Below are 260,249 nucleotides of genomic sequence, written 5' to 3'. Positions count from 1 at the left end.
CAGGGGAACAATCAAGCACACAGTAGAACAGAGACCAGCCATGTAGATGAGGATATGAGCAAGATAGAGGCCCGAGGTTAGACCCTGCACACACTGCAGCCTTGGCCTATAGGTCAGCCATATTCTGAGCCTGTAGGTCTTCCTCAGGGACCCCAGGACCCCAGGGAGACTCTCCCAGCACAACCCCCAGCCACAGAGGGTTAGGGAGGTCCCAAGAAGGACACCCCTCCCACCTTGACACACAGAAGTGCATGGTTGCTCACATGGTCACTTGCTTGCAGGCCCCTGTTCTGGCCACATGGTGGATGTCACTGCTCTTTGTCACCTTCGTGCCTTCTCTGGGGTGGGGTAGAATGACTAGCCTCCCAGAGACCCACTAGAACAAGTGTGTGGCCCGAGATGGGCCAGCAACTCACCTGCTCCCCCTCGAAGGCCTTCTGCATCTCTGCGAATGTGGTGGTAAAGTCGCCAATGAAGTCATGCTTTCCTCGAGAGTCATAGTCCCAGACCAGGCACTGGGGAGCCCAGGCCTCTCAGTGGAGGTGTTCCTCGGAGGACCTGAGGCCCTCCCATCCCTGGGCAGGCTGTCATTTGTCATTGCTTCTCCTTGCTCTTCCCTTAGCCACAGATCCTTACTCTCCAAATACTCCACGGGTCTGGAGGAACTGGACACCTGCCCTGGCCCTGCCACCCCCACCCCCACCCCGTGACCGTGCCCCGTGGCCACGCCCCCAACTTCCCCACCCACTCCCCTGGTCCTGCCCCCTGACCGCGCCCCGTGGCCACGCCCCCAACTCCCCCACCCACTCTAACCGTGACCCCATTTTCAGCCCTGCTCATACTCCATCCCCACCTTCAGAGGCCGTGTCTCCTCGCAGCTGCAGAGTGAATTCAGAGACACCTTGAAGGGCTCCCACACAGGGTTAAGGTTATTCTTCACTACCTGTGGGCCAGAAAAGAATGACCTGGGTGGGAACCCCAAGGGAGCTAGGCCCCAGGGAGCTCTGGAATCCTTAAGTCATAGGTCTCTTAGCTGGAATACAGGGCTCTCAGCGTCTCAGCTGTGCAGGAGCACTTGGGTGGCAGCCTGTATCCTGCCCCATGGAGACTGGGTACCAGGAGACTAGGCCTGTTTCAGGCTCCTAACAGAACTGGTGCAGCCCAGACCCCCCCAATCTTCACTCCCTCCACCCCTGACCTTAATAGCTTCAGCCTCATGCCAGCCACCTGGGCTGTTTCCTCCTTAAATAGATTCTTTTCACTCAAATTAATTTCTCTCAAAAGGGAACTCTGTCCCTGCTGTAACTAAAATCCTGTTTCCCTGCAGGAGGAAGCAGGTATCCCTAAAAATAGGACCGGGTAACAACAAAGCTGCCACGCTAAATTTGGGCGGACAGAGAGCCAATCCAGCCAGCTATTCCATCCATCGAAAGAGAGTAGAGGGCCTTGGAAGTAAAGACCCCCCCCCCCAGCCACAGGATCATGGTATCTCCCTGTCCCTCATCTGGGAGGATGCTGGGCTCTTTCCCTGTCACCTCATTTGATCCCTGAAGCCCCTCCATCGTCAGGCAGTGTGACCCTCACCTCTGTCCTGTACACCAGCTGCTCACTGCTGTCATCATTGACCCGATACAGCTCTAGGAAGGGGTCCGACTTGCTGAAGAGGTCCTGGGGCAGCAGAGGGTATGCTGGCAGGAGGGCTAGCCAGCTGTGGGTCTGAGAATGGCTCCATCCCTTATGGCTGGATGCCTGCCGGCTTCATTCTTCGCAGGTTAATAATTCACACCCCCCCCCCCACGACTCCCATTTACCCAGGCATAAAGTGAGAAGGAAACACAACCCAAGAGCCTGCACTGGTAAGGACTCACCATTTGGAGCCTGCACTGGCTTCACCCATGGGGACACTTACTTAGCTTGTCCCCAGGTGTGTTTCCACAGACCCCACTCTGCTAGTCCTCACCCCTGTCTAAACAGTTGTTCCTGCCCCACCCACCCACCCTTGCTGGTCCCAGCTTAAGTATCTCGAGGGTCAGTTTCCAACCCATGAGAGGAACCAATGAACCAGGCTCAGTCCCAGTTCAAGACCTCTCTGTCCTCCTTGGGACTCTCTCCCCATCATTAAATATGTATGTACCCTGCTGGAGGCAGTCTGATGGTCACATGCCAAGGTGTGATGCAGAACAAAGCTCTCTACCCAATATGGCAGTGTATACATGCATTGTGTGTGCATGCGTGTGTGCATGTGTGCATGTGTGTATGTGTGTGTGCATGTATGTATGCATGCATGTGTGTGTTTGCATGTGTGTATGCATGTGCGTGTGTGTGCATGTGTGTGTGCATATATGTATGTGTGCATGTGTGTGTGCATGTGTGTATGTGTGTGTGCATATATGTATGTGTGCATGTGTGTGTTTGCATGTGTGTATGTGTGCATGTGTGTGTGCATGTGTGTATGCATGTGTGTATGCATGTGCGTGTGTGTGTGTGTATGTGTGTGTGTGTGTGTGTGTGTGTGTAGCTGGGAGGGTGGTGGCCAAGTCTGTGATAACCGTGAAGTGTAATAGTTAACAATAAACATAGTGACCAGGACTCTGACAGCAGTGTGCCAATGGCTCCTCGCACAGCTATCACGTCACTTGTTTTCTGAAGCTTAGAGGCCAGTGCCGAGCAGGAGCTAAGTTTTCACAGTGAGCCAGCCTGCAGGAGGCTCGGAGCCCAGCACACAGGGGATCTTGGCCTCACCTTGTCATCCAGTTTCCGGGCCTGGAAGGAGAGCTCCACGTAGCCATTGTTCCCAGAGATGTCCTCTGCTATTACCTGGTGTGTGACAGGGAACCCATGGGCTCCAGGCCATCAGCCTTACCCCCCTCCCTCAGCTGCCACTGGTCCTGAAAGGGATCTGGTCTCTCCTAGCAGCTACACAGCTCAGTTCATCTGAAGCCTCCCTACTCATCTCCTCTCAAGACACCCTTCCCGCACGCAGCTCTGGGCCTCACCGTGATGGTGGATTTCCCAGCATTCCTGCCGAATCTCAGTAGCAACGGGCGTGTCATTTTCTTCTGGGCCACAATCTGGAAACCAAGAAAGCTAGGCAGGCTTGAGAAAGAGGACATCGCTCGGCCTCCTGGGCTCGCTCTTCTGCTCTCATTGACTCCCCACCTCCCCTAGCCTCTTGTGGCCTTTCTGCTGGTGTCTGAATATGCTACTCAACTTCTATCACTCTTGGGCCTTCCCCTCATCTGCCTGTGGGGTACCCACGTACCACAAGGGGCACCAGAAGCAGATGCATTAGGACATCAACCATCAACGCTTAGCCAGGACCTCAGTATACAGCTGGCCTGATGATACCCATTGGTCTTGGGGTGAGAAGCCTTGTAGGGTGACTGGTTAAATAGCTCTGAGCCCTGGACCCCTCCTGTCCCAAATGAGTCAGAGTGGCCCTGAGATGGCAAAAGGCTCACACCTGGCTTCTCTGCACAGGCACCTGCTTAAAGAGAACCATGAGGATATGTGTCCCAATGCTCAGTTCCTGGAGAACTCATCTCCCAGGTTGGGCCTCCCTTCCTTGCCCGTCCCACTGAGTACATAGCTCACCCATAGAGCAATGCACCCCTAACCTAAGGAGGGAGTCGACTTCACACAGACCCAGGCTGCACATGGCATATCACCTGTCCAGTAGGGAACAGAGTCTAAGGGACAAGGTTGAATGAACCTTTTTGGGCAGCGAGCTCTGGCCTGAATAAAAGGCCTTCACATCTCCCTGGAGAAGACTCTGGGTTCAAGGGCCCAGCTATACGGTAGCTGCTACCTTGACATCCAGGAGTGGCCTCTGGCTCAAATTTGTTACTAGCTGATGGACATCAAGGGAGCAGGGCAAAAAGAGCTATGGATCATGGCACCTGACCAGTTGGCCAAGCTGACTCCAGAGCCAACAGTGCATACAGATGCGGTCAAGTACAGAACCTGTATGTGGCTACGTATGACTACGCCTATATATGTTCATGGAACTCAGGGCTGCCTGGACTGTGGTACATGTGTGCATGCATGTGAAGGCATCTGTGACTGTGTCCACATGTGTATGTACCTGTGCCATCTTCTGTAGGAACCTGGAAGGGCGTGTACCCTACGTCATATCAGCCACAGTTACATAAGTTGGGGATGGCAAAAAGATCTAAGAAGCCCTGACCAGGCAGCGGTGGAGATGAGTCACACACATGATGTCGGAATGGAGAACCAGACACCCAGAACAGGCCATGTGGTTATCACACAGGAAGCTCAAAGACAGAAACAGCCAAGGGACTGGTCAGACAGGGCAGCCTGCAGGGTGACAGAAATGCCCACCTAGTCAGGTGACAGCCCCCATGAAACTGTTCATCTCAGCGCCTCCATGTTATCTACAAATTATTCCTTAATGTGAAGGGCATCCTGTGGCCAGGTGAGAAGGCTGTACCATGTGGCCCAGAGCGTGAGCAGAGTGAAGTGCTTGTCACATGGGTAACAGAGGAGGAAAGGCCAAGGACAGTGGCTCCTGGCGGCCGGCGGGGTCCTCTAGGACTCCCATGGTTAACCTCATGCATTACTCCCAACCCCAGCTGCAGGGAAAAACGTGGAGTCTGCCCCCAGCCTTGTGTGGGATAGAACCCAGAACCTTAGATGTCAGAGCTGCCACTGAGCTGTGCGCATCAGACGCAGGAAGGCTTGTGTGCTGCTGCAGAGAGTCTCGTGAGGAGACAAACACAAGGTGCGGGCAGAACAGTGTGCAGAGTGTATGGGGGTGGGAGTGGGAGACTGGGTGGTGGTGGGGGGGGAAGAGGTTTTAAAGACAGGATCTTACTGTGCAGCCCAGGCTTCTGTGGAATGAGCAGCTGCCCCCTCCCTCAGCCTGCCGCAGGCTGGGATTACAGGTGGGAGCTGCTACAGCTGGCTGTGGTGTTCTTTTTCTTTTTGTTTGCTTATCTTTTTTTTTTTTTCCTTGTGTTGAGTCAGGATCCCAAGTAGCTCAGACTGGTTTAAGTCTTAGATTTGATAGTGTCTGATGATGGCCTTGAACTACTGACCCTCCTGCCTTCAACTCCCAAATATTAGAATCACAGGCGTGTACTACCATAGGTGGTTTGTAGGAGGGAGTGGATATGTATGTGTACATACGGGCGTGCATGCTGTGTGTGTAAAGGCCAGAGTAGGACATCAGGTGTCTTTCACTGTCTTTCTTACTCAGTGTCCCTTGCAGAACTTGGAGCTAGACTGGTGGCCAAAAAGCTCCAATAAATTTCTGGTCTGCACCCCTCAAAGCTTGTGAGTATGCTGGAGATTTGAACTTGTGTCCTCGTGTTTGTGCAACAAGAGCTCTTACGAGGTGAGCCATTTCCTAGGTTCTTTCTACTTTTTATTTTCCTTTAGAGACGGTCTCATTAATCCAGGTTGGTTCCAAACTCACCATAGAGCAGAAGCTAACCTTAGTTTTGTTGAGGTAGAACCTCTCCATGTAGCCCTGGCCAAGCTGGAACTCACTCTATAGACCAGGCTGGCTTTGAACTCACATTGATCCGCCTGCCTCTGCCTCTGCTGGAATTAAAAGTGTGCACCACCACTCCAGATAACCTTGACTTTCTTTCTGATCCTCCTGCCTCTACTTCTTTTGATGTGGTGTAGGGGACAGTAAATCCAGGACCCTGTGCATGATGGGTAAGCACTCTATCAAATGAGGTACATTCCCACCTGGCTCTTTTTAAAGAAAAATTGTATGTTTATTCACGCATGTGAGAACACAACTCTAGATAGGACTAGAAGGGGCTGGGAGTAGGCGTGCTAGAACAGGCCTATGGGAACACAGGAGCGTGCAACCCAACTCAAAAATATTAAAACTGAGCCTTGCAGTGGTGATGCACGCCTGTAATCCCAGCACCCAGGAGGCAGAGGCAGTCAGATCTGGGTTACAGAGTGAGTTCCAGGACAGCTAGGGCTACACAGAGAAACCCTGTCTTGAAGAGAAAAAAAAAAAAAAAAAAAAAAAAAAAAACTGGTACAGTGTTTCATGCCTGCAGTTTTAGTAACTGAAAGATGGAAGCAAGGGGATTCAAAATTCAACACCATCCATGGCTACGTAGGGAGTTCAAGGGTAACCTGAGCTACATGACATCCTGTATTTACACATACTTCTTAAAAACAAATAAAAACTCTGAGGGCCGAAGGCACGGCTCAGCAGTTAAGAAGACTTGCTGCTCTTGCAAGAGGACCCAGGTTTGGCTTCCAGCACCCACAGAGAGGCTAATAACTATTTGTAACTCTGCTTCCAGAGTCTCTAATACCCCCTTCTGATCTCCAAGGACCCAGGAAAAATTTGGTACCCAGACATAGTTGCATGTAAAACACCTATATATAAAATAAATAAATAAATCATTAAAAAGTAAAACCAATAAGGGCCCCCGGACTGGTGGCGCACACTTTCAGTGCCAACACTTGGGAGGCAGAGGCAGATGGATCTCTATGAGACTCAGGTCAGCCAGGGCTACGTAATGAAACTGCCTGAAACAAAGAGACAACACAGCAGCTCGTAAGGAAAGGGGGACATGCTGGTATACTCCTGCAACAGCAGGACTCAGGGCTGAGGCAGGAGGATCTCAACTTCAAAGACAGCTTGGGCTGTCTCAAACAAACGAGCGCTTTTAAGAAGTGGAGGCGGGCAGAGCCAGATGCTCATCTCTGCAGAGTCCCTACGCTGAGGGCATCGCTGCCCTGGAAGCTGCTCCTACCTTCCCCCTGTCCAAGATGCTGGGGTACTCACTTGACCCAGGGTACACTCCATGCCCCCTAGGAAGTCATCATCCTGGCAACTCAGCCCACTCGGCCCGTGGGTGTCATACACCTCAAATCGTAGCTTCTGCACTTCCTCGAAGTAATAGTCGATAGTGAAGACCTTGGAGAACACGGGGTGCAGGCTGCTCTTCACCACCTCGGTTCTGTCCACCTGCAACAAGCCCCCCGTCCTGTGAGCCAACCCCACAGGTGGGACCTCCCTACAGATTTGTCTGGGTTCCTGCCATCCCCCTCCCACTCGCCTGTACCATTCCAAGCCTGTTTTCCATCCGTGGGGCCCAGTTCCCACCTGCGTATATAGGGCTGCTTGCCCAGAAGGGTCGTACCATACACCAGCAATGCGTGCATGCCTGGGATAAAAGCACAGTCTTCCCCTAGCCGGCCACAGGCTGCAGATTCTCCGCATTCTCTCATCTCGTGCCCACTACTGCCTTCCTATGTCCATATTACAGATGGTAACACTGAGGCACAGGGACCAGCAGGGTCCTGCCTAAGGACCAAGATGTCAGGGACAGAACCAGATTCTAGTCTTAGGCAGGTCAAGCCTAACGTGGAGACCTTCCCCCAGGACTCAGCTGAGTGGCAAAGGAACTTCCCTGCTAAAGGGATTTGAGCTCACCAGTCTCTCTCACTGAGTTCAGCGCCCTCCTTCAGAACATACACCAGTGACAAACCTTAGCTAGGAGAGTATCCAGTCCCCTCAGCATGGAGACTCCTGCATGCAAGACAAGGGTCTGCCTAGGCCCTTCCCAGGAATGTATGCACCAGGCATCAATCAAGCCAGGCAATGCTATGGGAGAACCCGGGTCACAAGATGGTCCTTAAACAACCTGCAGCAGAGTAACCCCCTAATACCATCTAGGGGCATGAACACACGCTTTGGGGTAGGCCCTTTATCTACTAGGGCAGTGAACCCCAGGATTTCTCAGACCCAGTCTAAGGGATACGCTGAGATGCAGAGTTGGTATTATGTGGGGTGCTACACATCCACAGGGTGTCGCCAGGATATGTCCTCCCCTTCACTCTCTGGATCCCCTGCACATCCTCGGTGCCCTGGATACCCCACGATAGTCACAGCATCTATCTGATACCGCTTTCTGGCTTTCCTCCCATCCGTCCTGCACATGACTGCCAAAGGCAAGAGTGGCTCGGAGCTGCTGTTGGGGGTGGGGGGCACTCCTGCTTGAGCAGGGACTCAGGTTCAAGTCCTTTATGCCTGTTAGGCCCCACTAAGTTGGGCCCCTGTTTCTCACCCTTGAGATGAAGCCAGTCCCATGGGAGTTGGCGACTGAGAAAGTGGGTTTATATACTCCACAACACGGGCTATATAAAACACTAGCCCTTATAGAACACGGGCAGTACCCTTCTGGGGGCTAATGAGAGCTGGTGACGATGGAGAAGCCCACTTTCTGAAGACCCTGGCTACCCTGGGTTTATGGGTAGCCAGTGGAAAAACCCCATGCTGGAAGCAGGCACTCAGATCTGGGAGGCAGGGGGCATTAAGGAGCGGGGAGGGGCTTTCTGTCCTCAGCCACAATGCATGCAATTCGCGATTTCTCCTAAATCGCGGTGAGGAGACAGGTTGTAGGCTGGAGAGTCCTCTAACCAAGGCGCCTTAAATCTGAGCGATGGAGTCCCTGTCCAGCCCTGCCCAGCTCCATTCTACCCAACCAGCAATGTCTAGCTCGCAGCCCTAACACCACTGGCCACGCTGCTTCACCGGCGAGAAGCTCATGGCTACTGCAGTCAATAGAGGGGAGACCCTATGACCTTAGACAGTCCCTATACCTGCCTCAGGCAGTGTCCCCACTCCTGAGCTGCACTCCCTCCTGCCCTCCTTAGTCTAGCCTGGGTTCTTCTCTCTTGCTCTACAACCCCAGGCTGAGACCCTCGGCCACACTTCTGAGCACTTTCCAGCAAGGTTCCTTTCTGCCGCTGCTCCCCTCTCGCCCTGCCCTTCCTCGCAGCAGGTGGACACCTCCTCTTTTGCCCTGGTGTCCCCAGTTTCGGAACACCCTTGCCAGCACCCCAAATCTCAACTCACACTTAGGTCTTCAGGTGCCCAGCTCCAGGACACTGGGCGCCCTACCTGTAGCCACTGGCCCTGTGCCTGCTGCAGCAGTACCACGCTGGGGTCGGACTTGGTCAGCGGGTCCCGGTCCAGCAGGTGCCGGCAGCTCAGCCGCAGCTCCACCTTCGAGGCGCAGGGTGCAGGCACCACCCCCGGGGCCACCGCGCGCTCCGAGTCGCCGCTCATGCTTCAGGCTCCGCACTCGAACCGGTGGGCGCCGGAGAAATGGTGGCCGGACCAGGCGTGGCCGCGCTTCCCCGCACAGCCGCCGGGCGCGGGCACACGTGTCTCGGGCGGCCGCCACAGAGCGGGGGCTGTAGGGCGGCGATGCAGCGGGGAAGGGATGCAGGGGACCGCGAAGGGGCGGGGCCGGGGTGGGGCCACCGGAGAAAAGCACAGGGACCTGGCAGGGAGCAGATAGCCTGGGAGAGCCGCCCCTCCAAGAGGGGTTCCGATCCCCTCACTGGAGCTGAGAGATAGGGTCTGGATTGCACGCAAGCTGTGGGATTGTGGTGTCTCTAGAGGGCTTATCGGTTCTGGAGGCTCCGCACTGCTCGAACCTAGGCACCGGGTTTGCTTCGTCCAGAGAGAGGCACAAGGCACCCCAGAGTCGCACCAAAGCCCTGTGTCCCTCTTGGGGTTGTCACCTAAGTCAACGAGCAACTTAGTGGGAGCTCACTGTTTGCCCGGGGCGAGCTGGCAGCAACGAGGGTGTCCCTGTTTCTCAGAATTTGTAGACTAGAATTTTCAAGATCGTCTCGCCAATCCCTGACCTATGGCTGAGGGTCAGAGAGGGACTAGGAGGGCTCTCCCCCAGCCACTCTTACCGGGCACGTCCACACCTATTCCCCCAGGTGGAAGGGAAGCTTCATTACTTCTCCCTCTTGTTCCCTCCCTCTCCCTCCCAGAGAAAGACACTCGGAAGAGGAGGTGTTGGCTACGACAGCCATCACCCCCCAGCCTATTCTCTTTGCCAATTTCTGCCTAAATATAGGGCAGAAACCGGACTAAAGGCCACGGCTGGGGCGGGGATTGAGGTGAAGGGGGTAGGAGATCCGGTATAGGGCGGGGTGTATTGCCTGTGGGGGGTGTCCTGTGGTGTGTTCAACATCAACAAACAGGACTCCAGGAGGATTCTGGGGTCAAAAGGATGTCAGCACCAAGGCAGGGTGGTGAGAGGTGAGTGTGGGAGATAGCGTAGTGGGAAAGTGATAGGGTATTGTGGGGACGCCACCTCCTTGCCAGCTTGGACCAAGGATATACCCATCCCATTAGCCATGCATTTGCTTGTGGGCTTCAGGAAAACGTTTCCTGAGGCTTACCTATCACCTTCCTGCTTCCGGAGCTGTTCTGGACCATCCTTCTCCAAAGCTGGCCCCAGTCAGGGCTAGTCCAGCCTAGGTAGCTCTGGGCTTCCCAATATTACAGGGTTGGGAGAGCCCACCGGTAGCTCAGCCATTGCCGAAGGAAGGGGTTATAGTTGTGGCTTTCTGTTCACAAGGACTCGTGGTCATCCCAGAGCCCATGGTTCCCTGGGATTCTTCCATTCTGGGTCAGACCCTCGACTATCTGGCCACTCAGCATTTAACATGAGCAGAGATTGAGAAATTCAAGGGTGAGGCTCAAAGCAGATCCCCAACCCCACAAAGGACCAGCAGTGTCCACAGGACCCCGGGGCTCCCCAGCAGGACTTTGGGGTCACCCAAAGGGCTGTTCCCAAGTCCCCCAATCAGACTTGTTGCCTTGATGTCACAGTGTCCACTCACTTATTCCTCTAACACTCTAGGCAGATGCTGGACGGCACTAACCTGTGGATGTGTTCTACAGCTCCGTTTTAAAGAAAGCCACCAAAGAATTTAGAGTGGGCTGACAAGAAGGCTCAGTGCACAAGGCGCTTGTGCCAAGACTTACAACCTCCTGGAACCCACTTGGTAGAAGACGAGAACTGATACACACACACACACACACACACACACACACACACACACACACACACAGAAAGAGAGACATCAAGACAAAGAAAGGGAAATGGATTTACCAAGAAAATCTTCATTTTAAAAAAAAAAAGAGGAGACAGGTGTAGTGGGACACATCTTCAATCCCAGAACTTGGGAGGCAGAGGCTGTGAGTTCAAGGCAAGCCTGGTCTACATAGTGAGCTCCAGGATAGCCAGGGCTACATAAAGAGACTATGTCTCAAAATAACAAAACAACAGCAATGAGTGTTTTGGTGCACACATTTTGATTCCAGCACTTGGGAGGAAGAAGCAGGTAGATTTCTTTGACTTTGAGGCCAGCCTGGTCTACATAGTGAGTCCCAGGACAGCCAGGGCTATATGATAAGATCTTGTCTCAAAACACACACACACACACACACACACACACACACACACACACACACACACAGCTCTTACAGGGGACTGAGTCTGGTTCCTGGAGCCTGTGTCAGGTGGATCATAACCACCTGTTACTGCAGCCAGGGGTATCTGACACCTCCGGCTATCTCAGACAGCAGTGTGCACATGAGACGGACACAGACACATAATTAAAAATACAATAAACTGGAAAAAATGTGTTTGGTAGCTGGTCCAAAGTCACCTGTTTGTCTGGGGGGACTCTGAGCTTCACCGATATTTCTATCACAAAGCATAGCTGTAGGGCAAGTGACAGATGGCCAGCTAGAGAGACAGAGAGAGAGAGAGAAAGAGGGAGAGAGAGAGAGAGAGAGAGAGAGAGAGAGAGAGAGAGAGAGAAGACTCGAGGAGCTTGGTAGCTGGAATCTCAGACCTAAAGTTGTAATCAACCTCCAGGAAGCTAGCTCAGTGTTTGCTGGCTCCTGGTGGCCCCGACTGCAGCCAGCACTAATAGACAAGCACACAGAAACTATGGGGGACACACTGGTGTCCCTGCTGCCTGATGTCCTTGATGCCTGCGTCCATGGCCCTGCCTCATTGCCTGTCCAATAGTCTAAGGGCCAGGGAGGGTGAGGCACACCCCACCTCCAGGCACTAGGTAGAGTTCTTCCTGTCCCCAGCCTCTGCTGCCCCAGGTTTTTCTGCTGGCCAGACACAGGAAATGAGACCTCCCTTCAAATATATTTTGTTATTATCATACAGGAAATAACACATGTCAGCGTTGAAATGTTAAAAAGCTGATAAGGAAGCAAATTCTTTTTAAAATTGAACTCCCAGACATAAACACCATTACCATTTTGTATTTATTTCTCTAGGGTTTTTTTTTTTTTAATGCAAAAATGCTTTCACTAGTTGATGAGGTTTTGTTTTATTGGCTGATTTTTATAAAAGAAGTTTTTCTTTTCTTTTGTTTTGCTTTATAAGACAGAGTCTCTGAATGTAGCCCTGGCTGTCCTGGAACTATGTAGATCAGGCTGGTCTCAGATTTACAGAGAAATCCATGTGCCTTAGTCTCCCAAGTGCTGGGATTAAATGTATGTGCCACCATGACTGGGTGGTTTTTTTGTTTGTTTGTTTGTTTTTGGTTTTTTTTTTTTTGTTGTTGTTGTTGTTGTTTTTTGAGACAGGGTTTCTCTGAGTAGCCCTGGCTGTCCTGGAACTCACTCTGTAGACCAGGCTGGCCTCAAACTCAGAAATCCGACTGCCTCTGCCTCCCAAGTGCTGGAATTAAAAGCCTGCGCCACCACTGCTCGGTGGGTGTTTTGTTTTGTTTTTTTAATAAGATTTAAAAATTATACATGTATGAGTGTTTGCATATATATATATACACACACACACACACTTGTGTGTGTGTGTGCGTGTGTGCGTGTGTGCGTGTGTGCGTGTGTGCGTGTGTGCGCGTGTACGTGTGCGTGTGTGTGTGTGCGCGTGCGTTCGTGCGTGTGTGTGTGTGTGTGTGTGTGTGTGTGCTTGTGCGTGTGTGCGTGTGTGCGTGTGTGCGTGTGTGTGCATGTGTGTACCATTTATGTCTAGTACTGACCAGAAGAGTGTACTGGATCCCCTAGAACTGGAGCTACAAATGGGTGTGAGCCACCATGTGGATGCTGGAGACTCAATCTAGGTTCTCTACAGAAGAAGCAAGAGTTGTTGGGGGCTGAAGGGATGGTTCAGGATTAAGGGACCATCTAGGAGACTCACAACATTTGCAACTCCAGTCCCAGGGATCCAATGCTCTCTTCTGGCCTCTGCGGACACTGCTCCTATGTGGGGCACAGACACCATGCATGCAAAACACCTGTACACATAAAAATTTTAAATTAGATAATTTAATTTAGATATAGTCACAAAACTGTAGGAAACAATACAACAGAACAAAACTGTTCTTTTTTAAAAGAATTGTTAATTTTAATTTCTGTGCATGAGAACTCAGCCTGCCTCTGTGTGCGCTGAGTGTGTGTCTGCTGCCCTTGGAGGCCATCATGGTATCAGCCATCATGAACCAAGTTAGAGGTGGTTTGTACAAACCACAGCCATGTGGGTGCTGGGAACCAACCCAGTCCTATGTAAGAACAAGTGCTCTTAACTACCGAGCCATCTCTCCAACCCTGTTATATGATTTTTTTCAATGTTTTAGGTGGGTATCAGGACTATTGTATGTTGATTTTCTTGAGAATTTCACACACGAATGCCGTATTTACAACGCTCCTCTCCCTCTCCAACTTCTCCTGTGCCCTTCTAATCTTCCTCTTGAATGCTGGGATTACACATGTCCACCACCACGTCCAGCTCCATGTCCAGGGCTCACTTCACTGAATATCCCCAGGAGACTTACAGTGGCATCTGCAACCAGAAGTGAGAGAAGGGAGGCAGCCCGACACCCAGCTCGGCCCCTTCACCCTCCAGGGCCATCCATACTCTACCACCTACCTTGTGAGAAGTTGTCTCTGAGCTGCCTTGATCAATGCAAATTGTGTGTCGGGGAGCATCTGTCTCAGTGAGGGTTTCCAGTGCTGTGAAGAGGCACCATGACCGCAGCGACTCTTACAAAGGAAAGGGTTTAATTGGGGCTGGCTTACAGTTCAGAGGCTTAGTCCATTGTCATCATGACAGGAAGCATGGTGGTGTGCAGGCAGACACGGTGCTGGAGAGGCATCTGAGAGTGCTACCTCTGGATCAGCAGACAGCAGGAAGAGAGAGAATAAGCCATGGACCCTAGCATGGACTTCTGAAACCTCAAGGTCCACCCCCAGTGACACACTTCCTCCAACAAGGCCACACCTCATTCCAACCGCCACAGCAACATGGGAATTTATTTTATTTTATTTTATTTTGGGGTTTTTTGAGACAGGGTTTCTCTGTATAGCCTTGGCTGTCCTGGAACTCACTCTGTAGACCAAGCTGGCCTCAAACTCAGAAATCCGCCTGCTTCTGCCTCCCAAGTGCTGGGATTAAAGGCGTGCGCCACCACCGCCCGGCAACATGGGAATTTATATATCTTACTGCATTTATTGTGAGCAAAGGGTGCAGGTGTTCATGTTATAGGACGACTTCTGGAAGTCAGTTTTCTCCAGCCACGATGTGGGTCCCGGAAATTGAACTCAGGTTGTCAGGTTTGGCAGCAAGTTTCGGTACCCACTGAGGCATCTCTCTGGTCCACTAATGGAATTTTAAAAATTTTCCATGTCTGGCTGCAGCTTTGCATAACCAGGTTGTGACTCTGCTTTCTTCTCATCTCTGAGCCTCTGACTGCAGTGTGCCGCTTCCCTACAAGAGCTGGCATTTGTCTTCCTTTAGAAGTCTGCATGTCCTGGTGCCTCATTGACTGTGACAACACACCCCGGTAGGTCCTGGGCAACTCTCTGAGATTCCTCAGTCACCTAGCTACAATGTACAATTCAGGCACATGCCAAGTGCTTGCAAGCACACACAGACTTACACATATACAGGGCACATGCATACACACATATATTCAGCTCACACATGCTGGGATTAAAGGCGTGCGCCACCACCGCCAGGCATTAGTCTGTGTTTTTTACTTCTGTGACAAAGCACCATGTCCAAAAAGCAAGTTAGAGGGAAAGGGGTCTATTCAGCTTCACCAAAGGAAGTCAGGCCTGGAACTCAAAGTGGCAGAAACCTGGAAGCTTAATCAGAGAGCTTATACGGAGGCCACAGAGGGGTGCTGCTTACTGGCTTGCTTCCCATGGCTTCTCAGCCTATTTTCCTATGGAACCCAGAACCACCAGCCCAGGGATGGCACCGCTCACAATGGGCTGCCCCTCCCCGTTGAACATTAATTGAGAAAATGCCCTACAGCTGGATCCCATGGAAACATTTCTCCAACAAAGCTCCTTCCTCTCTGATGACTCTAGCTTGTGTTGAGTTCACACAAAACCAGCCAGTACAGGCCCTTTGACCTGCAGAGTCAAAATCAACCCTGAGCTCCTGACTACACCGACCTAAATGTGTCTTCAGGTGGCAGCCACAAGCTTCTACCCATTGGCACCTTTTTTCTTCTGAGGTTTGTCTTAGGAGCCAAGGACATTCTATGCAGACACCCTTCTCCTATGTGGCTCTCCCAGTGTCCCTTAATCCACTGCTAATTTGACACCCTCCTCAGCCCTCTCAGGTACATGAACTAAAGTAGCCACGATTTTCTGGGTGCCTTGATCTCACACAGGACAGGGTGAGGACCAGAGTTGTGTTACAAATGGCAGAAAGGACATGATTTCACACAGTGGCCACAAGGGGGCCCAGGAGCAGGGTTAGGAAGAGGGCAGGGCTGTTTGCTGAGTGTATTTGTCTACAGGCTCTTGTGGTGAGCAGAGAGGCTAAGGCCACTGTAAGACAAACAAGACCTCACTGACATTTAAGTCTCCACTGAGCAGAGAAGAACCTGTGGGGCTGGAGAGACGACTCAGCTGTTAAAGGCTCACAACCAAAAATATAGGAGAGGAAACCGTGGACATATTACTTAGCTACTGACATGTAAAAATCGCACCAGAACATGGCAGCCAGCACAATGCTTACTGTCTACCGTGCTGCTGTCCCTGTGCAAAAAGAGCCTTGATTTGAGGAACAGGGGCAGGCCTCTGCCACCCTGAGATGCAGTGGGAAAGGCCTGCGTCTAGGACTCCTCCAATGGCTGGGATGGCTTGGCAAATAATCTTAGCAGGGAAAGGGGTGGAGGAGGAGACGAGGGGTAGTGACTGAGGTAGGAGAGGAGGAGGAAAGGGACAGAGAAACTGACGCCGTTTGTCAGGACTGCTAAGACCACTGGGCAAAACCATGGAGACCAGAGACTGGTGCCATGGCAGCCATGGCATCGTGGGCCTAAGTGTCAGGCAGGAACAGAGTCCAGGAGCTGTACATCAGGCGGAGCCTAGTTAATGGATATCCTGATTTTAGTCTCTCTTGACTTATCTGGAGCTTTGATGATATTCTTAGCAAGAGTCCTGGACTGATGTCTGGATGTTTCTCTCCTCTCTTATCCGTCCTTTTCATCAATAACCTAGTTTTTTTTCCCCCTCCTCTTCACAGATTTTTGTGGTGGAATGTTTTCCATAAACCCGTTTTAGGACAGACAGAAACAGTTTCTAGGATTCGAAGTTAAGTGTTGCTCTTTTTTTTTTTTTTTTAAAGTCAGATGTAGCCGGGCTTTCCTGCCTCTTCTCACTCTGTAGACCAGGCTGGCCTCGAACTCACAGCGATCCACCTGCCTCTGTCTCCTGAGTGCTGGGATTAAAGGCGTGTACCACCACTGCCTGGCTGACATACACTTTTTTCTTTTGTGTGTGAGATGATGTTCAAATCCAAGTTCTTGCCAGTGTTAGGTTGAGCTACCTGCATGGTCCTTTTCTCTAAGTTATAAAAGAAAAGTGATTTAACATGATGGTGTTGAACTGAGGCATTGCAGCGGGTCCACTCCCTGCACTGCTCCATAAATGCCCAGCAAGAACAGGCTGCTGCAGCCAACGCAGCAATGGGAGAGGCTGAAGATGCCTCTGGCCACCAGGATCCCCTCAGATGCCCGGGCCCTGCCCATAAGGAAGAGAGCCCTTTAGTCTCTGGGACTTGGGAAATGTTATTCTTGACAGCACCTCTAAGGGGCTCTTAATTCCACAACCAGGATCTATTGCTGAACCTGACTTGCAGGAGTGGGGAGCCCACAGAGAACCAGTCATTGCTTGTCTTAATCCTCCTCTCTGGCCCCACTGTCACCTTTCATCCCATCCCAAGTTCCCTTTGCCATCACTTTGGTTAAATTTTTAAAAAGTACTTTAAAAAAAAATGGAGCTACTGAGCTGGAGAGATGGCTCAGTGGTTAAGAGCACTGGCTGCTCTTCCAGAGGTCCTGAGTTCAATTCCCAGCACCCACATGGTGGCTCACGACCATCTGTAGTGGGATCCGATGCCCTCTTCTGGAGTGTCTGAAGGACAGCCACAGTATATTTGCATACATTAAATAATTCTTTTTTTAAAAAATGGAGCTATTTATATAAATTGTAGAGACACACACAAAAGAAAACCTTAGAATCAACCTTCTACATATAGGACTATCGACTTTACACACCAGGATGGATTTCAACCTAAAGTGACCACCCACCGCCTTTATACCAGTTCTAAGGAATTTGGAATGCCAAATATATATATATATTTATAATGAAGTCTTACTATGTAGCTTAGAGACCTCTGGAGTGTTGGGATTAAAAGCATCCACCACTACCTCTATTTGTATTTGTAGGACGACTTGGAGCCAGTTCTGTGCCTTCATCACGAGGGTCATGAATCAGGAGCCTTCATCATCATCCTCTGGCTGTCTCCTGTGGCTCTGGGAAATGGCCACAGGTACTCTCGCAAGTCCTTAGCTCCTCCAAGCTTGGAAAGTACTTCATAGAAGCCAAAGTGTTAGACCACTGAGAAGGTGGCAGTAATGAGAGGTCAAGGCCAACCCAGATGACACCATGAACTCAAGGCCAGTCCTGATGGGCTACATGATAAAACCCTGTGTCAAAGCAAGGAAAAGGGGGGTAGAGACATGGCTGAGGTTAAAGGCACTTGCTCTTAAGAGGATCTACCTTTGGTTCCCAGCACCCATGTCTGGGAGCTCACAAGTGCTTTTGAAAGATTTTAATTTTATATAATATTGGTCTTTTGCCTACATATATCCCGGTGCAGATGTTGCTTGCACAGGCCAGAAAGCAGCTTCATATATCTAGGGACTAGCACCACGTGGGTGCTAGAAGTTGGTTCCAAGGGGATGTGGCACACCTCCATGAGTACTTGCAGTCACTCAGCCAGGCTGTTGACCTCTCAGCAGGCCTATCCATTCTAACTGCTACCACAGAGATCACTGCTTCCTAGTAACCATGCGATAGTTTACAGTAAGCTCCTAAAGGCAGAGTCCACACAAACACATGAACACAAAAATATAAGGATGCAAGGAGTGATAGCCCACACCTATCCAGAACTTGACAGGCAGTGGCAAGCCTGAGGTCTCTGGCTATCCATATAGGGAATGCCTGTCTCAAATCATAAAACATTTTCAATGGACATACAAGAAACAGGATTAGAATTTGAGGCCAGCCTAGTCTACACAGGATAGCTAGAGACAGTGATTGTCTCAGGAAAGGGGGCAACCGCAAAGAAATACCCAAAATGGTTCACAGCTCCTTTACCAGAGCTCATCTGCACAAGTGACCACATAGCATAAATGAAGGATGTTCAATTGCACTTATAACCTGGGATTGTTTTCCACATCTGGGGCTGAAGAGATGGCTGGTGGGGTGGCTCAGCACACTTGCTCTAGCAGAGTTCTGGAGTTTAATTCCAAGTACCTTGACAGCTGTTTACAATTTTAAATCCACTTTCTCACAAACACCAGATTTGTACACAGTACACAGAGATCTCAAGGCCTTACACTCAGATGTGAAGATTTTCAAATAAATTTCATCTTCCACATCTTGTAGATGTGCAAACTTCTGCCCCCTTGTGGACACTCACAGATGACCAAGTGGAGCACTATCCAACATCTTGTTCTAGGGACCAGCATGGTCGGTGTGTTACCCAGGCCTCTCCCAATCCCTCAAACATGGGACCCATTTGCAGCGTGCTTTCCCAGTGGTTTACTGCTTCAGGGAACAAGGCAGGAACTGAACAATGCTTGGACAAAACTACACAAGCAGGGAAGAACAGGGCTCACAAGGTTCTAAGTTATGGTCAGGGACTAATACCAAGTACCTAATCAAAAACAGGACAAAGCACTACAAAATCTAGGCGCAGGCTTTCTCTGGGTTAAGATGGACGGGCCTGATACAGTAGACAGTGGCCAGTGCAAGGCAACAGCTGGCCTTAGCAGGCAGCCTCTCAGTCCCTCCCACCCCCACCAAGGCCCACAATCCTGAAGCCCAGGCACATCTCTTAGGAATACCCTCCAACACAAACCTGCAAACACAACTAAGGCTCACGAATAAAGACGCACAGAAACCCAGCCTTTGCTTTATGGAAAATTTATTGCAGCTCTCCAACCGCACGTTACTTTTTCTTCTCAACGTCCTGCTCTGCAGCCTCCTTCGCCCTTTTTGCTCGAATGCCGAAGAGCCGGGCGTTGGCACGGGCCATGCGGAGACTGGCAAAAGCCTTAAAGTTCTTCTCTTCTTCCGTGATGACTCTGGCCTTTTCCTTTTTGAATACCTGGAAAGAGAACACAAGTCAACATCCCCTACATGACAACCTGTGCTATGTGTGAGGTTGGGACAGGAGGATCTGGAGTTTAAGCCACCCTGGACTACAAAGTAAGTTCTAAACCAGCTTCAGCTTATATATGGAGATACATTAGAAAACAGTCATGGCTTCAGTAATGACACCTGCTGGTGAGTTTATATCAACCTGACACAAAGTCATCACAGAGCAGGGAGCTACAATGAGAAAATGCCTGCTTTTAACCCTCAAAGCAGATGCAGGTGTGGGTTAGAGGCCAGCGTGGACTACTGATGAATTCCAGGACAGCAAAGGCTACAGAGAAACCCCCGCTGTGTGTGTAGTTCTCTTAAGCAGTCATTTATATGCACAGGGCCGCCCCCAGCTGGTGGTTCTGGGTTCTTACAGCACTTCTCCCGCGGCCTCAGCATCAGCTCCTGCCTCCAGGTTCCTGGCTGCCTGTCTCCAGGGTGCAAGTGTAAGCCCAAACTTGGTTTTGTCATGGCATTTCATCATTGCAACAGAAAGCATAAGACACGTACGTGCCCTGTCCCCTTCAGAGAATAAAGACACACTCCCAAGCACTCTAATCAAGTAAGCAGTGCTGCTAGGGTCGTGCACACTTCTGAAGGAACCGCAAGCCCATGGTGGGGGTGAATGCCTTTAGTCCTAGCACATGGGAGGCAGAGACAAGCAGACCCCTGAACTCAAGGCCAGCCCAGAGCTACAGAGAAACACTTTCTCTCAAAACAACCAAACACCCCCACAAACTCCAATGACTGGGAGGTTTTCCCAAGAGTAACTTCCATTCACCAGCCTCAACACACTTTATACCTGCCAACCTCGTTTATGTATTAACTGAGCCGAGCCTACATGAACAGTGTCCACTTACATTCCGGATGGGCATCACGGGTCCTGTCAGCTGGGTGGCCAGTTTAAGTTCTTCAGCCTGTTTTTGTGAGCGAGAAAAAGTTGAGTCCAGCTTCTTCCTCCTGCCTACCTATTACTTAGGGACCCCACTGCCATGGGTGTGCTTTTGTTCCTAAGGATCAGGCTGCCTGGGCCCGCAGCACCCAGCATTTCCCGCCCAGGTGTGCTGGCTCACTAGGCCTCCGCCGAGGGAACACAACCAACCCATCGTAACCCCACCCAGGAAGCCCACACTGACAAGACAAGATCCTTGCTACAAGATTCTTTACACCTCTGAATACGGAGATAATCTATGCACAGACATGTCCCCGGGTGACCTGACGAGGGTGAACTCTCTAGGACAGCAAATCAGGCCCCAAGCCAATAGCCTCCAACATTACCAAACACGGGAAAGCCCAGGGACACCACAATGGCTCCCACCTCATCTGTACCCCCCATCTCCCCAGTGCATTCATCTCCCACTGCTGCAGTGCTTCGAGAGGCTGCACTCAGGTCAACTGGGCAGAGCCAGACCTAGAAACACAGTCTACACTGAGGGCCCCGTCAGCACTTACAGAACTGTCTCCCTTCTTGGGCGCAGAAGGCTTCCTGGGGAAGAGGATGAGCTTGGAGCGGTACTCCTTCAGGCGCTGCACGTTGGCCTGCAGTGACTCCGTGGATTTGTTTCGCCTCCTCGGGTCCACAGAGATGCCGATGGTGCGAGCCATTTTCTTGTGGATACCAGCCACCTGTCCAGAAACGGGGACAAGGACGGGTCAAGCACCCTGGCTGCCCCGCGCCCATGCTGGCCACGGCGAGAGGGCTCGGTGGTGTCAGATGGAAAAGGGTTCAAAGGTACTTTCATCAGAGGCAGTACAGCGATTCCGGAGAATGTCATCATCCCACCGAGCCCCGGCCTGCCGGACAGACAGACAGACAGACGCCCCACGCCGCCGCACTCACCCTGAGCTCCTCCAGGCTGAAGCCCCTGCCGGCGCGGACCTTGGTGTGGTATCTGACCGTAGGGCACCTCACGATCGGCCTGATGGGACCGGACGCGGGGCGCGGGGCGATGCGGCGCGCTTTCGCCTGCCGGGCCTTGCGTCTGCGGGGGACACGCGGCGGTCACCTCTGCCCCCCGCGCGTCCCCCCGCGCGTCCCCCCGCGCCGCCCCGCGCGCCCCGTACCTGCGGATCTTGCGAGCCGGCTGGTTGAACCACGTGTCCACGCGCTGCTGCCAGTCCTTGTGGAAGTGGGGCTTCAGGATCATGCCATTCCGGCTGGGCGCCATGGCTGCCTACGGCCGCGAGGGAGAGGAGGGCGGCAGGTGAAGGCCGGAGTCCCGGGCCCCCGCCCCGGGTCCTCCCGCCCCTGGCCCGGCCCTGGCTCCGTGCTGTCGGCGCCTCGGCTCCTCCATGGCCGCCCGGGCAGCCTCTCTCCGCCGATGACGGCGGATGGAGGGCGATGGAGCCCGATGCGACAGGATGGAACGGCCGGCTGTAGAAACTCACCTCCTATACAGGAGAACGGCCGAGCGGAAAGGAACGGGCACCGCAAAGCACCCTGGGGTTGTAGGAGTCAGGCCAATCCGAAACACCAATCAAAAAGCAGGGGACGGGGAAATGACGTCACGCGAGCCCGCCCACCGGCGGACCATTGCCTCTCTAGCCGTCCGGTTGGATGGCCTCGTTGGTTCCTAACCTTGCAGGAGTCGTACCTCCGGCGTGCTCAGGGGCGCCCAGCTACATCTATGAATTAACCCCCTAAAAATCTTTTCCCCGTTCACCCAGGTACATTTATGCTCCTTTCTTTATTCTTTTAAGAGGTGCGGTCTGTGTTGCCTAGACTTGCCTGGAATTTATGCGTCCCCAGAGCTGAGGCATGCACCACGACTTCTTTTTTTTTTCTTTCAGATTTTATTTTTACTTTATTTGTATGAGTGTTTCCCGGACTCATGTCTGTGCGTCGGATCCCCTGGTACCGGAGTTACTGGGTACTAAGAATTTAACTTCTGAAACAGCAAGCGGCCAGCGCTCTTAACTACTAGTCATTTCTCCAGCCCCCAACCTCCATTTACTTAGATAAATCCTTTATCCCAGACTTAACTCCTCAGGGGATCAGGTGTGACCAAATGCAAATACTCATTCCTTTTTTTTTTTTTTTTTTTTTTATTCCTTCGAGACAGGGTTTCTCTGTGTAGACCTGGCTGTCCTGGAGCTCACTCTGTAGACCAGACTGGCCTCGAACTCAGAAATCCACCTGCCTCTGCCTCCCAAGTGCTGAGATTAAAGGTGCGTGCGCCACCACCGCCCAACAAATACTGCATTCCTATCGTCAATGACAGTGACAACAAAACAAGCAGCCAAGACATACACTGGTCCTGCCCTGTATGCCTATAACCCTGTCTTTTTCATCCCTCAATTACCAGGTTTCTTCCTGATAAAGATTCCACTATAGAAGCTGTAGAAATGGCTTAATAGTTGTGCACCCATGATATTCTCTTTCTCTCTCTCTCTTTCTCTCTCTCTTGTGCACCCATGATATTCTCTTTCTCTCTCTCTTTCTCTCTCTCTCTCTCTCTTTCACACACACACACACACACACACACACACACGCGCAAAACAAATGGGATAATGAAGAAGCCTAGAAGCCTAAGGATATAATTCTTGCCTATCGGATGAGAGACTACATTCAATCCTCAGTAAGGGGAAGCCATTTTTTTGTGTTTGGGTGAGGCGGCCGGAAATGGATGTTGAACCATCTTCCCAGCCCAGAGAAAATGTCTGATTCAAGGTGCATTTCTTTCAAACAGTCACCTCATACGTGTTTTCTCAGACCTCTTTCAACGTTCCCAAGTATCTGTCTCTCTCCACTCTCGGAGATTACTTCTATGTCCACCACCAACTCTTCTTTCTGGACGGACATGCCGGCTGCAGACCACTAACCTGCACCTGCACCTGAGGTTCCAGTTCAGGCTGCAGTGCTGCCTGGCCATTGGTGGTGTTAGAGATCTGAAACTCAAACACTGCTTAGAATCAAGTTAGGGAAGATAAGGGAGGTTGCGATCAAGTTTCCTCTGTTGCCTAAAACCCAGACACAGTCGTGCAAAGGCTTGGCTGATGCCATTGTCCAAGCTCTAACTCCAGTTCCTGGTCTCCCGGACAGAGAATGCTGCAGTCACAATTCTGCACAAAAGCTTCCTGGATAGCACCCTTGCCTGAGAGGCCTGCTGTGCACAGGCTCCCCTGAGTATCCCCAACTGCTAGTAAAGTGCTCTGTAATCACTCTGAGGCAAGCTGCTCCTGCAGTAGCCCCTCCCTTCCCTGTGGCTGCTTACTGAAATTTAGGTGTTTGGGCGTGTCAGAAAACTCTAGCCTAATCCCCATCCCCACCCCCACATCTTTTTTAAGACCGGGTTTCTCTGTGTAGCCCTGGCTGTCCTGGCTCACTCTGTAGACCAGACTGGCCTTGAGCTCAGAGATCCCCCTGCCTCTGCCAGCTATAAGCTTTCTTTCATTCATAATCTGTAACTCCTTTAGTCACATAACCTTTTTTTTTTTTTTAATTTTTAAAGGTTAATAACTTAATATATGGGGCTGGAGAGATGGCTCAGCGGTTAAGAGCACTGACTGCTCTTCCAGAGGTCCTGAGCTTAATTCCAGGCAATCACATGGTAGCTTACAACCATCTGTAATGTGATCCGATGCCCTCTTCTGGTGTGTCTGAAGACAGCTACAGTGTACTCATATAAATAAAGATTAAATAAATATTTTTTAAAAAGAACTTAATGTGTATTTGTGTGAGCCTGCAGTTATGTGTGCCATATATGTTCATGAGCTCAGAGGCCAGAAGAGAACACTGGATCCCTCAGAACTAGAGTTACACAGGTGATGCCCTATAGGTGCTGGGAACCAAACCCTGGGGTCCTTATGCAAAAGCAGTGTCCTTAACCTCTGAGCCCTAACTTTCAATCAGGTGGCAGTGTTTCTGGATTTAGTGGTGCAGACCGATGATCCCAGCAACCAGAAGGCAGAAAGAGGAGGCTCACTGCAAGTTCTATGCCAGCCAGGGCTATATAATCAGAACCTGGTCTCCAAAAAACAAAAATTAGGGCTGGAAAGATGGTTCAGTGTTTAAAAGCATTTATTTGTTCTTGCAAAGGACCTGTGTTTAATGACCGACACAGCCGGGCGGTGGTGGCGCATGCCTTTAATCCCAGCACTTGGGAGGCAGAGGCAGGCGGATTTCTGAGTTCGAGGCCAGCCCGGTCTAAAGAGTGAGTTCCAGGACAGCCAGGACTACACAGAGAAACCCTGTCTCAAAAAAAAAAAAAAAAAAAAAAAAATGACCGACCTCTACAAGGTGGTCACAACCATAGCTGCAGTTCTAGGGGACCCAGTATTCTGACATCCAAATATTTGCAGAGTAGTACCAAGCATATACATGTGGTATATGTACATACCAAACATATATATGTATGTGTGTATATACACACACACCCCAAGCATATACATGTGGTATATATACATACATACAGGCCAAACATTTATACACAAAATTTAAAAATAATCTATAAAAAGAAAAAATATATGCATACAAAAGGTAGGCAGATGGAACTGTTTCAATGGTTAACAGTCTTTACATTTGTTTATTATTAGTCTTTTATTTATTTTAGAGGTAGGGTCTCATTATGTAACTCTGGCTGGTGTGGAACACTGTAGGTCAACTAAGTGGGGCCCAAAACTCATCAAGATCTGCCTGTTTCTGCCTCCCAAGTGCTGGGCTTAAAAGTTTGTGCCACCAGCCTTACGTATTTACTTTGTATGTGCCTTGGCATGGACTGGTCAGAGGACAACTCTAGTAGTCAGTGACTGAACTCAGGTTACTAGGTTTGCAGTTATCTTGTCTGCCCAAGACCTTAGAGAAGGCTTTAGAGAAATATAAATCCTAGCTATGTGCTAATCTTTGGTTAAAAACTAGAACTGAGTGAAACTCACAAAGTTCTTACAAAGCCCTTCACTCCGGCAGCTGCTACTGGCCCGGCAGCTGCTTCCCACTGCCCGCAGCTCCCTTGGGTGCACCATGCTGAGTTGTAAGAACAATGCACTCTGACAGGAAGTTTCTCTGACCCAAGCTCCCCACACTACTGCACAGCAAGGGTGGAGGCACCACAGGCAGGAACTAGGAACTAGGAACAGCAAACTCCTGTGGCTACCCTGCATGGTTTGAACTCTGATGCCCTACACAAAGGGCTCGTCTCTTGCCAGTGAGGGACTCAAAGTATAAAGTGAAATCAAGACCCATGACTGCCCAGCTCAAATGTGTGAGAGGTATCAGTTTTGGTGGAGAGTCAAGGCAGGATACACAAGGAGAGGCAGGGGAGGGTCTTCACTTGCAGATGCACACAGCAGTAGGTGGCAGTATCAGAATCTTCTAGGATCCAGTGCTTGTTCTGACTTTGGCCCCCTCAATAAGAGCGCACTCTGATGAGGACAGTTGGCTCAGAGGGTCTTTCATCTTGGATCCTATCAGCATTCTGAGGGAATCCAGGACACAAACAAAATCATTCAGTCCAACTGCTGGCTACTTTTTGTGCTACAAGCCACACAGAGAGATGGCATCTGAAGCCCCGAGGGCTCAACTCAAGCATATGCACTTCCCACACGAAAAGCAATACACGTGGAAAGTTCGGTTCCTCTGCAAACAATTTACTCATCATAAATCAATAAATAGACATCAGAATCTTCATAAGAAACCAGAGAGCTGGCAGAGGCTGCGGTTCAAGTTCAGGTGAAAAGAATCTCAGAGGCTGATGGCAGCTACGGACGAGTTCTGTGATAACTGCAGGTGCATGAGGAAAGCCGTTAACTGGGCCTTGGAGGAGGGGGCTAGGGAGACGGAGCCTCCTCCTCCCCTGAGGCTTGTCTCTCCTTTTCAGCATCAATCCATTTCTGTGGTGCAATCATTTTCTTTGGGCCATGGGGCGGCGGGCCAATGAGTGCTTCAATGTCCTCATAGTTGATCACTTCCTTCTCCAGAAGGGCGTTCGCCAGCTAGAGAGAACAAACAAGGCAGTGTGAGAGCCCCACAAAGATGAGTCTTGGAGAGCAGAGCATCGGAGATGAAGACCCTCCCACAGGATGCCTCTGTGTCCCGGTGAAGCAGGAAGGCTGGTCTGTGAGCGGGAGGCCTCCAAAAGGCCAACTTCCCAGAGACACAGGCGCAAAGGCAGGTCAAGCAGAGAATTGCTCCCTGTTTTACCCTAAGCGTGGTCTGTCAGCTGCCAGCCTCACTACGTTTTCTGTTTCCTTTCAAAACCTCTGCTTATTTCTGGCAACTGCAATTTCCTTCAGCAAACAAGGTGTGTGTGTCTGGGAGAGGCAGGCGGGCTGCTAGAGAGGCCCCGGCTTGAACTGTGGAGACAGCCGCTGACTGACAACAGGGAGGGAGTTCTGCTGCTAGGATACAGGCCTGAACATCATCGGTTTATTCCCAGACAGGGCATCATTCAGGCTGACTTCAAACTTGCTACGCTCCTGCCTCAACTTCTTGAGTGCTGGGATTACAAGCATACGCTACCATGCCCATCCTTGGCCCAGAAAATATTTTTATCCTGAAGGTCCCGTGTCTGTGGCCATATCCTACTGCTCCTTGCTGTTTATGAAAACTCTTCCAAAGCTGGGCACTGTGGTACACACCTTTAACCCCAGCACTTGGGAGGCAAAGGAGACAGAGCTGTGAGTTCCAGGACAGCCAGGAGTACACTGAGAAACCCTGTCGGGGGAGCATGGGGGAGGGATATGGAGAAACTCTTTGAAGAGCTGTGTGTGGAGGAACACATCTTTAATTCCAGCACACCAGAGGAAGAGATGAAGGCACACAGATCTGAGGTCAGGCTAGTTCCAGGCCAGCTAGGGCTACATGGTGAAGCCCTACTTCAAAACAACGAACCCCAACAAGTGTGAAGGGGCCAGTCTGCATAGAATGTGCATGACTAAGGGGGGAAGAGATTCTCTGCCGAGCTGGCTTGACGCACTTACCCGGCTCTAGCTGATTGAGGGCTGCCAATATTGGCCATGCTGTCCCCTACACTTCTAGGGGCTCCTGAGATGCTTGCCCCCGCTCCCCCACCCCTCCCCGTGCCCTCACCGCCTGCAGCTTGTCCAGGTTGTCCAGCAGCACCTTCTCAGTGTGTCTGTAGGCTTTGGCCACCAGCAGCTTTGCTTCCTGTAAAGAGGAGGTGAGTCCGCCATGAGAAAGGTATGGACTACTGTTCACAGACTCACTGGCTGCCAGCTCCACTATCCGGGTGCAGAAGGCACAGGCTCATGAACAGGCCCATCTTTCACAATACACAGCAGCTGTGTCTCCGCTCTCTTTCTGAGAAGCCCAGGACAAGATGCACTCCCCACCCCCCAGCCACCTTTATCCTAGAAAGAGCAACTGGACAACCTTCAGCTGGCTGGACTGCACGAGCGACTGCAACTGGCCCTGTACAGAGCCAGGTACCATGCTGGCCCAGCTTGCAGGCTGCAGGGGTCGTGTGCACAGGCTCTACCATTTGGTATTCAGTTGACGTTTTCTCCCAGTTCTACATCTAGTTTTACTTGGACCCATTCAGGCCCACATTCAGGAGAACACACTACACAGGTTCGAGGCCAGAGCAACCCCCCAGCCCCAGCCCCACATTAGGCCTTCAGGGCATACTCATCCAGGGTGCAGGCTCCTACAGTGAACCCAGATGCTTCTCCCCACAGGCAAAGGTGTACAGCAGTAAGGCCTGTGCCCACTCACATGGTCCATCATCTGCTGGAGGCCCTGACTGAAGGGACGACGTCCAATGCCCACGAGGCCCTCTTGTGCCTCCGGGAAGGATACAGGCCCAATGCTAGGAGCCATCCCGAACTGCTTCACCATGGAGTAGGCAATGCGGGTAACCTTCCTCAGATCATCCTGGGCCCCTGGAATCAAGAAAGGGAGGAGTCCTGGAGAGCGCATGTGCACAGACCCTGTCAGTCCCAGGAGCATCAGACGCTAGGCACGGTCCCTTGTCACTCTCGTTTTCACTGTGTGTCTGCACACACACATGCAGGACTTGGTTCCCTTATTTCACAATAGGGGTCCTAGGGACTGAAACCCAATCAGCAGTGCTTGTGGCTGCGGAGCCATTTCACTGTAACTGTTCAGGATGCTGGCCTGCCTTACAGTGACACCCTCAAGCCTACGGCCATGTCTGTTCTAGGGAAGCCTGTCACTCTTTGGTTTGGTGTTTTTTGAGAGGGTTTTTCTGTGTAGACCTCACTGAACTGGAACTCACTCTGTAGAGCAGCTGGCTTCAAACTCGGAGATCCAGCTGCCCCCGCCTCCCGAGCGCTGGGATGAGCGGTGAGCACAGCCACCTGCTGGCTTTGGTTTCAAGCCTGTCACTCTTCAGGAACAATGTCCTGAGACCCACCATAACCTTTCTGGATATCTAGTGAATGCTCTAATATCCCATTTGATGTTGCCACAGCCATGAGCAGTAATAACCCACCACACGTACAGTCCACACACGACGCTTTAAGGATCTGCTCATAGCGCTGCCCTGCACACACCTTGCAGTAGTCTCACCCTGCCCAGTGCACTGAGCACCAGGACACAGGTGCGACATTGCCCTCTGACAGAGTCCCACCCAAGGGCTATCTCCTCACCAGAGGTGACCCTGCTAAATGAGATGGCTTCAGCTGCACGACCGCCTAGGGCCATGCACATCCGCTCAAACAGCTGCTCCTTGGTGAAGAGGTACTGGTCCCGAGGGAGCATCTGAGAGAAGCCCAAAGCAGCGTTTGTCCGAGGTGCTATGGAGACCTGCAGAAGAACAAACAACTTACCAGGGAGCATGTGGCCTCAAAGAAAGGCAGGGGCCTCACAAAACTGTCATCACAGGATGCCAAGTAGCTAGTCAGGCGAGTGTGTACATGCCATTCTTTAAAAAAGTCCTCATACTGCAGAGGCCAGCTCATGGAAACAGGAGTTTCTGTATGGTATGTTCCTGGTAGCACTGTATGCATAAGAAGTCAATGTGACAGGCCTCTTAGAAGCAATCCTAAGGTATAATGGCAAATTTCACCTCACATGCCAGATGGTACTGGTCCATAGCAAACTCCAGAATGTACCCAAGGAAGGAAGGAAGGCCATCCTACCCTTGCTTTCTCTCCCTAATCTAATGCCAGACATCTGAGGAAGAGGCAGGACTACTGCTCCAACAGGCCAAGCAAACCCTGCCTCTTACAAAGGAGTGTGGGTGGAAGAGGTCACCTGGTCGGCTAGGAGCCAGCAGTAACATAAAGTCAGGGCCGTAACTACAGCTCAGTGGTAAAGAGCTCGCCCAGCATGTGCAAGGCACTGGTGGATCCCCAGCATCGCCTGAAAGAAAAAAAGTTGGAGGCTGGAGAGATGGCTCAGTGGCTGAGAGCACTGGCTTCTCTCACATGGGGCTCTGAGCTTAAGTCCCAGCATGCACGTGGTGCTTCACAACCATCTGTAACTCTGGTTCCAGGGGATCCACCCAATTCCCACTGCTCACTTCCGTGAGTGCTGGGCACATGTGTGGCACAGAGACTGAATGCAGCCGACCTTCACCACAATCAAAACAGTGTCTTTGAGTTGTTTAAGACACTGTCTTTCTTTGTAGCCTTGACCTGCCTCTGCCTCCCAAGTGCTGGGACTAAAGAAAAAGGCTTAAAAGACAGTTTAATAAGGACATCTGTGGTCATGACCAGTCTTAATCACAGGTCACAGTGACTGTCAGACCAGTTTCTTCTGAAGACAGTGAGTGCCTTCAGTTTCTTTCTCAGAACATAACCATGTCACTGGCTGGCATCCATAAAAACCAAGTGACAATTCTGAGAACAAAATGATATCTTGAGTTTGGTCTTTGTTCGGATTTTTTTTGAGACATTACTTTTCTTTGCTACTGAGCTCATGAATGCCTCGTGCTGGGTCTGGTCCCCAGGTCATCGACTGCTTCATATGCCATGGAAGAGCAAATCAGAGTTAAATGTCCTGCCAATTCCAGGGACACACAAGGGAACACTCCACCCACTCTACTTTAAACAAAGCAACCAACATGGCCTTTGCTCTTAGCTCTGTGGACAGCAGGGAAACTGGTCAACGGTGTACACACAGACAGTTGGCTGTCTGCTGCACTGTCTCACACTGCACTGCTGGGGTAGGAGCAGCAGGGCCACAAAGCCCCTGCTACTCGCCAGAGATACTCAGGCCTCCCTCGCAGGTAAGCCAGATGCCACTCTTATCCAGGGTCTCCGTGCAGTCTACATCATTCCAGGAAACTATCTAAAAAAACCATTTGCCATTTTGAGCAGAAACAAGTTCGGCTCTGCACCATGAGGCCCAGATGGGCAAGGGCAGAGGCTCTGGACATGGGGACTCTCCTCTCATAGGCCTCATCAGGCCGATAACTGAGGCTGTGGCTGAGGACCTGCTCCTAGCTCTGTATCTAGTCCCTGCTAGGGACTACAGCTGGAGTCATGCCAGGTTGGCGGTAACATTTTCTCTCACATAGTACAAACACATGTGGTGTTTCCCAAACCAGATGGGTAAGGTCTATGGAGCTCAGGCCTGCGTTCACCACAACCTACCTTCATCACAGCTTCTGTGTGCTCCAGCAGCCAACCGACCAAGGCATGGCCAGACTCATGGAAAGCGACCACTCTCTGCTCCTCCTTGGAAAGGATCTTACTCTTTTTAGCAGTTCCTGAAAGAAGTCAAGAAAACAGGAGGCTTCGGGCACCTCACAGCCGTTCTCGTCTTGCTTGGTACTTTGGTAGCTACATTCTCACACAGATAACACTCAACACTCAAATTCACGGGAACTCCAAGAAGAGTGGAGTGGAGGCTGACCTGCTCTTTCTCTAGAATGGAGTGGAGGCTGGCCTGCTGTTTCTCTGGAATGGAGTAGAGGCTGACCTGTTTCCAGCCTTTTTTTCCTGGGTTGTGTGTGTGTGTGTGGTTTCTCTGGGTAGCCCAGGCTGGCCTCGAACTCACAGAAATCCATCTGCCTCTGCTTACTGAATGTTGGAATTAAAGGTGTGCCCACCACCACTTGGCTCAACCTCAGTTCCCTTTGTGAGCATCTTCTTGCTGCTGCTGCTGCTGCTGCTGCTGCTGCTGCTGGTGGGTTATAAGACAGGGTCTAGCTATGCAGCCCAGGCTGTCGAGTGCAATCACACCTGACTGTTTAATATTTAGGACACATGTCACAAGGTTCCCAAGGCTGGAACCCTGGAAGCAGCAGGTTTCTGAGGGAGGGGCAAACAGCTATTGTTCCCACCTGGTCTCTTCATGCCATTCAGCAGAGGAAGAACTGAGGCTGCCTGGATCTTACTTACTAAAAGACAGTTTTCTTCAGGCTAGGTGATCTACTACTTTATCCCAGCACTCAGAAGACAGAGGTGAGTTTAAGGCCATCATGGTCTACACAGCAGGTTCCAGGCCAACCAGGGCTACACAGAGACCTGATCTCAGAAAACCAAAGCTTTGGGTAAGCACCATCACAAAGCAACCTCACTCACTGGACATTATGAAACTCACAGAAATCCTCTTGCCTCTGCTGCCCATGTGCTGGGAGTAAAGGAGTGTGCACCATGCCTGCCTTTCTTTACTCCAGGCTGGCCTGGTACTCTGTGTGTGTGTAGACACAGATGACTTGAACTCCTGATCTTACACCTCCCAAATGATGGTATTACGAATGTGTGTGCTAGCATATGCTGGACTTGAACATGGTTTTTGTTTGCCTGAGGAGCACAGATGTTCTTAGATAAATTTACACTATCTCAAATGGACGGAAGGTAACAATCCCCTTGCTACTTATATAGTGAGGATATTACATTAACACAGAACGTTAGCGCCTGGGTCTAGTTTCACCTGCCCACCCCTAACCTGTCTGGCACAGATGACCTCTGGGTCTTAGCAAAGGGTGTGGTCCTCATACCAGCAATGACACGCTCCACAGCATACTCAAAGTTGAACGTGTGGACAGATGTGTGCCCCTCCCGAGCAGCGTGCAGTGCAGCCTCGTTGCAGATGTTGGCGATGTCGGCGCCTGTGAACACAAACCACAGGCAGGGATGGGAGCTGCTGGCTCTCTCCTGTCAGCATTTAGGAAAAGGAAAAGAAGGAAGGAGGGAGACTCAGCTTTTAATGAAGAACAACAAAAAGGACAAGAGACAGAAGACAGGGCAGAGGCCTAGGACGCCATTACTGAAGAGGCTGAGGCAAGAGGACTAGGCATTTTAGGCAAGCAGAGTCTACACAGGGACGCTGTCTCAAAATAGCAAACCAAAGAACAAAAAGGAGAGGAGGAGTGGGAGAAGGAAAGAAGGAAGGAGAAATGGAGAAAAGCTGTCAGGGTGACCTGCAGCGAGCGGTCAGTACTGCTCCCTGAAGCTCTCACAGAAGCAACAATGTCCTGCTCCTCTGGATCTCACAGTCCTTTCCTGTCTGCTCCTGAGCTGTCCTGTGTCACCCGGCAGCGCATGTGTAGACAATAGGGCAGCCATGGAGGGCTCTCCTGTCCACAGAGCCGACTAATGACTGAAGGGTAATCACAAAGGACCGACTGTGTGAGAGGGCTTGTGTTTTACTTTTAGAGACAGGGTCTCATGCTATAGCCTAGGCTGCCCTCAAACTCACAGCAGTCCTGATGCCTCAGCCTCTCAAGAGCTTCTGCACCAGCCCAGCTTTAAGGGGAACTTTAAATGCACATTAACCTTTAAAATAAAGCTGTGAAGAAAGAGAGCCTGATTGTTATTTCTGTTTTTGTTTTTGTATTTAGGGGAGTTTTCGAGACAGGGTTTCTCTCTATAACCCTGGCTGTCCTGGAACTCACTCTGTAGATCAGGCTGGCCTCAAACTCAGAAATCCGCCTGCCTCTTGCCCAGCGTTTTTTTTTTTTTTGTTTTTTTTTTAATTTTTTTTTATATGTGTGTCTGTTTGTGTGTGTGAATTTGTGTGTGTATGTATGAGTACACTGTAGCTGTCTTCAGACACACCAGAAGAGGACATCCGGATCCCATTACAGATGGTTGTGAGCCACCATGTGGTTGCTGGGAATTGAACTCAGGACCTCTGGAAGAGCAGCCAGTGCTCTTAACTGCTGAGCCACCTCTCCAAGCCCCCCTAATTGTGACTTCTAACTGGAAATCACCTAGGGACTGGGGGGAGGCCTGGTGGGACAGTCTGAACTGGCAGATGTTCTCTGTGTAAATATAACACAGAGACCACAGTACCCAGAGAACACAGGCAGACTGTCTCATAACACTCTGATGGCAGAAGCTCTAGGCTTGTCATGACGGCTTCTGCTACTTTGGTGGAGACATCACAACTGCTGCCTGCGGAGTCAGTGTGAGCCACAGATGAGCTGCTGCTTCCACCTTCCAGAGGAGGGCCTGCACTGACTTGTGCCTCAGAACAGGGACAGCACTCCCACAGGAGACCAGAGCTCTCCCCCAGATACGTGTGTCCTAAGGTGGATGTCATACCACTGAATCCAGGGGTCAGCTCTGCCAGTCGCTGGGAGTAGAAACTGCTGGGCTGGGTCAACTTCAGGCCTTTCAGGTGCTGCTCGAAAATCTCCCGTCTCTCCTGTCATAACCGAGGAAGACAGAGCTGAGCTCAGACGCACCTGACAAGACAGCTCCCATCTCCTACAAGCTCTGGGAATGAGCCTTCCTGTCTGTCGATCACAGCAACACTGGCTTTCCCATGGTTGATATTCTCAGTCATTACCCATGATTTGGAAACCAATTTAGAGAGTTCCAAGCAGCAATTTAAAGACAAAAAGAAGATAAATTAATCGAATGCATGCAAGACATGTTATGTTCTGTATAGCAAAGATTTAAACCTCTGCAAGCCACACACGCTGGATCCTGACCATGAAATGTCTGACACTGTCAGGAGACAGGCAGCTTCTCTCATGTATGTCCAGTGGCATTTGGTCTCCTTCTACCCAGCCCCTAGATTTGGTCTCCTTCCTTCCACACAGACCCTCTACCACCCTCAATCCCTGCTCTAAAGACTGTAATGAAGGCTCTTAAACCATGGAGCAAACAAGCTTGTAAAGAAGAGGCTATCAGGCAGGAGGAAAGATCCATGACAGCTATAAAAGCAGAGCTTGCTGTCCCAGGAAGGGAGGAAAGGTGCCATGGAAACGACTGCCTCACCCCTCCCAGCAGTTCTGACCTGGAGAGTGGGAAGATCAATGAAGACATGTCTGTCGAGCCGACCAGGCCTCATCAGAGCGTTGTCCAGAACATCAGCTCGATTGGTAGATGCCAAGACGATGACATGGTCTGTGGTGCCCATTCCTGAGAGAACAGAGCAGATACAGTGGCCTTTGGAGTCGGGATTTCAACAATGGCGTTTCCCAGTGACTACTGCCTTCAGGACATAGCAGAGAAAAAAGTAAAGATCCGGGGAAAAAGATATCACATTCCTTCTGGACAGAGTGATGAGGTGGAGACACCTTTCAGTGGCTTCCTATCAAAGTCATGCCAAAACGGTGAAGTTGCTTTCCAACAACAGCAGTTTTCCTTGGCCATATGTGGAGGCAGAACTGCCCAAAGTCCCCTAGAGATGCAAGGAACATCCCTGGAGGGGATAATACATTTTCTTCCCGAGGAGCTATTGTTCTTGCTGAGTGGCAGCCATCTTTACTGTCTGGATTTAGGCGTGATGTTTTGTCTAAAATGTTGAAAATGAGGCTGGAGAGAGGACTGGGTTAACAACAGTGCTCCTCTTGCAGAAGAGCCAGGTTTAGATCCCAGCACGCACATCAGGAGGCTCACAACCATCTTAACTCCAGTTCCAGGGGATGTGATGCCTCTGTCGACATCCATGGGCACTAGGCACATATGCAGTACACACATATACACACACATATACACACACATACACACACACAGGCAAGAGACCCACACATAAAAAGTGGCTCAGGAACCACCCCAGATGATGGACTAGATTTGACTGAGGAAGAAAACAAAACAAACCAAAACAAACAAACAAAACCAAAACAACAAACCCAACCACACAAAGAAGTTTTAGCCAGGTGTGGTAGCACACACCATCTTTACTCCAAGCACCTGGGAAGCAGAGGCAGCAGGATCTCTGTGAGGTCTACGTCAGCCTGGTCTATAGAGCAAGTTCCAGAACAGCCAAGACATAGACCCCATCCCCTTCCAAAAAAACAAAAAACAAACAAACAACAACAACAAAACCAAAAAATACAAACCCAGAAATGTTTATAAAGAAGCTGAGGAGGGTTAAGAATGCAGTCAGCTGGAGGACTGTCCGCCATGCAGGAAGCCCTCCCTTTAATCACCGCACTGCAGACACCAGGTGTGGCGGTGGTGCACACTTGTGACACTAGCACTCTGGAGGCTGCACGATCTGAAGTCCAAGGTAATCCTCGGGCGCACATTGAGTTCAAGACTAACTTAGGATGCATGAGAGTCTCTCAAAAGAAAAGAAAAGAAAAGAAAAGAAAAAAGAAAAGAAGAGAAAAGAAGGGGGGGTGAGGGAAGGAGGGGATCATAGCCACCCTTTTACACTTCAAACTTGACAAGCCATGACAACAACAATAATCCACTGAGCCTCAAGGACAGAGTAAGGCAGAGGGGTCACCTTCCCAAAGCCAAGCAGATGCCTAAAAACAATGTTGATTTTTTTAAAATGAGCTTAGACTTAAAGAGACACCAGACATGGCCTGCCAGAGCCCGAGGTTCCTCCAGACACCTGAGCCTTAGGGAGGGCAGTGACACAGACTTCTTTTGCTTGTTTTAATGAGACACCATCTCTCTCGGTAGACCTGGATGGCCTCAAACTTGCTGTATAGATGAGACTGGCCTTCAACTCAAGAGAGATCTGCCTGCCTCTGCTTTCTGAGTACTGGGATTAAGGACGTGCTCCACCACACCCAGCAAACTCAAGCTTCTTGACTGACTTCTGTTAAGATGCCTTAGAATTCGGAAATACAGAATAACATACACAATATAACATACAAAAATGCGCCAGACCTGTAGGTATTTGGAAGGCTGAGGCAGGAGGATAGCAAGTTCAAGGCCATCCTGGGCAACTAGTCAGTCTGTCTCAAAATAAAACATAAGTGAAGGAGCCATATGACAACACAGCTCTGCACCCCCATCACTTTAGAGGGTGATGTAAGAGGATCGAAGTTCAAAAATCATCCTGAATTACATAGGGGGTTCAAAGCCAGCCTAGACTACATGAGACCCTGTCTCAAACACACAACAAGCTGGGCATGAAGACACACACCTTTAACCTGCATTTGGGAGCCAGAGGCAGGTGGATCTCTGAGTTCTAGGCCAGGCAAGGCTACACACTGAGACCTTACTGCACAACCAACCAACCAACCAAATAAAACTAAACAAAAAAGATACAACAGGGCTGGAGAAGAGAGCTCACGTGGGGAACAAACACCCACACTCGCTGTGCAAGCGTGAGGCTTGAGCTTACATTCTCAGAGCTCCTGTAAAAGCCACATGCACAGCACAAGATGTATAACCCCAGCACTACTATGGGAAGGTAGGGAGTTGGGGCAGAAGAATCCCCTAAAGCTCTCAAACCATCGAGGCTGGTTAGAAGGTCTGTGTGGTGGATGGATGCAGAATACAACCAAGAGTTAGTTAGGAAATGTCACAACAGAGACATGAGGAATGGGTCCCAGTAGCCCCCTGCTCTACATAAACAGAAGCTGGCCATACCCTGACAATGTCAGCATGGAGTAACAGGCCATTTATTAACACACAGCACCAATAAACAGCCATCCCCACACAGAGTGGAGGCTCACTCGGGTGTTCATGTTTAACCCTTGAACACCCGAGTCTGGAGTCGGGGATGTCCATTAGCTGTGGCTACATGTGGAAATGGCTCTTAGCAAGGCCAACGCTGCTATCTGGGACACAAACAGAGTTACTAGTAATGTCAATAACCTGTCAAGCCTGGCGTCACCCAGGCCTTGGCCCATAGTGACCCCACTTACGGGTGCTAGCAGTCTGAGTGGTTAGAGAACTCTTTGCTGGTAAGGTATGACAGCCGCTGAGTCCCAGGCTGTGTCTGACAGAGTTAGGAGGAAATGCATCCTGCCAGGGCACAGCTGTGCAAGATATGCTCGCTGCTACTATGAAGATGCTGCCTAGATGCAATAAAAGCCATGATGAGGCTGCCCGTGAATTCACAGAGATCCACTTGCCTTGCTTCCTGAGCGCTAGGATTAAAGACATGCACCACCGTGACTGGCTCCAAGTGCTCTTAACTGCTGAGCCATCTCTCCAGCCTGCTTTCTTCCTTTCAATTTTCAATACAACCCAGGATCTCATGCATACAAGGCAAGAACTCCACACTGAGCAGGTCACCAAGTCCTGCTAGGATCCTCCCGCCCTCAGACCCAGGCCCCCATCTTGAAACAGGGGCTCACAATGTAGCTCTGGCTAGCTTGAAACCTGCTATATTGACCAGGCTGGCCTCAAACTCAAGAGATCCACCTACCTTTGCCTCCCAAGTACTGGGATTAAAGGTGTGAGCCACCATGTCTGGCCCTGCTAGGATTTTGTAATGACTCTCCTATGGAATCAGCTTTTTACACTCTGTTTCTAAAAACATAAACTTGTGCATATGCCATTAACAGACCATGGCATGGTAAAAACCCTTTCTCTAAGGCTCTTGTGTCAGGTGACCTCGGGGTAAGCAGGTGGGGAACAGGTGCTGGCCTTAGGCTCACATAGTAGGCTTACGGTCCCACACCACCCACAGCACCTGTGCTGGGACCGCCATGACCAGGATTTCTCAGTCCCTTGGTGAGTTTCCCACGAGCAGCACAACATCTGCTCAACTCCATCCTCTGCACTTCAATGAGCAGAAACTGCTCTTCCTGAGGAGACGACAAAGCCTAGTCTCAGGGCATCTGAAGGAGCCAGCGGACACAGCTGTGAGCGCACAAAGAGACTTATTAGTGCCGGCCAACCTGACAAGCAAAGGGTTCCTCAGCCAACTCTGGGGGACAAACAGCTATTTTTATAGTAGTTCAGAGGAATTCAGCTCAGAAAAATGTCATGCTCTCTCGTAGACTCAAGACTCCTGAAAACGGCGGCCTCTGTCTTTAACCTGTGTGCGTAACAAACCAGTTGGCAGATTTTCAGTATAACTAGTTGAGTGTTAATGTTATGAAATCCATTTAAGCCCTTATTTAAATAAAATATCTCTTTGAGGTACAGGGTGGGGAAAGAGCCACACGAGAAGGTTCACTGGAGCTTCCTTCATGCCAAGGACGCCTGGCCAATGTCCAGAGGGACGAAGGACACATGTTCAACGTCACTTCACTAATGACAGAACCATAGCTGAGACAAGAAAGACCTCCATGCCAGGTCCCTGGGCTCGGTCCCCAGGACCCAGAGTTTCCAGCAACCCTTCACAGAGCCCTTCTGCTCTTCACAGGGACTCCGCCCAGGCCTCCCAAGGCACTTGGCCCTGGGGACACTTGACACTGCACACTTGCTGTTGCTATGCAAAGCAGTTGTCAGGGTCTCTGTTGCTCGCAGTGGGATCTGAACTAATACGCTGATAGACAACTGGACAACAAAAGGGAGAGAAAATAGGAAGGCTGGGGTCGGCTCTAGATGCAGCCTTCCTTGTGGCATCTCAGTCATGCAATTCTTTTTCCTCCTCGTTATCAGATCCATCCTCTGCTTTCTGTAAACCTGTAGCAACTTTACAGTTCATGAAATAATGTGCACCAGCCCATCTGATAACACAATAGCTAGGAGGTGAACCTTTATTGTGAGAGAGTAACATACACTTACACATGTGTACATGTGTGCAAGTGTGTGCCCGTGTATGAAGGCCAAAGAAAGACATCATGTTCCCTCTATCATTCCGTGTTCTCTCTCACTCTCCACCTCTTAGTCCACCATGAGGAATGCGATATTTTATACGAACTGCCTTGCCAGTCATGACATCACTGAACTGTTCCTACCAAAGCATGCTTCACCTGGCCTTAAGAACACATCCCAGGCCTGGGTGGTGCTGGTGCACATCTTTAATCCCAGCGTTCAGGAGGCAGAGGGAGACAAATCCCTGTGAGTTGTAAGCAATACGGTCTGCATATAAGTTCGAGGTCAGTTGGGTTACATAGTGAGGCCTTGTCTCAGAGCTAAAACAAAAACTATAAACTGGGCGTGGTGGCTCATGCTTTTAATCCTAGCACTCAGGAGGCAAAGGCAGGTGGAGCTCTGAGTTCAAGGCCAGCCTGGTCTACAGAGTAAATCCTAGGACAGCCATGTCTACACAGAGAAAAAAGCCAAAGCAAACAAAAAACCAACCAACCAAGCAAACAAACAAACAAAAACAAAACCATGAGGTTATAATTGGCAAATTTATGTTTTTAACTACAAAAATGTTCACAACAAATAAAATCAAAACACAGAGCGGGAGGGGGAGGAGGGAGAGAGATGGGCTGGTAAATGCTCTTATGGCCAAGCCTGATGACTTGAGTTAGATTCCCAAGACCCATAAATAAAAGGAGAGACCCAACTCATTAACAGTTGTCTTCTGACTATATGCCCACCACGGCATGTACTCCTTTTTCACACACACAAATCAACTATATCAATGTAATTTTCAAAAACTCTTTTAAAGAATGAGTCTTCTAGAAACAGCTCAAAATAAAGTCCACATCTCATCTCCCTCATTGAGCTTCTCCATTACAAAGAAAAGCCACAGCACTGAGGTCAGTCCCGAAGTCTCCTTCACAGCACCATACACTGGCACCTCCTGTAATACAAGAATCTCAACCCTGTGCTCAATGCTCTCCTCCCAGGGCAGAGAGACACACACAGAGAAACTGAGGGATTCGAGCCTGGAGGCCTCCCTGCCAGCTGTCCCCACTCACAGCCCCAGCGTCCCTCTGAGCAACCCTGACTGCTGAATTCACTGCGGATGAAGACACTGGGAACATGTGTGAAGCCTTGGATTCAATCCCCAGTAGAAGAGAGAAAGAGAAGCTGCCTTTCCTTTGCATTGACTCACTTTATGTGTATGATGCTTTGCCTGCAGTGATGTTATGTGTACCATCTGTGTGGCTGATATCCACTGGTCAGAAGGGCGCTGGACGCCACAAACTGGAGTTATGGATGCTTGTGAGCCGTTATGTGGATGCTGGAGACCAAACCCAGGTCCTCTGCGAGAGCAACAAGTACTCTTAACCACTGAGCCCTCTCTCCAGCTCCCAAGGCTGATGTGTTTTGTTTTATTTTATTTTGTTTCTCTGTGTTTGTTTGTAGCCCTGGCTGTCCTGGAACTCATTCTGGAGTAGACCAGGCTGGCCTCGAACTCAGATTTGTCTGCCTCTGCCTCCCAAGTGCTGGGCTTAGAGGCGTATAGCACCACTGCCATCAGGCTAAGCAGACTTTCTTAAAAGCAGCTCATTGATGGATAATCTCTGAGCTGACTTGCTATTAGATGTTAACACCTACAATGTCCTTTGTGTCATGCCCTCAGCAGGGCAGGAGTGGACAGCAATACACAATAGAGACTGAAGAAAACTAATTCCTCTACCAGTGATACCCAGGAGCCAGAACAGAAGCTGTGGCCCTAAAGCTGCTCTAAAGCTATTTATCACTGACACATTCAGAGTCTCCTCCTGGTGTGCAGTTTATGGTGGAGCACACTGAGCACTGACCGTCCATCTCAACTAGGAGCTGGTTGAGGGTCTGCTCCTCTTCTGTGTTGGAGAACCCAGACATGGAGGTGGACCGCTTCTTTCCCACAGCATCGATCTCATCAATGTAGACGATGCACGGGGCCCTGGCTCGGGCTTCCTTGAAGAGGCTGCGCACTCGGGCAGCTCCCAGGCCTGAGGGAACACAGTGTCAACACAGACAGATAGAGGAAATCAAATCCTATTTTTGGGTCACAGTCAGGCAAAATCTTCCACTAAAGTTGCCTATGTCTAAGTGGCTACTCTCTGCAGATGCAGAAGTAACCAGCATCTTGCCATCCTGGCCTCCCAAGCCACAAGTGAAAATGGAATCAAGACACATAACAACCAAGCTGATGTGGATCAAAGCTGAAGTTGTGGTTTAAGATAGTTTTCTCTTAAAAGTGTAGCCCTGGCTGTCCTGGAACTCATTCTATGGACCACACTGGCCCTGAATTCAGAGATATGCTTGCTTCTGTTTACCAAGTGCTGGGTTAAAGGCGTGTATCACCACCACCCTGCTTGGACCAAAGTTCATTTTAACGTGGGCAGTGTTTGTCCTTTTCTGCTCCACTCAGCTCCTCATGTGGGGAGGGTTATATGGACAGCATCCCAGGCACTAGGTCAATGAACCTGCCCACACTTTCAGCCCATACCTACCTCCAATGACCTCCACAAACTCTGGGCCAGCCATTGCTAAAAAGGGCACCTGAGCCTCCGTGGCTACTGCCTTGGCCAACAGCGTCTTCCCACATCCAGGGGGCCCCAGCAACAGGGCCCCCTTTGGAACCTTGGCACCGAGTTGAAGGAAACGCTCTGGGCTCTAGGCAGGAAGAGAACGCAACGCTGGGTTCTCAGCATTTAACAGAGAGTGTGCCAGTGACTCACACGAAGAGCAGCCTATGACAGTCATGAACCAGCTATAGTTTCAGTGCGTCCAGAAACAGCAGAGCTTCATATGGCACAGCCCCAGAAAAGATAGCGCAGCTGAAGTGCACCATCGCACTCTGCTCTTCTGATGGACAACTGTGTAGGGCACTGTTGGCTTACCAGGTACAGACACACTCACAGTACCCATGAAATGAGAAAGCCACCCTTAACCCATTTCGTCCCACCCATGGAACTCCAGTCTCAAAGTCAAAGTGTCTGCTCACCACAGCCTTCCTTCCTGGAGAGAAGACATGTCACCACCACTCACACCTCTCACTGGCTGGACACACAAGTCTCACTCACCTTCAGATAATCCACAAACTCTCGGACTTCCAGCTTGGCTTCATGCATTCCTGCCACATCTTGGAAGCTGACTCCTTTCCCTGTTTTCCCGTCCACGATAGTGAAACGTGCCATCCTAAGCTGACTCTGTGCAGAGAGAGTCAGGGAACAGAGCTCTGCATTCCTAGCAAAGCAGAAGCAGCAGCGTCTGCCTGACCTGACACAGACCTCTACATCCGTCCTGGGTGGAACTGCTTCCTCCCACAGCCCAGGAGGGCTGGCCTAAAAGCCTACTCCCGCAGTTATGGTGCAGAACACAGACCACTTCAAACACACACGGGGAAATCTTTCCTTTGGTTTGTTTATATTAGGAGGAAAGTTGTGTAATAATTTATCTTTTATAAAATTAGAGCTGGAGAGATGTTTCAGTGGTTAAGGGCACTTGGTATTCTTACAGAAGACTAGGGCAAATATTAGCACCCATATACAGACAGTTTTCTTATAGAAGTTTGTCTTCCGGATGAATGCCAGGAGATTTGATATTCTCTTCTGGCCTCCGTGGGGTGGGTACTGCATGCAAGGGGTGCCCATACATGCAAGCAAAACACTCACACACATAAACTAACCTTTAAAAAGATAAATGAATAAAAATAAACAACTCTCTTTGGGCATGGTGGCTCATGCCTTTAATCCTAGCACTCAGGGTAGAGACAAGCAGACTTCTATTAGTTCCATGTCAGCCTGGTCTACACAGAGTTCCAGGCCAGCCAGGGCTGCATAATGAAATTCTGTCTTTTTCTTTTCTTGTTTTTTGTTTGTTTGGATTTTGTTGTTGTTGTTGTTTTTTGTTGTTGTTTTTTCAAGACAGGGTTTCTCTGTGTAGTCCTGGCTGTCCTGGAACTCACTCTGTAGACCAGGCTGACCTCGAACTCAGAAATCCACCTGCCTCTGCCTCCCAAGTGCTAGGATTAAAGGCATACTCTACCACTGCCTGGCTTTTTTTTTTTTTTTTTTTTTTTTTAAAGAAAAAAAAAGACAGACAGACAGACAGAAAGAAAGGAGGGAAAGGAAAGAAGGAAAGAAAACAACCACAAACCTCTCCCTGGAGTAAGGAGCACAGCCCAATGGTGGAGCATCCACCTAGCATGTATAAGGCTCCGGGGTTAATTACCAACACTACCCAAGAAGAAAAAGTATTCTTTATCTAAGGAGAAAGAATTATGCTTGCACTCTCTGTGAAAGCCGAGCACCACTCCCAGGGCAGAAAAGGAGCTTCCTATCCCTCAGCCTAAGCCTGAGGGATGAAGAAGCCATGGGATTAAAATACACTTTCTGAGGTATAGCCCAAGGGAGAAGGGGGGTTTCCCATGTTGTGGCTATTCTTTAAGCTACTTTTAATGTTTCTCTTATTGGCTAATAAGAGAAACTAGGGAGAGAGGGAGAAAAAAAAAAAAGCACTACTCCCAGCTGATCAGCAACACAGAGAACACAGTTCCCCATGCAGAGTGGGCTCAGTGGCCCCCAGTCAGAAAATGTTTGTCAGTAACACTGGTTATTCCACTCTGCAGTCAGCCAAGCAGGAGAGACGGACGGGCTATTGATCACGGCTTCTATCTAGCCACTGTAAAAAGCTCATTTTCACCAGTTGGAAGTGGCACACACCTTCAATCTCAGCACTCTGGAGGCAGACATAGGAGGAGCTGAGTCTGAGGCCAGTCTGGGGACTTTCCCACAGACTCAAGCTCCTACACACCAATATCCAGCAGCACAACTTACAAAAGCACTGAATCCGCCTTCCCTTCCGGTCATCCCAGCCAGTCTGAAAATATACCACAGGATGGCCAAGCCCACTGCTGTCATCCCCAGGGCGTAGAGGGCACTGGGTAAGAAGGAAAGGCAGTTATGGGGTTGAAGTCATTGTCAGGTAACTGATGGATAAGAGTCCTAGCTGCCAGGACCTCCGAGTCTGAGGCCAAAGCAGAAAGCAAAAGTTATGCAGACATGTCTCCCTGTCCCACTGTGATGACATTCCTCTTCCACACAGGTTCGTAAGTGTTTGGACTGAATGTACAAAGGCTTGTCTACTCTGCTACGTGGCAATGCCCAACAAAAGCAGGCTCTTCTATGGCTTAACAGATCACATTCTGCCATTTCAATTAGTAAAGCAAAACCAAAAGAAGACTTGACAGAACCTAAGTTCTATGATTAGGCTTTCAACATGAGAAGGAAGAAGAGTAGCACCGTGCCCTGACACTGTGCCCTGCCCTGTACCTCCCTGTCATCTGCCTGTCACTTAACAACAAACCAGTCAGTCTCTAGGTGGGGGGCTTTCAGCATCTGGGCTGTGCAGGTTAGAGGAAGTCATTCTAAAAGGAATACTTGCTAGGTCCTGGCTTGCCACATCTCAGGTCACAAGCCCACAGTGAACTTCTCTTTAGACACTGGCTTTCATCCTTGTTGCCGAGCAATGCCTATAGTTTCATGGACTCTCACTATATCCCAAAGTGTGCTTAGATGCCTCGGAAAGAATTCCTATTTACTGTCGGCCTTTCTATCCCTTCTGTTCTGTTGCCTCCATAGAAAACAGCAACCTCAGTGTGTTTGATTAAGAACTCCCACAGACAGCTAAGGACAGCGACATCCCAGTGCCTGCACATCCACCCCTCACATTCCTGGAACCTTCCCTGGGGACCCAGTCAACCATCAGCAAGGACAGCTCAAGACCTGATCTGTTCAGTGTGTCTCACACTGCAGTCAAGCTGGGTTAGGTTAGGGCCACCAAACAACTAACGTACTTTCCAAAGAATCCTGTCCGCTTGTAGGACACGGGAATCCTGTCCTTGCTCTCAATGTTTAGCTCATCTTCAGCTGCTCGAAGCTTCTCTTCAAATTTGTCGATGTTTGCAACCTGCATCCGGTACATCAAGGCCAGCCGCTGAGGACCAAAAGGAGAGTGGGCAGAGAGAGGGTGCACAGTCAGCACTCAGTGCTGGCACTCTACATGACAAGAGTGGTCCAAAGAGGAGACATGGTAGAGGACTTCCATGCCTAACAAGTTCTAGTGTCAGCAAGTGAAGCCTCGAGTGACAATCTCAGGAGATATCTTTTCTGACGGAAACGCTTTGTATCTAGTAAACCTTTGCCCTGCCACATGGGATTCCCGGCAGGGACAGGCACCTGCGGAAGTCACAATCATTCCCATGGCTAATCTGGGTCACCAGTCTCAGGTTTCACTATTTCTGTTTTTGTTTTGTGAGACAGTACTCTTGTGGAGTGACCCAGGCTGGCCTTGAATTCAAAATCCTCCTGAATGAACCACTCTGCCATTTCCATGCTGAGAGCTCAAGTTCTAATGCACTTCCGGACTTAACTTGAACCAACCCCTGATGATGGGTACCAGCCCAACAGCTGCAGAGAAGTCTTCACAGTGTCATGGCTCAGGGGACATCGGTGCAGGTGCCAGCAAGGAGGCAGGTAAGTCTCTCAGTCACCATCTGCACTTCCTCCCTCGGCCCACTGAGTAAGCACTGAGCAGTCAGACTTTCAGGGTAACTTTACTGATCCTTGATGTTTGACCTGGGCTTTTCCACTGCATCAAGCCATTCTAACACCCACAGAGACGGACAAGGGAAAGGGTTGAAATGATCCTCCTAACTATGCCAGACTCAAGAACAAAGCGTCTTTATTCAACCACTACATTACCCGCAGTGCTCTGGTTGGTCTCCTGGACCTGCCTCATCCAGGCACCTCAGCAAAGCAGAGCACTCTGCACCTTTGCTAAACCTTGGAAGAGGTGCTTCTTGTGCTGTTCCTTCATCTTTGTGGTTAGATGGATTTAGCTTTTGTTTGACTGTGTGTGTTGATCCCATGTCCCCAGTTCTTATAAATTATCAGCACAGAGCTGATCTAACAGAACTTGCTAGGCCAGATGACATTCCCACCACCCACCTGCAGGTAAGAAGAATTGCAAGTTGTCTTTTTGGGTACAGAACAGGTCTGCTGAAAGAAAATACACTATGCTGGAAGAATAGGCTCATTTCAGTCAGTAGAGAAAGCAACTAGAGCCTGTGCCTGCGGTGTGGTGTGGCTGCGTGGGGCACACAGAGTGCCTGCGGTGTGGTGTGGCTGCGTGGGGTACACAGAGTGCCTGCGGTGTGGTGTGGCTGCATGGAACACACAGAGTGCCTGCGGTGTGGTGTGGCTGCGTGGGGTACACAGAGTGCCTGCGGTGTGGTGTGGCTGCGTGGAACACACAGAGTGCCTGCGGTGTGGTGTGGCTGCGTGGGGTACACAGAGTGCCTGCAGTGTGGTGTGGCTGCGTGGAACACACAGAGGGCCTGTGGTGTGGTGTGGCTGCGTGGGGTACACAGAGTGCCTGCAGTGTGGTGTGGCTGCGTGGGGCACACAGAGCAGGGGGCCTCTCAGTACACTCTACTGTCACCCAACCTCAAATAAAACAGGAGGAGATAAAAACAAAAACTCAGGGTCCACTGGTGAAGTGCAACAGCACACACCTTTAATGCCAGGACCTGGAAGGCAGAGACAGCCTAGTCTATATAGAAAGGTCCAGGCCAGCCAGAGATACATAAATTTAAGGCTCTAGCTTTAAAAAACAAAAACAAGAGTCCTAATGAATCCTATACTCTAAATAGTTTCAAGGCTCACACAGAAATAACCAGGAAAGATGGACAAAAATTCCATCTTTTATTGTACTCAAGACAGTATCTTTGCCAGCGAGTTTTCAGGACTTAGTAATGGTTACAGCACTCGGGGGAGACGTAAGAGGAACACCCTAAGAACAGAAATAGAGTACAGTGAGTCTCACCTTCACCTTGGCTGTCCTCTGAGCCCAATCTCCAGAGCTTTGACTGACCACTCTCACCCTGGGGGTGGGGCATTTCCCTGCTCTCTAACACCAAGCTTCCTGACTATCTGAATCCTTCCCCTATTCCATATTCCTCCAGGTTTCACACCTGCTATGACCACAATCCCTCATTGTTCTCTCTGCGTTCTAGCCCCTCACCAACATGCGTGCGTGCGTGCGTGCCCCTCATAGCCCTCAAAGGGCAGACAGGTCTCTGACTGTCTCAGACTGACGGCTCATCATCTACTTTGCATCCATCCCTGCCAACCATTCCCTTAGAGCTACGTCTCAAGCTGCTTACAGTAACTCCTTGCCACTTCAGCTCTCCCAGTCTTTGTGAGCTGACAAAGCTTGCCCTTCTGACTTTCCAGCCAGCCCTGCACATACCCACATTAGTCCAGCACCACTTCAGGGAGGTAGGTGGTCTCATTCCACTCACATCAGGCACATACTGTTTGGAATCAATTCTCCCTTATTTTCACCTCTTCCACTCTGAGCTGCCATCTGAGCTGTCTTTCCTGTCAAACATTCCTCTGGCTACCTTCCTTAAGGTCCAACTTAACAGACACTGCCCAAACCCTGCAGCAAGCCCTACTCTGTATACATCTTGTTCAAGACAACCAGACAAGCCCAAGGACTGATTGAAAAGGAGACATTCCCAATTCTCCCAGTTTCTCCAATTCCAATGTATTCAAACCGACTCACAGGCCGCCCAAACACCACAGCTCCGGGATGCAGATAGACTTCCACCACATCACTCTCGGGCACCACCTGCACACGCTGCACCTCGCCTTTAGCCAGCATCTCGTTGACAAAGTCAGCCCAGGAAATACTGCCCCCACTTGAACTGAGGGAGTTCAGCAGGCTCATGGCAACCGCGATGATGAACAAGGTGCGCAGCCTCTCCCGATACATCTGGTCTTCCCGCTCTTTTCGTCTCTTCTCTTCTGAGGGGAACACAGGGAAGATAAGGCACATCAAGGGTCAGCCCAGGCACATTCTCACGGGGTAGGCTCTCACTTTTGTCTCTCTCCTTAGGAATGCTCGCTCACAACTGGAGGGAAGGGTCTGTGTCCTAATGAATACTGAGGTTTTTTTTCAAGTTACCCTAGCCCTTGCATGGTGGTGCACACCTTTAATCCCAGCACTTGGAGACAGAGGCAGGAGGGTCTCTATTCTGGTCTACATAGAGAGCTCCAGGACAGCCAGCACTACACAGAAAGACCCTATTTCACTCCACTCCCAAAGGAGACACACACTTGACAAATGCTGCCCACATGCTGCCTGCAGGCACTGGGACTTTATTCCCTGAAGTCACTTCCGAGGAAGTAGTGGCATGCAGTAACTTTTAAAGTCAAAGTCTTCCTAGGAACACCATGCTGTTGCCTTGTAAAGAAGGCTGTCCACTCCAAGTCCAGAGAAGTTGTAGGCACAGGCACTGAGGTGCACACTGGGATCTACATGCCAACAACATCGGCAGCATACGGAGGCTATCGGCACAGCCAGTACTTGCTCCTACTGCCCCAAAGCTAACATCTTCCCTCATCCACTGAGGAGCCCAATTCTCCCTCTACCCAAACTTATTTATTGAAATGAGCAATATTTAAAACTAAGTTGATATCAAGGGCAGTGGTTTAGGCCTGTAATCCCAGCACTTGGGAGGCAGAGGCAAAGTGATCCAAACCCCTGTGCTCTATCAGCAGCTGCAAACACAGGGTGTGAATATCAACACGTGGGAGGAAGAGACAGATGGATCTGTGTGTGTTCTAGCCAACAAGAGCTACACAGTGAGAGTTTGTCTCTAAAAACAAACCAAAAACCAAAACTCACAATCACACATGCTCCACATGCGCGCTCACACGCATGCACACGCACACGCACACGCACACGCACACACACACGCCACTCCCAGGTTGGCAAGACAGTTCAGCAAGTATGGGCATTTGCTGCAAAGCCTCATGCTCTGGACTCACAGGTGGATGGACAGAACCAGCTCCCGTAAGCTGGTTTCCAACTTCCACAAGCACACTGTGCATTGCATGCCCCTCCCCCGTTATAGACAAAGAAATAAATACACTAAAACTTAGCACACAGGGCTAGAGACACGGTTCAATGGTTCCCAGCACTGGGTGCCCTCCCAAGGGCTCAGCACCACGTGGCAGCTCACAACCATGTTACTCCAGTTCCAGGTCCACGTCCGCTGCTGGCACTGCATGCATATGGTGCACCAACATACATGCAGACACAACACCTACACACAATAATTAAAGATGAAACATACAACAGTAACACATTCCTGTAATGTCAGTAATTGGGAAGTGGTGGGAAGAAAATCACCAGTTAAAGATCTCTTGGTTACACAGTGAGTTTAAGACCAGGCTAGAGAGTGATGGATCCCTGGACCTGGAATTTCAGGCAGTTTGTGTTGGAACTGAACTCATGTCCTCCGCAAGAGCACCAGACACTACCGAGTCACACCTCCAGCCCCCAAATACTTCCTACGTATTTCTTGCACATCTTTTGGCTTAATAATGTGCCAGCTTGGAAAGTCAGGGGTCACAGCGGAGTCTTTTTCTGCCTGAGAATCTGATGTCAGATTTTCTCTAAAGAGCTTACGCCATGAACCTCCACAAAGCTATCACATGACACAGACTAAAAGCAAGCTTTGTCACCAAAATTCTTGTTCAGGAATTGGGGAAATGGCAACTGCTGAACAGGCCACTGGACCAGGCACATAGAGACCAAATGCCATTGTTGCACTCAAGTGAACGGTCACCAGAAATCCTTCTGGCTCAGGAATCCTTCCTGTTGTGAGCACTGTGAATAGTTTTACACTCACACCGTTCATCATAACTACTGATGACCGGAGAGTGACCTGGACAGTAGGGACAAGCCTCACTTCACAGAAGCAATGGAGGCATTCTCAAGAGACTGAGAAAATTTAAATGTATTTATATATTGTATTTATGGATGTGTGTGTGTGTGTGTGTGTGTACACACACGCCTATGTGAATTCATGTGCACCGCATGCATGCAGAAGCCCAAGAAGGCCAAGAGGATATCAGAACTCCAGAAATCCTAGACCTGGAGTTACAGATGGTTAGGAGATACCATGTGGGTCCTAGGAAATGACCAGGATCCTCTGCAAAAGCATTAAGTATTCTTATCTCTCCAACTCCTGCCTGAAAATTTCATTAAAAGTTTACTTTCTAGTTAAATTAAAGACTCCATAAATTTAGATAACTATAAAGAACTATAAAGAATAACACATTTTGCTGGGCAGTCGTGGCGCACGTCTTTAATCCCAGCACTTGGGAGGCAGAGGCAGGCAGATTTCTGAGTTCAAGGCCATCCTGGTCTACAGAGTGAGTTCCAGGACACCAGGGCTATACAGAGAAACCCTGTCTCTCGCGAAAACAACAACAACAAAAAGAATAACATATTTTATGATGTTTATTATGGACCCCTTGACCACTTTGCCTGGTTGCTTCCAGTAGCAACACCTTAGAAAATTAAAACAATCACAGCCAGGTGGACACTGACCTTTCTTAGTTACTGTCGTGAACACAGTTGTGTGGATTCTACTATGGACCACGTTCACATGCTCAACATGAGGAGAATGAGGAGCTACTACCATTGCCTCCTCATGAAGGTCCCTCATGCCACCCTTTACGCCAACTCCTAACCCCTAATAACCTCTAATCGAGTCATCACTTCAGTTATCTTCATCTTTGGAGACAGTACTTCCAAACAGAGAACCATACGGAATAGAATGCTTTGTAATCTCAGCACTCAGGAGGCTGAGATTAAAACACTGCGACAAGTGTGAAGCCACTGGGACTGCACAGCGAACACCAGGCCAGGCAGGGATTCACAGTAACATCTTGTCTAAAACAACAACGAGCAAAACAAAAACAGTCTGAGTGAAAGAGAAGTGAGCACAAATTTCCACTTCTAGTCAGGAACCTATCTGCAATCCACAGCTGCTACACAGGGGGACGCAGTCTTCTACAAGGAATGTGATACTGGGTATATGAGCTATACTCCAGGGCTGGACCAATACCTGGGAAGAGTTAGCCAACCCACAACAGACTATATTTTTGCTTTGTTTTAAGAGAGAGAGAGAAAGAACATGAAGTTGGATAGGTAGGAGGGTGGATCTGGGAAGAATTGGGGAAAAGGAAAGACTGACCAAAAATACTTTGGGCTGGAAAGATGGCTCAGCTGTTAAGAGCACTGACTGTTCTTCCAGAGGTCCTGAGTTCAATTCCCAGCAACTACATGGTGGCTCACAAACATCTGGAATGGGATCTGATGTGTGCAGGTGTACATGCAAGCAGAACACTCATATACATAAAATAAGTAAATCTTTTAAAAATAAAACTAAAACAAATCTTTAAAAAAAAAGAAAGAAAGCCAGGCAGTGGTGGCGCAGGCCTTTAATCCCAGCACTTGGGAGGCAGAGGCAGGTGGATTTCTGAGTTCAAGGCCAGCCTGGTCTACAGAGTGAGTTCCAGGACAGCCAAGGCTACACAGAGAAACCCTGTCTCAAAAAACCAAAAAAAAAAAAAAAAAAAAAAAAAAAAAAAAAAGACGACAGGAAGACTGCCTTGAGGCAGGAAGCCCAGCCTGAGTCCCTCGGATGCTAAAGGCTATGTGAAGCTGGCTGTGTATAGACAGTGGTTACAGTGCTTGTCAAACTCCATCCCCAATACTGCGTAAAACCTCATTCTGCCAAAGGTGGAGGTGCATGCCTTAATTCTACCATTCAGGATGCAGAGGCAGGATTGATCTAAGTTTGAGGCTAGCCTGATCTTCAGAGAGTTCCAGGACAGCCAGGGCTACAAAAAGAAAAAAAAACAATACAAAACCAAAACCAAAACCAAACAAACAAACAAACAAACAACAAAGCAAAGCAAAGCAAAAACCAAACCCAAAATCAGTTTCTTAAGAAATCCCAGCAATTTAGTTCAAACTTTGTTCTCTACATGCATTACACTCTAGGATTGAGTCGTAATTCCAGAAAGGTGAGACCTAAGGTGAGAGGACTTAGATTCTGCACTCAAGGCTGTGACCTAGGACCAGGCAGTGTTAGCTGTGAATGGTGGTGGTCCTCCCCTGCAGACCTGCTCTGCTCACTGTCCTCTCATCACAGATCTCCCAGCTCACATCACACACCTGGGAACATGGAATAACACTGACCGGTGTGTGTGAGGCTGGGCTCACCAAGGCCCCCACTCCCAGGATGCAGGGTAGAGCTAAGATTTATCCTTTCAGTTCAGAGTCACAGAAACTCTGTCTGCCTTCAGACATGCCTGACTGTGACAGATGACCCAGGAGTCTGCACAGGCATCTCTGAAACACAACAAAGGCCTCAGCAATCACAAAAGCAGGGCAGTTCACCCCGGGATAAGCGATCGACTGTGCCTTTCTCAATAAGCATCACCCTGCTAAGAGGAGACACAAGAGGGACAGGCATGTTGGAGCACGAGGCACACATACCTTCATCATCTTCGGGGGCCTTGCTTTTGGGTTTATCATGGTCTTTATTCTTCTGCTTCATCCTTGAGGTGTTAAAATAGAAAGTACTACCTGTAATAAATAAGAAAAAAAATCAAGTTTGAAGCTATGGTCCCACACAAGAAAGCAGCATGTCCACAATTAACTTCACAACAGAAACTCAATACTCTGCTCTGAGTCGCTGCATCTGAGATATTACAGCATCTCCCTCTGTGCACTGACACTCTTACACTGTCTGCTAATGGCAGAATAATGGGTACTTATTGATGCACAGAGACAAGTGTCTTTGCTATTCAAACTGAATAGCTCATGACTGGAACACACTTCTCTTGCAAGAGGACACTAAGTTTGGCAGATCACAGCCACCTGTAACTCTAGCTTCAAAAAAAAATCTAACACCTTCTTCGGGCCTCTGTGGGAACCTGGATACAAATACACACACACACACACACACACACACACACACAGAGAGAGAGAGAGAGAGAGAGAGAGAGAGAGAGAGAGAGAGAGAGAGAGAAATGTTTTAAATCTTTTTTAAAAAAGTAAAATGGGGCTGGAGAGATGGCTCAGGAATTAGGAGCACTTGTTGCTTTTGCAGAAGACCTGGGGTTCAGTTCCCAACACCCACATAAGTGGTTACACTTTTGCATCCATAACTTCAGTTCCAGGGGATTCAACACTCTCTTCAGGGAGCAGGCACACACGTGGTACACACACAAACATGGAGGCAAAACACTTATACATGTAAACTAAGTAAACCTAGAAAATGTTTTAAAGTAAAACAATCAACTGGCTGGCCAGGTATAGTGGCCCACGCCTGTGACAGGAGCACTTTAAGGGCTGAAGCAGAGGGTTAGGCTTGAATTCAAGGCCACCTGGCCTACAAAATATGTTGTACTCAAGCTTGAGCTACATGAGACTATCTCCAAAAAGGAAACAAAAACAAACAAAAAATTAACTGTTTAACTAGCTTATGTGAAAGAATAAAAAAAAAAAAAATTACAAGATATAGTTCAGTGGTAGAACACATGCTGGGCTTAACCCCTAAAAACACACCCCCAAAAAGCTACAGACGTAAGTTTAAAAATATTTTGAGTCTCTTAATAAGAGAATGATTTAAATCTGCTTTAAGTGAATTTAAACAGATAAATGACACAATACTGTTGGCACCTGTGGTAACAGCAACACCCCACTTGCCATTGCCAAGAACAGGCTGGCAGAACACACACCAGGAAAGGGGCTTGTCTAAAGTCTCAACAGATCAAAGAGAAAAATCACCATGACATCAAGCCTGTTTTTTAAAGAAAAAAATTAGTTTTAGCCAGGTGTGGTAGTGTATGCCTTTACCACTTGGGAGGTAGAGGTAGGCGGATCTCTGTGAATTTAAGGCCAGCCTGGTCTACAGAGTGCCTCTGCGTGCGCCATCACGGCCCGGCTGGGTCTGTAGAATTTTAATCCCAGCATTTGGGAGGTAGAGGCAAGACCTGAGTTTGAGGCCAGCCTGGTCTACAGAGTGAGTTCCAGAACAGCCAGTGTTAAACAGAGAAACCCTGTCTCATAACAAACAACTTGTTTGTCTGTTTGTTTTTAAAGGCAATCCAGAAAGAACAACAGCAACGAGAACAAGGAAACACAACCTAATGTTTGATTTTACTTTTTAAGATGAAGTCATTTTTATGGGTGTTTTGCACATACGTCTGTAAACGATATGTGCAGTGCTTGTGAAGGCCAGAAAAGGGGGTTGGATCTGGAATAGGCATTACAGAGGGTTGTGAGCTGCCATGTAGGTTCTGGGAACCAAACCTGGCTCCTCTGGAAAAGTAGCTCTTAACTGCGGAGCCATCTCACTAATCCACACTACTTAAATTTTGTAAATGAGGGTTAATAAGATGGTTCAAGAGGCAAAGCCTGAATTTAATTCCTAGAACCACAGGGAGTATCCCTGCACTCTGCATGTGCACGCGCACACACACACACACACACACACACACACACACAAAGGGGGGGGGGGAAAGGGGTGAGAGGGAGAGAAACAAAACACTTAAAGTGAGTAAAAAGAAGTGGAGGCCTGGTAGCACAGACCTGTAAACCCAACCCTTGGAAGGTGAAGACAGGAGGGTTCTAAGTTCAAGGCCAGTCTGAACTGCAAATTAATACCTTGTCTCAAGAAGACAAAATAAAACCAAACAAACCACAGCAATACCAAACTGCAAAGCCCAGGTGAAGAGTGGAGTCCTATGTCCTCCCGCTGGGAAGGGACAGGCAGGATCATCAAAGTGCTCAGAGCCCCACCTGTATACTTCACTTCAGATTTATCCCAGGTCTAGCAGGGCCCACAACACAAAAAACCAAACAGAGCTTAGTGGTTAGAGTACTTGCGTGCCACAAAGTCCTGAGTTCAGTCCCTAGCTTCATGTAACACTGGACATAGTGGCACGTACCTGTAACCTCAGGACCGAAGAGAGTCAAAAGTTCAGGTGTTTTGTTTTATTTTTTCAAAGAATCAAGGGTACTTTTAGTGGCTGTTCCTAGTCTTCTGGTCAGTGTCAAACTAATGACATTCTCCTAATGGTGACTTGTCACCTGTCAAGGAGCCTCCACTCTTAGACTTCAGTGCGTGCACACAGACTGAGATGGCAGCTGGCAGATTCTGCTGCACACCTAGGCCACACAGCGCTGCCTTCTACTCCCAGGCTGCTCTACTGAACATCACAGCAAGAGCTGCTCACGGCAGCAAGTGCTGTGCTCTCAGGCAACCCAAAATCTTTTGGGTATTTTTTTGGGGGGTGTGTGTGAAGGGGGAAGCAGCGTTTCACTAGCTAGTTCTGGCTGGCCTCCAACTGGCAGCCCCCTGTTTTCCTGCTGGGATTACAGGCATATAAGATCATGGTCCTCTTCCACTATGCTCTTGTAGGACTTCAGTAAAACCTGAGTCCCTCAGTAATGGAACATGCAATGCATACATACAAACCTGAAAGCTGCCACAGTCTGATTGCATTTGGAACTATATGCTGTTTCAGTAACAATCCGCTACTACCTTCAAAGCTAGGGGTCAGTATTCGCAATAGCAAGCTCTGTAAAAAAAAAGAAAAAAAAAAAAAAAGAAAAAGACTGAGGTAACACTAAGACCACACACCAAAACAACCCAGGTCTGGAGACATGGATCTGCTGGAAAGTCCTTGCCTAACATGCAGAAAGCTATGGGTCTGACCCCCAGCAGCCCCTTAAAACTGGGGACAGTGGCACACGCCTGTGATCCCAGCCCTTGGGAGGTGGATGCAGGAGCATGATGTCATCTTCAACTATACACATTAACTCATGTTAAGTGCTTATTTACTTTTCCCTTTGTCTCTTTATGAGACAGGGTCTAGCCTCAAACTCAGTGATCCTCCTGCATCAGCCTCCAAGTGCTGAGATTACAAACATGTGCCACCAACAGAGAGCTTGTTTCTTTTTTGGTTTTGTCATTTGTGACTGCTTCAGAGGGTCCAGGCTGGCCCGACTTTACCATGTGACAGAGAATGGCATTGGAATCCTGACCTCCCACCTCTACCTCCCCAGTATTATTAGCATTACAGGTGTGCTCCAATTGGCTTAGCCTTTTATATCCCCCCAACCCCCATAAGACAGGCTCTTATTACATAGCCCTGGCTAGCCTTCCATGGAACTTTATATGTAAATCAAGCTGGCCTTGAACTCAGAGGCCTACCTGCCTCTGCTCCTGAGTGCTGGGATTGATGATGTTCACGATCATGACCCACCAACCTCTAAATGGTTTTGTTTGTTTGTTTGTTTGTTTTCCGAGACAGGGTTTCTCTGTGTAGCCCTGGCTGTCCTGGAACTCACTCTGTAGACCAGGCTGGCCTCGAACTCAGAAATCCGCCTGCCTCTGCCTCCCAAGTGCTGGGATTAAAGGCGTGCACCACCGGCAGGCCAACCTCTAAACGTTAAGATCAACAATCCAAGTTGGCATGTTCTGCTTCCTGATATGGTGAAGGCTAAGAACTGTTATCACTGGAAGGCTATCTGTACCTTCTCAGAACAACATTCCCAGCCACATCAAATGGGGTCACTCTGGTGCTGAATATACTGTGAAGGCCACCATAGCTTCACTACCATGGAGAAAGCTGGGGCCCCCTGACAGGTGGAGGCGAAAGGTCAACACCTTCACCCCTCTCCTGAAGCTGCCATATCTGTACTAGAAGTACAGCTCCCTCAGAGGATTACCAACGCCTCCTGTGGCTTAGCCCTGATGGCCACGGCATTTATGTCAACTTTCATATCCATGCCATCACTACTACAGGGCCTCTCAGGGAAACCCGCATGACGGCGATGGAGCTGCCCAGAACATCATCTTTGCATCTACTGGCATTGCCCAGGCTGTGGGTGAGGTCACTCCAGAGGTAAAGAAGAAGGGAGTTTACTGGCATGGGCAGCCACACCCACAGCCTGCCCTACCACCTGGAGAAAGCTGCCAATCGTAGATCAAGAAGGTGGTGAAGCACTCCTACAGCATCCTGGGCTACACTGCAGATCCATTCGTCTCCTGAGACTTTGCCTGTCAGATTCATTTACTGGAGCAACGAATCTGACTACAGCAACAGGGTGGTGCATCTCACGGTCTACACGGCCTTCAGGGAATGACAATCCTGGACCACCCATTCCAGCAAGAGCACAAGAAGAGGGAGGCTCTCCACAGCTGAGGCATCAGTGTCCCATGAACATACAGAGAATCTCCCCCTCTTCAGTTTCCATCCTACACCTGCCTCTCAAGAAGGGGCGGGGCAAAGGGAATGTGTCAATCAACTCCATCAATGAATTTCACTGTACTCAGCCAAAATCAAAACAAAACAAAGAAACAAGAAAAGCCAGTAACTTTCAACCACAGACTGAGGATCACACCAAGACCAGTTTCAGTCTCCAATTCACAAACTTCCCGGTCTCATCCTACCAGTAAATACTGAAATTGCAAGTGAGCACCACTTTGCCCTGCTTTAAAAAAAAAAAAAAAAGTCCAAGTGCATATTTACCTGTAATATTTACATTGCCCTGAAATATGACCATTTAAAAGTTTTAGGATAACATCAAAACAACCTCATCGGGCTGAGATGGGGGGGCCTTCATGTAGCACACACAGCCTTCCCATGTGGAGCTCAAAGAATTTCACAAACTGCACTGCCTATGTAGCTACATGGTTCCCGCTCATGCAAAAAGCTTCCTACTGTTCTAAAGCAACAATGACTTTCCTAACGGAACTGGTCCAGTTGCGCTAACTGTAACGCTCCGCTGGCGTGAAACCAGTGGATTCATCCAGGTATGGTGGCCCACACCTGCAACCCCAGCTATTCCGAAGATGCGGGGAAAAGAATCAGGAGTCCAAGAGCTGCTTTGACTACACATGAAATCCTGCCTTAAAGACAGGAGAAAAAAAAAAAAAGGAAAGAAACTGGTGAACAGGACTCAGTTTTAAACCGCCAGGGACTACGGTACAAGGCGTCTCTCTTGCACGCGCTAGGGACAGAAGAACCACCCGAGGCAGACGCTGCTTCTCGCCCCGCGGAGCCCACACCAGCCCTCCTTCCTGCACCTCGCCGAAGAGGGAGGCGCAGGCGCACATCCGGTCCGCGCGGACCCGCCACACCCGCCGCGGCCGCCGGGCTCCGAGCCGGTTACCTGAGGCGCGTGGCCTCCAGCCGCAGTCAGGTCAACCGGAGTCCCGCGGACCACGTACGGCCGCCTGCTCCCAGCCCCGGACGAGAGGCCTGGACCCCTGCCTGAGAGCCAGCCCCACTGCCGTCGGGGCACGGGCTCCGGGCTGTGGCGGAGCGCGCGGAGCAGCAGCAAGGCGGCCGCCATGGTGCCGAGAGCGGCGCCTGCGCACTGGGACTCCGGCCGCCCTAACGGTCAGGTTTTGAGGGCGTCCTCCCTTTGCGCTTGCGCGGGGTTGAAGGTTGGGCGCACCTCGCGACGCCTGCGCGGTTCAAGCCTTCTGGTCCCCGCAAGGTTAGCTGCTAAACCTGGAGTGTCAGCAGGGTGCGCAGCGCGGACGGTAGCAGCCCGCAGCCTGCGGGATCCCGAAACGACAGACCGGTGTCCCGGTACTTTTCTCGCTTCTGTTTTATTTACAGTTCAAGTTGCGGTTTCCAGTGCTTGGCAAGTGGATACGTGATTCGGTTTTCACGTTGCCTCTTTCTTTGGGATGCGATTTGGTGGTTCCTGTTGGCCACTTCCTTCCCTCCTTTATGTATTTATTTTGTTGTTGTTTTTCCGAGACAGGGTTTCTCTGTGTGGTCCTGGCTGTCCTCTCTCGGTAGACCAGACTGACCTCGAACTCGGAGATCCGTCTGCCTCTGCCTCCTGGTTTTTGGTCTTTGTTTGTTTTTAAAATACAGTATCTCTGTGCAACACAGTCTGGCTTCAAACTCGAGATCCTCGAGATCCTCGAGGTCCGCCTCCAGAGCGCTGGCCTGACACGCAGGAACCAGTTTTTTCTTTCCACCAGAGATCCTAAGGATGCTCCTGGCTGGCTACAAAATGGACTTAGAGGTCAACGATGTGTGTGGCCACAGTGCCCCAGCTACATACAGGGTAGGAAAACGGCGCTCTCAATCTTAGAGAGGAGGGGCTGGAGAGATGGCTCAGCGGTTAAGAGCACTGGCTGCTCTTCCAGAGGATCCAGATTCAATTCCCAGCACCCACATGGCAGCTCACAAACATTTGTAACTCCATTCCAGGGGATTCGACAACCTCACACAGGCATAGATACGCAGGCAAAACACCATTTAAAGTGGTGATTGAGCCCATGTCTTCTGGAAGAGCAGACAGTGCTCTTAACCACTGAACCATCTCTCCAGCCTCCATCCAAAAATTTTAAATATAATCTCTACACACACACACACACACACACACACACACACACACAGAGAGAGAGAGAGAGAGAGAGAGAGAGAGAGAGGAAAGAAACATATCTCTTGAATATTTTTCACAATCCCTCACAAGGTTCTTCCCACCTCTCTTAGAGTCACTAGCCATCTATCACCCATCTCTCCAAATCCCTTCGCACCAGACAACCACTAATATACTTTGTTTCTGTGAACTGTGTTTATGATCAGATTTAGGGCCTTCTTAATTATAGTCACCACCATTGAGGATTACCCCTCATCCCAAGACTCATACCATTTGACTGACAGTTCATTTGTGCAGAGACAGAGAGGAAAACTTGCTGTCCCACCCATGGACAGCTGCAATTGTAGGCCTGGGTAGGGTCACTGCTCTTCGCTTAATTCAGGCAAGGGCCAGTGAAGCTGTGAGTCCACGCCAGTCCACGCCAGTCCATGCCAGGCTAGTGCCTGGTAATCTAATTGCTGACAGGCTCAGAAGTGAAGTCACGGTACCCTTCCTTCCACTCCATGTTTTTCTGTTCTCTCCAGGTCTCTTAACACTAAAACAATTAAAACAATAACATGTCTTGGTGCCAGTACCTGGCTTCATGTCAAGCAAACTCTCTGAGGGAAAAAAAAAAAAGGTGTGTACCCACTGTACCCTGCAGAAGTCAAAGTTTAAGTCACTTAATTTTATGTGTATAAGTGTTTTACTTGCATATATGTAAGTCTAATGTGTGCCTGCCTGGTGCCCTCAGAGGTCTGAACGTGACATTGTGTCCCCTGGGACTGGAGTTTTAGATGATTGTGAACCGCCATGTGGTGCTGGGAATCAATCTGGGGGTCTCTGCAAAAGCAACACGTATCATGGTAAAGCCATCTCTCCAGCCCCATAAATATTTTAATTAATTTATTGATTTTATACGTATGGATGTTTTCCCTGCTCGCAAGTGTGTGCACCTAATGCGAGCCTGGTGCTTAGGGAGGCTGGGAGACAGCATCAGATCCGGTGGGACTGGAGTTACAGATGGTTGTGAGCTGCCTTGTCGGTGCCGGGAATCAAACCTAAGTCCTCTGGAAGACTGGCTGGTGCTCTTAGCCACTGAGCCATCGCTCTAGCATTTGAAGTAAAGAATGTCTGTATTTTACAGATTTAGAAAAATTAGAGCCAGGACTGACAGTTGTAATCTCAGCACTCTGGAGTGCTGGATATAGGAATATTATCTAAGTTTAAGGTGAGCCAGGCAATCTTGGGAAGAGCTTGTCTTGAGATTAAATAAATAAATAAAAATAAAAAATATTTTAAAACATTTAAGATTTATTTATTTCCTTTTTTTTGTTTTGTTTTTGTTTTTGTTGTTGTTGTTGTTTTTCAGGACAGGGTTTCTCTGTATAGCCCTGGCTGTCCTGGCACTCACTCTGTAGACCAGGCTGGCCTCAAACTCAGAAATCCGCCTGCCTCTGCCTCCCAAGTGCTGGGATTAAAGGCGTACGCCACCACTGCCCTTCATTTATTTACTTATTTAATGTATATGCGTGCACTGTAGCTGTCTTCAGACACACCAAAAGAGGGCATGAGACTCCATTACAGATGGTTGTGAGCCACCATGTGGTTGCTGGGAATTGAACTCAGGACCTCTAGAAGAGCAGTCAGTGCCTTTTATCACCAAGACATCTCTCCAGCCCTTAAAACAATTTAAAAAAAAAAAAAAATAACACAGACTAGGGAAATGGTCCAGTGAATAAAGGGAAGCCTTTCATCTGAATTCAGCCTCCAGAAATGATGCAAAGTCCACATGCATTGCAAACATCTGTCATTCCAGTCTCCTACCCCAAAGAGATGAAAGGTTCAGCTTATAACCCGGGCTTTTCCACATGTGCTCCAGTTCCCAAATAACAACTCAAAGGCTTAATATTATTAATGAATGCCTAGGCCATAAGCTAGCTCGCTCCTGGCTAACTCTTAAATTACTATCCTGTTTATACTAACCTGAGTTCCACTCCATGGCTGGCTTCCTCTCCTCAGCTTCTTGTGTCCACGTCCTCTGTGTTCCAGTGGTGAAGAAGCCCCCTGCCTGGCTCTCTCTCTTTCGGAAACCCGCCTTCTAATCCTGCCTCAGCTTACTGTCCATCAGCCTCATACAGACAGGTGAGGCCTCCACACAGTACAGGTGACTATCCCTACCTCACCTGCAGGTGAGGCCTCCACACAGTACACAGGTGACTGTCCCTACCTCACCTGGAAACAAGGCTTGCTAGAAGTCCAGCAGCCCATATAAGTTTGTGGGTCAGCTAGCCTGGGATGGACACCTCAGTGGTAGAAACGAGAGATCTTGTCTCAAAGACTAGGTGGAAGATACGGGTCTGGAGGGATGGTTCAGGGTCAAGAGCACTGGCTGTTCTTTCAGATGACCAGGGTTCAGTTGACCGCACCCACGCGGCAGCTCTCAACTGTCCATAAGTCCAGTTCTAGGCCATATAATGCCCTCCTTCTGGTCTCAGCACCAGACATTCATGTGGTGCATATACATACATACAAGGAAAACACATGTACACATAAGATAATTTAAGAACAACACAAGGTGGGAGGAGAGAACTGACACACAGAAACAAACCCGCAGGGACACACAACCCACAGGGACATACAACCCACAGATTTTTTTCTTCATACACACACACACACGTACATATATACACATATATGTATATGATTTTTCTTATGTATATATGATTTTTCTATGTACTATATGTGATTATATAATTATATGATAAAATATATGATACATACTTTTTTCCTTTATCCTAGAATTGCTAAGTAGACCAGGATTTCCTCAAAGACAAAGATCTGCCTATGCCTCCTGAGTGCTGGGATTAAAGTTGTGTACCGTCACACCCTGTGTGTGTGTGTGTGTGTGTGTGTGTGTGTGTGTGGTATGTGTGTATGTGGTGTGTGTGTGTATGCCACCGTGTCAGTGGAGGTCACAGCAGAATGTGTGAGAGTCTGTTCCCCTGTTCCGTCTTGTGGGCCCCAGGGATCAAGTTCAAGTGACCTGCTTTCTCTTTCAGGGCCACCTTGCTATCCGTCTTCCACTAAGTTTTGTTCAGTATTGGATGGTGTGGGCCTGGCGAGATAGCTCTGCGGATTGCTCATTGCCCTTACAGAGGACCCAGGCTGCTGTCTGGGCTCTGCCTGGCTGTTGAGTCATAACCACCACCAGAAGATGGTAAGAACACAGCCACTGGAGCCCATCAGCCAAAAGCCCTGAGCAAGTTATTAACTTCTAAGCCTCAATTTTCTCATCAGTAAAATGGGCATAATAATTATCTGCCAAGCCAGGCTAATGCCAACCTTGGGTTTCCCACACGGCAGTTAGAGAGATGAAATGCAATAAATGCATGTGAAAGCAGCTTGTGAACCAGAGAGCCGCTCACACCAGCAGCTGTTACTAAGATGTCCTGAGAAATAAGCGCCTGGGAAAGAGTCTGTTGACTTTCCTTCTCTTTCTTCCTTCCTTTCTTTCTTTCTTTCTTTTTTTTTCTATTTTTTCTATTTTTTTTTTCTCGAGACAGGGTTTCTCTGTGTAGCCCTGGCTGTCCTGGAACTCACTCTATAGACCAGACTGGCCTCGAATCCAAGAAATCCCCCTGCCTCTACCTCCCAAGTGCTGGGATTAAAGGCGTGCGCCACCACTGCCCAGCAACTTTCCTTTTCAAGATTATGTTTCAGTTATTATTTGTGTGTGTGCACGCATATGCAAGCATGTGTGTGTGTGCACGCATATGCAAGCATGTGTGTGTGGATTGTGCAGCTCAGAGGACAACTTTTGGGAGCTGACTCTCTCCTTTCATAGTGTCCCCTCCACCCTCAGGCCAACCTGCCACCTGCAAGACTTGTGTTGGCTTTAGCAACTCCTGGACCAGCCACTTCCTAGATCACCTCTGCTGTTTCTGTGCGTCATAACGTCTGTTTACTCATTTGTACTTTCGTATTATTTTCCTGAGCCTGACAACCCTGTACAAGGGGACACTCTGGCTTGCTTCCTGGGCTGCCTTTCTCTCAGTGTCTGAGACAGGCAGTGTCACACTGAGCTCCTGTGGGAGTCACGTGTTTTAGGGGTCCGTACCCTGATACCAGATACCTTCAGCATTGGGTCCAAGGAGTTTTCACCTGAGGAGAGAGCAAATCTGTCTCCATGTTCTCCATGTAGATCTTGAACTAACTCTCTCTCATTCACACCTCTCTCTATCTCTCTTTTCTCCCCTCTCTCTCTTTTCTCCCTCTCTCTTTCTCTATCTCTCTCTCACACACACACACATACATACACACACACACACACACACACACACGGGGGGGGGGGGTTCCTCTCTGTAACCCTGGCTGTCCTAGAACTAACATTGTAAACCAGGCTGGCCTCGAACTCCAAGATCCACCTGCCTCCCCTCTGCCTCCTGAGCACTGTGATTAAAGGCCTGTACCACCACTGCTTGGCAAACTGTCTTTTTTTTTTTTTTTTTTTTTAAAGATTTATTTGTACTTTTATGTGCATTGGTGTTTTGACTGCATGTATGTCTGTGAGAGGGGGTCAGATTCCCTGGAACTGTTACAGACAGTTGTGAGCTGCCATGTGGTGCTGGGTATTAAACCCAGGTCCTCTGTGAGAAGCAGCCAGTGCTCTTAACCACTAAGTCATCTCTCCAGCCCCAAACTGTCTACTCTCATCCCAACTTAACATCGAGGTCTCCGGGCCTCCTCTCACTCACGGCCCAGCAAGGGCATCAGACAAGCTGCTTCTGCATCCTCTGCATCCTTTGTAGTTTTACATGCAAAACTGGAATAACTTCAACACTCTGGAAACAAAAGACGAACTTTGAATCTCTTCTGGTTTCCAATCTAGACTTCCTGGGGCTTGGTGATGTATATCTATAATCCCAGTACTTGGGAGGCAGAAGCAGTAAGATAAAGAGTTCAGAATCATCTTTGGGCACACAGAGAGCTTAAGGCCAGCCTGGGGTGTGTGAGATGAGGCCTAAAGACAAACAACAATAGCAACAAACCCCACAAGATCCAGGCTTTCTTATCGATACTCAAGCAAGTAGCCATCAAATTCAGCCTGCCTTCTAGACTTTTATTTTTTGGAACTCTCTCTCCCTCTCTTCTTCTCTCTCTAAGTAGCCTTGGCTGTCCTAGAACTCGCTATGCCTACTGTGCTGGCCTGGAACTCCCTGCCTCTGCCTCCAGAGCTATAAGTAAAGGGTGTGCACCACCATGCCTGACTCTAGTCTTTAAGCATGATTGGCTTCTCGTTCACCTTCAACCCTGAAGCCCTTGAACTACAGCAGGGTCCAGTCATTGTATCCACAGCTGCACAGTCTAGTGAAGCAAAGTCAGACAGATTGAAACCGCATATTTGCTTAATATTAGTAGGTCACCTGAATTTTGCAGATTGTTTGAATGCACAGATTCTTATCTGTGGTTTTGGGGAGACTTTTGTGTTTTTTTAGCTAAAGATTGTCTTAGAGATTAACCTCTCTGGAGGGAGGATATGGAAACTGCAGGCAGGAAGTGATATGAGAGAATAAAAAATGTATACACACAAAGGGGATGTATACACACAAAGGGAAATGTATACACACAAAGGGAAATGTATACACACAAAGGGAAATGTATACACACAAAGGGGAATGTATACACACAAAGGGGAATGTATACACACAAAGGGGAATGTATACACACAAAGGGGAATGTATACACACAAAGGGGAATGTATACACACAAAGGGGAATGTATACACACAAAGGGGAATGTATACACACAAAGGGGAATGTATACACACAAAGGGGAATGTATACACACAAAGGGGAATGTATACACACAAAGGGGAATGTATACACACAAAGGGGAATGTATACACACAAAGGGGAATGTATACACACAAAGGGAAATGTATACACACAAAGGTACATGTGAGACATAGATGTCAGACATTGATCTTCGAAATTCTATGCAATAAAGATGCGCATATTTAAAAAAAGGACCTCTCTGTTCGCTCCCTTTCTCTGAGGAGACAGGATTTCCTATATAGTTGAGGCAATGCTAAGTGCTAGGATTGCAGGCATGCCTGATCCTTTACCGTCTTGTTTTGAAACTAGGTCTCAACGTGTAGCCAAGGTCAGTCTCAAACTCTTGGTCCTCCTGTTGCGACCCCCGGATTGCTAAGATTACAGGTACGCCCGAGGATCACAGGTGCGTGCCAAGTTAGTTCAGGTTTACTCTTTTTCTACACCGTGATTTCCTTGTCTGAATTCACTGTCCATCGAGGGGTCACCATTGGCCATCTGCCTTGTGTGTCCTTCCTCAGCGTTGCTGGAGATAGGTCAGTTACTGACAAAGAAGGGTCAGCTGTGAATGTCCACTGCGCAGCCTGTGTGTCTGAGGCGCTGCTTTGATAGCTCTCTCTTCCAGGAGCATGGGGATGGATGAGCTGGGGAATAGATACTTGAAGCAGGAAAGGGTATGCTTGTCAGTGAACGGGCTTTCTTTCACATGGTTTCAGTGAGGCAGGACACTGTGTCTAATATATCGCCATTACCACATATTGCCATCACTACATAACCCCTAAACAGTCCTAAGTAGAACCGATGTATGTCTGGGGGACAGCAACGTTGACTTCCTGAAGGGTGCCGGTCCTAGGCCTTTGTGCCTTGTGATCAGCCATAGCTTGTCATTGGTCAGCTCATCCTACACTCTCCTTGCTTTGGTCACCTCAGGTTTTCAACAAATCAAGGGCAAACCTGCTGCTGTAGGGTTCCTACAAAGCCACACGTGAACTTTGGAGTCATGACTATCGAGTACACATGCCACACCCCAGCCTTTTCTGCCAGGAGGCTTACCTTTGTCCCCTCTGTCTGCTGGGGATTTCCAGAGCTCTGTCTTCAGGAGACCACTGGCCCCTTCTGGTGCTTAGAAATGCAGAACAAAAATAGACCAGGTCAAAACCAAGGGCTTAAGACGGGGAGGGACAGGAGATAACCAGGACTTCTGTGGGTACATGGTGAGACTCTGTCTCAAAATAATTTAAAAACTTTTTGTTGAGGTACAAAGAGTAACTATCCTAAGCTGGTATGGTTACACATCTTTAATCTCAGCATCTGGGAGGTGGGAGGTGGGAAGATCGGGTTCTAGGCCAACCTTAGCTGCGTGAAGAGTTTCAGAAGGCTGGACAGATGCTTTAACAGTTTAAAGAGCTTTGCTCAACAATCTTGAGGACCAGAGTTTGGATCTCAGTGCTCCCATTACAAACAGGATGCCTAGAGCCCCAAATCAAAAAGAGAGTGGGTTCAGGATTGCTGGGGCCTTCCGGCTTTGAGTCTAGCTGAGAAAACACAAGCCCAGGGTTCAGGAAAAGACCCTCCCTCACAGGAATAGCTAGAGAACAATATAGAATATAGGAGTACAGGGAGGGAGACCTGATGCCCTTTCTGACTTTTTTTTTCTTTTTTTTGGGAGACAGGGTTTCTTTGTGTAGCCTTGGGTCTCCGAGGACTAGCTCTGTAGAACATGTTGGCCTCCAACTCATAAAAATCCACCTGCCTCCTCCTCTCTAGTGCCGGGACTAAAGGTGTGAGTCACCACTGCCCGGGCTTTTTCTGACCTTTTATATTCATAGGAACAGGGGCCAACACCGACCTACACGTGCACATACAATTCCTCTCACACAAATACATAAGTGAATTTATTTGTTTTTATTCTATGTGTATAGGTGTTTTGCCTGCACACATGTCTGTGCACCACAGCGTATGCCTGATGCCCACAGGAGCCAGAAGAGGGCATCAGATCCCCTGGAACTGGAGTTGCAGATTTCTGTTGTGCCAATAAATCCTTTATTTTAAAGAAGAGTTCCAGGAAATGGCAAAATGGTTCAGCAGGTAAAGCACTCGCTGCATAAGCCACATGATCTGATCCTTGCAACCTGTATAAAGAGGAGAAAATCAACTGTACAAAGTTGTTGCCCTGACACCTGAATACAGGTTCCAAGGCAGTATTTTGCTTTGTGGTCCTGGGGATGAACCCAGGATTTGCCCATGGCAGGTACAAAGCCATATTCCTAACCCCAATCCTGTTCTATAGTCCATTTAACTTGTTATTTATTATTTGGGTTCTAAGGCAACCCCATGTGATGAAATTACCTATTTATAACCAGAACAGACAAGTTATATCAAGTCCTGTAGATGATGTTTAGAGCACCTCTACTGGTGTTGGGGTGCGGGAACTAAAGCGCGCATCCAGGCAGACACCACGTTATTTTCCTAAAGCAGCAACCCGTCTCATCAAAAGATGACTTAGTCTAGTCAGTCAAAACTTAAACTTTAGCTTGGTGATGGTAGCCCATGCTTTTAATCTTAGCACTAGGCAGGCAGAAGCAGGCAGATCTCTGAGTTCTGGTCTACAGAGTGAGTTCCAGGACACCCAGAGCTACACAGAGAAACCCTGTCTCGAAAACCAAAACAAAAAGGTTAAAATAGTAAATTTTATTTTGCTTTCCCCTCCTACCGATGGCACTGGGTAGGCTAGGTGATTCTCCTATCTCAGCTTCTGAGTAACTGGGCTATTCCCTGCCTGGCCTGGAACTCTCTATGTAGACTGGGCCTGCTTCAAAATTTCAGAGATCTGTCTGCCTCTGTCTCCTGAGTGTTGGAATTAAAGGAGTATCCCATTATGTCAGGCCAAACCTCAGCCATCACAGGAAAAACTGGGGGACAAACTGTTATCAAAGTTGGGCACATTTGCACATGCCTGCTGGTCCATCTACTTGGTGATGGAGGCGTGCTTGCTCGAGCCTAGTAGTTCAAGTACAGCCTGCTTATGCTTAAGGGTGTTTTGCCTGCATGTATGTCTGTGCACCGTGTGTGTACCTTATGCTCTCAGAGCCAGAAGAGGGCTTTAGATCCTCAGGAACTGGGGTTCAGACAGTTACAAGCCACAGTGTGAATGCTGGGAGCCAAGTGAGTCCTCTGGAAGAGCAGATACTGCTCTTAAGCACTGAGCATCTGCCCAGGCCCCTGCCCCCGCTTTGAGTCAGTGTTTGTGTAGTCCCAGCTAACTTAGAGGTCCCTATGTAGACCAGGCTGGATGTAGACCAGGCTGGCCTGGTACTCACCAAGATCTGCCTGCCTCTACCTCCCTAATGGTAGGATTAAAGGTTGTGTACCACGTACCACCATGCCTGACCACCACATAGTCTTTTTCTGCTTGCTTTTTCTTTTTTTTTTTTTTTTTTTTTTTTTTTTTTTTTTTCAGGATGAAGTTTGTCTGTATGGCCTTGGATGTTCTGGAAGTTGCTCTATAGACCAGGCTGGCCTCCAACTCAAAGAGATTTGCCTGCCTTTGCCTCCTAAGTGCTGAGATGAAAAGCATGGGTCTCCACCAGTGGCCTCACATAGTCTTATGAATAACAAGAAGTATCTTTGGTGGCCCCTTGAGCTGATAGGGATACAGAAAAACCCCATGGGGTATGGTTTTAAGTGCTGGGGTTTGGTACTAGCAGGCTTGGCCTGAGATGAGTCTTGCCGCATTCCCCAGCTCCTGTGGCATGGGAGGGCAATGTGCCACAGTACTGTGGGAACTGCGGAGCAAACCGGGTAGTCATGTCTTGTGTAAGGAGCTGGTTGTCTGATTAATGCTAGGAGCGCTGGAGCTCAGGGCTCCACAAGGGCCTTGGCCGCCAGCACACACATGGCCACCGGGGAGGCGGCAGCCAGGGAAGCTTCCAGAACATGGCCTGCTCTTTGCACTCTGGGTGGAAGAGGAAGCACAGTGTCCAGAACTCTCCCAGTCTAAATGGTTGTGGGTGTGGAGCCTGGAGGACATGCCTCTGTTTAGGGGTATACATCTGCTTTCTCCCCTGGGAAGGGGTGGTCTTCCCCTCCCTGAGACTGGGGTCTGACTCAGTTTTCACTTCTACCTTACAAAATCCGCTGTCTGCAGCCACAACTGACAGTTTAATAATGAACAATTAACCTTTGTTTTTGGTCCCTGGGGACAGAGGGACATTGGAATGCAGGTGCTTTTAGCAGGAGCTTTGTTGAGTTCCTGGCCAACACTACAACTCTGGCTGGGGACAAAGTCTGGTAAAGAAAAGCCCTGTAGAATGAATCCAAGGCACTAGGTTGGGCCGTGTTTTGATTACCACAAAACAAACAAACAAACAAACAATTTCACGTGTCTGATTCGAGTGTGGTCACAACGTGTGTCATGGCACACATGAGGGTAAGAGGGATCAGCTCTTGCCCTCCACCTTGTGGGTCTCTGTTGTTTCTGCTTGACTGCGCTCCTGACCAGGCCTCACATCCACCTTCAGGATGCAGAGATTCCAAGTGTGTGTAACCACATCTGGCTTTAAAAGTTTGTTTCGGTTGGGGATCTTGCTTAAATAAACAGCTATGAGGAGCAGGCCTTCCTGAGGAAGGGGAAGAGCACTGCTGGAAATGAAGATGGCCCTCAGACTTCGCCAGGCAAAGGGTTGTAGGGTTCTCGAGAGCAGTGACTTGAGGGCCTAGAGCCAGGCCTGGGAACTGCATTCACGAAGATAGAGTTGGTGCTGTTCCCTGAAGGAACTCGAGGATGTCCTTGCTCTGCAGGATCTGTTTGCCACCTGTCCTTCTCCAAGGTCACTCTTCAGTCTTCACCATCCCCCAACCCCCCTTTTCCAGGGCAACAGCAGTACTTTCCTGCTTGGCCTCTTCCAAGCTTTCCATTAAAAAATGGAAAGTTGGGGGTTAGGATTAGGGCCTGGGGTTGAGGGCTGCAGGTTATGTCAGACTACAAGAGGCCCCTGAAGCAGCCCAGGTAGCAGGCTAAGGAGACAGGTGGTGGGTCCCTGGTTCAGTCCTCAGCTGAGGCTGGGGAGGAAGCAGAAGAAATTCGAGAAACTAAAAGCAAAGGCTCCAGAAGAGACCCTGAGCACAGGGTAAGAAATCTGGCCAAACAAACACAGATCATGAAAAAAAGCAATCCCCCCGCCAAAACCCCCCCAAACGTCTCCTCCTTCCATGAGATTAATGACTACAGCATTTCCCCCTAGCTTTCTTTCCCTTCCTCCCAAACCTTCCATATTCCCATCCTTGCTCTTTCAAATTCATGGTCTTTTTCATTAACTGCTGTTACACACATACATACATACATAATGTATATTTGTACATACGTGTATGTCTAAGCGGATAGTCCTAATATTTAAGTTCAGCTTGCTAAGTCTGTATAGCATCACTTGTATGTATGACAGAATACCACTACCTTTTTTTTTTTTTTGGTTTTTCGAGACAGGGTTTCTCTAGCCCTGGCTGTCCTGGCACTCACTCTGTAGACCAGGCTGGCCTGGAACTCAGAAATCCACCTGCTTCTGCCTCCCAAGTGCTGGGATTAAAGGCGTACACCACCACTGCCCGGCACCACTAACGTTTTTAACCAAACCCACCTTCTCCTTTGTGCCTTTCCAGGCAGCGGGAAGTTTATCCAAGACCCTTCTCCCTTTCTTAGAGCAAACAAAGTCTTGTCAACAGTCTGTGAACCTGCCATCTCATTGACCTCTGACACCTGAGTTAGGTTGTCATCTGTCCGCATCACTCCGAAGGTTAACCTTCCTACTCAGTATCAAAGTCCTGCTTTGTGCTGGCCACAGGGGATGGAAGCGTTCCTCGGCCGACACTCTCACGCTCCCTCGTCTCAATGACACCCTTTTGCCAGTTCAGGGCCTCATCCTTGCTATGTGCTCCCTGTGGACAGTTCTTCCAAGAACCCACCCTCATGCCTTCTTTCCTCACTCCAGTCCTGTGTGTGTTCAAAGGTCATCCATGTTTTCAGAGTCCTTCTTTGAATAACTTATATAAACAGTTCCCCAAGTATTTAATAGAGGTGGTATGACGGCCTCACAGTGCGGACTTCATTTTCTGATGAAAGAATGCTACCTATGGCCGTGCTGTGGTAGCACACACCTTTAATTCCAGCACTTGGGAGGCAGAGTCGGTGGGATATCTGTAAGTTTGAGGCCAGCCTGGTCTACAGAGTGAGTTCCAGGCCAGCCTGGGCTACACAGAGGAAGACAAATGCTGCCTATCAAGCCTCTCCCTACTTCAGGACCGTGGGGAGGGCGCCTCTCTGTAGGAGCTAGCACAACAGCCTAACAGGAGCCAGAGGTGCCCGCGATTTCTCCCAAACTAGCTAAACAGGAAAAAGAAGTATGTAAAATTAATTTCAATAGCACGTTTTACTCAAAGTAACATCTAAAATACTGTGTCAACATGTTAGGCATTTACATTTTTTTCTCATGAGACATTTTTAGTCTTTTCTCAGTTCTAAGACTTTGAAATCCCAGGCCTGTTTTTACCATTATGGCAAATGCCAATCTGGACTTTGTTCCGTGGAAAGATGTGGCTATGAGCTGTCTCGGTGACAGCAGAGATCCCAACCTTTGCTCCGCTCCAACCAACTGTAACTTGTGGTCAGAAGCACTGATAGCAAATTAGTCCTGTAGGGAAAAATTTATAAAAGCAGACATCTAGATTAGATTGGTGTTTCCTTCTGTGTCTTTTTTATCACGCCCATTAAAAAAAAAAAAAAAAAAAAAAAAGACAGGTTCTCACTGTGTAACCAGCTGTCATGGAACTTCTTGTGTAGACCAGGCTGACCTCACCGAGGTCCACCTGCCTGTTTCTAAAGTAATGGGATTAAAGCTGTATGCCATCATGCTTGGCTCCTTTTCTAAGTAACTTTCAATTTCTTCACTGTATGTATGTCCGAGTGCCAGGGCATGTGTGTGGTTAGAGAACAACTTGTATGGGTTGATTCTTTTCTTTCCCCACATGACAGGGATTAATACTGGGTTGTCAGACTGATTGGGTAAAGCATCTCGGGGATGACTCTTCTGCTTTTGAGTCAGGGTCCGTCCGTGTGCTGATGGATTGCTGGTTCCCACGCGGCTCAAGAGCTGGGTAAGCTTCCACAGGGTTTTTAAATACTGTTTTTAGTAGGGTGTCAGGGATGGAGTTATAGATAGGCCTTTGTGAGCCACTTGATGTGATCTCTGGGATTCCAAGCTTTAACACATGGGCTTTATGCATCTTAGGGAGGCACACTGTCACCTGAGGTCTATTTCTAGCCCACCCCACTTCCCCTTTGTTTTCTCTGAGACAGTGTCTCAGGTAGCTGAGGCTGGTCTTGAGCTCCTGATCCTTGTGCTTCTAAGTGGCAGGACCACAGGTGTGTGTCACAAGGCCTGACAACAGAGTCACTTACTTTTTTTTAAATTTGAAACAAGTTTTCTGTGTAAGGGTGTTTTGTATGTATGTCTGTGAACCATGTTACTTATATACCTGGTGCCCAAGGAGGCCAAAGTAGGTATTGGAACTGGAGTTACAGACTGTGGTGAGCCACCATGGTGCTGGGAACTGAACGTGGGTCGCCTAGAAGAGCAGAAAGAGCTCCTGAGTCATCTCTCCAGCCCACTCTGGGCTGGGATGATGGTACAGCAGGTAGAGCAGGAGTCTACCTGCCATCCTTGAACCTTACGTTAAGTTTGAAGGAGAGAAGTAACTCCACAAAGAGATCCTCTGCCTCCCCACAAAATACACACACAGCACACTCCAGTAGGCACCTTTATTTTATGTAGGCGCTTATGTACTTTACAGGTTTCACATCCTCTTCACCCCATGTTTATGAAATTGGCACCATTTGTTGCTCCGTTTACCCAGGAAAATAACCGAAGACTGGAGAAACCAAGGGTCCATGGTTACAATTACAACTACTCATCGCAAAGCTGGACTTTTGAACAGGGGCAGTTTTATCATAGCATGTCCTCTAAACACTGTATTTGCTTCAAAAAGGGAAAGGTCACCTCTAAGGTCCCATCCACTTCAGAATTTGCAGTTCCATGATTTCATAACCAGTGCTCTGTAAAGACTTTGTTTACACAATAAGAGCTTAATAAAAGATGGAAACAAAACAAAATAAAACATCCAAACCATCTATAGAACTATTTCCAGGACAGTCAGGGCTACACAGAGAAAACTTGTCTCAACAAACAAACAAACAAACCATCAAAACCAACCAACCAACCAACCAAAAACACCCAAAAGTCAAAAACAAAACAAAACAAGCAAGTATAAATACTGATTTTAGTCACTTAGCTTTTCTGGTTCACAAATACACAGATGCACAAATAGGACAAGACTTGAGGTTTGATTACTTAAACATTTTTTTAAAGAAGATTTTATTTTTCTGTGCATAAGTGTTTTGTTTGTGTGTGTGTATGTATACCAGTGCATGTCTGGGAGACTCTAGAAGGTGTTGGATCTAGAACAGGAGTTATGGATGCTGGGAACGGAACCCAGATCCTCTGGAAGAGCAGCCAGTGAGTGCTCCCTATTCACAAGTCTAGGCTCCAGTTACTTTAAAAGAAGGATTTACGTATATTCTATATGTGTGAGTGTTCCACACATGTGTGTGGTGTGTGTGTGAGAGAGAGTTCCTGAAAAGTTAGAAGAGGACGCCAGATCCTCTGGGAATGGAGTTACAGGTGGTTGTGAAGCTGTCAAAGGCGGGTGCTGAGAAACAAACTCTCCTTCTCTGGAAGGGCATCACGTGTTCTTAATCGCTGAGTCATCTCTCCAATCCTGGTTACTTGTTATTTTACATTGTATTATATTATGAAATTGGCTCTGTGTAGCCCTCGCTGCCCTGGAACTCAAGAGATACAGCCTGCCTCTGCCTGAGGAATGGGGTTAAGCCTATACCAAAATACCAGACGCGTCACGATTACTTTATGCATTTTCTGAGACAGAGTTTCATGGAATTCAGAGTGATCTTGAACTCGAAATGTACACAACAATGTACCTTGAGCTCCGGATACTCCTGCCTCAGTCACTGCAGCGCAGGGATTCTAGCCCTGTGCTTTGAATTTTTAGCTAGTCCGCAAACCAAATCACTACCTCGCAAGCCACCATTAAACTTTTCCGCGTTCATTAAACAGTACGCGACTTTGCTGCCTAACTCTGAGGTTCGTCTTTTTTTTTTTTTTTTGTTTTGGTTTCATGAACCATCGCGGTGAAATTTCTTGAGCTGAGGAAGGGAGGCGGCTGAAGCGCGGGGTCTAAGGAAACCTCCAGACAGAGTCTGGAGCTCACCATATCCCGGTTGCTAACGTGGCTCTCGGGATTCAGAGCGAAGCGCTGTCCAAGAACACCTCCAGGAAAGAGCCGAAACGCGGGCGGGGGTTTGAGCCGCGTTTCTCCTTCGCAGCAACCCAGCTGTCTTTGCTATTTCAAGGGCTTCCTGCTGGCTACAGCCACATTTTCTCGAAGCTCACACAGGCTTACAGGCGACGTACGACCTCGCGACCGCAGCACAAGGCCAGCTAATACAGCACATTCTCTAACCTTCCGGCTCCTTCGACAACAACCTTGTTTCCAGATCGCGTTCTCATCACTTCCGGCACTGAGTATGGCCAATCGTCGCATCCCGTAGCGTAAGACCCACCCTCTCGGCAGGAAGGGCAGCCAATCTAGCTGCTATTTCCGCCTGCGTTTCGTATGCACGGATGCCAATCTTTCTGGAACATCGCCCTAGTCCCGCCTCATGCCCGTTACGGAAGCCGTCAGGCCGTCTGAGGCCTTTCACCCCGGCATCGCATTTCCTCTCCGACGTGACGTAAGCGGCCCCTGCCGCTCTGCGGGGCGGGCCAATGGCGGTGGCGGATACGGCGAGCCAATGGGCGGGAGCCTCTCATGCGGCCGGCGCCCGCCGCAGCCACCGCTGGGTCCTGGAGCCAGAGGCCGCCCGCGACAGAGCGCGATGGACCGAGGGCCCCAGCCGGGGAGGCGCCGCGGCGGAGTCCGCGGCCAGACGCCCCCGCAGTAGCGTCCGCGCGAGCGCCGCGGCCCCGCGTGAGCTTCTGCACGCCGAGGGCGGGCTTGTATCCCGCCGGCCCCGCACTCACCGCAGCCTACAGTCCGCGCGCCGACGCCGCCTTCCCGCCCGGGCCGCGCGGCCCGGGAAACGCGGCCGCGGGCTGCATGGGCAGCTCCCGCGCCCGGCCGCCGTTCCGCCGCGGAGCCGCGTCGCCCTCGCAGCCGGGTGAGAGGCGCCGAGGATCCGGGGGTGGTGGTCGGTGCGGGCGTCGGGCGTTCCTGCGGCCTTGCGGCCTGCAGGCCTCCTCCGCTGCCCGACGCCGCGGGTGCCCCGGGGCGGGCCGTGCGCCGCGAGAGGCCGGTCGCTGGGCCGCGGGGGTCCTGCGAGCGGCCATGAGGGGCTGAGGGCGGGCTCCCAGGCGAGCCTCGGGGCGTCCCGTGGGTCGGGCGGCCGTGAGAGGCTGAGGAAGGGCTCCGCGGCGGGCTGGGGCGGCCGTGGGGCTCTAGGGCGGGCCTTGACCGAGGGGCGATGCTGCGTTAGTGGGTCCCGGGACGCTGTGAGGACGACGGCGGGCTCCCGGGGGTCCCTGGGGTCCTCAGTGGCGCGGGGCGCCGACCTCTGACCCTCGGGAGGGGCGCCGTCGCCGGGCTGGTGGTAGTTGTTATTCCCAGCGTCCCTATTATTATCGTGTTTTGAAATGGGAGCAGGCGGCCCTCGGGCTGCGAGCCGAGCCGGAGGGGGCGGGCGAGCCGGGGACCTGGAGCTGCGGGGTGCGGAGGCGCGCAGGCCCGAGTGGGGGCAGGAATGCGGGGCGGCGGGGGGCGTCTGGGGGAGGGGAAGGCGGGACTGGGGGGGAGAGTGGGAGGAAAGCGGTGTAGGCGACGGCTGCAGGAGCAGCCTTTGGCCTCAAGGAACAATGTGAGACGTTGCCTGAAATGTTAATTTCCGTTCCTCATTTCATCATCCCCTGGCAAGGCGGTAGCAGAGAGAGAGAGAGAGAGAGAGAGAGAGAGAGAGACAGAGACAGAGAGAGGAGTGTGTGTGCATGCATGTGCGTGTGTGCGCGCGCGCCCGTGTGTGCGTGCGTGTGTGTGTGTGTGTGTGTGTGTACGTGTGTGCAGGGTTGGCCCTGCCACATGGATCCAGCCCCCTCACAGACGGATGTGCGGTTCAGTTCTTGTGTATGTTCTATGTATGTGGCTTAGTCTGGAGTCTAATTTTTTTTCTCAAGACCTTATCTAGTATAAGCTTGGAAGACTGGTGAAGGTTAAGCTGGTTCACAGGCTGTATGCTCTGAAATCTGGTTACATGTGCCGTGTTCATGTTTCATAGTAGTTTCTGCAGTCATAAGAAGTTTTACACCCGCTTGAGAGAAATGGGTAGTTTTACAGATTTTCCGGTAGAAAAAAAATCAGGCTTTGTAGCTTTTTAGTGAGTTTTCTGTGATCCTTTGGACACTATCCTTAACGTTCCACTCAACTGAATAAAAGCGCACAATTGTTGTACATAAAATCTTACTTGGGCTATTGGGTCGACTTTGGGGGAGGAGGAGACTTAACTCAGCAAAGACTGTAGGTGATAATGGGTTGTGGAAAAAGCTATCGAAACAGTTACTGTGTTTGGTGTGTGCGATCCTAGTCAGTGGTATTATTTGGGTAGTTCCATGGTAGAGTCTCCGAGAATGGTACTTGTTGCCCTGAGTTCGTTCTTTCTTTCTTTCTTTCTTTCTTTCTTTCTTTCTTTCTTTCTTTCTTTCTTTCTTTCTTTCTTTCTTTCTTTCGAACACTGGCTGCTCTAAAGACCTAGAGTTCTGTTTGTGTCTTTTGAAATGATTGTACAAATAATCCGATGTCACTTTGCAGCTATACTTAAAACAGAAAAATGCCTCGCTGTGCTTAACTTTGATTGTGACCCTTGAATTGGATCTCCATATAGCTGGTGTTTCCTCCCCCACTCTCCATTCAGCTGTTGTTCTCCTTTCTGTAGTTTCACGCTTAAGAGCAGGATCTCATGTGATAGGCTGGCCATCCTGAATGGAATGGGATGGGAGGGAACAAAGGCCAAGTTGCTATGACATTTTTCTCTTCTTTGTGCTTGCCTCGTGCATTCCTTGAAAAGCAACCCAAAAGATACTGCTAAATTTGACCTTAATTTGATTCTTTCAGGAGTTTCTTTTTCTTGTCTTTTTGTCTTATGGTAATCAATATACAACAAAATTTACCAGAAGTTCCCCAAAAGTGTCACCTAGTTTAGAATTCCTCACTTACCTCTAACTTTCTTCTAGCCTTTGAGCTTGCATTTTTCTGTGACGCCTTTCTCTAGCTAGCCATGTTAATCATGCTGCTCTGTCAGAGCCTTTCATCTCACTAAACCAGATGGGCTCCTGATGACTAGTGGCTGTTACACGTTAGCTATAATTACAGTGTTGGGTCTGTGACAAGAAGAACTTTCTACAAATAGAGTTAAAGAAACTATGCTGTATGGATTTAAGAGTATTTTTTCCAGAAGCTTTGTGTGTGTGCCTTGGACCCCTAAGTTCATCACATATGAGTGTTGTTTTGCATATTGGCAGTGAACCCATCATCAATTAAATAACATAATTAGGAAGCATCAGTAAATGCTGGTTCAGAGAATAATCTGCATTTGTTGCCAAAATAAGTGTTTTGATCTGTCTGTTACCCCATGTAAATCCCTTCATCCCTCAAATAGCAAGTGTAATGGATGAGCTTCTCCTAATAGCAAGATACTTGCTAGTTAATAGGTGAAAATGATGATGCATGGCGTGTCTGCCTGCACACTGGGCGGTTTATTACTGCTGCTCAGGCAGTGCTCTGAGTCTGAGCATGGCTCTCGTGATAACTTTAAACAAAAATCGAATGAACTCACATCACTAGGAGTTATTGTCTTGAAATGTTTTCAGTATGTGTTCTCATTTGAATTTCAAATGGAATTTCTGTCCAATTCAGCTTTCTCAGTTTTGTCTTAAAGCTATATGAAAGAGGGTGTCAGTCCTCAGCTCCGGAACTCAGGCAGTTGGGTAATTGGCATGGAAAACCTTTTAGGCTTAGCAAATGATGTGCTTCAATGACTGCTTCATTAATTCCTATAGATATTTTTATTCTTAAGTGGCTTGTTTGTTTGGTGGATATTTGTGGTACTTCTTAAGCTAGACTAAAATTCAGCTTTGTATTTAAATGTCTGTTTTTACTATTCTGTATTTTTACAATTATTATTTAATTATCCTGTTCAATTTTTCTTGTTCATTTTTGAACACACTAAAAACACCTTTTTGGGACAGTCTCAAGTAGCCCACATGGCCTTGAACTTCTGTGCAGCAGAAGATGAATTCTGGTACTCCCATCCCCTCCAGTGCTAGGATGTCACAGGCATGCGCTATCACCCAGGCTTCCATGAACACCAGCTCCCTCAAATAGTATTAAAAAATATGGTAGAACTACAAGTACTGTTTTTATGATAAGCATCAAAATGGCAATTGTGAGCTGGCTCATTCTTACAATACCAGTGCTGGGGGGTCAGGAGAGTGAGGAGTTCAAGGTCATGGTTGTCTACATAGCAAGTCAAAGGCTGTTGTGAACTCAAGATTTTGTCTCAGGACCAAAACTAGGGCTTTTGAGATGGCTCATTCTGGAAAGGGCTTGCTGCTAAGCTTGATGACCTGACTTTGATCCCCAGATCCTACATAGTAACAAGAACTGATTCCCTCAAGTTGTCCTTTGACTTTTGCATGCTTTCAATGGCACAGGGCCACAAGATAGATAAGTAAATGTTCCAAAAAACCAAACCAAACCAAAACAAAAAACAAAAAAACCTAAACCAACCAAGAAACTCAAGCCTTTAACACCTCCCACCCCCAAACAAACAAACAAACAAACCCAGCACAGCAAAAAAGATACAATCTAACTTTGATTCTCTGACAAGCTTCTGTTGGGATTCTTGTTCAGGATAGAAACCATGCCTTTTCATTTCTAAATTGGCTATCAGGCTTTATTCTTGGGCTTTGCTGTCTACTTGCTTGTCTGCTGATAAGGAAGCATGCACTAGGGTCTCATACCACCATCTCCTTTATGTTTTAGTTCAGTTCCTCTTAATGTGATGTCTCTCTTCCTCCTTTTCCTCCTTTTTCTTTTTTTTTTCTAAATAAAAATGAGTTATTTTATGTGCATTGGTGTTTTGCCTGCCTGCATGTATGGGGGTGTCAGATCCCTGGAACTGGAGTTGTAGATAGTTCTGAGCTGCCTTTGGGTGCTGGGAATTGAACCCTGATCATCTAGAAGCCAGCATTCTTTACTGCTGAGCCATCTTTCCAACCCTCTTCTCTTTCCCCTCCCCTCCCCTTCCCTTTCCTCCCCTCTCCTCCCCTCCCCATCTGACAAGGTCTTAAGTATATCCACACTGATCTTAACTGTGTAGCAGAGAATGACCTTGAATTTCTGCTCTCCCTACTTCGAGGGTACTGCTAGGGTAGCTGTTACACACTGCCACACCCTGTTTATTCCAGGGCGGTTTGCAAGCTATGGAAGCAGCTTCCTGATTGAGATCCCTAGCCCCTCCCACTCTAGCACTCCCATTTTTTTTTTTTTTTTTTTTTTAAAACACAGTTCCCCTCTCCTCCCCCACAGGGTTTCTCTGTGTGGCCTGGCTTGTCCTGGAACTTGTCTAGGCTGGACTCAAACTGGCCCCTGTCCTCCCCACAGGGTCTCTCTGTGTGGCCTGGCTTGTCCTGGACTCAAACTGGGGTTAAACATTTGTGCTGCCACTGCTCAGCTGCACAGGCTCTTCTGTTATACAGCCCAAGCTGTCTTGCATTGACTATATAACTGAGGACTACCTTTATTTTGAAAATTAAATTTATTTGTGTTAACAGCTAAAGATCCTTGAATCCCCTCCATCCTTCTGTCTCATCTACACAAGTGGGGAGATACTAGGTCTGGTTGTTACTGAAATGTTTTAATCAGCCCTCCTAAGGAAAGTATTCCCACCCACCCCCTTTGTAGCCACATAGAACTTAACACAAATAAACTTTATCAATTATGTAATACTTAGTTTGATGTGTTGCCCCGTCTTTTCCCCAATGAATGACCTTACTGGTAACGTTGGTCCAGTATTACAGGACAGTAACAGAATTGGTTAAAGAAGTAGTTGTGGAATTGTTTAAAGCAGTAGTTTCCCCATGACCTCTTTGGGGGTTGATTTCATTGGAGTTGTCTAAAACCTTGAGAAAACACAGATTTTTACATTGTAATTCATAACAGTAGCAAAATTGCAGTTATGAAGTATCAACAAAAATAATTTTATGGTTGGGGGTCACCACAACCTGAGGAGCTGTATACAGGTCAGGATTAAGAAGGTTGAGAACCACTGGGTTAAATCATACATGGAAGTATATGAATAATTTTGATCTGGGAAATTGGCTAGACATTCTACTGTGTGCTCCTAGACTGCTTCCCCTTTTGTTTTCACACACATTTGAGTATGTTTAGCTGAGGATTAGGGCTTTCACAACTGGTATAGACTAGGAGAAAGATACCGAAGGGGGAAGGATATATATTTTTTTTTTTTTTTTTTTTTTTTTGAGGGAAATAGACCAAAGTGGAGTTGCATGTTTTTGCTTTCCCTTGTAGCCTTAGGTTTTTTTTTTTTTTTTTTTTCTTTTTGAAACGAGGTCTCAATGTAGCTCAGGGTGGCCTCTGGCTCCTGATCCTCTGGTTCTGGAATGTTGGGATTATAGGTGTATTCTGCCATGTACAGCCTTAAATCAGTCTCTGCATGTGTGTTGTGTATTTATTGCTCTTTCACTCCATATTTGTATATATAAAATTATACACTCTATTGTTATTATCTGTATGTGCTTGTTTTGTTTGCATGTATGTAAGTGTGGTTCCTGGAGCCTATGAAGGTCAGAAGAAGGTGTCATGTCATATTTTTGGTAACTAAAGTTACCACATGGATGTTGGGAACTGAATTTGGGTTCTCTGTAAGAGCAGCAAATGTTCTTAACTGCAGAGCCATCATTCCAGCCCCGGGCATGTAGTCTTACCTTTTCTAAATTTTAATTTTATTTTTTGTCTGGCATGTAGCTCTGAGGTCTGTCACCTGTCTGCCATGCTCTAGGCATTGATTCCTGATTCCGCCACACATTATGGTGGGAGAATGTTTAATATTTTAATGTTTTATGTTTGTTGTATTCATCGATCCATCCATCATCTATCTGAGACAGGGTTTCTTTATGTAGCCCTCCCTGGCTATCCTGGAATTTGATCTGGGGGCAAGGCTGGCCTGGAATTTAAGAATCACCTACCTCCGCCACCCAAGTGCTGGGATTAAAAGGTGTGTGCCACCATCACCCAGGGGCAGAAGTTTTCATTTTTAATTTTTATTATTTAAGATCTTGTTTCTGTATAATTAGGCTGATCTCAAATTTATGATTGTCTTGCCACAGCTTTCTGAATTTTTACATTACAGATGTATACTAAGACAGGGTAGAAGTTTGTTTTTTAGAAGAAAATTATGTTTGGGAGTTGTTGGTTTTGGTAAGTGGGCTTGGTTTGTTTGGTTTAATCATTTGGGTGATACAAGAGAAGGGAACAGTTGGCTGTGGTTTGAACCATTTAGACAAAATTCTACATTTGAGAAACTTACAGTTCTATAGCTGATTCTGAGAGTAAAGAATCAAGTGGATTTTTAGTATAAATGCCTGTCTATGAGATTGTTCAGAAGCTGACTATCTTGTGGACAATTAAGGCCATGTGGTGACTACTCTTGTAAGCCTCAGACTGTGGTGCTCCAGAATAGGGATCTCCTGGGCTACAGGTGCTGTTTCAAAGGCATTGCCTTCATTGGCTGCCTAAGGCCAAATCTTAAAGCTTCTAGTCTTGTCCTGGCACGATTGTGGTAAGCTATTATTTTGAAACTCTGTAGGCACTCTTTTTCCATTTGTACAGTAATCACATACATCTGTTTATTAGTAGAGAAAGTTGATTTTTTTTATTTAAGAAAACAAAAACATTAACATTTTGGCTATTTAGATAGTTTTTAAACTTCAAGGATAAGCAAGATTGTACAGAGTATTTTCCCTCACTGCTAATTTACATTTGGAAAATGCTCTTGGATTGAGTATAGCTTAGTGGTAGCTTGTCTGGTCTATGCATGGTCATGAGTTCTATCCTCTGTACCCTGCAGTTCTTCCCGAAAAGGTGATGTTAGGAAAGGATGAAATTTAATTTGTAAATGTTTAATAACTGTAGTAGCAGATTTACATCTAAAATACACAAACACCTGTTTTCCCCCTCCCAAAACAGGAAGAGAAATACTGAAGAAGTTTATTGCTTATTCTTAGCACGTTATTAATATTGCGGCTGGAAGGATGTCCCAATAGTTAAGAGCATTGGCTGCTCTCACAGAGGACTCACTTTCCTTTCTCAGCACCCACATGGAGGCTTACAGGCATCCTTAACTCCAGTGTCATCAGGAGATTGCCTCCGAGGTCACCAGACACACAAGTACTACACACACATACACAGAAGTTAAAAATAAATTGATTTTTAAAAAGTTATGTTGGGTGCACACCTTTAATTACAGCGCTTGGGAGGCAGAGCCTGGTGGATCTCTGGAGTTAGAAGCCAGCCTAGTCTACAGAGTGAGTTCCAGGACAGCCACAGCTACCCAGAGAAACCCTGGCTCAAAAAATCCAAAAAATTAAAAAAAAAAAAAAAAGTTGTACTTTTCCATTGCCTTTGTGAGCAGCCTAGGCCCTTGTTCATGCTACACAAGTGCTCTACCACGGAGCTGCACCCCCAGTCCTCTTCACCATGCTTCTAAATGTGGTTTGTACATCCTGTAGAACAGGAAATAAGACCTAAAAAACACCAAAGCAACATTTTTGAAAGAATTAACTTAAAAAATTATCACTGGAGGTGAAAACACTAGCTGTTCTTGCAGCACGGACACAGTGGCTTGGCTTATAGCTTAACTCCAGTTCAGGGGGCCTGATGCCCTCTCTGGTCTGTCCACAGTGGTTGTGAGCTGTCCTCTGGAAGAAAAGTGTGTGTTTCTAAATGTGCTCAATCATCTCTCTAGCCTCCCCTGTTCAAAATTTTGGGACATTAAAATTTTTTTTTTAAAAGACAAAGATTGAGGTTTTTTTGTGCCAGGGCTTGGGTTTGCAGTTCGTCTCTGTCTCTGTCTCCGTCTCCTGAGTGTGGAGTTTCAGGCCTGCACCACTAGACTTCACTTAGCAGTTTCTTTTCTCTCTCTTTTTCTCTCTCTCGCTCGCTCGCTCGCTCTGTCTCTGTGTCTGTCTCTCGTGTGTGTATGTGGTGTGTATATGTGTATGTGGTGTATGTGTATAACAGCACATGTGTGAACTTGAGGAACCTGGGGTCCTGGGGATGATACTTGATGGCTTGCACCTCATCCATCTGAGTCATCTCATTAGCCCTCCGCCTGGAACTTAGGTCATTGGTCTGTGTCTCCCTTACAGCTTAATTAGTTTAGACAGAAGTAACATTAATGAGATTCAGTGTAGAGAGCCTTTATATACACAGCAGTTATTCCTGCTTCTGGTAAACTTGCATTATCCTTCCCTCTTCTCAGTAATGGGGATTGAATCAAGAGTTCTGCTTACTTCTGAGCTACGTCTCCAGCTGTGGCGACTACTTCCTCCCTTTGTTTTTTTGAGCCCTAACTGTCCTGAAACTGTGTATACTAGGTTGGCTTCAAGCACATACTGCCTGTCTGCTTTCCAGACTGCTGGGACTAAAGGCATGTGCTTTTAGCTTTAAAAAGATATTTGGGGGGGTGGGGTGGGGATGATATTGAGTGTTGAACCCAGGGCATGCTGGGTAAGCATTGTACTCCTGCTCTGCCCCACCCCAGTCCTCTATTTTTGCCCCTTTCCTGTTTATTTGTGTTGTGAGGTGTTGTCTCTATGCTAGACTGGCTTCAAAATTGCAGTTGTAGATGATCCCGAACTCTTTGATCCTCCTGTCTATCCCCACTTCTGTAGTGCTGGTTTTATAGGTATTCACCACCATGCCTAGTTTATGCAGAACTGGGAATTGAACCCAGGGCCCATGCATCCTAGGAAAGCACTTGACCAGCTGATGAATCAAGCTACATCCCCACTTACACTTTTTTCTTTTCTTTCTTTTTCCTTTTTTTCTTTCCCCTCCCTCCCTCTTTCTTTTCTTTTCTCTCTCTCTCTTTCTTTCTTTCTTTCTTTCTTTCTTTCTTTCTTTCTTTCTTTCTTTCTTTCTTTCTTTCGAGACAGTTTCTTCTACATAGCCCTGACTGTCCTGGAACTCACTGTGTAGGCCAGGCTACCCCCAAACTCACAGAAATTCACCTTCCTTAAGGAAGAAAAGGTTTACTTTATCCTATGGTTCCAGAAAGTTAGTCCATAATGGCAGCTAAGGCATGGCATAATGGCAGGAGCAGGGAGCAGAGAGATTATCCACACACAATAAGCAGAAAGGAAAAAATTAGAAAGTGGGATGAGTGAGATTATAGATTCTGAAAGTCAGTCTTCAGTGACATACTTCCTCCAGCAAGGTTAGACCTAAGGTTTCATAACCTCCCCAAACAGCATGGCCGACTGAGAACTGAGTGTTTCAATTTCTCATTTAAATACCACAAGGCCCATTGGTTTGCTAGTTTGATAGTAAAGCATTTCTTTAGAATATATTCATTTCTGCCAGATGGTGTACAGTCCTCCATCCTAAGAGCCAGCTGCAGTATGTCTGCAGCACTCATCTCTGTCCCCTGTCACTTTATCACTATGTGTATATGTGCATTTGTGTGAGGTGTGTGGATGGTGAGGTCCGAGTTAGGAGTCAGTTCTCTCCTCCTGCTGTAGGTTCTGGGGAATCAACTAAGGTCAAAGTTCATCAGACTTCTGTGGCAAGCCCTTTTTGTGTGAGCCATTCCCTGATGCTTGATTTTGGGTCTAGCTGGGTACTCCATCTTATTCCTCTACAGCTGATTTAACCTTAATTTCTTATTCAACCTACGCTAAAGGATCTAGATGCTATTTGTTTTGTGCCTCTGAATGCTACACATAAGGGCTTGGGTAGCTCTGGTCTTCTGTGGTTTACATTTTGGAGGGAGAAGTGAGCAGTTTACTTCAGAAGAGGACACAGTGTTCAGGAAAGTGACAGGTGGAGGTCAGAGAAGCTTCAAAGTGGTCAGACAGGGCCTCACATGTATTTTAGCAGAAATGTAAATATTAGGAGCTCTTATTTATGTCCAAGACAGTTGGTAGGGAGCTAGAGACTTTTGGTATTTGCTCTCACAGTTTTAATAAGTCAGTACAAAATGTAAGCCAAGACAGAAGAGAGGGAGTTGCAGACTTTCAGTAGTTGCAGGAGCTTGAGGCCCTGTAAAGGAAGAGTAAAGACCCTGTGTGTTCAGACAGAGGTGAATTCACCTCAGGTTTAGTTTTATTTTCTACCTCCTGTGTGTTCTCTCTCTCTCTCTCTCTCTCTCTCTCTCTCTCTCTCTCTCTCTTTGTTGTTTGTTTTTGTTTTTTTTTTTTTTTTTTCGAGAGGGTTTCTCTGTGTAGCCCTGGCTGTCCTTGAACTCACTCTGTAGACCAGGCTGGCCTCGAACTCAGAAATCCACCTGTCTCTGCCTCCCAAGTGCTGGGATTAAAGGCGTGCGCCACCACCGCCTGGCCTGTGTTTTCTTTCTATTTGTGTCAGTACACAGGTAATTAATATTTACTTGAAAGAGATTGGTCTTTGAAGGTCTGCCTTTGCAAAAGCTTCTATAAGTCTGAGAAAATGGTAATACTGGGTAGGACACAATATTTTATGTAAGAAACATTTAGTACATTTAATCTAGACTGAATTTAATAGTGAGCATTCTTGAGTTACCTCAAGTTAGTAGGATGCAGTTCTTACCCTGTGAACTTTTTCCTGTTGTCGTCTTTGTGCAGGGCAAAAGCGAGAACCTAGCTTTGGAGTCTCTGGTTCTGTGGTGGCCCTCGTAGCAGCTGTGTTTGTCAGTATCCTGATGAGTCCTTAGCATAACTGCAGTGAGAAATACAGGTGAACAGAGGAATGGGGAGAGATGGGATGGCAGTATTGAAGCATGGATAATACTCAGTCTGTGTGTGCTGTGTGCTCTCGCCTCTCCTTCCACCTAAAGGCTGTATGTAGTCTATGCTCTCTGGTGTGTCTGCATTGCTTAGGGGATTGGGCCTTGCTAAGTAAGAGAGGTTTTTGGAGACACTTCTCACTATGTAGCCTTAGTTGGCCTGGAACTCAGTATGTAGACCAGGCTGTCCTCAAACTCATTGTATCCACCTTTCTCTGCCTCTCAAGCGCTGGAATCAAAGGCATGTGCTGCTGCCACTTGCAACCAAGTAAGGGCTTTGAAACAAGCTGTGGTACACTGGGACTGTTGATACCTCAGTGACTGCTGGGCCCAGCATGACTCAGCTCCTCGGCAGCTAGGCAGGAGAAACAGCAGCATACCTTGTAAGTTTTTAATCTTAATCGTGTGTATGTGTGTGTGTATTTCAGACAGAGTCTCCACTGTATAGCTCTGGCTGTCTTAGAACTCACTTTGTAGACCAGTCTTGCCTAGAACTCACAGAGATCTGCCTGCTTCTTTCTCTGGAGTGCTGGGATTAAAGGCGTGGGCTATTATGCCCGGCCAACAGTATGTATTTTATTTTAAAAATAAAACATTTGTTTTAGCTTATGAATATGAAGGCTTTTCCTGCATGTATGAATGTGTGTACCTGGTGTCCAAGGAGGTCAGGAAGGGGTTGTTGGAGTCCATGATACTGGATTTGGAGTGGTGGCGAGATTGGATCCCATGATATTGGAGTTGGGGTGGTGGTGAGCCTCTGGAGGGTGCTGAAGGCTGAACTCAGGGTCCTCTGCAAGAGCAGCAAATTGCTCTTTAAACTGCTGAGCCAGCTTAAACATTTTAAAATGTAAGGCTTTTTTTTTTTTTTTTTTTTTTTCCCTTTTTTCTTTTTTTCCTGAAATAGTCCAAGCAATACTTTGAGAGGGCACTCACTACTCTGAACTGCAGCAGCTGGTCATTGCTGCCTTGCCAAATGCTCTTGAAGGAGCTGTGGGATGCACTCAGTTCTTCATCCATTTTTATAGAAAGCCTTTTCAGAATGGTTTCTCCTTTTGAACAATGTAACATCTTACTTTTCTTCCCAGAGAGTTTATTTCTTGCTGTTTGTTTTCCTGTCACAGTTCCTAATCTAGCATTGTTGTCTTATTTACTAGACTGAACTGGATTTAGAAACTCCTGAATCCTTTTAGGGGACCAGGGGACTGTTGCCCTTGGTTCACAGAGCTCTGATATAGTGGGAATGTAGAGAGAGGAAGGGCCCTGGAGGCAGGCTGTCCTGGTTGGCTTTGCTTTTGTGTGTGTGTGTGGTGTGTGTGTGTGTGTGTGTGTGTGTGTCTGCCTGCCTTACCCAAACTAGGCTGGCTCATTTTCTTGTTTAAGAATGCTTTTGAGGCATATGTTTTCAGTGAGTGAAATTAACAACAAAAACAAAAAAACTTAAAAAAAAAAGTGGGCCTATCAAAGCTGTTGGGTTTTGAAATATTTGCAGCTGGGGCTAAAATCAGTTCTCCCTGTGCTGTTAAGGTTAAAGGCAACAACCTGCCTCCATCCTCAGACTCTGAGACCAGTGTTGTCTAAGACCTAAACATTATGGAACATTAAATAATAGATTTAGGGAATTGTATATTTAATATTTGATACCAACCTTTACTTTTGAAAATGGAACCTCTTACTTATTGGGGGAAACTAGAAGGTGGGTTGTGGGTGTGAAATGGGAATGGTGAGATTTGTAGCCCATGTAATAATTTATAGGTGATATGTTTCCTTTGTGTAGATCCGGGTGTGTGGGTATTACTTCCAGTTCACATTTATGCTAAAAGTGACTTATCCAAACTGGATGTAATGGTTTATGCCTGGCAGGAGGATGGGCCAGCCTTATAGTAAGACAACAACACCTCTATCCCCAAAGCCCAATAAGTAAAACACACATGCAGAGGTGCTCTAGTGAGAACACACATGCAGAGATGCTCTAGTGAGTAGTCGGAGAGCGAGAACTGGAACTCACACTCTTTATCAACAGGATATTCTTTAGACTTCCTGTGTAGGTATTTGTCATTGCTGGATAGTTCCATGACCTGTGGCGTGTACTTCTGTGAATGCAGCTGTCACTTAATAGGATGTGGAGGTGGTAAAAAATCAAACAGAGCATGAACTAGATGGCTCAGTGTGTAGGGAGATTTACTGCCAACCCTGATGACCTGAGTTCAATCCTAGACCCCACAGAGTGGAAAGGAGAGAACTGGCTGCCTCAGATTTGTCCTCTGACAGCAAGATGTGCACCTTGTCACTGGATCTCCCTCCCCCAATGGTTAACAAAAAAGAAGTACAGAAAATCATTGGTGAGAATCAGATTACACATTCACAATTTGACTCAAGCCTAGCATGTGACTCAGAGTAGTAGTCTCTCACTATGAACAGTCGATACTGGTGTGTGTTCCTTCTTCCACTTCCTTTCTGTTACTTCTAGGGGTTTATGCTTTAATACTGAGCTACGTATCCTCAGCCTTTTATGTTGAATTAGGGTCTTAACCTACTAAAATGTCCAGAGAGACCTTGAACTTAGGCATGCACTAACATGGCTATCCTGATACTAATTCCTGTTTCTGAGTACCTTTTATTCTTGTTTGTTTGTTTATTGTTTTTGTTTTTGTTTTTTTCCCCAAGACAGGGCTTCTCTGTGTAGCCTTGCTGTCCTGGAACTCACTCTGTAGACTAGGCTGTCCTGGAACTCACTCTGTAAACTAGGCTAGCCTGGAACTCAGAAATTGGCCTGCCTCTGCATCCCGAGTGCTGAGATTAACTTGATCAATAAAATTTGTACAAAAAGCATCCAGGGCTGGTTAATCTAGGGAACTAACTTTTTAGTCCTTTAAAAATAACCTTCAGTTTTAATATAAGTTGTTCTTAAGCTTTGAGATGTTTTTCTATCTGACCTCATTGATTCTGTGCAGTAGGTAAAGCTCCTGTAGTTAATGTTCTAGTGATATTACCTTTTTCTGAGCAAATTACATGTCACTTCAGGACTGGTTTTCAGGGGACTTGCTGAAAGACTGTTGCTCTGGAAACAAGGGGACCCACAGGAACCTACTGTACATAAAGTTATCAAAGATTGCGTGGTCATTTAGTGTCCAAACTCCTGATAGGTCTAGAGAGCTTTTGTATGGCTTCATTCTTTAAAACTTTGGAATATTCAAGATTTCATTCTGTTGAGTGCCAGGCTTGGTAGCACACACCTGTAATTCCAGTGCTTGGGGTGATTCTAGACCACCGTGGGCTACAGAGTGAGACTTTCTTAGACTTATTTATTTTATGGGAGTGTCTTGCCTGCATTTATGTATGTGCACCACATGTGTACCTGGTGCCTAAAGAAGTCAGAAGAGGATGTCAGATCTCCTGACACTTGGTTGTGAACCACCATGTGTATACAGGCATTCGAACCTAGGTCCTCTGCAAAAGCAACAAATACTGTTAATCTGTTAGTCATCGTTCTGGCTCCTTTAACTTATTTTTAAGTTAGTTTAGTTTAGTTTTGTGTTGTGTTGTTGTGTGAGACAGGGTTTCTCTGTGTAGCTTTGACAATCCTGGAACTGGATCTGTAGACCAGGCTGGCCCCAGCCTGCTTAGTGCTGGGATTAAAGGTGTGTGCTACATTGTACTTGACAAGTAGTTTATTTTTGAGACAGGATCTTACTGTATTTCGGACTGGCTTCAGTCTCCCTGTGTAGCCTTAAATTTCTGATTTTCCCAAGTGCTTGAATTGCAGGAGTATATCAGCATGCCTGATTTTATGCCATGCTGGAGACCGAATCTTTGTGCTTGCTAGGGTAAGAACTATCACCTGAGCTACACCCCAGTCCTTGATTTGTTTTGCTTTTCCCAACAGTTTCACGTTGAAATTTAGGCTGGTCTTGAACTCCCCACACATCCCAGGCTGTCTTTAGACTTGCCCCAGTTCTTCTTACCGTTTCTCCCAAATGGTGAATTATAGTCGCCATTCACCATACTCTGCTGAGACCTTTTCTGTTAAAAAACAAAAACGAAAACCAAACAGTGTCTCCTATTGAGTTATATTATATGCTTCTTTGATGTTAGAGTTATGGTAATAAGCACAAAGAATTGTTTATGAGAGGGTCTAATGTGGTTGCCACAAGGAGAAATTGCAGTTGTTGTGAGTGATGTCACCAGGGTGGGGAAGTCAGAAGTCAGAAGAATGTAGAGTGAAGAGCCGCTTCATGCCGGTTGTGGCCATCAGCGGACGCCTTTGTACCCTGTTTTTGTGAGTAAGACATTGAGGTTGTTTTTTGGGGACATTCCTTTGGTGTGAGCTTCCTTCTGGGATTTTGGGGTGACCCAGGTGGGCTGGGGGAGAGGATACAAGTGTGGTACAGAAATGTGTGATTAGGAAAGTAGGATTTCCTTTCTTTGGAATAAGATGTCTTTTTTTTTTTTTTTTTTTGAGAAATTGTAAAACTCATCTCCTACAGTATGGTTTTAGTTACCTTCTGGTTTTCATCTATGAGTCCTCTTTATTGTTGCATTTAGGTGTGTGCTGGAGTTATAGCTTAGACGTGCTTATACGTGCATTCCTGTTTCTCAGACCTTGGTTGAATCTGGGTCTCAAAGACCACAGGGTGGTGATGGCCCTGTAATCCCAAGTTTTAGGGAGACAGGCAGAATGATGGAGAGTTGGAGGCCATCCCAGTATGCATAGCACATTCCAGGCCATTCTCTGTACAAGTCTCACTCAGACGCCAAGCCTAACCCACAATGTCCCTCTGGTCTGCCCCTCTGTCCCTGAAGGATTTGCCTGTGCTGCTTGCTTCTCATCTTCTCTAGCTGCTGTGTCTTGGCCTTTATGGGCTCCGCCTCCCTTTTTGAAACAGGTCTTCATGTACCTTATTCTAGTTTGGAATTTGATAACTTGATACATAGTAGAAGTTGGCTTCTGAAGTGTGGGATTTCAAGGATGCTTGTATGCCTGCCTGTTCTGCCTCCCTCCTTCCCTCTCCTGATTTCCTCTTTTTCCACTTCTGCCCTCTCTCTTGACTCTCTTCTCTATCCCTCACCCTTTCATTCTTGATGCTTCTCCAGGTGGACTGAACTTGAGATTATGGGGTTCTTCTGCCTCCCCGGTGCTAGGGTTATAGGTATAGTATAGTATAGGTATGAGCCACCAAACCTGGTTTGGCTCTGTGGCTTATTGTTACTATTTGCTTTTTAAAATATTTTTTAAAGCAAACAAATTTTGCTTAAAAAAGGGGAGATTGTTTAGGAACTCACCTTGTAAACAGGAAGTACAAAATCAGCTTATTAATTTTTACACTAATAATGAGTGTTTAGTTTTTTGTTGATATAAAAAACTTATTCAAAGCCTTATTAAACAAAAGATGTCAAATAACAGTATTAGGTTTAATTTTAATGTTTCTGAGTACTATTTAATGTTTCAAGAGCTCTTACTGTCACTTACTTTCTATCGTGTCCAGACATGTTCATCACTAGCACTCTGAAAAATGGAAGAAGCAAAGCAAGTGTGCTTTGAGGTCAGAGATTGATGACTTGGTTTTATTGCTACATAATTTCTTCATCACTGACATTGCAGCGAGGTCAGATTTCAAGTGCAGAGTGCATGATGGTGGCCCAAAAGTTCCTCATTCCCAAAGGACAGACCTGTCTGTTAGTGAAAATGGATCTTTAGAGATAGCAGAAATAGCGGGGTTGTTTCTCAGACAACCTAGAAGATCCCCTCCAGCTACTCTTTGTACCCTTTTTAAAAAATGTTCAGTTGGGTTGGAGAGATGGCTCAGCAACTAAGAGAACTGACTGCTCTTCCAGAGGTCCTGAGTTCAATTCCCAGCAACCACACGGTGGCTCACAACCATCTGTAATGAGATCTGATGCCCTCTTCTGGTGTGTCTGAAGACAGGGACAGTGTGTCACACATATAAGTCTTTTTTTAAAAAAGTGTTCAGTTTAATGGCATTAAGTACATTCACTTGTACATATATACACACATATATCCATATATATGAACTAGTGATTAGTAGACTACTAATTTGCTAGTTATTATAAATTGCTAGTTACGATAATTTATTGTCTTTTTGAAAATGTTTTCTTTTTTAATTTAAAAAAAAAGGTACATTTAATGTTGTACCTTTGTATAGAGTTCAGAGGACAACTTTCGGAGTTAGTTTTCATCTTGTGTGTCCTGACAGTTAGCTGACTTTAGGTTGTTAGGCATAACTGCAGTTGCTGAGCTGCCTCTGTAGCTCTGAAAAGTGAGTTTCTGATGGCAGCCATATGCCTTTAGAGATAGACAAGAGCACAGTGTACACACGAGCCAAGTTGCAGTGCTGACACGTTTACCAAACACACTTAACGTTTTTTAGCATTTTAGTAATAAGAATATTGGAGAAATACTTTTTGGTGATTTTATACTTCATCTTGGTTTCTTAGTTAAAAGTTTATAAGACCATGGTGAGGCCAAAGAAGATCATGTTGCTTTGCTTCTTTTTCTTTTTTTTTCCTTTTTGTAGTACTGGGAATTGAACCTAGGGTCTTGCATATAGTAGGTGAGTGCTCCACCATTGAATTCTGACCCTAGCCATCTTTCATTTGTTTCTATCCCCTTCTTACAGCTCCTCCTCCCTTCTCTGTCTTTTTACTTTTTTTGGGGGGGGGGGTGGGGAGACAGGGTCTCACATTGTAGCCCTTGCTCTCCTGGAATTCTGATATGTAGACCAGGCTAGCTAGCTGTGAACTCTCAGTGATCCACCTACTTCTGCCTTCCATGTTCTGGGTAGTGCTATGCATTGGCTCATTACTGTTTTCTAAACACTTTGTAGTGTTCACGGGTTAGGCTTCTGCCTGCTACCCCCACTCTTCAAGCCTCGTGTGTTTTAGTGAGTTACTACATCCTGTATTCTAGTCTGGACGTGCCAGTAAACGCTTGTCACACGCTTAGTAAGATTGTAATATTGTAATAAGATTGTAAGATTGTAATATTGTAATAATAGTGCCAGAATAGTGTGAAGCCAAGAGGACTGACTTCCTCAACTCCTGCAGTGACTCAGACTTAAGGAGCAAGGAGAGGCTGGGATACTGCAGGTGTGTGTGTGTGTGTGTGTGTGTGTGTGTGTGTGTGTGTATACAATACACACATACAGACACACACATGTTGTTGACACAAGTTGTAGATGTGCAGTAATTACTTTTTAAAAAACCTGTCTTGGATTTATTCTGTGTAATGTGAGTGTATGTATTGGGTGACCTTGTCTGTTGCTGGTGGGTTTCCTTTCAGTGTTTTACTGTACCAGTAATGCTCTATTGTTTTAAGCATTATCACTATTAGTTACATTTCTAGAATTGCTGGGTCAAGGACTATAAATATTTAAAGTTGTGATTTTACCAGATGACTTTGGGTCAAGAATGTACTGACTCATGGTCAGTGGCCAACAGTGTACGAAGGCTTCTTTTTTTATTTTTAAATTTCACCTACTTTTCAGATCAACCTACGTGTTTTCCCCCTTCCTGAGTGTATAGGCACATAAGTGTACATCTGTACGCTCCTCTGTGTGCGTGCGTGCGTGCGTGCGTGCGCAGGCCAGAAGGCACTGTACCCTTTGGAGCTTGAGTTGTCAGTGCTGGCAGGGGTTTGGCCTGTTGTTGGGTTTTGGGCACTGATATAGTAGTAGTGCAGATATCCTCAAAAGCTAGAGGATGTCAGAATCTCTGGAACTACAGTTATACGTGTTTTTGAGTTCTCTGAGGTGGATGCTGGGAAACAAACCTAGGACATCTGAGACATCTTGCCAGACCCAGGATTTTTTTTTTTTTTTTTTTAAAGTGTTTAAGCTGGGTATAGTGGTTCATGCCTTTAATCTCAACACTTCAGAGGCAGAGGCCAGCAGATCTCTGAATTTGAGGACAGCCAGGGCTACATAGCCCTTTATCTTTTAAAGAAAGAAAGAATATTCTTTGACAATTTCATGCATTTATATGATGATCTCTAATTATATCCAGATTAAAAGACTCTTTCTATGCATCTCCTCTGTGTTCTGCTTTTCTTGAATGTATTGTGGGGTCTGAGGTTGAAATCCTTAACTAGCTAGCTGGTAACTGAAAGTGAAAGGTTTTGCAAGGTTGGGCATTGGGTATTATTTGGATTTCATGGAAATTCTTTTGTCTCTGCCTAAAAAATACTGATGAGTTTCTAGTTAAACAGTTGATATTATTCATATTTATCATGAAATTAGTTTGCCACTGTGCAGAATAGTACTTGAAAAAGAAGAAGGGAACATAAAAGCATTGCGTAAGTGTGGATAGGGACCCCTCTTGAGTTCAGTCACCTTTACAACCAGTGAATGCACTTTGACTCAAGGTCATATGTGGGTCTGGATGGAAGGGAAAGGTGGTTTTTGGATAGTCTTCTGAGTTTCAAGAAGTCCAAATGGATTGGAGAGACAATAGCAGCTTTGTGTTTTGGTGGTACTGGCTATGGCCTGGGCTCTGGCTGGTGGCTGGCTGTATGGGCAGTGGTAGGTAGAGTCTCTTAGGAACCAAACAACAGTTGGTCGGGTGGACAGACCTTTTAGTTTCCATAAAGGCTTTGTGTCTGTGCTTTTGTAACTACTGGGCTGGGGAGCCACGCCTAGCTGAGTCAGGACAGTGTTGCAACTTGCCTGCCCCAACTGGTTGGAGGCAGGTGTGCTGGTTGGATTTGTCTGTCCTGATGTGCCAGGTTTTGGTTTGTATTTCTTTTTTCCTGTTGGCATGTGGCTTACATTGTTACATAGCAATCATTTCTCTGTTCTATAAATAGTCTAGAACCAGAGGATAATAAGAAATATTAATATTTTTGTAGTAAGAGTTGTGATTCTGTGTGTAAGGGGAGAGTGACCATCCTGCTTGTAGATTATTAAGGCTATGGCATAGAATATTGTCCATTGTATTGGCAGAAAAAGAGAATATGAGTATATGAATATGGGTGTGTGCATGCTACAGCTTGTGTATGGAGGTCAGAGGACAATGTGGGAGAGTGAGTTCTCTTCTTTGATACTGTGTGCTCTGGGCATTGACATCAGGTTACAGTGTCCTTGCTGAGCCATCTTGCCAGCCTCTTTGAACATGTGTTTATGTGATTAGGTGAAGTACCTACTTGGATTTCTTTTTCTTTTTTCTTTTTTTTTCCTTTGCTCTTGAGACAGGATTTTATATAACTGGCTGTCCTGGGACTCATTGTGTAGACCAGGCTGGCCTCAAGCTCACTGATTCACCCATCTACTTGCCTTTGATTGGATTAATCAAAGCCCATGGTGGGGACACTGTGCCCAGCTTTAAAAAAACAAAAAACAAAATAACACATAGTCTTGTGTAGCCCTGGCTGTTCTTAGTCTTTCTTTCATGGAAACTGGCTTTTGAGCACTTGATCTTTTTACCGCCACTTCCCAAGTATTGGGATGATGGTGTGTGCTATCACACCTGGCTTTGATTTTTTTTCTAGATAGAAGTGTTTATTGCTCATAAGTAATTTTCATATTCCTGATGTGAATAATGATTTACTTTAGAATTGGAGGTAAAATCAGTTTCATGTGGGTGGTGAATGAAAAATTAGCATTAATGTCATAGATACTGTCTATTTGGTTCTTTGTCAAAATCCCTTGCCCGACTTCAATATTTCATTGTATTAGAGAACAATTTATGTAAAGCTGGGTGCTTTGTATTTTTTTTTCTGGTTGCTATAGAAACAGTTGAGGTGTTAGTGACTGCTAATGCAGTGCTAGGTTATGAACCTTTAAACTGGAGGTTTCCCATTTTCCTGGAGCATCGGGGTTTGAGGGGGATATAAGGGCACCTCATCATCCTCTTGCCTCACCTGATGGTCACAAGAGCATCAGAACTGTTTAATTAGAAAGACATGACGTTCTTGTCTTATGTAGGTGTTGTCAGCTTTGTCCTCTAGTTGAATGCTCATATATATTTTTTTTTAACCTGGGAGTTAGTTTGTATCTCTAGTTCCAGTGGCCATTCAAGAATTTTGTAGTTTTTTTTTTTCCTCTTCTGTAAGATAATCTTTCGAGAGTCTGTTGAAAAATGACTTCATAAATAACATGTTAAAATTAGTCCTCAGTTGTGAAATTTCCCACTAAGCCATTTGTCCCTCTGTACTACCCAGGGTTGGAAAAGAAGGCAGGGACAGTTTTGTACAAACAGTGTCCAGTGTCTATTCAACATAGAAGAGAGAAAATGAGCAAGGATTGAGTTCACCTGCGTAAGCTCTTGTTTCAAGGCTAACTTTAACACTGATGTTTAGAGATCCCTATTATGCTCATTCAAAGGTTTATTTATTTATTTTTCAAATTTACTTTTATTTTATGTTCATTGGTGTTTTGCCTGCATTTATGTCCATTTCAGAAAGCCCTGCAACTGGAGTTATGGACAGTTCTGAGCTGCCCTGTGGGTACTGGGAATTGAACCAAGGTCCTATGGAAGAGCAGTTAGTGCTCTTAACCACTGAGCTGTCTCTGCAATGCTCTGATTGACTTGTTTTTGAGACAGTTTTTCTGTGTAGCTCTGGAAGTCCTGGAATTTACACCTGTAGACTAGGCTAGCTTCAAACTCAGAGATCCACCTGCCTCTGCCTCCCAAGTGCTGGGCCTAAAGGCATGTGCCACCACCGTTGTGCTTTAATTCACTTTCTTATTTTTACTGTGTATAAGTGTGTTATGTGTATGTGCACATGTGGAGGTCGGAAGACAAATGTGGGGAGTCAGTTCTCCCATCTTGAGTTTGAACTCTGATGGTCAAATACCTTTAACCTGCTCAGCCATCTTGCTGTACTTTAAATTTTAAGATTTTTTTTTTTTTGAATTTCATTTCATGAATTTTGGGTCATTATGTATTTTTTTCGGAGTTAAAGCTGGTAGCATATTTTAACTTGTAAATCAGAACAAAAAAACCTTATATTAAAAAAAATAACCCTTCGACTATGTAACTGTTTGAAGCCATGAGGTAGTTTATAACGAAGTTGTACTCACCTTCCTTGGTAGGATGTGCACCAGCAGTAGGTTGTGAAAGTACGCACTGTGTTCTCATGTTCTGCCCTGGGACCAGTGCCTGGACGGTTGCTGCCCCTTTGGTCATCTATGATAATGTAGCTTGTGTATGGAAGGTGGCAGCAGGAAAGAATGCCAAGACTTCTTTGGCTGTGTTGCGTGGGGGTATGTTTGTTTTTAGCTGTTGTGTGATGAGTTACAAGTGCAGTTGTTTGAAAGAGCATGCAGTTGTGTGGGTTGAGCGTCTGAGTGCACCTCATTCTTTCAGTCCCTTGGCCCAGGTCACACCACAGAGGCTTACATGAGCAGTGGCTACACCGAAGCTCCCTCAGGTTGCTGGCAAAATTGATCTCCTGGTTGTAGGACTGAAGTTCCTGTTTTCTTACTGGCTGTCCCTGTGGGCAACTCTGACTCTTTCAGGCTTTCTGTACTTTTTGCCACCAGTGTGCTTTTGCAACACAGCAATTTATTTACAAGCTGCAGCAAAGTCTTTTATTTTGTTTGCTAAGAATGAGTTTTAAATCACACAGTGCAGTCCTGGGAGTGACATTGCAGCTGTTCTGTATAACCCAGGCATGGGAGAAACATTACCATTGCCTGTGTCTTGTTCTGATGGTCCACCTTCTGTCCTGCACTTGAGTGAGAGAAGCATTGTATGGTGGATTGCTGGGGTTGTCCAGCAGCTGTTTGACTCCGGGGGTTCTGTTGGCATAAAACATTTTTCTCTGAATTCTCCTGTGTTTACTTGAGTGTGCTTTCTTTTTCCTTCTGTTGTTTGTACTCTGGAGCTCACAAGTATGGATGAGCGGGGAGAGGGGGAGGGAGGGAAGAAGGGAGGGAGGGGGAAGAATAGAAGTGGGGAGGACACAGACCTAACAGATGGCCACATGGTGGGTGGAAGATCACTGGCTGCACCCTGTTACTGCTCTTGTGATGTTCACCTTTGTGTTTCACATTCTGAATTGTGCTGTTTGCCTCCTGTGTTTGTGCTGGAGAAGTGGGGGAAGTCACCTGTGAAACCATGGTCTAGGGATTCAGAAGTCTAGCCCTGAGTGTTCGTCCCCATCTCCTAGGAAGCAGACTGGCTTTCTCTGCAAGCATACACAGATAGGATCGCCAGTTTGCTCCGGTTTCTTGGGCCTTCCTGCCCTCTGTACTTGGATTCCATCATTGGTCCAGTTATCTATCTCTCCCCTCCCCCCTCTCCCCCTTCCCCCTCTCCCCCGTTCCCTCTCTCCCCCGTTCCCTCGCTCCCTCTCTCCTTTCTCTACAGTATCTCCTTATGTATTTCAAGGTAGTGTAGAACTCACTGTGCAGACAGGGACCAGGCTCAGCACGTAACCTTTGCACATTGCCTGACTCCCCAGCTCCATTCTTCTTAACTGTCCTTTGCCTTGGTCCAATATCACCAAGCTGCCTTTTCTTAAATGTAAGAACTCATTTGATCATTCCCTTTCTACTGAAGGCCGTGGCTCTTCTAGGTTTTTTTTCTTCTCTCACCTTTTCTTTGGCCAGAGCCTACTGTCCTGCAGGTCTCAACTGTCCAGAGAACCTTCCTGATTCACATTTAGCTTTGTCTGCTTGTGACTTCTGGCTCCACTGGATAGATAATCATTCTTGCCTCACAGTACCCTCTGTCCTCTGGTAATAAATACTGTTTTGTGTCTTTTATTTAATGCCTTTTTTTTTTTTTTTTTTTTTTTTTTTTTTTTTTTTTTTTTTTTTTTTGGATATTCTGCTCCCCCCCTCCCTTTTGATATATTGTCTACAAGTGTATCCAGGTTGGCATTAAACTCTTGGTGATCCTACTTCTGCCTTTCATGTGCTGGAAATAGAAGCATGTACTACTACATTTGGTTTTGCATGTTACTGTGTATCCTCAAACAGCAGACAATAAGGCTTATTACATGCTTTTTGTGAATATTGATAAATGTGTCACCCTCTTGGTAAATATTTAAAGATGTATATAATACAGCCATTAATTGGACTTGGAATGTTTGCTTACTGCATTGATTGCTTCAAGTTTCAGGAGCCTTCTGTCATCCCTGGCTTTATTGCTCTTTTGCCAGTCTTTGACTGTGTTTAATGTAAGTCATGCTGTGTCCAGGGAATAGGAAACACTGCTGATTATACCGACCTTTCTGCCCAGGTACCTTTCCCCAGAAAGTGACTACAGCTTACAAAAATGATGATAAAATGAGTATGTGGTGTGTGTCTTGTCACTGCATTCCCAGGCTGTGGTGAGCTGCGTCATTGGCTGCTCTGCACATAGGGCAGGCTCTGGTAACTAAGATAGAAGTATTTGAACTAACATGGCTACATGTGTTCCTTCTCTTTCTTTTTCCTCTGTGTAGCCCTGGTTGTCCTGGAACTTGCTCTATGGACCAGGCTGGGCTCAAACTCCTTTTCCTTCCAAGTGCTGGGATTAAAGGAGCTTGTTACCCTCTTAAAAAAACCTTTCTGTGTATATGTGAGTGCCAACATACATGTAGTATGTATGTATGTATGTATGTGCAACATTTGCATGCCTGGTGTTCACATAAGTTAGAAGAGGTTGTCAGATCCCCTGAAGCTGGAGTTTCTGGTATAGGTGGTTGTGAGCTGCCTGATAGGGGTGTGGGAACTGAACTTTGGTTCTCTGCCAGGGCAGTAGTGTGGGGTGGAGAGGCAGCTCAGCAGTTAGGAGCACTGGCTCTTTCTCAAAAGACTGAGATTTGATTTTTAGTATCCACATGCAGCTCATAGTCGCCTGTAACTCCAATTCTAGAGGATCTGAAGCCCTCTTCTGTCTTTTGAGGGTACCAGACACATGTGCACAAACATGCAGGCAGGCAAAATAACCATGCACATGAAATAGAAAAAAAGAGAGCAGCAGGTGCTTCTAAACATTGCGTTATCCCTTCTCCTTTGTGTTACATGTGACTGAGATACTCATTCTGAATTGGATAGTAAATCAGATCTTACCTTCAACCTTTGCTTTTTGTGATCTGAAGCTTTTTCTCAGGGTAAGCACTTGGCAAAGTCACCTCCTGTTAGGCTACTTCAGGAAGTGGGTAATTCTTGCTGTCTTGTGAAACTCAGTTCATCTTTTTCAGATTCGAATTTCTTAGGAGTGTGAGATCATTTCATGATGTAGGGCCTTATGTTAGCCTGCTTTTAAATTTTGCATGCAGCTGTTCAAAGGAAGTTGTTAAAATTTCTAGATAGTGATTCTCTAGTTGGAGATTGAATAGTGCTTTTTTTGTTGAGACTATGGAAAGGAAGGGAGGGCATTAGTTTCTGTGCTTTCATGAGATTTCTTGGAGGTGAATATTTTGCTTTTCTCTTTTGTGAGTCTTCTTAGGTTAGTTATGTTTTTACAGTTCCATTTTGTCTGGGCATGTGGCATCTGAGATGGGGTACGTCATTCTATCCTTAGAATAACATACATTTACTTTATTGTACACAAATTTGCTTTCCTGATTGTGTTTTGTGGGGGGCCAATTGCCCTTCAGCCCCCTTTCTACAAGACAGGACCTATAGATAGGATTTTAATTTTACTTAAAAGCCGTGACCATTAATTCCCAAGCATGGAAGTTACCTTTGCTACATATTTGCTACATTTTGTTTTTCTTTTCTTTTTTTTGGTTTTTGGTTTTTCCAGACAGGGTTTCTCTGTGTAGCCCTGGCTGTCCTAGAACTTACTCTGTAGACTAGGCCGGCCTCGAACTCAGAAATCCGCCTGCCTCTGCCTCCCAAGTGCTGGGATTAAAGGTGTGCGCCACCACTGCCTGGCTTGTTTTTCTTTTGAGATGGGTTTTTAATGTTTCAAATGTTGGCCTCTTGCTGTGAGCTGAGGACGACTTTGTCTCTACTTTCTACTGGCATATGCTACCATACCCAGTTGATGATGTGCTTTGGATTGGACCCAGTTTTTGTGCATGCTAAGTAAATACTCATGCTTACTCATGCTAGATAAACAGCTCAGCTGCCCTTTATATCTACATTTAAAACGTACTCAAGCGTGCGCGTGCGTGCGTGCGTGTGCTGATGAGCTAATCACTATCAAAGTGGTAATGTTGATGTATTTCTATTGTTAACAATTTTGATGTCTGGTTACTGCTATTTTTTTCTCTCATCAGATTTTTCTTTTGGTCCCAGTATTATTGAAGCTATACTTATTAACAGTGTACAGTTTGGAAAGTTTTGTCTGTTTGTAATTCACAGTAAAGAGTGAATACTAGCAGGGTATGGCGGCTTTAATCCTGGCACTTGGGAGGCAAGGTTAGGCAGAGCTGATTTCCATGAGTTTAAGACCAGCCTTGTCTCCAGTGAGTTCTGGAACACCCAGGGCTACACAGAGAGACCTGCATCTCAAAAACCAAACAAGAATGAATACTGTCCCTACGCCTGATTTTCCTTTGATCCCTTCGTAATCATCCCTTTCTGTCTTGTGTTTTTTGTTGTCACAGACCACCTGACTGAAGCACCTTGAGACAGTAAAGATTTTGGCTCTCAGTTTCAGTCTGTCATAGTAGGGGAGGTATGGCAGAGCAGAGTAGCTCATTTTATGGTGGCCTCGGGTAGAGCATGAGAGAGGGAAGGGGACAGGGGAGAACAGTGTCTGTGTGATGATTGTCCACTCTAGTGGGCTGACCTTCCACCTTTTCCCTTCTACTCAGTGCCCCAGCCTTTGAGTTGGTGCTGCCCATATTCAGGGTGGGGTTTCTCCTCTAATGATCTTTTTCTGAAAACACCCTCATAGACACACCCAGAAGTGTACACTAACCTAGTGCTGTTTAGTTCAGTCAGGTTTACAAGGACAGTGAACTAACTAAGATATACACTGTATCCTCCCCAGATAGTCTAGTTCCTGTCCTTAAGAGCTACAGATAAGCACAAAATGTGTCTCTCATAGCAGTCATAATTAAGTGATGCCTTGTTGGGAGAAATCATTTTAATATCATTGAATAGCTTCCAGCTGATCAGTAATAAAGAAAATGAACATGGACTGGAGAGACAGCTCAGTGGTTAAGAGTACTAGCTGCTCTTTCAGATGTTCTGGGTTAAGTTCACAGCATCTGTAAATCGGGATCTGACCAACTCTTTTGGCCTCCACATATAGGTGAAGATACCAATACACATAGAAATAAGCTGGGGCCTGGGAGATGGCTCGGCAGTTAAGAGCACTTGCTGTTCTAGACAACCCAAGTTTGGATCTCAGCACCCACCTCAGTTGGCTCACAGCCACCAAACTCCAGCTCAGGGATCTCTCTGGCCTCCTCGACACTTGCACTCATGTGTACGTACTCCTGTGCAGATACACACACCCATACATAATTTAAATAATAAAAATAAATCTTTGAAAATGATTTATTGACCTTATGACTGTTTTGACTGCCTGTATGTATGTTTAATTCTGTGCTTGGTGCCCAGGAAGGAATAAGAGGATTCACGGGGACCAGAGTTACAGATAGATGGTTGTGAGCCACCTTTAGGTGCTTTGAATGAAACCAGAATCCTCTGAAAGAGCAGCTAGTGAGTGCCCTTAACTGCTGAGACAGCTGTCCAGTTCATAAAAGTATATCTTTAAAATAAAAAAAAAGAAATAATATTTCATTTTCAAAACATTTTTTAAATTATAAAATTAAAAGAGAGTAACATGAAACAAATGGGCAGTTTACATTTGTGCTTGATAAATCAGTGTCAAGCCAGGCAGTGGTGGCCCACATATTTAATCCCAGCACTTGGGATTCAAAGGTAGGTGGATCTCTGAGTTGAGGACAGCCAGGACTACACAGAGAAACCCTGTCTTGCAAAACAAACAAACAAACAAACAAACAAACCCAAAACCAACCAACTAACCAGCTGTGTCAGGTTTGATGGACATAGCAATTCTGTGAGTTCTTAATAATCTTATCAGATGTTTTGGTTCTAATTTTATTCTCTATTTCTTCCTTGAAATGTACATGTTGCCAGAAATCTCATTACATGAATAAGGCATGGTTACAAAGCAGGAAGGTATTTGTTCCTGGGAAATATAGGACCTTAAAAGTCGAATAGATATGACCAAAGTGTTTCCTTTAAGTGGAATATCAAATTGCAGTTCTTTGCATTGCATTTACAAATTGGTAGGTAACATGCTGACTGAGATGGAGTAGCAAATATACAAAAATATTATCTTCTGCAACTCTTGAAATCTGCTTTGGAACTCTTGTATCATATTGGAAATGAAGGCTTCAGGGTCAGTGATAATGGCTCTGCAGGTTGCACACTTCCTACCAAACCGGGTGGCCAAAGGAGATCCCTGGAGCCTCAACGAGAGCCCTCCTTTTACAGGTTTCCCTGACTGTCTCACTGTCTCTGTCTGTCTCTCACATACAATTACACAATAAAAAAGAAATGTAAAAAAGAAAAATAAAGCTATAGATTTTTCACTGTTAATAGGTTTCATAATTTATAAAATTGTTTACCAATTTCAGTTATATTTAGAATACTGTTAGGAATAGAAATGTTATTCATAAGTTAGTTTTCAACTTGAAGGGGCATTTTGCCGGCCAGTGGTGGTGCACGCCTTTAATCCCAGCACTTGGGAGGCAGAGGCAGGCGGATTTCTGAGTTCGAGGCCAGCCTGGTCTACAGAGTGAGTTCCAGGACAGCCAGGGCTACACAGAGAAACCCTGTCTCGAAAAAAACCAAAAAAAAAAAAAAAAAAAGAAGGGGCATTTTTAACTCCCTTAAGTGAGAGTTAAGTTCACTAAATACACCAAATTTGTTTAAGCTGCTAGTTTGTCACGTTCTGGCACAATTTTTTTGATGGCATAAAGGATTTTATAATGTCTTACAGAATTTGAACATTGGCCTAGCAAATGATACCATCGTAATTTTAAGGAATTTGCGGAATTGGAGATGATTAATCTTTTGGCTTTGATGAAATTTAGTTTTTCATGATGATTTGCAAGATGCTGTCCATTTTATGTAAGTGTATATGAGAGTTTACATATGTATGGGCTCCACTTACTGAGGCAGGGTCTCTTATTAAACTTGAGCTAAGTCTGCTAGATCGCCTGCTTGCCCAACCAGGTTCTCCTTGTGTCTGCCTTTTGAATGGCCACCACAGCTGCCTGGTTTCTCTATGGGCTCTTGGTATCTCAACTGTATCCCTCATGTGTGTATAGCAAGAGCCCCCTTTTTAGTGAGCCATCTCCCTAGTTCCATTGAAAAACAGATTTTTGCGTATGAGTTTTGCTTGCTCGTGCTTGTGTGTGTGTAATATGTATGTTAATGTATGTATGCGTGGTAGTGTGTGTGTATGTGTAGTAATCTGTAGTGTATGTGTAGCATGTGTGCGTGCAAAATGGTCTTGCCTTTGGGATATTCTTGCTTGTTTCCAGATTGTGTGGTTTTGGAAATTGCATTGTTTTTCATAAATTGATTTTTAAGGTTTTTTTTTTTTTTTTTTTGTCTATTTTTGAAATAAGAGTGTTTTTGGCTGCATGCAAATCTGCACACCTCATGAGTACCTGGTGCCAGGGGAAGCCAGAAGAGGCTTTAAATCTTCTGGAACTGGAATTATGAATGTAGTGATGTCTACTGTGTGGATGCTGGCTATATCTTGAACCTGGGTCCAGAAGTATTAACTAAGCGGTACTTAGAGGTAGAATCTTAAGCTGCCTCTACTTCTCAAGTGTTGGGATTACAGAGATGTGACACCATGCAAAATTTGAAAACCTATGTAGACATGCTGTGGTGACTCATGCCTTTAATCCCAGCACTTTGGAGGCAGAGGCCTGTGAATCTCTGTAGCAAGCATCTGCTACTTTGTGGGTCCTTCTTTCTTCTACTCTTTTTTGACCCTTTTAGGCAGTTAAAATGAAAACATTCCTATAATATTTATATTTTTTAAAAAGAAACCAAAATTCTCATTATAGATCTCAGTAAGTTGTGAGCCAGCTTGTCTGCTTAGGGAATCCCAGGCTACGCGGGGGCAGTGTTGTGATACTCTGCCTCCTAAAAACAAGGAAGAGCCACTAAATAATGATGTTTCCAGGCTTGCTGGTAATGCAGCATGTTTCCTAGTTGGAAATTGAATAATATACTATTCCTCTGAACCCCAAGAACAGCGGGGCATTTGGAAATCAGGAGCTTCAGGGCTTCCTTCTGATGTCCTTTTACTGGTTCAAGTCAGCTCAGCTCTTATTAAGGGTGTGAAATGCACTCTTGTACCTCACATGGAGGAGTAGCATTCCTGTTGCAAAATAGGAGGACAGGAGCTTGTACCATGGGCATAATCTTGTTCATACAGCCACACATAACTCAGTGCTCCATCCCTAACTCCTGTGTAAATTCTTCTTTCAGTGGTATAGTACTAGCAAAGCAGGTTTTGTGTACAGGTTAGTCCAGAAGTCCCCTGTGGCTGGAAGCAGGCCCAGAATTTGTGTGAACAGGAGGTATGTCTGACTAGTCACAGATCCACTGTCTTGTCATTAACAAATGTTTGTTGATTTATGTTCTATATCATGTGGCATTTTGTCTTGAGAAGAGAGAATTTATACCAGTTTGGTTTATCATCATTTATTGATAAACTTTTTAAGGGTTTTCTGTCTGAAGTCTCACCACTTTTTGTTAGCTTACCCTTCCTTTAACATGGCTTCCTACCCACTCTCAAGCGTTCTACAAAGAGCCGGAGTGAGTCGTTCTGGCCTCGCTGGCTGCCCTTCAGCTCTGCTCTTGCTGTAGGAACTGAGCACAGGGCTGCTACACGAGCCTGACGCCTGTCAGTCAAGTGTTGTTAACCCTGAAACTACAGCTTTGGAGCTGGGAATATGGCTTAGTAGTTAACACTATAGTTGCCTACAATGTATGAAACGCTGAGTTTGATTTCTAACATCACATAAACTGGGTGTGGTGGTTTGCATACACCTAGTCCTTAGAATGTAGAAGCAGGAGGATCAGCATTCCAAGGGTTGGTTACATACTGAGTTAGAGGCAGGCATGGACTATAGGAAACACTCAATGTAATTTTTACCTGTCAGAAAGTATGTTTCTGTTAGTTAAAATTTTTAAATATGGTATTGTGCTCACATGGATGTATGTGTACCACATGCATGCCCTTAGAAGCCAGAGAGGGTGTGGAGTTGGAGTTACAGACAGTTGAGCTGCCACGAAGCTGCAGGGAATTGAATCTAGGACCTCTGGAAGAGCATCTTGCTAGCCTCACAAAAAATTTTTGCTGTAGTTAACATACAGATATAAACTCTTTCTAGTTAATAGATTGTTATTTATTTTTTTTTTTTTTTAAATATTTGGCCTTAGGGACCCAAATAAGATTTCAGACTCTTGTCATACTGGTGAAATGGAATGACCTGAATTTGCTGAAGGTTTGTCCCTAAAACTTTTTGATAGCTCTGTGACAATTGTGACTTCTCTTCTTTCCTATTTTTGGAACAAGGTCTCACTATCCTAGAATGCCTATGTAACCAAGGCTAGCCTTAAAATGTGTGATTTTCCTGCCTGTCTTGTCAGCCTCTTCTACCACACTGTGCCACAGCTGGTGCTCTTTCTCAGGTTTAATTTGGGATATATATATATATATATATATATATTTTTTTTTTTTTTAACATTGTGTTATCTGTCCATTTGATATTCACATCTTGTGGTTTAGGGGCCTGACTCTGGTCAGGTACTGGCTCCTACTTTCTTTTCAAGTAGAGGAACAGACAGATTTTTTTTTTTTTTTAAATTGTTACTCTTGAGACATGCTTGGTAGGAGAGATAGTGTTCCTCCCTCTTCCTTTGGCTTGTAAACAACATTGCCCCTGACTAGGGAGCATTGCACTGTGGAGTTTTGGTCTGTAGAGAAGAAAGTTGTTTTTTCTTACACGGAAAGCTGTGAGAGCATGAAATGTAGTAACAGTCCTGATGTGTATTACAGTCAGTCCCAAGTCACTTCCAAATAAAAATCGTTGGCTTTAGAATTAGTAAGTATGTTGAGATGAAGTATTTATGATAATTGAGCCAGGGATGGCTAGTTAAGGAACTTGTAAAATATTGCTTGTGAAACACAAGTGTAATTACCTATGTGCTGAGGCAGGCCTGCTGCTGTGCACACATGAGCGAGGAAGAAAGTTAATGAGGGCAATAAGGCTCAGACCAGAGCCCTAGACTCTAAACTTTGTCTTAGTGGAAGTGGCTATAGGATAAAGCTAATGGGGACATTTGGAACTGGGATTGCAGCTATGTTTTATCATACTATTTTATTATTTTACTTGAAACTTGCATATGAAGGTTGTCCAGGCTGGCCTTGAACTTGGTCCATCTCACTGAGCCTCTTGAGTAGATGGGATCACAGGTAGGTTCTGTTACTTAGACTCGAAAGAGAAGTGTAAGGACACACACCCACACCCACACCCACCTCCCCCCACCCCACCCCACCCCACCCATTTCTCTCTGTAGCTTTGGCTGTCCTGGAATTCCTTCTGTTGACCAGGCTGCCCCCTCTTGCCCGCGTGTTGTGATTAGAAGTGTAGGTCACCACCACCTGGCAAAGGGACTGGACTCTGCAGGGGCCAGGAATCAAACCTTGGCTTCCTTATGCTAGGTGAGAATTCAAGTCCTGAATGACCCATTGCCTGTCAGACATTGGGACATAACACCGTGAGCCACGACAACTTCTGTAATCACTTACTTGGTTTAGTAGTTTCCTCAAAGTGTAGTTTTATGCTTCTTGAATTTGTATTAGCAGTTTTAGTCGAAGATGGTGTGTACATTTCACAAGTTAATTTATTCTAAACCCTGACTTGAAGAAGTTAGGTAACCTATAACCATATGGTACAGATAGTAGTTAATGCAGCTTGGGATAAGATGCCACTGAACCGGAAACTGTCTCCATTTTTAGTGTTCTGCGTTCCCTTTTGCATCTCCAGATCTCAGCTTTCATTTTCCTTCTGGCTGAAGGCTTCGTTAAAGTTTCTTTAAAATACTGTTTTTATTACACTTATTTATTTTCATGCATGTCTCTTAGTGTGAATGCTTATGGATAAATTTTTGTGATGGTCTTTGTGTAGAGGTCAGAGGACAACTTGATCCTCTTAAGGGTCCTGTCTGGGTCATTAGACTTAGCAGCAACCTTTACCTGGTAAGCTGTCTTGCAGGCCCTCTCCCCCCCTTTTAAAAGTATGTCTCCAGTACATTCCAGTGATAAATGCCTTCAGCTTTTTGTTTTTGCTTTAAAAAAAAAAGTGTGCGTTTTTGTGTGTGTGGGTGTGTGTGTTGTGGGTGTGTGTGGGGTGTGTGTTGTGGGTGGGTGTGTGTTGTGGGTGTGTGTGTGTTGTGTGTGTGGGTGTGGGTGTGTGTGTGGGTGTGTGTGTGGGTGTGTGGGTGTGGGTGTGTTGTGGGTGTGTGTGTGGGTGTGTGGGTGTGTGGGTGTGGGTGTGTTGTGGGTGTGTGTGTGGGTGTGTGTGTGTGTGGGTGTGTGTGTGTGTGTGGGTGTGTGGGTGTGTGGGTGTGTGTGTGTGGGGGGGGGTGTGTGGGTGTGTGGGTGTGTGGGTGTGTTGTGGGTGTGTGATGTGGTTACAGGTCTTCCTCTGTTGCTTTCTACCTAATGTTTTGAGACAAGGCCTGTCGTTGAACCTGGGGCTCACCACTGAGCCACACTAGGATCTGGCCAGCAAGTTTCTGGGATTCTTTGGGTTTTGCTCCTTCAGCCACACTTGGCTTTTTAATAAGTGAGTTGAATTCAGAAATTCACGCCTGTATGGAAAATACTTGTTACTGACTGAACCATTTCTTTAGTTTTGCTTTTTTATTTTAAATTAAGATTTGCTTCTTCTTATTAGTGTTTGTATATGCACTTGAATTTGTGAAGGTCAGAACAGTTGTTTTTCTACCCCTAACATTTGTGGTCTCTGGACTCCAGGCCCACCCACCCCAGCCACTTTCACCAGAACTATCCTTCTGTTCTCGTTCCTTTGAAGATTTTGTTATACTTTATTTTTATATATGTGTGAGTGCAGATTTGCATGCTGCCATGGGACACGTGCTTGAGATCAGAGGACAGCTGTCAGCTCTTAGGGTTCTTTACGTCTACCATATTAAGACAAGTTAATTTGTTATTTCTTTGGATGGGCTGAGTGAGCAGCCAAATTCCTGCTGATCCCCACGTGCCACCACCCATCTCAGAGTAGGTCTGATGGGGTCACAGAAGGGAGTCAGCACACCAGAGTTAGTGTCACCTACCAAGCCAGCTTGTTGGCCTCTTTCCTTTTTGAATGAAAGCGTTAATTGAAAGAGACACATCATGACAAATAAATTCAGCTTTCCTGATGTAGTCAGTTCTATGGTCTTTCTCCTGTGGTTTCCTCCCCACCCCCACACTTCGCTTTTCCTTCTGATGAATAATCCTAGGGCCCTGATTTTTTTTTTTTTTTTAAATAAAGACTGTATCTAGCCTTTATATGGAGGTCTGACTCAGTAGTAAAGAGCGCGTGTTGTTCTCATGAAGACCTGAGCTGAGTATCCAGTACCTACGTGGTGGCTGACAGACAAGCCTCTGGAATTCCAGTGCCAGAGGATCTGACACCCTTTTACCCTCTGTGGGTACTTACTTTTTTTGTTTCTGTTTTTATTATTGAGATTGGGTCTCGAATATTCCAAACTGATCTCAAGTTTATGTTTCTAAGGAAGACTTTGAACTTCTGGTCCTTCTGCCTCCACCTCTCAAGCACTGGGAATAGAGCTCTATTTCACAGTTGGTTTATGGGACTCTGGGGGTTGAACCTAGGGCTCCCAGTGTGCTAGGCAAACATTCTCCCAATTGAGATTTGCTGTAGGCCTCTTTTCCTAATTTTTTGAGACCATGTAGCTTTGGCTGTCCTAGAACTCCTGGTGTAGTTCAGTCAGGCATATAATCTTCCTCCCTCTGTCTCTCAAGTGCTGGAATCCCAGATGGTGTACCTGTAATACCCAGTAGTCACTTTTCTTCATTTGATTTTCACCAGTAGACTGAGAACAGATGTTAACTTTTCTTTCTGGGTCCAAAATTTATGTCTTTTTCTTCTGCAAAATCCGATGTACCAGGTGTTCTTAACTTCATGTTTATAATGCTTTGTACATTTAATTGTAAGAAGGTGTAGCTGGGCATGGTGGTTCATGCCTTTAATCCCAGTACATGGGAGGCAGAAACAGGTGGATCTCTCTTATTGCGGCCAGCCTGGTCTACAGAACAAATTCCAGGACAGCCAGGGCTACATAGTAGAAAAAAAAACCTGTTTTGAAAAAACAATAATTAAATAAAGAAATAAAAAAGGCAAAGTTTTATTTGTGTGCCCCCCATCCCATCTTAAAACTCCTTTTGGCATGCTCAGTCTGTAGCCTGAAAATGCAGAGCTTTGTCTGTTGTATCTTAGGTCTAGTTGTTTCTATTTTTTATGAGTTTTTTTTTTTTTTTTTTTTTTTTTTATACTTACTCAGTTTACATCCTGCTTGCTGCTTCCTCCCAGGCCCACCTCCCACCCCACAGCCCATCCCCCTCTCTCTTTAGTTGTGATTTTTTTTTTTTAAGAAGATTGACTTATTTTTTTGTGTATGAATGTTTTGCCTGCATGGGCGAATGTAAGTTGCACCATGTGTACATAAAAGTCAGAAGAGGGAGGAGGAGTCACAGATGGTTGTTAGCAGACACGTGAGTTCTGGAAACCAAACTGGATCCTCTTCAGTCAGGGGCAACAAGTCTTCTTAACTGTTGAGCTGTTTTTCCAATCCTAAGTGCTTTCTTCTTAAACCATTGGGTTTTGTACAGTCTGTTTTGTTTCAGAGTAGTAAAAGATAACAGGCTCCTGTGTCAAAATTATAATCAAGTTAGCCTTATTTTATCTTATCTTATTTTAAGACAGTATTACTTGCCAAGCTGGAAAACTTGATGTGTAGATCAAAGCTGGTCTCAAACTCTGTTCTGTTGCTCTTAGATACTGGGATTAAAGATATGTGCCACTGCACCAGGGAAAGTTAGCCATCCTATGTGTTTATGGTAAGTTTATTAGTGTGTCATTCACACACACACACCACACACACGTACGTTGAGGGTAGAGGACAGTTTTGTGGCATTGATTCTTTCCTTCCACCTTTGTGTGGGTTCTGGTTATTGAACTCCAGGCTTGCATTGCCAGCATTTTAGCTGGCTGAGCCACCTTGTTGGTCCCACAGTGGTAATTTTAATTGAAATTATGTGGTGATAAAGAATTTGGTACCACATGTTACAGTTTAGAGCCACTGCTCTAATTTCTGTTGAGGTGCTGGCACTTTCATCTTGGAGGTGTGAGTTCAGCGGAGACAAAGTCTTAGTAGCTGCATTCGTGGTGCATGCCTTTAATCCCATTACTTGGCAAGCAGAGAAGATGATGGATCTCTGAAGTTCAAGACCAGCCTTTTCTACATAATGAGTTCCAGACCGCCTGGGTCTACAAAGTGAGAAAAACAACAAGTCTTAGTGTATTGTGATGATGGTTTTGATCTCATCGCACAGGGAGTACCATTCTAAAGTTTTTCTGTTAGAGTTTTATTTTTAAAGTTACTGTAGTGGATGAACTCTGAGGGCTGGTATATTTACTGTGTAGAGGATACGCTATAATCTTGTTCCAAGATTTTGATGAGTTTGGATTTTGTCTGAGGAATGCTATTGAGATGGATATAGTGGCTCACAGTTGGAGTCTCAGCATTTGAGAGGAAGAAGCAGGACTTCAGTATCATCATTGCCAGCCCAGGCTCCATTAGGCCCTGAACACAAAGAACTGGTTTTAAGAGTTTTGTGATACTGGAATATCCTTGAACATAGCACTTAGCTTTCCAACTTATGCAGAAATAAAAGCACCAAAAAAAAAAAAAAAAAAAAAAAAAAAAAAATCTTTCAATGAGAGAAGACATGCTTGTTAAAAAACCACCTACATTCCTGCATTATCTAAATCAAATGCTGAAGTTAAACAAGAACTGAGAGTGTTTTGAGAAAGAAACTGTGGTGCCAGTACTAGAGCTAGGTAGGGGCCAGTGATTGTATTTAAAAAAAAAAAAAAATCAGGTCACTTCAGAAAAAATCTTCCTCTCATAAGTATCACTGTTTTCCTTCCCTTGCCGTTCATTGGCAAGGGTGCACGCCCCTCTAAGGGCAGAGTAGTAGGTGACTGTTTAAGAACCATCTTCCAGTCTCCCGGTGCCTCCTTGACCCAGCTCATCTGAAGTGGAGCCTTGTTGCGTATTGGTTCACACAGCCCATCTGGCTCCTGTTTTTGTGTGCTTATGTTAACCACAATTTCCTGATGTGTCTGTGGTTATTTTTAGTGACTTTTACATAGATACACTTCAGATAATAAGAACAAATGGTGTGATCAGTCTTAGACAGTTGCTTTAGCAATGCGATGAATACTAGTGACTGAGACCATTGCATCATATCACAGTTTAAAAAAACCCTTTACATCCCCTGTGCTCCAGGCATCCACCAATCTATGTTCTTTTGCAGGTTAACTTGACTGTGTCATACTTTCCCATAACTAGAGTCATACAAGCTATAGTCTCTTGTGTCTGACATTGTTTTTGTGGTGTAATTGAAAACAATTCATGGTGGCTAGGGAGATGGCTAAGAACACTTAATTCTTCTAGAAGACTCAAGTTTGGTTCCCAGTACACACCTGTAGGTCACAACCATCTGTATATAACTCCAGTCCCAGAGGATCTGAACCCTGGCCTTTGAGGACACTTTGATTCATGAGCCATGCCCACATGCAGACACCATACCTGCACCCAGTTTAAAATGAAAAGAAATATCAAAAACAAACTGAAATGTGGTCAGTTTAAATTTTTAAACAAAATTCATTCCTTCGCTCTGTGTATATTAATGCTTTGCCCGTATGACGCTAGAGGAGAGTGTGACTTTCTGTAGAGCGAGGGCTACAGGCCGTTGTGAGCTGTCCTGAGCTGCTGGGCACTGAGCTTGGGGACTCTGGAAGAGCAGTTTGTGCTCTTTAATGACGAAGGTAGCTCTCCAGCCTCCTGATGGGACCATTTTAAAGCAGACAATTCTTTGACATTTGTACATTTTTAGCATTGTACATTAGCCTAAAAGGAAATAGCTGTTTATCAGCCTTGTTTCTCTTTAAACTTTTATAACAGTAAACCCCTATTTGTTTGTAAATTTATTATATTTTGTGTAAACAGAATTATATATGTGGACTTTTGTATTTGTCTTTTCTTGGCTTAAGTTAAGTGTTTTCAGGGTTTAACTTGTAGTAAGCATCATGTTTTTTATGACAAAGTAATATACTGTATGGAGTTTAATTTTATTTAAAGATTTATTTATATGCATGCACTGTAGCTGTCTAAAGACAAATCAGAAGAGGGCATCGGATCCCATTACAGATGGCTGTGAGCCACCATGTGGGTGCTGGGAATTGAACTCAGCTATTGGCTGTTAGGAATAACGCTGCTGCTGTGGGAGTGACTGCACAAGTTTTCATTTAAACACCTTTGGGTGTGTGCCTAGGAGTGAAATTGCTGGGTAGTATGGTAGTTCTTACATTTTGAATTATTGTCAAATAGTTTTTCTACAGTTATCATACACCATATGGCCTTCCTACTAAGACAGGTCCAAAGATACAATGACAATTATTTGAGAATGGTTCTTTATGCTCTCTTGTCTGCTGGCAAGTTTTTGTTTTGTTTTGTTTTGTTTTTTTTTTGTTTTGTTTTGTTTTTCAAGACAGGGTTTCTCTGTGTCCTGGAACTCACTCTGTAGACCAGGCTGGCCTCGAACTCAGAAATCCACCTGCCTCTGCCTCCCAAGTGCTGGGATTAAAGGCATGTGCCACCACCGCCTGGCTGCTGGCAAGTTTTGATAAGACTAGGGGATGTTGTTTTTCATGGTGTGTACCTTGAGCATGTAAGGTGCTCTGCTACCTAAAATTGGCATCTTCTTCATTAGTTGATTCCTGTTCATTGTGTTTATTAGATCCCCAAATTCTGAAGGTGCTGATTCCAAATAGATTCTACTAATTTTTTCATTGCCCCTTTGGAAGCATAGAATTTCCGTGACTTGATCTTTATCTGACACAGGATTTTGAGATTCAGCCCATGATGTGGAATATACAAGGTATCTTGTGACTTTTTCTTTCTGAGAAGATGTATGCTGTAGACTTGGAGTTATTGCTTAAGTGTAGAAGACTGAAGGAGTGACTACCCAAGGCCTTCAGGAGAGCTGTTTTCTACAGAGGCTGGATTGAGTTATCCAGATGGATAATTAGTGAAGGAGGCTGGTAGAGGGTGTGGGACCTCCTGGAATTGGAGGTACAGATGGAGTCTGAGTGGACTAGAGGGGCAGCCAATGCTTTTAACCCCTGAGGCATTGTTACTGCTGAAGCAGAATTCAACAGTTTGGAATGTTGGCACAGTTTGAACAAGGTAGGAACTGGGGGTGGGGGTGTGTGCACATTTGTATTGCTTTAAATTATATAATCTTTTTGAGAATGAAAATTGTAGGAAGGGACTCCAGTTCTCAGGATAATACATTTATCAGTAATCAGTGTTCAGATGAGTAGCTGAGCCTGGGATGGCCTTGAATTTGTGGTCTTATGTCTACCTCTGGGATGACAGGAGTATGGTAGCTACCATTCCCTTGGCTTTCAGTACTGGGATTTCTTTGTATATGCTCCATGAGCACTGTAGCAAATTATCTGTACCCCCAGCCTATTATTATCATCATTATTATTGATATTAACTTATTTTATGTATATGTGCGTACATGTGTGTGCTCATGTGGCCCAGGCTGGCCTGGTATTTATATTGATCCTCCTGCCTCTTCCTCTGAGTGCTGGGATTACACACACTTGCTCTTGTATTCACTGAGTGAGACAAGGTCACCTCTATATTTTTCCCTTGCTCTGTATTAGTAGGGGATTCTCATTGTTGTGATGCCCGTGTGAAAGTATATGTGCATGTATGTTAAAATGTAACTCTTATTTGAGAAGGAATAGAAGCACCATACCTACTGTTTATCTGCTTTTCCCAGTCAGCTTGTTAGTACATTTGCATGCAGAGGCTTATCTTTTTTTCTAACACTCCTTTCTCACTTGTATTTCTACCGTATTTTGAGTAGCTACATATTCAGTTGGGATCTGAGAAAGTTACACAAGTTTCCTGGATAGCATTAAGAACAAATTTAATTTTTTTAAACATTTTATTTGTGTGTGTGACTGTGTCTTTGTGGACTTGACCATGGGTTATGGGGTCTCTAAATCAAGCTGTGAGGGTTAGGAGCAATAGCTTTTACCCGCTAAGCCATCTCACTGGATCTTCTTTCTTTTCTTGGTGTAGGTTGCTACTTGAGTTTTTCATTTCCCTCCTGAGTACTGGGATTTCAGGCATAGGGCATGGTGTCTGGCTTTACAGAGATTGCAATATGCACTTGTACAAACCTATGCTTATCCGTGTTGCCTCAGTTGTAACAGCCTCCCTCGCAGATTTACTTCCACTTAGCTCGATTCCTAGAACTGGAGCCTTCTTGCTGAGGCCAGCACACCTTAAGAGGTGAATATCAGTTACAGCACAGAGACAGTGTTTATGACAAAGGCTGTAGTACTTTCAGGAGACCACAGTAGCCTAGTCCTGGGATTCTTCCCTCTCTCACTTGAAGGATCCTGAAACATGAATGGCAGTGTTTTAGACATGGCCAGATTAAGAGAGCTGTTTTGCAGTTCTGTTCAGTGTTTTAGACATGGCCAGATTAAGAGAGCTGTTTTGCAGTTCTGTTCAGCAGGGCTTACAGCAGAGATGCGCCTATAAAGAAGGTTTAGGTGAGAGACATGAGATCAATCTCAGGATCAGCCCACGTTTTTGGAGCTTCGTTCCCTGCCCCATTCCTGTTGTTATAATTTTGGCCTGTGACTTTTATGCCTTTGGTACTTGAGACTACAAGCAGACTTATTATGTTAGCAATACTGGGGAATGTGAATGAGTAAACAACTGGTACTTTGGTTCCCAAACCCAGTGCTTTCTCTCTGACTTTAACTTCTTTGACCTTTGTATGGATTTAGGGCAATTGTAGAATTGAGGCATGCTTTGGAATTTTCTGGCACTACTTTGGGGACAGAATTTAATGATATTTTGGTGTAGTTTAAAGATTGTAATTTCCCCTTCACATTGACTTGTCTCTAAGATGCAAAGGAACTCCAAGATTGATGTGATCACTTTGCATCAAGTCCTGAATGTCTCTGAAAGCATGTGAGTAGATATTTACAATCTCACTCTGGGTACCTTTGTTCATTCTACCTGCTCTAGGAATAATAGAGCTCTTGGGAGAAGACAGAGTGCTACTTGGGATGGTTTGTGATCCTGTCAACAAAGTAAGGTGATGACAACTAGCCAGATATGATGGTGCAAGGTTATAATTTCAGCACTCGGGAAACTCAGGAGTTTGAGTCCATTCTTAGTTCTTGTGTTGAATTCTAGACCAGCTCTTGCTATCAACTAAGTTAAGACCCTAAAGAGTGTGACTGTGAGTGAGTGAGTGAGTGAGATAGTGTGTGTGTGTGTGTGTGTGTGTGTGTAGGGAGGGTCAGTGCTCTTAATAGCTATGCTATCTTCAGCCCTTAGGTGGCAGTATTTTAAGCACTTATAATACTTTTACACACCAACTCCAAACTTCTCTTTCAATGCCTACAGCTATAATTCAGTGGTAAAACACTGGACTAGTACCCCTAGGACCCTAGGTTCACTTTCTAACATTATCAGAAAACAAAAGTCTCTCAGCTGGGTGGTGGCGCACACACCTTTAATCTCAGCACTCTGAAGGTGGAGGTGGGGATCTAGGAGTTCCAGGACAGCCAGGGCTATACAGAGAAACTCTTGTCTCAAGAAACCAACCAAACAACAAACACACACCCCAACTAACCAGAAATGTCTCTTAAGCCTGAGTAATAGAACCTACCTGTGATCCCATCTTCTCAAATAGTGAGAAGACGTAGTGAGTTCAAGACCAGGCTAGTTTCCAGGCCCAAGTTCTAGGATGGCCAGGGTTATGCAGAGAAACCCTGAAGGACAAATGGGACATAGTTAATAAATGTAAGATTATGGCATACATTTAAGAAAGTGGTACCTGAGTGATTTTGGAAACACTGGTTGTGTATTTCTGTGTAGGCAGAGGAACAGCAGCAGAATGGGCGGGCCAGCTCTGTCTCTGAATGTTGGAATGTTCTTTTCCCATTATGGTGAACTTTTAAAAAAATCTTTCAAAGGTAATGTCTTTTTGTTGCTGCTGTTTTGAGAAAGGATCTTATTATGTAGCCTTGTGTCTTCTTAGTCTGTGTTCTATTGGTGTATTGTTTGGGTAGCCTCACATACTGGTCAGACCTAAATAGTTCAGGATAATTGTATATTCCTTGCTGTTGAAGAAGGGGCAGTGGAAAACCATTAAGGCAGTCAATGGACTTTGGTACTCTTGCTCTGCTGGGGTTTGGTGTAGGCCTAGGTCCAAGCTTCAGAGGTTACCAAGCTGCTTATAATACAGACAGCCACTGTCACCACTTATCCCTCCCCCAGCTAATCCCAATGGCACTTTATAGAGCCCAGGGAAAGAATGTTAGATGTTCTTCTCTCTTCTCAGAAACAAAACGTGGGTGAGCGACCACGTGCAATGTTTTCAGTCTAAAGGATTCTTTCAGGGAGAAATTATCACCAACCCATAGTCGAGACACAGACCCTTACTTTAGGGAGAAAATTTTTTGTTCATTGCTTTTCAGTGTGGAAGCTTTCAGTATAGAATATTGCTTATTTTGCTTGTAATTAAAAATTATAGATCAGCACTTAACTGTTTGGGTACTGTTGCTACTTTTATTCAGAAGCACAAAAATTATATACCATATTCCTTGGCAAAGGAACTGAGTTCTTTCCAAGTTTTGTTTAGCCATGATGAGTTCGAGTGCCCTAGAAGCCCCATGCGTTTTAATCTTCAGCTTGGGACTGTCTCTGCCTAGGTGTGATGCTAGATGCTTGGTTAACATATTTATTTTCTCATCTGTGACAGAAAGCAATTTAAGGAAGAGTTTATTTTGGCTCCTTGTTTAAGGAGGGAGGTAGCTGATGATGGTAGGTCCACAGTGAGGGAGCAGAGAGAGGAAAGCTGATGCTGATCTTGCTTTCTTTGTATTCAATTCAGGGGCTTCAGTGCATTCTGGGACACTTCCCATGTTGAGGGGCTCTTCCCTCAGTTCAGTCTTTCTCAAAATGTACCAAGAGCGTTTATGCTGTATTCTAAATCTAGTCATGAAAATAAATTACTGCAAGACCCCATGCAGTGCACCCCTCCCCAGTGCTGGAATGCGCAAGTGCTTGAGTGTGACAGGCAAGCATTTGACTCCTGAGCTGTTCTTCCAGTTTGCACGGTTATCGTCACAATAAATGTAGTCTGGGACCAACCTCTGATTTCAGGAACACTGCTCTGCAGTTATTTGGTTTTTGCACCACCCTACACATGCAAACCTTGTTTTTTATGTGCCTTGTTATTTCAGACTTTTGCCTATTTTATCTATTTGTGTATTTTATCAGAAAAATGAATCCTTTTGATGCCCATTGCCTGAGCAAGTCTAGTTAAAGAATTAAAGCATTGCTTAAAGAATTTTCCATATATGGCAGACAGGCAGGTGTGGAGTGGTATTTATGCCGTGTGGTGAAGATAATTTTTCCCCCCCCAGGAGAATAGAGACTGACTGATGAGGACACTAGGTGCCCTGGATTACATGTATATCTTTGTATTGATTCCGAGCAAGTTTAATTTGAGATGTTTTCCATTAAAGTTTTTCTTCATTAGCAGAAACCTTTGTACTTAGCTGTGTAATGGAGGAGGCAGAGGCAGTATTGTAGTGAAACACTGATCCTTAGCTGCATGGTCAGGGGAGGGGGCCTTGCTGTAGAGATTTGGAATTGCAGGAATGAAGGGCAGGGTTGGAGGAGGGAGCCTAGTGAAGACTTACTTCCCTTATACCAAGGAAGCCCCAGAGCTTTTCTGTGGTATTTCTCGCTCTCTGGAGTTCCTGGTGGATGGATGGTAGGCAGGAGAGGGTTGCTTCCTCACTGACGCTCTTTGTAACTTCTTTATTTTAAAAAAATTTTTTTGTGCCTAAGTATTTTTCTTGCATGTATGTGCATTGCACGTGTGCCTGGAGGGCTAGAAAGGGATATTTTAGAGACCCTGGAACTGGAGTTGGAGATGTTTGTAACCTGCTTGCTATATGGGTGCTGAAAATTGAACCCAGGTCCTCTGGAGGAGCAGCCAGTGCTCTTAACCACTGAGCCCTCCAGCCCCTCTTGTAACTTCTTTTTTGGGAGTGAATCTTGGATGTGCAAGATTTCTGCACCACAGGGTCTAGTTTGTAAAAAAGGATAATTTGTTTTGGCTTAAAACTTAAAAGTATTGAGACAGTGACAGACAAAAACTATGTCTGGAGAAAACTGGTTACAGAAACATTTCTAGGAAAAACATTTTTTCCCCTCAGCATCAGGTTTGGAAAGAAATAGTGGAAGGGTTCTTCTGTCAGCCATGACTTTTTTTTTTTTTTTTTAAACAAAGTAAAAAATTGTATACTGTGTATAAATAGTTACAACCTTGTGAACTAGAAACCCATGAAAATTCCGAGGTAGGTGTTAAGAGCTGAGAGAAGATTGTATATTACGGCACACACTGTAGGAAGCTCTTGGATACTCACGGGTTCATGAAAGTGATTAAAGAAGCCTCTGAAAGCTAGACTGTGAAAATGTAGCTGAAGGGATTTATGCTTGAAGACCCTCCGGTCAGCAGAGGGTCAGCCAGAGCATTTATGTAGGCAGGATGTTTCAAGTATGCACTGTCGGGGAACTTTCTAAGGATTGAGCCTGCTGGCTCTGGAGCTGCTGAGCCACTGTCCTCTTCATCTGGCCCTGGCTTTTTGGAGGTGGTATGTAAAGAACATTGTAGACTTTTCTGCCCCTCCATCATATCCAAACAGTTTTTAGCTATGATTGTAGACCTCTCAGAATATGGCTAGACTATTGGAACGGAATCCTTGGTGAGAAAACATAGACATTAATTGGGATATTTTTCAAGGCACCAACATCTTTGGGTTGCCACCTTATCCGAATCTAAAGACACCAGCACCTCGTCATGCTGCTGCTGCTCCTCGTTCTTCAGCAGCCTCTGTTCTTTCTCAGCTCCTATGCTCTTTGACCTGTCAGCTATCATCCCTGAGATGTTAGACCTAACTCTTATATTGGTGATCCATATTAATTCTATTTGTGTGCATGACATGGCCCTCGTGTGGAAGTCAGAGGATACTCTTAGTGTCCTGCCTCACCTTTCTAACTTGTTTGAAAGCCATAGCCTAAGCCAGTTCAGCTGGCCTATGAGCTAAAGATTCCAGTGTCCACCCCTTCCATTTCTTGTAGGGCTCACTGATGCTTATGCTACTGCATCTGACTTTTGTGTAGGTTCTGGCAATCAAGCTTTTGGACAATTGCTTCAGCTGATGAGCCATCTCCCACCCTTAATGTCTATTACTTTTAAAGAATGTGTATTTCTGGGATATTTTAACTTTAACACTTGCACATGTGAGCATACTCATCCATACCCAGCTTTCAACATGGTTACTGGGAATTTGAAGTCTTAGGGTTTTATTGCAGTGAAGAGACACCATGACCAAGGTAGCTCTTATAAAGGAGAACATTTAATTCGGGCTGGCTTACAGTTTGGGAGGTTTAGTCCACTATTATGGCAGGAAGCATGGCAGCATGCAGGCAGATGTGGTACTGGAGAAGGGGCTGAGAGTTCTACCTCTTGATCAGAAGTCAACCAGAAGGAGACTGTATGTACTGGGTGGAGCCTGAGCATAGGAGGAGACCTTAAAGTCCACCCCACAATCACACATTTCCTCTAACAAGGCCATACCTCCACATTCAAACACATGAATGAGGAGGGTAAGGGTAAGCCTATTCAAACCATGCTTGTTAAAACAAGTGTTCTTAACTGATTCAGCCATATCTCCATCCCCTATTTTATAGTAAATTATATTGAAAAACACTGGTAAATACACGGTCAGTCTTAATTTGTGCATGATTCTGCTCCTAGTACAAAGATTGTTACTTTCTAGAATGAACTTAAAGTTTACATTATAGTAAATTATTTTGAAAAATTCTGGTAAACATACTGTCAGTCTAAGATTCCAGAAAAGTCTTTCACAAAGTCACTGTAGGAAAACCTCCTTTTCAGTTAGTAAGCATCATTGGCTGGCCTCTTGATTTGCTTACCTGTGACCACTGTTTTATTATATTTAAATTTAATAGAATTAAGCTTGTATATCTGAAATACTTTTTCAGTGCTGTTGCTTTAATTACTGGGTAATATTCTGCTATTGTACTTTCAAGATCTTAAAACAAAAGTATATATGAATTAGGTGTGGCTTTAATTTTCCAATTAATTATATGACAGTTTTAAAAAAAGAGTTGCATTGTTGTTTGTCCCTGGCATAGTGGGAGCATTTCCACTTCATATTAATATATGTAACATGTGTATTGTTTAATAACAGCACAGTGCCTTTGGAGGAAGCCTGTTGCTCCTAACAGCTGAGCCAATTCTACATCGTTGGGGGTGGGGAGAGAGAGAGTGAGTGTGAGAGAGTGAGAGTGTGTGTGAGTGTGTGAGTTATTGCTCTGGAAAGACCAGAGAAAGGTGAGTTCTTATCTCTAGGTCTGCTGTGAGGCCAGGCAACTTCTACAGGCTAATCAGGACCCTGCCTGTAGATTGTGAGAACTTCTATGGCTTTAAGTTTTCCAAATAATTATATGACAAATTTAAAAAATTGTTTGTCCCTGGCATAATGGGAGCATTTCCACTTCATACTAATATATGTAAGATGTGTGTTGTTTAATAACAGCACAGTGGATGCCTTTGGAGGAAGCCTGTTGCTTATGACTCATCCCATTGTCTTAACTTCCGGACAGGATGTGGGCGTGGCTCTACATTCTGTGTTTTAGGAGTAATCCTAAAATGTCATACTTTACTCCTGTCTGTGTTTGTCTTGATGGGAGTAAGCGGCAGGCTGTGGGGTTAAACAGGCTGTGGCCTGGTCCCCACAATGTGGATGTTGTTGAAGTTGATGCAGAGGTGATGGTGCTGTTCATCTAGTGGTGTGTCTTGGTCTGTGTTGAGTTCAGTTCTTAGCAGAATTATCATGGCAGTTTGGAATGGAAGCATTCTTAAAGATTTGAGACTTTGAAGGGATCAATCTAGAACAGCTTTAGTGTTGTGTGAGTGCTGTTGCTTGTGTGTTACTGAAGCTGAGGTGAGTGTTTAAGTATGATGGTCTCTGGCAGTGTGCTTCAGGTGGCCTTTCACCCTCATCACCTGCGAACCGCTCTATGTGGATGGGAGACTAAGACATGAGTTTAAAGCCAGGGTGGCTACATAAGGAGACTGTCTGAAAAAACAAAACAAAGCAAAAAAAGACATCAAACCAAACCTGTATCTCCCACCAAAACTTTCCTGTTTATTAACAGTGATGTAATCTGCTAGAGCCTTTATGGTGTTGGTAGGAAAAAGAACTCTATTATGATTGGATATGTAATTGCTTTTTAAAACGTTCACTACCTCAACGTTTAGTCCTCCTCCCTCTTCATCTTCATCCTAAGTGCTCTCAGGTGTATGGCTGTGCCTGGCTTACACTGGAGTTTTGATCACCATGTATCATGCACTGTGGTAATCATAACTTTCCACTGTGCTGATTAAGATAAGTAGAAAGAATGCAGTTGGTTCTGCTTCGGCAACCTCTGACCGTATTGCTTTTACCTTGTACTGAGCAGATATACTATGTCTTCCTGCTGTGGTGGACTATAACCCTCTTAAAGCTGTGGGCAGAAGTAAATCTTTAATCCTTAAAGGGGAAATAACATGCAGGAAGCCATCAACATTGATAGCTGGCGCTGGCAATTGGATCCTTTTTGGGGGAGGGGAGTTTAGAGACAGGGTTTCTCTGTGTAGCCCTGGCTGTCCTGGAACTCATTCTGTAGACCAGGCTGGCCTCGAACTCAGAAATCCGCCTGCCTCTGCCTCCCAAGTGCTGGAATTAAAGGCATGTGCCACCACTGCCCTGTGGATCCTTTTATTTAGAAAATTTTCTGGGTTCTTTGCACATACAGTCTTTCAGATTGTGGATCATGACCATTATGTATTAAATTTTTCCTATGCCTTTGTGATGTTGCTTCCCTTTAATCGCAGCAGGCAGAGGCAGGTAGATCTCGGTGTGTTTGAGGCTAGCCTGGCCTAGAGAGTGAGAGACTGCACTCCCCATATCTCTCTCTCTCTCTCTCTCTCTCTCTCTCTCTCTCTCTCTCTCTCTCTCTCACACACACACACACACACACACACACACACACACACACACACACAAAAGAAAGAAAACAGAAAAAGTAAATTTTTTTCTCAATTCAAGACCACAATAAGTTGGCTTCTTAGGCCTTTGTAAAGTTTGTTGTTGTTTTTAACCATTTACACACACACACACCCCTGAAGATTTCTAGAAGTCGAAAGGCCTCAAAGGCAGAATATCATTCTTTTTTGTTTGTTCTGGAACTCAGAGATTTGCTTGTCTTTACTTCCTGACTGCTAGGATTAAAGTCCTATGCTACCACACCTGGCAGTTAGAAATTCATTCTTAAAGACTTTGCCATATTGAGGTTGGTGTTTGAATTTGACCTCAGATGCTATACTCACAGTCCTTAGCCTAGAAAACACCCTTTAATTCTCCAATATGGCCAATCTTCTAGTTTCTTTATAGTCCTTGGGCCGAGTCCATTAAGGTCTCCTCTTTGGAACTTGGTTCAGCCAGAAACAAGACTGCTGTTTAGGGCTGGTGTTAGGGCAAGTCTGTTTGTCCTCCTGAATCCACCCATTATCCACCTTTCAAAGCCTGGTCTCCGCCGTCAGCAAACCTAAAGAGGTTAGGTCAAAGATGAGGGATCTTCTGGTTTTCCTAGAGGCCCAGAAGTTGTTGCAGTATTCATATGTACTGTTTGATTGGCCAGACATTTGTAAAGGAGGATTTCTGTGGTGAGGTGACATCTTGTGAGCAAAAAAGCTGTTTCTCAAATTTTTTTAATTCCCAAAATAATTAAAATTTTTTTTTTGTGTGTGTGTAATTGCTCATTGTTGAGCTTGCTGGCCCAGTCACTAGAAGCTGGGACTCATAACATTTAAGTCATACTAAAGTGGAGGAGCAGAGAGGAGACAGCAGAGGAGCAGCACACTGCAGCCTCGTTGTAGGAAGCTTGGTCAGAAGAGGCTGCTTTAGGGCCAGTGAGGGGTCCTGCTTCACTGCCTGTGCACACAGGTCAGTAATGGGGCCATCAGTGGGAAGCTCAGGAACGAGGTTACTGACAGGAGAGAAAATGCTCAGGGAAGTGAAAAGAGGGAGTGGCAGGTTTTTCTGCTGGCTTAGAGCACGGGCAAAGAAGAGGAGCAGGGAATATCCCCCCCCTCCTTTTTTTTTTAATATAGATTGAAAGGTGCAGAAATTCAATTGGGAGTGGATTCTCTCATCTTTGTCATCACAGGATTTCTGTCATCTTTGTTCTGCCACTGCTAGATGGGCTTTGTTTTTATTTCAGCTCAGTAATAAAATGATCTGCTGTTCTTTTTCCGTCTTCCTCTTCCCTACACTTGATTTGTTACCATGGTCAAGGCTCAGGTCTTCCCTCAGCCTCTGGACGGACCAGGACACAGTGCACACTACTGTGCCTGCTCTTCTGGTTTCCATTGCGGGCTGCCCTCAGAATCTTAGTGTAGTTTTCTGTTTTGAAAATTCTAGCATACAAGTTGATATTCAGGGTGTGTGTGTTGTTTATTTTATTATTGGATGTGTTTTGTTTTTGAGACAGTATCCAACTATATCACCTGAGCTGGTAATTTAAGGTATAGCCTAGGTTGGCCTTGAATTTGTGGTAGTTGTCCTCCCTCAACACTCTTGAGTATTAGATTTGCAATTGTGAAACAAAGTCTGCTTTGGCCAGTCCCTCCTTCCCTCTCCCCTTCTTCTCCCCCTCTCCCCCTCCCACATTTTTATCACCTGCTGATGTTTGCAGAGGCCAGTTTCAGGTCCTGTCCTTAAGTGCCATGTATCCCTCTCCGCTAAGACACTATCTCTTACTGACCTGGAGCTTGTTGTTTAGGCTGGATGAGCCCTGATCCCTAGGAGTTTGCTTCTGTCTCCACAGCATGGTATGACAAGTAAGCAGTACCATGCCTGCCTTCTGTCATTTACTTGTTACTGTTCTATGTCTGTGTACTCCTTATGTGCTTGGTGCCCAAGGAGGCCAAAAGGAGGCTTCAGGTTCCCTAGACTTGGAGTTACAGCCTTACCATAGGCCAGACTGACTGGCCAGTGAGCTCCAAAGATTAGAACTTAGGTCCTTGTGCTTGTACAGTAAACACTTTACCCACTTTTTAGTTCTTTTTCTAGATCCAGAAAATCCTTTCTTGTTCTATATATGAATAAATATATAGAAGGAAGGAATAAATGTCCCCAAGGCAGGGTTAAGCTCTTAGTGTACACACATTTTGAATCTGAGTCCTTCCTTTTCTTCAACCTTTTGTACTGCTTTTTTGGGTACTTTTTTGTACTGCTGCAGCTCTTAGAGCCTCTCTTGGTAGGAAATTGGTGCCGTTCTTGTTTTTATTCCTTAGTTTCATCCACATGTTGGAACAAGAAAATTTTGTTTCATATTCATGATGAAGAAGCTGTCTTCTTGCTAGTGATGTCGAGATTGCTGGGAGGATCTGCATGGCTATGCACAAAGCTTTCTGCTCATAGTGTCAGCTTCCAGACTAATGGATGGTTTAACATAGTCACTAACCCAGTACAAGTTGTCCTTCTAGAGATTGTGGCAGCTTAGAGATGGAGACCATTGATTGCCAGCATATTGAATGAAATAAATCGAAGTTTTAAAGAAGAGACATTCTGGCGCACAGGGACTGGCTGTACTTCTAGCACCCACATTGTACACCTCAGAACTGCCTATAATCTCAGCTCCAAGGGAGGATCCTCTCCCCTGGCTTCTTCGTGTATCTGCACACAGCTGGCATGCACTTGCACACTTTATTCTGTACACTGACCAGCTAGTGACAGTGATGTGTGTGGATGGTACATTCCTGGCTTCCTAGCAGACTGTATGTCCTGAAGATTAATTACCACACCCACTGAGTAATCACAGTTTCATGGGTCCCTGCTTCATGGTTTCTTGCCTAACATTTTAGGGCAATGTTGGTTTTACCCAGTTAATCAGTCAGCATCAATTCTTTAGAACACCAGTCTGCTCAGCTCCCAGAGTCTGAGCAGTTTTTCCACTTGTTCTCTGCTCCTCTTGTCATTTGATGCTCACGAGCTGTCAGGTGATTGATTGGCATCAGAAGGGTTGTTTGTTTGTTTGAGATCTCACTTTGTAGCCCAGTTTGGCCTCAGCCTTCAAGTTATTCTCTCTTAGTCTCCTGAGTGCAGGGATTATAGACAGGAGCCACTGTTGATGACTAAAAGACTTTGATGTGTTTGGAATTGAGTGTAGTATTCCTGTAAGAGACTGGCGTTGCCACACGTCATATTGATCTCATCCCAGAAAGCAAGTGTGGGTTCTAGGAGACATCTGTTTTGAAATATGTATGAAACGGCTGTTGGATCTTTGCATTTAAACCCCCCCCCCTAGTTCTCTCCAACCGTTTTGTTGGGCAGGGGGAGATTTTCTCAATTTAGAGAAAAATTGTCTTAGTTGATTATTACACAAGTTTATATTGAAAGATGCCAAAGGAAGAACTAAGTCAGTGTTTACTTATTAGATTTATTTGTTAAGGGTGGAGATCAGGAGAGGTGAGAACTCGATTTGCAGTCCTCAGTCCCATACAGAGAAGAATGCAGTGTCTTCAGGAGGTGGGTGAACTTGCTAAGAGACATGTTGAGGGAAGCTGTGGCAGACAGGCTCTGAAGTAGGTAGGTACGTACATATTCTTTGTGGAGCTCTTTGTCTCTTTGTTATAGCTAGTGAGTGGAAAGGCTAACCAGTGGTTTAAGTAGAGGGTCTTGAATTATATGTATATGACGCACCATATTCATCCTACCAGATGTTACTAGTCTATAACCAATGCAGCTACTTGTCAGGCACAGGAGTCTGTTTCTTCTCTCCAAACTATGGCTCTTTGTCAAGGCATATGGCAGCTGTGGGGACGAGCTGTGCTTCTACTCTCAATTTCATACTGCTCCCTTAGGAACGTGTTTGTTTGTTTGTTTGTTTGTTTGTTTGTTTGTTTGTTTGAGATGAGCTCTCACATGGCAGTTCTAGCTTGCCTAGAACTCACTGTATAGGCCAGGATGGCCCCAACTCAGAGATGCACCTTCCTCTGCTTCTCAAGTGCTGACACTGGCATGGGCACTTGGTAGGAAGGCTCCGACTTGAGAGTTTGGTCTTGCTTGAGTTGGGACTAGTGATCAGTGTGAATTTCTGTTTTGAAGTAATTTGTTTTAAATGCTTTTTAAGTATCAGTAAGGAGGAAAAAGTATTTTCTAAGCTGTCATGGTTAGAGAGATTGCTGTGCTGTGGAGATGGTGAATGTTGGTGCTAGATCACATAATGAAGGAGGAAGGGAGGCTGCAGAAGTCGCAGCTGCTCTTAGGAGCTATTGAGATGTGGTTTGGAGGAGCTCCTACTTTCCTCGTTCTTCATTTCTTAGTTAATTTTGAGTGTAAGTTATATTCATCCCAGTTGAACGTTTCATACTTCAAAGAATATAAATTGAATGGACCAAAAGGGCAAAGTGTTGGGATAGAGATGGTAATTTCCATGGTGATGTTTATGTGATTGCTTGTTAATGTGTCAGCTGACTATGCTTTTTGTAGTCCTTTGATACTTGCATTTCCTTGTTCTGACTTGTATGTGTGTTCACTTGACCGGTTATATTGCCTAGTTCATATCTCTGGTGGTGATGTAAGGTAAAAATATAAAATTTACACATGTCCTTTTAGAGATTTAAAAAAAATATTGAAAGCCTGGCGGTGGTGGCGCACGCCTTTAATCCCAGCACTTGGGAGGCAGAGGCAGGCGGATTTCTGAGTTTGAGGCCAGCCTGGTCTACAGAGTGAGTTCCAGGCTAGCTAGGACACAGAGAAAACAAAACAACAACAACAACAAAAAAAAAAAAAAAAAAAAAAAGAAAGGAAGATCTTTCGGAAGTAAGTCAAAACTTTTGAAAGATTAATAGTTGGCCAGGTGAGCAGAGTAGAGGACAGCCCTGTTTTTCATTCTGTTCTTTAGATAAGGTCTTTCTGTGTAGTCTGGCTGCCCTGGAGCTGGCTGTGCAGGCCAGGCTGGCTTCAAACTCAAGAGATCCACTGTGATTAAAGGCTACTCACTATGCCCAACCTTGTGATACCTTTAAAAGTTATTTGTACAAAATAATGGGTTTCATTGTAACGTTTTCACAAGTGTGTACAAGCGTGCTTAGATAATGTTTACTTTGTTCCTTCACCCTCTGTCTCTTCTTTTCCTTCCTTAGGTTGAGTCTCAGGGTCTTGTTTATAATGCAGGTTGGTGTCACACTCTAGATCTTCCTGCCCAGTCTCCCAAGTAGTGTGCCGCCATGGCATTGCTCGTGTGTGTGTGTGTGTGTGTGTGTGTGTGTGTGTGTGTGTATTCCACCAGAATGTACTTTTCACATTGTGGTCGTACAATTTGGAAACGAAAATATCTTCCTTGTTATTTTAGTGACTTGTTTTATAGGCTAGATGGATGTATAGTGTAGATGAGAGGGGCATGTCAGATGTGGTAGATTCATTTCTAAGCAGTATGGAGAATAAATTGGATTGGGTGTGTGATTGAAGGCAGAGAACTGCATTATGATAATGCAGATGAGTAAATATTGATTTTACTGAGAGTTAGAAATTAGGATAGTTACAGAAGTTGGAAGTTTTTTTTTTTTCCCCTTTCCCCTTGGAATAGAAATTGACAGGATTTACAATCTCACTTTTGGCAGTAAGAAGAAATAGCTGCTGGGGTCTGGCTTGTAGGATTGCATAGACAGGGGCTTCTACAGCAGGTCAGGAAGTTCAGGAAAAATAACAGGTTGGATAGAGTAGTCTGCCCTCTGTGTGAGCTGAGTGAGACCGTGGATTGACAGTGTCTCCAGTTGTTGGATAGGTACTGGACAGGACATGGCTTTTCTGGAGGGAGTTGAGAGTTGGAGTGACACGGCATGGTTAAAGCCAGCCACATTAGGCTGATGAGATAGCAGGCAAGTTGAGGAAGATCATGTAGGAAACGAGATGAAGCACACATACCAAAGGAAGCTAGCTGGGAGAAATTTAAGAGGAGCCTGGAATATGGGATGCTCTCAGATGTCATGGAGGCTGTGTGTCTGACTAGTTTAGATATGTGTTTCAAAGCTAAGCTTTGAGTTTTAGGCAGGTTACTCAGACACTCAGAACTTTTACAAGGAGGAGGAAGAAGATACTGTTACTCTGAAGGAAGGGTCCCGGTTAAGATGTAGTGTGGTGGACATGGCACAAGCTGCATGAGGACCTGCCACTCAGCAGCTCTCTGTCAAGCTTTCCTGCTATCTGAGTGTTCCACACTCTGGGTGTGTCAGTGAACAAGTCCATTTGTACCAAGCATAATGAATGTAGACATGCAGTATGTGCATAGCACATGCACAAGAGCACCTTGCCTTCATCCATTGCTTTTATCTAACGTTTGCTACAAGCTATAAACAAGCTTCTCTAAAGATCTAGGTCTGTCTACCTAGGTTTATTGAGGTGCTTTCTCTGTGTAGCTCTGGCTGTATTGGAACTCTGTAGACCAGGCTGGCCTTGAACTCAGATATCCATCTGCCTCTACCTAGTGCTGGGATTATGGCAGGTGCTTCTGCCTGCCTGCCTGCCTGCCCGTAGGGTAGAAGCTAACATGCTTCTCTGGTAAGGGTAAGTCACAGGCAGCTATGAGCTGCCTGGTGTGGGTGCTAGGATCTGAACTCAGGTCCTTTGCAAGAGTAATATGTGCTCTTAGCCCTGAGCCATCTCTCTAGCTCCCAAAGGATCTTTTTTAAAAGGGAAAAGGTAGTTTTGTCAGATAAAGGAGATGCTTAAAATTTTAAAGTTGTTTTAGGAATAACCATGGTTTTATAGATTAGAACTCCTATTTTCTCCTAATAATAAAAAGTGTACTTAATAAATTATGGGATCATATGAATCTCAGATATACCAACTGTTTCCTTCCTTCTCTGCTCTCAAGAAAGTTTTTAAAAGGGGCCGGAGAGATGGTTCAGCGGTTCAGAGCACTGACTCCTCTTTGAGAGGTCCTGAATTCAATTCCCAGCAACCACATGGTGGCTCACAACCATCTGTAAAGGGATCCAATGCCCTCTTCTGGTGTGCCTGAAGACAGCTACAGTGTACTCATATAAAATAAATACAAAATAAAAATAAAAAAGTTTTAAGAAACTTTTATAGTTCTGTAAGTGTAAAATGTTTGAGAGAAAATAGAATTCAGTATGTTTAGTTTTGAACTTGACATTTGGGATTTCAACAGGTATCTTGCTGAATCAGAAGACTGCCTGTGATAGTGTTGTTTTTCTAATGACAGCAGATATTTGATAACTTTTGTAGTTGTCTCTGGGTTCTGTGCTGTCTCTGGTGTGTGCATTTCTCTTTCAGTTCTTCAGTTTTTAATTTTTTCTCCAAAATAAAGTTTCTAGCTAGGTAGTCCACTTAAGTTCTGGCTTTTGTTTGATTATATACTCACTCATTTATATCAGAATATTTTAAGTGTGTGTGTGTGTGTGAGTGGAGGGAGGGAGGGAGGGAGGGAGGGAGAGAGAGAGAGAGAGAGAGAGAGAGAGAGAGAGAGAGAGCGGGGTGAATGCTTATGGAAGGAGTTGCATTCCTCCGAGGTAGTTGTAAATCACTTTATATTGGTCCAAGTGGTGTGTAGCTTGAGTCCTTTGCAAGAGTAGTCAGTATATGTACGCTCTTGATCGTGAGCCATCTTTTAGTCCCCTTGTTCAAGTTTTAAGTGGTGCCTCACTGATAGTAGGTTTTCTTTTACTGTGGGAGCTCCCTGTGTCGCTGGCTACATTGCTTCTGTTGACGTCTGCCACTGTACATCTTAATCTGTCTTTCTGGGGCATCCAAGAGAGGGAATGTGGGGAATTTGCAAGGAGTCCTGTGGCTGAGGCTTAGAAAGTCTTTGTATGGAGCTCTGCATGATTCTGTTTCTTGTCTGACAGAAGAGGCTATGCCTAGTGTCTGCTACTTCTCTTACCTGAATTGTTCATTTTATATAAATGGTAAAACATGGAGCTGTGAAAAGTTGAGGGTAAATGAGCAGACATCCTGTGGGAGCCTCACACCGACACACGGGGTAACTCCTCACACTGACGCAGGACAACTCCTCACGCTGACACACTGAACAACTGCTCACATGAAGGAGACTTGTATTTGGGCTCACAGTTCTGGTATTCCAAGATCATAGCATCAGCCTCTGACTGTCGGAGGGCCCATGCTGCTGGAGCGTGGCAGGAAGAGGAAGTGTACAGATTGGTGTGGAGGGGAGAAAAGGAATAGAAGAAGACCTAACGCTCTGGACTCAGGATTCGTTGGATCCATTTCTGAGGGCTGCGCCTTAATGGCTCACGCACCTCTTGCCAGGCTCCTTCCCCAGGATTGCTGTGTGAGTGAACTGAACGTCAGCAGGAGTTTTGGTGGGAAGGAACCAAGGCAGAACTCTGTTAGGTACACTGCTGTGGAACTCTGTGGAACTCTGTTAGGTACACTGCTGTGGAACTCTGTGGAACTGTTAGGTACACTGCTGTGGAACTCTGTGGAACTCTGTTAGGTACACTGCTGTGGAACTCTGTGGAACTGTTAGGTACACTGCTGTGGAATTCTGTGGACCTGTTAGGTACACTGCCGTGGAATTCTGTGGAACTGTTAGGTACACTGCCGTGGAACTCTGTGGAACTGTTAGGTACACTGCCGTGGAACTCTGTGGAACTGTTAGGTACACTGCCGTGGAACTCTGTGGAACTGTTAGGTACACTGCCGTGGAACTCTGTGGAACTGTTAGGTACACTGCCGTGGAACTCTGTGGAACTGTTAGGTACACTGCCGTGGAACTCTGTGGAACTGTTAGGTACACTGCCGTGGAACTCTGTGGAACTGTTAGGTACACTGCCGTGGAACTCTGTGGAACTGTTAGGTACACTGCTGTGGAACTCTGTGGAACTGTTAGGTACACTGCTGTGGAACTCTGTGGAACTGTTAGGTACACTGCTGTGGAACTCTGTGGAACTGTTAGGTACACTGCTGTGGAACTCTGTGGAACTGTTAGGTACACTGCTGTGGAACTCTGTGGAACTGTTAGGTACACTGCTGTGGAATTCTGTGGATTTGAGAAGAGCTTATGATATGACAATCACTTTTCCTCCTCTAGTCCTTCTGAAAAGTTTGTTTTCTGTCTTTATTGTTAGAATGTGTGAATGAAGTGTCTGAAAAGGAGGAGAGATTTTCTGTTCTACATCCTTCCAGCCTGGAGAGGGAGAGGCACTTCTGGAAGGGGTTTGTTGTTGTGGATCTTCTGATTGAAACTTTGTGCAGATTCAGACCTTGTAGATGTTCAGGTTGTCCTCTGCAGCTTGCATAACCTCACCAAGGCTCCTCCCTGTGGGATGTGTGCGATGGTTGGGCTGCACTGAGTCACTCTCTTAAGCTTGAGTTTTTGTTTTCAGGTACTTACCAGTCTCTGACCTGCAGTTTTCATATTATGTGTGTATCTGTCCACGTTAAAAACATCTGTGATCAGAACTATGGTTTGGCAAGGATGGGAAGGTTGTAGTGGGAGGAGCAGAGTTTACAGATAGATGAGGATTTGCATCTTCTCCTGCTCAGGGAACAGGAATTGTATTGAAACACTTAATTTTGCCTTTTTTTTTTTCCTTTCCGTGAAAGAAACATTGAATTAAAAGGTATGTAAGGAGCTCTCTTCTTTTAGCTTTTTTATTACTCTCTTTAATTCTAAATCACAGGAATAGTAACATAGCACCTCATCCTGAAACCAGCAGCCGTAACTATGTATTTCCTCCTAGGAGGGTGGGAAGGGGAGAGACTAGCCTGAGACTGTCCTGCTTCTCTAGGAGCAGGCCACGGCCAGTCCTAGGCATGAGCAGCACAGGTCGCTGTGGTTCTAGCACTGTCAGGAGGGAAGGAAACTCACTCGCTGTTTTAGGAGCTTTTCCGGTGCCTGTACCAGTAGTTGTGTTCTTATGGCCACATAGGATTCCATTAGGCCAGGTTTACCAGTTGGGTTAACCCTTCACAAAAAAGAGAAACATCTCGACTTTAGGGGAATAAAGCTGCTGGGAATGTTTATTGGATGGACTCTATAAATTTTCCTTCTCCCCCTTCTTTTGAGTTGCTGGCACATGCTATACAGGCACTCTGCCATTTGAGCTATAATCCCAGAACACCCTCCCCTCATTCCTTTTCAGGGTCTCTTTTGTAACCTAGGATGCCCCAAACTTGCCATACGACATCAGCCTCCTGATTAAAGGCGCATATGTAGCACACATCCAGCTCTTTAAAAAAAAAAAACATAGATCTGTATGTCAGGATTTGTTGGCATTTGTAGCATCTTCTCCACATTGTCAGACTCATGGGTGGACATTCCTCTCTGTTGCTCTAGTAGGATCTTGGTGAAGTTGTGTACAGAAGGACAAAGTACCCTTACCTGCCCAGGCACGAACAGACAATCTTTCTGTCAGGAATGTCAGGCATTGCACACTGAACTTGGAGGCACCTTGCCTTGTTGGTGTCAGCTGTTTTTCTCAGGATGTATGGATTTCTGAGCTAGAATTCACAACTGCTATAAGCTGATAGTAAAAAAGATAATAGGAAAAATACAGGAAGTAAAAGATGTGGCTTGGTTTTTTTTTCTAATTAAAAAAAAAAATTAGCCCGTAGAGAGTTGTGAGATCTTCCACCCTGTCCTTGTCCCTGACCCCAATTTTTCTTGCAGGATCTCATGTAGCCCAGGCTGGCTTTAAACTCACTGTGTTTCTGAGGGTCTCATGTAGCCCAGGTTGGCTTTAGACTCACTGTGTTTCTGAGGTTTTCCTTGAACGCTTCACCTTCCTGCTTCCTTCATGCCAAGCTTTTCCTATCCTAGAATATTTCATCAGTGTTTTCTCCTCCCAAATATTTTAAGAATTCTTGATTAAATTGTTTTCTAAAAATAATGGAATCTGTTAAAGATATCCTTTCAGTAGAATGAAAGTCTTTAGGGTCTGTAAGACCTGTATCCTGTTCTAGATTGGTCTTGGTGCCTCGTGTGATCTTAGACTGCAAACAGTTTACCCCAGTGCCCATGTTGGGCCTGTTTTCCTCAGATGACAGGCAGTTTACATAGTTCTTCAGTATGTGGTATTGGTTGGTCACAACTTTGGTTGTCAGAGTTGTTAGGAGTTCTAGAAACGACCTGGGGATGAGGCTGGGCATGTGGCTCATTGTCTGTCTCCAAGCTCTGGCCCAATGTCAGTCAGTGTTTGATAGTCACTGTCAAACCAAGTTTAAGAGACACGAAGTTGAAGACATCCCTGAATTTATTTCAGAATCCTAGCAGTAAGCTGTTCTTGTTTGCTGAGTTACTATCATAGACATTTGACTTATGGTCTGAATTGGTTCCTCACTGCCTTTATAGGACAACTGGGAAATTTTATTATATACTTGACACTTTGATTAAAGCAGGGCATGTGCTGGCTGGAAGCTGGTTTACTCAGATGAGTTTTTTTCTTCTTACACTTAAAGCTTTTTTTATGTGTATAGGTGTTTTGCCTCCGTTTATGTATGTGTACCACATGCCCTGTGCCTTCAGTCTCCATATGAGGTGGTCATCTTTGGAACTGAAGTTGAGATGATTTGTAAGCCACCATGTGGTTGGTAGGAATTGAACCTGTGTCTTCTGTAAGAGCAGCAAGTAATCTGGTTCAACTTATTCCTACTTGTTTTTAATAGCCTTAAGGCTTTATTAGTAGTCTATAGAGAGATTTAAGGGCAGACCAAGAAAGCTCACTTTATCTTTGCAGCATGCACATGGAATATCTTGGTACAGCAAAACCAAGCTAGGAATTGGTGTGTTTTGTTTTTGTTTTTTAATTTAATTTAATTTTATTTTAAAAGCTATGTTGGAGAGCAAAAGTTGAAGATTGTGCTTGAGGACACTGCTTGTTCTCAGAGCCTGTCCTGTCCTGTCCTGTCCTGTCCTGTCCTCTCCTGTCCTGGCCTGGCCTGGCCTGGCCTGGCCCTCTAAGGTTGCCCTGACTCTTCCTGCTCATGTGTTTGGAGCTGGATCTCACCTTATTTTCAGATACTGAAAGGTGCTAAGAGATGAGCAGTGACTTAATCTGTCCTTCCTTTCTCCTTTCAGAGCACACTGCCCTGCTGGAGTTCACACCCAGTCCTGAGCAACACTGACTTTTGCCATGGAATCTGTGAGTACTGCTTCTTGCATTTGCTCTTGAGCCTGATGGAGTTTTGCTCAGGGCAGTGACTGCTGTCCGGGATTTTTTTCAGAGAGGATGGTGTGGAGTGACTACCATGAAATCTTCTGGGGTTCATAAGTAGCATCTCTTGTGTCCTTGTGAGGGAGATTTTGTTGAAGAAATAGTAGGTTGATGGTCTTGTTTCTTCTATCTCTAAATAGTTTGGAGACCCAGCAGTTGCTGTGTTTGTTTAGAACTATGTGCACATTGTATCAACTGTCATCATGAAGAGTAGTCGGATATGGGCAGGACAGATCTGGGGCTTATAACCTGACATCCGGTGGGTGCTGCTGATTTGGGCGCTGCTCTCGGGGGAGAGCTGTAGATTTCACGACTTGAGGCCAGAGTGTGTGGTCAGTTGGGAGGAATGGGATCTTTGGCTGATATGTCCCAAACCTCCTGAGAGTGACTGGCATGTTCTGAGAATAGGGACATCTGTCTTCATGAAGGCCCATCTACCCTTGGGTCTTAACCAGTGTTGCTGGCATATTGTCTCTTCTTTTCTAATGGAAGATTTGATAACTGGCAAGAAAAATTCTTGGCAAGTTTTAAGATGTTCATGTCTTGCCCAGCTCTTAATGTTTTCAAGTAAGTATCCCCTAAATGTCATCTTTCTGATATTTAACAGGCCTCATACCTCCTTAATACATTTTCTTATGATTTTTTTTTTTTTTTAAATCTTGATCATCATTTAAATGCATCTGACTGGTCTTTCCCTTGAATTGCTTGAAGGAAAGGAAACTATACGGTTTGGAGAAGTGGCTCATGGTTAAAAGCACTTGCCTTTTTAGAGGACCTGGGTTCAGGTTTCAAAACTCACAGGATGACATACAGCCACCTATAACTCCAGCTCCAAGGGATCCAGCATGTTGGTTTCTTTGCATGTCAGGTTCACATGCAATGCTCCTGTATACACATGGACTACATATACACATTTTCAATAAAGAAAAAGAAGGTAGAGGGACTGGGGACCATTAGAGGGAGGAGGCTATACAGATGTAAAGGGAATAAATAATTAATAGAAGGAAAAGAGCTGGATATTGTGGCATATCCTTTTAATTTCAGCACTGAGACGCAGAGGCTGGCAGATACCTGAGTTTGAGGCCAGCCTGATGTCCAAGGAGAGTTCCAGCATAGCCGGAGTGAGAGAGACCCTGCCTTGAAAAGAGTGGGAAGGGTTAGTAAGAAGTTAAAAAGAAAGGAAACCGGCTATAGGCCTTAAGCTATTGCAAAGTATTAGTAGTAGGTAGAAGCTGTCCTGGCAGTGGGAGTGGTCCTGTGTGCCTCCCCCCACGCCAGTGGAAGGAATGGTTTTAGGTTTGAAGGTAGATCCAGCTTGTCTCTGCAGCAGGCCACTGTTCAAAATGAACACAAGGAAAAAGTGAGTGGTAACTGGGAAAGCCAGCCACACACACCTGGAACTGGAACAGTAGTATTCATGGACCTTAATGAGTAACAAGGAGAAGCAAACTGTTGTTTATTTTTTTGGAAAAATTGATTGTTAGTATTTTATGATTCTAGAGATGTATTTCTAAATATTCTAAAGATGTATTTGTAAATTGTATTAGGATTATATGTGGAGAGACTGTAGGGATGGCCTACTTGGTCTGGTCTCTGGTAGAGTTAATTGGAAGAAAAAATTACTGCTATATGAATGTTTTGCTTACTGTCTGTTGTGCTCCACTTGTTTGCTGCTGGGCTCTCAAGGAGGTCAGAAAAATATTAGATCCCCTGGAACTAGAGTTAAGCACAGTGAAGAGCTGCCATGTAGGTGTTGGTGTAGGTGTTTCTGCAAGAAAAGGTGCTCTTGACTGCCATTTCTTCATCCCTGAAGGTTTTATAGCTCGTCAGATACATATACATATATATACATATATATATATATATATATATATATATATATATATATATATATATATTTTGGTTTTTCGAGACAGGGTTTCTCTGTGTAGCCCTGGCTGTCCTGGAACTCACTCTGTAGACCAGGCTGGCCCCAAACTCAGAAATCTGCCTGCGACTGCTTTCCAAGTGCTGGGATTAAAGGCATGTACCACCACTGCCCGGCATAATTTAATTTTTAATTTAACATGTATATTCAAAATAGAAAATAAGAAACAGGAAGATCAGAAGTTGGAGACCAACTTATTGAGGCTTTGTCTAGATAAATAAATAAAATAGAAAATATGAGGCTAGGAACATTGTGCTGTGATTAAAGGACGACTGCTTTGCATGTGTGACTTCTAGAACCACCTCCAGCCTGCAGGGGCTGATGACTCGCTGTGCTGCCCAGGCTGTCTCTGAACTTCTAGGCTCCCACTTGAGGCTTCTGCGTGCCAGGACTAGAAGCACACATCATTGTACTCAGCAAAATTGTTTCATTTTTCTGTAATATTGATATAAGTCATGTGAAAAAGTGTAGCATGCTTTCTGTCTTGGTACCCTTGAAAGTACAGTTTCCAAGCAAGCCACATGTACTTGATAATTAATGCACACTCTTCTGTCCTCATGAACAGCAAAGATAGATAGGTACTTTGTTTGCCTGACACAATGTACTAATGTCTTTGGAGGTACCTGCTTAGAGTAGCATGGCTGGAGGAAGGGAACCAAGAACGTTGGTTGTCCCAGGGATCCTACTTTTTTGTTGTTGTTGTTGTTTTGTTTTGTTTTTGTTTTTGTTTTTTTTTTTTTTTGTTTTGTTTTGTTTTGTTTTGTTTTGTTTTTTGTTTTGGTTTTTTCAAGACAGGGTTTCTCTGTGTATCCCTGGCTGTCCTGGAACCCACTCTGTAGACCAGGCTGGCCTCGAACTCAGAAATCCGCCTGCCTCTGCCTCCCAAGTGCTGGGATTAAAGGCGTGCGCCACCACCGCCCAGCCATTTTTTTTAAGATTTATTTATTTTATGTATATTAGTCTCTAACTGCATGCAAACTTGTGTACCAGAAGAGGGCATCAGATCCCATCACAGATGGTTGTGAGCCATCATGTGGTTGCTGGGAATCAAACTCAGGACCTCTGAGTGCTCTTAACCTCTGAGCCCCAACCCCCAAACCCTACATCTTAGCTAGGATGACCAGGGGTGCATCAAGACACATTAGAGGCAGCAAAGCACAGTGAGTTGATTACACAGTATGCACAGCGGGTCTGTGAAGATAGATCAGTAGGTAAGAGCGTTGGCTACTACTCTTCTAGAGGACCTGGCTTTAGTTCTCAGCACTCAGATGGCATCTCACAGTTACTAATTTTTAATAGTTTTAGGGCATCTGATACCTTCTCTGGTCTCCAAGTACACTGCACAAAAGTGGTTCACAGACATGCAAACAAAACACCCATGCACATAAAATAACTTTTTCAAAAAGAGCAGGCACATTTAATTATAGCAGTGTTAACTTACATAGGATTGTTGTTTACTTGCTTTTTTGTTTTGACATAGTTTTCTTTCTGTAGCCTGTGTTGGCCTTGAATTTAGGACTATCACCTGTCTCAGCCTCAGTAGTGCTAGAATTATAGGCATGCTGTTAATCTTGCCTGGCTTCTTTACCCAGTAACTTGTCAGTTTGACTGTTTGTTAAACAGGTTAAGTAAAGGAGTTAGTTTCCTAGCTGTTTATGTGGCTTAGGATGGGGACTGTAGGCAGTATGCTGGGGAAAGCAGTTCAGTGTTTTGGGGCTTTCTGAATGTCGTTCCTGTTCAATGTTCATAGAAGCTTGGTAGTGCTGTGTCACCTCTTAAGTGTTGTGTCTTAAGTGTTAGATAGGATTTCTTCTTAGCCTCTGTATTGATTACTTTTATGTTGCTGTGGTAAAACACCATAATTATGTAATTTATGGAATAGTTTATTTTGGCTTTCAGTTTCAGAGAGACAAGAATCTATCCTTTGTTGAGGAGTCATGCCAGACATGGTGCCAAAGCAGGAACCTAAGAGATTAAATCTTGAACTGCATTGGAACTAGAAGCAGGATGAAGCTTTGAACTCTCAAACTTGTCCCCAGTAATGCAGTTCCTCCAAGAAGCACCTACATAGTATCACTAACTGGGGATCAAGATTGCAAAGGCCTGAGCTTTTGTGGAACATTTTTCATTTTCATTCAAACTATTAGAGACTCTCCTAGTCTGTATTACTTTAAGTACTTCTTTCTTTCCTTCAGGAAGGCACACATGTCTGCTGTGATTGAGCTGCTGGTATGGGGTGTATCTGTTCTGGAAATGGTTACACATGTTTATGCATGTTTTGCCTGCATATATGTGTATGTACCATATGTGTGCTTGATGCCTGTAGAAGCTAGAAGATGGAATTGGATCTCCTGAAGTTGGAGTTACAGATGGTTGTGAGCCACCATATGGGCGCTGGGAATCGAGCCCAGATCCTCTGGAAAAGTAGTATGCTCTTAATTTGTGAGTCCTCTCTCTAGCCCCTATTTTTTAGATTATTTTTTCCCTTTTGTGGGTTATGTTTGTGTCAAGACAGGGTTTTTCTGTTTAGCCCCCACTGTTCTGGAACTTTGTAGACCAGGCTGCCCTTGAACTCACAGATATCTGCCTGCCTCTGCCTCCCAATAGTTTTCTAGATTTTAAATGCTTTAACTAAAGGCGTTACTTTTTGTATTTGAATTGCCTAGAGGGCTGGGCAGTGGTGGCTCACACCTTTAATCCCAGCACTTGGGAGGCAGAGGCAGGCAGATTTCTGAGTTTGAGACCAGCCTGGTCTACAGACTGAGTTCCAGGACAGCCAGGGCTACACAGAGAAACCCTGTCTTGAAAAACAAACAAACAAACCAAAAAAAAAAAAAAAGAATTGCCTAGAGGAACAGCTCTTATAGAATTTGTCTGTCTGTCTGTCTGTCTGTCTGTCTGTCTGTCTGTCTGTGATTTATTAAAGTAGGTTACACCAATGGCTGTCTAGCAACAGAAAGTCCAAGAATGCAATGGTTGTTCGGCCATGAAGCTAGATGTCTTGGCTGGTCTTCAGTATATGCTAGAATTTGAAGGAGTAGGCTGTAAAGCCAGTGAAGAAATGAACTTACCAGCAAGAGGCAAAGAGAATAAGCTTTCTTTTTTTTGTATCTCCTGTATAGGCCACCACCAGTAGATATGGCCAAGATTAAAGGTTTATCTTCCCACCTTAAAAGTGTATCTTTCCACTTAAATGATGTAACTAAAAAAAGTTCTTCACTTGTACACCTAGATACTTGGGTTTTAGTTAATTCCAGATATAGTAAGTAAGTTGACAACCAAGAATAACTATCACAAGTCTACCCCTTGTCATCTTAACACACATTCACAATTCCTTATGTCATACTTAATTTCCAAATGAAAACAATAATTAGGTCATGATTGTGCCTAATATGATAACTATTGCTTATACAACTACAAACACTATAAATTTTAGAATAAGTGACAGTGTCCCTTGAGGGATCAATACTTAGTATCACTGATTAATTGATGTTACATTACATGATAAAGGAATTGAGGAAAGAAAAAACATTTGTACAAACATTCTTAACAAAATATGATATAAACACCCACACTGATTTTAATCTTTGTTTCTATAAATTGTATAGATAGATAGATATTATAACTATCTTCCTCTACTACCTGTTCTGTATTTTCTGTATCCTCAGCAAGCACCTCAGGCAGGTCTTGGCTGTTTTTGAAGGAGTGACCCGTACTTTCATTCCTGGAGGGTCTGTGTTCTTTGCTCTCCTGCCTTGATTAGATTATTGTAGTTTCCCACTGACTTGAATCACAGGATATGGTAACACCACAAGACAGCCTATAAATGATCTCCTACACTCCACACATAATCTTTTTTATCTCATTGTGAAGAAGCAATCCAATTGCTCATTGGTAATCTGAGTCAATTAACCCTCCTAACTTATCCTGTTGGCTTGTGGGCGTTTTTTGTTTTTTTTTTTGTTTTTGGTCTCCTGTAGTTAGAGACAGTTTAGAATATGTGTCCTGTAAAACCCTGAAAGTCTGATTGTCCCCCCCCCCCCCCCCCCCCAGTATACAGTTACTTTTGTAAAAGGCCATAGGTCCCTCTGGAGAAGGACTGGAGAAAGACTAACAGTAGAATTCCCCCCCCCCCCCCTTTTTTTTTTTGTTTTTGTTTTTGTTTTTTTCTGAGACAGGGTTTCTCTGTGTAGTCCTGGCTGTCCTGGAACTCACTCTGTAGACCAGGCTGGCCTCGAACTCAGAAATCTGCCTGCCTCTGCCTCCCAAGTGCTGGAATTAAAGGTGTGCGTCACTGCCAGGCAACAGTAGAATTCTTAAAAGTTTTGTCCTTTCTCAGGGGAACCTGGCTGTCTGCAGGCTGTCTCGGGTCGATGATGGTCAAGAAATTGCTTCACTGAGTAATTTCATTTTGCCACTATCCAGTGTAGTAGCCTTTCTTTAATTTTTTGAGATTCTTATTTTCCTCTTATACAGATCAAACAAAAATGCAGTAGGCTTCTTACCTGTTTCATTCCTGGAAACACTGATTGATTAGCTAGTATCAAAAGATCCATAAGTGGCCTCTGGTACTTCAGGGCCCAATTAAACCCACTGCATTTAGTTCCTCTAACTGAGCAGCAGCATCACCAACCCTAAGGTCTGGCATAAGGAAAAGGAGGACAAAGAATCTTTTCAGGTGGTGCCTCTCTCTTGCTCTTTTGTATCTTACAGGGTTGTTGGAAGGCTTGTGATCCTTCCCATTATGGAGGATTAGATCCAGCACAGCATACCCACTCTAGCATTGCAATTTCCTGGAGCCTTAAAATCCCTTTATCAACACATCTCCAACTCCTGTTCAGTAGACTGTCTTTTGACAAATGCTTTAGCCAACTATTCAGACAAACTTTTGACATTTTTTTTTGTAACTGTATGAGCCTCCATATTAAACCCAGGATCTCCACATAGTGAGCATATAGCACTAGATAAATCCCATATCAAAATTCAGGGATTACATCCCTTGAAAATCTTTGGGTACTCTCACGGATCCACATTCACAGGGTCTCATTCTTTGGCAGATAACGCCCTTACTTTAACCACCAACACCATTTAAGGCCAGGACTTGGAATTTTTCTCAATAATTTAGCCAGTCTTAAATCATCTCTTCTCTGCCCCTCATACCCACACAAGGCTTTCCTGCATAGTCTTGGCTGCCCTGGAACTTGCTCTGTAGACCAGTCTGGCCTGGAACTCACAGATCCACCTGCCTCTGCTTCCAGATTAAAGGTATGTGCTACCATTAACAGGCAGTTCAGCTAATCTTACAATGAGGGCTTCTATTTGCTTTTCTTTGTTTGATCTTTTAAATTGATCTCTGTGGCTGCTAGAGAGAAGATTCTCTTCTAGGGCACAGTCAGAAATGTAAAGTTTAGACTGCTTAAGAGCACCTGAAGGCCAGTCATCTTTTGTGCCCTTCCCCCAGCCTTGAGCAGGCCTGAAAGACCTTGTTTACCGATACAGACCAAGTGATAGGATCTAGGTGGAGTTACCCACCTTGGCTACACAGAACTTAGAAGAACTGCCCCTGGGCTTGCCTTGATATCTCCAGCCTTGACCTAGAACAAATTATCCCACCATCTCCAGCTTAAACCAGAAGGGGGTTTGGTGGGGCTTTTCCCTTTAAATTGAGAGCTAAACATTAAAGCTATGAGCCTTGATCAGAAAACTTTGGCTTCATCTCTTCTCGCCCTCCATCCCCTTTTCATTCCCAGCCAAACCAGTTGGCAAACCCAGTTGATCCGTGGCCACAGAGGGCTACAGTCTTTATCTCTGATTTCATTGTGGTGTCTTACCATAGTATGAGATGCTACTTTATTATGGAGCACATACTGTCTTTTTTCAATTTATCCAGAGATGTAAGGAGCAAACCAACCATCATAACCATTATGTCCTGTTGCAGCCCTAGCAAAATGTCGAGGCCCGGGCTGCCCCGCGTTTGGCGGCCACCGTATCCCGGCCCAAGCTGCCGCTCCAGTTCGAGGGTCGGGGTTCAGCAAGAAAGAGAGAGTGAGGACGGACTCGAAGAATGGAGACCAGTGTTATTCAATCCTGTTTATTCTTCAGTCTCTCTTCCTAGTCCAAGTCCCAAGTCTAGCTGTACTCTCTAAAGAGTCTCCCTAAAGAGTATATCTCTCTGCCTTCTGCCTCTGCCTTTTATATGCCTCACTTCTAAGCCACGCCTCTAAGTTACACCTTTAATCGTGCCCTTAGGTCTTGTCTCTAAATCTGATCTCTAGGTCACACTCTTAAGTCACACACCTTTAATCTCACACACCCAAGGAAAGTCCTGGGTATCCAAAGCAAGATGTTATCAGAGTGTGCTCAGCTGTTGTAGGCTATTGTAATCCAAGTCTCAAGTCTATATGGCTCAAGATGGCTGCAAAACTGATAGCCGCTTTCTGCTAAAAGTTGGCCCCCAACAATGTCCCTTATTTTTCTACAAATTTTTAAAAGTTTTATATGCTGGTTTACCAAATCCATTGCTTCTAACGTTTAGTGAATGGGGATTATCTACCTATCTATATTTCATGTGTATGAGTATTTATTCCATGTGTATGTGTTTTCACCATGTACATATCTGGTGTTTGCTTAGGTCAGAAGAGGCAGTTTGATCCCCTGGGATTGGGGATATTGATGGCTGTGAGTCACCATATAGGTGCTGGGATCCTAACCTGGATTCTCTGCAAGAAAAGCAAGGTCTTTTAATTTCTGAACAGCTGCATACCTAACAGTTGCATACCTAACTATACTGCTTGTAGTGCTGCGAGCCTCTTCCCTGACTGGGGCTTTCCTCTGATGTCCAAGGGATCCCCATTTTGAATGCTGAGCTCATAATGGCAGCATGATGTCTAAGCACTGCCTGACTCATCACCCAGTGTTTCTATTCTGAATTTGGTGCACTTTACCTGTGTTGGCTGTATAGTCTTGTTGCCCTTTGTGGCATGACATTCTGAAACCCTTTCTTGGGGAGGCTATAGTATTTTTAAAAGTGGTTTTTAAGACCTTCCCAGTTTGGGAGAATATTTATCTTTTTAGCTTGCTGTAATTGCTAATTTTGATTGCCATTGCAAGTTCCTGTTGAGAACTGCACTCTCCATGCTTGGTGGCCCCACGTTGGCGCCATTAATGTTGTGGCTTGCACCATCCCACACTTTGGGACTACTAATTTGTTGTCTACACTGCCCCACGCATTGGGGCTAAGTGCTCTGGTCAAGAGACAGAGTGGGGATGGAGGGGCAAGAGACGCAAAGAATGGAGACAAGACAGGGTGTGTGGTCAAGTCTCATTTACTGTCTCCCACAGACGATATTCACACCTCCTACTGATCACCACCTTACCTCCTATTCACCTCCTATACACTTCTCCTATTGACACTATTACAAGGAAATCCTGGGTATTTATAAGCACAAGCAGGAGAACACAGGTGAAAACATTTTACCATGTGCACCGTGCAGCTGGGGTCACTAAACAGCAAAACAAGATATGTGGGATAAACAAGATGTTTATCAGAGTTTGCTCAGCTGTTGTAGGCTGTTGAAAAACAAGTCTCATGTTAGGGTATGTGGCTTGAGATGGCTGACAAAGCTGATAGCCACTTTCTGCTAAAAGTCAGCTCCCAACAAGTTCCTTTTCCTGTTGATTGATGCTGTTACTGTCTCCAGACACACCAGAAGAAGGCATCAGATCCCCTACAGATGGTTGTGAGCCATGTGGTTGCTGAGAATTGAACTCAGGACTTCTGGAAGAGCAATCAGTGCTCTTAACCTCTGAGCCATCTCTCCAGCCCTGATTTTTTTTAATCTATGAAAAAGGCTTATTGAAGTCTTCATCTGTCTGTCCCAACAACACTGAACCTTGTTGTTCTTAAGTCATGGGGGTCCCTCCCCCCCCAAAAAAAAAAAAAAAAAGAAAAGGAAAAAATGTTCACCTCATTCATTTGTCACCTGTCGCTTCTCTGGAGTGACTCCTGACACTTTCTTTACATTACTCCTTGCCAGCCCTTTACTTCTTTCATGCTAACAGTGTTTCATGCCTTCACAGACTCTATGTCTGTTTGTTCTGAGTAGTTGTAATATTATTGGGAAGTTGAGGGTGTGGTTGGTAGCAAAAAGAATTGTGGTTGTCTAGAATTAGTAATAGTACTAAGAATGATTAATGAATTTACCTTTTACTTTATCAGAATCAGTTAAACCACTTCCCCAGACCCAAGTATCTTCCTGTGACTTATTTAGGTTAAGAATTAATGTTTACCATCAGCCATGGTGGTGCATGCTTGTAATTCCAGCACTTGAGAAGCAGAGAAAGGGGGAATGGGAGTACAACACACACAGAGAAGCAATAGGGTTTATGGTTAACTATAAATTAGTGCTCCAAGATAACCTCAGACTTTCTACAAAGAGCTGGTTAAAGTAAAACATGGATGTGCAAACATTACTTGGTTATGTTGTAAGGGCAGATCTTGTGTGCCATGAACTGAAATGACCTTTATTCTAAGGTATCAGTCACTGCCTTAGAAAGATTGATGCTTTGTTATTACTAAAACTGTTCATGGCCCTTGAACAAACCTTTGTTTTAATTTGTATACATTGGCCTATCACAACGTTATAGTCTAGGGGCCCAAGTGTATATCCCCTATAGATAGGCTAGAGGCCAGATCTAGGATCATACGCTCTAGTACTCTAGGTCTGTCTGGGGCTTCTGAAGGTTGGTGGCTGTTTTGGAGTTGTTTGACTTATATATAACTTCTTGCATCCCCTTCCTGTCTCTGCATCTGTCTGTAATTGGCTTTTCCTGTCTGTATCCTAAGTTTCTGTTTTTTAAGGAAAACAGCCACACTAGGTTTAGAGTTAACCCTGATGATCTCATCTCTGCTAGAATTCACCTTCAAAGATCTCTTTCCACGTAGTCACATGCTAGATTCCCATGGTTATTCTTGGTTACGTAGTTTGACTTGTCACACCAGCAAATAAAATTAAGTATAAAAAAGTAAGTAGGTGTCTTACTTGTCTATTGCCATGACAAAACACCATAAAAGGAAGCATTTTAATTTGGGGCTCACAGTTCCTGAGGGTTAGGTTAGTCCATGTTGGGGTATGGCAGCAAGCAGGCATGCTGTTGTAACAGGCATTGAGATCTTAGACCTCATCCATAATCTAGCAACAGATGATGGACGCGGGTGGGGTGGGGGGGATGGGAGGGAGAGGAGGCAGTGCGCGAGTGCTAACTGGGCGTGGCCTGGGCATTTGAAACCTCAAAGACTCCCGACTCCCAGTGGCACACCCTATCTTCTCCAACAGGTCAGGCTTGTATTACATAAGACCCTGTCTCAAACAAAACAAGTGCTGCTAAGATAGTAGGCTCAGCAAGTGAAGGTGCCTGTTGTCAAGCCTGACTAGAGAGCTCTATTCCCAGGACCAAATTGTCCTCTGATCATCACGTGTATGCCTTCAGTATGCCTATACCCACATGTTATTAGTATTGATTGGGGGCTACATCTCACCATGTAGCTCATGCTAACCTTGAACTTCTGCTTTAGACTCCTGGGTGCTGTGGCATTGCAGGTGTGCTACAGTGCTCAGCTCCTCAAATACAGTAATCATTGTCTGTAGAGATTTATAGAGTAACTGACTTCTTTAAAATAAATGACTTTGTAGTTACGCCGTTTTCTATAAAAAAAAAAAAAGGAGCGTGTTCACTTGTCACTGGGCATTAGTTTTCAGTTTAGAATAGGGAGAGGCTGCTGAAGTCAGTGCTGGGCTTGAGTAGGTTTCCTTGTGAACCTTAAGGCTTAGGGTTTCAATTATAAATACTGGTATGGTAAGATTGCAGGTGTGTCCCAAGATGGAGTATGGGACACAGTGAGACTTCATGTGGGGTGATGCTGAAACTAGGCCTTAAGGAATTCATGTTTTAGATCAACAGGTGTTGTTTTGTTATGTAAACAGGACCTTGGGACAGCATGAAACTTTTTTTTAATTGCATCTAGAAGCTGACCCCAATATTGTAATTCTTTTGTTTGTTTGTTTTCTCTAACCCCCCCCCCCCAAAAAAAAAAAAAAAAAAAAAAAAACAGGGTTTTTCTCTATAGCCCTGGCTGTCCTGGAACTCACTCTGTAGACCAGGCTGGTTTCGAACTCAGAAATCCGCCTGCCTCTGCCTCCCAAGTGCTGGGATTAAAGGCGTGCGCCCCACCCCCCCACCCCCCTACCCCCCACCCCCCCACCCCCGCCAATATTGTAATTCTTGAGGATCCAAACTCTGACCTGGAAAACAGTTTGTATTCTTATTTAAAATAATTAGTTTCCCAATTAAAAAGTTAGTGATAAGATGTATTGTGTTAAAATTTTACAAATTATGCCTTATATTAGCTTGTGAGTCAATTTTGTCTGAAGTATACCAGGAAAATACAGTGGAAGTGTATTTTAGTAATTTGAATATAATTTTGGAGGTTTTTTGATAAATGCTGTAGCCTGCTTGCATTTCAGGCTTTCTCTTCTGGGTTTTACATGAGGCATGTGAGTCTTTCACCCTGTGCCAGTACTGCAGCACCCCATTCTGGTCTTTGGACATCAGGTCAGCAGATTGAGTCGTATACCCAAATGCTGTTGTACTGATTTGTGGGATGATGCTATTCCAGAAAATTGCCAGGTACTGTCTGCCCATTGTGGTGGCTTCCTAAACTCAGGCTTTCCCCAAAGCTGTCATTTTAGTATATTAGACTGGCCGAGTGTTTCTGGAAGTAGTCATCTGTTTGATTTCCAGGATGCTTCTGCCAGTCCCTATGCTTCAGTAAGTGAAATTTCTAGCCAGTAGTTCTAATGGAGGGAGAGTATTTCCCAGGGAGACAGAGGGCCTGCCTGCATGGTTGGTGCATGTCAGGCAGTGTGAGTGCCCTGTGAGACACAAATGGAAGACAGAATTTTGCATTCAGGAAAGTTATTGGCTTATGACAGTGATTCTTTTTACCTTCTTTGCTTTCTTTCTGTTCTCCTTTTCTTCCTCTTTTCTTCCTTCCACTTTCTTTTCAAAGGGTCTCTTTATGTAGTTTGGGCTGTCATCAGACTGGTTGTCTTTGAGCGGATTGGATTATTTGTTTAGGTGTCACCTCAGTAAAACTCAGCATTGTTAATAAAAATTTCTCAACCTTGTAGACTTCCCACATAGGTTTAGCGGCTCCTTGGGGTCCTTGGACCATACTTTGAAGACTGTATGTTGAGCCTCTCAGTCTGTATGCTTGCTGACAATTTTTTTTTTAAAAAAAAAAATTCCACACCTGTACTGTCTTGATGGCTAAACAGGTAAAGGAGGCCTGAGGATCTGAGGTCAGTCTCCCAAAGCTGCATGCTGGAAGGAGTGTGCCGACATTTACAGATTGTCAGCCAGCTTCCACAAGAGTACACCATGGCACAGTCTTTAAAATACAACAAAAAGTTCATGCTGTTAAGAGAATCTATATATGTTACCCTCTCTAAGTGTGTGCAGTTCCAGCAGGTTCTCCCTGCTGTGGGCCCCTTCTTAAAGTCTCATTATGGAACTGGTCTGGTTTTCAGACTGACTATGTATGTGCTCAAGTGTGTATTGCCACTAGAGCTGCTTCTCTTTGTTTGATCTTGGTGTTGTATACTAGGAGTAGACCATGGCTCTGCAGTTTGGGATGGATTTCTTACGTAGTATCTACCTTTCCTCCCAGGACTATTCCTCCCACTCCTTGGGACCCTCGTAGCTCCTTCTGTGCCTCTTCAGTTTTCTTTGCATACATAGTTCTTCCTGTTTAGAAGATGACCTCAGAAATAACTAAATTTCCTTTGTAGACCAGGGTTCTTCAGTTAGTTCTGTGTTGGCTCTTGCTCTGTATTTTAGCCTGGCATTCCTTTTAGCAATTTGTTTCACAAAAATTTCAGATAAAAATATTATCTGGATTATAATGTCTTAAAATGTAATGTTACACATTAGCTGGCTTGCAGATATGTTTTATTTTGGTGATTTTCTATATATCTTAGAGAAATTGTCATCTCTGACCTGTATGGGGACCTGAAGGTTTTCAAACTGTTTTGAAACCTGTTGGCTTTAAAATATATCTGAGTGGGTTAGAGAAATGGCTCAGGGGGTTAGAGTCCTTGTAGCTCTTACAGAGGAACCAGGTTGGAGTCCCAACATCTACATGGTACCTCACAGCCACCCATAACTCCAGTTCTTGGGTCACCCAGTACCCTCTTGTGAGCATCTTAGGCACCAAGTACACCTGTGGTGCATACATATGCATGCGGGCGAAATGCTCATAGCCATAGAGTAAATAAATAAATGTTGAAAACATGGCTCAGGAGACTTCTGTGTTTCCTTCACTTGGCCATGTGTTGTGCAGAAACAGTGTCCAATGTTATTGAAGCTTATTGTAATGGAAGAGCTTTATTGTCAAGTGTGATGCCATTTATATAGTTCTTTCTTAAGATACAGTGTAATATTCATCTCTGAGGTTCATTTCAGACTATTTTTCTATTGCTAGTTATGTTTTGATTATGGGAGTAGAATTATTAAGGTGTATTTTATTTACAGGCCTGATAATTTGTAAAAAATACACTTTCTATTTCTGAAAAACATGGATTTGGGGGAACTTTGCATAACTGGCAGAAGTCTTGCATATTTCTCACCTAGCTTTCCCTTACTGCTATCATCTGACAGACTACCTTGGTCTGAACTAAGAAGCCAGCATAGATGGTTTGCAATTTCTCAGGCATTAAGTAATGTCCCTTTTCTGTCATAGGACCACATCTGGTGTACCTCATCACGTCTACTTCTTTGCACTACCCTGCAGTCCCCTTCATACTATGGAATTGCTAGTCTCTGAAGTTCACTTTTTGTCTCTTAGTAGGGTGTGGAGGTGGGTGTATTGTTCTGAATTCAGTTCTATTTTGATACCTAGGTGACTATTTGACTCATACCTTGATCTTATTGGCTCAGAATAACCTCACAGCGAGTGGCTGCTTGTATAGAAAAGGAAAGTATGTTCCCTGACAAGTCTAACCTCTTTTCAGGGGATGTTTGGACCTTTGTTCCCCATAAACAGAAACAGTCTTGGGCTCTGTAGTCCTGTTGTGGATGACACCTTGGGCCTCACAAACAAGTTAGGTTTTGTTCAGTCCTGAATGAGGTTGTGGGAGCACCTGCTGGAATGGCTTTCTCTCCAGCTCGTGTGTGTGTGTGTGTGTGTGTGTGTGTGTGTGTGTGTGTGTGTGTGTGTGTTCTCGTTCTCTCTCTCTCCTCTCTCCCCCCCCACCCCCCCAAGGATACAACAAGCCTGAAAGACTTCCCTTTTCTGAGGTGAGTTGGGGTTGAAGGTGGAGGAGGTCTGAGAAGAAAGAAGGGTGTTTTAGATTTCTGTATCTTGCTATTTACTCTGTCATAAGGTTGACGTCAGGGGCTGCTGAGTAGACAAGCATGAAGAGTCTGAGGGCTGCAGTGAATATAATGGGTTGAGGAGATCGATGTCTGCTTTGACCTTTATGGAGGTTGCTTGAGGACTGTTCTTTGGGGCCCATACCTGTTGCCCACCTGGTACTATTACAATTTGACTTAAGTGTTTGGCTTTGCACTTGGTGCTTCTCACCTCGTGCACCTAGACTCTATCCTTCCCTTTAGTCTCAGAGACCTGACATGCCTGGACCGTTCCTGCTCTGTCTGACCTGGTGAGTTCACCTTCTTTCTCTGTAGATGTGTATTGAACGGGTAGTGACAGTCAGAAGTAGCCTTTTTGAATAGTGGTTTAGCATGGTGGTAGGATTTATCCTCCATCAGAGTTTGTGAGAACTATGCAAGTCGTTTCTTTATGTGTTCCCTCTGCAAGTAGGCAGAAATAGGCTGCCCTCAAATTGAGAGATGCTCCTCCTATCTCAAGTCCTGGGGTAAAGATTGTGTCCACCACGCCTGGCCTTTCCATTGTTGAGTTTGTTCGGAGTCGGCACACTAAAGCTCCTTTGCACTTTACACAGTAGCCCTGAGTAGACTGGTGCTGGCTCCCTGTGTTTCTCTTTTTCCCCTTTGCTTTTTGTCAGTGCTAGCTATGAAGCCACTCTAGGCAAGTATTCACTCCCCAGCCGTCACCCAGCTGCTGCACCCCTTTGTGGGTTATTTATTATCTTTGTGTCTTGAGCACTGGAACCTCTTTAAAATCTCTGGGAAGCAGATGTGCTCGTTCTGTTCTGTGGCTGCAGCTCTCTGTATGTTCTTAGCCTCAGGAATGCCTTGTTAGCTGTGTTGGCCTCATCATCTTTGAGTTATACCTTCTGGGAACCCTAGCACTAGAGTGTTACATAAACTGTCTGTGCCAGCGAATTGACACTTGTTCTCCTTACACTGCTCTTCCTTGTGGGAAAGCAAGCATTTGCCAGGCTCCACCATTCCTATATGCTCTGCAAATTGCATGCCTCCTGTTAGCTTTGTCTTTCATTAAAGACTTGTTGATCTTATGGCAAAGATGCAGACTTCATAGGCCAGGCGCCACCCTCTGATGTACTGTGTGATGCGATGCCCACAGCTCCTCAGGGGACTTGTGATCACCTGTTAGTGATGTAGATGTGCCACTTGGAGTTCTATTCTAGAATAGCTTGTTTCCAGAACAACTGAAGCCTCCGGGGTACTACCTGCCTAAGGATCAAAGGAGTTAAAAATAACATCATTGTTTTGCAAGAAAGTATGTGTAAGAAATAATTGCTTTCCACAGTGAATTTGGTTTTGAATAGTAACCTTAGTAGTTTGGAGACACAGAAAATAGTGTTACGCAAACAGTAAATTTCTTTAGTCGTTCTTTCTAAGATTTCATTATTTAAATTATTTAATCTATTTTTTGGGAAAATTACTTAGTATATTCTTGTAAAACAATTAAAACATCAAAGATGCAGTTCACATGTCCCCGCTGCCGTTCATCCATGTCTGTCTAGACTCTTCAATCACCTCCACTGTAGTACTGTACTATATTGAATAGGGCTAGTGTTGTGTGAGCTGCTGTTCTGAGTTTCTTCTGGTTTTGTGTCAGATTACAGTTTTTATTAACATGACATACATTCTCTGTAATATCTTGAGTAAAAGTAGTAAAATATAATATGCAAACAAAGAAATGGTAATTGTATACGTCTTATAAAGCAGCTAGATGATGGGTTAGAGTAATGGCTTAATGGCTAAGACCACTTACTGCTCTTCCAGGGCTCTTAAGTTCTGTTTTCAGTCACAACCAGTTCACAACCATCTGTAAGTTCAGCTTTAGGGGATACAATGCTGCCTCCCAACCCCCTCTGGTATCACACATTATGTGGTGCATACATGTACATGCAAGCAAAGTATGTTATTTTGGGAGGCAGAGGCATGCGGATTTGTGAGTTCCAGGACAGCCAGGGCTACACAGAGAAACCCTGTATCAAAGCCCCCCGCCCCCCAAATATGTTATTTTATGTACACATAAGGGTACGTAGTAAATAAAATCTGTTTTTAAAATGTTATAGATTGTTGACCCTTCTCGTGTTTCCTCAATTTTTACTTGGAGAAACGTATTTAAAAGTCTTCTAACAGCCTGCCTGTTTCTATAGCACAGAGAACCTGTTGTGCCGTCCCTGCTAGGTAGACAGAGTAGGTGTAGACAGGAAGTAGGTATGTTTGAGAGGTGGTGTTGGAAACAGTTGCTAGATCTGGTGAGGAGGCAAGGCTGTGTCTTGGGTGCTAGTGGAGACAAGCAGGCACATGACCGGCTTGATCTTTTCTACCATTGAACGAGAAGTTGTCTTAGATAAAAGATAGTTATTTTACTGGTAGATTTAAAGAGGGAATTGCAGCTGCCTTACTTGCCTACATGATGGGCGGCCCCACCCCCACCCCCACCCCCGATGCTGTGAAGCATGCACTACTTGTCTAGACTCAGACCCACTTTTTGTGTCTTGGAAGCTCGTTTCTGAGACATGTGAGGTCAGAGCAACCCTAACCGTAAGTGACGCTTAGCAGTCACTCGGGTCAGCCGTAGAATACGCACACATGCGCATGGGTGCTGTGGTGGTATTGGGTAGGTGCAAAGGCTGTGCAAGCATGTGATCATAACAAAGCTGTTCTCATGACATTCCCGTGGTCTCGGGTATACAGTTGTGTTATGCAGGGACGCAACACAGCTGATGAGCATGGAAGAGGTAAGTTGATGTCCATCTGGTCAGTTGCTCATGTTTTCCTCTCTCAAAGAATTGGTTTCTAGTATCTCCCAAACTTTACTTGATCCCTTCAAACAGCTGCTCTGCAGAAATCCATGCCCCTCACCCCCATATACAGGGCCTTGTTATGCAGCTCACCAGTCCTCCTGAATGCTAGGATCAGAGGCACACACCATTGATGCTGGAGAGCCTCACTTTTGCACTGGGTAGGATAGCCCTCTTCTCAGGGAGCTGGTACTGTGCCCTGCAGTGTTGGGCTGGGGTCGGCAGTACAGCTAGGAGGCGTGACAGTGCTTACTTTACAGGTTCTTTTACTTGTTGAAAATGCTGGCTTTGGAGTTGATCATCTTGAAGGGACAGCAGCATGTAAACCGGTTCAAGCTTCAGTGTGGATATGGTTGGTATTGTTTATTTACCTGTGCTACACCCTTTATTTTAGAAATACATCTTGTTGTTGGGTTTCATTATTAAAGTGCTGAACTTGGTTGTTTGGCATAACCTTTAATGACTTCTCCATTACTTCCTTATTGTTATAGGGTAATTTTCTAATAGGGTTTTAGGTGTGATACTGCTGATCTGAAATCGGAGAAAAGTGATTCCTTTGTTTATTTTAAAGTTGATAAATTAGAGGAAGATAGAGTCAAGATGACGTGACAGTAGTTTGTTTTAGAATCTTTGCTGATTTCACTGGAGAGGTTAATGTGCTCTGTAGTGTGTCCAGTTTCAGCAAAAACCAGCTTGTGGGATTAAGGCATTGCTTTTCGCCTTTGCCCTTTACTGAACCAACTTGGTGATCTCTAACCATGTTTTTAAACAAGTACACAGGGCAGGGAGGGCTTCTGGTAGCCCCCAGCCTCTTGGTGTGACAGAGACTATCATGGCCCACGTTATTGGACTTTCTCATCACATCAGGGACTCTTTGCCTTCATGAGTTTTCCCCAGTGCATGAATGAGTATTAAAGTCTATTTCACAGCAGCAGCCTTCTTCTTGACATTAACTTCAGTGATGGTTTTCCATAGAACTCTAGCTTATAAATCTATAATTGGAGGTGACCTTGTCATTGTTGGTCCTCTGCCCTACACCCCTCTTATTTTTATGTACTGGTGATACAACTGAGGATCTTGTTCATGTAGGCAGGGGTTCTACCACCAAGTGGTCTCTAAACCCTCATCTCTGGCCTTTGGGTTCTTGGTGTATTAGTCAGGGTTCTCTAGAATATATAGTATGAAAATAATACATATACAGGATTTATTAGAATGATCCACAGCCTGTGGTCCAGTTAATCTTACAATGGCTACCTATGAACTGAACGTCCAAGAATCAGTTGTTCAGTCCATGGGGCTGGATGTGTTTTTCTGTCTCAGAGATCCAGATTAGAAGTAGATCTTTTCACTTCAAATTGAGCAAAACTCCCTCATAGGCGTGCCTTTCCACTTTGGGTCTTAGTTAATTCCCAGATTAGTCATCAAGGTTGGTGTTGAGGATTAGAGTGCTGTCCCTCACACTGCCTTCACTCTCTTCAACTGTCACTAACCTCTTCTCACCAGTGCTGCCCCCACCCCACTTTCTTCTGGTATCTTGACAATTCTAATGAATACTAGTGGGATAAGCCATGTCTCCCTTGTCCTCCTGGCACATTGTTCTGGAGTTGGTACAGGACATGGCCTTGGTAGGCTCAAATCTTTTGGTCTAGCCATACCAGATGAGTGCAGGTGAAGGCACACATCTGCTGTCTTTCACTTTATATTCCTGGTCCAGCATTCTTTTCCTCCTGTGTCATGAGGTGAATTCCTAGCATGTCCAGTCTTTGGGTGCTCAGAGTCCTGTCTTGCCTGGGCCACAGTACATCAGTGGCATCTGAGTTGACCCTGTTATTTAATCTGTTGCTGGGTCAGTGTACATAGCCATTTTTATCTTTATTTGTCTATACTATTCCTTAACCTCAGAGAAACCATTATTGTTTCTTTCAGGGATGGCCCCGTTTGAGTTTTCCGTGCATGGAGGGCCACGGGCTTGATCTAAACCAAGCAAAACCACAGCAAAGGGCAAAATTGGCTCTGGCGATGTTAGTCTGTGTAAGTGTAACTATGTTTTATCTGTTTCTTAGGACTAACACTTCTTGGTATCTTGGGGAGTGGGGGTGTATTTGCTGCCTAAGGGAAAGAATTTTCCCTTTGAAGGCATCTTGGTGGCTACGTGAGTCCTTACACTTCTCATTGATATGTTCTAGTCAAAATAGCAGTTTATGTGCATTACAATCAGTGGCCGGGGTTGGTAGCACCATTAATCCCAACACTTGCAGCCTTTGTAAGGCAGAGCCAGATGAATCTCTGAGTTCTAGGCCAACAGCCTGGTACACAGAGTAAATTCAGGACAGCCAGGCCACACAGGGAAAGCCTATCTTAAGAAACCAAAACCAATAAACACAGCAATAAAACAATTGATGCATTGGGGCTAGAGACACTCAGTGGGTGAAGAGCTTACTGCTGTGTAGGTGTGAGGACAAGTCTGGAGCCCAGGACTCAGAAGGTGAAGATGAGGATCTGTGTGTGTTGTCCCCCTCTCTCCGTTCTTTGTCAGTGTTTCCAACAGGAGCCCAAGGAGGAGCAACAGTAGCAGACAAAGTGAGGATCAATAACAAGGCAATACTTTCATTTTCTTAACAATTTAGAAAGACGGAGGGGGGTTTAAATCACGTGTGTTTGTGTGCGCGTGCCCCCCTCACGTGCACTTTACATTGACTCGTGCTGGTGTCTGTCTTGTCCAGTGCAGTGACCTTTCTTCCGCCTGGACTTAGAGGACAGCTGTCACCTGCATATGCTGACATAATGAGATGGTGGTTTGGGCTTGACAGACCAGACCAGTGTGTAAGGAATCCATAGTTCTTGTTAGATGAAATCACCTTGAGAACTTTGGCAAAGAAAGATTTTATGCTGTGGAAGATGTCTGGAGGCCTTCAAACAGATAGATGTATCAGTTTGAAGAAGGGCGGACTCAAGGATTGAGGAGAGCAGGATCAGGACTGAGCTGTGATAAGGCTTGTTTACAAGGAGGATCTGGGAATTATAGGCTGCTCCCACAGATAAGTCTCCAGCTTTCTCGGGGAAGGATCACTGAAGTTGCTGGGGCTGGGCGTGATTACCTTACTTCACAGAGGAACTCACGGCACTGGCTGCACTGGTCTAAAATGTCAGCAGGACCCTCGAACAGTTATTTTGGGTGCTAGATTCTCTGTCCCTTCAAAATATCTAGCTTACTACATTATATTTGGTTTCATTCTGAGTGAGGTGTGTTTGATAGATGTAAACAGAGCTTACATGACTCCTTGTCCTTGTTCTGTACCACCTTATCCAAAGGCAGCAGGGAAGCAGAGCTGAGCTAGGGTCCTCCAGTGGTGCCTTGGCCTTTGTCAGAGTGGAGGACCGAAGCCATCAGTTAATCAGCCCGCAGTCTCAGTTGGCATAAGATGACTGAGAATGGTTTCCCCATGGATTAAGGGGCTCTTCATAGTAGTAGTGAAGAAGATTCCTCTGTGGATTGAGAGTTCTCCAGAAAATGTCTAACACCCCTGCCTAGGCACCTGGAAGCTAGCCTTACAGAGCTGCTCTGTTAAAGCAGCTCCTTGACTGTGTCTTGTGGACAGCTATGCCCTCCCTCAGTGGGAGCAGATTTCAGCACAAATTACTTGGATTAGGGAGGAGAGAACTTCTGTAGTTCTAAAAGGCACCGGCTGGTTTCAGGCTGTGCTTCTAATTGCATGGATGTTCCTGTTCTCATCCTTTTTCCTTGTCCTGTTAGCATGGGCACTACCGCAGGGTGTATGATCAGCTGGTTGAGTCTAGTAGTGCCTCCTGCTGCATTGTTGTAAAGGCAAACAAAGAGGAAAGCAAGTCAAGATAGTCTCGGAAGCACTTAGGACTGGGCCTCTGTAAGTAGCACAGTGTTGCTGCTCTGGCCTCCCGCTAGCTCGGTAGCACCCTGGGGAGCTCCTAAAAGTTTCTGATCTGAGAGCTGACTCTGTATTTTGTAGCTTGTACTCTTCCCCCCGCCCCCCAGCTTCCACCCGCAATAAATAATTCAGGTTTATGGTAACAGTGGAGCCCTGCTATCGGTCCTTCATGCATTTTCCGAGTTATGATGAGAGTATTAAGTAGGTAGTATGGGCTGTGTTTGTGTAGGTCTGTGAGTATCAGAGCACTCAGTGGCTATGTCATAAGCATGTGTTCCATGAAGTGGAAGAAAGACTCCTGAGGTGGTACTATATGTGCACCTTGTAATCTCAGCTGTTTAGGAGGATGAACAGAGAATTTTGAGTTGAGTTCAAGCCCAGTTAGGATATTCATGTTCAAGTAAAGGAAGTGAGTGGATCTTAGGATTTCAAAATTCATTTACATGTTGTTTTGTTTTACTCCAGAAATCATTTTCTTCTCTGGAACTTTCCCTTCTTTCAGCCAATTAGAGAGTTCACCTCTCCAACTAGCCAGCAGATTCCCACCATTGGTTTGGAATTGTTGAGATGTTGTGTTAACTCCACAAGGAAGGCCTGTCAACATCAGCTGCTTGTCATTTTTGAGAGCATTTTATTAAATTTGAGTGTACAGATGTTTACACTTCCAGACTCTGTTTCTGTCTTTCTGTCTCTCTCTGTCTCTGTCTTTCTGTTATAGTATCTTCAAGTAAGTTGGAAAAATATCTTGGAATATGATTTTTATGCTAAAGGCTGAGGCCTAACATGGTGGTGTTAACTTTGCTACTGATGTCCAAAGTATGCTTCCCTGTTCTGAGTGTCCACGTGCCAGTCTGAATAGATAGGGTACTTGCTGGCAAGCTGGTACCTCACTTCCTGGATGGAACTCAAAAGGGACCTGGGATACTTCAAGCAGTTGACATTTGTGTGTGTCATGTGTCTGTCTCTGTCCATTCCTGTCCGCGCTCCCACACCACACACAGTTTCTCTGTGTAGATCTGGCTGTTCTAGAACTCAGAGATCTGCCTCGGCCTTGTTAGTTCTGGGATTAAAGGTGTGTGGGCCGCCCCAGGTGGTGGATGGTCCCCTAGGGAACGTGGAGTACTTTACAGGGAGCTCCTCGCCTCTGTATGCTGTAGATGTTCAAGGAGCGTCTTAAATGTGCTCGTGCTCCAGAACAGTTACTTTTCACATTATGCGTATGCACCATCGTGGCTGCGTGTTCATGCTTGTGTGTGGACTTAGGTGCCTGTGGAGGATGAGGGAAGTTTTCTAGTCTCCTGGGGCTAGAGTTACAGTTAGTTGTGAGCTGTTGGATGAGCAGCCTGTGTGGAGTGGTGTGTACTCTTAACCACTGAACCATGCCTCTTCTCCCCTCTCTTCTCCTCCAAAATGAGATCTCTGAATACTAGTCCTCATTCTTACACAGCAATTCTTAGCCCCTGAGCCATCATTCTAGCCCCCTGTAGTGTCTCCCCCATCCTGGTATTACTGGAACCTGCCACTGTGTCTTGTGGCACAGCTCTTATATGGGTGCTAGGAATCTGAATAGAGGCTCACAGTAGATATTTTATAGACGAAATCATCTCTTTAGCCTATGGGAGTTCCTAAACCGGGTGGCATGTTTATCAGTGTTAATTGCTTAGTAACAAAACTATACTGGCATATAATCTTTCAAGATTACAGTGATGTTCCTGATAAGCTTACTTTCTCTGGGTGGTTTTCTGCTGATTGACCTGTGTCACTTATCAGACCATAATAAACTGCCAGTTGGACAGTAAGTGTTTATAGGGCATAGGTGAAGGGCAGGTCCTGTAATGATGGGCCCATAAAGGCTTGGGGGCTAGTAAAGAGCCATCTTAGTCAGAGTGCCAAGATTGTATGTGTGAAGGGAGCGGGGGAGGGGTGTTTTAAAGGTTGGATTGGGGCAACATATAGCAAGAGCAATATGTGTAAGCATGCTTGGGGCACGTAATAATAGTGTCTTAGACTTTGCAGCGAGTTCACCTGCATTTAGACTGCTAATAAAATGTGGGCTGCTTTCTGTAAGTAGACACATATTTGTCAGCTAATGAGCTGTTTCCTATTGGTTGTCCACAACTTTGGGTCAATAAATCTCAAATCTGTACCCTGGCATTTAAGCACAAGTAGTAAATTTATGTATAATATTAAGGTTCAGGGTGAATTCAGAAATTATTTTAAAAATATTTTATGTGTATGTGTGTGCACCCAAGTGTATGCATGTGCAGGAGCCCACAGAGGTTAGAAGAGGCCGTCATACCTCCTGTGGAGTTAGTGCAGTACTAGGTCCGGGTAGGAAGCTGAGTGCAGGTCCTCTGCAAGAGGAGTAGTTGCTTTCAGCTGATACGCCATTTCACCACCCTTCCTAGTATTCATTTTGTTTTGCAACGCTGGGCCACTGAACTTCACCATACTTGGCAAGTACTTTACCACTGAGCCGTGCTCATATAATTTTCTAAAAAAACCTAGTAGTCATATTTTCTTACTGGATTTGGGCTGCGTTTATCAGGTATTTATTCTGTCTCATTCATGCTTCAACTTGTTTAATTCATTGTGTATTTTTAGGCTCCATCCCAAATGAAACCTGGTGTATTTTCCCTGGCTCAGCTTTTTGGTTTGTTTTCAGACAGCCAGGCTAGGCTGGCTATGTAGAACAGTCAGGTTCACAGGGACAAACGGAGTGACCCTCCTGTGTGAAAAACAGGTGTGCATTTATCTTCTTTTGTGGTTATTATAGAAGAGGACCAAGGGACTGGGCATTTTAGAATGATACAACAGAAATTCCTCAGCTCTCGTTTGTTAATTTACCTGTTAATTTGGGTAAAGAATTAGATCTTGTTTAACAAAACTTTTGGTGCACTTAGTGAAACCAGTTAGTGAGACTCTCGTGAGTTTTCTGACTCATCCTTTCTGCTGGCTCTCATATGACTCTGGCTGAAGGCCTTGCTGTTTCTCTCTGTGAATACCCATAGTTTCCCTGGGAGATAAAAGCTCTTTGTCTGTTTGAAGAGCCATGGCAATTTTGAAGGTGTTTTTGCTAAACTAAGCTCTTCTTAATTTAATATGGCTGCTCCTCCCAGTTATATGTTTATTTTTTTTTTTCTCTGTAATCATTACTCACCTGGCTTCACAGCCTTTGATCATGAATTTAGAAGCAGTGTTTTTGAGTGGTAATCTCTGGGTGATAGGTTTATCTGTGTCTGTCTTCCTTGGAGTATGCTTTTTATTCCACAGGGAGAACATAGAAGTGATGTATGTACTGTGTCAGATGTTTTTTAGTTTTAAATAATGAAAGAAAATCCAACTTGTTTTCATTAGTAAGATGTAACTGTGGAACTGGAAACCATACGTATTATCACAAGCCCTTAATTACAAAGTTGTAATGATGAAGTGGTCATTGACCCAGATGACAAAGTCCTAGTTTTGTGGTACTGCTGACTTTCTCAGAAGTCCACCTGGAGTTCCCATATTAAAGCCAATAAGGTCAAAGCTCCCCAAGTCCTGCTTGAACAGTCAGCACCGAGGCACCAGACAGAATGAGGACAGTTATAGCATGGCCACTATCACTCTGCAGCCTAAGAATGACACTTCTGGGTCCCTCTGAAGCAGACTCTCATGTCATTGGAAGCCTCTAACCTTTATGTCTGTGATTGGTTATGTGGGAATGCTGACTATAGGGAATGTACCCGTTCTTCACTGCAGTTGAGAAAGGATGCTTAAACAGCCTGCATCTAGCATGTGCTTTATTGGTAATACAGACAGGATGTGGCATGCAGATGACATGCTCTGGTCCTGACTCAGACTGTACCCACAAGTAGTACATTATCAGTGTGCAAATCTGGGTATGTAAAAATTGGAGCAAAGGTTTGCTTGCACACACAGTATTACACTATTGTTATAGGGAGTAGGATTTGGACTGTTGGTGACCAGTTCTTTATTTCTATTGAGTTCATTGCTACTCAGTGATACAGTATTTACCAAATAAGTGAGCCGTGATGGTTGATGGATGGTGCCTGCAAAGCTTGTCTGTGGCATGCTTAGATGAGAATTCTTCAGTACTAGAAAGGTGTCTCATTGTTTCTGTACACACTGTTTTCTGGAACATTGTGTTTGATTCTCTGTAGTATTTCAGAAAAGCAGTTTGTAAAAAACCATGAAAACATGCATAATAATATCTATGTTATTCTTATTTATTTTTCTTTTATGTGTCAGGGTCTTGCTAGGCTCCCTAAGCCTAGCAAGCTCCCTATTTCCTAGTTGCCAGTGATCTCCTGCCTCAGCTAGAACTACAGGCATGTGCCATTATACTTGGCTTAATGTTTGTATATTTTCATTGGATTAGGTTGTCTCTCCTTTACTATGTTAAAAAAATACTATGTTTCAGGATCTTAGGTTTTTTTTAAAAAGGTAGACTTAAGGTGTCATGCATGGAGCTCAGTAACATAAAGAAAGTGTTTAATGTCTTCTTTCTAATCCTGCGCATTGGACTCTGCCTGCCTTCATGTGTGCAGGGCCATGCCGTGGCTGGGACCTTTGAAGTTCTCCTTACGGCTTGCTGCGCACATGCAGTACTACCTGGGTCACCATAATCCAAATCTCAGTGATTATGAAAGGAAAGCATTTTGTGTCAATGCATAATTCCTCTGAAGACTTCTTTGGCTTCTGAGTACAGCCTTGTCTTCACAGAGCTGACTTTCTGCTGTGGGCCTTCCACCAGTGAAACATGGAGCAACCCGCTCAGTCTTAAGGAGAATGAAGTTTAGGGAATACCGATGTGTATTTCGTAGTCGTAAATAGAAAGAAATAACCTAAGTCTGATTTTTGTATTGCTCTCCCTTTCTGAATACCTGTTTTAAGTTAGGCGCACCAGACCTGGTTTGGATATCTAGATAGATGGTACTAGTTGAGCAAAGCTTGACCACCAGCAAGGTTATGTGTGAACATTGTCCAGTGCATACAGCTGTGACATCGGGAAAGAGGTGATGACTGATTCCGAGTTTCCATCCACACCTGCTAACAACACTGGTGTAGTTTTGACTCTAACCCTGGCTTCCTAGTTTATCTGGCTTCTCAGTTTCTCCATTGTTGAAGCAGCAGAGGGTCCGCCTTCCTTCAGGGATCAGGGGTGGTAGAGAACATGTAGATCTAGGGTCATCTGAAAGAACGCAGTGTAGACTTGGATCTGGTGGTATCCAGAAGCACTCACCAGTTTATTTTTGTTGTTCTACTACCTTTTTAACAAAGAAAGGAAGATAAAATGGAGGTGGAAAAGAAAAGATAACATTTTTTAAAAAGGAAATGAGAGTCAGGCATAATACTATACATTAGAAGTCCTGGCATTTATGAGGCTAAAAGGCAGGAGGATCATGAGTTCCAGGCCAGTCTGGGTTACATGAGTCCATGTCTGAATAAACAGTAACAATGATCAAAAAAGAGAAAGAGAAAAGGAAAGTTACCTTCGCAGAGGAGCAGCCAGCGTGCTATTCAGACAAGGACAGGTTTGAAGTGCTCCACAGAGGCGGGGCTTTCGTCTGTAACCAGATGACTCTGCATACTATTAATATACATAGTTCTGCATATCAAAGACACAGGCCACCTTGTCCCACTCCTTCATTTCTAAGGATGAATACTAGTCCTTTGTCGGACAGCCTGCACACAGTTTGCTCATCTGTGAGGTTGGACATTATCTAATGTGAGCTGGGAATGGGAGATTTTAAATATCTCTTGAGACCTTGCTTTCAGTTCTTTTGAGTATATACCTCTGTTAGATTTCTATTGCTATGACAACCATCTGACAGAGATTCCTTGGGAAAACTTATTTTTGGCTTACAGTTTCAGACTGGGATCTCTCCCCACCCCGTAGATCAATGTTAGAGGAGGCATAATAGGAAGCAGACAGTCTATGTGCTTTAGGGACCTCTGCCTTTTCCTGTGGTGACTATATGCCACCTGTACAGTTGACCAGGGTGGCCAGAAGAGGGAGTGAGATCTCCTGAACTGGCATTACAGATGGTTATGAGCCACCTGACCTGGGTGTGGAGTATGAACTCTGCTCCTCTGGAGGAGCAGCAAGTGCTCTGAACCACTAAGCCATCTTTCCAGTCTTCCCCCCCCATTTCTCATTTCATCCAGACTCACAGCCTGTGGAATGGTGATCCTCTTTCTTATTCCTAGTATAGTCATTCCTAGAAATGCCCTCTCAAACACCCAGGGGCTTAATCTTGAAAATGTTTCTCAATCCAACTAACTTAACAGTCAAGATTAACTGTCATAATGCTGCAAAGTAGAACTGCTAAACTACAGGGCTGTAAACAATATAATTTATTTTTTTTAAGGAGAGGTTCTCGCTGTATACATCTCTAGACCAGGTTGCTGTGTTGCACTTAACAGAGATCTGTCTTCTGGGATTACAGGCAAACCACTGCCTCTCTGCAGAGAGAACCTCTGTACTGTTTTTTGCAACTTAAAAGGGCTGTCTCAGTGCAAACAGCCTGGAGCCAGTGAGGATACAGTCAAAATAGTTCCTAACCTGTCTTCCTTGTAAATGTGACCCTTGTCAGCAAATATGGCAGATAACAGGTGAATAGCTCTGTATTAAAGAATATTTGGTGGTTAGAGAGAAGACTCAGAGGTTAAGAGCACTGACTGCTCTTCCAGAGGACCTGTTCACAGAGGACCCACATGTTCTTACTAAATGATGAGATATCTTTGCACAAAGTTTTAGATTTTGTTTTTCAATGGATTGCTACCATGCCATCTCCACCACCACCAAACACACGTTCTGAAACAGGGCCTTACCCTGTTGTGCAGTCTGAATTGGAACCCATATAGTCTAACCTAGGCTGACCTTTATCTTGTGACAACCCCCCTGCTTAACCTCCTAATCACCAGGAGCCACTGTCCCCAGCCCTGTTGATTGATCATGACATATTTTCTTCACAGTACTGCTGCTGTAACTGTGGGAATCAGGTTCTGGGTCAGTTTCAGTGCCTCGTTGATGGTAGTCCAAACTTGAGGATAGTAGCTAAGCAGTCAGAAGGACACCCAGGTGGTGATGTTAAAGTTTCTTATTGAATCCTTACCTACCTGTTCCTAGATTGTTGTTCATCTAGGAACAGTGTGCGTGTACGCACACACACATGCATTCATTGTACGTTCATGCCCTTAGATGGGAGGCCCAAACCAACTAAGGACATGAAGGTCGTGTAGCAATTCTTTGCATGGCCACCTCCATTTGTTTGGGAAGGAGTGCTCTGTTTGTATTTGGTGTTTTGTGATGATACATACATACCTCTTTAATATCCTTTCTTAACAACTGTGTCAACAGGTCTTTCTGAGAACACCAAGGGAGGGAGGGAGTGGAGGGCAGGTGAAAGAAACAAGTGCCTTTTCCTCTCACCCAGTGTTCTGACAGTAGGTTTTCCACTCTCCAAAACTCCCGCAGAGTCCATATGCCCTCCGAACATGTATGAGAGAGATCTGTGTCATGTTCACAGAGGCAGTTTTTCAGTTTTCTTTTCTTTGAAATTCAAGGTAAAGAAGAGAGGAAGGAGCTTTAGATTCTGGGCCAACAGACTATTTTCAGCACAACTTTTCTACTTAATGTAAAGGCTTATTCCGTGTAAGTTTTAATTTTTAACGATGTTTATCTTGGAACAGTTGAGTGAATAAGTGTAGATTTTCAGCTCCACATTCAGCTTGTTATTTAGGGGTAGAATCTGAGATAAGCCCCCCCACCCCTTGCTTGTGCAGACTTTGGATTCTTGGCTTGTGTCATTTCTACTGCCAGAAGCCAACCTTGTCTTAGTAATTAGCTGCTCTGTCCTCCTCTTAGCCAGGGCAATGGTCACTCCTTTTGTTGGCACATACAAAGACATTGTTTGAGTTTGGATGTCTTGGTCCTGTTGGGTGAGTTGCTGTTAACTGTTGGTCATTAAAAAAATTAGATTACTAGGTTTAGTGGTCCATATCTCTAGTGTCAGCACTCAGGAGGTTGGGGGAGGAAGACTGAGAATGTTAGACCAGCCTGGGCTGCTCCCGGTATAACTCAAAACAAACAAACAAACAAACAAACAATACCCAAACCTGTAAGTGTGTGACTAGGTCCTTCCTGGTATCTTCTTTGGGTTCAGCTGTCATGTTAGACTAGGGTCTGACTCTTCTTTGAGTCTCTGCAGAGACAAAAAGGCTCTTTCTGCTTATGTTACACTTTTTTTTTTTATATTAGTGCTAGTATATAAAGTAAGAAGTAAGTAAACTTTTAAGATTTCTCATACACTCTTCCTCAAATTCCATTACTGTTTGATGTACTCCACCCCTACCCATATGCCATAAATAAAAAGAAACAGTAAGAAACGGGATTTAAAAAACAGAAGTCCTGTCATTAAACAAGTAGGTAATGTCCTCACTTCCACTGTTCTTATCCTCATGAAGAAGCACAGAAGGATGCCTGTGCTTTGTTAGTTCAGTATCATGGTGACACTTATCAGTGTCCAGAAGGCATGCTCAGGAGACTGCTGCACTGAAGACTGTCAGCTCACTCCTAGACACACAGCTGGTTTATTTGGTAGATTTTTGCTGAGAAATGGAGCAGCTAAGACACTCCTTTCTCTTTGTCAGTCACACTGTGGCAGCCTGAGTGCAGCTGTGCAGGGCTTGGGCTTGGGGGAAGAGAGCACTGTGTGGGATAGCCTTGAAGGAGTGAGGGCGTGGTTTGTTCCCCTTCTTGTCTGTTGAGCAACTTTGATAGCAGTGCTAGCAGTTTTGGATATTCAGGATCCTCTTTTCTGTGTTTCATTTTATCTTTTAAGTGAGCCTGTCTCTGCCTCATATTTAAGCAGACACCCGAATAGCTTCAGAAAAGAAGTACTCACCATAGTCATCTGCTGCTGTCAGTTGACTGTCATCTCCATGGGTTGTTCATGGGAAGGTATTTTTTTGGTCTGGATATTTAGCTTCCATGATTCTGGCTTTTATGCTTTGGGCAGTGAAGGGTAAGGGTGTGTGTGCTGAGCTGCTCTGTGGCCCCGTGTCTTGGCACACTGTCTAGCATGCCACATCTGAATTAGTTTAGATATGTTAGGGAGACAAACACCTGACAAAAGCACCTTAAGGAAGGGGTTGTTTTGGACCACAGTTCAATGGTGTGTTTAGATGCACAGTGTGACCATAGGGTGGTCATGATTTGAGAGGTTAAGGGTCAGTTGACTTTTGGCATCCTGTTTGACATTCGGTGTTTACCCACTCTTCCTGATTTTATCCATTCTGCTGGATATTTGATTCCACCCATAGCATAGGCTGACTTACCCTGTGGTCTTTCTGCTTTAGCCTCTTCATTGCAGGGATTACAGGAACGAGCCTGTCTTCCTTTTCATTTGACATTCTTGTGTACTTGGGAGATGGAGACAAGAGGATTCCTGTCCATTTGAGGCCAACTTAGGCTTTATAGTGATAGTGGCAATAATATTTTTCACTTTCCTGTATTAAGCTGGGGTGAGTATCAGTGGATTACCAGTAGATGGGCCTGTTTCACCCTATATAACCCTGTCAGTCAGGAGGTGATAAAAGGGGTTCCCCAAAGCAGGCTTGCCAGCTAGTCAGATTGATAAACTAAGTTCAGAGAGAGATCCTACCTCAATAAGTAAAGATCAAGGAAGACACTCACTGGCAACCTCTGGCCTCAACACACATGCACACTCACACGCGTGCACGCACATATGCACTCACCTTGGAAAGGAGAAAAATAACATGACCTAAAAATGGTGTTTGATAACATAGCTGGGAAAGGTCTACAAACAGAAAGCAGTTTCTTTTGCATTTTAAAGAAAGGCCTAGAACCAAAATATATCATCATGTTCCATGTTAAAAGATGATTTTAAAGAAAATTATTTTAATTATTGTTTTTGAGAAAGAGTCTCACTGTATAACTCTGTCTGCCCCAGTCTCCAGAGTGCTAGGAGTAAAGGCCCACTGTACCCACAGTTGGGATTTTTTTTTTTTTTTTTAAGTTAAAAGAGCAAAAAATACTTTTTCCTCAGCAGTACTTATAAAGCAGTTCTGAGTCTCTCTTTTTCTCATATCTTTATTACTCTATATTTTAGCAAGATACAGGAAATCAGTAGCAATAAGACAGATATCACCAACTCTCTCCCTCTCCCATTCTGCACTCAGTTCCCCCCTCTCCTTTCCTAGCAGGTCTTTTGAAACTTTAGGGTTAGTGTGTAGTCAGGTGTTAATGATAACTTGTTTCAGGTTCTTGAGGCCTGTGATTACTGGTCAGGTGATTTCCTCTATGCTGCTGGGCTGGTTGTACTGTTTCCAGATCTGTTTAGAAGTCTGTGGTAGAGGCTGTCTCACCCCGTCCTTTAATGTATATCTCATTCTCATTATGTGCATAAATGCATAGAAATGTTTTCTCTTCCATGAAAGGAATTTTATGTGACATTCTACTGGCTCCTTTTTATCCTTTGAGGTATTTTTGTCTTGAAACGTCCTCAGCGTGAGTGACACCGTCCACCCCCCAGCACAGTGCTTCCATGAATTCCCTGTCTGTCCTCATCCACCTTTTATTACTTAAGAGTGGATTTCTTTGTTTGTGTATCTTTATCTTGGAGTTTTGTGGTGCTGTATCAAGCTAATTGGAGCTAGAGAATTTAGAAATAGACATTGGCCAGCAGAGTGCCTTCCTTCCGCCTGTCTGTCCAGGCTGGAGGATGAAAGGACCACTCACTCATGCTGATGTCTTTTGGTGAGACTTTCGCCCTTTTGATCTGAAGGCTTCAGATCCCAGCACTGGATTAGGACAGGGGCCAGGTATCTACTCAGAAATTTTATAGGATACACTCAGACAAAAATGCCTCTGTCTCTGTGCAGTCTCAGTGTGGGAAGCCGACCGAAGGTGGCTCTCATCCTTGCAGCCATCTTGAGTCATATACCCTGACAAGAGGCTTGTTTACAATAGCCTACAACAGCTGAGCACACTCTGATAACATTGTTCAGATACCCAGGATCTTTCCTTGGGTGTGTAAGACTTAAAGGTGTGTGACTTAAGGGTATGACTTAGATATCAGGTTTAGAGACAAGACCTAAGGGTATGACTTAAAGGCGTGACTTAGAGGCGTGGCTTAGAAGTGAGACATATAAAAGGCGAGAGGCAGACAGAAGAGTACAGCTTGGAGTACAACTTGGAACTAGGAGTTAGGTTAGAGAGTACAACTTGGAATAGGAATTAGGCATTGAGGAAGAAGACACTTGGAACTCGGAAGAAGAATTATTAGGTATTAAGCACTTGGAAGGGAGTTTAGGAAGAAGCTTGGAACTTGGAGGCACTAGGGACTAGGAACTAGGGACTAGGAACTCAAGACTTGGGACTTGAAGAGAAGAAGAGAGACTGAGGAATAAATGGGATTGAATCACACTCTGTCTGGTCTCCATTCTTCGAGTCCATCCTCACTCTCTCTCTTGCTGAACCCCGACCAGCAGCCTGAAGCAGCTTGGGGCAGTGAGGGCTCTAACAACTTAGCCCCCAAGGCTTTGGCAGTACGGATTCCAACATTGACAGAACAGTTCGAGACATTTTGGCCTCCAAACATGGGGTAGCTCCGGCCACAACACTCTGTGTTCACTCACGCGCTCACATTTATTTGGAGACAAGGTCTTGGTATGTATGTAGCCCAGGTTTACCTGAAACTAATCGAGGTCTTTTTCTTCTCTTTCATTTCCCATCTCCTGCCCCTGCCTGAGACGCCATTTCTCTGTGTAGCCCTGACTGTCTTGGAACTCACTCTTTAGACCAGACTGACCTCAAACTCACAAAGATCCCACCCACTGCCTCTGCCTCCTGAGTGCTGGGATGAAAGGTGTGCCACTGCCACCCAGTTCTTTTATTCTTTCTTTAGATTATTTTCCTGCCTACAGATGTGGAAGCTGTATACTTGAGTCGTGTTGGGATTTACCTACACTGCTCAGTGATGTTAAAACACTGAGGTAGATTTAAGCATGGACTGCAGATGATGGGGCAGTAATCCCTACAGACTTACCTGAACGACTTCTGGTCCCCTTTCGATTACATTTGTTTTTCTGTAGTGTGCAGTGCTGCGGGCAGTTAGTTGTCTTTTACTTTTATTTCACTGAACTTTCTAATAAAATCCAAGAAGTGTTGCTTGGTGTTCTTAAAGATGAAGATAAAAACTTCCAGAGTTGCCTCTTGTAGGTCTGTTTACTCAGCATTCATGACTCTTCTCTTGCCCACTGTTTAAGTCTATGTAATGGCCCCTGTGTCCTATTCAATCTGTAAGCCCCGGGTAGGATGATGGTCCTAGCCTTCATCAGCCCTGAGATGATACAGTTACCAGGAGCTGTTCCTCAAGATATTGAGGTGGCCTTTGGAGAAGGGAAAAGTAGGATTTTTCCTGGAAGAGGAAATGTTTTCAAGTTCTAGATCTAACCTTTAGGTTTAGACAGACACATGGGAGTCAGCAAGGTATATGCTGACAGCAGTGGCCTCCAGTGGGTGCTGTTGCCTGGAGGTGAGGGTGTGTGCATTGTCTCAGCTCCAGGTTTTTCATTTGTAATGAAATAATGCCATCTGTTCAGCTGAGGCTACCTAGAGGCTCTGAATAAAATAACATACAAAATAAAGCACCATGTAAGTGTAATTTGAAATGGATCGTTAAACATCAGTCATTGACCTAAAGGGGTTGGGAAGCTGTCATTAATTATAGTTGCCAGTGTGTGCTGTGCACTTAGGGTATTCTGCTTGCTTTTCACAGAGCACAGACTTATAACCCTCCTAAAGGTTTGGAAAATGGTGATCTTGTATCCTCCCACCCCAAGTTTGTAGATGAAAAGACAGGTGCATTAATTTTCTTGCTCACTAATTTAGCCATTAAATGGTCGAGTGTCTGTGTCCCCTGTGAAGGGCTAGTGGAGTTACAGTTTATGTCTGAAGACTCTCCTCAGGCTGTGTGCTGCACATTTGGAGATGCTTAAACGGTTGACAGCCTATAGTCTCCAGAGTGCCTGTTCCCTCCCTTGCATTACTTTACCACATTTAGTGAAGGGAAGGGAATCCTATGTTGCTAGCAGTTTTGCATAGGGCAAACATAGGGCAAGCCAGAATAAATGCAGAAACGACTATGGAGACATTTCACTGTAGGCTTCTTTAATTAGAACTGTGGATCCTTTAGAATGCACTTTGATCTTTGTATGGGACGTTGTGGTTAGGAGTGTTTCTCTGGCATTGACCAATCAGAAATTTCTACTGCCCCATGTTTTCTGACTAGACTGAAATTCTGAAGCAGACAATTAGTCAGTCCAAGTTGAGATGCTTTTGTATTTACCTTTTCTCTCCAATTAACCATAGTCTCTCTGTTTGATTCTCTTGTATTCTTGGGCATGTATATGCACATAATCTGTGGAATATATTACTTACTAAAAACCCGAATTTGAGATTATTTTTTCCTCTCTGGAAAAATTTGCCAGAAGTTCAGTGTACATAGCTGGATCTCTGAAATAGTGTCTTACTATTTTAGGGGCTCATAGATACCATTTGGACATAGATTATAAATCTTTGAGGCATTCGGTAGGAACCTACTTTGTTTTTTCTTCCATCACTTCCCATTTGGGGATGATTCATTGCAGAAAGACACTATGAGTCAGGGTTCTCTGGAGTCACAGAACATATGTAATGTGTCTATATATTAAAGGAAATTATTAGAATGACTTACAATCTGCAGTCCAACTACCCAACAATGGGCAGCTGTGAACTAGAAGTTCAGGAATCTCGTAGGCCTTCCTCCTGGTCCTTATGGAGGCCTCCAGCAGAAGGCGTAGCCCAGATGAAAGGTGTGCACTATCATGCATGGATTTGGAACTCCTTCTGTCTCAGGCTGGCCTTTGTCTCCTGGGATTAAAGGTGTGTACCACCTTGCCTGGGCCTAAACTTTTCATGGACACTACACCTCAAGATGTGGATCAGAAGTGTGTCTCTTCCCATGTCAGTATCCAGGTCAGAAGCCTGTGTCTTTCAGCCTCACGATCTGGATCACAGGTGTGCCCTCCATTTCTGGATTGTGTTCATTCCACATGTAGTCAAGTTGACAACCAGGAATAGCCATTATAATGAGTAAATAAAATTTTGGTTATTCTTGTTTTAGTTTTGTTTCTTTTGTTGTGATAAAGTACCCTGATAAAAGCAACTCAAGTCGGGGGTTATTTGGTCCATAATTACAGTCCATCAGAGAACTATGTTACCTATGGCTAGGTTACCTACATCTGCATACCTGCTGTTGGCTCAGCTGCTCTCCATGAAATGTGTCGCTCCTCTTGGCAGTTCCCAGCATTCAAATACACCAAATAAAGGTGTAAAGGCTGTCGAGTGTGTTTAGTGTCCGCTTGTGTTTCTGGGTGAAGCCTCAAATGTGGTAGAAGTATAATAAAAAGCGTTTCTCAGCATCGTGGCCTGGGTGAGGAGAAGGACAGCAGGGTAGATAAATATCACCACGAGGAGCCTGTCATAGGGAGAGAGAGTTCGTTCTGTCTGCCTACAGTCATTTCTGCACTCCTTCATATGCATGCCTTCATTCCTACAACCCTTTCCCACAAAGAAGAAGAAATGATAGACACAGATTTTTTAATTCCATAAGTGGTTGCTCTGCTTTCCCAGAAACCCCATAGTTTTCTGCTAGACCCTTTGCTTGGGAGACTCCTTGCCTTTTATTTTCAGTTGTTGGTAGCTTGTGTAGACATCTCTCAGCATCTGTCTTGAGCTGTAACCCAGCTGTTGAGACCTTGAAAGGAAGGCTCTGAAGGAAAGGACATAGGTGGGAGGCCAGTGAAGAGCAAACTGCTGAGAAAGCCCAGAAGCCCTCCAGGTGGATGACTCTTGCCAGCCTTGGCCACTCCTTGCCTGTAACATGCCAGTAGGGGATTATGGATCCACTGTGTTACACTTTGTAGGTGTGGCCTTATGCAGATGACTTGGCCTGAGTGGGGCTGTAGACTGCATTTGTCTTCGTGCTATGGCTCTGCTGAACAATGATGTCTAGAGAATAGTGTAGGCTGGAGAGAGGAGGGAATGGGTGGTAATCTTTACTCTGGAAATCTTTTTTTATTTTAATGCCATTATCTTCTATTTGCAGCTTTCAGAAATCAGCTGGTGTCACTGCACATATGCTTAGAACTGTTGCTATAACGACAAGCCTGGCAGCCCACACAGTCCTTCTGGAAGGCTTGGGTGCTGCTTGTGGCATCTGTTGACAGGAGGACACACATCCCTCTGACCTGTGAGGATCTCTCCTTTGCTATGTTTCTTAAAGCATCTGCTTTCTTTTGATTTGATTGCCTGATCACTTCACCTAGTCAAGATGCCTTGCTGTGTATTAGTGTTATGAGAAGCAGAGCCCTGAGACTGTTTCCGCTCCTACTTCCCACACTTGCAGCAGAATCAGTGTCATTTGCTAGTTGGTGCCATCCAGCCATCGGTGAAAAACTGGATTTGAGCCCTTTACCATGGAAACCTGAAATTTGGGAGCAATATTTCATATAAACAGCATTTTCTTCAAATGTGCTTGACTATGAATTATATAATTCCTTGGTTATATATATATTAAAGAAATTTGGTGTCATTCATGTGTTATGACTATTTATCTGTATATACAGTAATAAAATTATAATCTATATGAAGTTGGATTTGAAAAGTAAATTGTTCTTTCCATGCGTCATTTGGCTGTAACCTGGTAATCCCCACTTGGCTACTTACATACAAAATGACTTTTTAAAACTTTGTTGGTTGTAAACTCCCTGAGAATTGAGTAAATCCTCTGGGTCCATCCTGAAAAGCTTTGCATCTATGGATATCTTCTTTTTATTTTCTTTTAAATCAGGGTCTCCCCTCCCCCCCCCCCAGCCCTGACCCTCCCTCCTTTTCTTTTTCTTTGTAGCCCTGAGAGCCCCCCACCCCGCCATCCTTAAAGTTGCTACATAGACCAAGCTGGCCTAGAACTCACAGACACCCACCTGCCTCTCCCTCCTGAGTATTGGGATTACAGTCCTGTGCTACCACACCTAGCTTTCAGTATCCTATATAATTTGGGCATTTTCAGAACTCTGGACTCTGATTTACCCCTCATCTTAGTTATTGTTATTATTATTTTATTTTTTACCATGGAGAGAGCTTCACTTGATTTTGTAACTTTTTTTTTTCCCTCGAGACAGGGTTTCTCTGTGTAGCCCAGCTGTCCCGGAACTCACTCTGTAGACCAGGCTGGCCTCGAACTCAGAAATCCGCCTGCCTCTGCCTCCCAAGTGCTGGGATTAAAGTTGTGCACCACCACCACCTGGTGATTTTGTAACTCTTATTTAAAGTTGTTCATTATTACTTTCTTGTTCACATTCCACTAAGTGAACGCTGTTTGCAGGGTTCCCTTTCCTATTGACTAGCCTAGCACCCCTTCCTGTCCTAAGGTGTCACTAGTGTTTCTGACCCAGCTGTTTTCAGAACAGCTGTGATGCTCTTATGTCAGCTTATCTTTGGAGTGTTGGGATTACAAGCTTCCTAATTTTTTTGTAAATTTATAGCAAAAGACACTTGTCGTGGTCTGAAGTGGAAAAGCAGGCATGGTGGTGGTGGCAACAGGCTCACTGACTGGACAGTGTAGCTGAGTAAGTTCCAGGTTCAGTGGCAGGTCTCAGAAGTAAGGTGGAGAGCACAGAGGGATACACTGGAAGTTGAATCTGATCTCCACACGTATATGCCCCCCACCCCCAACACACACACCAAGAAGTATACAAATACTCACATACCATTCATTTATGAAGAGTTAGTTGATAGTTAACAAGAGAAACAGATCTTTTCAGACATTACATATCTCACCACAGTTACTACAAAGCAGAATTGTGTGTATCATCCATAGTTAAGTTGTAAAAGCATGAGGGTCCATATAATATGTAGCCTTTGAATGACGTGAGTCAAAGTACAACAGTAGATGAGCGTGTGAGCCGAGCTCAGCCGTGTGCAGCTCCTGCAGGTTGTCTGTTCCTTATGTTTTCTGTGTACTGAACTCATTTTAAAGACAGCATTAGAGGGGCTGGGGTGCTCAGTGGTTAAGAGCACTTGCTGTGCAAGTGTGAGGATTTGCTTGGCTCTAGAAACCATGTAGAAAGCTGAGACTTGCTATAATTGCAGCAGTGTGGGGACATAGGAGGACGGCTGGGCCTTGCTGGTCTCTAGCCCAGCTCCAGGTTCAATGAAAGACCCTGTTTAGCAGAATGTGATAAAGCAGACCATCCACTTCACATCCTTTCTGGTGGGAGGGCACACTCATTCTGTCAGTTATGATCTTTTAGAGAATCCTGGGTGTTTCGGCGAGTGTTCAGTATAGGCCAGAATTCTGAAGAAGTGGGCTGTAATGGCCACAAAGGAAAAGACTGGCTAGTGAGAGCGAGAACAAGCAGGCAAACAGAAAACAAGCTTCCTCCTTTGAGTCCTTTATATTGGCTGTCAGCAGAAGGTTCAGCCCATATTAAAGGTGGGTCTTCCCACATCAAATGCTTTCTTTAATCAGGAAAAAATCCCTCACAGGTGTGTCCAGCCATTCTGTTTTAGATGATTCCAGATGTAAACCAAGAATAGCTGTCACAGTTCTTTTGTGGAAATCACAAGATATAATTCCTTCAGGTACCCTCTGGATTTCTGAAATAGCTGTAAGAATCGATGCTTTTATACCTATAAATATCATGGGGTTTTGGCACCTTGGACTTTAGAACTTTGGAATCTGTTTGCCTTGGGTTGTTTTGGTTCTTAATATGATATTAGACTGTGGAGTGTGAAGAACCTTCCAGAAATGGGAGAGACAGACTGTGCGGTATGCGTGTGTGTGTGTGTGCTGTGCCTCTAGCCCTGGTTCTGGTTGCTGGATGTGGGTATGCCAGTTTTACTGTGGGAGTCTGATTTCTCTCTATGAAATAGTTCTACCCACATCATCTGGGGGAGAGCGATTTGTAAGCATAAAATGTTGTAATTTGAAATTACAGGACTTATTTTCTGTAACAAATCAGATTATATGAACTGATATGGTTAGTGAAAATACAGAAATTCAAATAAGCCTATTGGTAAAAGTCACATTCTTGGGTCTGTATTCGATCCCATCCTTGTATTGTTAACTTCTTTCCAAAACCAAATGGTCTTTAAAGTGTGAGAGCACTCATTGAAGATACTCTATGTTTTTACTCAATATTCCTGGAAACTTAAGGCCGATCTAATTAATGGATGGTTAACATGCTAAAATAATACTGGACTAAAGTCCAGCAACAACTTAGAGTTTGGACAACTCCACCATGGTGGATGGTCCTGTATCTCTGTGAGACAGGCCCCAGAGGACCTCTAATAGTGTTGGGTGGGAAAGGGCCAAGGGTCCTGTTCTAGTGCCTGTAGTTTAGACACCATTATGTTCAGAATTTTAGAACCTACTGTGTAAACAAAACAGTACTAGAGTTGTACAGTAGAAGATGAGAAAGAAAGAGACTGGGGCTTCTACAGCAGTCACTTTGTTCATAAGCACACAGGGAGGCAGTGTTTGTCTCTGTTGTGTATCACGGTATCCATCAGTAAAGGGAGAAGAGTAAAGCCAGGTGTCTTGACCACGGGTGGCTTATGGCCTCCAGATGAGGCCACCACCTCTGGGAGTACTGTGCCCAGACCTGAACCCAGAGACAACCAACTCAGCCCGTGGCTTAGTGCTCTCCTCTGTTTGCCTGCCATTCTTTCTGTACCACAACCTTTCTGTCACTTCATTGTTTATGGAGTACCTTTTTATTATGTGTCACTCCAAGTGGACATGATCCTGCCTCTTTATAAAAATTAGAAATTGGACTAGAGCGATGGCTCAGTGGTTAAGAGTACTAGCTGCTGCTTCTGAGATCCTGAGTTCAATTCCCAGCACCCACTTGGTAGCTCACCACCATCTATAGTGGGATGAGATGCCCTCTTCTGTCATGCAGGCATACATGCAAATAGAGTACTCATAAATAAATAAATCAATCTTAAAAGTAAATAAAAGTTAGAAATAACGAAGCCTGTGAGATTGGTTACTCCTGGAAAGCACATGCCATTATTGTCCCAGGACTGTCTATGGAGGGTTGTATGGTGCTCTCTGAGACTTGGTTCTCCACTAGAGAGCTGTTTAGCCTTTCCAGAGTCTAAACAAGAGAGGCTATGATGTGTAGGAGGAGGTGCCTTAGATATGTCATATGTCAAGGAGCATGACACTGTCATTTTTTCTGTGAACTGTCACAGTAGGAAGTTTAGAAACAAATTTGATTAGGAAAAGAAATCTTATAAGTGATACTAAGAACCTACTCTGTTTTGTTACTAAACAAGGAAAATGCTGAGTGGCTTTGTAGGGGCTTTTAAGGCTTCTGTTTCTGAGTCCACCTTGGAATGTCCAGACCGTAGCTTGCCAGGATTCCTAAACAATACATCAAGCTCTAACACTGATAACCCCAGCTGAGGCAGATGGCTGTTCCTGTCTGCTGTCTTCCTGTCTGTCTGTACCTTGTCACTCTTAAGTTTAATGTATCAAGGATCCAAAGGGCATTCATTTGGTTGATGTCACATGACATACTTAGAAGTGTCAGAATAATAATTGTAATGCAACCAGGGACACCATTCCTGCAAAGAGAAATTCGTGAGCGTGTGTGTGTGTGGGGTTCCCTTTTTATACTCCAGCCATAGGGAACTAGGGCTGAAGAACCAAGTCATTGTAGTAAATAAGTCCTTACTGGAGTGGCAGTTAATCGTGTCCACACTGTGGCTCCTCCTCCTGCATTTAACTACAGACAGGCTTTCATAACTTGTTTTTAAGGCAGAATGAGGCAGAATGTTGCTGAATTTTCAGAATGATGCTATGTGGTATCTGATACAGGTTTCAAAAGGCACTGTTGGAGGATATTTGATCATAGTTTGAACACTGAGATTGAGTTATTAACTAAAAATAACTATTTCTAGTTGTGGTGGGGCTCAGCCCTTAGCACACACCTTTAATCCCAACCAATGAAGGTAGTCCTAGTTTGTAGAAGGAAGCACTTATGTCTAATTGGGTGGCAGACAAGTGACAAGGAGAGAGAGGAAAGAGAAGCAGTGCAGAAAGAAGGCCATTTGACTGGGAGAGCTATACAGAGTCAGGTTCCCGAGAGAGAATGAGCTATACCCAGGTGAAGGAGAGTGAGCTAGAAGATTAGAACATTGCCAGGTTCGTTTGAGGCCAAGCAGAACAATTCAGGAGAAGCCCAGAGAAGGCAGATTGAAACAGTCAGCTTAGGAGTTTGTGCCAAAACAGCTGAGTTAAACCAGCCAGCAAGCATTCAGAAAGAACTAGAAAGGATGAGTGTATTCAGCAGTACATTTCTGACACTGAAAACATGCTAGGCCTACCTAAGATTGTGTGGAGGCTAGAAGCTCCCAGGACCTGGCCCAGGTTAACAGTGGGGGTCGTAGACAACAGTTTCATCAGGTAGGTAAAAGTTACTTTTCCTGGACACTATGGCCTCCTTCCTACCCCTGAAGGGCACTGTGCTTCCTTGGCATGAGGATCCTCATTCAGCCTCCTGGGTATACTATATTGTAGACTTGTAGTAAGATATTTGATTAAGTCTTTGTTAAAAAAAAAAACTTTTTACTACTCTGGCTGTAGTGTCGTGATGACAATCTCAGGATCAGGTCAAGTATGTGGCTGCCGTCTTTCTTTTTCAGGTTTTAGTGACCACATGTTTATTTTATGAGAGCGAGAGGGGAGGCACAGAGACAGACAGACAGAGACAGACACACACACACAGTTTCTGCCTAATGCCCAAGGAGGCCAAAAGAGGGTATTAGTTACTTTGGGATTAGAATTACAGATGGTTGTTAGCTGCCCTGTGGGTGCTGGAATTCTAACCTGAGTCCTCTGTAAGAGAAGCAAGTATTCTTAAACTATAGAGCCATCCCTTCAACCCTCTGCTTATGTATTTAATTTGTTGCTTTTGGTAAGTATGTCTTAGTCACTGTTCCATTGCTTGTGAAGGGACCATTGCTTGCTGCAAGTGGCCAAGGCAGCTCTTCCAAGTATTTAGCTGGTGACTTGCTTGCAATTCAGAGTCTTCCTCAGTCCACTGTTTCTAGGGATAGCATGGCAGCAGGCAGGAGCAGTGCTAGAGAAGTAGCTGAGAGCTATGTTCTGCTTTGGAAAGCTGAGTGAGAGACAGTCTGTGTAGCCCAACATAGCCTTGAACTTGTGGGCTTCTTGCTTCATCTCATCTTGCATCATTCCACATGGTATATCCATCTGTTTACTGTCTAAACCATGTAAGACGTCTGAGGTTTACTATGCGCAATCTTTTTATAGAATTAAAATTTTAATGTTAATGTCAAGTCTTAAAAGCATTACTAAACTATAGTTCTCATTCATAAAATGTACTCATTTAAAAATTTTAGTTTGGTGGGTTTAGAAAATATTGATAGTTGAGAAACTAGCCCTGTCAGTCACCTAGAAGTTTCCTCATCTTCTGTGCCTGTTCTCTGTCCTTTTTAACATTCCATTTGCAAACAATCAGATAACCTAAGACAGCACAAAAGCAGTGGGACCCGTGCATCTCCTGCAGGCATTTGCTATGTTGTGCTCTCTAGCTGAAGCCTATAGGAGATTCCAGCAGAGACATCCTCAGATACCATGCTGTTTGCATACTGTAGCTGCCTCAGCATGTGAGAGTTGGTTTGTTCCAACTCTCTGAAGACAGAGGTGGTGTGGACTGACTTGAAGGCATTGTTGGGATAGCTTTTGGAGTTCTGCACTTATCATTGCGAACATTGTCATAGGTCTTTGTATGGACACAAGGTTCTATTTTCTGGGCTAACTTGCCCAGGAGTACAGTTGAGTGTGGTGCAGTGCCCACACTGCTAGTCTCACAGGTTCATGGTTTTATGTGTATGTATGTGTGCATGTGTGTTTGTTCAGGTGCATCTAGAGGCCTGAGGGAAGCATTGGGTATTGTTACTCCACCCTTTTTTTTCTCTTTCTTTTTAAAGAAAGTTCTCTCGTTGACCTGGGACTGAACAAGTAAACTAGACTGGCTAACTAACAAGTGCCAGAAACCTGCCTGTCTTTCTCTACTCCTGGGTGCTGAGATTACAAAAGCATGCCTGTTTGATTGTTTGCTTGTTTGTCTGTTTAAGAGCACATGCCATGAGGATCCCCCCCCCCCCTTTTTTTTTTTTTTCTCAGAGGACAGACACTTTGTTGAGTGAGCTTTTTTCCCAGGAACTCAAGTAGGGCAGGGTGCTGGAGGCAGAAGCTGATGGAGAAACCTTGGAGGGGTGCTGTATTGCTTCTCATGGCTTACTCAGCCTGCTTTCTTAGAGAGCCGAGCACCATGGTCTGGGCTCTCCCTCAAAGGGTTGAGACCTACCCTATCAATTACTAATTAAAAAAATGCTACATGGCCAGATTTTATAGAGGCATTTTCTCAGCTTAGGTTTCCTCTAGCTGTATCAAGTTGAAATTAAACTAGTCAGCACATCTGTGTTCCTTTCCCCTGTTGTCAGTTGGATTGTTTTTACTGTTGGTTTTTCACTGTGCTTACAAGTCTGCTATCTGACCCAGGCTCTGTACATGGGCTTCCTTGTCCACACGTCCTTTCACCCTTTACACCAAGTATTTTGTAGAACAATAGGTTAACATTTTAAACTAGCATATTAATTTTGTTTTGCTCTTCAGGTTCTGCTTTGAGTATCTGTCATACCTAATTAAAAATTTTCCTTGCCGCCAATTTTCCTAAGTTTTCTCCTTTTACATTTTTTTTTAATTCCAGCACTTGGGAAAAACGGAGGCAGAAAGGTTGCAAGTTTGAGGGTAGTCTAAGGTACATTGCAAAACCTTGTCACAGAAAACCAACCAATCAGACAAAAGGTCTTTCTGAACGTTTTCATTTTGGTTGGATTCTTTTTTTTCTGCTTGCCTGTTACTGATAGTTATGTAGAAACAGAATTTTCTGCTTTGGTCTTGTATTCTACTGTCTTGTTGAACTGTTATTTCCAGGAGTTTTTGATGGATTCCTTGTGGGTTTTTCCCCCTATATAGTCAGTTGAGTTGTCTGTAAATAGTAATAATTTTTTAAAAAAAAAAATTCTGTTCTTCATGCATACTATTTAGAACAGTGTTATCTCTCGGCAGTGGTAATGGAGACAGGGAGCGGGGACGATGATGTCTGTGCTGCCTCACCAGCCGCATAAAGAAACCAGTTAGCTTTCACCATTAGCTTGTGTGTGGTTGTCCTTGAAAATGTTCCAGAGTATCTAGAATACTTTTTACGACTATTTTGCTAAGGGGTTTCTTCATGAACACTAACTTTTGTCAGGTGCTTTTGCTGTAGTTTTTACTGTTGCATGGCTTTTGTTTTATAGCCAAATGGATTATGAACTTTCCTTTTATGTCCAGGTTTCCTGTTATTGTAAGCAGTCCTCCACATCTCTGAGTAGACTTTGGACTGCACCCGTCTTTCTGAACTTGCTCCTAACCTTGGTATTACAGACATCACTTCATGGTGCATCTGTCCTCAGAATTACATAGTGCTCAGGAGCTGTGTCTTGTTCCAGGTTGCTCATGCATAGAACGTTGATTTCCTTGTTCATTGGTTTATAGACATGGCTCAAAAGTGACTTCTCCTTAGGGTCTGCCCGTTTGCCTTCAGCTCAACAGGGCTTTAACACCAACTGCTTCCTTCCAGCCTGCCTCTGCGTCTGTGCTTTGCCCCCCTCTCTTCCGTCCAGGTGCTCATTGCGCTGTTGCTAAGCTGTGGAGGATAGCTGCTGACTCACTGCCCTTGGTCTGTTTTCCATGCTTTCCTGAGATTACTATTTTTAGTCATTGCATCACACCCTTAACACACATGCCTGTATTTCTGTCAAGGGTGAGAGGTACCTGTTTTCTTCCACAAGTACAGTGGCTGTTGCATGCTTTGTACAGGTCTGACTCACACTGAATGTCATGCAGTCTTGAACTGAGCTCATGCTGTTTCCATGTGACTGGTTCCTAGTATGAACACAGATAACCAGCCACAGTTGGTTTCCATTTTTATTTTCTTGTTGGTGGAATCGAGAAGATCTATCTGTGCCCTTACCTCTTACAAAGTTAGTGTTGGCCGTTGTTTATACGTGGTCTTGTTATTTTACTGATTTGCAGGGACTCTATATATTCCAGGTAAGAGCTTTTTTTTTGTCAGTTACATGTATAGAAAGTAATATTTCCTGTCTTTCAAAGTGATATCTTAGCCGGGCGGTGGTGGTGCACGCCTGTAATCCCAGCACTTGGGAGGCAGAGGCAGGCGGATTTCTGAGTTCGAGGCCAGCCTGGTCTACAGAGTGAGTGCCAGGACAGCCAGGGCTATACAGAGAAACCCTGTCTCAAAAAAACAAAAACAAAAACAACAACAAAAAAAAACAACAAAGTGATATATTTAGTAGGACAGTCTTTTGAGTCAGAGTTTTCATATTTCATTTAGTAGGTATTTCTTATATAGTACTTAAAAGAGTTTAAGTTGTGAAGGCTGTTTGACATCATTTTGTCTTAATGCTCTTGATGTTTCTATCCTCCTCTGTTTGGCATAGATTGTGTATGAGATGTGAAGTGGAAGCCAGGTCCCATTTGCATGTGGGGATTCAGTTTGCTGTTGCTACAGAGGGTTAGGGCCATCTTTCCCTAGCTCCCCAAAGTCTTTCTCAGTCCTGTGTGAGTACTAGCATGGCCTTGGCTCTTTCTCTAGTCTGTCTTCCTCGTGTGGTTAGTTTTGTCCAGTGTCATACTGTGGTTAATTGCTATTCCAACCTTCTCACTTTTTCTTTAATTTTAAAAATAGTCATTTCTGTAATTTGAAAGCCTCCTCAAATTCAAGCTGTTTCTCCTCCCTTCACTGACTGAAGGCTGGTGCTGTAGGTGTATACTACCATACTTGGAGGTTAAAAAACCCTATATATGTGCATGTTTTCTTCCCAAATGAAGCCACTTTCTCTTTTACAGTTCTTTGGGGGTCTAGTGTGGTGTTCATGATAGCCAGACTTGGTTACAGGCTTTTTGGTGTTCACTACCTTCTCACAGCTGTAGACCCCAGAGAGCTTAGTTTATATGAGGAAAATCTATTAAATTATTTAGTCGACTTGAAAATTGTAAAGAGTTGCACTTGAATAGTAAAGGATCTTTATTAAAAAATTAATTACTTAATAAAATTATAGTGAAAAAGTGGCATTGCTTTCTGTATCTGCAGTCTCTGACTGGCTGGTGTGGGGAGGGCCTGTTTTGCTAGAGGTATATGAAGAAAGCTTGACTCATTACAGACATACACACAGCAGGAAAGAGGCTCACACGATTGCCATGTCTCCCTTGTCAGTGGCTGCTATGAAGCCCATGCTCAGCCATTTCAGTTTGCTCCTGCCCAGGGTGCGGATTTTTAGCATCATGAGATCAGTTATCTTGGAAATTTTGGTTCACTGATTTGTGCAGATTTCTTATTCTACAATGTTAAAAATAATTGTCTTCTATTACTCACTTTTGACAAAATACTATTGATTCTTTGTGACTGGTTCCACATATGTAGAAAAAAAAGTATAAAAATAAAGTGGGCCACACACTGAACACACACTATACTGGCCTTTTATCTCATCACTGTTCCCCAGTCTATGCTGCTAGATACCAGAGTTATCCAGATACGACAGGAAGAGTGACAAGGATCTGCTATCTGCAAGGCCTCAAGTCACTGAGGACTGTTGGTGACTGGTTTATGTGCACTTCTTATTAGTGTTGATTGATGTGAGAAGAGCCCACTCTGGTGTGGGCAGTTCTGTCTTTAGGCAGTATGGCCTCGACTATATCAGAAAGCTAATCAAGCAGAAGCTGTGGGCAAATCAGAACAATGTTCCTCCTTGGGAGTGATTCACAACCTGTGGGTCTCAACCCTTTTGGCAAACCTGTCTCCAAAAATATTTACATTACAGTTTATAACAATAGTAAAATTACAGTTATGAGGTAGCAATGCAAATAATTTTATGGTTTGGGGTCACTACAGCATGAGGAACTGTTACAGGGTCACACCAGGAAGGTTGGGAGCCACTGGTCTGTGGTTTCTGCTTCAGACTTCTGCCTTTGTTTGCTGGTTGCTTTTCAGTTTCTCTCCTCAGTCACCTTTAGTCACAGTACATACCACAGCGGCTAGAGCTGACCTGCGGCTAGAATTTAGGGACCTATATTAGTAGAACTTAATGTCATTCCTTTAAAAAGATGGGGACAAGGGCCCACAGTAGTTTTTGCATTCATGGAAATACGTTTATTCGCTGATAATTCTCGTTGATGGTGTAGCCATATCGAGTCTTTTAGTCTCCATTCCCTACCCCACCTCACATTCTGTACGAGCGGCTTATCAACCTTCCTGCTGTCTGAGGAGTCCCAGGTGATTGGGTCTCCCTGTACAGAGGACCTGGCTCCTGCAAGTGCTTGGCTGTGGGCACGTGAGGCATGGCTGCTCCTCCTCTGTAGCCGCAGAGTACTTTGTTTGATGTTCTGTTGTCTGTGTTAGCGGCTGACTTTCCAGTACTGGGGGGGAGGGGGGGTGTTCCTCTCAATTGTTGGTTTTCTTGTTGTTGACAACAATCTCTCTGTGTAGCCCTAACTGTCCTGGAACTTGTTCTGTAGACCAGGCTGGCCTCAAAATCAGGGATCCACCTGTTTCTGCCTCTGGTATGCTGGAATTAAAGGCGCACACCACCTTGGCCAGGCTCAGTTATTAATTTATGAATTCTGTAGCCTTTCACTGACTTTCTAGACTGTACTGACACTTGGACTTGTTCTGTTTCTTGCTTTTTTTATAGCTCTTGTGTCTGTGATCCCATGGCTTCCTAAGCACGAGCAGATTCATTTTGGAGTTTGAAGTCCTGAATTTTTTGCACTCTGCCCTGGCTTTGTGTACCACGTTTCTGTTGGTCTTGCCCTTGCCAGCTCCATGGCTGTACCTCCTGTGGATAAGGTGTTGAGATGGCTGACAGACTGTCCTTGCCTGATGGTGGATGTGGACAGTACTAGGCACTGTCCTGGGCTTGCTTCCTAGACAGTGTGCTTGGCTAGAGCCTCCCCCATCTGGTGACCCTGGGTTCCTAGCTCTGTGAGAACTTCCAAGAGCTGTGCCTTGTTCACTTTGTGATGGACCTGCAGTTGTGTGGTTTCTGTCCTTGTCTCAAGGGAAAGTAACTGTGTGATAGGAGGCGAGTGCTAAGGCGAGAGGGCATCTTTGTCTTTCACAGGCCAGAAGGAAAGCGCGCCTGTGCTACTGGACCTTGTCAGAGCCAAGGTCAGTGATGGGGAATTATTCTCCTCTCTGACGATAATTGCTGTGGGGCCCTTCAGGCTGAAACGTCTACAGCTCTGTAGTAGAGTGCTTGCCCAACTTTGCTAAGCTCAGGCTTGTTCTTTAGCACCTCAAAGTGAGTGCTGGGCCTGGTGGCACACACTTTTCATCCTGTCACTTAGGAGGTAGAGGCAGGCAGATCTCCGTGAGTTGTTCTACAGTGAATTCCAAGCTAGCTTGGCTACTTAATGAGACCCCCTCCCCTTTCTCTTTAAAGACCCAACAACCAAAAAATTGAGTCTCACTATTTAACCTAAGCATACACAACATAACCTAGTTTTTAACGAATCAACATTCTCACCGCAAAGCTCCTTTCCTTCCCAGGCTGCTTTTGATTAGAATGTTTATCACAGCAACAAGAAACAAACTACGACAGTCTCTTCGGCCCAGGCTCATTGCCATGCGGCTAAGACCGGCCCCAGATAAGGGGTTCTCCTGCCTTAGCGTCCACAGTGTTGCTCTTTAGGCCAGTACCATAGTGCTGCCTGACTCCTCCAGACACTGCTCTTAGGCCAGTTACACACCCAGAAAGTAAGATAGGATCATGCGATTGTGCAAAAGGGCTTGTGGATGTACAAGAGTGAGTGTGCAGATGTGCATGTGGAGGCTGGAGTGTCCCCTAGCACTCTCTGAACTGAAAGCTCAACATTTTTGACTAGGCTTTGTGGCCAGAGATCTCAGGCTCTCCCTGCCTATAGCTCCATCTGTCTCAGGTTCTCAGGCTTGCAGAGCAAGTGCTCTTCCCCACTGGGCCATCTTTCCAACCTGCAAGTCTTGAGATTTAGAAGCTGTCCTTCCTACAGGGATAGATGAAGCATGATTTCAGAAAGACAGGAAGAGCTTGGTGAGGTTACTGTCTGTAGGCCCAGATGTGTCTGTCAGAAAGTGCTTTCACTGTATAACAGAAGAGCATCCAAAACAGTGCTGTGGCTTGAATGGCTGAAAAAAAGCTTTTTATTTTGCTGTGTTGTGTTACTGTTGTTTTTGTAATACTTGGACTTTCATATACTAGTTAAACTGTTAAATCATTGCTTTTTAAATTTTGACATAAGGTTTCATTAAGTTGTCCGGACTGACCTTGTACTCACTCAAGTACCCCTATGATCCTCTGCCTCAGTCTCCATATAGCTCTGTGTGGGTTTGGGTGTGTGTGTGTGTGTGTGTGTGTGTGTGTGTGTGTGTGTGCGCGCGCGCGCGCATGTATGTGCATGCAGGGAAACACAGACTATGAAAGCTATTGAGCAAATGAAACCCATGGTAGGGCAAAGCATGGAACAGAGAAAACCAGAATGAGACTTGAGAGGGAAAGTGTTCTACTCCACTTGGGACAGTTGGAAGACCCAACAGAGGACAGTGGAACAGAACAATCCGGATCAGCTAGTGTGTGGTCCTCCTGAGGGTGGACTCTGACTGCCTGGTATCTTAGCTGTCTTATCCTGGGTGGCAAGGCAGGGATCTATTAGCTTGTACACGAGGGTTTGACGAGATGGATGGTAGTTGGCTTACATGAGCTCTTTGGCTATCTCTAAAATTTGGTCTCTGTCCAGTCAGCCTTTTAGGATGCCAAGTCACAGAAAATAGAGTGCGTGACTAATGCAGCTTGTGTCTTAAGGTATTTTCAGAAAGAGAGGCCAGGACCTTGAACCCAGATAAAGGATCTGGGTCCATGGATGTGGAGTAGGACCTGAAGCAGCCTGCACATCCTCTAGGGACGCCTTCGTACTTACCATATACCTATATCTACCACTCAAATATTAGGGGATTTTATAGATTAAACTAGTATAGTTGATGCATTATTTAAAGTATATTAGATATTTTCTCTCCCTATTGTCTATATAGGGGTGTGAAGAGCAAGAGAGTTTTGAAGTTAGTGAATGGATATTAGAAGTTGGTGAGATGGCTCAGCGGTTAAGAGCACTGACTCCTCTTCCGGAGGTCATGAGTGCAAATCCCAGCAACCATGTGGTGGCTCACAACCATCTGTAATGAGATACGATGCCCTCTTATGGGGTGTCTGAAGACAGCTACAGTGTACTTACATATAATAAATAAATAAAAACCTTTGGGCTGGAGCGAGTGGGAGAAAGGGGAAGGAGGTGTGGGGAAGCCAAGCTGGCAAAAGAGATATGATCTGTTGGAATTAAGGGCCAGGGCGTTCACTGCTCTGGGTATTGACCTTACCTTGCTTGTGAGGATGACAGTATGCAGAAGAAGAGTGGAGTTCTAGACCCGCTCAGACTCATTCTGTTGTGATTTAGAGGGGTCTGTGTTATATCATGTGTCTATGTTAAAGGGGTCCAGGTATTTCAGGGACTGGTGGATGCTCCCCAGAATAGACTTTGAGGATCCTCACAGGTTATTCCTTTCTCTTATTTACTTTGCTACCCTTTATGCAGCATAGCCAGTGATGCTGCTGCTGCTGTTCCTGGGAGCTGCCTCTGGAAATAGCCGTTCCTGGCTCAGCTCCCTACCCAGAGCAAGGCTACTGGCTACTCAGGTCAAAGCAACTTGGTTGGCCAGTCTGTGTGCTGCCCTATGAAGTTGGGCAGGTTTTATGTTTTGGGTACAATGGCTTTTAACCTTCTGTATCTTTTCTTTTGAAACAGACAGTTGATGATGAAGCAATAGCAGCATAAATGAAGATCAAGTAAGGGAGGAGAACGATGCCCAAGAGTGGGTGTTCTAAAACACCACAGCAAGAAGACTTCTCTCTCAGTAACGACATGGTGGAGAAACAAACTGGGAAAAAGGTAACCTTGGCTTGCCCTGACCTCTCTTTCCTCTCCTGGATCATTAAGATCCAGGATAAGGGCTAAAGACAGCACTCACACCATATGCTCACAGAGCCTGATCATTATTCTGACCTTGGCTGCCTGAGTGAGGCCTTTGCTCCCAGGAGTGTCCAGTTCTGTGATTGGGTGTGCAAGGAGTCATTCATTCACTTGAGAAGCCCTGCTTAATTGAGTTTGTCATAGTCAAGCCCCCAGCAGACTTAGAGTTTCATATTTTTATTGAGATAGTTAACAATGTCGCAGTTACACTGGCTGTAAATACTGCTTAGATGTTTGCTTTCACATTTTATTAATTAGAAATAATAGACTTGGGCAGTGGTGGTGCACACCTTTAATCCCAGCACTGTGGAGGCAGAGTCTGAGGACATCCTGATCTGCAAGTTCCAGGACAGCCAGGGCTACACAGAGAAACCACGTGTCTAAAAGAAAAACAGAAAAATAGGAAAATACAGTGTAACTCTAAATTGTGTGCTGTTGACAACAGATTCTGGGATACACACTTCCTGGCCTAACGGAAAGATTCCAAAAACAAGAAGTTAGAATTGGACAGATCAGGGTAAGGCTTTGCCTTAAAATACGTGTTTAGTTGCTTTTTTACGTTGCATGACTATTACCAAGCCCGTGGGTTGTCCTGGGACTGAGTTTCTTCACTGTGATATACAAGCCAATGAGATGAAAGTCTGACACGCCCTCAGAGTTCACCTCATGTTTTTACAGGGTGATTTTCTAGTTCTCATGTTCACCTTCTGTAATTTCTGGTCGCTCCTCCTGATTGTCTTGACCCCTGTTCTAGCCCATGTCTGCGAGAGGGTGCCAGCTCTGGTTTGCTATCAGTCTATCAGTGATCCTTCATTGATAATGCATTGTGATTATTAGCAGGTGTTCTACATGTAAACACAACAGAATCAGTGGATCTGCTCATTCAATTTTGGTTGAACATGAAATGGTTTGTAGACACGTTTAGGAGCTGTTTAAAAAGAAAAGATGGATGCGCCTCTGGGACCCTTGAATATCTTTGTAGCATGAACCGACTTTGGGGGACAGTTTTACTTGATAGATGCAAAAGCTTGGTTTTCAGGTGTATTCATAGAAGTTTCCATGCTACAAAGTCAGATAATTGTAGAGCAGAAACAAGGGGTCTATTTTCACTGCTCTGGCTTCAGAAACAACTCATACAGCTCAGTCTGTGGGCATTCAAGTCAGAGCAATGCCCTGCTTCCACATCCTTGTGTTTGAGCCTTGGAGGGACCCTTACTCAGACGAAGCCCTCTTCCTTTCTTGGTGCAGCTTCTGCCATAGCCTCCTCTTCACCTCAGAACTGACAACATCCCCCGGAACATGACCGATCAGCTGTGTGGCAGTGTGGAGCGCCTTGCTCTTGACTTCCCAGGTCTCCCTTCCTTCCCTGAATCTCCATCACTGCTTTGAGGCTTCAGTGTAGATGCTCCCCGTCTTGTCTGTTAAAGAATCCTCCAGAGAGCTCCAACTCCGAGGGGGGGTCGGGGGAGGAAGCACCATGTGATGTTCCTTGGCTATCTGTTTTACTCAAAGGCGCATGCCCACACAGGTGATGTAAGTAGGAGTCCCAGGAGTCACCCTCAGAATGTCTGTAAGAGACCAGGATCAATGTTAGGCTCTAGTTTCATGCAGCACTGAGTAAATTTAAGGTGTATGTGGGGGACCTCTGCTGGGCCCTGGCCTTTGGGTAGACTGACAAAGATAAACAAGTTCTTCCCAGGATTAGCTCTTCAGCCTGGGTCCTAGAAGTTGTTATGAAAGTGGTGCCTTTCAGGTATATGGCACATGGCTTGACAGAAATGAGTGAAGCAGTCCAGGAGACAGGCTGAGCTCTAGAGAGTAGCTGGTCTCTATGAACAATGATGAGAGCTGTAGATAACTGGGCTACATCAGCCTCCTAGTAACACCTTCATTCCTGATGGTCCAGGGCCAGAAATATGAAGATGTTTCAAGTTGGTTGGGGTTGTTATTGTGTCTTCTGGAGAAGACACAAGTCGTGTTGAGCTGAGTTATTCCTGAGACTACAGGACCCGGGCTATGTACTAACTGTGAGAAGTGTACATGAATTTGACTTAAGGGGTGTGTGTGTGTGGTCCACCAAGATAGCTCTGACTTCATTTGGTTTTCACTCAGTATGGAACCTAGAAAGAGCAGTTTAAGATGGATTACTTAGGTGTCTGTTCTTTAGGGATCCCAGATGGGAGATGTTGGGTGCCTGAAGGAGGACACTGACTGACTGGTTATCAAAAGAAACCTATTTCTAATTTTTTTTTCTCCCAAATGAATCATACCCTGAGTGAAATATTTGTGAAAGGAAAGAGCTTCCTTCTGTCACTGTATCTTGCTACAGTTAGTGACACTAGCTGGCATGTCTGCTAGAAAGATGGAAATGGACCATGATCTACTCTCCCCCATCCTAAGTTGGGTATCAGCTTATCTCAGGGTAAACCCCCCCCCCCCCCCCCACACACACACAGAGGAGTTAACGATGGCTGTGCCAGGGAGGCTGGGCTGTGCCATTCCAGGTGGACTTGTGGATTGTGAGTTTTGTCCTTTGGGCTTTCTGTTTATTCCTTTTGCTAACACAGAAGAGAAGAATCAAGCATGCATGGCTATGCAATGTTTCTTGCCCCAAACCAAAACGTATTGGCTTCTCTAGTGTGCTGCTCCTACCCCCATTCAAATCAGTCAGTGCAGGAAAGCGCTTCCCTCTCACAGTGCATAGCAGCTCGTTAGCATTCTTAACCTGGCAGAGAGCACTGTGGGCGCTACCCTTTCCTGTTCACTCCCGCCTCAACAGTTGCACACATGCCATGACTGTAAAAACACTGAATGTGCTTGTCATAGAGGATCAAACAGAATTTTCCTGGTTAGCCTTCATTCCCATATAACATAATATACTTAGTATACAAGATATACCTAGTATCTAGAATAGCTCGTGCTAAGGTCTTCCCAGTGGATTGAGCACCGCAGCCCCACTGCGGCCTCTGGTTGGGCGGGCGCTCTAGTTGTTCCAGTTTCCTTTAACTTCTGTAACATTTTTTTAGATTAATTTATTCTTATTAATTTGTGTGTGCACAAGTGTGTGTGGAGGCCAGAAAGACTGTTAAGTGTTTTTCTCTATTGCTTTCCAGTTTATTTTGATTGAAGACAGGGTCCACACATGATCCTTCTATGTTTGATTGATAGGGGGAGGTGTCCATGTACATTCCTCCTCAATTATGTGAACGTCAAAGGACAGTTTGTGGGCATAAGTTCTCTCCCACCACATGGGTCCTCGGACGACTAGGTTCCACAGCAGACACTTGTGTACATGGAAACATATCACCAGCCTTGAGCTTTATTCTTCAAGACAGGGTCTCTTACTGAACCTGGAACTCACCAATTTGTCTAGCCCAACAGGCCTCTGGTATCTCACAGTCTCCAGTGTTGGGATTATAAATACATACTGCTACTCCTGGCATTTTAGATAGGTGCTGGAGATCTGAACTCAAGTCTTGAAGCTCCTACAACCAACACTTTAGGTAGACTAAGTCATTTCCCTTGATTTATGTTTCCTTCCACAATCCACAATTTTCTTAAAATCATAGTCACATGCAAGAACTTTTCCTTGTATTTTTTCCCTAAGTTTATGAAATCAGTTGATACAGCAAAAACTTTTGACCAAACTTAACAATAATGTTAAATTTAACAATAATGTATTTGAGTTTACTCAACAAAAATGGAGGGAATTCCCTGTGTGCCATCATCGTTCAGTGATGGAGACTGAATCTACGTAAGGCTCAGTACAAAGCAGGAGACGCTTAAGAGCCTCCACCGCTGGCAGTTCTATGCTGCAGGCGTTAGCCAGCACAGCAGCAACATAAAAGCAGAAGCTGTAAGAGATTGGAAAGGATTCATGGTTTGGGTGTCACAGTGCAAATCTAGTCTATGAAAATCACTTCTAATGCAGTCAATGAAAAATCAGGGGTGAACGTGGTGATTGTACATCTGTGATCCGCCTCTGAGGTGTATAATAATGTAGGGTCAGGCTGTGCTGCACTAACACAGGAAGACCCTTTCTCAAACAAAAACATCTCTAGGGAATCCTCTTTCTCTAAACCTCTGAGGGGACCTGCATATGAAATCCACCACCCACCCCACCCCCAATATAAGTGTATGCATACCCTAAAAATAAAATAAATCTTGTCAGGCCTGGAGGCACTCAAAAGGAAGCAGTGGACAGATCTCTGGTAATTGTTCTAAAACAACTTGTCTGGAGAATTTGTTAAAGAATGTGCTGCAGTACCAGAAGTCTGAAGTTGCTGAACTATTAGGAATACCTAAATAATGACATCCATCAGGAAATACCCCTTCCCACTTGGCACACAAACTCAGCATAATGCCATTGAAATCCTTACAGGTCTTTGGTAAGAATTGGTAACTGATTCTGGAGTTTACTCAGGGACCTGCTATAACTCAGGTTGCTTTGCAAACTAGAGGACTAAGCTCTCTGATTGTAATATTTACAGTGGAATACAGTGGGGACATGTGAATGGCACATTGAATCTCCACTAAAGGTTCATACGTTTGTTTGGGTTGATGGTGTCTAATATAGTTTTTTGCCCTTAGTAGAACTGTTAGTTGTTAAGGTCCCTGGTAGATGGCAGTGAATCACAGTTAGTGCCAAAAGCTATATGTCAGAAAGACAGTGACTTCATTTTTCGTCTCTGCTTTCTGTAATGAAAATCATATACCATGTTGTTTTCACCCTGACCATCTTTATTTATGACATATTAGAATCTGATGGCAGGTGTTGATCAAGCTTGACTTGACTTAATGTTCAAGGTCTTCTAATTTAAGAATTGGTCATCCTGTGCCATTTACAGTTGGTCTCATTACAATTACCATTTTACAGTGGAGGATGCTCAGAGAGGCTGAACCATGTTGCCTTTTCAAAATTTTGAGTCCACATTCATTTTCAAGAACCTCTCTCTATTGGGGGTGGAAGGGTGGCATTCAAGACAGGGTTTCTTTGTCTTGAACAGTCCTAACTGTCCTGGAACTCACTTTTGTAGACCAGGCCAGCCTCAAACTCACAGATATCTACCTGCCTGCTTCTGCCTCCTAAGTGCTGGAATTAAAGGCAGGTGCTACCACAGCCTGGCTCAAGAACTTCATTTTAAGCACTCATCCAATTCTGTGTTGACCTTTAATAAAGTACCAGGTGTGTTAATGTGACACACAGCCCCAGTCTTATTTTGTGTTTCTGTGTCGTTTGTATTCGTTTGCAGAGAGGCATTAATGGTGGAAGAGGCTTACCTTTTCAGAGGGTTTAGCCCTTTTCAGAGGGTTTAGCTGTAGTCTTTGAGCCCTACTCATGTTGTTATGGGTAAGGCAGAGAGAGCATCATAGCAAGAGGGCAGAGTGCTTGCCTTTTGGTTGGGAAAAAGCCAAAGAGAGGCAGGCAGGGCAGACAAGACACTCCTTCAGAGCTGCGCCCCAGTGACTTATGATGACTCTGATAGAATACCCTTCTCACTCAGCTGTCAGTTTCGAACTCATTGGTGGATCATAATCAGTTGCCTGTGGGCTGGGCACTAAGCCTTTGCATACATATATCCAAACTATAGTACGTACTTGTGTTCCCCTGCCAGCCTCTTGTGCAGTGGCTAGTTGTTTTTATGTATGTTTTTAAAATGTGAAACTTTTTAGTGACAACTTCAGTTTCACTTATTTTTTAAAAACCTTTAGATTTATTCATTGTATTTTATCTATGATTGGTTTGCTTGCATATATGTCTGTGTGTCATGTGAGGTCTTGGTGCCTACAGATGTCAGAACAAGATATCTGGGCCTTGGGATTTGAGTTTCAGGTATTTGTGAGTCAAACCCAGTATTCGGCAAGCTCAACAAGTACTCTTAACCTTCAGCCCCTTTGATCAACTTCCCTTTAAATACAAATACCATTTACCATTGAGATTTAAGCATTCAGACATGTACTTGTGTTTGTGTGTGTGTGTGGGGGGGGTCGTGCTGGAGGAGGAATCAGCAACCAGAATGGTATAGCTCTTGGGTTATTTCCTCCTAAGAGAGAGACCCTCTCTTCCAGCCCCTTGCATAGTAGTGATTGTTAGATAGGCAGCCTTTCTCATATCTGTAGACATGCCACCCCACAATATCTCAGGCCTGGGATGAAATGGAAGGTACAAGCAGGGGGGGTATTCTACTACCCATGAGCAGCTGGGAAGCCCATGTTCTGAAGCAGAACAACAAAGCACAGGATGGGGTTTCATAGTTGGTAGTCACTTGGGGGGCTTAACCCTGGACAACATGATTGTACACCTTTAAACTCTGCCAGCACTTGCTGAGAGTTATGTTGGGGAGTTTGATTCTAAATTACAGGGAGAGTTCATTGTTCTCATTAACAGTACCTCCCCCAGGGTAGTAGGGTGAAGCAGAGAGCAACCGGGCCGCCTTCATTTGTATAGCAGGTGTTTACTAAGAGCCTTTTAAGCTAAAGGATAAGCAACTGCATTGTGGGCCTTGTGGTCAAGGCCAAGCCACAGTCAACTCTTTTAGTCTTTGGCAGCTCTGCGTGTGTGTCCTGGAGCAGGAGGGGCTGTTAATTGCCCCAGTAAAACGTTTGCTTTCTTTGGCACATGGAGTGTGCACATTGAAGTCATGGCTGACTTGGGGATTTAATCTGGAAATAATAATATCTGAACATATCACTTTCTTTTGTAGGATAAAGATAAAGTTTCTCTAACCAAGACTCCAAAGCTGGACCGCAGTGATGGAGGGAAGGAGGTGAGAGAACGAGCCACCAAGAGGAAGCTGCCCTTCACCGTGGGGGCCAATGGAGAGCAGAAAGACTCGGACACAGGTACCAGACTGGGTCTAACACTGTATCCATGGAGGAGTCTTGCTGTAGCTATTGCACCAGTCTGTGCAGTGCAGCCCAGGGTAAAACCAGTTAAGGGCAAGAGATAGGCCTCTAGGTGATGGCTCCCATGCCCTGGGCATGCTTCTCAGAACTTTTATACAGAGCACAGGTAGTTTCCCACAGCTACCAGGGCACATGGATTTGCTGAAGACCCCAGGGAGAACCTGAAAGTGTAGTTTTCCTAAGAATGGGTAGGTCTAAGAGTGCAGAACAGGAGTGTATAGGGCTTGTATAGGGCTGGGTTAGCACCCTTCGTTCTGTAGATTCCCAGTCTGTTTCTGTCTTGGGCTGCTCGAGAACCCTGGTCTCAGCTACTGGCTTTCCTATCCTTCTGCATTTGATGATCCTTGTATGCATACAGGACTCCACTCTTTCTCCCTCTCTTCCCTTTTTAAAAATGCCAGTTGGGCAGTAGAACACCAAATGGCAGAGGAGGCCTGGGGTGAACTAACTGAGAGCATTGGGCTTTGTTTCTGGTGTCTCAGACTCCAGGAGTGCAGCACTGGGCAGTGCACACTTGACTATGCCTGCAGGGCCCAGGCAGAGGTGAGGATCAGCTAAATGGCTTAGCTGTACCTCAGATTTAAGGCAGTGCCATGGCTTGATACACATGGCTCTTGTAATTTGTGTTTCAGGTGGGAGGTTTGTAGAGACACTTTAGAGAGGCTGAGTGGAGAAAGAGAGGGAGGGGAGGAGGGAGAGACAACACAGTTGTGGAGCTCATCAGGGCATGATGTGTGAACAGTGTTTGTAGGGATTGAAATAGAGCCTCTGAAAAGGCCACACATTTCTCAGGAAGTCTTGCTATAAATATAAAGTGTTAATAAGGCAAGTGGTGGTCCTTGTACTGCTTAGGAGAATGCTGTGACTTGTGGAAGGTGATTTGTGTTGTGGTGGTGGAGGGAAATCTTTATCCAGCTGTGGCAGCCTCTTGGACCTGTGTATCAGAGGTGTATCTCTGTGAGGCTCTGCGCCACTGCACTCTGGATCTCTAGATTGTCCTTCAGCCTTCGCTGTGGGTGTGCTATCAAACCATGCGTGTTTACACCTGGACCTGAGGCAGGCACAGGCTCAGCTTGGGAGTTAGTCTTGAGTCAAGACTGAACTATAGACATAATAGAGATGGGTGAGTGGCCTGCCCTGTGTCTACTATCCTACCAAGGGCTGATTCTTTTATACCATTTGTGACTCTGCTCTGTCAGCTGCAGTGAGAGGCTGAATCCACTCCTTTACCAGCTTTATCCACTCACTCACTCACTCACTCACTCACTCACTCACTCGGGAAATGGAACCCAAAGCAAACACTGCTGCTGTACAGTGTAAGGCACACAGCCTCAGGCGTGCTTGGATGGAGTCATGAGTTTTCTCAGTCTGGTTTTCAACTCTGGAACCTTTTGCGTTCATCTCCAAAGTACCAGAAGTATCAGTGTCCAAACCTTTGACTTCATCCACTGGGTTCTGCTCTCTCACTCACTCCCATACATTGGTGAGCTGGCTACCTAAGGTATTGCTGGGTGTTATTCTCCTACTGAAAGATGCAGGGCTGACTTACAAACGGGGTATAAGCGGGTGGCCAACATCTTATATGCAGGGTCTTCTGCAGTGGCACCCACCACCTCATTCAGGATGGAGAATGCACAGAATGAGTGAGGAACGAATTGTGGGGTTGATATTTGCCCCCTATGTAAAAGAGGTTTATTTTGGCTCTGGAGTTCTGGAAGCTGGAAAAGTGCTGACATCTGCAAGATTTTTAACTTGATGAAGTAGTGAGGATAGGATCTCTTTGGTCATCTTGTCAGACCTCCCTGGAGGTGTGTGACTCACACTGAGGTACCTTCTAGTTTTGAAAGGTTATTACAGACAAATGCAAGGTCCAAGTGCCCCAGGCTAACAGCTTATCCATTCCTGACCCTACAGTGTCCCTCCAGCGCCCTCTGCTGATAATGTACAGTTTAGCACTCATCCTTGATGACAGATGTGGCCTACCCCAGTAACACAAGGGGTGCCCAAGTGGCTTGCTTCAAATACATTTCTAACACAGTCAGGATTCCTAGGAGCAAATAGTGAGCTTCCTTTACTGCGCCCTCAAGTGGCAAGAGGCTGGCTAGCCTTAGATGGCCAAACCATACAAATTGTTTTCCTGTCTCCCAGACCCTGTTGTACATAGCCCAGCCCACTGGAGGTGCGGCTTCTCCAATGCTTAGTCAGGACTGAGGGCATCCTGCCAAGAACAATACAGTTTTGTCTGTTTGTGAGTCAGCCTGATCAAAAGCTTGCCCTCCCAAGGTTGTGTATCAGTGTGGTGGTGCTTGTGCAACAGCTAGATGCTGTGGATGTTCAGATAGACATAAGATGGAACACAATGCCCAGAAGCTGTGGACAGGAGCATATCCAGAAGTATGCCTGTGTTGGGAATGGTAGTACAGGGGAAGACTGGGAAAGCTGACCCTTGTGACACTGGTGAGGCTGGAACGTAACATAGGAAAGCCAGGCAGCCCAGAACCCGGGCCCTCATCTCATACTGTAAGACCATTCCTACTCCCTTCCAGACCAGATCTTTGGGACTGACCACATACATCACCTAGTGCAGCAAAGGTCTTCCTCCTACTCTCAGTTCTGGAGTTCTGACACCAGAATACTCACATGGCCTGGTGTGGTATCACACACTTTTGATCCTGGTGCTTGGGAAGCAGATAGAGTCTAAGAGTTGCTGGCCACCTAGGGCTACATAAAAAGGAAAAAGCCTTCATTATAGAATTATGTGATTTGCTTCAAATACCATTCTGCCTCTATTTTATGTTGGGAATTTTTCCACTAATTTAAACATCTGTAAATTACCCCTACCTACCTTTCTAGGGTTCACAGAAACCACCTGCCCCATTGCACATGTCATAGTCAAGAAGATTGGAGCCAAAACTGTCTGTGCCCAGTAACGTGTGCTTCTTTGAAAGAGAGAGAGAACTGAGGCTTTCTTACATTGCTTGGCCTTTGAGCAGGCCTTTTTATTGTTCAGCACATCGACTCATGAATGTTACACATTTGGTTAAGTCCTCAGTTTTTCTGTGGTAAAGGAGGTTTTACGTCTCTTACCATTGACTGTGTGGGAATGTATGGAACTGGGAACGCTTGGGTAAGAGGTAGTGAGTGCGTGCTAATGAGGCATAACTGTGGGCTGCATGTTGGCATCTGCTAGCCCATGGCAAATGAGAACGTAGAGTGTGCATCCTGTCTGCCAGGCCACTGACTCACTGGCTAGGTAGCGGGTATGTCAGGGAAAGTACTGTGAGAGAGGTGGCTTGTGGCCTGGACACCTCAGCCACGGCCCAGAGACCAGCAGCCGCAGCCTAGCATGCGGTGTGAAGAAACAGACCCAAATAAGATGCCTTACGTGCTTGAGAGCTGGTAGTCGGTCTGGTGTGTCTCTCAGCCATTTCTTCTGTCCATTGTTTTCTTCACAAATGACTGTGGACTAGCAAAGAAAGTAATTTTGGTTTCAAATTCTATATTTCCCCAAATTCAGACACAGTTGCTCTGACAGGCAAACCTTAATTTAATACATCTGTCTACTTGCTACGAAGGCTCAGGGCTGTTGTTTAGCATTTGTAGCAGTGAGACATCAAACACAGCAGAGTGCCTAAGGTGGGTAAGAGTAGTGGTAGGTGCTCAAGAACAGGAGCCAGGCCATGTGGTCCCAGCTCTACACAGAGGAGTGTAAGCCCTTGCCTGTGCTACTTCTGCCTCGGCCTTCCCATCTATCATGATCTGAGCTGTGAACACTCATTGTGTAAAATGAGAGTAAGTGGCAGTGTATGGACTCGTGCTGCCTGCCTGTTGTCTGCTGTTCTGCTGAACTATGCAGCAGCAAGCGAGCCTGTGTCACGTGGTTCTGGGAGAGCAGTGTGCAGCCAATGGTACGCTCAGAACCTGGGAAAACGATCTGAGGTCAGAGAAGCCAAGTCACTGTTTGACTTGAGTCCGGCCTCACTGCCATGCTGCAGGTAACTGACGTTCATTTCTCAGGAGGAGGAACAAGGACTAGAAGAGGACTTCACTGTGAAGTGCATAGCTGAGAGGGTCACTTAGCACAGGCTTCTGTTTTTACATTAGTAAGTCAGGAGTGCAGTTAGCAATGACCACTGTTACTCAGTTAGCAGTGAGGGTGTGCTGCAGGCTGGGCTGCTGAGAACACTGTCGAAACCTCTTCCTGCTGTACCTGAATTGTTGGAAGTCTTTTTTGCAACTGATGAACGGAACTTTGTGACCAGAAATACTGAAGCTAAATTACTCTAGGTTCCAAGATGTGGTCAGATACTTGGTTGGGAAGGGTAGTGGGTGTTTTGTTTTTGTTGTTTTAGGATATGTAAAACAGAGGCTGTGTTACAGAGTTCACTGTACCTTACTCCTGGTAGGATTGGTGGGAAACTGTTTCCTGTAGGGTTTCATTGGCACCTGCAAGGAATTTAGTGATATTTATAGATATCGCCTCTATAGTTATTCCTCTACAGAGTATAATCAAGACTATACTTGCTTCTGGATTCTGAAGGCCCATAAGAGTTACAATTTTAGTGATTAGATGTAGTCTGTACTCTTAAAAGGTGATCTTGTTGAAAAAGCTAAGAGCGACACTATGACATGAACGTTTAAGTGCATTGCCAGGCCCCAGAGTTAGGCCTCAGATATTGTAGAATGTCTGTCCCCACAAAAGGGACATGTCTTTAGAATACATTTGTCTACCAAAGAAGGCCGTCTCTATTGAAAGACACCAGGACTTGCTGATAGATTCTAAAGAAAGAAGGCTGTCCTGAAACCTGTTCTTCCCCAATAGGGTTGGATCTGTGTTTCCACACACACTGGCAGGACTGTAGGGTTCTGGCCCCCGTTTGTCAGGATTATAGACTGCAGGGAACAAAGAAAGCTGTTCCAAAAAGTTCCGCAAGGAATGGCCTTAGAACACCTCTGATACGGACAAAATGAAAACTAGTAAAATGAACTAGGACAAAGAGTTGAAATCGGGCAAGAAATTAAAAACTAAGTGTCAAACAACGTTTGGAAGTAAAAATTATCAGTAAAATTAAAAATTCAGTAGCTAGACTACATAGTTTATTAGACATGACATTTAAAAAAAATAACAAAAAGAATCACTGATAAAATACTTACTAAACAAGTTGGAGGGATTGAATTCAATCCCCAGAGCCCATATGCAAGTGCTGGGTTATAGGTTGTATTGGCATGTGTGTATAATAAAGATAAATATGCCTGAGAAAAGACACCCAAGGTTGACCTTTGGCATACTCTGATATACACCTGCACACACAAACACTGACATCTCCTGAACTGAGACATGATTGAAATAGAAAATATTGAAAGAGGTGAGAGGAGGAGGAAGGGTAATGGATCTGGTTAGAGCTGCAGGGAGGAGGCGGGCACAGGAGAGCTGATGCAATGAGCTGTAAGCAAGAGAAGAGTAAGGACTGGTAGGAGCATTTGCTGAGGATGTAGCAACAGCAGGTGAACAGCATTGATAAAGCCATAGGCCTCTCTCTCCCATCCCAGTAGCCAGGAGCTGGGTTTGTTCCCCTTTCAGTCAGTCTGTTCCTGGGAAAGCGTGCTCTGTGCTCACTGCCTTTCCTCCAGTGGATGCAATGGCAGTAGTCGGTTAAAACAGGCTGCCGGTGCAGCTGTGTCCACCCTCCTTTGCAGGCTTGTGTCACATGTTCAGTGCCAGGGAAGGTCAAGGTGATCATCCAGGTCTGGGCTTTGCAACTGAGTGATAAAACACAACGGTCTTACCTCAGAGCACGGGTGGCATGAGACACGTGGGTGCAAAGAAATGTATTGCAGAAGAGCAGCGCACTGTCACATGCTGTGTATCTCCTGAGAGAACCCGGCTGCCACAGCCAAGGTGTTGGTAGGGCTGTGGTCCATCCCTTTCGCATTCTCTCTGTTTTCAGACCCTCTGCCAAAGCAAAGTACCAAACATCACAGGTTTAAGGGGACGATTGGGTTCGGTTGGACACTCCTCCCTGCTGCCCTCCGGCCGGCACACTTGTGACCCTACCTGCCACTCATTCAACTGGGTCATAGACAGAATGTCACCTTGGAGCTGTCAGTGTTCTATTTAGCAGTTTAGCAGACACCATTTGGAATTCACATGAAGTCTGCTTTCCTTTCATTTGGATGATAGAAACAAAAGTCAGTATAAAATGCCAGAAGTCTGGTTATTTGCAGGAACTAATGATTCTGAGGGCTAAGGACTCCAACAGTACGTAGTATGTATCTATCTGTGACAGTGGGTGTCTCAGATCTGAGTCACCCTCTAGTCTGCCCGGCTTTTCAGCATCTGATGGGTACCCATGTTCGGGCCCATGTTCATGTCAGGTAGAACATCTTAAAGGACACTTCCAGTGTCCTTTGAGGGGCTTCTTTAGTGCCCATCTTTTACCCAGAAGTCTGATACTTACACTGTGGGTAAGCACTCAGGTCTACAGTTGTGGGTGCCACTTGTTACGTGTGCTTAGAAAAAGTTAACTTTGCAGTGAAGAGACTTGAGGAAAGCACATTTCAGAACCATTCCCACCCACATTCCCATTTAGACAACTAAGTCTGATGAAGTTTAAGCTGTTTGTTCGTCTGTATGAGAAGTTGTTGTGCTCAAGGACCAAGTTCGTCAGTGGAAGGAGCAGAGCGGTGTGTTAGTGCTGCACGTCCCTGGGCATCTCAAGGAGCAGGTAGCGTCCTCCCTGGTTGGAGCCAGTAGTCAGTGGGCTGTGGGGATGGCTGGTTGGCAGCAGCTGCTCTGCAAGATGAGCAAGCAGGTCTTGTGTGCTGCTCTTAGTTTTCCCTACAAGGAAAGGCCAAGACAGCATGGCAGTGTCTCAGTCTCGAGCCTTTGAATGACCGGCTGAAGAGTACACGTGCCCGTCAGACTAAGTGTGTGGCCTGGCATGGCAGCAAAGCTCCTTTAATCTCGGGAGGCAGAGGCAGGCCTATCTCTTTACTATCTCAGACAAAAACAAAGCATATTAAAGGTATATCAATGCATACGTATAATGCTGGCCCTTGTGGGGTCAGAGGCAGGAGAATGGGACATTATAGACTGGACTATATGAGACCCTATTTCAAACAAAACAAAAATACCACCTTTAACTTAGTTGGCAGGGTTGATGGGCTCACTTGAGACTTAATATCGTGCCAAACTTTAAAAAAAACAAAAGTGTGCTTTGTGATGTGAAGACACACTAACCTGCACTGTACCAACCACGTACTGCACAGAAACAGAGCTGACCACTTGCTTTTGTCTTTTGGAATTGTTAGTGTAAGTAAGTAGCAGATGCCATTGCAGAAGTATGTCATGTTGTTGTAGTCTTTTGAGGGTTGCATGGTTTTTTGAAACTTTGTTCTCATTAAAAGTTTTTTATTTTCTCATATTTGTATATCATGGCTTATTTAAAACTACTAGCTGGTGGTGGCCTAAAGTGTTAAGGGGAGTTTACCATGAATTGTTAAAGAGGCGTATGTCACTGCCTACAGGCTTGTAACATTAAAAAATCTTCTAAGTCAGCAAGCCATGAATTTAGTTTTTAAGAAGGCAGGATTCAAAGTGAGAGCCTTTGTGTTCCCAAGTCATGGACTCGGGGTGTCTCTCTCCACACCCCACCTCTTAGAGCAGCAGCACAGTCTTTGTCACCGGTCAGAGGCGCCCAGGGCCTGCTTGTTAGGAGCGGTTAAGATGGAACAGCTGAGCTGTTACATCGTTCTTGTTAGTGCTCTGTGTTGATGCCTTTAGATGCCTCCAGCTCAGTCCATGTTGTGGTACTGCAAGGCTGGTACGGTCCTCGAAGCACCATGGCATGAAATGGAGGTTCCTAGAAGCAAGAAGAAAGGTACAGTACTGACAAAGTTGGCCTTGATTTATTTACATATATTAAACTGTGTCTGCCATTTTATATGTGCACTGTTTGTTTGGAGGAGGGCTGGGAAGGAGTTTAACTGCTGTTAACTGTTAATAATAGCGACCTGTCCCATGTGGGCCAGGTCAGTGGTGTTGAACCATTCTACTGCCTTCGTGTGTGGCGCCTGTAGGGAGCAAGTGGTTGGTGGAGACCAAGACTTACCTGATGGGCTGACAACAGGGTAGGACACTGTGTCTCTCACAGAGTGGGGTGACGTCAGTGCCCCCAGCACGGTCACTCCCCTCATAGGCCTTCCTTATTGCTCTGGAAGCTGTTGGGTGGAATGAAGGGGCTCTGTAGCGTTAATTAAAACTTTGGCTTTGAGGATTGGGCATGAAGTCTCCCCTCCCTTTCTCCCTCACCTGCCACACAGAGAAGCAGGGTCCTGAGCGGAAGAGGATCAAGAAGGAACCTGTTGCCCGAAAGTCCGGGCTATTGTTCGGCATGGGGCTGTCTGGGATCCGAGCTGGATACCCTCTCTCTGAGCGTCAGCAGGTGGCTCTGCTCATGCAGATGACTGCCGAGGAGTCTGCGAATAGTCCAGGTGAGCGGAGGTGCCTGAGTGGTTGGTTCCTTGTACAGGGAGGGAGTGGCTATATTGGCAGTGGGTCCTGTGTGGATCCCCTTTCCATAAGGACAGTGGCTGGGTCTTGAGGTTGCTGGGAAACAAAGCTGCCTTCTGCTAATGCCCTGCCTGTTTCCTCCTTGGCCTGCAGTAGACACAACACCAAAGCACCCTTCCCAGTCTACAGTGTGTCAGAAGGGGACCCCCAACTCTGCCTCAAAAACCAAAGATAAGGTGAACAAAAGAAATGAACGAGGAGAGACGCGCCTGCACCGAGCAGCCATCCGAGGGGATGCCCGGCGCATCAAGGAGCTCATCAGCGAGGGCGCCGACGTCAACGTCAAGGACTTCGCAGGTGAGGCTCTCGTGTCCTGACGATGAGCACATCCACACCATGCGGTTTGCCACCAGTCAGGAGGGGCTTACATTTTCCTTCCATCTGTCTACCACAAGGCCAGGAGGGCTCTGGTGATTGCAGATGTTCCAGCAGAGGCCACTGAGCACACTCACTGCCCTACAGAGGTCGGACTAAGGATAAGTGGAGGCTCCTCCCAGATGTTTAGGGCAAGGCTTTTAACTTGGCTACCCTTTTGAAATGTGCTCCGCCACCATGATGCAGCACAGTAGAACTGTGTGTTCACAATGCAGGGACTGCTGGAGGCAGAATGGCTGGGGATATGACCAGAATACATCATATACATGTATGAAATTCTATCTCAGAGAGAGAAGGGAGGATTCAGTCAAACTCAACTTGGTGTTGACCTTAGATTTCCCTGCTGCCTAGTTCTTGATTGTCTGATTGTGCCTAATATAGCACATTATTTTAAAACAGTTTTCATTTTCTGCCCATATCTAGTTGTTTGCACAGTTATAAATCTGCAGAGGTAGAAGGCTAGATGCTCATTGTGCAGAGTACCACAGTTACAAACAAGTGAAGACACATTCTCTGGGTGTGACCTTCTTAGGGAAGAGCAGCACGCGCACTCTTAGTCACTCATCACAGTTTAGGCAGGAGTGAAGCTTTCAGGGATTACATAACAAATACCCCAAGTTTCTGTTTTCAGGCTGGACTGCACTGCATGAGGCGTGTAACCGGGGCTATTATGACATCGCCAAGCAGCTGTTAGCCGCTGGTGCTGAGGTGAACACTAAGGGCCTGGATGACGACACGCCTTTGCATGATGCCGCCAACAACGGGCACTACAAGGTTGGCATCTCCCTGCAGCCCTCCAGTGGCTGCTCTGTCCTTAACTTCTGGACTATCTTCAGCTTCATGGTTCTCTGTCCTAGCTAGTTTTTTTTTCACATTTTCTAATACTGGGAAGTGAGTTTTGTGTTGTCATCGTTGCTGTTCCCTGTTCCCCCCACCCCACCCCCCATCCTCTTTCCAGCCTTAAGGCCTAGCTATTCCTTCTGCCCTAGGCCAGTACCCAGATACCTCCCCGTTTTGATGACTAACAAACAGCACTATATAGTAAATGTACAGTTCGGGTCCTACTGTCTATCTGTCTGGATGGATGGATGGACAGCTGTATGAGTGGATACTGATCCTACCCAGAAGGTCAGTCCAGAGGCTAGGGGAGAGTAGAGTCAGCATAGGGGATTATAGTCAAAATTAGATTACTGTCGTTGGTAGGTCAGGACTTCCTCTCTTAGGGAAAGGGGCTTCCTGTAGGTCCACAGCAGGAAGGAAACCCCTAAGATATGCCAGACATACCTCTTCCTGCAAGAGAATGGGTTGCAGAAGTGGATTCATTACCAGACTCTCTTTGACGGGGTTCTAGCTACAGACCAGTAAGCATGGTAAGGATGAGAATGTCTGTCCAAGTCACTAGTGCTAAAAAGCAGCTCTAGCCTGAAAGCTACTGGAACCTACAGATCAAGAACCCAGCGGTGCACATTGAATCACTGAGTGAAAAAACATAGATTAAATTTTTAGATTTACTATTGAGATAATGACATGATGGTTCATTTGCTTGCTAGTTTTTTTAAGAGCCCTTTAGAAAAACTTTCTGAAAGGGTTGATGCAATGTCTGAGAGACTTGTAAAACAGCTCCATGGAAGGTGGGTAGTTTGGGTAAAGCTGCTGTGAACTGGCCATTGATAAAACTGGAGGGGAAGAGCCACTGTCTAAATCTTACATCCGTGAGTTTTAACTTTTCCTTTAATTATGTAAATGTCACAAACTATAGGAACTCAGTAAGCTGAGCAAAAGAACAGTGGCCTCTCAGGAGTGTGGTCCTAAAGGCAGCTTTTGAAATCCTGTCTTCCTGAGTGGAAGGAGACAGATGAAGGAGACAGAAGATAGTAGGTCTGGTAGGAACATTGCCTGCATTGCTGGCCTTAGGGGAAGGTACTGACCGCTGATGACAGACAGCAGGAAAAATAGGTCTTTGGTCCCAGCACCGCAGGGACCAAATTCTGACAACTATCCACACACTGAAGGAACCAGCCAGCTTTATCTGCGCCTTGATGTAAGCCAAGCAAGCGAGACTGAGTCCTTCCACTGTCAGACAGTTTGTTATAGCAGCAGTAGAACTCACACGTGTTAAAAACTCTCCATGGTAATGATACCTTGAACTGGAACCAGTCTGAGTGACAAGAGTGTGTATTAAAACTTGAACTGCAGTTGAGAATAGATCGGAACTGGACGTTTGCACTGGCATAGAGTGAGTTGTTGTTTCAGGCATGTGCTGATAAATGGCTGAATAGAGCTGTCGAAATGTCACCTTGAATGTTTCTGTCACCCATGTAACCATATTTATGCATGTAAAATCAAGCAAGGAAGGAGTTATCTTATTTTCTAATGTAAATGAAAATAAATAAACCAGCTTACAGAAATGTGGTCTTTGTTTTCTCTATTTCATATCCCCCAGTCCCCTATGTACCCACCTTTGGGACCTGCTGCTGACCAGCTCTCTCTTGGGAAGGGGAGCTGTGTGAGAAGATTGGGGAAGAGGTAGCACGTCAAGGAGAACAGGAGAGAACTGGACATGACCCACTTTTGGAGGGAACCCCACCCTGTGCAGCCTCTCAAAAAAGAACACTTACGGCTCTGCACGCAGCACCCCACAACAGGGGTTAGAGTGCGCTATTGCCTTCTGCAGGCACGACAGGGTAACAGTAGTTTTCAAACAGTCTGTTAATACCATTATTAATGTTTTGTAGGTGGTGAAGTTGTTGTTACGGTATGGCGGAAATCCTCAACAAAGCAACAGAAAAGGCGAGACACCGTTGAAAGTAGCCAATTCCCCAACGATGGTGAATCTCCTGTTAGGCAAAGGCACATACACTTCCAGTGAGGAGAGCTCTACTGGTAAGCCAGGCCAGCAGACAATGTAGTTGGTGGGTGGGGCTTTGTACTGCCTGGTGAGGGAGCACCATGCAGTGTCTACATATGGTATTCCCCTGCAGATTGCAACACAGGGTCTACAAGCCTGCTCAGGTGGCTGGCGCCTTCAGGAACTTCCAGATACAGGAGTTCTGCCAGGGTACCTCACTGCCAAGATGCCTGTACTCTGTCTGCTGAGATACCAGCCTTGTCTCTCACAAAGCCCTGTGGGTTCCTTCTGCCTGTGGTTGGCCTCAGATGTGACTAAAGTAAAGTGCTTCCTTCTTCTGAAGCAGAGCCGTCCAGCTTCCCCTCCTGGGCACCCATGCCTGGGGGAGGCCTGTTCCCACCACAGGTGCAGAGCATCTTTAACTGATGGTAGGAAAATGATGCTGGCCTGCCTGACATCTCCCTTCCTGTTCCCAACAGAGAGCTCTGAAGAAGAGGATGCCCCATCATTTGCACCTTCCAGCTCCGTCGATGGCAATAACACAGACTCTGAGTTTGAGAAAGGCCTCAAGCTTAAGGCTAAGAACCCAGAGCCCCAGAAAACTGTGACCCCTGTCAAGGACGAATATGAGTTTGATGAGGATGACGAGCAGGACAGGGTTCCTCCAGTGGATGACAAGCACTTGCTAAAGAAAGACTATAGGAAAGAAGCTAAGTCAAACAGCTTCATTTCAATACCCAAGATGGAAGTAAAGAGCTACTCAAAAAACAACTCGCTTGCACCAAAGAAGGCAGCCCATCGCATCCTGTCAGACACGTCAGATGAGGAGGATGTGAGTGTTTCCATAGGGGCTGGAGAGAAACTGAGGTTGTCAGCACACACAATGCTACCTAGCAGTAAGGCACGAGAGTCTTCTAGTTCTAGGCAGCAAAAAGAAAAAAATAAATTGAAAAAGAAGCGAAAGAAAGAAACGAAGGGGAAAGAAGTTCGGTTTGGAAAGAGGAGTGACAAGTTCTGTTCCTCTGGGTCAGAAAGTGAGTCCTCAGAGAGCGACGAGGATGACGGGGACTCTGTGGGGAGCTCAAGCTGCCTCAAGGGGTCCCCGCTGGTGCTGAAGGACCCTTCCCTGTTCAGCTCATTGTCTGCCTCCTCCACCTCGTCTCATGGTAGTGCCGTGGCCCAGAGACACAGCTCCGGCCACGCTGACCAGCACACAAAGCACTGGCGCACTGACAACTGGAAAGGCATTTCCTCCCCAGCCTGGTCTGAGGTTAGTTCTTTGTCAGACTCCTCAAGGACGGGACTGACCAGTGAGTCTGACTCCTCCTCCGAGGGCTCCAGTGTGGAATCTCTGAAGCCTACAAGGAGGAAGCAGGAACACCGTAAAAGGGGAGGGCTACAGAGCATGGCATCAGAGAAGAGAGGCACCTTCCACCCCTGTGCAGATGGAGCTGTCCCCAAGCTGGACAAGGAAGGGAAAGTAGTCAAAAAACACAAAACAAAACACAAACACAAAAACAAGGAGAAAGGACAGTGTTCTGTCAGCCAAGAACTTAAACTGAAAAGCTTTACCTACGAATATGAGGACTCGAAGCAGAAGTCAGATAAGCCCATCCTTTTAGAGAGTGACCTTTCCTCTGAAAATAAGCTGAAAGTACTGAAACACGACAGAGACCACTTTAAGAAAGAAGATAAACTTGGTAAGATGAAGTCGGAGGAGAAAGAGTGGCTCTTTAAGGACGAGAAGGTCCTGAAGAGGATCAAGGATGCGAACAAAGACATCAGCAGAGCTTTTCGGGAAGACAAAGACCGCCCCAGTAAAGCAGAGAGGGAGAGGTCCACGAAGGAGAAGTCTCCGAAGGAAGACAAGCTGAGACTGTACAAAGAAGAAAGGAAGAAGAAGTCCAAAGACCGGCCTTCCAAGCTAGAAAAGAAGAACGACGTCAAAGAGGACAAGGCTTCCAAGGAGAAGGAAAAGGCCTTCAAAGATGACAAAGAAAAGCTCAGAAAGGAAAAGCTGTACAGGGAAGACACTGCTTTTGATGACTACTGTAACAAAAGCCAGTTTCTGGACCATGAGGACACCAAGTTCAGCCTCTCTGATGACCAACAAGAGAGGTGGTTTTCTGACCTGTCTGATTCCTCTTTTGATTTCAAAGGAGAGGACAGCTGGGACTCAGTGACAGACTATAGAGACATCAAGAGTGACTCGGTGGCCAAACTTATCCTGGAAACCGTCAAAGAAGACAATAAGGAAAAGAAGCGTGACAACAAAACCCGGGAGAAGCGGGATTTCAGAGACTCTTTCTTCCGAAAGAGAGACAGGGACTGTCTAGACAAGAATTCTGACAAGAGGAGAGACCAAACAGAAAAGCATAAAAGCATCCCCAGCTATCTCTCTGAAAAAGACAAGAAAAGGCGAGAGTCTGCAGAAGGGGGCCGGGATAGGAGGGATACCCTAGAGGGCTCCCGGGAGCGGAGGGATGGGCGGACTCGGTCTGAAGAGCTGCACAGGGACGACCTAAAAGAGTGTGGGTGTGAGAGCACCTTCAAGGACAAGGCAGACTGTGACTTCTCCAAGAACCTGGAGCCCTGGGAAAGGCCCCATGCAGCTCGGGAAAAAGAGAAAAAGGATGCCCTAGAAAAGGAGAGGAAGGAAAAGGGCAGGGCAGAAAAGTACAAAGAGAAGTCCAGTGAGAGGGACAGAGGCGAAAAGTCTGTTCTCGAGAAGTGTCAGAAAGACAAAGAATTTGAAAAATGCTTTAAAGAGAAGAAAGATGTCAAGGAAAAACATAAAGATATCCACAGCAAAGACAGAAAAACATCCTTTGACCAACTGAGAGAGAAGAAAGAGAAGGTGTTCTCTAGCATCGTGTCAGAAGACTTCTCAGAGAGAAAGGACGACAGGAAGGGGAAAGAGAAGAGCTGGTACATGGCAGACATATTCACAGACGAGAGCGAGGATGAGAAGGAGGAGTGCGTGGCCAGCAGCTTCAAGGTTGGAGAGGCCAGCGACACACAGCGAGCCGAGAGCCTCCAGGAGAAGGAAGATGGACGAGAACACCCCTCAGATAGGCACAGAAAGTCCTCTTCTGACAGGCAGCACACAGAAAAGCCAAGAGACAAAGAGCCCAAGGAAAAGAAGAAAGACAGAGGAGCTGCGGACGGGGGGAAGGATAAGAAGGAGAAGATGGAAAAGATCTTTGAGAAGCACAAGGAAAAGAAAGATAAAGAGTGTGCAGAGAAATACAAGGACAGGAAAGACAGAGCCTCTGTTGACTCTGCCCAAGAAAAAAAAAATAAACAGAAGCTCCCTGACAAGGTAGAAAAGAAGCATTTCCTTGAAGACAAGGCAAAGAGTAAACACAAGGAGAAGCCAGAGAAGGAGCACTCCCGGGAGAGAAAGTCTTCACGAGGCCCTGATGTGGAGAAGAGCCTGCTGGAGAAGCTGGAGGAAGAGGCTCTGCATGACTACCGGGAAGACTCCAATGACAAGAGCAGTGAGGTCTCCTCCGACAGCTTTGCTGACCATGGTCAGGAACCCAGCCTGGGCACGCTCCTGGAAGTGTCCTTCTCTGAGCCCCCTGAGGACAAGGCCAGGGAAAGTACCTGCCTCTCAGAGAAACTGAGGGAGAAGGAGAGGCACCGGCATTCTTCATCTTCCTCTAAGAAAAGCCATGAGCGTGAGAGAGCCAAGAAAGAAAAGGCAGAAAAGAAGGAGAAAAGCGAAGACTACAAGGATGGCATCAGCAGCATCAGGAAGGACGCCGGCCAGTATGAGAAAGACTTCCTAGATGCAGAGGCTTATGGCGTTTCCTACTCCACAAAAGCTGACATGGAAGAGGAGCTAGATAAGGCTATTGAATTGTTCTCTTCAGAAAAGAAAGACAGAAATGATTCTGAAAGAGAACCCGCCAAGAAAATAGAAAAGGAATTAAAACCGTACGGGTCGAATACCATCAGCATCCTTAAAGAGAAGAAGAAGAGAGAGAAGCATAGGGAGAAATGGAGGGAAGAAAAGGAGAAACACAGGGACAAACATATAGATGGGTTCCTAAGGCATCACAAGGATGAGCCAAAGCCTGCCGCCAAAGACAAGGACAACCCTCCCAACTCCTTCAAGGAGAAGTCCAGAGATGAAAGCCTGAAGCTCAGTGAGGCCAAGCTGAAGGAGAAATTCAAGGAGAACACAGAGCGAGAGAAGGGCGAGTCCGTGAAGCTGAGCAACGGGAACGACAAACTCCTGCCATCCAGAGACGCAAGCAAGAAAGACAGCAGGCCCCGGGAGAAGCTCCTGGGAGACGGCGACCTCATGATGACAAGTTTTGAGAGGATGCTGTCCCAGAAAGATCTTGAGATCGAGGAGCGGCACAAGCGGCACAAGGAGCGCATGAAGCAGATGGAGAAGATGCGGCATAGGTCTGGAGACCCCAAGCTCAAAGAGAAGAAGCCCGCGGAGGACGGGCGCAAGAAGAGCCTGGACTTTGCTTCCAAGAAGGCTCTGGGGCTAGACAAAAAGGTCAAGGAGCCGGCTCCTGTGCTGCCCACTGGGGAAAGCAAGCCACACTCTGGACCAGTTACAGAGTCCAAAGACTGGCTGGCTGGACAGCCCTTGAAGGAGGTTCTGCCTGCTTCACCCCGCACTGAGCAGGGCCGACCCACTGGGGTGCCCACACCCACCTCAGTAGTGTCGTGCCCTAGTTATGAAGAGGTGATGCACACACCCAGAACCCCATCCTGCAGTGCTGATGATTACCCTGACCTGGTGTTCGACTGCACTGACTCCCAGCACTCGATGCCTGTCTCCACCACGTCCACCAGCGCCTGCTCTCCGCCCTTTTTTGACAGGTTCTCTGTGGCTTCCAGTGTGGTTTCAGAAAATGCAGGCCAGACACCCACCAGGCCTATCTCCACAAACCTTTATCGCTCGATATCTGTGGACATCAGAAGGACACCAGAAGAGGAGTTCAGTGTTGGGGACAAGCTGTTCAGGCAGCAGAGTGTCCCTGCACCGTCTAGTTTTGGTTCCCCAGTACAGCATTTGCTGGAAGAAAAAGCTCCTCTGCCACCCGTTCCTGCAGACAAGTTTGCCTGCCTGTCCCCTGGGTACTACTCCCCAGACTATGGTATCCCCTCACCCAAGGTGGACACTCTACACTGTCCACCAACAGCTGTGGTCAGTGCCACACCACCCACAGACAGCGTCTTCTCCAACCTACCACCAAAGTCTTCCCCTTCCCCTAGAGGTGAACTGTTGACCCCAGCCATTGAAGGGGCTCTGCCCCCAGATCTAGGCCTACCTCTGGATGCCACAGAGGACCAGCAGGCCACAGCTGCCATCCTTCCCCCAGAGCCCAGCTATCTAGAGCCCCTGGATGAGGGCCCCTTCAACACAGTCATCACTGAGGAGCCTGTTGAGTGGACACACACTGCTACTGAGCAGACCCTTTCCCCCACCCTTATTGCTAGTGCCTCTGAAAACCCTGTCAGCTGGCCTGTCGGCTCCGAGCTTATGCTAAAGTCTCCACAGAGGTTTGCAGAATCCCCAAAACATTTCTGCCCTGGAGAATCCCTCCATTCCACCAACCCAGGACCCTTCAGTGCTGCAGAGCCCACGTACCCTGTCTCTCCAGGATCTTACCCTTTGCCGGCCCCTGAGCCAGCCCTAGAAGAAGTCAAAGATGGTGGGACAGGAGCAATCCCAGTGGCCATCTCTGCCCCAGAAGGGGCTGCTCCTTATGCTGCTCCTACTAGGCTAGAGTCATTTTTCAGCAACTGCAAGTCACACCCAGATGCACCCCTGGACACAGCCCCTGAGCCTGCAGGTGTTACTACTGTGGCTCAGGTAGAGGCCCTGGGTCCCCTGGAGAGTAGCTTCCTAGACAGCAATCATAGCATATCTGCCCTCAACCAGGTGGAACCAGTGGCGTGGCACGAAGCCTTTACCAGCCCTGAGGACGACCTCGACCTGGGGCCCTTCTCACTGCCAGAGCTTCCTCTCCAGGCCAAAGATGCTTCAGATGTTGAGGCAGAAACTGCAGAGGCCAGTCCTGTTCCTCCAGTGGAGAGCCCTCCAGGTCCCACAGGGGTTCTCAGCGGAGGCGATGTCCCTGCCCCAGCAGCTGAGGAACCGCCAGCCCCACCTCCTCAGGAAGCATCACCTCAGCTCTCCACAGAGCCCGAGTCCTCAGAGGAGCCAAAGCTAGATGTAGTTTTAGAAGCTACAGTGGAAACAGAGGTCCTGGCAGATGACAGCGCCCCTGAAGCCTCAATCTCCAGTTTGGTGCCGGCACCTAGTCCCCCTGAACAGCATCCTCCAGGAGGTGGTGGTGAAGAGACTGAAGCTGAAGATCCTTCTGCTCCTCCCTGCTGTGCACCTGACGGACCTCCCACAGATGGCTTGGCACAGGCACACAACAGTGCAGAGGCCACCTGTGTTGTGCCTGCGGCTGAGGGGCCCCCAGGCAATGGTCAGCCAGAAGCTACAGACCCAGAGCCCAAACCTACATCTGAGGTTCCTAAGGCCCCCAAGGTGGAAGAAGTTCCTCAGCGCATGACCAGGAACCGTGCCCAGTTGCTGGCAAGCCAGAGCAAGCAGGGCATACCTGTAACAGAGAAGGACCCAATGCCTGCCCCAGCCTCTAGAGCCAAGGGTCGTGCCTCTGAGGAGGAGGATGCCCAGGCCCAACACCCCCGCAAGCGGCGCTTCCAACGGTCTAGTCAGCAGCTGCAGCAGCAGCTGAACACATCTACCCAGCAGACCCGGGAGGTTATCCAGCAGACGCTGGCAGCCATTGTAGATGCCATAAAACTGGATGCCATTGAGCCCTACCACAGTGACAGGTCCAACCCATACTTTGAGTACCTTCAAATCAGAAAGAAGATTGAAGAGAAACGAAAAATCCTCTGCTGCATAACTCCACAGGCACCCCAGTGCTATGCTGAGTACGTCACCTACACGGGGTCCTACCTCTTGGATGGCAAGCCCCTCAGCAAGCTGCACATCCCTGTGGTGAGTCCCGTGGGATCTGTATCCACAAGCACCAGGCAGCAAGGCAACAGAGCAGTAATGAGCAGAGAGCTTTGAGGTCAGAAGAGGCACTGGCATTCTTGTCCTGCCAGCCTGCAGCCCCCACTCCTTCATGGGCAGTCGAAGACATCATTTAGGACAGCTGCTGTCCTCCATGCTGTCCTTCAGCAGGGCTCTCCCATAGCACATACCTGGCTGTAGGAGCCTTCTGACCTTGTCCCCAGCACCTCACTCACATAGCCACACACAGCAGTCCTACTTCAGGATCCCTCTGTGCCTCACTCCAAGCAGCTTTCTTTTCTACACAGCTGGCTTTTGTAGCCAGCTCCCTTGTTTGTTCCTTCCTGGCTTGGAGATTCACCATGATGCTACAGTGTGAGGGGATGGCCATGCTGACCCCTACACCTAGGCAGAAAACACACATTGGGAACCGAGGATGGGGCTCTTTTTGTCGGTTCATCTTGGAATATAAGTACAGCCGACTTGATCCCAGCTGCAGGTCCCAGATCCTCCCCTGCCTGCAACCCTGACCTGCGGGGGGCCGGACCCAGGTCTTTGTCGTGTGCACTGCTACATTCCAAAGCCCTCTGTTAAAGGTGTGATTGCTGAGACAGAGTGACATAACTTCTGTCCGTGCTCTGTGTGCCTCCCCACTAGTCTCTCTCAGCATTCCACACACCCTTGAGTGAAGCAGGCAAGACTCAGACTAGCTTCGCTTCACTGTCAGAAGCCACAGGAGTGTGCAGAGTACTTTTCTCATGGATTAAGTACTCATGCCTATGAGCAGTGTCCTGCCTGGTCTGCCTTGAGGATGACTTGTCTCCTTGCCCCACTGGAAACTTAACCCTGGAGGACAGGCATATTGAAAAACATGACAGATGAAGCTGCAGACATTAGCTGAAACTGTAAGGTCACCCCCTGGCCCAGTTTTGGTCTGGGTGTGCGTGCACGTGCACCTGCCTCAGCACACAAAGGGGAGCCAGAATACCGTGTGGGTCTCAGGGATTTTACCCAAGTCAGGAGGTTTGGTGTCAGATGCCTTTACCTGCTGAGCCATCTTGCTAGCCCCTAAGATTTAGCTTACAACTAAAAAGTTCAAACCTCAAAGCACTGAGTCTCTATGAGCTGTTAAGGGTGGGGCCTCAGATCCTTCCCAAGACTCTTTCTAAGGCATGGTGATTGTTGCCTGGCGTGTTTGCGTGAGAGTACTACCATGTGGGCATGAGTCTTTGTCAAGTACTTAGTCACTGGGAGTGAGTCTGGTCTCCAGGCAATCCCTGCAGAGTTGGTGCCTGCCTTTCGTAATCCACCTTAGTGAAGAGACTGTGAGACTATATTCAGATCTCAGATGGATTTTCCTGCCACAGTTAGTCTGCATCATTGCTTGCTGCCCAGGCTTTTCTGTTTCTTCCCCATCACCTGTGTTGTACAGAAAGGTCCAGTCTCTGTGTGTGTGTTGTCACTTCTCTTCTGGGCTTCCCTTTTCTGGCTCACAGGGAGCAGCATGTGCTGCCCCAACCCTGCCCTGCCATCACCACTGCAGGCTCTTCCTGTGATGGAGTGATAAGAGACAACAGAATTGGCTTGCCTCGGGTCCTGTACGCAATTCAATCTCTGTGTCTGCCTGACTCCATACTAACCTGACTTCTGCTAGGCACCACAGACGTCTGTCCTCTCCTCCGCCTCATTGTCTATGGGGTATTATTTACTTACTCACCTGTGAGACACTTCAAAGGGTTATAGGGATACTGGTAGGTTCTACTCATTGCTTTAATGTGGTTGGCTGTCTAGCATTCCCCCACACCACCCCAACCCCCACCCCAAGACATCAGCCTTGGTTCAGGATTCTATATGCACACTTCGATTACACACACCCTGTTCTCAGAATTCTCACATTCCCACAGTGCCCCTTTGGCATAGGTGTACGCCAGGCCCCAGATTCTCTGTGCCTTTTCTGCCATTACTTGTATGGTTGACGTGCAGCTCTCCCGTGCTGCTTTCAGGTAACCGTCGGGCACCTCTCTACAAGTTTCTGGGTGTGGGGTACTAGGCTAGAACATGTCCACATTTTTAATAGGCTTGTTGTGGCTTACCCCTCTCTCTTTATATTTGCAGATTGCACCCCCTCCCTCTCTAGCGGAGCCCCTGAAGGAGCTGTTTAAACAACAAGAGGCGGTGCGGGGTAAGCTGCGTTTGCAGCACAGCATCGAGAGGGTAAGTGAAGCCTTGGGCAAGGGACCTGCTGGCAATAATCTTAAGCTTACCTGTTCCTCTCCTTCTTCAGGAGAAGCTGATTGTGTCCTGTGAACAAGAGATTCTTCGAGTTCATTGCCGGGCAGCCAGGACCATTGCCAACCAGGCAGTACCGTTCAGTGCATGCACAATGCTCCTGGACTCAGAGGTCTACAACATGCCTCTGGAAAGTCAGGTCAGTCACACTAGCAGCTTCACATTTCCTCCCAAGACATGTCCTGTATACCCAAGCCTCTGCCCTGCATCTAGACCAGAGCTTCCCTGTTCATGGCATGTTGTGGGGACCTAGTCCCAGGTTGCCTCAGAAGGCACGGGAATGTCACAGACAAGACCCTCGAGCCTTACAGAGTGTCTGAGGCTACTGTGCATGGATGAATGGCATCCTCCTCCCTCTCCCAGGCTGCATGGGTGTTGTGACAGCTACAGGTGACCAGAGCTGCTATGTTAGTGACCATGATGGGTCAATGATAATTGCAGCAACAAGACATTGGGGTCACAGGACAAGTGTTCCGGTGAGGCTGCAGAGGCCTAGAAAAGCTGCTTAGCTTCATTGTGTTTGGAAGTTTTATGTAGGGCAGTTGGAGCCACGGGGCCTAGAAGTACGTAGCCAGTCTACACTACGTGCCAGAGCAGTGTTCCATACTTTAACTGTATTCCTGCCCCAACCTGTCCCTGAGCACAGTCCCACCATCTCCCTAAGGAAACTCCCAGCAGCCTTTTTTAGCTTTTTGTCACTTCTTCTTGCTCTGCATCATTTCTCTGCCAGCCTGCCACACACAGGCGATCGTTCTTTACACACTGTTCTCTCTGTGCTCTGTAGGAATCTCCTAGCAGTTAGACTTACTCCTGGGCTGTGTTCCTGTTCAGCATGTAGCTGCTTGTAACCTGTTCCTTCCTGGCTATTGAGACCTTGGTGATCTGTCTGTCCTCTTAAAACGAACTCTAAAGGCCTTGCCATGTACAGCGTAATCAAGCAAACTTGGAGTAAAAGCGTTTTAGTCCGTTAACAATCTTATACTTGGAAAAAGGACACAGATACTTTCCCCGCTTTGTGCAGGTTAACAACAGGTATTCTGTTTAGAGAGAGTCTCAGTGTAGCCTGGGCCAGCCTTGAACTCTGTTTCTGCCTCCCACTTGTAAGTGCTGGATTATACCAGTGTGTACCACCATGCCTAGCACAGAAGATCCCTCCTGCATCAACAAACTGAGGCACATAATTGTCTGACCATTCTGCTTAAATACAAATTCCTATGCTTTTCAAGCAATTTCCTGAGTTGTTTTTGAAAGGAAAATCCGAGCTCCCTGCCTGCATCCCCATCCCTCCTGGTACATAGTGGATGGTGGCCACGGAGGGTCATGGGCCAACGATTACAGACCTTTCTCACTTGCCCTGCCACCTAGCATTCAGGCATATCAGCCGACTGTGTCAGAGCAGAGTCTTGTTTTGATGCATCCATTCATTCCAGCTCCAAGTTCTTCCCCTTTATGAGGTAACATAAAACATAAAATGAAGTGAGGGTCCTCCGACTCCATGCAGAGGGAGCCAGTAAGGAAACTGATCCCAGTCAACACAAGATTCTCAAGTTTTTACCTCAAACTTCTCAACTGTGCTTTTCAAAGCAGAAAAATTACATTGAGCCTCTAAAAAGGAGTGAAAGCATACCATTTAGCTTATACCATTACTAGCTTTGTGATCTTAAACCAATAGAATGGAGGCCACATTCTATACATAGGAAAGTAGCTTCCCACTCGGCTCTACCGTGCAGCCCTGCAGAATATCAACTGCCCCATCTCTCGGTGGATCACAGGCTAGGTCTGTAGCCACCAGTACCTAGGAATACTCAAGATGGCTGAGATGTATGCTGCTAGGATGAGGTCACCCTAGTGTTCTCTGACAGACAAAGGACTGAACCATCAAACGTCTCACCCTCATGGTTTCAAGAGCTTTTGTGAACATCCTATTGATCCCACAGGGGGATGAGAACAAATCTGTGCGAGACCGCTTCAATGCCCGCCAGTTCATCTCCTGGCTGCAGGACGTGGACGACAAGTACGACCGCATGAAGGTGAGCGCTTGCCTCAGATGCTCTGGCGGCGCCCCACCAACAGGGGAGAGACGCTTTGGAGGCTTGCACACTACTGCTCCTGCTCAGCAGAGAGCTTAGGTCTGCAGTGTCTTCCCTTCTGTCCAGGTAGAAGGACCCAGCCTGAGCCTTGCTATGAGGTCACGGCCTGTTTTGCACACTTGAAGTGCTAGCTAGTGCGTACACAAAAGGGTAGATGAGTGAGGGGGGCCACAAATCAGCTGCTGCAACCAAACGGTAGCATCGACTCCAGCATGCAGTCACGGATGAGAAAAGGAAGTTCATGCCCCCCTTTTATGCAGTTTCCCCATAAATGTTGCAGGGAAGTCAACCCAGAGTCTCCTGATTGCTGTCATCACGTACATGTTGTAAACAGTAAGATGTCAAAGTCACCTGGAAAATGAACATTAGCACTGTGTAGAGGTTCATCCATTCAGAGGTGCTAAAGTGACCTTGGGAGAATCAGAAGCCCTTGTCACTAGCAAGGCTCAGAGCTGAGGTGGGTTTCTGTTTTTTCCCATGAGCTCCTCCCATTGTCTTACTCCATCCTAGAGTCAGCTATAGATCATACCTCATCCCAAGTGAGGTCATGTTGGCGTCATGTTGGCTAGGACAGAGACTATGACAAGATATTAAAGTTTAACCGGATTTGATAGCAAACCAGTCCTAAAATTTCTTTAAAGAGAATCCTAGAAGGAGATAATAGCCAAATCTTAGTGAAAAGAACCAAAGATGAATGGGGTTCTTCATTCAAACGACTATGCGAGGCTGGGTTGGAGAAGACTGTCTGCCTCCTGGTTGAGTGGGAAACAGACCACTGGTGGTTGGTTGAGCAGGCTCACAGGATTGAATCTCACAAATCATGCACCTAACCTAGCACTTAAATGACTCTAGTCATTCACCACTTAGAGATATGAGCAGTGTGTCCATTGGGAGGGATAATCCAGCCTCCTGGATACCCATAAGTGTACTTCCTTAACTTTGGATCAATCACATGACAGCGGACAACTCTGAGCTGAGTAGACTCTCTGGGCCATATTTAAAATGATTCATTTGGTCCTGAACATGTACCACTCCATCCAAGTCTCTGTGTACACTTTTAACTGTCATTACTACTCGGAACACATACATACATGCACACGCACGCCAGTGAAAGAAAGCAGAACCACAACTCCAAAAGGTGAGTTGTTAGGAGATGGGGCAGTTCACAGAGCAGTTAAGGGTCAGACCTCCAGTGTGACTGAGTTAATTCTGATGGGCAGAATGGGAGAGTTCCATCTGCTGACTCCAGGAAGACCTGGGCCTCATCAGCAGATAAACCAGGTTCTGGGCTAAGAATCAGGGTGGGTTTACAATCCTGTGGTGAAGCCTGAAGGCAGTGGTGGAAGCCAGGGCCTGGCCATCCCTCTCACCCTGTGTGCTCCACAGACATGTCTGCTGATGCGGCAGCAGCACGAGGCTGCAGCCCTCAACGCCGTGCAAAGGATGGAGTGGCAGCTGAAGGCCCAGGAGCTGGACCCTGCTGGGCACAAGTCCCTGTGTGTAAATGAGGTGCCATCCTTCTACGTGCCCATGGTTGACGTCAACGATGACTTCGTGCTATTGCCAGCATGACACTCAGAGGAAGGTCACAGGACACAAACAAGGGCCACATAGGTCGCCCAGTGCTGCCGATGAGTCCCGGCAGCGGAGGAGGGAGCACCACGTCCATCAAGTGGGAGGAGCCCAGAGACTGCACCTGGCCGTATGTCTCCCCTCCAGATGCCAGGGAGGTAGAATGCATCTCTTTTTACCAGTTGCTGTGGGGAGCACGAGGCCCAGACACTGCAGAGCTTTGCCAGGCCTTTGGGACAAGGAGACCGTGGCCACAGACAAGGTGGCTCTGTCTCAGCCATGCCCTCTGGGTTTTCTTCCAGCTGATGACAGGGCACTAGAGGAGTCGCAGAGCAGAGTGTGTTTTTTAATTCCTCGTTCCATTCTGATCAACTAATGGAAAATAGACTAAGGCGTCCACCTCACGTAAGCAGTGACCTCCAGGTCAGAGAGGCAGGAAAGTGCTGTCCCGCCATGGTCCCCGGGACAGGATTGGACACTGGTGCCGGCAGGGGTCCGGCTGCTGCCTGCCTGGACACAGGGACGCAGCCAGGACTCTCCGATAGTGTTTTTAATGGAGTCAAATCCACGTGGTTTGTATATTTTTCCTTTAATCTTGGGCATTTTGTTTCTCTTTCTGAGAACGTAACTTGAAACACTACAGAGCCAATAATCCTATAGAGTGTATCCGCAAACCTGTACAGTTTTATATACATTCACAATGTACTTTTGCTGCCTTCTAGATAATTTATTTTGCAACACATTACTGCACAGTTGTAAATAACTTATGTACTGTAACATCACTTTCAGTTATGTGTAAAGAAATAAATAAATTAATTAAAATGTTCTTTGTACATGGCACCATCCCTTCAGGTAGCAGGGTCTCTTAGGGGGCACAATACAACAACTGACATACATATCAAATGCATGGAATCCCGTGCTACCGCTGCAGTTCACTTTGGATTCCAGATAGAGGGACAAGGCTGGAGCAGAGGCCAGCCTTGCTTTGCCAGTGATTAGCCTGTGAAAAAAGGACAGATGCCCAGAGCCTCCTTCAACTTCCAAGACACCCCCCCTTGTTTCCAGCCCCAGCAGGTCTCACATTTGTTTCTGCTGAAGACCCCTGGCCTTGAGCATGACCTGGCAGTGTGAAGCTCTTAGCAGCTCTGCACCCAGGGCTCGTGTTCCCTGTCCTTTCCTGGCCCTTAGCCCACCGTTTATCATGAAATACTTTTTAAAAAAGCATTATCCATGATTTCTAAGCATTCGTGGAACCACCAATTCCAGCCCCCAGTGACAAATCACAAGTACTCCAGCCCTGTTTTCATTTTCAACACAGCGCATGCACATGTTCAACCCCCCCCCCCCCCACACACACACACACACAGGGCTGGGTGCCAGGCTAGGATAGAGGGATTGAGGAAGAGAAGGAGGTGGACCACTGATGGAGACTCTCCTGCAGCCTGTAAATGGGTACCAGTCTCAAAGGAAACTCAGGAGTGCTTCTCTCCTGCTCAGATGGCTCTTGAGGTAGGGTTGATCCACTAGGTCCTAGGCTGGCCAAAGGACAAAGTTCCATCCAGAGGTTTCCTCCAGGTGGCAATTGGAGCCCCGTGAGGGCTTTGCCCTGGAGAACCAAACAGCTCTTCAAGTGATTTTCATCTTTGTTAAAGAAGCTGATATTTGTCTTTCTGAGGACAGGGAAGGCACGTGGTGGAGTGGAAAGAAGAATGAGACTTTAGACATAGGAGACACTCCACACACAACAGGGTTTCCCAACCTCGGGGCCGCCGAGGTTCTCATTTGGTGGAGGCAGGCCTGATTATGGCCAGCTAGTGCATGTCTGACAGCATGCCTGACTGCAGCGTGAGCCCTGCCACTTGTCCCTCCACACACATCAACTGACAACCTCAGTGGAGAACAACTACAAAACAACACTCATATCCAAACTGTACAGGCGTGAGCTCTGCACCCCGGCCTGATTGGGTTCTAGTCCTTGAACTGGGAATTATGAGTCACAGTCATGTTTTTGGGCACCTCTTGTTATTTTGAAATTGCAAGTGGACATTTTTAATTTTCACAAGACACCAGAAATGTTACAAACACTGGAATACACTACATGGGAGCTAAAATAACTGTCATTTCCTTTACAAAATCCCAAAACATGAGGAAATGAGTTCAGAGGAGACAAAGTAAGGAATGAGCCCCTGCACCTGACAGCTCCCTGGAAAAGCAACTGTTACTGGTTTGTCATCACTCGACCTGGCCTGGCCTTTTTTCTTCCTACAGCACTGTTCAGAAATACCCTTAACCCAAGGACACATGAGCCATAGGTGGACTCTGGTCTGCCAAGGGAATCCTGAAAGCTTTAATGGGTACATTCTTAAGGGAAAGCTCAGTGCCCAGGAAGGATCCCAGAACATTTTCTTAACTCCAACCAAGATTAAAACGTTATACACATACTCACCTGTCAGAGCCACTGAGGAAAAACCCTGGGGATCAGAAACTCATCAGACAAGAGACTAAAAACAAACTTACCAGTGTAAGTTTAAGGAACAAAGGAAATCATGTCTAAAGAATGAAAGTGGCTGGTGACACAAAAACAGTGTCTCACCAACCAGAATCAATAAGTTGTTTTAAAGAAACAAACGGATTTCATACATAGTGAAGTAATTGGATCTGAGTTGAAAGTCAAGTGCACTGGAAAGTGGATCATTGAGATAGTTAGATTTGAGAAACAGAACAGACTGAAGGGAAAGCAAGCCAGGGCTCTACAGATGCCCAGGCCCATGTACAGTGCCTGAGGGAGTCCCGGGAGGAGAGAGAGAATGAAGAAACAGTGGTCAGAAGTTGCCCAAGTTTGATTTAAAAAAGAAAAAAAATTAAGCTCAACCAACGTAAATGGGCAGCGTCAAAGTGTAGGACAGCAGCCTCAGGAAGGACTCCAGGTTAGCCAGGACTGTGGCAGAGCCATGAAGGTCTGGGTAGCTGCCTGGCCTCCCAAAGTGTGAGAAGCATGACTAAAAAGCTGTCCCTCAGCCGGGCGGTGGTGGCGCACACCTTTAATCCCAGCACTTGGGAGGCAGAGGCAGGCGGATTTCTGAGTTCGAGGCCAGCCTGGTCTACAGAGTGAGTTCCAGGACAGCCAGGGCTACACAGAGAAACCCTGTCTCAAAAAACAAAAAAAACAAACAAACAAAAAAAAGCAAAACAAAAAAAAAAGCTGTCCCTCTGAAATACAGAAATTAAAGGATATTTCTAGGTAAATAAAGAACCACCGAACCACCTTGACTGTTAAACAGATCGGCTTTTCTGGGGGAGATGTTAGCATCCCCACCTTCCATATTGGGTCAGACAGGCAGGAAGCCATCGCAAACCAATCAAATCTCCTTGTTGTCCACACAGCACACACCAGCAGTGCAACCTTCCGGACGTTCACCGTGTGCAGGTTACTCTCCAAGAACAGGTTAATAGGCCAGAAGTCAGTCTCAGCAAATGTTAAAGGCTTAAAATACACAGCCTTGTACTCCGATGACTCTGGGTGACTGAGGAACATGAAGTTATACCATCCTCCTAAGCAGCCCAGTACCTTAGCAAGGAAATCACAAGGGAACATTCTGAGGGAGAATGAATGGCCCAGTTCCCAAGTGCTCAAGACCAGGTAACTCCGTCATGCTCTTGCTGTGGTCCTAAAGGACTGGTGTCAGTAGCATTCAATGCAGTATAGTGTTATAGACATATATTACCTAGAGGGCCAAAAGGGAGCCCCAGAGGAGTGGGCAAGAGGAGCCAGAGGTGCATTTGATGGTCCAACCTACATCGGCACAATGAAGTAGCACATACCATCGCCTCTGGTCCAGACTGATCATGGGTATGAGAGCTGAGCTGGGGCATGGAAGTACAGCTTGGCAGTGTACCACTTGCCTGGTATACTTGAGACCCTGGTTTCTATCCCCAGTACCAAACAACAACAGATACAACAGTCTGAAAGCCAAACTAACCTTGAGATCCTGGTGCGTGAAGAGCAGGGAGGAGAGGCAGGCAGTGGGGATTGGCGAGAGCAGACACAGCCTACCTCTAACTAGGCCTGTTACCCGATGAAGCACAGTAACAGTCCTCACAGTTTGTAAACAAGACCCAGGGGCTCACAGTCCTGGGCTCATACAGAAACAAGCAAACAGTCACTCACTGGGGGAGACCACAGAGTCCATGCCTCGATGGCAGCGTCAGAGGTATCACCAATACATTAAAGCAGCTTTTACACAAGCCTCACAGAAGCGAGCTAACATTCTTTAGGCTGTTTGATACATACATACTGTGAAAGAAATAGAAAACACCAAGAATATCCATAGGTCTGGCTGGACATGTACCACATGGTGGCTTAGGACTTTGACCCCAGCCCTCAGGAGACTGAGGCCAGAGGATGACTAGAAGGCCTCCCTGGGCCATGGAGTAAGTTCAAGGTGAACCTTGGCTAAGAAGCAAGACCCTATCTCAAAAAACTGTTGGGAATGTAGCCCAGGTGGTAAGGTCCTGGGTTCAGTCTTTAGCACCACAGAAATCAGGCCTGGCGATGTGCACCTGTAATGCCAGCATGTAGGGGGAGGTGAGGGGTCAGAAGATTTGAGGCCATCTCAAAACCAGCAAACATACAAATAGAGGTTTTTAAAACTGAACAATACAACAGTAACATAAGGCACACCTGCCCGGGCTTGTCGGCAGGCGGAGTTGGCAGTTAAGGATACCGTTGAGAACTCACTTTGGAGCACAGAGTGAGGCTTTGGAAGGGAAGCTGGGCCACCATGTATTGTTTGGTTATGAGCACACCGTGTGCACGTGCACCAGGTTGTTTAGACCTTGGATGGTATTTCTGAGGAGCCACAGGCTTGTTTTTAAGATACTTTATTTTTGACTATGTATGTGTATTGGGGGTGGGTATATAATAATGTGCCTCTGAAGGCCAGGGCTATCAGATGCCCCTGGAGATAGGTAGGGTTAGAAGCAGTTATAAGCTACCCGATGTGGGTGCTGCAAACTGAATTTGGATCCTCTGCAAGTTCATCGCTGAGCCATCTCTTCAGGTCCATCCACCCTGGGGTTTTGTTTGTTTTCTTTTGTTTGTTTAAAATAACTTTTAAAAATTTTATGTACATCGGTATTTGAATGTATGTCTGTGTGAGGGTGTCAGATCCCCTGGAATAGGAGTTACAGACAGTTGTGAGCTGCCATGTGGGTGCCGGGAATTGAACCTGGGTCCTCTGGAAGAGCTGTGAATGCCCTTAAGTTCTCCAGCCCCCGCCTTATTTTTTGAGACAGGATCTCTCACTAGCCTGGGACCACCATGATTCATTTAGGCTGACAGCAAGCCCAGGAACCCTGTCTTTATCTCTTCTGTTTGGGGCTATAGTGTGTGCCACCATCCTCGGGGGTTTTACGTGTTTGTGTGTATGCGTGTTAACATGTATGGGCCCATCCATATGTAAGAGTGATGTGTATGTATGTGCATGCATGTTGTGCTGACTGGTTTTGTCAACTTGACACACGCTAAAGTCATCTGAGGAGGGACTCCTAATTGAAAACACCTATAAGGCATTTTCTTACTAGTGATTGATGTGGAACTGGGCCCACTGTGGGTGGTGCCACCCCTGGGCTGGTAGTGGTCCTGGGAACTCTTATCTAAGCAAACAAGGTCAGCAGGTCATCATGAGGAGCAACACTCCCTCATGGCCTCTGCATCAGCTCCTGCCTCCAGGTTCCTGCCCTGACTTCCTTTAGTGATAAACCATGGTGTGGAAGTGTGAGCAAAGCCCAACACTTCCCTCAGGTCTTTCAGTCCGGATGTTGGACAGCAATAGCAGCCCAAATTAAGACACAAGCAGAGGCCGGAGGCTCTGTCTCAATGTCTTCCCTTCAGTAATCATTACTGAATACCTTATACATTTGAGCAGGCTCTCACTTTCAACTTGGCTGGTCTTAATTAGCCATCTTGCTCCAGGGATCTCTGTCCTCTCCCTCCTGAGTGCTGGGACCGAGGCTGTCATTCCCACCTGTCTCTACCTGGGTTCTGGGGCTCTGAGCACAGGGTCGCACCCTTTTTGCTTCCTTTGCTTTGGTTTTTTGAGACAGTTTCCCTGTGTAGCCCTGGCTGTGCTGGAACTCAAATTCAGAGATCTGCCTACCTCTGTTTCCCAAGTGCTAGGACTAAAGGCGTGTGCCACCTTGCCTGGTTGGGTTCCCACTCTTACACTGCTGGCACTTTGCCAGCTGAGCCTCTCCCCAGCTTCTGGGTATAGCATTTTTAAAGTACAGAAATCCTGAGAGAGGCTGCTCTTAGGGAAAGACAATGGTGAGACTCCTACCCATCTCAGGAAACAGGAAGAGAGCGAAGCGAAGGAGCACAAACCACTATCCTGGAAACCTGTTCCCGTGAACCTTACTCTCTAAGGTGAAGGGTAGCCGGCGGGGCGGGGCACGCCTGTAATCCCAACACCCAGGGCAGAGGCAAGCAGATCTCTGTAACGTCTGGTCTAAATCCAGGGGAAAGGAAAAAAGCTCAAGGACAAAACAGTCTCCTCAGGCAGGAACTGAAGGAATTTGTGTTGAATGCCTCCCCCACAAGGAATACTAGACATTCTTTAGAGAAACATGGGTTAGGCAAAGGCGGTGTCTGAGTATGTGGTTAGTTTGCATGAGGCCTGGGGATCTGGGAGAGAGAAGGAAACTCAGAAATTCAGGTCTGGACCAGAGAGATGGCTCAGTGGCTAATACCACTTGTGCTCCTCCAAAGGACCCAAAGTTTGGATCCCAGAAAAGGATGACTGCCTGAAACTCCAGCTCCAAAGGACTGGAAAAAAAAAAAAAAAAAGACAGGCGCTCCTGCCAGTGCAGGAAACGATGCATAACCCATACAGAATGTATACATTGTATATATTACATACAGACAATGCATTAAGAAATTTAAGGTTTAAAGGAAACAAAAGTGTGCATCTACATTAAAGAAAGGAAAATGACCAAGTTTCGGGGTACACACGTTCAGTCCCAGCACTCAAGAGACCAAATCAGGGGGATTGCTATGGGTTTGAGGCCAGTCAGGGCTTCATAGCAAGATCCCGTCTCCACCCCCACTCAGGGAAACATTAAAAAGAAGATAAACTGTGTCCTCATTCTCCAACCTTCTTCCATTCTTCCCCCACTCTAACCCCCATGCTCCCACCTCACAGTGAGGATGTCTCGACTGGTCATGGCTACAGGTCAGAACCCACTCTTTACAAGTTCCCATCATTCCTTAGCAGTCAAATTAATTAAATTAAAACCAGATGTGAGGAGGCACAAAAGACACCGAGCACATAAACACAGTAAAAGTGCAACTGGTTAAGGCTTTGCGGTGTGGCTTATAATCCCAGTACTCAGAAGGCCAAGGCAGGAAAGTCGCTTCAAGTTTAGGGCCAATATGGGCACTGTATAGGAAGACCCCATCTAAACAAAGCCAAGAACAGTTCACATCTGTATTCTCAAATCTAGAAACAGAGGCAGTAGAATTGCTACAACTTTGAGGCCAGCCTTGGCTACAGTATAAGACATTGTTTCAAGATAAATAAAAGACACCCATCATGACAAGGAGGGGGGTTAGGGATTGAGAGAAAGCAAAAGAGTGAGGGAGAGCTCTAGAGGAGGCGCAGACAAGCCTAGCATCCCGTCAGACATCAGTGCTAGCAGAAACAGTTGGGGGGGGGTGCTCCTCTGTAACCCCAGAGTGTCAGAGGCAGAGGCAGAAAGATCAGGAATTGAGGTGAACTCCGCTACACAGTGAAGGAAGAACAGGGGTGGGAGGGAGAAGGGGAATGAACGACTCAGAGAAACAGCCCTGCAGGCTGAAGGCTAGTAATGACATCATGGTCGCAGCAGCACCCACGACCTCCTGGATGGACTGACTACAGATCCCTTCAGCTGCAAAACCCGGCTCCTCCGGCCCACATGGAGCGTGTGGAAGAACACATTCTTACCTTAACAAATTCCAGGGAAATCACACCCAGTCTGTTCTTAGACTGCAGTGGGATCAAAGTAGAAATAACAAGAAGATAGATGGAAAACTCTCAAAATAGTTCAGCTTAAGCACTATATTCAGAAGTAACACCAGGGTCAAAGACCTGGAAACTTACTCCTGGCCTTACATTCACTGAGATCTTTTCACTTCTCTAATGCTGGGGTTAAAAGGTGTCTGCCACCAGACTAGCTAAAAGTTTTAAATTAAAAGTTTTTTTTAATTACATTTATAGCCTGGTGGTGGTATCGGCACATGCCTTTAATCCCAGCACTTGAGAGGCAGAGATAGGTAGTAAGTTCGAGACCAGCCTGGTCTACAGAGTGAGTTCCAAGACCACCAGGACTACACAGTGAAACCCCGTCTCAAAGCCCCCACCCCACACCCAAAAAGGCTGGAAACATATTAGATGGTTCATTAAGAGCACTTGCTGCTCTCCCAGAGGACCTTGGTTTAACTCCTAGCACCAGATGCTGCTCACGGACATCCACTGCTCCAAGTCCAGTGGACCGGATGCATTCCAACTTCAGTGTGCACCGAGCACTCATGGGATACGTGTACATCCATGCAGGCAAAACATTCATACCCAGAACATAGATCAAAAAGGTATGTTCAAAACAAAACATTATAAAAACATAAATTAACACAGGGTAATAATACTACATAGATGTCCTGACCCTGGGTTTGACAGTGACTTGGAAGCAACACCAAGGTCCAATCTGTGAGGAACTGGATACACTGGGGACAGGGAGATACCAAAGAAGGTTCTGGGAAATGGCAGAGTGGAAGGCACCAAGAATCCATTTCCCAGACTTAACAGGACCTGAAAGGCAGCTACTTAGGCACTCCTCATCTCCCAAAAACTTGCAAGTCCCAAGAGAGGGCTCCTGGCCCCACAGTATTCTCTTCTCCTAATTTAGGAAACTAATACTTTTCAAAACAAAAACAAGTATTCACAATGTAGTCTATTTTGTGACTCGAATTTTTGCTTCCTGTCTTGTTTAAGAGACTAACGAGCTTGGTTAGTTTATATTTATGAACACACAATTGATAAAAATATAATCTTGTGATCTCCATAACCAAAGCAGATGTGGAAGAGCTACCTGGGAACAGTCAGTGAAGTCCGACTGCTTTAAATCCAGAGTGTTAACACCTTTGACCAAAGCTCAGCTCCAGCCCAGTGTGACAGCTCACACCTGCAGTCCCAGCACTCAGACTGGAGAAGTCTGTATTAGATGCCAGCCTGGCCCACAGCATGTAGCTCAAAGGGAGGGGGGGGGGAAATCTCCATGGAAACCTTAAATAAAATAGGTTTGTATATAGACAGGTTGTATATAGAAAGACGTGGAAAAGGAACTAAACGCTTTTGTTTGACTATGAGAAAAGGTGTAACAAAAAGATGGTAATTCAGGAAATGAAAACCAAACCATCCTGGACAGAAAATAGCGTAATGGCAGAAGTTCCTTCTCAGCAGTAACTAAGAAAATAAAGCTCGCCTTTCAAGGACAAGAGCTGGGCTGTGTTGAGCTAGAAGCCTCCAAATGACTTTAGATCAGTGAGAAAACTCAAGGTGACAGTGGCAAGAGGGAATCCAGAGGTAAGAGAGGGAGGGAAGGCTGGGCCTGCTCTCAAACGCCTTTAATCCCAGCACTGGGGAGGCAGGGGCAGATCTCCTTCAAGTTCCAAGCCAGTCTAGACAGCACCAAGACAGCCAGGGTTGCGTAGAGACACAAGATGGCTGAAAGCTCGGCTGGTAAAGGCGCTTGCCACCAACCCCAGAGACCTGAACTCAGTTCCTGGGAAGGACCCACATCTTAGAAGGCCAGAACCAATTCCTGAAAATTGCCCTCTGATCCCCACACCTGAACCAAGACACATGCACATGCCCCCGCACACAAAATAGATAAGTGTGATCATCTTCTTTTTTAAAAGCACTGAATAGCTTAGCCACAAAGCCCCCAAACAGTCAAGCCGCACAGAAAAGGTAGTCTTATGGATCATATACTTAGACATCAGTTTTAAAAGGCCAAAGTTACTCTTTAAAAAAATATGAAGGCTGGGAATGTAGTTCAGTTGGTAGAACCAGTGGGCATAAATGGGGTGTGGTGCTACACACCCAAAATCCCAACATTCCCACTTCAGCTGAAGGATCAGAAATTCAGGCTACACGGGGCAGCCTGGGCTACAGAGATCCTGCACTCCCCCCCCCCCCCAAAAAAAAGGGAAATATTTCATAAAGACCTGAACAGAAAGCCCATATCTGCAGCTGCCACTCAGGTGATACCCAGAATAAATGGGAAAAACCTGCAGTAAATACCTGTACTCAGAAGTTCGAGGCGAAACTGCTTTCTTTTTGTTACTGTTGCTGCAAGAAAATACCCCGAAGGGAGCAACTTAAGGAAAAGTGGGCGTGTTTGGCCTGCAGTTCCAGATTCCAGTCTTTCATGGCAGGAGGGTCACAGGGACAGGAGCGGGAAGAGGCTGACCACCGTACTCCAGAAAAGAACACTAGATAACCATCCAGAGCCCCGCCTAGAAAATCTCTCCACCCCCCAGTGGGCGTGTCCTTCTTCCTCAATTAACATAATCAAGCTAATCTCCCAGAGGCTTGTTCAGAAGTCCACCATCCAGGTGATTCTGGGTTCTCAAGTTGATAATTAGCACTAACTATCACGGCAGAGTACAATCTACAAAATGGGATCGACTCAGATGTCCACCCACCGGAGACCGTGAACAGTGTGCACAAGAGTCAGCCATACAGACGCGCGGTGCTGACACAGTGTTACGTGGACTTGGTGTATGTAATTTTGTGTAAAGACTCTTAATATACAAGGCCTGAGAGTTTAGGATTCCCTCGTGTGAAGCATCCAAACCAGAGCCATCTGGTTGGTGGTGCAAGAAGGCAGGTAGTAAAGCTCCCTGGAACAAGGTTTCTGTTGGACTCTTGTGACGGCCATACTACGTGCAAATGTACACCCCCATTTTCCTCCTTTGTCAGAATGCCGGGGATCTCAAGTTAGGCTGTAACTCTCGTTAGACAAAGCTTCTCGACAGAGCTACAGCCTAGAATGTGATCCTACTTCAACTTTTAAAAATTAAAGGTGGGGCAGCGGCGGCGCACGCCTTTAATCCCAGCACTAGAGAGGCAGAGGCAGGCGGATCTCTGAATTCCAGGCGAGCCTGGTTTACAGAGTGAGTTTGAGGACAGCAAGGACTACACAGAGAATCTCGAAAAAGAAACTATAAAATTAATAAATTCAATACAAAACCCGTCAGTTGTGTTCATGAAAACGCAAAGCCCGTCCATCGCGCACATATAACGAATCCATGAGAAACCCACAGAATGCTAACCTCGGAAACGCAGCCAGAGAGCAGGAGCTTGGCTACAGCCGCCTACCTTTCCTGCCTGTACCTCGCAGAGGAAACCTGGCGCCGCCCCAGCGCAGTGACGCCGCCTGCGGCGAGAGAGGCCCGAAGGCCTGAAGGCCAGCTTGACAGCACCCAGGGCCGCACGTGCTCGGCTGCTGGGACGCCTTGGCTAGAAGGCCAGGCCTGGCAGTCACGTCTGGACTCGAGCCCAGCGAGGATCACCTGGCAGCTTAGCCCGCAGACACCTGGGTACGGTCGCCTGCACGGCCCCGCCCCGCCCCACTGTGACCTCCACGCTTCCTGGACACTGGCCCCGCCCTCAGGAGGGTTCCTCTTTCTGAGGCCCGCCCACTGTCCGGTCCGTAAGCAGGAATTTGGCTTTCTTGAGCTTTGACTAGGTTGGGCTCAGCCCTGTCCGGACTCCTGGTGGCTACTCTGCGTGGCTCTGGGGATGGCGTGGAGCTCTGGGTTGCTCTTGTCCACCCCCGCCGGTCCCCATCCTATGCCGACCTGGCCTTCTGCAGTTTGATCAACCAACCTGCTTTCTTCTCCATGGTCCCCTGGGTCTCTTGCCCTCGGGCTTCTGGGGTGTCATGCTAGGATTCTTATGGGGATTGCTCGGGCTGCCCCTGGGTACTCAATGACAGGCTGGGACAGGCTGGCTCTCCCATCAGGCCTATGGCTGGCAGGTTGATGGGCCTAGGAAGAAAGACCTAGGCTGCCTAGGTTGAAGCAGGTTGGTGGGGATAGTGAGGGCTAGGACGCCACACTGTGTGCAGTTTTGAGCAACCTGTGTTTGGGCTGATGCTGCCAACACTAGAATTCCATGGCAGGAGGTGGCTTTGACTGATGGAATGACCTGGTCATTTCAGGTTAAGGGGCATACCAAAAGGGAATTGTCCATGAGGTGCCCAGGCACAGGGCTGTAAGAGTTGTGAGCCAGAGGCAGTCTTAGTGGTCTGGGTGAAAGAAAGGAAAGGGGTAGCAGGCCTTTCAAGCCAACTTCAATCCTCCCTACCCTTGGGCTAACACCTACTACCTGCCTCACTTCCTGTCCCCTCTGGAAGCCTTGATCTCCTAGTCACAGAGCCACGCTCCTCCCCTGGGCTGGATGGACGTTGGGCAGTGACCACATCTCCTTGAGACCTGCCCCAGCTGGCCCTGCCCTCCTGTACAGAAATTATCCGTGTCCTGTCTGCTTTTACAAGTGACTGGGTGTTGAAATAAACTGGCCTAGTGCTACTTAAGACAGTATTTTAGGCCTGAAGAGGCAGAAATCCAGAAAGAGAGGGAGGAGACCCAGGTCAACGAGGGCCTTGGCCTCCAGAGCAGGAAAGCCCTGAGTCCAGCCTACCTGGTTTCTGGAGATGCTCTTGAAATAACATGTCATATGTAAGTATTAAAAAATAATAAAATAAAGGAACACTCCCATGTACAACTTAGGAGGTCAGTCACCGGAAGCTCACATGTCTGAATGCTTCCCAGTTGGTGGGCTGTTTCCGAAGGATTAGGAGGTGTGTCTTTCTTGGAGAAGGTTAGTCTATGGGGTGGGCTTTGAGGTTTCAGAAGCCCTGTGTTCGTTCTCTCTCTCTCTCTCTCTCTCTCTCTCTCTCTCTCTCTCTCTCTCTCGTTTGCTGTTCAGATGTGAGCTCTCATCTACTATTTCAGTGCCTGTCTGCCTGCTGTCATGCATCTCACCACGATGACATGATGATGACTAACTTTCTGAAAGTATAAGAAAGCCCCTCAATTAAGACACACACTAGATATATATATCTTCGGTTATAGTATCTCTACACAACAATTTGAGTGACTAAGATATGGAAACTGAGGTGCAGAGAACAGAGGTCGAGGATCTTGTGACAGGACTAAATAGGACCTGGTTTGGGCCTAGAACACTTGGCCCTATGCACAAGGTTTACGGCAGGGGTGAAGGTCAGAGGTTGGGACAGACGGTGCACAGGGGCTGCAGTCACTGGTGGTGGGACTTGCTGTAGGATGGTGTGGGGGGAGCATCGGAGCACAGTGAGAGGCGCACACTGTCACCTTGAGTCAGGAAGCACCCCTCTACACTGGGCTGGCAGCACATCAGGTAGCCTGCTAGACTGTCCCGAGAGAAGGATGTGCCCAGATAGGAATGGCCACTTCAAGGTGAGAGAGTAATCAGGGTGAAGCCTGACAGCCTGCAACCACCTGTCCCTTGTCCCCACGGATGCTGGGATGGACCACACAGTCCCAAGGCTCCTAGCTTTCCAGTCTGTAGCTATGCTCGGTGACCTCTTACAGCCAAGGGGGAGGGAGCTACAGACTACTTAGCAGTCTGGAGCAGACAGGACGCTGCCCCTCCCCTCACCTAGGTCTGTGGTTCTTCCCTCCCATGTGAACAGAGATGGCCCTCAGGCTTAGGATCAGGGAAGGCAGCACAGGACATGGAAGCTTTCCATGGGGAGAGCAGGGAAGCCCCACGGGATGGCAAGACTCCAAGGAAAAATCACCTTCTGGTTTTCTGGTGAGAAGAGCAGACCCTTTTCTAGGACAGGGGTGCATACACCCCAGGTTTTCATTTGTTTTCCTTGAGCCCTACGTTGGGCTCTGTTGAGTTCTGTCCTAGGGGTTACCCAGTGACATTCAGACTGGAGTGTGTCATCTGACCCACCAGCTATATGCTAGTGGCCTTTCTCAAGGGGACACCTCTCACACAGTAGAAAGCACATGGTCTGTGCTTTCTACTTCCTGGCTTTATTGCTTCCCTGGCTGTCCTCCTGTGGTGAATTCTACTGCTGTGGTGCAGTCACAGATGGAGTCTCTGATGGACAGCCTCTTCTTCCATCACCCCCTCTTTGACCACATTCCCAGAAGCACAGTTCCTACGGGGGGTGGGGGTGGGGGCTGTAAGCTGAGACAATGGACACTGCTGAGCACTTGAGATACCTGAAGCTGGAGTAACTCACACCAGGGCAGACACGTCATCCCCAAGAAGACCGGGAATCAGCAGGAAAAGTAAGGGGTGCTTGGTGACCTCCTCGGACAGATCCACTTGGATAAGGACAAAGGTAGACCTCAGGCCACCTTCTCTAAACTGAGGGCCTAGGGGGGACCTCATTCATGCCTCTCCTCCCATGCATGTGCACATATGCACATACACACACACACACACACACACACACACACACACACACACGCTCTGAACTCACCAGTTCTATGCCTGCCGCCCCTTACTCCCACCAACTGTGCTGAGCAGAGCCCTGAGGTCCCTTCCCAGGATAGACCTGGGACAGGGACCACTACACCTTCTGTGGTGAGAGTGGCACTGGGCACCCGTGGTCCACTGAACAGTGTGTCTTTAATTCCAATACACTCCTTAGACGCCTGCTTTCATACAGAGGCAAGGGTCACAACTGGGACACAAGGATGGGATGAGTCCTAGCAGGGTGACTGAAGGTGGCTTCTGCACTCCAGCGAGAGAGTGCTCCCTCTGGCTGCCTAGCCCATGCTCCAGGTTCTCCCACCACCCCTGACTCAGTCGTTCCCTGGAGCTCACAGAGATGACCTCTGCCTCGGATGGGCCATGCTGTTGGTCTTCATAGGGTTTCTGGGTGCATGTCCCAGGAGAGAGCCCCCGTGGTTGGGCCAAGTGGGCATGTCCACACAGGACACCTGCCCCTGGCTCTGGCCCTCACTGATGCCCATACATGTCTGCCAGCCGAGCAAAGCGGGGACCCCAGTCCCGGAGGTAGTCATAGTCCTGGTCTTCATCTCCCAGGCTGGATAGGATGGAACTCAGTGTCCCTGCTACAGAGCCATCGCCCTCGTAGTCATAGATGAGAGCAGTGTCATAGGGAGGCACGCTGGGGTCACTGTCTGCAGCCTCCAAGCCCTGTGGAAAAGTCCCACAGACCTCAGGACCACTCAAGCAAGCCGGGAGCCCTCTGGTGCTCAGCCATAGGCAGGGATAACTCTGCCTTGGGCATTGCCACAGAAGGAAACCTCTCTTAAGATGGATGGGCATGCAGAACATCTATCTCCCTGTGCAGAATGGGCTGGCAGAGAAGGTTCTACTTCTTTCAGCCTTTCCCCTTCAGGGTGGGGAGAAGCTGTCTCCTGTCATAGCAACTCTTCCTCCCGCCCACCCCCAGCTTCTCAAGCACCTTTCCATAAGCATCTGGCCCCCTACAGAGGCAGTATCTCCATTGGTACCCAGTCATCTTATGACCAGTACCTGCACTAGAATTAACATTCCCAAGGATGCCCCTAGTTTGCTGAGAGCTTTCTCTGGGCTGTGTGGGCAGGCTTGTCAATATAGGATGGACTCAGCCACCTCCCCCCCCCCCCCCCCCCGATCATCTTTGGGTAGACAGTAGTCACAAATGCGGTATTCAAGGTGACACTTTGTCCAGATGGCGTCAATGCAAGTGCTGCTCCTACCTCATCATAGTAAACACAAAGTAAACCGTGCAAGGGTACGCGCCCCAGAGGGACAGGAAACAGAACTGTTAAGGCCAGTGCTGGCTGGCCGCCTCTGGCCATGTGGCTGCTAAGGTTTCACTCCTACCCATAGGGTTTGAAAAGTCCCTGGCCAACCTGCTCACTCACCCTCTGAGACTTCCCTAAGGCTCAGCCAGGGTCCTGCTGGTGAGCTCACCCCCTGACATTCTGTAGCATGGGGACTGGAAGCAGGGTGGACGTGGGTATGTTCATGCACATGTGCATGTGTGCATACAAGCATGCATGTGCCCCATTCTGTGATCAACCCTCCCCCCCCAACCCCCAGGGCACCTACATCACTGATGAAGTTGGCGATATCAGATGGGCTGGTGGGAAGCACTCGATGTGTCTGTGGCACATAGCTGTAAGGAGCATCCCTGCGCAGGGGCGGCCTGCCCAAAGAGCGGCTGGTGGCCCTCGGTTCCACTGGGTGGCGCAGCTGGTTTATGTCGTAAGCATCCTGCGTGCACAGTAAACAGCTAAGGTCAGAGAAGGGACCTGCTGATTGCCAGAGGACCTTCTAGGAGGCTGCTGGGGATTCTGGGGACCCCTTCCTAGGGTTCCGTGTGTCTAAACCACCACTCCTCTCTCCTTACCTGGTCCTCCTCCCCGCCTCCTTGCTCATCGTAGTTAAGGATGTTGTCCCGAAGATCCTCTTGTAGCCCATGCAACAGACTCTTGCCCCGAGACTGCCCCCGGAACCGTGTTCTGAGCGCAGCAAGCAGGATGAGAACTGGAAGCCCAAGAGACTGGCTGGAGTGTGGGCGCTTAAAGGACGGAGGGGGAGGAAGGCACCTAGGACAGAGGGTGGGACCGAGGACCTTCACTCACCGAGCAGGACCACGGTGCTGGCCAGCACAATGACCAGTGCACCCAAGCTGACGCCTACACCTCCTCCTCGCAGCGCAGCGGCCCCGGGCAGGCAAGTGCCATCCGTTCCACAACGACACACGGTAACGTTCAGCGTTTGCTCTCGCTGCTGGGGCGGCTCCCCAGAGTCCTGGAGCAGCAGGCTCAGGCGATGCAGGCCTTCAGAGGCCTGATGTCGGAGCCGCAAGCGTGCATGGCTCACTGCAGAAGGCGTACCACAGCGTGGTCAGCAGAAGCTCCAGGGTAACCCCGCTCCCGCCCAGAGAGTACCTGAGTCATTGGGTATCAGTTTCCCCATCTATCCATTGGGTACTGTGGAAACTAATCCCAGCCCTGCCCGAGGATGTAGTCATGGCGATACATTCTATCGGCCTATCTCTTAGGTCCCAGGGTTGGGGGGGGGGATATAGGGGGGTGAGAGGGGGAATGGGGGAGCGCACCGTTAATCTGGCTGAGGCTCCAGTTCCGGCTGAGATCTGGTACTCTGGGGTTCAGCTGGAAGTGGAAGGGGGCCCCGTGCGGGGGCAGGTCCTCATCCGTGGCACCCAAGAGGAGGCCAGGGCCCTGGTCTGGTTCACTGCACAGACTGCCAGATGGAGGAGGGGCCAGTGCAGGGGCGTGGTCGTTGACTTCTAAGATCTCAATGGACAGGGTGCCCGTTGCTGTGCTGGGAGGCACGGCTGGAAGCAAGGGAGAGCTAATAAGCTCAAGCCCCACCCACACCCTACCCTGTCAGTCCACTTAGGGGAGCAGTGGGCAGTGGGCAGTGGGACAAGGACACCACCTGTTTGCCCTCACCATTGTCCAGGGCTAGGATGATGGCCCTGTACCAGCCATCCTTCAAGAAGGGTGAGGCAGGGCTCAGCACTCGCTGGGTCTGAATCCTGCCTGTGGCCCCGTCCACTTGCAGCCAGTCTTCTGGGTCATAGTCCTTGGAGTAGCTATTGGTAGGGAGGGGAGGAGAGGGATGAGGCTCCCCCAAGATGCCCAGACATGGGGTTGCATATCATATATACAAACATATTATCACATACACACCCATATGTCAACTGTGGTTGGCCAGCCTTCAGCCTTTGAGGCCTCCGGCCCCGAGCTAACTTTTTTTAAAAAATATTTTCATTTTATATTTTAATATTTTATACATTTATTTATTTGCACATGTGTGCACATGTATGAGCACCGTGACATACAAGAGATCAAAGGACATGGGGGAATTGAGCCTCTCCTCCAACCAGGTGGGTTCCAGGAAATGAACTTAGGTGGGCAGGCTTGGTGGCACCCCACTGAGCCATCTTGCCAGCTACCACCACCCCAAGCTGGTTATTAACGCAACCACACATGAGCTGTGCTGCTGCCCCTCAGTAGCTGGCGGTCTGTATTCTGCCTTGCTCAGAGCTGGTGCCACAGAGATATGTGGAACACTGTGCCACACTTGGGACTGGTGGTAAACATAAAGCTTTAGAGCTCTCTGCAGAAACAAGGACCCAAGACAAAGGACAGATAATAATCAGAGGCTGCCTGAGAACAGTCTTGGACTATGTGCCCTGTGGGAGCCCAGTCCTGCCCCGTGGGTATGGTCATTCCACACACACAGGGGTATCTGAGGGACTCAATACCCTGAGTGTGTATCCTCAGGGCTGTCCACCAATGGCCAGAGACACCCTCGGCAGTAGTGGGGCCACTGACCCCCTCCTCCTGAACCCTCAAGACCACACCCCACCTGATTCTCTGCAGCTGTTCTGTGTCAGGATCTCTGGCAGAGAAGGTGGCCACCGAGGTGCCCGGTGGGGCTCCTTCAGCTATGCTCGTCCTCAGTGGGTTCTCTGGAAACACTGGAGCCTCATTGGTGTCCTGAACCCACACACTGACCCTGGTCTGGCCTCGCCGGGCCTGAGGGGCAGCTGCCTGCAGCGGGGCCTCGTTCTGTACAGACACTCTGAGCTCGTACTGTTCACGGCTCTCGTAGTCCAGGGGCTGTAGGAGAGTGACAGAGACAGCTGAAATGCCAAGTGTTAAGAGCCTTTGCCCGAGTTTATCCAGAGAGCCCGTCTTTCCTTCCCTCCTTTTAAACCTTGACATAATAAAAACTTTGCAAGGCTCAAATATTAATGGGTGACAAGATGAGCTCTAACAGGTTTGTTGGGTGTGATACTTTCCTGTGTCTTTGTACATAGCTGGGCAGTGGATGTGCCAGCTGATGCTCTACAGAGGGTCTGGCTCATGGTGTCCTCCACTAGGCAGGTTTCCAGAGCATCGCGTAAAAACTTCTCCCTCAAGAGTTCCAGCCTACCTCAACTGTCTGACCAGTTTCTTGCAATAAATCTTCAAATGCACCAATAGACAAATACATCTACATATGTTGCTGTCATGTATGTGTGAGTGTATGTGGTGAATGTGAATATGTGTGTGTACTGGCTGGTTTTGTGTGTCAACTTGATACAAGCTGGAGTTATTACAGAGAAAGGAGCCTCCCTTGAGGAAATGCCTCCATGAGATCCAGCTGTAAGGCATTTTCTCAATTAGTGATCAAGGGGGGAGGGCCCATTGTGGGTGGTGCCATCCCTGGGCTGGTGGTCCTGGGTTCTATAAGAAAGCAAGCTGAGCAAGCCAGGGGAAGCAAGCCAGTAAGTAACATCCCTCCAAGACCTCTGCATCAGCTCCTGCTTCCTGACCTGCTTGAGTTCCAGTCCTGACTTCCTTTGGTGATGAACAGCAATGTGGAAGTGTAAGCTGAATAAACCCTTTCCTCCCCAGCTTGCTTCTTGGTCATGATGTTTGTGCAGGAATAGAAACCCTGATTAAGACAGTGTGTGTGTATGTGTGTGTATGTATATGTGTATAGTGAGTGAGTATGTGTGTGTGTGTGTGTCTGTGTGTCTGTGTGTCTGGCAGCTCTTCCTCTGGTAGGAGTGGGGACCATGCTGGTGCAGTTTTACTTGAAATTTGGACCACCCTAATCAGGAGGGAGCAGGCTGTAGCAATGGCATCCTGTGGCTGTTTCCTACTGCCCAGTCTGGCCAGATACCTGCAGTCAGCACCCAGTCTGTCCCATACCCTTGCCACAGGAGGTCGCCTAGCACAGCCCCACCAGGAAGGAATCCAGGGCAGCTCAAGCTGCCACAGGAAGACACCTGTGACAGATTCTAGCTGAGGGAATGCACATGATAGGGACAGGGCTCACCTTGACCACGGACAGCACACCTTCGTTGGTCTTGGGGTCTGTGTAGATCTTGAACTGCCCGTCAGGATCACCTTCCAGGATGGTGAACCTGGCCACCCAGTTAGGGGAACCGGGCAGGTCCTTGTCCTCCACCTCAAGCCGTCCCACGTCCACTCCACTGACAGCCTCTGCAGCCTCCATAAAGAACTGGGAGATCCCAGCCCGTTACTCACCGGCAGGCACATTAGAATGCCTAGCCCTGTGGCTCGGGATACCTTCCTGCTTCTGGCTTAACGCCGTTGCTCACCACAGCATATCTCACTGGTTTCCAGGGCCACAGACCCCACCTGCTGGAGCTGCTCCTGGATATTGGACCAGCTATTCTCCTCACACAGCAAGGGCCCAGGAGACTTACTCTGGGCTGAGGACCACGGAGCTGCTCTTCTCTAAGGAACCTCACATGTATCCCTGTGTCATGCTCCCTACTCAGGCACCGCCCTCCTCTCAAGAGTCCCCTCCTGAAACCCACAGACAGAAGGTAGCCCTAAGCTGATGGGGGCGGGAAGAGGTGGCACCTCATCCTTGGTGAACTCGGGGGCATTGTCATTGATGTCATCTATGGAGATGATGGCCGAGGCTGTGGCGGTGAGGCCATCTCCCGACATGTCTGCCACCTGCAAGGTCAGGTTATACACAGCTGCCACCTGGGGACAAAGTGACATGTCTTAGAAGATATGATGCCTAGAGACAACCATTTTAGGATAACAGCAAAGCCACCTACAGGCTTACCCCTTATGGGGTCTGCCCCCACCCCAGCCTGTGAGTGAGCAAGGGGTCAGTTGTGGTACCGGAAATGTCAGACGTTAGGGGCAGCAGAAAGCAGATTCCTGGCTGGCGGAGCCAGCTCGGTGGCAGGGATAGGGATACCCAGGTGCAGCTGCACAGGAGAGCTTCAGAGGCATCTCCCAGGCATAAGTGACTTGCTTGTGGGGCTGAGGGGTGTGTGTGTGTTACAGCAGCAGCAAGGAAGGACTGGACTGAAATGACCACAGAGAGGTGGGAAGGCCCCTCCCCACCTGTGAGGAGCCCTGAGGCCTGAGGAGACAAGATGTGAAGAACTGGTCCCCAGGCCCCCCCCCAGCTGTCCATGGTGCTGCCTCACCTCACGGTCCAAGCCCACTTGCACCGTGCGGATCTCTCCAGTGTGCTCGTCGATGCTGAAGAACTCGGGGCTACCCTGCTCCAGGATGGAGAACCTGAGGGCTGCGTTGTCTGTCTCTGGATCATCAGCATCTGTGGCCTCAGCCCTAGTGACGAAGGTGCCTGAGGGTAACAGAGAGAAATGTGGTTAACCACCACGGGGTGGCTGTGCCGAGGCAACCCAGTTGGTGTGGAGTGCTCCCAGTGTGCACAGATCTCCTAGGTCTGACACTGTGACCTCGGAGAAGGCAGCCTGCTCTCCGTACCATTTAGGTCACGGGGGCTTGCGGTGTCTATACCAGCCTCAAGTCCAGGGAACTCCCGCTGCCTTGCCTATGGAAGGTAAAGCATTGCAGGACCTTTCACGGCAGTGAGCTTTCAGCTGAGAACCGACGCACCTTCTTACCACATGCTGGGTCAGCACGTGGACCTAAGGTCCCAGCTCAAAGCAGTAAACACACTGGGGTCCTCAGACAGACGCCAGCTGAGGTAAAGGACACACAGACAAACAGGTACAGAGCAAAGCAGGTACCCAGCATCCTCCAAGGTGCTACCCGCAGGCAGCAAGGATCGTAATTCCAGGGATTGGAGCAATGGCTCAGAAGTTAAGAACACTAACTCTTCTTCCAGAGGACCCGGGTTTGATCTCTAGCACGCACGTGGCAATTCACCATTCATAACTTTAGTCCCAAGAGATCTGGTGGCCTCTTCTGGTCTCAAAGCAACTGTCATGCATATGGTGCACAGACACTCGTACACACAAAATAATAAAAATAAGAAATAGAACACTACAAGTCTACCCAGAAGAAGATAAATGTTTCACACACACACAGAGATGGGCCCTAGAGGACAGTGCTTGGGGGGGGCCAGTCCTAGCCTATCACTGTGGCACTAACAAGTGCCACAAGCACCCCATAAGGACTGAAGCTGGCAGGGGAAGCTTGAGGCATACTGAGAGACATGCAGTCTGGGCTGGGACTGTGAGAGAGTATCTTTGCCCTGGTGCCAGGTTTCTCCTGCCCACTGCAAAGGGTAGGAGTAGAGCTGAGGCCACCTCCAGGGTCTTGAAGGGCAGGGAGACAGAAAACCCTTGGGCATGCTGGCTGGGCACAGAGAGCTGGAAACACCCAAGAACCATGACTGCGGGGGAGCTGAGGTCAAGCCAGCCCCGCTCTGCACATGTCCACCTACACCAACCCCTCCCTGCTATACAGATGAGCAGCCCCAGGCCAGGCGGGCGGCTCCATGGGACTGTAAGGACCAAGCACTGGACCAAGCCTAGTGAGGTTGGAGGCACACAGGAGAGATGAGGTAGAAAGAAGAGTCTGGTAAAGAGAAGGAAGGAAAGGCTGTGGGACTAGAACACCTGACCCAACTGTCCTCTGTCCTTACAAACCCATTGTTACAGAAGTTAAAGCTGGCCAAGCTCAGTCAGGAGTCGCCACACTGGGCGGTATGCACACTGATGTAGCCGCCACACTGGGCGGTATGCACACTGATGTAGCCGCCACACTGGGCGGTATGCACACTGATTTCCTGACTTCGGTAACTGCAGAGAGTTCTCAGACACCGCTGACAGACAATGTCCAGCATCCGGTCTAGAACCAAGCAGCTGAGTGAAAGACAGAAACAGGTTAAACTGAGTCTCGTCTCCCAGCAGTGGGCAGTAGGAATTGTTTCAGACTTCTCCGTAAGTCTGAAGTCAGGTCACAGGAAAGGTAAGTAAACGTACACCCTCAGTGAGGTCTTGCAACATGAATAAATGAGACGGAATGGAATGAGCCCGAGTGGCAAACCAGGCAAGACTCTGTTTGTGTGCTTTGGGCTCCCTGAAGCTCTTGCTTAGGCCAGGTTTGAACACACACACTGGGTACAGGCAATAAGAAATGGAGGGTGGATGGGCACAGTGTCCTGCCGGGCCCTGCCCAGCCTGACTGAAGAGGTACCAGTGTCTCAAGTAGTCAAAGCCAGCCTCAGATTGGTTAGGTAACTAAATCAGTCTCCATTTCCCAGGTGCAAGGTTCACAGGCATGTGCCACCACAACAGGCTGGGGAGACTGAGACCAGACTGCACCTGAAGCAGCAGCCAGAGGAGGCATTGCCCCAGGCCATGGAGTTTTCTTTGGGGCATAAAACCACACTAGAGCGAGCTCATGGCCTGTGGACGGACACACTGAGTAGGGCTGACGGCTCCACTGAAATGCTAAGCCTCATATCACGCAAGGTTCACCACCATGAAACAGCTGGAACACACAGCCACCGGGAAGCCTCTCTGTGCAGATCAAATTAATTTTGACAGGAGAAGTGTGAGAGATGGCTTTCTTACACCCGACCTTTCTGATGACCTTCGACTTGCCAATCCTGCAGTGCTAGGGAGGAAGCTGGCATGCCAGGCAAGTGCACTGGTTGGGGAGGGGAGGCTATATCTCTAATCCTTTGGTTGTGGGGAATTCTGGGACTTGGATCACCTCAAGGCCCACCCCCTGGATGGGGCTGCATGCCCACCTCACCTGGGATGGCACCCTCCAGGATGCGGCCTCTGAACACATCCTGTAGGAAGACTGGCCGGTTGTCATTTTGATCCACCACAACGATCTCCAGGTCCGTGGGGTCCTCCAGGGTAGAGCCACCCAAGTCCAGCGCAAAGGCCCTTAGCTGAACAAACAGAGGGTGAACAATGTCTCTGTGGCTCCTAAAGCCATACAGAAGGAACAGCAAAGGCTGACACAGGTGAGGAACACATGGGCTAGAGTGTGTGCAGCGGGCATGCACCCTTTCTCTGAATAGAGCCTGCTTTCTCCTGGAACACAGGTTCCAACTTTCCTCTCTTCCCTTGGCTGCCAGGACACTCACTGCATCGTTGTGTGGATGCAGTAATGCTCTCACTAAGGTTTATCTCCCTTTCTCTGTGGATTTTGGCTCCTGTCAAATTCATTCATTTTACTTTCTTAATTTTTAATTTAAAACAATATTTTTTAGACAGGATCTCTCTGTGAGCCGTAGTGTCCTGGAACTCACTGTGTAGACCAGGCTAGCCTTGAACTCACATTGATCTGCCCATACCATGCCTGGCTTAATTCATTTTACCTTTTTGGAACAGGGTTTCACATGAGATTACAACATTTTAAACCTGCTTCTTTTCAGAGAATGGCAAGCACTTGGAAGGCAGAGACAGAGAGACAGCAAATTCAAGTGTAGAGATACACTGCAAGACACTGCGAGTCACACTTAAAAAAAGAAAATCATCTAATGGGTTCCTCTAGAAGAATGGCGTAGCAGCCTCTTAAGTTTGGAAGAATCTCTTGAGGATGTAAAAGAAATCTTGGCCCCTGAGAAAGAGGAGGTAGAAAGCTGTCCTATCTTGGGCCAGGATGCAGTCAACAGGGTCCTGGCTACATAAGGCTTCTACAGGTTTTGCTTCGTTTTATTCTTGTGACAGGTTTCTGCTATGTAGTTGAGGCTGGGTTTGAACTCATGATCCTCCTGAGCCTTCTAAGTGTCATATGCCTGTAATACTATTGAAAGCTCTATTTACTTATTTATCCATGTTGGGGATGGAAACCAGGGCCTTTAGATGCTTGGTAAGCCTGGCAGATAAAGGAGGTCCCAGGCTCGTCTCTTGGCCTTGTGCACACCTTGTGACTCGCACATCTCTTCCTGAACCCCAACACTGTGATGGTAGTGGAGGCCCCGTGTTAGTTAATCACTCCTCAGAGATCATCCCCGCAGCGGACAGTAACACTATTCAGGAATTCTTCATGACACACCTATCCACCAAACAGAACCTGGATCCAAGGAGAACTGGCTGTCATGTCAGCCCATCTGTTACAACGGTGCTCTGCCCTCCAAAAGGCCACCTACTTCATGGCCTCAAGGTGGCCCTATGCTATGTGGTAACATGATCCCAAACACCTAATCCTCTGATGTGGGTCTTATGAGGATCAGATCTGCTTCAGAAGCATCTGGCCTGGAGCCTGTCAGGTGGAGAACAGAGGTCTGAGCAGTTTGGCTTCCCACCAGGCCCTACCCTGAAGCGGTCGGTCTTCTCACGGTCCAGCGTGGCATTGAGGTACACCCTCCCAGTGAACTTGTCAATGGAGAAGACATTTCGGGGCTCCTCATCCACTCCAGGGCCCTGGATGCTGTAGATGACACTGCCTAGCTGCTGTTTGTCAGACTTGATCTGTGGGGGAGAAGTGGGGCTCTGTGAGGGCCAGAGAGCACCCCAATACCTTCATGTTTCACCCCGACTAGATGAGCAGACTAACAAGCTGCTCCCCTAAGCTGTAGCCCAGCTGCAGGGCACCCTGGGACTTGGCAGCAAGTTTTATTCTGAGGATGAAGAAGCCTGAATACTCATATCACATGTCTGTACTGGTGATGCAGTGCACACCTTCCATGGGGCATATAGCCTGGGGGCATGCTCACTGGAGTAGCGAGGTGCTTATGGCCCTGTTTTTATCCCACAAAGTGAAAAAGTCCTTTCTAGGCTAGCTCCTATCAGCAGATGGGGCTTCCCCAGATCTAAGAGGATCTTTAAGAAGTGGTGGAACCTATGGGGACAACCTATCCCCCCTCTTACCTGCACAAGCGGGTAGGGGAGGCGTTTGTGGTTCTCAGACACACTGATAGGTGGGATGACCCAGGCTCTCCTCACACGGCCTGAGGCTGATACCCTGCGCCAGGGGTACAGGATGCTGGGTTCAGGCTCAGGGACTGCCCAGGACAGGCCGAGGCTCTAAAACACAAATAGGGTTCCATCACACAGGGTACAGGAGCACTAGGATGACTGTGCTTGGCCCCTATACCACCTGGGGGTGTCACCCTGCAGGGTACAGGCTATGTGGGCTTGGATAGCCTCATCCTGGGGAGCTTAGCTCTCAAACTTCCCATATGGATGTCCCATGCCTGTCTCTTTTCCTTGTCTAGATCCCAGAATATAGGCTGTGTCCACAGGGTCACCAGATCCCCACTGTCGACACTGTTTAGTGGGTTGTTGGAGGCAATGTGAGGGTCTGCACTTTTCCTGGGGTCCCTGAGAGGTCAGGTGCCAACAGGGCTCAAGAAAGTGCCCAGGCAGCAGCTGGTGGGGCCAGGGACTCAGTCAAAAATGGTGCCACTGAGTTAGAGTGGGAGGTGACATGTGTCCCTCTTCAGCCTCATAGCTTGAATGTCACCCGTTAATGGTAACAGTGCCTGCTTTTATTAGAATGGACTAGGGAGGGGAGGGGTCCTGCCCCTAAGCATCTGTGTCCAACCCTCACCCAATACACATCCCCTATCCTCAGGGCACCCATGCACACAGCAGACCCTGTGTCAGAAACCTCCCTCTGCCACCAGGCCTGGGGCTTGATTTTAAACACGGCCACAAACCAGGTTTGGGAGCCTAAGAGTTGATGGCTCCTCTGCTGTAGTCAGCTGTGTGAACAGAGAGGGGCCATGCTCAGGATACCCCATCCAGCTTCTCAGTATTGCACTGCAGAAGGAATGCCCACGCTTCCAGAGCCCCGGGCGACTCTGGGCATCAAGGAGCAACTCTAAGCTGCTTTGCACAGTGGGACTTAGTGTCTGTGGTCTCCTTTGCTGGCCAGCCTAGTCTATAGCATGGGGCAGGGCCAGGGAGGACATGCCCTTCAGATGCCAGGGACTGGGCTGGGCCACAGCCAGGGCTGCTCCAGGGCACAGGGAGAGACAGGGCTTCCTGTGTGGCTCCACTGAGAGGCTGGCTGGGGAAAAGGGATGACCTATTCAATGCGCTACATGACTTTCATAACTGTATCTCAGTTCTGGAAACCCAGAACTCTTGAAATATATTCCATTCTTTATTGTCACACCCAGGAGGTTGACAGTGACCTCTACACATGCTGGACCAGTGTTGGCTCAGTGGACAAAGATGCTTGTTCCCAAGATGGACAGCCTGAGTCTCATCTCTAAAAGCCATATGGTAGATAGAGAATTGACTCTCAGAACTTGTATTCTGACCTCCATGTGATACGTACATGCTCCTGCCACAGTAAATAAATGTAATTTAAAAGAGAGACATAGGGCTGGAGAGATGGCTCAGTGGTTAAGAGCATTGACTGCTCTTCCAGAGGTCCTGGGTTCAATTCCCAGCAACCACGTGGCTCACAACCATCTGTAAGGGGATCTGATGCCCTCTTCTGGTGTGTCTGAAGGCAGTGGCAGTGTACTTAAATAAAACAAATAAAAAAATCTTTGAAAAACAACAACAACAAAAAGATCCCCAACCAAAACAGAGAGAGAGAGAGAGAGAGAGAGAGAGAGAGAGAGAGAGAGAGAGAGAGAGTCCAGGATTGTGTGACTTCAGACAGGGGAAGCCTCTAAGCTCATAGGGAACCCTGCGGACACCCATTCTGCCCAAACCCACTGCCACTACCCATTTATGCTCACAGCGCCAGATACTAGGTACTAGATAGTACCTTGAGGTACTGTCCTAGTTCTCAGGTGGTTTTCATCTCACCAGGGGACCTGCCCTCCAATTGTTCCTTAATTTGGAGGGATGATAAGAACCAGTGTTCTGAAGACGCTGGGGATGCCCTTGTATTACTGGCTCCATTGTATTTCTGAATGAGTCCTCACTGCAAAGCACAGCCTGGCAGAGGCTGCCATGGGTGTGGATGCTGGTCACATCCTGCTGGCTAGGAACAAAACCTAGGGCAACCTCATGCTTCCAGGATGCTGAACAGGGTACCACCTGGTCTGTGGAAGCGCTGGCTGCAGAAGGCTCTAGCACACAGGGACTGCTAGGCTTGGAAATGCTCTTAACATTTGTAGCCATCCCTGGCTGCATTTCCCCAGGCCCACAGGAGGGTCCCGGGCCAGCAGAGGGGCTGATCCTTCAGAATCCTTGCTAGCCTGGCCTTCTTGAGCCAAGGGCAGAGCTTGGGAGATTTCAGTCTCCACCTCAGGGCCATTCACATGCCTCTTCTTTACGTTTATCTTGGGGGTGGAGAGACACATACATGCAGCACGAATATGGAGGTCAGAGGGCAGCTTACAGGAGTCAGGTCTCTCCTTCTGCAATGTAGGTTCTAGGAACACACTTGGGTCTTTGATAGCAAACTCCACTACCTGCCTACCCACTGAACTGTCTTGTTGCCTGGTACATACCTTCTCCCCCCACTCTTCCCTTTTCCCTCTTGCTCTGGCCCTACTCGCTCCATCCCCTGCTCGATCCAGCCCAAAGGTTTTCTATTTATTAATTATATGTAAGTACACTGTAGCTGTCTTCAGACACACTGTAAGAGGGCATCAGATCCCATTACAGATGGTTGTGAGCCACCGTGTGGGTTGCTGGGATTTGAACTCAGGACCTCCGGAAGAGCAGTCAGTGCTCTTAACCACTGAGCCATCTCACCAGCCCCATGTGCCTTCTTTTTAAATAACTTCCTTCTTTAGAGGTTCTGTCCTGCAGAGAGATGCTTTCTAGACATTATTATCCTCTGAATCTGTCGAGTCCACAGCTGCAGTCTCAGAAGATAGGAAACAGGGCCATGCTTACCCTTCTGTCTCATTGCAGTTCATCCAGGTGACTACTCAGGGCTAGCAGCTTCCTTTGCTGTACTCAGTACCAGATGCCAGCTATCAGACCAATGCTTAGCCTTAGCATGGGTTGAGACGCAAGGGTCACCGTCAGTGGGGACTGCTGTAGTAAAATAGCAGATCCCTGGGTGGGTAGGGTTCAGACTCCCAACGGCCCTCAGCTCAGACGGCTCTCTGCTTTGTGGTTTGTTTATGACTTACATAGCCCAGGTTGGCCTCAAACTCACCATGTAGCCAAAGATGAGCCTGCTCTCCAGCCTTATGTCTCATATGTACACGTGTACCCTCTGCAGGCAAGTGCCTGGAAAAGCTTCCTCTTTGGGATCACACCATCCTTCCTTCCAAGGACAGATTCTTGGGCTGCCCGTGTGGAGGGGCGAGCACTGCGTGGTCCTCAGGACAGAGGAGGGCTGGGAGGGTGGAGGGCAGAGCCACCGCACACAGACATGCCAACACAGCATTGAGTATGCCTGCCCCAGCCTCAGCATGGATCCCAAGCTGTCAGTATGCCATCATTTCCTCGGTATCACCACGGTTATTGGAGGGAAGCCTGCCCCTGACTACGTCCCTCAGGATGACAGGCAGGACTGCAATCAGGAGCGCCAAGGAGATCCCCTCATAGCTTTCGTGCTAAGTGTTCACTGTGTGTCCATACCTAGGGAAACCCCCACATGGGGTTTCCTCAAGCGAGGGAACTAAGTCCCTGGCAGGGACCAGAAAGCAGGTAGCCAGTTTCTCTCTGTCAGCAGGTCACATGGAGGCTGGAGTGATGGCTCAATGTTTAAAAGCAATTATTGCTTTTATAGAGAACCAGGGTTCGATTCCCAGAACCCACATGATGGCTAACAGCCATCTGTTGTAACTCCAGGCCTGGGGGCGATATCTGACACAGTCTCCTGGCTTCGTCCGGTACTGCATTTATATGGTGGTATATACACTTACACATACACCAGGCAAATCACGTAAAAAGAAATGTTGTAAATTATAAGGTTGTGTGAATGGCACTTACATCCAGGGAGGCTGGTGGGACTGAGCCATACGGGCACCGCCTCCTCCCCAGAGCCCAGCGGCTCGAATGGTCCCCCATCTGCTCACTCCATGAAAAGTGGACAGCTTCTCTCCCAGTTTCCCTCCTTGGGGACTTGCCTGCTGCCTACCCAGGCCCCCTGGCTTCTACTTCAGTTGGATCTGTGGAGCCTCCATGGAGGCTGGCTGGCGGTCACAGGAGGGAAATACAATGGCTGACTGGGGGTGAGGGAATGCTCTAAGAGCAGCAGAAAAAGAGCAGCCAGCCAGCCAGGGGGCCACTTAGATTTTGGCCTCTCCACATCTCTTCCTGCAGCACACTTGGATGGCCAAGGCTCAGGAAGGTACTGGCCCTGTGGGCACCTGCATATAACCTGCTTTGAGATCAAAGCCTTTGGCGCCATCTCTGTTGTTTGCCGTTTCCCAGCCCGACTGAGTCACCACGCCGGGAGCCCCTTGTTTCCATCCTACCAGTGAGGACCTCAGCCACCTACTCCACACACAGCCGCTCCTGGCAGCAGAGGCCAGCTGCAGTAAAGTCCTGTCACCCACTTAGTTCTAGAGTCCAGAGAGCAGAGGACCCTGTTCAAGACAGCAGGGTAAGTGTGGAGGGACCGGAGTCCTGCCTGGGCATTTCTGTCCTCACAGATGGCACCTTGGCCTTAGAACCTGCCAAGGCCAGCATGCAGAGACACTTCTAGGTCAGGGCAGTGTCCCTACCAGGCACACACCTGTCTGCCTGGCATGGAGAACCTGGGACACAGCCTCCATGGACACAGGGACTTTTTGCCCGAGCTTGGTGGCAGACTCAGATGCACCCGAGGGGCTGCTTTGGAGGACGTCTGGCTCTGTCTTCCTCCCCTCAGGATAGCGTGTGGGTTGGGATCTAGGGCTCTTTGTGACACCGAAGCCTGGGAGAAGGGAAGCACCTTTCTTATAGCCCCGAGACGTGTCTAGAGAGGCTGAGCCATTTGCCCACAGTTGGCACCAGAAGGCATGCCGGGCTGATGTCATCTGTAGTGTCTGCCCTGCCTTGGGAAGGCCTGTTGAGAATGGGATTCCCAGGCCCTTTGAAGCCCCCATGGCCTGGGAAGAACTTCCTCCCACCTCCTAGTCCTGCTGCCTCCATCAGCTGCCCCAGCCAGTGCCCACGGGCTTGGCACTCACTGGGTGTGGTCAAGGCAGGGCCTGGGAACCTTGGGTCCCTGGCCTGTCCACAACCCAAGTTCACGAGGTCACAGAACCACAATGTCTTAGCAGGGCCCCGTGCCCAGATCAGAGGCTGCAGGGGTATGAGTGGGCGCCCAATGGGCAGGCCACAGCCAACTTCCGGCTCTTGGGAGGCATTTGTGTAGCCTAACCCATGGTCTCTCACCCTGCCCACTTCCCAGAAGACGTGGCAGGCGGGAGGCAAGGCTAGGGGCCTCCTTGGGAAGCTAGGACACCTGGTGTTTAGGACAAAGCCACATGGCCACAGCTGGCTCACAGGCTCCCTATATCCAGGACAGAGGACAAGGACGAGGCACCTGGAAGGTGATTTTGTGGAAGATGTTCCTACACGGTTCACTCCTCTGTTCCCCATACCAGTTACAGAGTCTTCCCACAGTATATACCCAATATGCTTCACCTCATCCCAGGCCTGCTCTTGGCCAAGGACCAACCCAGACAAAAGTTGGAAAGTTCTAGACATCTGAAGCCAGTGTTCTGAACCCATACTCCTCAGCCAACTACCCTCTGGGGTCTTTCCTGACCCCCTCCCAACCCCAAAGAGTTGAGGGGGACCAGGGTCCTGCTATGCATGCAGTATGTGCTTTGGCCAGGCAGGAGATTTACCAACAGGAATAGCATCATCCATTGCTAGTGGCCAAGGAGAAAGCTGTCTGGCGCTGGTGCACTTCCCTGCACTGACCCTGGGCAGAGGTTCTGGTGACAGGGAGAGGGGACTGACTGGGAAGACACAAGTGCCCTAGCCACAAGGCCAAGGAGTCTGTTCCATCTTAGCAGAGCTAACAGCCTTTGGGTGGAGGGCAGGAAGCCCCTGCTTTGACTTCCCACAGGCTTCTCAGGCCTGCGCAGCTCCCACAGGCTGGAATCCACGGCCACCTCATTCCTGGACAGCCAGCATGTCAGGAATGAGTCCAGCTGTTGGCCTGGCCTAGGGTGGCCCACATTCCCACTGTGGGACCACCCTGTCCAGCTGCTGCAGTCATCAGGGGAGAATGAGGAGGGGGCAGACAGGCAGCTGTTCCTGCCGATCAGACTGGTCCTGCCTGCCTGCCAGCACAGGCTGGGTACAGAGCTCAGACCATGAGCACCCTGCCTCCAGCCTGAGTCACTGCAGGCTGCAGGCTGGACCTGCTAGAGATGAGACCCTTTCCCAACATCAGTGACTAGTCCCCCAAAATACTGTTGCCACCCATCTTTCTTTCAGACGCCATGTGGCTTCATTGGTTCCTAGACAAAGGGGCTGAGGGGGTCATCTTTATGAGTACCAGTGCTAACGTGTGTGGATGATACTGGGATTAGACCCTACGTCTCAAGCATACTTAGCAAGTCTTCTACTGGCTGTATCTCTGGCTGCTTTTATTTTTCTTTTGAGGCAAGGTATTAGTAAATTGCCCTGGCTGATCATGAACTTGTGATCTTCCTGGGCAGCCAGAATTTGAGGCCTGGTGGGGACCAGTTTAAAATATAATCCAACCCTCTGGTGCTGCCTTGGAGTTTGGGGAAACTCAGACTCCAGGGGGAACCTCCATAGGGAGGCGATGGAGCGAGGTGTGAATCCATGCACAACCCACTTCCAACCGCAAACGGAGGAGCCCCAGACAGAGCTGCTGGGCCAGGGTGGCCAGGGAAAAGCCCAGTGAGGAAGCAGGAAGGACCAGACGGCAGCCTCAGGACCCCGGTGTGTGGACAAGAGCAGACAGAAGCGAGAAAGCTGGGGGGAGGGGTACATTTGGGGGGTAGGAAAAGATCCCCTTGCACTGGAGCTAATTTGAGTGCTGCTGTAAAGTAAGTTCAGAAGGCCAGGCTTGGGGGCGTGTCCTTGCCCCCACCTGACTGCTGGGGCCTCCAGATGCCTGGAGGAGGGGTATTGTGCAGTTGCCCTAGTGCAACAGAGAGGGGAGGCTTGGGGAGGGAGGGGAAGAAGAATGCTACCCAACACTACCTATCCTCCAGTCTTTGGGGGTGCTGGTACCCAGTGCTGTTATTGTAGCCAGTGTGGAGTGGATCCCAACCCAGGGTATGGAGGGGCCTCTGATCGGTCAGGACATTATGCACAAGACTGGGGTTCTATGTAAGGTCTGGAGGGGTGCTGGGTCTTAAGTAGCCTAGCAGCTGTACCCACGTAAAAGAATGTGGGCCCCCAAGGCCGGAGTGTTGGTGGTTGGAGACTAGGACTGATGCCCCAGGGCCAGCTGCTAGAGGGTCTTTCTGGTCAGGCTCCCGTCAGCTGCCAAGAACTGAAACTTGAGCTGAGCTGCAAGGCTTGTGGGAATTTGAGGGGACCAAGAAAGTCCTGAAGTGTGTTCCCGGAAGGGAGGGACCCCCCACTACACACACATGCAGTGCTGGCTGACTACTCTCCATACACAGCAATCCTTTGTGCTTGCCACCTGTTGCCTCTGGGGCCCAGAGGCTGGCCACGACCTCATTGCCCATCTCTGTGGTAGGGGACCCTGGCAGGGACCACAGAATCTACATCCCCATCTGGGCCAGTCCAGGACCATTCAGCAGCCTATCTGGGGAATGCCAACAGCAGGAAAAACTGGGGACCTGGGCTTTACCCACCCTTCCTTGTGCCATGTTAAGACAGGGTACTAGAGACTGGATGATCCTGGGGACCACAGGTCACTACATATCCAGGTGGATCCAGGCACAGCCGCTGGCCTGCTCAGGTCAAAGGCAGCGTAAACTGAGTCTGTGTTGCTCTGCTCTGGCCTGGAGTTACTTTCTCTGGATTCCTAGGTCCTGAAGGGAAGAGTTGCAGCCACTCCAGGACCATTGGGCAGAGAAAGACTCAGGCATCACCAAGACCAACCAGGGGCGTACGTTCCACAGATGCTGGGACTTCCTGTCCCTTCTCTCTGCCTCATTCTCTGGCATACAAAGATCTCTCAAGACTGGCCACCCTTAGGCTCTGGGAGGCTCCAGGAGGCACTCGTGGTACACTTCCAGACTGAGGGGACAGTCCGATGGCTGCTCGGGTGCCTCAGAGATGCTCTCCAGTCCTGAACCATTTTACTGGTGTGCAGGTCAGTCACTCCCCCTGGAAGCCCCTAAACACAGAACACCCCTTCCTACAATACATCAGAGAGTGTGGCCCACCCTGGACACTGCAGGCCGCAGCTCTCAGGTTCCCCCAAAGACACTCCAGACCAGTGGTCCCAGGAAAGCTAGCCCAACAGCTAGAGGAAGGGATGCCACAGGGTTCAGAAGCTTACCTGGGCAAGCAGCCCGAGGGCGAAGAACAGAGCAGAACCCATTGGGGCAGCGGCGGAAGAGCCAAGGACTGGGCGGCCAGTGGGACGGGCAGTGGCGCTTCTACCCCCACGCTGAGAGCACTGGGCTGAGTGACAGCACAAGTGCTTGGGGAGCAGGCCAAGGGATGGCACGTGTGTGATGGGGCGGAGCCAGGGCGGGGTCTGGGCAGGGCTAAGGCTGAGTGACAGCATGGGCAGGGCTAAAGATGAGTGACAGCACATGTAGGTGGACCTGGATAGCCTCAAGAGTGTGTTATTAAGGATGCCAGGCAGGGCCAGAGTAAAGTGACAGGGCGGGGCCGGGGATCTTTGTGTTATCGCCTAAACAGAGTCCTGGGGGAGTTAGGAGTGTCCTGGGAGCTCGCTGGCCCATGGAAGGCTGAGTGAAAAGTGAGGAAGACTGGAGTGTGGCCTATTGTTGAGGGTTTTGAGGCCACGTCTCACCCCACTGGCAAGCCTCGCTTTGGCCAGAGCTCCTTTTCCTACCCCTGCATCTACCGCCACTCCGCATGCATGTCGCTGCCACCGTGATTTTGTGGGATATCTTCTTTGCAATCGCTTCTGGATGTTCCTCCATGACATCAGCTGGACCTGGTTGTGATCCTTGTGGCCATGTAGGGCAGACTGGCTTGCACTGAAGAAGCCAGGAGAAGTTACTGTATCCAAGGCTCAAGACAGGAAGAGAGGGTACCTGGTTCCTGCCAGCTCTACTCCACTGTTCCGGACAGACCCCATGTGGAGACTTGGTTGATTTATATACATTATTGAGGTCCCAGACCCTGAAAAGAAGGAATAAAGGCTGCACTAGGCTTGTGTCCAGGAGATCCATATGCTACCTGAAACCCATCTGCCCAGCCAGAGTTCTGAGCCCTGTCCCCCAGGCAGTGTGGCCCAGAGACTCCAGGCTGGTCGAGGCTTCTTCTCCTCACTCTCTCCCACAGGCCCCCGTTGGTCCAGTAAATCTCCATAAGCTAGAGGCTTTCCAACTCGCCAGTGCTCACACCCATCTGACCCTATGCTGATCCAATCCCAACAGATCTGTACCAGCCTTCTCTGTCCAGGGGCCTCTTGGTCCACCACAATACCCTTCCCACCATTCTGTCCCCACAGCTGTTTTCACACACAACTGTTAGTTCACCTCCAAGTGTTCTTTGTTCACCCTGTAACTCCACGGTCACCTTCCTTGAGATGCCTTGCCTGGAGCACACCTTCCTTCCAATGTTACTTAGCAAACTCCTATTCATCCCTCAATGCCCAGCTCCACAGATACCTTCAAGGGAGCACCATCTCAACCAAGGCCGTTCCTCCTCTCACCTCTTGGTGGGTGCAGCCCTTATATGATTGGCCTTATATGTTGTCCTCTGGACCTAGAAGAAAAACAGAAAGAGGGAGGGGAGAGGGGAAGAGTATGGGGGAGATGGGGAAAGAGGGAGAGAGAATAATTCCCACACAGGATCCTGCAGACCACTGAAACCCATGAGAATACACCTCTGGATGTGTCAAGTATTTCCATAAAGGTTTAGCAGCACAGAGAAGACCCACCCCGAGTGTGGGCATCACAGTCCCATGAGCTGGAGTTCCAGACTGAGAAAAAGGAGAGACAGACTGGGCAGCTGCACCATTAGGGTTACTATTGCTGTGGTGAAACCTCATGGCCAAAGCAACTTGCTGGGGGGGGGAAGGGTTTATTTCAGCTTATACTTCTAGGTAGGGAAGAAACTCCAACAGGGCCAGAGCGTGTAGGCAGGAGCTGATACGGGTTCAGGAGGGAGTAGAGCTTACTGGCTTGCTCCTTCTTATGGAGCCCAGGAGCGACCCCACCCACCTGGGTCTGCCCCCATCAACCATTCATTACAGGCCTGGCTGCAGCCCCATCTTCAAGAGGCATTTTCTCAGTTAGGGTTCCCTCCTCTCTGAGGACTCTAGCTTAGGTCCGACTGACACGGGGGAGCCAGCACAGCAGTGCTGCTCACATCGGGGTCCCTGGACCAGCCTGAACCAGCATCTGCCTTTTGATGCAGATCAATGGTCTTCAGGATGGATCGACTATTCCTTCTTTTACAGTGTCAGGCATTTTACCGCAGGGACAGGACAGAGCAGGTGTGACACCATCTGTGCCTGGGGGGTGGCCAGACTGCAGAGGGGGAGCAGCAGCCTTAGTATTGATCTCTCCCACACATGAGGGGGTGGGGGGAAGAGGCCCCTTCAGGAGGACAGCCCCTTAAGGGCTCTGATGGTAACGTTCTCTAGATGCCTGTGGGCATCTACCCTTTAAGTCTCTTTAGGACCCTTTAGGTCCAGGAGTAAAAAGCACCCCACCCTCCACCTGGGAAGACACTCGGGGAGACTCGCCCCTGCTTCCTAGTCTTGCTTTAATTCACTGCCTCAGATTCAGGCCAATCCCTTCTTTGGAGACGTCTCTAAGGCCCAGGGCCAAGGACCAGTCTGTGGATAGTAGAAAGAGAGTGCTGGGCTCCCCGGGTTTGTCTGTTTAAAGATTTACTTATTTATTTTACGTGTATGACCACACTGTTGTAGGCTACCTTCATGCACACCAGAAGAGGGCACCAGATACCATTACCGATTGTTGTGAACCACCATGTGGTTACTGGGAATTGAACTCAGGACCTCTGGAAGAGCAGTCAGTGCTCTTAACCACTGAGCCATCTCTCCAGCCTCTCTATGCCCACTGTCAAGAGATACATCCACTCAATGGAAAAGAAGCAGGAGAGGGAAGCCCAGCTTGGCCATGAGAGAGTATTTGAGGGTGGTCAGGGGCCAACCTGGGGCTTATCTTTGGTTAAAGAATTTTCAAGGCCAGGATGACACAAGCTTTTAATCCCAGGACTAAGGTGGCAGAGGCAGGTGGATTTTTATGGGTTCGAGGCCAGACAGTAGGGTCAAAGGCCCAAGCTCAGTTCTGGGGCTTGAAATCCCATCAATCCCTGAGCTCAAAAATCCTACTAATTGGGCTGGAGAGATGGTTCAGCAGTTAAGAGCACTGACTGTTCTTCTGGAGGTCCTGAGTTCAAATCCCAGCAACTACATGGTGGCTCACAACCATCTGTAATGAGATCTGATGCCCTCTTATGGGGTGTCTGAAGACAGCTACAGTGTCTTACAGTACTTACATATAATACATAAATAAAAAAAAACCTTTGGGCCAGAGTAAGCAGGGCTGGGGAGGAGGGGGAGAGAGAGAGAAAGAGAGAGGAAGGGAAAAAATCCCACCAATCCCTGAGCTCACCCCAAGCTCAGGACTTGAAATCCCACCAATCCCCTACCCTGGAAACCTCCAGCCTCGAAAACTCCACCCTCAAGAAACCCTATACAAGTCTGCCTACTACTCGGTTCTCTGCCTCTCACCTCAGCAGAGGCAGCCATCCCTCTGTGGTTTCCCAATAAATCTCATGTGTGAGGTTTGTTGTGGCCCACCCCTAGAGCTTGGTTCTTGTCCTCACCTTCTGGTCTCCATGAAAGCCCTGGTACCAAGCACTGAGTCCCTCCTTGAGCTTAGCCAGGCTAAGTATCTGACTCTCATTAAGGTGAGGTTATGATCCATTGAATGGCTTGTGTCTTACTCTGGTCCTTCCAGAGTCCTGGAGATGTCCCCGGCTACAGGCTGCAGTGACATTTTTTCTACTCCTCCCCCATCCACGGGAACGATGCCTTCATGTCCTCTCATTCTCCTTTGGAATGCATCTTAGGAAGCCTCCATCCTCCATACCTAACACCTGACTTGAAGGGGGACAAGAGTGCTAATCTTTGCAACAAAATTTGGCCTCAATACCCCTTAGATGATCAGTCCAAATGGCTGCCTAATGGACCCTAGACCCCAGTATTGAATCTTTCCAAATACTGTAAGCAGGGATGGAGGGATGGCTCAGTGGTTAAGAGCACGGACTGTTCTTCCAGCGGTCCTGAGTTCAATTCCCAGCAACCACATGGTGGCTCACAACCATGTGTAATGGGATCCGATGCCCTCTTCTAGTGTGTCTGAAGACAGCTACAGTGTACTCATATATTTATAAAATAAATAAATCTTAAAAAAAAAACAAATACTGTGAGCTGTTGGAGAAATGGAAAGAGATTCCCTGTTCCCTAAATTCAAGCTTTCTCTGTTCTCCTCTCTGTTCTTTCTCTGTTCTCCTCAAGCCCTGTTTTGTTTTGTCTGGTCTCCCGGCCACGCTGTGTAAATGTCCTTTTAAGTTACAGTTAATAGATCTGTAAGTTTGTTGCAAAGTAGGGGTCAGACCTTCTTGCTTCCGCACTAGCCCCACGTTCGGGTGCCAAAACTGTTGCGGCCCTCTCTGTCCACAAGTCGGGTTCTAGCAAGAGAGTGGGGGGGAAGAAGGGAGAGGAATGTGAAGAATGGAAAACAACCCAGAGGATCTGTAGTCAAGTCTCCTTTACTGTCTTCAACACACACAATTCCTACTCTACTACACCACCACTACACCACACACTATAGCACCCTACTCCACTACTACACCACCCTTTACAAGGAAATCCTGGGTATTTATAAGCACAAACAAGAGACCACAGGTGAAAACACTTTACCACATACACCATACAGCTGAGGTCACTAAACAGCAAAACAAGCTATGTGGGATAAACAAGATATTTATCAGAGTGTGCTTCAGCTGTTATAGGCTTTTGAAAACCAAGTCTTTCATCAGGGTATACGGTTCCAGATGGCTGCAAAGTTGATCTAGCCGCTTTCTACTAAAGTCGGCTCCCAACAAGACCTAGCAGGAGGGGGAGAAAGCAAAGGAGTAGGTCAGCAGCCAGCACACACTCCTTGCTGGCTGGTGAATCTCAAGGCTCCCCCTGTAGCATCCTCTGTCAATAGCCAGGGCTCAAAAACTCCCTTAGTATCCCTTGTTTCTTAGCTCACCGGATTCAGTTTTACAGGGATTCAGGTATCTTTTAGATATGATTGGCATTAGACTATTGTTTTCTGCTGGCCTTCTTTAATTAAAAGCGGGCTCTGGAGTTGGCCTTTAACTAAGCCAGTTTAAAAAGTTGGCTCCTCTCCTAGAACCAAGAATGCTCATTTAAAGGTTTTTCTATCATCTCTGCCCTGTATCAGGCGATCCACCTGTGTGGCAGAGAAGAGAGCAGAAAAGGAAGGCACAGACTACTCCCAGCAGGAACCATGGCTGCTTGTCTCGTGCTCTTTTGGGTCTGATTTAACTCTCTAAAACTTTTGCTAAGGTATAAATCTTATCTCAAGATTTGTAAGACTATTATGAAAACTTTCTGTACCTCAAGATTTGCAATCATATTGGGTATATTAAAAAATCTGTAAAATGTATAACAAAACACCAAGGTTAATAGTTAAAAAAATCCGGGCTGAAGAGATAGATGGCTCAGCGGTTAAGAGCACCAACTGCTCTTCCAGAGGTCCTGAGTTCAAATCCCAGCAACCACATGGTGGCTCACAACCATCTGTAATGGAATCTGATGCCCTCTTCTGGTGTGTCTGAAGACAGCTACAGTGTACTCGTATACATAAAATAAATAAATCTTTAAAAAAGTTTAAAATCTACACATAGGTAATCTTAAAGGAATATATGGCTTACTGCTTCCTTAGCTGCTGTCCCCACATCAGGATGGAGGCAGCCACATGGCTGACAACCATCTTTGCTGAGGTTG

General features: G+C 46.6%; 5 protein-coding genes, 2 long non-coding RNA genes and 1 other non-coding gene across 18 annotated transcripts in view; 2 read left to right on the top strand and 6 right to left on the bottom strand.

The window, feature by feature from the left end:
* Positions 1–9,184, bottom strand: part of Cpne7 (copine 7) — a 19,495-nt gene extending 10,311 nt beyond the window's left edge. The window contains exons 1-7 of one of the 2 annotated variants that reach the window (XM_034523097.2): positions 8,906–9,184; positions 6,785–6,967; positions 2,997–3,071; positions 2,743–2,817; positions 1,585–1,668; positions 854–943; positions 417–515 (exon numbers count right to left, since the gene is read on the bottom strand). In XM_034523097.2, the coding sequence (XP_034378988.1) occupies positions 417–515; positions 854–943; positions 1,585–1,668; positions 2,743–2,817; positions 2,997–3,071; positions 6,785–6,967; positions 8,906–9,073 (774 nt within the window). In that variant the 5' untranslated portion in view covers positions 9,074–9,184. Of the gene's footprint in view, positions 1–416; positions 516–853; positions 944–1,198; positions 1,304–1,584; positions 1,669–2,742; positions 2,818–2,996; positions 3,072–6,784; positions 6,968–8,905 lie in introns of those variants that run through there. The other variant, XM_076916009.1, reaches the window with a different exon arrangement.
* Positions 9,185–19,293: 10,109 nt separating this feature from the next.
* Positions 19,294–22,041, bottom strand: Rpl13 (ribosomal protein L13). The gene is made up of 6 exons (XM_034523036.2): positions 21,920–22,041; positions 21,596–21,705; positions 21,372–21,513; positions 20,984–21,157; positions 20,392–20,448; positions 19,294–19,493 (listed from the first exon to the last, which is right to left on the bottom strand). The coding sequence occupies exons 2-6, from the start codon at positions 21,697–21,699 to the stop codon at positions 19,335–19,337; spliced, it is 636 nt and encodes a 211-aa protein (XP_034378927.1). The 5' UTR covers positions 21,700–21,705; positions 21,920–22,041; the 3' UTR covers positions 19,294–19,334.
* LOC117723555 (small nucleolar RNA MBII-202) lies at positions 21,222–21,308 on the bottom strand. The gene has a single exon (XR_004608666.1). It is a non-coding gene; the product is annotated as a small nucleolar RNA MBII-202 (small nucleolar RNA).
* A 2,492-nt stretch (positions 22,042–24,533) lies between the features above and the next one.
* Spg7 (SPG7 matrix AAA peptidase subunit, paraplegin) lies at positions 24,534–58,688 on the bottom strand. 5 transcript variants are annotated; one of them, XM_034522430.2, is made up of 17 exons: positions 58,448–58,688; positions 55,746–55,848; positions 52,757–52,846; positions 47,960–48,201; positions 45,186–45,325; positions 44,167–44,269; positions 42,412–42,537; positions 41,839–42,001; positions 41,161–41,334; positions 34,650–34,774; positions 33,950–34,052; positions 32,401–32,511; positions 31,049–31,164; positions 29,099–29,255; positions 28,203–28,369; positions 27,558–27,635; positions 24,534–26,461 (listed from the first exon to the last, which is right to left on the bottom strand). In XM_034522430.2, the coding sequence occupies exons 1-17, from the start codon at positions 58,628–58,630 to the stop codon at positions 26,297–26,299; spliced, it is 2,346 nt and encodes a 781-aa protein (XP_034378321.1). In that variant the 5' UTR covers positions 58,631–58,688; the 3' UTR covers positions 24,534–26,296. The 5 variants fall into 5 exon arrangements, with proteins under 5 accessions (XP_034378321.1, XP_034378322.1, XP_034378323.1 ...); XM_034522431.2 differs by having other exon boundaries at positions 47,960–48,198; positions 58,448–58,668; XM_034522432.2 differs by lacking the exon at positions 41,161–41,334 and having other exon boundaries at positions 58,448–58,668.
* Positions 58,689–58,694: 6 nt separating this feature from the next.
* On the top strand, positions 58,695–63,999 carry LOC143435008 (uncharacterized). Its single transcript, XR_013104964.1, has 3 exons — positions 58,695–58,872; positions 61,682–61,804; positions 62,462–63,999. It is a non-coding gene; the product is annotated as an uncharacterized LOC143435008 (long non-coding RNA).
* Positions 64,000–75,442: 11,443 nt separating this feature from the next.
* On the top strand, positions 75,443–221,240 carry Ankrd11 (ankyrin repeat domain containing 11). 5 transcript variants are annotated; one of them, XM_076916005.1, is made up of 14 exons: positions 75,443–75,778; positions 136,210–136,273; positions 156,464–156,568; positions 188,508–188,651; positions 195,437–195,575; positions 203,961–204,131; positions 204,304–204,507; positions 205,217–205,359; positions 207,321–207,468; positions 207,913–214,445; positions 216,579–216,677; positions 216,748–216,891; positions 218,690–218,782; positions 220,229–221,240. In XM_076916005.1, exons 4-14 carry the CDS (start codon positions 188,565–188,567, stop codon positions 220,412–220,414), a joined length of 7,947 nt encoding a protein of 2,648 aa, XP_076772120.1. In that variant the 5' UTR covers positions 75,443–75,778; positions 136,210–136,273; positions 156,464–156,568; positions 188,508–188,564; the 3' UTR covers positions 220,415–221,240. The 5 variants fall into 5 exon arrangements, with proteins under 5 accessions (XP_076772120.1, XP_076772122.1, XP_034378331.1 ...); XM_076916007.1 differs by lacking the exon at positions 156,464–156,568 and having other exon boundaries at positions 204,307–204,507; XM_034522440.2 differs by lacking the exon at positions 156,464–156,568.
* On the bottom strand, positions 188,930–203,426 carry LOC143435007 (uncharacterized). Its single transcript, XR_013104963.1, has 5 exons — positions 201,426–203,426; positions 200,031–200,084; positions 199,024–199,104; positions 198,279–198,359; positions 188,930–190,300 (listed from the first exon to the last, which is right to left on the bottom strand). It is a non-coding gene; the product is annotated as an uncharacterized LOC143435007 (long non-coding RNA).
* A 13,887-nt stretch (positions 221,241–235,127) lies between the features above and the next one.
* On the bottom strand, positions 235,128–254,714 carry Cdh15 (cadherin 15). 2 transcript variants are annotated; one of them, XM_034522816.2, is made up of 14 exons: positions 254,553–254,713; positions 246,101–246,256; positions 245,546–245,701; positions 244,029–244,173; positions 241,481–241,641; positions 240,894–241,022; positions 240,340–240,525; positions 238,879–239,132; positions 237,957–238,099; positions 237,599–237,838; positions 237,120–237,359; positions 236,885–237,021; positions 236,584–236,748; positions 235,128–235,680 (listed from the first exon to the last, which is right to left on the bottom strand). In XM_034522816.2, the coding sequence occupies exons 1-14, from the start codon at positions 254,592–254,594 to the stop codon at positions 235,480–235,482; spliced, it is 2,355 nt and encodes a 784-aa protein (XP_034378707.1). In that variant the 5' UTR covers positions 254,595–254,713; the 3' UTR covers positions 235,128–235,479. The 2 variants fall into 2 exon arrangements, with proteins under 2 accessions (XP_034378707.1, XP_076772118.1); XM_076916003.1 differs by lacking the exon at positions 245,546–245,701 and having other exon boundaries at positions 254,553–254,714.
* Between the last annotated feature and the right edge of the window lie 5,535 nt (positions 254,715–260,249).

The sequence above is a fragment of the Arvicanthis niloticus genome, chromosome 18 (assembly GCF_011762505.2).
Source record: "Arvicanthis niloticus isolate mArvNil1 chromosome 18, mArvNil1.pat.X, whole genome shotgun sequence".
NCBI classification, from domain to species: Eukaryota; Metazoa; Chordata; class Mammalia; order Rodentia; family Muridae; genus Arvicanthis; species Arvicanthis niloticus.
This window is presented reverse-complemented; position numbering and strand designations above follow the sequence as displayed.

Coding starts and splice junctions, on each gene's coding strand:
- Rpl13 (XM_034523036.2), bottom strand. CDS start 21,699: ATGGCGCCCAGCCGGAATGGCATGATCCTGAAGCCCCACTTCCACAAG. Junction 21,514..21,595: donor CCGGCTCGCAAGATCCGCAG/GTACGGGGCGCG, acceptor TGTCCCCCGCAG/ACGCAAGGCCCGGCAGGCGA. Junction 21,158..21,371: donor TCAGCCTGGAGGAGCTCAGG/GTGAGTGCGGCG, acceptor GTTTCTGGACAG/GTGGCTGGTATCCACAAGAA.
- Spg7 (XM_034522430.2), bottom strand. CDS start 58,630: ATGGCGGCCGCCTTGCTGCTGCTCCGCGCGCTCCGCCACAGCCCGGAG. Junction 41,335..41,838: donor GTTTGTGGAGGTCATTGGAG/GTAGGTATGGGC, acceptor GTGTTCCCTCAG/GCCTGGGAGCTGCCCGAGTG. Junction 26,462..27,557: donor ACCTGGACAAGCTGCAGGCG/GTGAGGGCACGG, acceptor TGTTCTCTCTAG/CTGGCGAACGCCCTTCTGGA.
- Ankrd11 (XM_076916006.1), top strand. CDS start 188,565: ATGCCCAAGAGTGGGTGTTCTAAAACACCACAGCAAGAAGACTTCTCT. Junction 204,132..204,303: donor GGAGTCTGCGAATAGTCCAG/GTGAGCGGAGGT, acceptor CTTGGCCTGCAG/TAGACACAACACCAAAGCAC. Junction 216,892..218,689: donor ACATGCCTCTGGAAAGTCAG/GTCAGTCACACT, acceptor TTGATCCCACAG/GGGGATGAGAACAAATCTGT.
- Cdh15 (XM_034522816.2), bottom strand. CDS start 254,594: ATGGGTTCTGCTCTGTTCTTCGCCCTCGGGCTGCTTGCCCAG. Junction 241,023..241,480: donor AAGTGGGCTTGGACCGTGAG/GTGAGGCAGCAC, acceptor CTTTGTCCCCAG/GTGGCAGCTGTGTATAACCT. Junction 238,100..238,878: donor GAACAGCTGCAGAGAATCAG/GTGGGGTGTGGT, acceptor CCCTACCAATAG/CTACTCCAAGGACTATGACC.